Source organism: Oreochromis aureus, linkage group 2 (genome assembly GCF_013358895.1).
Source record: "Oreochromis aureus strain Israel breed Guangdong linkage group 2, ZZ_aureus, whole genome shotgun sequence".
NCBI lineage: Eukaryota > Metazoa > Chordata > Actinopteri > Cichliformes > Cichlidae > Oreochromis > Oreochromis aureus.
Window position 1 is genome coordinate 10,543,431 of NC_052943.1, and position 268,502 is coordinate 10,811,932.

Sequence of the window (268,502 nt, forward strand, 5' to 3'; positions counted from 1 at the left end):
GTTTCTTCCCCCGCATATCAGCTCTCTCCCCCGTCACTGTCATCAGCTGGGTGTCGGTGGGCGACCAACCCTTGTCCAGCGACCCGGACATTCCAGGAAGCACGCCAGGTCGTATCAGGGAGATGGTGGACCCCGTGTCCACCAGGGCCCGGCATGGCTGGCCCTCAACGCAGCAGCTCAGGTAGAGTCCCTTGAGGTGCCCAACCTGGCCCACCACCGTGCATCGTCCTTGGAGGGGGGCAGGAACCTGGGGCGGTGGTCCCCTCACTACACCGCTCCCACCCCATTTCCCTGTGGCTTCGTAGTTCTGGCTGTCGGGGAAAGTGCTGGGCAGTCACGCGCCACGTGGCCAGGCTCATCGCACCGGTAACAGCGGTCGGTGGGACGACGAGGACGCCTCCGAGGCACCGAGGGCTGCAGCTGGCATATCTTCGCGACCGCCCCCTCCCCGTCGCAGTCTGCGGCTCTGATTTGAGGGTGGTTTGGGGGCCGCACCTGCTGGTTAGGCGGCGAGGTGAGCACTGGCTCGGCCCTTTCAGCCTGAAGGAGCGCCTCACTGAGAGTCTGAGGCATGGCCAGGCGGACGTGTCGGCGCAGTCGCTCTGGAAAAAGCCCTCGCAGGAAAGCATGCAGGCTAAGCTCCTCACGGGCTGCTGCTGGGAACTCTGGGTAGCCACGACGAGCATACAGCAACACATCCGCTGCAAAAGTGCCCAGGCTCTCCCCCGGCCTACGGCTCCGGTTAATCAGCTGCTCCCTGCTCTGCTCAGTGGAGTGCCGCTGCCCAAATCGCCTCTCGAGTGCTATGGTGAGGGCCTGGAGCTCATGCTGCTCTGACGGGGCTAAGTCATGGAGTACCTGCAGTGCATCTCCTTCCAATGCTAACGCTAGGTGGGTAGCAGCCTCGCCGTCGCTCCAGCCATTATGTCTCGCGGCTATCCGTACTTGTGAGAGGTAGGGCTCTAGCGGAGTTAGCCCGTTATATTTCGGTACCTTAGCTGGCGTTGCAGTCATCACTGCTCGCTGTCGGGGGCCCGGTGTGTCGGCCGACGGAGGCAGCCCATCAAACATTGCCCTAGCATCGGTCGCAGCGGGCCGTCGCCACGGTGCGCTCGCGCCATCGGGACCCGTCGGAGGACTTACATGGCCGCTAGCTTCCTCTCTCTTCAATCGCCAGCTTCCCAGGCGGGTAATGTTCTCCTCGATAGCTTGCTCTAGCCTCCGAATGTCTCTCTCCATTCCGGCGAGGGTGAGCTATCCCACTTCTGACACCAATGTGGCGAGCTCAGGAAACGGAGGAGACAGAGGTTCCGTTCGGTCTTGCTACCCGCCGTGTTAGCCCGGGAGCACAGCCGTTTATTAAGAGTCTTTTGGAGAACACTGCCGCGAGCAACTGCTCAGCGCGGCAACCAAAACAACAACAACACAAAAAGGCGCTCTCTCACCGGAAAACACACACAGAGGGAGCGACGCCCGTCACCATGACAACATGACAACAAACAGAACTGTAAAACATAACATAAATGTCCATAACATCCCCGAACAGCCCTGACCCGCTACAATATATATATATATATATATATGTACTTACTGTACTGTATATACTTACTCCCGACTTACTGTGCATGCTTCAGTCACCCCTTGCATGGGAACAGGTAAAAGTGATGGAGTGTTATGTCAAACTACACACAAAAAAACCCACAATGTCAATAAATGTCACAGTACAAAAGGGGTGTGACGAGGGGTGCAGGACCACCACCTGTCTTTATTTGCTCTGCCCTTTTCTTGGTTGCTGTTATAAACAAACAAACAGATTATTCCAGGGTCTCTTGTCATAGACTAAAAGCAATATAAGTGATAAATATTACCATTCTGTGGAATATTCTTATATTTCACTTTTACTTTTTCCCATGTTCTAGTGGGTCCTGTTGTGGCTCTAATGTGAAAGAGGATATGATGTAATATAATATAATGTGGTATAATATAATATCACATGATATAATGTAATATCATGGATCACTTACGAGTTTGATTTGTCAGCAACTTTCTGCCAGCCCTCTCTCTTGCTTTTGCAGCCTTTGCAGTGTTCCCCTGCGTTTTAATTAAACTCTGAAACTCCTGATATCCCTCAATCAAGAGTTCTTGCTCTGCTGCCGTGAAATACTGAGCGCTCCTTCGACATCTTCGCCGACCAATCACAGGGTTGCCGATCAATGTTTCTACTATCGATCGTAGCCCCTTTTAAGCCACCCAGTGATCTCAGATTACTTCATCCAGCTATACTAATCGTCAACAACAGGTGTGTTCGAATAACCGGATTAGCGAGCTCAAAGTTAGCGCGATGATTTGATCTTGGATGTGTCATTTGATCTTGGATGTAGTAAGCGAGGTACGAAGAAAGGGCCCCTGGATGAGCTTCTGAGAACCGAACGATCCAAGATCACACGAAATCGTCAACAATCAAATCCAGCTAACTTACTTAGCGAGGTACGAAGAACGGACCCAAGGTCATCACACAGTTGAAGACAATGGCAATGAGCTAGGAGGTGAAGTAAAATTAAACATGAAACACAGAAGACAAATTATTAAAAAACTAAAGTGGGACATGAATAACAATAACTGCAGCAGGGAAATGCTTACACATGAATAAACTTAACATGGGAGGAGGACAAAGTGGAATACAGAGAGTAAAATCCTGAAGGGACTAATTAAATATATAAGTAAAAAGTATAAATAAAGTATAACTAGAGCAGGACTAAAGAATAAATGAAAATCATCTCAGGGGTCAAATTAATGAAATTCAGAATTAGAGGGAACATTCATGCTCCAAGAGGGAAACCATCCTTTGGTGTCATACCTTCATATTTCTAGAATATCATTTTTTTCAGCAACTGAAACCTGCTTAAAATCAACTGTCTTGTTTGTTTGTTTGATTTTGTCTTCTTTAGCCTCTACCTCTTGTTATATATAGCAGGACTGTGTGTGACTGGCTGTGCTGTGCTGTTTGCATGTGCTAAATGTTGCTGCTGTGTTTCATTATGTTAAAGGACTAATTCAAGTGGAAAATTCTTGAATATTTTCCATTTCCCTGAGACATATTTTAGTAATGCTGATTATTTTGCACTGATGTGCAATATCAAGCAATTTTCTTTAAAAATACTACAAATGATATGAAAGTCTGATGAGTTTGTAGTCAAAATTATATTCAAATTCAATCACTACTGCAATAATTCAAAGAGAATCTCATAGATTGTAAGTGAAGATGGAAGCAACTGATTGTATGGACGATTTTTATTTTTTATATTTTGCATTACCAGCACTGGTCCACAAGATAGCACTGTTGGTGTTGCATATGAACAGTTACAGCCCTTAAACAGAAAGCACACACTTGATTTTTAATCCTTTCCTGCTGTTTGGGTCAAATTTGACCCATTTTCAATTTTAACTGATGTAAAAACAACTGAAAATCTTTTCTTTTAGTCACAGGAATTTGATGACTGAAGTGACTGAAAATCCACAAAACCAAAACATTAAAAAAATAAATATATACATATATATACTGCTGTAAAGATGCTTCAAATTTTTATATACCGTGGCTGTTCAGAATCTAATTTGACCCATACATACTTCATACTGAATATTAAATCCACTAGCGTGGGTCAAAACAAGGTAAATGTTGGTTTTTGGGAATACTGAAATTGTGAAACTGCACATACCACGTCTGCATGTTTTTTTTATGGGACAGGCCTGTCAGAACTCTGTTGCAACGCAAGTGCTCTAACTGCAAGTCACATTTTTTTAACCATACATTAATACACTCCAAAAATAATTCTGCCCAGAAATACAGACTTTAACTCATTTATTTACATATAGGTTTCCCCGTTTAATGTTACTACATAATAAAAATGTAATATGTTACATTTAATGTAATATGAAATTTACTTGATTACTATGCACTCAGTTTATACCAAGCACATATTTCTTAATGGTTAATTATTTGAGTAAACAAATCTTTAACTTTATATATTTTGGTTACGATTTGCTTAATTGTTACTTTTAAGGATGAAGACTCTTTTATTTTTGAGTGTACAGTGTTTTATTCTGTACAAATCAAACACTTTATCCACTTCATGTAATTTAGAACCATGAGTTTACCTAATACGCATGTCTTTGGACGATGGGAGGACGCTGGAGTACCCAGAGAAAACCCACCCAGGCACTGGGAGGAGCTGCCAACACACAGAAAGACCCCAGCTGAGGTTCAAACTGTGAAACCTCTTACTGTAAGAGGAAAGTCTTAATCATTAGTCTTAATCATTCTACCACTGTGCCATGTGTGTGTGGCACAGTGTGGGCTTCATGTGCACGTCCCACACATGCAAGACTGTTTTGAATGCCCAGAATGTTTTTGCAATAATGCAGTACTTTGTAATGTTTTGTGTTTGAGGTGTTTATTAATGTTGAATTAATATTATTAATTATAGAGGATAGCTGCACATATACTACTCTCCTCTTGCTCGCTGACAGTTTATTAACGTCAACTAGGCTATTTATACATTCTAAGGAGATCAGTAGTTCAAATGTCTGTATAGACACAAAAGCCCACTTGCATGAAATATGAGGAAACAATTTGTAAGAGTTAGAAATTTTATTAAAAAAATATCAAAAGATAGAAAGAGACATTCATCTATTTACAAAAACACAGTAGAATAAAAACAGGATACAAAAGAGTGGAGATAAAATAAAAGCATGTATAAAAAAATTAAATAAAAAAAACTACAATCATTTCATGTCCATGTTTTTTTTTTTTGTTTTTGTCAAAGTGACTTTGTTGAGGGTTCAGAGGTCGTATGAGGTGCTTTTTCTTTCAGGCAGCTTAAAAGACAATCACATGGCAGCTGTGGAGGGTTCCACTGGGGAGGAAGTGGTCTTCTGCTTTTTATCCCTAAATTGACAAAAAAACAAACAAACAGTGCACTCATTAGAAAAAAAATGTCATTTATTACTTTATTTTTATAAACTGAAGCGATTCACTAAAAATCTAACATTATTATTTAGATAATCAGTGTACTGGATGTAAAACTTGGATAAGTGTGGTGAAGTCTACTCACATGATGTTAGTGACGAGTTTTTTCACGTTCTTCAGCTCGGGGTTCAAGCAATAGCGGAGACCAGTGTTCAAGGTAACGCTGTTGAAATGGAAAATAGAGGTAAGTTCAATAGAAATGGAAAAGCTAAGAATACACTGACACATATAAACAAGCTCTTTAAATACACTGATCCTACAAGTATTTTTCAAAGATCATTATCTACCTTAAAAGGCATTTTTAGTTAGGATGCATCTAATTTGCACTGTCATGCAATTTCTTGTGTAATCGTTTATTTGAGCTTAGCGAATCTTCATGTTGAATTTATCAAAAGTAATAATGAAAAATAATCAATAAAAAAAACTTACACAATCTCCACTTTGTTGCAGAATATGGTTGCTGGGTAGATCTGTACGTCCTTTATTTCGGACTTCATGCCGAGACGATTCCTGACACGGTGACACAGACACTGTTGTCCTGCTTGTTTGACTAGAAAAGAAGGCAATGAAAAAGAAATTAATATCCAACGTGCAGAAATTCAAGTTTGGGTAATTTCAATCAAAAATCTAAATCATGTAAAAGGATAAAGAAATAAAGAAACTTACGTTGGGCCTGGGAGATGCAGACCATGACAGCCAGGAGCAGAAACACTTTGATGAGGGTGGACATTGTTGGTTTCAAGATGACACCGGTGCTGAAAACGTGCAGCAAAGATAATAATGCAGCCAGAGAAAGACTAGCAACAATTAAAGACTGATTGTTGACAGGAGTGCTGTGAGGATTCGACTCAGAGTGGGCTCTTAAATACTTTTACTTTGGCTGCATATGTAATCTTTCCTGTGACAAAGGGAAATTTTTGAAGGTGGAAAGTGAAACTCAAAAATGCCACAAAATAGAAAAAAAAACAACCCTCCCACCCCCCCACTCCTTCTCAGCTCTGTGGCTGGTGGTACAACATTTTGACATTTTGTGGTAATATGATACATTACAAGAGAACATTAAACCTTTTTGCATAACAATTAAAAGACGAACTTCTATTCTGAATGTTTGTGTGAACAGGCAAAGACACATGGACCTTTATTTCTTAAACATTTTGCATTATGAATTAATTTTGATAAAAACAAAACAAAAAAACAAAACAAAACAAATATTTGGGTCATGTTAAATATTCATATGGCACCAAATAAGTGCATTTAGGATTGTAGACATGTTTCAAACAGAGCATCAGAATGAGGAAGCAAGATAATTTAGGAGTTATAATGTCACATGTTTGCTGGTGCCTGTTGTGCTGATTTGAGTATTTCAGAAACTGCTAATCTACCAGGATTTTCCTGAGCAACAATCTCAAGTGTTTACAGAGAATGTCCTGAAAAACAGAAAATATCCAGTGAGCAGTAGTTCTCTGTGGGAAAATTCCTTGTTGACGCCAGAAGTCAGAGGAGAATGATTTAGCCGCGTCGAGGTGATACAAGGCAACAGCAACTCATTTAACCACTTGTTACAATCAAGGTATGAAGAAGAGCATTTGTTGTGAATGCACAACACATTGAACCTCAAAGCAGATGGGCTACAGCAGCAGAAGACCACAAGAAGTGACACTGCTGTCAGCTAACAACAGGAACCTGAAGCTTAAAATTTACATGGGTTCACCAAAATTGCATAACATAAGATGGAAAAACATTGCCTGGTCTGATGAGTCAACATGTGGATGATAGGGTCAGAAAGAACATGGGCACATGGATCTATCCAGCTCTGCATCAACAGTTCAGGCTGGTGGTGGTTTAATGATGTAGGGAATCTTTTCCTGGCACTCTTTGGGCCCCTCGATATCAACTGAGCAGTGTAACAAAACTCAAATCATCTCACAACAGTTTCTTGAACAGTGCAGTGAGTGCACCGTACTCAAATGGCCTCCTCAACTGTCAGATGTCAGTAGATCATCATGGATGTGCAGCCGGCAAATCTACAGCACCTATAGGACTCTGCAAAGCTCAGCCACCCCTGTCAGTGAGGACATTGCTGACTGCTTACTGGACCCTGTAATCCTGGTCTGTTTGCAGCTTCAGTGTCATGTGTACTATTTGATGCCAGACTTTATCTTCTTAATTTCAGTGCTTGGCAGTCTGCTTGAAAGTGTGCAACCACTTCATGTGCACAAACCCACAAATATCCCAGAGGTGAAGCTGTTCTGAATGGAGGGTTGGGTTACAAGTCTTCTGAGTCAGCATCGTGGACTGTTCAGCATTTACAAGAAACATTTCGTAACAGTTATTGCAACAGAAATGGATCATCACAGCTGACACTGAAAGCATGCACACACACACACACACACACACACACACACACACACACACACACACACACACACACACACACAAAAGCTCTCACGGTTTTGAAAAGTCAACGTGAAAGTTGATGTACTGTCTACTTGTGGTTTCTTGAGGAGAGAAATTATATTTTACATTTTTCATATGTAATATTCTAATTGGATTAGCTGTTGTGATTGCAGGAAAGGGAATCAAGTGCAGGAATCTGAAAGAGGAAGAAATAAGTTCTCAAAGACAGTAAGACAGGACTATTTATACACACATGCCAGGAGATTGAAAACAGGAGGATAAACAGACACAAGGTCATCACACAGTTGAAGACAATGTCAATGAGCTAGGAGGTGAAGTAAAATTAAACATGAAACACAGAAGACAAATTATTAAAAAACTAAAGTGGGACATGAATAACAATAACTGCAGCAGGGAAATGCTTACACATGAATAAACTTAACATGGGAGGAGGACAAAGTGGAATACAGAGAGTAAAATCCTGAAGGGACTAATTAAATATATAAGTAAAAAGTATAAATAAAGTATAACTAGAGCAGGACTAAAGAATAAATGAAAATCATCTCAGGGGTCAAATTAATGAAATTCAGAATTAGAGGGAACATTCATGCTCCAAGAGGGAAACCATCCTTTGGTGTCATACCTTCATATTTCTAGAATATCATTTTTTTCAGCAACTGAAACCTGCTTAAAATCAACTGTCTTGTTTGTTTGTTTGATTTTGTCTTCTTTAGCCTCTACCTCTTGTTATGTATAGCAGGACTGTGTGTGACTGGCTGTGCTGTGCTGTTTGCATGTGCTAAATGTTGCTGCTGTGTTTCATTATGTTAAAGGACTAATTCAAGTGGAAAATTCTTGAATATTTTCCATTTCCCTGAGACATATTTTAGTAATGCTGATTATTTTGCACTGATGTGCAATATCAAGCAATTTTCTTTAAAAATACTACAAATGATATGAAGGTCTGATGAGTTTGTAGTCAAAATTATATTCAAATTCAATCACTACTGCAATAATTCAAAAGAGAATCTCATAGATTGTAAGTGAAGATGGAAGTAACTGATTGTATGGATGATTTTTATTTTTTATATTTTGCATTACCAGCACTGGTCCACAAGATAGCACTATTGGTGTAGCATATGAACAGTTACAGCCCTTAAACAGAAAGCACACACTTGATTTTTAATCCTTTCCTGCTGTTTGGGTCAAATTTGACCCATTTTCAATTTTAACAGATGTAAAACAACTGAAAATCTTTTCTTTTAGTCACAGGAATTTGATGACTGAAGTGACTGAAAATCCACAAAACCAAAACATGAAAAAAATAAATATATACATATATATACTGCTGTAAAGATGCTTCAAATTTTTATATACCGTGGCTGTTCAGAATCTAATTTGACCCATACATACTTCATACTGAATATTAAATCCACCAGCGTGGGTCAAAACAAGGTAAATGTTGGTTTTCGGGAATACTGAAATTGTGAAACTGCACGTATCACGTCTGCATGTTTTTTTTATGGGACAGGCCTGTCAGAACTCTGTTGCAATGCAAGTGCTCTAACTGCAAGTCACATTTTTTTAACCATATATTAATACACTCCAAAAATAATTCTGCCCAGAAATACAGACTTTAACTCATTTATTTACATATAGGTTTCCCCGTTTAATGTTACTACATAAATAAAATGTAATATGTTACATTTAATGTAATATGAAATTTACTTGATTACTATGCACTCAGTTTATACCAAGCACATATTTCTTAATGGTTAATTATTTGAGTAAACAAATCTTTAACTTTATATATTTTGGTTACGATTTGCTTAATTGTTACTTTTAAGGATGAAGACTCTTTTATTTTTGAGTGTACAGTGTTTTCTTCTGTACAAATCAAACACTTTATCCACTTCATGTAATTTAGAACCATGAGTTTACCTAATACGCATGTCTTTGGACGATGGGAGGACGCTGGAGTACCCAGAGAAAACCCACCCAGGCACTGGGAGGAGCTGCCAACTCCACACAGAAAGACCCCAGCTGAGGTTCAAACTGTGAAACCTCTTACTGTAAGAGGAAAGTCTTAATCATTAGTCTTAATCATTCTACCACTGTGCCATGTGTGTGTGGCACAGTGTGGAAAACACATGTGCACGTCCCACACATGCAAGACTGTTTTGAATGCCCAGAATGTTTTTGCAATAATGCAGTACTTTGTAATGTTTTGTGTTTGAGGTGTTTATTAATGTTGAATTAATATTATTAATTATAGAGGATAGCTGCACATATACTACTCTCCTCTTGCTCGCTGACCTCTGATACAGTAATTAATGATTAATCATCAGTTTATTAACGTCAACTAGGCTATTTATACATTTTAAGGAGATCAGTAGTTCAAATGTCTGTATAGACACAAAAGCCCACTTGCATGAAATATGAGGAAACAATTTGTAAGAGTTAGAAATTTTATTAAAAAAATATCAAAAGATAGAAAGAGACATTCATCTATTTACAAAAACACAGTAGAATAAAAACAGGATACAAAAGAGTGGAGATAAAATAAAAGCATGTATAAAAAAATTAAATAAAAAAAACTACAATCATTTCATGTCCATGTTTTTTTTCTTTTTTTGTTGTCAAAGTGACTTTGTTGAGGGTTCAGAGGTCGTATGAGGTGCTTTTTCTTTCAGGCAGCTTAAAAGACAATCACATGGCAGCTGTGGAGGGTTCCACTGGGGACAAAGTGGTCTTCTGCTTTTTATCCCTAAATTGACAAAAAAACAAACAAACAGTGCACTCATTAGAAAAAAAAATGTCATTTATTACTTTATTTTTATAAACTGAAGCGATTCACTAAAATCTAACATTATTATTTAGATAATCAGTGTACTGGATGTAAAACTTGGATAAGTGTGGTGAAGTCTACTCACATGATGTTAGTCACGAGTCTTTTCACGGCCTTCAGCTCGGGGTTCAAGCAATAGCGGAGACCAGTGTTCAAGGTAACGCTGTTGAAATGGAAAATAGAGGTAAGTTCAATAGAAATGGAAAAGCTAAGAATACACTGACACATATAAACAAGCTCTTTAAATACACTGATCCTACAAGTATTTTTCAAAGATCATTATCTACCTTAAAAAGGCATTTTTAGTTAGGATGCATCTAATTTGCACTGTCATGCAATTTCTTGTGTAATCGTTTATTTGAGCTTAGCGAATCTTCATGTTGAATTTATCAAAAGTAATAATGACAAATAATCAATAAAAAAAAACTTACACAATCTCCACTTTGTTGCAGAATATGGTTGCTGGGTAGATCTGTACGTCCTTTATTTCGGACTTCATGCCGAGACGATTCCTGACACGGTGACACAGACACTGTTGTCCTGTTTGTTTGACTAGAAAAGAAGGCAATGAAAAAGAAATTAATATCCAACGTGCAGAAATTCAAGTTTGGGTAATTTCAATCAAAAATCTAAATCATGTAAAAGGATAAAGAAATAAAGAAACTTACGTTGGGCCTGGGAGATGCAGACCATGACAGCCAGGAGCAGAAACACTTTGATGAGGGTGGACATTGTTGTTTTCAAGATGACACCGGTGCTGAAAACGTGCAGCAAAGATAATAATGCAGCCAGAGAAAGACTAGCAACAATTAAAGACTGATTGTTGACAGGAGTGCTGTGAGGATTCGACTCAGAGTGGGCTCTTAAATACTTTTACTTTGGCTGCATACGTAATCTTTCCTGTGACAAAGGGAAATTTTTGAAGGTGGAAAGTGAAACTCAAAAATGCCACAAAATAGAAAAAAAAACAACCCTCCCACCCCCCCACTCCTTCTCAGCTCTGTGGCTGGTGGTACAACATTTTGACATTATGTGGTAATATGATACATTACAAGAGAACATTAAACCTTTTTGCATAACAATTAAAACTTCTCACACAGACGAACTTCTATTCTGAATGTTTGTGTGAACAGGCAAAGACACATGGACCTTTATTTCTTAAACATTTTGCATTATGAATTAATTTTGATAAAAACAAAACAAAAAAACAAAACAAAACAAATATTTGGGCCATGTTAAATATTCATATGGCACCAAATAAGTGCATTTAGGATTGTAGACATGTTTCAAACAGAGCATCAGAATGAGGAAGCAAGGTAATTTAGGAGTTATAATGTCACATGTTTGCTGGTGCCTGTTGTGCTGATTTGAGCATTTCAGAAACTGCTAATCTACCAGGATTTTCCTGAGCAACAATCTCAAGTGTTTACAGAGAATGTCCTGAAAAACAGAAAATATCCAGTGAGCAGCAGTTCTCTGTGGGAAAATTCCTTGTTGACGCCAGAAGTCAGAGGAGAATGATTTAGCCGCGTCGAGGTGATACAAGGCAACAGCAACTCATTTAACCACTTGTTACAATCAAGGTATGAAGAAGAGCATTTGTTGTGAATGCACAACACATTGAACCTCAAAGCAGATGGGCTACAGCAGCAGAAGACCACAAGAAGTGACACTGCTGTCAGCTAACAACAGGAACCTGAAGCTTAAAATTTACATGGGTTCACCAAAATTGCATAACATAAGATGGAAAAACATTGCCTGGTCTGATGAGTCAACATGATGAGTCAGAAAGAACATGGGCACATGGATCTATCCAGCTCTGCATCAACAGTTCAGGCTGGTGGTGGTTTAATGATGTAGGGAATCTTTTCCTGGCACTCTTTGGGCCCCTCGATATCAACTGAGCAGTGTAACAAAACTCAAATCATCTCACATCAGTTTCTTGAACAGTGCAGTGAGTACACCGTACTCAAATGGCCTCCTCAACTGTCAGATGTCAGTAGATCATCATGGATGTGCAGCCGGCAAATCTACAGCACCTGTGTGATGCTGTCGTGTTAATTTATGGACCAAAATCTGTGGGGAATTTTTTGGCACCTTGTTGAATCAATGCCACAAACAATTACGACTGTTCTGAGGGCAAAATGAGGTCCTAGTAAGGTATATCTATTTAAGTGAGCTGTGAGTTTAAACCTAATGCAGAAAAGATATATAAAACATTATAGAGCCCATTGCTGGAAAATAAGAGTTCTCAGGTTGTCTCTAGAAGACTTAATGTGAGCAAACTGTCAAATATCCCAGAGCTGTAGCTGTTCTAAATGGAGGGTTAAAGTCTTCTAAGTTAGTGTGTTGGACTAAGCAGCTTGTACAGGAAACATTTAGTTGCAGTTATTGCAACACAGTGGCATTGCGGCGGATATTGAAAGCTAACACACATGCTGCACATAAAATAAGCTCTCGAGGCCTTGGTTAACAAACTACAACGCTACCACTATTTAGATGTACTGGCTATGGTTTTGTGAGACCTGAAAATTATGTTGAATTTCATGTTCTTTATATCAAATTCATTATAGACTGAAAAAATCTAAAACAATGGGGGCAGATTAAAGTGTTTCAGAGCGCGAGTTAAAAAATGACAACTTCTGCTTCCATTAATCATACGTGTATTTTCCACCACGCACCATTTCATATACTCCTAACATTCGCTTAAAAAAACATTAATAACTAGTTGCTTAGCTTACCTGCTTTATTCCTATAACTTTTTTAAAGTTATGTTTTATTTTATGTTTTAACTTTCTGCCCCCAAATAATAATGGATAATGGATTTAACATTTCTCCTTCATATCTAGCTCTGTGGAAATTTTTTTCATGAAATTATTTCATCTGAATAAACCAGAAAAATATATAACTGAGCTAAATATGGAGCAAATGCACAAATAAAGGGAAAAAAACTTTTTCTTTAATTATATCATTTTATTAATGTTCAAACATCAGAAAAATGTAATATTCCAACTATTACATGATAATACAACAAAAACCCGTCTCTTTTTATTGCTATCATAACAAAGGCAGATATTTGAACAACTTACACAACATGTGGGCTTTTTTCTTTCTTTCTTTTTTCTTTTTTTGCAGCGCGAGGGGCTGATGTTTCATGCATCAGTGGTTTGACACCTTTAGCATTCTCATCTCCAAATGAGAAAGGTGTTAGTGCTCGGAAAAACACGCAGCTTTGTTTTATTTCTTTCCATTTGTAGTAAGCGGTAGTTGTGCATTTGTGACATTTCTGGTGTGAATAAATCGGTAATCTCTGTCTTATCTGACAATCTGCCTTCTTTCTTTGGTTTGATGTTGACACCACTAGATAAAATAGATCTGATAAGAAAAGCCACCAAGATCAAAGCCTTGAGTGAACATGGTTTCAAATGAAAGCTTCAGAGTTTCAGTTTTATTTCCCTTTTCATTTGACACTTGGCAAACTGAAATTCAATCAACTTTTATTTTCTTCTTTTTTTTTAAATAACCTATTTTCAGCTGCAAGAAGGTCAGAAAGCTAGAATGAAACAGAAAGTGATGTAATAAGAAGAATTCACATGAGTTTCCTGTAAAAGCTTTGTGATGTGGAGAACCAGCAGCTTAAAAAAATGAGGAAAGGAGGATGAAATTAGTGTTTATAGTATTAATCAAAGTGAAAGCCTTATGTCTCTAAAATGTCAACTCTGAGGACTTCAGAAACATGCTTGGCATTCACCCAAACTACAAAGCATCTCATTTGCAGCCATGCAGAAGGTTTTGATTTGACTTACTGCAACTTCTGACATATCTGTCTACCTCTGGGATGATGTGGGTGATGTCCCGTGATGGTGGGCTGCTGCAATCCAAATCATTCACATCGATTTCAATACTTAAGTGTGAAAATCTGTTTTTGGGGGCAGAAATGATGGTTCAAGCATTGTAACGTTTAATTAAAAATTTAAGACAATTTTAAAAGGGTTGTTTTTGAGAGATTGCGTGTAAAAAGATCTTAAAAAAACAAAAATCATTGGATTCTGAGATTAAATGTAAAATGTTAAACCAAAGATTCAAACAAATGTCAAAGTGGAGGCATGCTATTTTAAGACAGGGATCTTCCCTTCCAATAAAAAGTGAGAATGGGGACTTTCTTTCTTGCGGTGCCAGACTGAACACCAGTAGTTGCTTGGTCAGCAAGTGTGACCTCTCTAAAACGACACAGAAGTGCTTATAACGTGTAGAAGACTATGAATCAAATCAAAACCTGCTCTCACTGAGAGATTTAGAAATCACACTTTTTTATTCAGTCCTTCCAACGCAGATTAACTGTATATTCCGTGCACTTAGCACGCTTGAATATTTTATATGTACTTTTTGTTAATATTTAATGGCTTCTCTCTTTTGTGGGTACAGCTTGTTTTTTCAGATATTCTGGCACAGGGACAAAAACGTGGTGCAGCTGCAGTCCAACTAAGAGTGGAACAGATATGGCCAGTAACATAAATGGAAAGTGGCTTTTGTTTTTCCCTATTAGCCCTAATGGTAGTGGGGTCAAAGTGGGTTCGTGTATATAAGGGGATTGCCAACCTTACAGATTAAGAATATATTTCCTTTTTGCGAGGCTGTGTGCCGCTTTACTTGTGGTGAATACCACAACGTGTGACCCCGTGTAGGAATAAACCAACAGGAACTAGCAGCATCAGCAGAGTCTCTTCCTGTACAAACTTCCTAGACAAGCCCAGCGTGGTTGCACTTCTCATTTCATTTAAAAAGTGATATTTCTTATTAGGAATAGAGGTATGATGAAATACGAAGAGACTAAACAATATTTCTTGTTGTGGAAAAGGAAAGAGGAAACAATTTAAAGGGATTTTCTAACCTTTTTATGCACATAAGTCATGCAGACTCTAACTCAAAGGCTTTGAATTAAAAAAATAAAACTTTGTAAAAAGCCGTTGCTTCAGGCTTTGTTGTTTAGATCGTGATCTAAACTCATAAGGTTAGGAATATGTAAACAAAAGTTTTCACATGTAGTCAGGTGAAAGTACACAATGGTATGCACTTATGCTTCCATAGGAAATAAGATGCACTCAAGCCATTCATCATAAGCAAGTGCAGGCAAACCTATAAAAGCGGACATTTTGACAGTTTGCTGCTCTGAAGCATTCAGGTTTGGATTCAAAAAACAAAGAAAGTAAGAAATAAAAGTTAATGACAGCATAATTTAAGAAAAAGTGAACGAGTACGGCTTGTTTGGAAAGACTGGCTGAAAAAGACTGTTCTCTCTAAAAAGCACACGGCGGCGTGGCCAAGGTTTGCTAATCAGCATCTGAACAAACAACAAGAGTTCTGGAACAATAGATAGATGATCTGGATAGATGAAACCGATAAAACCAAAGTGCAGATCTTGGGTGATAATGCGCAGCACCACGTCTGCTACAAAACAAATGCATAACAGCACAAACACCTCATACCAGCTGTCAGGCACGGTGGTGGAGGGGTGATGATTTGGGCTTGTTTTGCAGCCACAAAGATCTTGCAGTGATTGAATTGACCATGAAATCCTTGTCTGCCAAAGTTTTATACAGTCAAATATGAGGTCATCCGTCTGACAGGCAAAGCTTGGGTGAAACTGGGTCACACATCAAGCCTATGATCCCCAAAACAGCACTGAATACCAACCCTCCCACCTCCCACCCCCACTCCTTCTCAGCTCTGTGGCTGGTGGTATAACATTTTGACATTTTGTGGTAATATGATACATTACAAGAGAACATTAAACCTTTTTGCATAACAATTAAAAATTCTCACACAGATGAACTTCTATTCTGAATGTTTGTGTGAACAGGCAAAGACACCCATCCATCCATCCATCCATCCATCCATCCATTCACTTCCGCTTGTCCTTTTCAGGGTCGCGGGGGGCGCTGGAGCCTATCCCAGCTCTCATAGGGCGAGAGGCGGGGTACACCCTGGACAGGTCGCCAGTCTGTCGCAGGGCTAACACACAGGGACAGACAACCATTCGCACTCACATTCACTCCCTAGTTCACATCTATGGGCAATTTAGATTAATCAATTAACCTATCCCTACCAAGTGCATGTCTTTGGACTGTGGGAGGAAGCCGGAGTACCCGGAGAGAACCCACGCAAACACGGGGAGAACATGCAAACTCCACACAGAAAGACCCCGGCCTGGTGGTGGAATTGAACTCAGGATCTTCCTGCTGGCAAGGCAAAGACACATGGACATTTATTTCTTAAACATCTTGCATAATGAATTAATTTTAATAAAAACAAAACAAAACAAAAAGCTGACTGAAAAAGAAAAGAATCAGGGTGCTCCAATGGCCCAGGCAAAAGCTCGACCTCAGCCTGACTGAAATACTTTGGAGAGGCCTCAAAAGAGCTGTGCATGAACAAATGCTGACAAACCTCAATGAACTTAAGAAACACTGTAAAGAGAGGGCGTTGAAATTCCTCAGCAATGTGACAGACGGATCTTTCAAAAGTCATACCGAAAACCCGTGTCAACTTGATGCTGTTAAATGTGTTCGACGAGCTGTTGAATCATGGGGAGTTTTTCACGAGTCTCGCAAAGAATCCTGTGAAAAGTTTCACATATGTATGTGTGGTTCCCAAGTGTGGTGAACTTTTTCCACAACATGGTTAAGATGCTTCCTTATTTTTTAATTGTATAGGGATCAGTGTTACTATATAGTTGAAATATGCAGTAGAAAACAGTTTAGATAAGGAAGAGTTACCTTAGTCCATCCATTCATCCATTCGCTTCGGCTTATCCTTATCAGGGTCGCGGTGGTTGGGTGGGTGGGGGAGCTATCCCAGTTATCATAGTGTGAAAGGCGGGGTACATCCTGGGCAAATCACCAGTCTGTTGCAGGGCTAACAGGCTGCTGATCTGTTACCATAGTGCGCCTAAAAAACAAAACAAAACCTTAGTAAATTACTAAGGTATATTTATACGGCTCAAAAACAAGGGAAATTAAGGGAACACTAAAATCACACACTGGGTTTTGACAGTTGAAAATCTTTACTGACACACTTGCTACGAAGAAAATTATTTAATATGATTTTGAAAACTAAAATCAGCAACCCTTTGAGGGACGGTCTAAAATATACACCAACAATCTAAATAATAATAACAATTATTATTATTGTTATTATAATGTATAGTTTTACTAGTAGTCATCTGTCAGTTTGATGCAAATAGATCTCATCTTCCTGTTGAGGTAAGTGTGAAACGCAGCGTGTCAAAAACCACTAAGAATATTTTCCTGCAACCACCAAATCTTTCTCCCTCTTAACGCTGACACATCTTTTCTTTTCTTTATGGTTTTTATGGTCTTTTTCTTTTTTCTTTTTTCTTTTTATGGCTGAAAAATGTCTTCAGTTATAATAACATTATAATAACGTTGTATCAACACCAGCGAAAGTGCATGACACTGCATGTGTAACACTGAACATAGAAATCTAACACACAACAAACTGAGATCACACTTTGAATTTCACTAAGAGAACACATACACTAAGTATACAGTGAATATATATTTGATTAAAACATATCTCATCCTCAGGCTACTTGTGCTTCTCCCCCCAACAAATCTCTTCTTCTTTTACAGCAATAATAAGAAGCGACAACAGTAATAATAATGTGTATGATAATCTGGCTGCAGGTAAGAAGGTTTCCCATACTACCAGTAAGTCCCAAACTCTATAAAAACTGACATTTGGTTTAAAAGCCATTGCTTTCAGAGAAATAAATAACTTAACTACACACAATCAGCAACTTTTTTGGCATTATTCTGCTCATATAATTATTGTGTAAAGAACTAAAATGCTTTCCTTCCTCCAGTCACAATAATTGGATTCAGTACTCATAGTCACTGCTACTACTTTCTAGTAACCCTGATTGATCAACACAAGAAAAAACGCTCCACAGAGAATGCTTCATTATGTGTAAAAACACGGAAATTGTTCAGTTAACTTGCTAAAAAAATAAAGTACTTTCTTCAGTACTGTGCAAAAGTCTTGAGCCAACTAGTTTCCATACATGTTTTGTTAGGAAAATGGGAAATAGAAAATATAATATATAAGGCAAAAGCTGAGTTTTTACAATTCCAGTGAGCTTGAAAATTAATATTTGGTATGATCGACTTCAACAGAGGCTGAACTGTCAGAAAAGCTTTCTTCTAATTTCTTTAATTACTAGGACCTTCAAAACTCTTCTGCCTTTTGTTCTCTTCTATGTCTATGAACACATCACATTACCACACTGCTTCAAAAGTCTAAAACTTCTAAAACACCCGCAGGAAGCCTGAGAAATATGACTCGAAACCACTTTAAAGATGGAAAGAAAGTCTGCCCGCTTGGAAGGAAAATATAAGGAGACAAGACGCCCGCTGACATCTGCCAGCTCACTCTCCTTATTTACTTTATTATTGTACTTTCTATACATTCATTTTGTTTTTTTGTTATTTTTAAAGATGCTTTAAGCAGATTGTAGTTCAGCAAAAACAAGTGCAAAGTGCAGGCCTTTACATAGTTTTGAGTACAATTATTTTTTTGTATTTTTTTATCTATGTGGATATAGTACAGGTACAGAACTCATTAAATGTTTAGTAAAATTTATTTAGAAGATTAATGATAAACATCAAGTGAAAAAAATATTTTTTGATCAGAAATTTAATTTGTTTTTTTAAGCATGTATAAGTAGTACACATACAATGTAGCATATCTACATACTTATGCAGGAACATTGTATTGTATTGTGTTTAAAATGTAACCTGTTATTGTAATGTACATATTACAGTCATAATAAAGTAACATGATATTTAGAATCCACATATATGATTCCCTATATGCTGATATGTTGTCAGACAGTGACATAAGAAACATAGTTTTAAGTAGCTCTATATAGAATTATTACTACTTTAACACTTAGATCAGTCTATTGACCTTCAAGGAAAGGTCAGAGGTCAGATAAGACATGCTATTATAGATCTTTATACAGCACACCACTCTTGTAGGAATCAAAATTTTTAAGTTATAAGGCATTTTGTCAATTTTGGATCAATAAATGATTAAGCTGACCTTGAAGATCTTGGTGGCTGTAAGTCGGGTTTGAATGGATTGTTGATATGACTCCTTTCTACACCCCTATAAAGTCTTTCATTCAAAACTTTTTGAGTTTAGTTAAGTTTAGTTACAGGCAGAATGATGACATGAGCGCACACAACCAAAAACATAACATTCTTGAGTTAATAATGCCCCTGCCCCTGACCTCAAACAATGTAGTATTTTTCTAAAATTATTCTACTTTATAGTCGCCTTTTGCATACAGCCTTCTTTGGAGCCAACCTTGGACTCAAGGCCAAAACATTGTCAGTACAGTTATGACCTGGCCTTTGACCCTTAAATCCCTAAACTGATAGTCTTTGAAAATAATTATGTACCATAAAGAGAGTAAGAACGGCTTATGGGAGATTTACTAAAATGTCCAATGAATCAGTTATGTAAAGTGTTTTCTTGAGTAGTAATGATAGAAGCCTGCCCTCTAGTGTCTCTTATTTAGTAGAACAGCCATGACCTGTTTAGTTTTTTCTGCACACGCCTCATTGAACCTTTTTATTCTACATGCAGATCATTTGTGCTTTGGATCACTTTACAATCAATTCCAAAATGATCTTTTCTTTGTAACGTGAAAATCATGAAATGTAGTGTAGCATTGCATTGCTTCCTTCAACATCCAGTTTTTCAGTTACACCTTATAGCATGCATCGTTGTTGCTGTCGTACCAGTGCAGCAATAAATAACCAGCATCTTGCATGTTGAGGTTCACCGGTGCCATCTTTGCTCTGCCCGTGTCTCTCCACACTTGTGTTTACCAGTGCAGGATCCCACGACAGTTACCATAGAAACTTCGGCGCCTGGCACCAGCAGAGCCAAGAGTGGAGTTCATTTCTGAAGGGTCTCCGTGTGCAGGAAAATAAAGCCTGCAGCTGAGGGGAAAAGCACGTTTCACACGATCTGAGAGAGAGTATCAAAAGACTGCTTTATTTCTTCATGTCATTTACAAACACTGGAAGATATTAAAAAGGACATTACAGAATTGCTCATTTTCATGGTTTGTTATGATCACTGGCATACATTAAGAGCAGAAAGGTTGTAACAGTAAATATTAACACTGATATAATGTTAGAATGGACAATTGTAGTAGTCTTTACTTGTCTCTGTATCTTTTCAAATGTGTATTTCTATGTGTCTCCTATTGTCAATGTCTCATGCACTGACAAAAGATTAGGATATTTTACTGGAGAATGTCACATTGACTGTCCATTTACACGCTACACCTCAGCAATGGCAGGAAGCATGCAGGCTCGAGTGCGTGCCTCCCTCCATGCCAGCCTGCAGTCAGAGATCCACTGAGAGATGAGGGACTGTTTGATGGCTGGATTCAACCTCTCCCCTTCTGCCTTTCTGCAAGCTGTGCTGGCCTCTGACCTGACCAAGGTGTGTTTTGGGGAGATGTTTGGAATTGAAGTGTCAGTTTTGCTGTTTAATTCAGAGCAACTGCCCTCACGTTGTTGTGGGAAATCTGGATTTGAACCAAGGGTAATGCTGTGGGCTCGCACGCACACTTTGCTCTCCCATACGCTGCCGTGTTGCCTCATAAACCTCCCCTCGACAAATGCTCTCCTCCTACCTCCTGAGATGGCAGAGAAGCTGTTCTGGTGTCCATAAATATACTCAAGAGGGTCAGAGTTGCCAAACTTCAGCTCTCTGTTTAGTTCTTTCCCCTCTGCCTGCTGCGCATCAGCAGCACGTGCCTTCTCTTTCGGGTTGTATTCAACCCACGATGGCCTAAGCTTCTGCTGCGCTTTGTCCTGCTGCTGTGCGTGGAAACTGTCCGGGGAAACATCCCGGCTGGGAAAAGTGGGGTGGGCCAGGTGGCAGATGGAGAGGAGGTAGTCCTCCGATGACACAGCCTGGCAGTGACCGGCATTATAGAGCGTGTTGGCTTCATTCAAATCTCTAACCGTCTCCTCGCTGCCCTCTCTGATTGTGGGCAGCGTCAGTCTCCTCTTGGACAGCAGTCTGGACCGTGGCCGCATAGCTGAGAGAAAGACAAGACGGGAGAGGTCTCATTTAGATGGGGAAAAAAACTGCGTAATGTGAAATACTGCATCCAAGTCTCGAAAAAGCAGAATCCTTTAGGAAAATATAATCACCGTTTGGAAAACTGGATATTTTGATAGATGTGACACATTCCTGATAGGGTCAGATGCAGCGTATGCAATCTTACTTCCTAGTTTACAAAGTGAGTGTGTTGTGTGTGTCCTTTATGTCGAAACTTGCAATATGTGCCTCCACACAATACAAATAAAAATATAAATCTGTGCACTGTTATCTCATGAACTGACTTATAACTTCTGGAGTTAATTTCACATTCGTACACACATTGTATTTGCAACAATTTTTGCTCAGTTTCTTTTCAAAAGCCTCTTGTTTAATCACCTCATCAGTCTAATGTGTTTTTCTAATGACATAATGTACATCTGGACATTGCTCACATCCCCCGAAGCGTTTTCAAAACACAACCGACTACAACTGCTGGCTGTATCGATAAAACCAAGTAAACACAGAAGCCTCTCCTCTCCCTTCCCTTCATTTCAGGCACCGTGCGCTGCTTACTCTGGAGTTGTGTGTGTTGACCGTTCAATATACAAACAATCCCAGCGAGAGGCTGCACACACAGATGACTGTTTTGTGGGATCTCAGACACGTAAAGCCTCAAACTGTTTCAGAGTGTGGAGCGCCGAGTTGTTATAACCCTGAGTGTAGCCCACAATATATGCTTGTATTGACCTCGTGACAAAAATAGCACAAGCCAAACCAAAATGCCAGCCTCTCCCAGTTTCTTCCAAGGTGTAACCACTGCTAAATATAGACCACACCTTCTGTATACAACAGCTAAAAATGGTTCCACGGCGGCAGCTCGAGGCTGAAGCACAAAACAGGCACCCTGTGTGTGTGTTCGTCATGCATTCTCAGGAATAATGTAAAGGTTTTCTGCTCAATTTGCCTTCACACTCACCTTTACGGATGATCTTTGTTGAGTCCACGGAATCTTTTCTTGTCTTTTCTCCTGGTGCAGTTTTAAATTTCAGCCTGCATCCGTCGCTCTCTTTCTCTCTTTTTTTGTCTCCTCAATTTTATTTACGATCGTCTGTTTTCATCTGCTGCTGCTTCTCCTTAATTGTGCTGTGAAGCTTCAACTGTCTCTGACCAGAGGCAGAGGCAGAATGCAGATTTATCTTCTCCTCACATCCCCCCTCCCTCTCCTCCACCTCATCCTCCTCCTCCCTCTCTCTCTTGCTCCCTCTCTCCCTCGCTTACTTTTGGTTTGCCCTCCTTCCCTGCTTCTAAAAATAGACACACCATCCATTTCCTCAGCCCCAGCACTGTCTCTGGCTGACTGTATTGATGGAACGAGAAAAACAGAGGCAGAAGAAAGAGGGAAGAGGAAGGAGACTCAGACACAGATGTAACAGAGGGGTGATGAGAGAGAGAGAGAGAGAGAGAGAGAGGAGAAAACAACAAAACAAACAAAGTGGAGACAGGTTTATTTTTTCCACATTTTTTTTCATCTTATAAGACGCCATTTCTAAAAATGTCTCACTGTAAATGAACACAGTCAGCCACTGTAATTTTGGTGAATGTGCCAAAATGAACGATTCCTTCTAAAAACAAAAATGGAAAAAGGACTGCAGAGCTGTAAACATGTTGTGTAAAGCTTGTCACATACATCATGCAGACAATCTGATCAGATGGGCTTTGGCATGTTTGCTCTGTGTATATGGATGTGTGTGTGTTTATGCGTGCGCACGTGTGTGCACGTAATGCAAACAACACATTGCAGTGATCACGGGAGCACTGACTTATGGAAACCTGTCTCATGAGTCACATGAGTCAACAGTTCTCATCTACAGATACATTTCTGACTCATTAGACCTTTAAAAATTGAAATGCTCTTTACACCTGATTGAGTTTTCATAGACTGTGTTTTATTGTGTTATTATGTTTTATTATGTTTCATTAATACTCAGTGGCAAGCACTAGCAGACTGCAGTTTACAGAAACAAAGACTCAGAGCCCACCAGTAAACAATCTGAATTTCTGGTTAAAAACACATTTAGACACTCCTCCAAAAACACTTTAGCTTGTCTTAAACTGGAATATTTGAAAAAAAAAAAAAGAGCATTTCGAGGATTTGGAGCAGACATAAAGAGAGTTATGTAAACAAAAACAGTGTCTCCTCTGCAGTTTGTGGTAAACGGGGCTGCTATTTGTCACTTGGGTAAAGACTTCAAAACTGGGTCGCAGGTGGTGGGATGCACACAATACTTTTCATTTCTCCTAATCAGACTTTCATTGCTGTTAAAATTGAATTGATTTCCTTTTAATCTAGAAGCCTCTTTTACAGTTTATTTGGGTCGTTCATCTTAAACGATAATATTCAGCTGGGCAAACTGCTTGCTTTTAAAGAGGATTCCGATCTGCGATGTTGCCTTCTGGTAGTGCAGTCCCCTCCCTTCCCTCTCTTTGTTATCATCCGACTACACTTCTCCATTCCGAATGACATTCCAATGTCATTGCTGTATATCCTGGTGGTGTGGATCAGTGATTCGATGTCGCGTTCACTTCTGGCATACAGCTTGATGTCATCCATGTAGAGGAGGTGGCTGATGGTTGCTCCATTACGTAGTCGGTATCCGTAGCCAGTCTTGTCAATGATCTCACTGCGGGGACAGAGCATCTCCTTAATAGATCCCATACTTGATGGTGACTTGTTCTATTGGCTTGAAGTTGGCATCTAGTGTTGTTTGCCACATCCCCATTAAGTTCCTGATTTTGGCTATTAGAGTCCTGTTGTACTTGCATATTTCAAGGAATTCCAGGGTCCATCTGGGGGGCGTTGTGTCATTCTCGTAGTCAGTCCAGGTGGTGCACAGGTTGGTGAGTCTGGTCTTGTAGTCTCTGGGGATGGATCTATCTACCAGGAGCTGGTGTTTCCCCCCTCTGGTATTCCTGCGAATTCCTTGCTGTGCCCTGCTCATGTATCAAACCATGTGCCTGTTCATCTTATCTGCTATGATATCTGTCTTTCTGGTATGTCTCTTCAATCAACTGGCTAAGACTGTAAATGTTTGTATGGCAGTTTCCAAGGCCTCAGGTACAAGCAGCTTGTACTTCTTAGGCACCCCTTTCTTCATTGCTTGTTTCTGCAGCTCTGATAGTTGTCCCTCTCTGCCACCTTGATCTTGGCCTCTAGTATCCTTCTCCATGAAGGGCACTGCTTCTTCTGGCTGTTCATCTTTTTGCCAAGCATCTCTGTGATCACTGCTGCCATGGTGTAGATCAGCTGGTTGGTTTTGATGATGGTCCCATTATGTATTGTCCATAATGCTGAATTCACATCTTCTAGTAGACCTTCAGAAGGTACTTCACTTAGTCTTGGTAAGTGGCTATGGGGAGTCCAGGTTTCCAGCTTCGTCATGATCCTGTATTTCAGGTTAGCTCATCTTGCACTCAGTGCTCCTTTTGTCGTACTTGGGGGCTTGGTACCCAATCTCCCCCCTGACCTGATATCCTGGCTCCCCCTTGCCATAGCATTTGTGTTGTATCTCATCGATCTCCAGTTGTGATAGCAGTTCTTTCTTCCTAATGTTGGAACACTAAGCCACTAGCTGTTTCACCATCAGTCTGGATGTTGGGTATCAAAAACAGCCCTGTTCTCATCTCTTGCCACCTTGTGCCTTCTTCTTCCAGTAGCCCAGTTATCATCAGTGTGTCCTGGTTCTTCAACACCTAATGCGGACTGTGTTATTCCAGGTGACGTCAGAGCGGTATGACTTCAATTATCTCTCTCTCACTCATATTGGAGATATATGTATATATAAACAACATACAAAACAACATGTATATAAACAACAATATACCCCTGTGTTTGGGGAAAAATACTTCCCCCCTTACAGTATTGATGAGTGCACGTGTGTGTATGTGCTGGAGGCAGCGTGACTTATAATATATAAGATGAGTCACACATTTTCCTTTTTTTTTTTTATCAGCCTATAAAAAGATTTCTGTCTTTTTATAGACCTCTAATGAACTAGTCGAAAGAAACTAAATTTGCTTCACACCCATACACACGTGCACACGATGGTGCCTGGCTTGTCTCAGTTACATCACACAGGCTGTTTAATACAAACAGGCACCACACTGACTGCACGTGTTGATGCTTATTTTGCTAATGACAAACACTAGGCACATAAATGACCGAGCCAGTTCTTATAAAAACAGCACCAAGCAAATTTATGAAAGAAACAACAAACAAAAGATTATTTTAAGCAACAGCTGTGATGATATCTGTAGCTCTATGTGTGTTTACAGGGAAATAGCTGGCTTATCAAGAGCATACCAGAGGCTATTATTCTCAAGCATCCACTTTCTGATAGCTTTCAACTGTATATGAGCATAATATGATATGATTTGTGTAGTGTGGGGTCGCTGTAGCTCAGGAGGTCGAGCAGGTCACCTATTAATCCAGAGGTTGGTGGTTCAATCCAAACCTCAATGCCAAATATCTTTGGGCAAGATGCTAACCCTGAGTTGCTCTCTGATGCCTCTATTGGGGTGTGAATGTTAGATAGTAAGCACTTACGTAGAACGAGCATAGAAAAAAGTACTTGGATGAATGAGGCAAGTTGTATAAAGCACTTGGAGTGCTCAGTTCGAGTAGAAGAGCGCTATGTAGGGACCAGTCCATTCAACATTCAGAACAACTTCCAATTAGCAGCTATATCATGATATTTTTGGACAACAAAATTCACAGTGAAGACAGCTACCCCTGTTAATCCAAAATGTAAAATCAACTGCCCATTTCTTTCCACAAGATTTACAAAAATCTTGAATTACTTTTGTGTTATTTAACCAACATTTGTTGAATGTTGTAGTTATGATTGCTACAACCCATGGCCTTTTTTCTTACTCTAAAATATATCTAATAAATGCCATTAAAAAAAAAGAGAGATCTGTATCTACCACAGCATTAAAGTGTAATACTTACTCATTCAAAAAAGGGAATTGTTTACCCATCTAACAGTTTATATGCAGCTTACAACACCGTGTGACTGGTTCCAGATAATGTCAGCACTGTCACAAAGTGTCAAATCTGGACTTTTAATGCTAATGTAAAACACTTCTATTCAGTCCTGTTTTATGCATATCTTCTCACCATCATTAGCCCCGTTTTTACAGCCACTTGTGTATTCACTAAGAATTCGCAAGTCACAGGGGGATGCCTGTGCTTTGTGGCTGATGGAAGCTTGAATGTACTGCCCGAGGGATTCTTGGAAATGGTCGGATACAGCAGTTGTCCTCTGAAAGGCAGAGAGTGCAATTTTCCTCAGAAAGATGATTATTTCCAAGAAAAAGTTGTTTGGAAATGTTTGAGAAAAAGAAATCAAATTATAGGGAGTGGACAAAATAACAGGAGGAGAGAAATAACACGTGTGCCATGCATAAATCATTCTGCATACACGCTGTCCGGTTTGAAAATGCATATTTATGTGGATGACCGTAATCCAATCAAATTCATGGTTCACAATTAACTGAAGGCTTACTTAATTTAATTTTCCTGTGTGGTGTTTCCTGTGATTTACATGTTTTATTCACCACTTGTGATCTGTGGAGTACATTACTGAGTACAGCACTGTAATGAGCCAGGATTGCTGTCATTTACTAGCTAGTCCCAAAGCCATGAGTCTGTTTTATAAAAACAAACCCACAAAAAATATAACAAACAAACAATAACCAGGCTCAGTGCACCGTGAGACATATTTTCTCATGTCACTAAATAATATAGATTTGGACCTTGAGAGGCTTTTTTGCTTGAGGCAAGACTTTTGCTTTGGCTTTAGTTCTTTTTTCTTTATCACAAAATCTAAACTGCTCTGCTGTTTTACAGAGGCCTTGTCAAGCTAAGGTCAGTCATATTTTTACTAGTGCTGGTTCAGATCCTGCTTAAACATTTGCTCAAACTCAAAAAACCAAACACATCCTTCAGGAAACCCGTTTGGAAATAAAGGCCTTTGCATTTCCAAACAGGAAATGATGCCTACAGATACCCTTAAGGTGTCTTCTTAAAAATCCCAGGTGGTTTACACATGTTTATGTTGTTTCTCTTCATAAACATGTAATTGTGGGCTTCATTTTGCTCAGTTAGTTTGTTCTTTATCTGGTTAACTGAAGTGTTCCCGGAACTCGCCCATCTGCTTTTTCCCGTCTCATTATGAACTCCTCTTCTGCACCTGTAAAGCTGCTAGTTTCTGGGAAAGATTCACATCTGTTTGTTATGCGAGTGGACCACAGCTGATTTGATTCCCCCTGAATGAAAGATTCAACGACCCGCTTTATCGATCGTACCAACGTGGGTCAAATGGGGTCAGTTAGACAGTCTTAACGTTCTTTTGTCCAATAAATTTCCAAGTCTTACAGAAAACATTGAACGTAGGAACCATTTTGGTCTTACAGGGGCTATCCAGGATTACTCTCTGAAGAAACAGAAAGCTATAAGTTATAAGACCAAACTTGTCAAATTGACGTAAGAGCAACAACAGAAAAAAGTCATATGTTTGGTTCACAATTAATAGGCTGCGTGAACATGTTACACCATGCTAGGAGAAAAATGCTGACTTTTAAATGTCATATACTTGGAATAGAGCCCATATGTTTTACTCTATTGAAGTGGTTTTGATTTCTGGAGGACTATTGATTTGTTCAGGAACCCCTTTCATCATAGACTTTCATTTGTGAATCATTTTGATCCAAGAATTTACTGGTGTGAGCAAATGAATAAAATTCATTATGCCATTAAATGTGGAAAATATTGATATCCGACTGTAAATTAATGTTTCTCCTCTTTTCAGACCTGAGGAGGGCAACAACTGAGCCTACGAGGATACAAATATTACACTTAACAGCATTGCAAGCACACACTGTGCTTTTTGTTTCTCTCCGAGTGGCACAAAATGAAATCTGACAGCCAGCGTTATTGACCACGCAGCCTTAATTTGATGCACATGGTCATGTGAAGCATTTATGAGTAAATCTAATATTCTGATGACAGATACAATGGAACCTATAATGACTGTAGCAAGAGTCGCGTGGGAACTTTATGATGACTGTACAAGCCAGGTTTGAAAGACTCAGAAACAGCACAGAGGGAGCACATAAATGAACGTTTGTAGTGAAGTTTGAACTTTGTTTTCCAAATCTGAGTATGTCCTCGATGGTGTTAGGGTAGCAGAATTTGCAAATGTTTCCCCCGACAATTGTGTAAGTGTGTCTCGGTCCAGGTGTGTGTAATGTGATTTGAAACTCTGGATGCACACTGAGATTTGGGAATGTGTTGATTATTCTGCAAAATGTTTTCTCAGAATCTTGTTGCGTAATCATATTTTGACGTGTGTAGAAAAAGAAAAATCTCCCAATCCGTACTCAGATTTCCAAGTATGTAGAGATTTTTTGGTGCGTAGAATGAATAAATATAAAGTACTGAGGCACAGTGCAGGCTAAGTCAGGTGGGGTCACAAATATACACAAACATTTGCAGCTCTTCCACAGTAGAAGTGCACAACAAATGCATTTTGTCAGTGTATATTTTCAAATTTGTTCACATATTAGATTTTTTTCATGGGTGGACATTTCTGCACCGACATATTCTGAAAATTTCCAAATTATTTCACAAAGATTATTAAGGACACAGTGGTTGAGACAGTTTCACAGCTGAACAGATACATTTGCAAATATCCGTAGAGTAATACTTCCTTATATGACACACATTGAGTGTAATAAAATAAGCTATTTATTTAATAATTTTTTTACTGTCAATAAGACAGAGCAAATAAGTAAAAATGTGAATAAATAAATGCAAAGCCTAAAAAGTTCACTTTAATTGCTTATCTCTGTTACAAAAATCTCATGCATAACAGCTGTTTTATTAGCCACAGCTTGGCCTGTGCACCCAGTACAGTATAGAGGATATGAAATTTATAGTGATCAAAGTAAAACCCATATTACATAAGAGATTCATTAATTTTAATTACAAAAAAAAAAAGAAAAGGTAATTCATGTCCTGGGCTATATGTTGCATACAAGGTTGCCAGAGGTTGCCAAAGTCAGATATCTTGTAAAGGTCAGGTCAGTTTATTTCCTGGTCATGCTACACCAACACTTTTACCATGATAACTTAGATTTTGTCCATATAAACTTTGTCTAGCACCAAGTGTTCGTCAATGTCCCTCATCAAACTGTCATACTGTAGCTTTACTTACACAGGTAACACCCTGATTATAATAACATGTAATACCATTTGTCTTGATGCATGCTCAATTATCCAGGTAAGAATATACCAAAAGGCTGATTCTGTTCATCTGGACGTAGCGTTTTTGATGGGAGAAACGTTTCATAACTCATCCAAGTGACTACTTCAGTCTCAGCTGACTGTAGGTTTCCCCAACCTTATAAACAGTACATTTTCATAATAACTGAAGCCAGCCCACTGAATGAACAATGGGCTGTGATGTCAGTTCTTTGATCTTTAATATGAAATTGCCATTATCACTGATCAAAGACCACTGATCAATGATCAATACACCTACAGGCCAGTGGACACCCTTTCAATGATGAGGATGCACACATTCTGGACAGGGAGGAACGCTGGTTTGAGCGCGGAGTCAAGGAGATCACTTACGTGAAAAGGGAAAGACCATCTCTGAATCGAGGAGGGGGCCTAAGGGAACATCTTTCATCATCTTACAATGCTGTGATTGCAGCCATTCCCCAACTTGCTGTGAATGGTACTCATGGCCATTTATCAATGGTATTTGATCAGTGGCCATGACAATTTGCATATTAATGATCAAGGAACTGACCTCAAATGTACTGTTTATAAGATTTGGGAAACCTGCAGTGAGCTGAGACTGAAGAAGTAACGTGGATGAGTGACGAAATGTTTCTCCCACTGAAAACGCTACATCCAGATGAACAGAATCAACCTTTTGAGATGTAATAACATTATATCAAAAATCATGGCCCTAACATTATCAGATTTTGTTGTCATAAAGAAAAGCAAGAGAAATGTTAGTGCAATGTTGAGAGGAATTAGCTTCTATGTTTTGTATGTGTACCTGGTGCCAGGTATTGCAATTTCAAAAAGGATTATTAATAGATTAAAGGACAGCTTGTAATAATTCTGATGGCTACTCACATGAGTCCATGATTGGTTTGTGTGTCCGTATTGTCATGTGCCACAATAACAAAAATCACGCTTGTGATTGCAAAATACCACAGGCACTTAGTCTTTAATAAATAGTAAAAATTAACTTCTGTTTCATATATACATGTATTGTACAAGAAGACTTGTAGATGCAGTTGCCGCACATTAGATGCACAAACAAAAAAACTTTTATACAAAAAAACATAAAGATAACAAACTGGCCTTCAAAGTTTTTCTTTGGATAGAGATACCATAAAAAGCCTTGCATAGTTTACTTTTAAATTTTTGTAGTTTTCCTATAGAAATGAATGCATGAGGGACATTGCTTTTAGCAGCAGTGACAAACAAAGCACCCTTGAATGTAAAAATGTTTTAATAAAAATGTATATTTTTTCTTTTTCTCCGGTTATTTTTTGGTACTGCTTACCTTAATGACATATTATAATTTACTATTTAAGCACCAAGTATTCGGCAATGTCCCTCATCAAACTGTCATACTGTAGCTTTACTTCCTGAGAGATAAGTAACTGCTCTGGAAATGACAACAGAATCCAACCAGTGTAAACTTTTGCAATTTAGTTTGCAATTAAGTGAAATAGAAGCTAAATGTCTGGCTTTATCATATTGCTTTGAGTATTGGCCACTTGACTGAAATGTATTCATATACTGTGCAAACTGCAGTCCTGGGCTGTAATATGAAATGGGATGGAAATTTGGATTCTAGGTGGTAGATTTTGTTGCCGTGCGAGTGTCAGTACCATTGTACTTTTTTTTTTAAAATCTACATTATCACTGAATTCTTAAACAACACAAAGGGTGGTTTAAGGAGACAAAAGCTGGCCTTTGTAAAGGGCTGGTAATATTGGATGTACATTTTTTTTTATCCCTTCTGCTTTTCTTTATTGTGTGTACACAGGCAAGGCGATTTGCAGCAATCTGTACCCTAAAGGGCTTTACTCAAAGCAACGGTGCAAACATTTGACTGATATGACCGCTTTTTTTCCCCCTTTCTTTTTGTGGTGGAACTACCCATTAGAAAGCATTGCGGCAGATAAGCGGTGTTTTCAGACAAAGTGTTCATCTCTATAAGAGAAATGATAAGGCTTCGTTTATTGTACTGCGTGGGCCCTCTTCATCCTCAGGAGAAAGTTTCGCTTCTCCTCTAGGAGCTCCTGAATGCGTTTGTTCCTGGTTCTTTCTCTAAGGTTGATCCGATGCTTTGGGATCAAGTTGTTCTGAGAGATGTCGCTCTCCGAGTTGATGACCCTGCTGTAAAAAACATCAATCGAGTTGTCCTCACTGTTTTTCTCAGCACTTCGTGGAGGCCTTAGAGTGGAGATGGTGGTGGTGAGGGTTGTTGGGTTTGCCTTTGTACCTGTGGTGGGAGGTGAGGCAGTACCTGTGTTTGAAGATGTTGTGTCAACAGGTATGTTCGCAGGGATGTACTCCGCCTGATCCAGCCAGGGTGAAGAGCTTAGCTCTGTCATGTCGTCTCCATTTATGATTGGGAATGCCACGGTGAGGCTGTCCTCTATCACCATGGTGTTACTGACCACTCCCACATTTCTGTAGGACACCGTGATGTCATCACCGCTGGGATTGCTACCATTGTCTTCTGAAGAGGGAGGGAGAGTAGTTGTGTAATAACGTATTTTCTTTTTTGGATAAGTCTTTACCACCTTAAATCTACTCTTATCAACTTTGGCTTTTGAGTTTACGCCACTTTTGCTATAGGACGCTGTGATGTCATCACTACTGGGATTATTATCACTGGTGACTGAAACATCAGCGCTTTTAGTCACTGGCACATCGATGTGAGGGATGGCTTCATTGGGCATTGTGACATCCTCGACAAAACTGTTTTCAGTTGGTATTACGAGATCATCAAAAGTACTTAGTGTTGTTGTTCCAGCATTTGCACTGTCATAGTACCACGATGGAGTTTCATCTGTAGCTTCCATGCTATTACTGACATATGGGGCATTGATTCTTGATTTAGGGAAAAGGGAGATCATTGCTGTACCAGTAATGCTTGAAGAAATAGTAGAAGAAAGATCTTCTATTGGGTGCTGTTGACTTGAATAGGGAGGGAAAGTAGTTGTGTAATAATGTGTTTTCTTTTTTGGATAAGTCTTTACCACCTTAAATCTACTCTTGTTAACCTTGGCCTTTGTTAATACGTTTGTGCCGCTTTTAGTGTAAGACACTGTGATGTCACCACCATCGTGATTGTTGCTACTGGTAACTGAAACATCAACGCTTTTAGTCACTGGGACATCTATGTAAGGCACTGCTTCACTGGGCATGGTGACATCCTCGACCAAACTGTTTTCAGTGGGTATTACGAGATCGTCGAAGGTACTGAGTGTTGTTGGTCCAGTATTCGTGCTGTCATGGTACCACAATGGAGTTTCATTTGTAACTTCTATGTTTTTATTGTTGTATGGGACATTGATTCTTGACTCAGGGAAAAGGGAGCTTATCGCTGTATCAGTAATTCTGGAAGAAATAGAAGAAAAAAAGTCCTCTGTTGGTGGTTGCTTGGTTGAAGGAGTAGTTGTGTAATGACGTGTTTTCTTTTTTGGAAAAGTCTTTACCACCTTAAATATATTCTGATTAACTTTTGTCTGTGAGTTTAAGCCACTTTTGGGTGCTGGTTTGGGGTTCTTTGGTGGCTCGTGCTTTTTAACTTTTATCTTTGGTTCAGTTTTCTTTTGAGTATTGGACTTCGGTGGAGCATCCTTTTTAGGGGAAGGTTTAATTTTTCCCCCTGGAGTCTTTTTTGGGGGTTTATTTGCTGAAGTTGCCTTTTTGGGAGCAGTGCTTGATGAAGTAGTCTTTTTTTCGGGAGTAGTGTTTGGTGGAGTAGTCTTTTTTGGAGACGTGATAGCAGGAATAATCTTTTTGAGGGTAGCGTTTGATGGAGTAGTCTTTTTGGGAGCATTGTTTGATGGAGTAATCTTTTTGGGAGCATTGTTTGATGGAGTAATCTTTTTGGGCGTAGATTTGGATGGAGTAATCTTTTTTGGAGAAGTGTTCAATGGAGTATTCTTTTTAAGAGTGGTTTTTACTGGAGTAGTCTTTTTGGGAGCATTGTTTGATGGAGTAGTCTTTTTCGGAGTAGTACTCGATGGAGTGGTCTTTTTCGGAGAAGTGTTTCCCGAGGTGACCTTTTTTGGAGTACTGTTTGATTTCTTCTTGGGATTGAGCTTTGGTAAAGAGGGTTTTCCTGGAATGCTCTTTGGGTTTGTATTTTTTTTTGGATTCTGCTCTGTTGGACTCGTCTTTTTCAAGGTTTTCTTTGGCGGAATAGTCTTCTTAGGCTTGGAGTTTTGTAGGATGTCTGTGTTTTTACTGTTTTCTGCTGGCTGTGTCATTGGCAGAGTGGTTGTTGTTGTGTCCGTTTTCAAACCAAATGTTACTGGTGTATTTGTAGACGTGTGCACCAGACTTTCAGTGCTGTTGTTTATGTCTGGAGGAGGCAAAGGCAGAGGATATGTAGTAACACTGGGAATGGTTGTGGACTCCCTGGTGATTACTATGGAAGAAGTTGTAGGGGAAACAGGGGCCCTGGTGGTAACCGGTGAATGAATGGTAATCATTTCTGCGGTACTCAGTGGGGTGGAATGAGGAGCTGTAGGGGTAGATGTAGGAGGATGAGCAGTAGACGTTGGACTGATGGTAGAAACTGATGTGATGACAGCTTTGGAGGGTTGTAAGGTGGTGAAGCCAGAGCTTGGGATGCTTGTGGTTGGAGGAGATGTAACTGTGATGGATGTGGCTCTGGGGGTGGAGCTGGGGACAGGAACTATGTTAGGGACATTGCTGCAGGATTTGCAGCATATGCGCTGGTAGTCCGGTAGAGAGCAGTAGCGCTTCAGCACCTCCATGCGACATAAGACAGACCGGTCTCCATGACAACGGCCTGTAAACAAAAAAAACAGAAAGCTGAACAGAGAGGTAGAAGCTACAATAATATGTGTGTGTGTGAGATTGCTCTATGGTAAAGAATGTGAACAAAACTATATTGTTACAAATTGGCATTACTCTCAAGTTACGCATACATAAATCCATGCACATATGAGTGAAAGTGCGTGTTGGTTTCACGCTGTTAGAAGTATAATAATAGAATAAAGCCAGACCACTAGCAGAGGATGCAGGAAGGAGAAAAAAGGAGAAAAATCCACACATCAAGAGCATTGATGAGATTCATCCAGAGCAACTGAAATGGGAAAATAAGGGTCGCCAGTCTTGTGTTGCACCTATAAGAGATTAGGATTTTTCATCTAATTCTGGCTTCCGCTCATGTGTTTCTTCATGTTTTTTCAGACGTGCAACATTTTTAGTTCAATATTAAGTCTACTGCTTGACTTGTACCCTTTTTGTACCATGCCAGTCAAAAAATAACCACTTTCTTATTGCAGTATATACCAATCTGACAAAAAATCTAACCAGTGAACATTCCCATTAGGAGAAAGATCACACTTTTTAAAACGATTTTTATTGATACAACTTTGCTTTTGAGAATGACAGGAACTGAAACAATGAGATGTACGCCCCGCCCTCCCCTCTCAATATATAGATATATTTTTTTTCTTAAGAAAAATAATTCAACTGTATCGAAAGTTACAAGTTCACAGTCACTTTGGTAAAACACTTGATTACTTGGAAATCAACCAGTCAATCTGTTTATCGATTGAAGAAAAAAAAAAAACAAAAGAAAACAAACAAAGATGAAATACATAAATGATATTTGCTGCTTAAATAAAATACATAATTTTCATGATGATGTAAAAACTGGAATGGCACATTAAGTGTCATATGAAACATTTACAAAACATTAATAAAATTTCCCTGATAAATCAAAGTGCATATAGACGCAGTGCACGTAGTCCATCTGAATGTTTCTTCAACGTTAGCCAAACGTTAGCCAGCCCCACGCAGCAGGCCAGTGAAGCCACGAAACAGTTACCCATAGTATAGAATATTATAGAAGAAGATAACAGTCATGAACATTATTAAATACAGTCAACACCAATGTTATATACAGTATCGCACTGCTAGGTCTGGCTTGGTCTCATACAGTCCAACTCCAGCAGAAGGAAACCTTGGATAGCTCGCTACATAGTCACAACAGAAATATGTGTTCACAATACAATGACAAGTCTGAAGTGTTTTTTTTTCTTTCTTTTTTCTTATTCTTTTTTCTTTTTTCTAGATGCCACATGTGTCAATACCCTAGGCCCTTGGAAACCCTTCCCAGCAGTCGGACATTGGTCCAACATCATCTTGGTAGGTTTGATGGTTGGCGGGTGTGAGTTTGTTACGTTGGTTTGAAGCTGCCTCTATTCCGAGTGAAACTTTGAATGAGTAAAGCCATCTCTTTCACAGATAAATGCCATTACATTCAATCCAAGATAAGGCATTGTTCATGTTTTCAATGTTCACCAAAAAAAAATGAGATCATCGGACGCTCTAAAATCAAAGTTTATGAGGTATTTCTGTATCTGATCGCAATGTGTAAAAGCCCAAATGATGAAGCACCCTCTCACACACACACATGCACGCGCGCACACACAGAGACATACACAATCACACAAACACGCAACGATTAAGGACGCTCATTCATCTAACGCATACATCTTCCCAAACACACATGCACAAAGACGCGCACCCACACACACACACACACACACACACACCAGTGCACTCATGCACGGATCGATACAAACACACAGGTGATGGACGCAAATGTGCATGACAAAACGTGATCCTGGCCGTAAAGAAAACGAGAAGCAACAGTAAACCACTGATCCATCTGAGAAAATGGAGAGGCAAATAACTGACCAAGTCCTGCATAATATAGGTCTAACCCTTTCCCCCAAAACACTTTACCTTTATTAAATATTCATCTGTATTCATGTAAAATCAATAAAAAAATACACATAACAGTCAAGGATCTAAGCGATCAATAGCAGTCCAAAGATTTTAGGCAAATAAGCTACAGCTTATTCATGGTAAAACATTATTAATATTATTGTTACTCATATAGATTTATATTTATAGTTATATATATAAATACAAATATATTTATAGATGTATTTGTTTAAAGTCTGCAAGCACAAATAAGCTGCATTTATTGAACTTTTGTATAACAGTCAAAGAGAGGATGGCTGATGATGAGGTGAAATGGGAAGCAACCTCAATTGGTCAAACTACCCTGTTTTTTTTTTTTCTTTCTTCTTCTTCTTTTTTTTTTTTGAGTCGTCACCTCAGAAGACCCTCCCACAAAAATCAAAAGGTTTGCTGACTTCACTTCCTGTCCCTGTGCTGAGTTCCTGTCAATCTGAGAATGGAACGTGGGATGAGACACCATTCTCATCCCCAAATGGAACCAATATGTCAGATGAGCACTTTAGCAAAGATGTCCTCAGATCACATTCACAGTAAAGCTTTCATATTATATATATATGTATATATATATATTTTTTCTATATAGATATTTATACCTTTTCTGTTTATTTTGACACCTGTTTCTCCCCCACATTGACAATGCGCTACAAAAAGAAAAAAGCGCAGCTGCATGATAGCACGCAGCTAGCTCGCGCAAATCACGGCCGCCGAATGCAGAGGGGGGGGGTCCCCTCGCACGTGAACGGCTCTTCGACACATCTCAGGAGATGCCAATGAAAACCTCGCCTTGCCACTACGAAATCCTTTTCACATCAAATTTTTTGTTGATCTTTTGAATTTTCGACTGGCCAGCGGTTACAACACAATGCTCCACAAAGGAGACAGAGAGAGAGAGAGAGCTAGAGAGACAGAGAAAGAGAGAGAGAGAGAGAGAGAGAGACAGAGCAAGAGAGAACCAACTAGCACACGCAGGAGCCAGAAACCTCCCCCAGTCAGAGCCGTCTCAGACACAGAGAGAGAGAGAGAGAGAGAGACAACATCCCCCCCCACCCAAAAGAGAAGCGAAAGCTTTTGCCGCTCGCTCACGGGCGTGGCACAGGCACAAGGCTTGGGGCAGGGGCGGGTCAGGGGGCCAGCCGGGGCCGGCCCTGCAGGGACAGGAGGACAGAAATGGGCAGGGCCCAGCAGAGGACAGACATGCAGCTGCAGCTGCTGCTGTGGAGGCCAGGCTGGGAACTATAGAGGGAGGTTTTACGTGAGGAGATCTTCGGGAAGTTGGGGTTGGGGCGTGACAGCCACTGGATCAAAATGTTGCCGTTCTTGTTGAGGTCTGGTGGGCCCTCTGCAGAGAAACATGGAGAGAGGCATAGAAACATTAAGAACGACTATAAGGGAACATTTGCAATATGTAACTTCTACACTTATGCCAGGGGCTAAGTCTAGTTTGGTTTTATCTGTTTATTAAATATATTACACCTCCAGAATGTGTCTCTGACATTTCAGCTGAAAATACGACAGAAATCGGTTCAGTTTGAACTGACATATTTACATGCAATGACAGCGACTATGTGACAATTTATTACATGATCGCGGCACATAATGTGTTGAAATTATGTGTGTATTATCATGCCAACAATACCAGCTGAAGGCCATTTTCAAGCTTTGCCAAATTACCTATTGGTGACATGAGCACAATCTCCATACTCAGATTGCATGGTGATTGTGTAATGGTGGCTCAAAGCAAGAACAGGACTCTCACTTGTTAGACTACTTTAATTAATCTTGATTAGGTTAGTCAAGCAGTTTTACTTCATCTGTAGTTACATGTTTAGGCAAGTAGCTGGTTAGGAGTAGAATCTTGTCACAGAAATAACTGCATGTAAAACATAAAAAAAGAAAAGTGGTGCTGTTGTGAGCATAGGCACTACACAAAAGACTGACACAGCCCCTCAATGATTTGTGGAATCAGTGCTCATTCATGCAAATATCAGCCAATGACAGGGCAATTAAATGCATTTATGCATGTACACATGGTCAAAACCAGTGAGCAGTAGTTCTCTGGGAGAAAATGCTTTGTTGATGCCTGTTGTCTGCTTTAAAGTGATAGGAAGGTAACTCAAATGAGCACTTGTTACAACCAAGGTATACAATGAATACCTCTCAGTGCACAACACATTCAATCTTGAAGCAAATGGGCTACAGCAGCAGAAGACCACACTGGGTGCCTCCACAAGTCACACAGTCTCACCAACACTGGACAATAGAAGATTGTCCAGTTTTGTTCAGAAAACAAGTTTCAATTTTTGTTGAAGGATTCAGATGATAGGGTCAAATGTTGGTGTAAACAACACAAAAGTATGGATCCATCCATCTTATATCACTTTTTAGGTGTGGGGACACCACAGCCAGATTGAGTATTATTACTGACCGCGACCATCCCTTTATGACAGCAGTGTACCCATTCTCTGATGGTTGCTTCCAGCAAAATAACGTGCCATATTACAAAGCTAAAACAATCTCAAACTGGTTTCTTGGATCTAATAGTGAGTTCACTGTACTCAAATGGTCTCCACAGTTACCAGATATCAATCAAATACAGCACCTGTGGGATGTGGCGGAACAAGGAAATCACATCATGGAACTGTGTGATGCTGTCATGTCATTATGGCCCAAAATCTCTGAGAAATGTTTCCAACAACTTGTTGAATCTATGCCATGGAGAACTAAGACAGCTCTGAAAGCAAAAGGGGCTCTAACCGGGGTTCTAGCAAGGTGTACCTAATGAAGTGGCAGGTGAGTACCCTGGACATTTTAAACCTATAAAAAATACTCACATTTAATGAAAAACGTCAAGTCAAAGGCATCATTTTGTGCCTCATTTTAGGGGCATGCATTTGTGAGCGTGGACTCGCACGACACTTACTGGAACATGGTGTCAGGCGACAAACTCTTATGGTGTCTGGCTTACTGTCGAGACACAGGCCGATGGTGTTGTCCGTGGTGTGACACAAAGCCTGTCTCTGCTGAGTCCCATTACCGCATGTCACTGAGCACTAGGGACACAAGAAATAAACACACACAATGCAAAAAATCACCACAAACTACCAGTGTTGGGCACGTTACTTTGAAAACGTAATTAATTATAGTTACTAGTTACTTCTTCAAAAAAGTAACTGAGTTAGTAACTGAGTTACAAGATTCTAAAAGTAATTAATTACTTGAAAAGTAACTATTTCGTTACTTTAAAAAAAAATGTTTAACCCTCTGGGGTCCAGGGTACAATTGGCCATTTTTAACTACTTTTGATTTTCCCTCCACATTTTACCTTTAAAAACTATTTACTTTGCCTTGTTTGGTATCATTCTTTTCAGCACAACCTCAAATGTCTGAATTTACAGTTATGTTTTCATTTTGACATACTGTATTAAAACAATTGATCTAAAATCAGACAAAAAACATAAAATCTGAGTAGAAAAAGTTATATTTTTACTGTAACAACCACAAACATGTTTATTGAATCATATTTCATAACTTTAGATGCAAATATAAATTGTCAATTTTAAAATCCTATGCACAAGTTTTGCAAACAACAAAGTTATTTGCAGCAATTTACCTTTTACCCTTTTTTTAAAACAACCATTTCAAACTATTTACAGAACAATCAGCTGTTCTTCAATAAGATGCCACACAAATTATTTGTGCCACTCCAAAAAAAATAATTTCTGTCCACTACAAAGGAGAACATCACAGCCTGATACCTGCAGGTCTGACAGCAGCAGGTGTATCACTCCTGTTTCTACCTGGAGACAGCAGTCGCCTCATTGTTCTGACACACAACACAAAACTATCCACAACACTACACACTAACTACACAAGACAACACATTAACTACACACTCCAAACACGCTAAACTTCACAAATCTCTCACATCTCGAAAGTCGCTCTCTCTTTTTCTGCTGTCTCTCTCTCTCTCTCTCTCCGTCACTCCTAAAACTTCCCCCTCTTCCTAAACAACGAAATGTCATGTTGCCATATCATTTTTTGATTGGTCGCCGAGATTACTTACAGCTACTTCCGTGCAACTGATATAAGATACGGTAAGCTGAAGACAGCTTCAACAGTCTGTTGAAAAATAGTAACGCCACCGCACCGCATTTTCTTATTAGTAACGGTAACGGCATTGTAACGATAGAAATAGTAATTAGTTAGATTAAAGTACCGCTGTTAGCAACGCCGTTAATCCCATCACTGCTAACTACTTACAAAATGTGAACAAAGTGCGAGCATCTTCAAGGTTCTAGTTTAGCCTACATACCTGTGACCACTGTCCAACTCTCCACTGGGTGGGGCAGGAAAATCGGTTGCAGGATCTGCGCGACTCTGGACGGTTGTCGTTGCAGTGTTTGTTGTGAATAGCACGCGTTTTGTTGTCATGCGAAGGTTGGACGCAGCTCACCGATCGGACTTGCATGCCCGTCTTTCCACATGGCTTGCTGCAGTTCTGCCACTCCCCCGTCACCCAGCTGGAGAATAAATAACAGCAAAGACAGGAAAGAGCGTCGAGGGCCATCAAAACATATCAACCACAAAGGAGAACAAAGGGCGACCTGAATGCAGAAAAAGTTGCTTTAATCTGAGTGTGGATTCCCACTGTAAGTCATATTTTCACAGATGTTGTGCTTCTCATGTGAACACATACATGGGAGGAGGGCAGGCCTTCTGGTTGCAGTCCCTCATGCCACCTCTCGGTTTCATGTTGGACTTGTTACAGAACCTTTTATGAACCATCTTGCTGTCGACTTTTCTTCTGCAGCCGTATCGCAGGTGCTGTTTTCCTAAAAAAGGGTGGAAAAATCAGACATCAAATCATAGAAACAACGGTTTCACCATAAGAATTTTCTTTGTTCTACTGTACCTCCACCACAAGGCTTAGAGCATTCAGACCAGTTCTTTGGGGCCCATTCATAAGCGCTGTCCTCCACTAGCATGTTGTTCTGAATTCCAGAGTCAGAGTCTGTTCTCAACAAGTACTTGTATGACAAATTTACATCCTCATCCCCGTGTAGTTTCATCTAAAATCCGACAGATCATCATAAAATTAATGAAGGAATCTAGATAATGCATAATTTCAACTACAAAAGGTGACATTATGAGATTATTATGAAATTTAGGTCATTATAGATTCATTTTTAAAGCCATGTTGTTGCGTACCATGATCAGAACTCCATGTCTGAGAGGCCCGGTTGACTGAAGGGTCTCCTTGTCATTGTCATTCTCATATTCCCACTCCACGCCCTTCTCTATGACTGAGTAGAATTCTGGCTTCTCCATGTCCCCGTTTATGAAGAACTGTCCTGATGCCACATTTTTCACCACTGCAGATGGGAGAAAAATTGACAACACTGCAATGAGCAAATCTACATTCCAGAATCTGGCACAGAAGCAAAAGCTAGATTTTAAAATACCTAGAGTGTGCGAGGTGGCTTTCAGCTCTTGGATCAGTAAGTGACGCGTTCCCCGGGGGATTTCGAGAACTTTGAGGAACCCTGAAATAAAACAGATATCTGGTTTGTGCTAAAAAGTCAGTTTTACTGTTTCATACCAAAGAATTGCACCAAAGCCAGTAAAGCTCCCTTTCTAATTTCAATTAAATATCCTTGCACACTACTGAAAATCCCTTTAGTCTTGATTATTTTCATCCAGGGAAAACATCTGATTCTGAGAATTTCGCTGTTATAACATGGAATTCTCCCAACACCAAGGGTTAGATAATACTGTCATAAATGTTAGGTTATGAAGTGAGTGTTGACGTAACTTCTTGGCAATGCTCGAATGGAAACATGTGAGGTTGGATTTTTACTGAGGTTTGCGGCAATTTTAAAACATTCCTCTAGAGGGCGATGTTTAACCAAAAGATAAAATTAAATAAAAACAGAGAGTCCAGTATGACAGACACCAGCCAAATGTTTATACTGTGCTTACCAGAATGACAGCTGGCTGCTAGACTGGTAGGACTGAGTCAAGTCTCCTCTATGAAACGAATTAAGGGTTATTCAGTGTGTTAGTGGGTTACCTTGTTTCTTGGCGTTACGTGTGATGGTGTCTTTGAAGATTTTGCAGCTGGAGTTGTCACCTCCACACACTCCACAGTTGTCCTCCTGCTCCGAGGAGCCGACCACTCCGTCACATCCCACTTTCTGTTAATAAAGGAACGCAGAATTTGACACATGCTGATCTGAGCACCTGTGCGGCTGTCTTTCCACGCGCATGGCCCTCACCTTACACTCCGCACCCACGCAGACACTGTGTGGGTCCTTGTATGAGCACCGCGTACCATCCAGGACCACTGTCTCCGTGAAGACTGCGGTTCTGGTCTCCTTGGACTGACAATGCAGGTAGCAGCGTTTGCTAGCTGGAAGGCAGACACAAATGATCACAGAGAATGAAAACCACCATCCAAGCGATTGTCACAGTGTCACCCCTGTGATCTGACTTGAAGATTTCATGTTTACAACCGACATGCGATTATTTTTATGCTCTGAATAAGCTCTCTGTGAGTCAGCGCGACACTTTGTCTCATTGTGTCTGTCTGAGTGAGTCATACTACAACTGCATGAGCCCCCAGAGATGAAGCCTGGCAGATAGTCCGAGTGTGAACGAACACTCCTACTTCATCACATTTATTACAGATGGCTACAATCCAGAGACCTTGTCTTTTGGAGCGTTGACACTAATAAACAGGTGGGAGACATGCAACAAAACTGCTCAGTTCGATCACATGGAGAAAACACAATCTTGTCAGGTTGGACTGAGAATGCACAAATAATGTACAAAATCCCTTCTCAGTGTTATAAGTCTTTTGCTGCTCTGTGGCAGTTGACACATGCACACACATTACAGCGGAGAAGAAGAACTACGGAGGCTAAACAACAAAATATATAACCTCTATTTTCTGGTTCTCATCTGAGGAATCACCAGTCTAAGCAGACATGCCTAGACCTAGGTCTCCCCAGCTATCTCCTTCACTTCTTCTGGGGGACACTGAGCCAGCTGAGAGACATAATATGTCCAACATGTGCTTGTTCTTTCCTGGGGCCTGCTCCCAATTAGATATGCCCACAAAACCTCACCTAGGAGGCATCTCAGTCAGATGCTTGAAGTACTTCAACTTTGAATGTGGATGAGCAGTGGTGACTTTACACTGAGTCCCTATTTATGTACCAAACTCTTTACCCTATCTGTATGAGTGAGCACAGACACCCTACACAGGAAGCTCATTTCCACTGCTTGTATCTGCGATCTCGCACTTTTGTTCACTTCTAACATGTCATGGCCATAGATCAGGAGTAGGCAACTCCAGGCCTCGAGTGCCAGTGTCCTGCAGGTTTTAGATATCACCCTGAGTCAACACACCTGAATCAAATGATTAGATCATTCAACAACCAGCCCTCTGGAGAACTTCAAGACATGTTGAGGAGGTAAGTTAGCAATTTGAATGAGCTGTGTTTGATCAAGGACACATCTAAAACCTGCAGGACACCGGCACTCGAGGCCCACACCTCTTAATCTTTGAAATCAGGCGTTTGCCATTTCAGCAGTATAAAATCAAGCCCATAACTGTGCAGTCTACCTTTACAAACATTTGAGAAAGAATCGGTCATTCTAATGAACTCAATGGTATCGAGGATGGTACTGTAATAGGATGCCACCATTGCAACAATTTAGTTCTTGAAATTTCTTCCCTTAAAGATTTTCCGCAATCAACTTTAAGTGGTTCTATTGCAAAGTAAAAGTATTCAGGAAAGACAGCAACTGAGCCACAAAGTGGCAGACCACAAAAAAATCACAGACTGGGGTCGCCAAGTGCTGAAGCGCCCAGTGTGTACAAGTCTCCAGCGCTCTGCTGACTCAATAAGTTTAGAGCTCCAAATGTTCTCAGGCATTAACATCAGCACGAAAACTGGAACTTTTTGGGAGCTTCCTGTAGCTCAGACCTCAGGTTTTTGTTCATTCACTTAAAATGTCTTTTTTGAAGAAAAAAAACAACGACAACAAACAAACATCTGTCATTTAATTGTTTATTTATTATTTAATGTTTTTGGTGCAGTAAATGTCCAAAATCTATGCCCTTCTTCACATTTTTAAATGCCATCCAGTGACCAGTATAGAGCTTTTGCCTAGCTGATTCTTATGTTGGACAACTCTGACATAGATGGACCAATAAATCAGCAGTTTCCCTTTCACATTGAGCTCTTTTTTTAAAGCCTTGCAGAAGCAGCAAGACGCAGCCTTAGCTTGTGTCAGAAGTGCAAACTTCAAACTAAACATCAGTTTTTAATCCTAACTTTAGACATACTCTTCAACTATGTACAATAATACATGCAAAATCAAAAACACAATTATATTTAGTGTTATATTTTAGATCATTTCAAAAGATATTTTGGATTCAGGTACTTTTTTCAATTTGACATTGCAAGGATTAGAGTTATGGTTAGCACATATGATGACTTAAACCTCAGAGAGTTAACACAAGAGATAAATATAGGTGAGGTTCTCTACATATAGATTAATAAACTATAGAAGAGAAACTACAAGTTCACATTCAGAGCAGACACTGTACTTTGTCAGAGTCACAGTACACACACTTCTGGAGATGTCAAGCTATAAATTGAATTCAGTTAAACCTCAGTTTTTTTCCTCTCTCATAGAAGCATGCGTACATTAACACACATGCAAGCACGAGCGCACACATCGAAAGGTAATTTGAGATGGTAAAAGCTTTGCTGAAAAATCTGCCATTTGGAAATAATAAAAATGAAGAAAAACAATTTAGCAAGACCTTCTTAGCTGACTTTGAGTAGCGTGACCTCTGTGTAGATAAGGAGACAGCTCAGCACTTTTCTCGAGGGCTGCCCTTTAGTTGGACGATAATTTAATATGTATCAGGAAGGCAGTGACATCTCAACTCAGAGGCAAGGGTGGAGCTTCACACTCACACAGTGTAATGTCAAAGGTTTGGAATATTAAGCAGAGAAATTTAGGTTTGGGTGAATATGAGAGTTTGTCCACATGTGCCAAATGTTTGGATGCAGAAAAAGTTGGAGGAGGAGTTCAAATGACATCAGCAAAAGGGTGGAGAAAAAGAAGACACTGAGTTCATAGAAAATGAGTTTGAAAGTTGTGGCTTTTTACATTTTTTTTTGTGGGAGGGCGTAGCCATACTTCAAAGCTGCACTCACTGCCAGATGTCAGTGACCATAGAAAAACACAACCTATATATATAAACGCTCCACAACCCAGCCACATTCAAGACTGTGCTTCCTCCTCTTGTTGGCTTTCATTTATATTTATGACTTCCACAGTATATCATCACTTAAAGTTTGTCTTTCCCAGGCTGGCTCATATCTCCACCCCAATACATCGTTTGCACGTGCATACTCACGGTCTGGGTGTTCATAAGGCAGCCAGTGGTGCTTGTTGGTGTAGATTTCAGAGTGAAGGGCCCAAGCGTGGCACTGCTCTTCTCTTGGATCGCTGTAAATATCCTCACACTCGTTGGTGTCGCACATCTGGAATTGGGAATCCTCCCCCACGCATTTCCGGCCTCCGTTGTGCGGTCTGGGGGAGTGGCAGGTCAGAGAGGACGGGAATATTTTGCTCTGGATTATTTTTTATCTCTGAAACCTTAATCATTCACATTTTTCAATCATTTTTATTAATGGCTCCTCTATCAGGAGTGACACAATACCTAAAACTGATATTTGTTTTTATACATGCAGTGTATAAAAAGAGTTTCCTACGTTGGATTGTTACAGCTGCGTGTGCGAAACTGTACTCCTCCACCACAGGTGCGCGAACACTGGCCAAACTCGCTCCATGCACCCCAGTTTCCATCTTGCCTCATGAGGTCGGGGGTCAGCCAGATGCAGTGACCTCTATAGCAATGCTGCAACAGGCCAAGCACATAAGTTACCAGTTGGAAATATTGTACAATGAAATACATTTTCTTTGCCTTCCAGTAGCATTGCGCTACACTTTATTGTAATAAAACAGTGTATAAATACCTTCCCTTCCCCACACATGGTTCCATCAATGGGTGGCCCTTTCTTAGTCTTGCAGAAGAATGGATTGTCTGGGTGGCTACACCACAGCTGCTTGCATGGTTCAAATGTGCGATACTGTGGGACACAGAGAGAAACCCATTCTCATAGCTGAAAGCTCCAACTTCCAACACACGCTAGTAGGATGAGATTAAACACTGAATAACGGAAGCACAAGTAGAGATGGGAGGAGAGATATCACAACAACAATAGCCACAACAATAGTATTATATCCAACACTAACAACACCAAACCTGTGCTGAGTCACTGCACTGTACATTATGCTCCACTGAGAGATACACAGCCATTCATGCAAACTAAACCAATGGATGTGTGTTTGCGTGAGAGAGACAAGACTCTCATAATGAGACAGCCTACAGCTAAGAATGTCACCACGGAGGGCAGAGGGCAAAAGGTTTCAAAAGCCATAGAGTGAGGTCACAGTGACCTCTAAAAATGCCCCTGGACACAGATCAAGTCCAAATTCTCCTTCTTGTCTGATATAAGCCACAGATGAGGATATCAACCAACCAAACCGAAGTGAAGTCCAGTGTCTGAGGGGCGGTGCCCTCCTCCCTCCAAAGGCTTTTCTACCCACCATGACCCCAGTGGACCTTTACAGGTCTTAGTGTGAGTCACAGTCAGTGGGTAGACTGTGGTAGGTAATCAGCAGTAAGATCAGACTGGAGGATCCTAAAAGCTGAGGAGAAAACATGGAAAAACAGCCTCTGTTCTGGCTAGGCCCTTTCCCCTTGGATGGGAAAGGCATCTTTCCAACCTTTTCCGCTCGTTTAAGTCGCGAGAGTGCCAATATAATGAGGCTCTTCCTGCCAGGGCTGCAGTGATTTAACACAGATTTTGCAGAAGAGGACTCGGGATATGGTACTGTTCAACTGCTGGACTGCACCACAGCCAACCAATGAACCAGTAGCTTCACAGTTGTTTTGAAAGATTTTAGCGCCACTTTGAAGCATTTTAGAATCCTGCAGACTAACATCCAACGTTAACATCCAAACTATGACAATGGGTAGGACAGATAAACAAAGTACAGTAAAAAGAAAAGAAATTGAAAATAAGGAGCAACATTACAAACAGTTACAACTTCAGAGGACAAATAGAAAAAGAAAGTCTGAGAAAATAAAAGACGAGGCCACATGTCTTCCAGGAGATGGGGTAACCTTACCTGCATTCCTGCCTGCCCCGCCTTTTGTAGCTGAGGGGAATGAGTTTGACAAGAGAATAGAGGGTAATCTAGCAAGGTGTGCAAAGCCCCTGAACAAGCTGTCAGTCAATTAAGCAACAGCCTCCCAACAGCGTGCCACAGTGGCTTCACAGTCATAGAGCGGGTGAGGGTGACTGGGGTAAAAAGGCCGGGCAAGATGCTGCAGCTGGGTGAAGCTTTTCGTGTTTACAAAGAGCTGCTTGTGACAGTTTCATGTAAAGGCACTGTGGTATCAAGGCATATGTAGTGTTATTATAAACAAATAAATAGTTTATTTCTATTTAACATTAACAACAGAAAAGAAGTATCTATCAAAACCAATTACCTGCTTTTAAGTAAGATGTCAATCCCACCAGAGGCCGGGAGAGGAAACAGAGGACATCAGAAGAACGTGAATAGCTGTGTATGAGTGACTCTCATTTCATTACAGTGTGGCTCTTGGTTAGTAAGGAAAACCTTCAGAGCTTAAGGGGTCACATAAAAAGTACATATGCCACAGTGAAATTCAGCAAACTGAACTGAATTAACCGATACAAGCAATTCAAAGCGAGCGAGAGGATAAAGTGATGCAAAGGTTGCAGAGGTTGACATCGTTGTGTTAGCTGAGTTTTCAGGTGTCAGTAAGCTAGCGACTGTATGCTAGTAAAGAGACTGTTTAGGACTACGCTGGTCTCTTACCGCGGTGCACGTCGTGTAGCCCACGCCGAAGTCAAAGCGGCACTGCTCGTTCATGGAGTAATGCAAACCAGGAAGTTGAGGCAGCGATGGCCAGTTGTGGTCAAAAGGGTCATCACGAAGACAGTCATAGGAACTGAAAGAAGAGTTTAAACATGTGTTCATCTTAATTTTCTTTTTTCTTTTCTATGTACACTATCGTCTGGCATTCTTTAGCCATAAAATGAGGACTGGGACTAATATCATATTCTTGTATTGATAAATTAACAATTAAATGGTGTTGTCACAATTTGGCAGACTTTAGTTTTCTCCCATTCTAATGACTTGAGCATGTGCATCTGCTCACTGGATCACTTTCGCTCCACCAACCGGTCACAGCAGATGGCATCCCTCCCTGAGTCTGGTGGAGGTTTCTTCCTGTTAAAAGGGAGTTTTTCCTTCCCACTGTCGCCAAGCACTTACTCAAAGGGGGTCATTTGATTGTTTTGTCAATCAAAACAATCAAATGACCCTATAGCCATGGGGGTTTTCTCTCCACGATTGTAGTGTCTTTACAATATAAAGCACCTTGAGGTGACTGTTGTAGTGATTTGTTGCTATATAAATAAAATTGAATTGAATAGATTAAGTGGGATAAAACAGCAACTCTTCAACTTCAGTTTAATTTTGGGGAAGTAGAAAAATCTGGTGAGCAAAGACTGGTGTTGGCATGGCCCAACAATGTCTGCGGGTTCAAAAGTGCTGTTGGGTGGCATGATGGCATGCGCCACACCGTATTCAAGCGATGTCTGAGGTCCTCTGTGCGTGACTGCTTCTTCCAATCCTCACCCGATGTGCTGCCTTCTCACTTGAACACTGGATTTTTCTACTAAAAGCTACTGTTTGATTTCTGAGGTGTGGCCAGAGCTCCAGCTCTCATCACCAGCAATGATCCCAAACATTAGAAGTGGATCAGTTTCACCCAGATGTTTCCTCCCTGTGTAATTTGAGATCTACCATAAAAATCACAGAGCGCACATGCAAGTAATCAAAAAGGGACACTGAGGGAGTGAACTGGAAGAAGCAGCCACAGTGGAAGCAGTGAAGCTTTGCCCGAGAGAGTGGCATATAAAGGGAGATCAGTGATGAAAGATTAGCAGAAACAAACACTTTAATTGGTTCAGTGTGATTTTAGCACAACTTGTAGATTTCCATGCTGTCAAATAGCCTAAAAAGTAATGCAAAGAAGTAATCAAATGCCTTTAGAAGTTTAGGATATCGCTAGTCTTTATATATGTGAACATCATGGACGACATAATTTTATAGGATTTTTGTACTTTGTAAAGTACAGAGTGTATCAAAAAGAATCATCTGATTCCAAAAGGCTATATCATTTAAAGCAGGGGTGGAGGAACTTGAGGTCTCAAGGGACGGTGTCCTACAGGTTTTAGATGTGTCCTTGATCCAACACAGCTGATTTAAATGGCTTCAAGTTCTCCAGAGGCCTGAAATGAACCAATCATTTGATTCAGGGTAATATTTAAAACCTGCAGGACACCGGCCCTCGAGGCCTGGAGTTCGAAACCTGTGACATAGAAGGCTGTGGTGAATTTTAAAACCCATGGATGAATGCAAAGTTTTACATAGAAAAAACTTAGTGTTCACAAGTGCTCAAAGTGCCCCCCTCCACACTCATAACAGTCAAACCTGTCCCATACATTTGCGAGCATGCAGCCGCTGATGTTGTTAGGGTACTGTAGAAATGTTTAGCTTATTTTAGAGTTTAGACATGTAGGAATGTTTAGTTTGTTTTAGAGTTTAGACATGTAGGAATGTTTAGTTTGTTTTAGAGTTTAGACATGTGTTAAGATAGAATGTAGAATTATGGTAGAGACACTGACACTGCCCTGGATATAAATAAAGGCCTGACTGTGTCATGAACTTAGGAGTAGATCTTAGGAGACCCTCCCCAGTTGAACTGTGAAAGTAAGACAAAGAGGAGTTAATGCTGAGTGGAAATTCCCCAGAGGATACCTGTGTGGGGGTCTCAACATTTGTAACTTGATAACTGTGGTCTGGAAGGGAGATGGTTTTTATGGCCCCTAGGAAGAGACACACACCCACAGTGTTTTAACTGTTACACTCACACATCCACATGCACACTCACTCACGTAGACACGTGGGTACGCGCACACACAGGCACTCACGTGCTCGTGCACATAGACACAGACACAGAGTTTGCAGCACATTGTGGGGGATTTATGATGGGGTCGCTTCTATAAAGCTGGGTGTAACTAAGGCTGCGTTCACACCGAACGCGATAGAGGCGAGCGAAAACGCCCTAAACACCCCTAATTTGACGCGTGCACATTCGCACCTCAACGCGTGTCCAAGAAAAACCCATCGCGCCTCAAAATTGCATCTTTCCACGCGCGTGGACCGGAAATGTGGGAGGAAGTTGTGCCAGATGTGTTGTGCTGCAGATGTCCTCTGAATAAACACATTATCTTGTTAGCGGAAAGGTATTTGTACATCAGTGGGAAAATAGCGGGACAGTAGGCGGGCTTGCTAGCTTTTGCGCGGCTTTATCGGGTCAGTCTGAAAATTAAAAAGGAGAATGAATGAACTTAGCAGGTTGCCCGATCTCCTCACTTCTGTGCCTCCAAGCTCGGTCCTTTTTATTCCTGTCTCGGTAGAAGTAGCAGCTGGCATCATACAGCTCTGGGTGATTAGCCACGGCAGTGATGAGTTTTTCCTCCATACTGAATGAAGAATGAAGGGCTTTGGTTTGATCTGCCCCTGTGACCTGGTTACAGCCACGTCACCGGCCTCCTGATTGGTTGTCGGGGCGCGATTTGATGCCGGAGTTCATATTTTCCAACTCCAGCGGTTGGCGCGATGCACGGGCGTGTGCACAAATGCAACACACAATCTGACACGCGTGGTTTTCTTCGCGAGTCAAACGCGCCCCACGCGGTACACTGACGCGCGTTTCACGGGTTTTGGCGTTTTCGCGACGCAAATCTGCTTCCGCATGTTCGCCGGATGCGCAATCGCGTGTCATCGCGCTCTTTCCATTGACTTTACATGTACACCTGACGCTCTGGCCGCCTCTATCGCGTTCGGTGTGTGCGCACCGTAAGAAAGAGGTGGAAGATCTTTACAGAGGGACACCGGCCTCATCTTCCCTTCTAGAAGTGCATGCTTAAATGAAGATGAATAGAGATGAATAAAGATTTTGTAAAAATGACTACTGGGTCCGGTGCCATCTCTGGAGGCCCGAGGAATAAAAAAGAACCGGGGTAAAACTGATTTCCCAACAGTACCTATCAGCAACTACAGGCAACAGGAAACTCACAAATCTGCTCTTTCTAACAGTACATGTTTCTATTGTTAACACTGAACGGTTGCAGAGTTAGAGCGCTTTGAAATCGGCTGATTCGGTTTGATACGCCCTGTATATTTTTTATTCAAACCTAATCTTAAAGACAGCACAGACTGGCAATATCCATGCATCAGCTGGATCCAAATCATACCGATGCCAGCCCTGACCTTTAAAAGCCCATAAATCAAATACTTCTGTACGTGAGGTTGCATGTGTATGTGTCTGTGTCTCACTGAAGGTATCGTCCCAGCTCCTGCATGCTACATTTGGACCATTGAAAGCGGTGGAAAGCAGCTTGCACCAGAGGAGCCATGATGCTGCCCAAGTGCACCTCGTCTCCGCAGCGGTTTCCCTGGCCATCATGCTCCATCCCCAGCCTACACAAGAGCGAGAGAAAGAAAAAAAAAAGAGACATCAAGAGAGAAGTAAAGGGAAAAAAGATGAACCAGTGGAGACAGATTGGGAACGTGTGGGAGTTAAAGAACATGAAACAAAGGCGGGAGGCAGTGTTAATTCACTCAACAGATATTGACTGAAGTGGACCAGCGATCTAAAGCTGTAATGCATCAATCCAGTTCTTCAAGTGACTGCTTTGTTTTCTTTTGTTGTGCCAAGTTAGCAGGCTCGAACCATCATCACGGCAACGCACTTACACATGTCCGGTCTCGTGTGCCACCACAAAGGCGGAGGAGAAACCGTCCTCGTGGTTCAGGGTGCAGCTCCTAACCGGGTGGCACATGCCTGTCACCGGAGCATAACCTTAGCGACAAGGAAGAGAGAGAAAAACTTGAAAGATTTATAGACACACTAAAAGATTTATAGACGCTCAAACAATGATAGAGACAAAGTGTTCCAAATAAGCATTACAATTTTGGACAGTCAAAAGAAAATCTGCGACACCGCTCAGTCAGTCAAAAGTAGTGTTTCATCTCACACTAATCTATTACATTACATGAATTTTCACAAGAATTTTACTTATCAAGCTCATAATCACACTGAAACATTTCTGGTCAGTCACCAAAGTCATACTGAAATACATTGATTGGTGAGAGGAACCCAAAGACACACTTATATTTACCTCTCACCCCAATGTCAGACTGCTATATAAAGATATATATGATGTATGATCCACACACCCACAAAGAAAACTGTGTCACCCACATAAGAACAAATGTGTCTGGATTTGTGTATCTGATCCTAACCCTAAACCGTCCCCTCCCACCTCTGCGTATGCTAATCTCTTGCTCCCTGTGAGCTTTTCTGTCCTGAAATGCCTTTAATTGTGACTCTGTGGCTGGCCCTTCTCTGTTTATTGATTTTCTGCTGCTGAAGGATGAGCCCAAGGGCAGCTGAAGGGCTTCTGGATAGCTAGGCCACTGCCTTTAGAGGCCTCTCCCCTGGGCCTGACTGTTAGCCTGTACTCTGCTGCACAGAAAAACCACCAACCACCAAAGCCACAGCAGCACTACGCAGCTACATGAGAGAAAGGCAGAAAGAAGAGAGATTTCTCTGAATGATGGATTTTATTTTGTCAGGGGAGCAAATGCATTTGATTTAGATGCATGTACCATTATGCTAAACACATTATGAAAGCTGATTGTGTACATGTCTTTAAGTACCCTGCATTCCCGTGGGGCCAAATTCCTGCCGTGTGAGGAAGATGGCGTGGTCGTGATACTCGGCGTCCCCTGTGTCTTGCTTCTGTTGCAGAAAGGCCCAGCGACACACATTCTCCAGACTCTGGGATGGGTTTCCAAGTTCAATCAGGCTCATGGACTGGAAAGACATTCACACGCAAAGGTAAAATAAGAAGAGGGATTAAAAAAAAAAATCATACAAGAAACATTGTTTCTTGTTCTAGTTCTGAAACATTATCCTCCTCAGCCCTGTAGGGGGCAGTGTCACAATGTTATATATTGTCAGCACATCTTGTAAATTGCTGATGTGTACAACAAAAATACACACACACACATACACTCAGGGGGAAGGACAGTACTTACAAAATAATAAATGAACTCTGAATTGATAATTTCAGTCATGAACATGAACTAGAACAAAAGCAGCCTGTTAACGAGCTATGCACTAGTAGTCAAAAACATGCCCAATTACAAAATATTTACTTACAGTTACTTGCATAATGCCAACACCCACACAAACACCCAGATGCTTGCAGTTGCTTCCACTCACCTTCACCTCGCATGCTCTTTCTTATTAGGATCTCTGCTTATCTACACCCCGCCCCCTTCGAAGCTTTCCATGTCTGCCTTTGCCTCTTTTCTACATTCGCTCTCTGTTTTCACACATGCACAATGCACAGCTGAGAGAGTGCGCGCGGTGTGAGTGAGTTGCACTGAAGACATATGGCCTGCCTCTGTACACATGATGAAGTGTGAAGCCTGCACACCGCGTAAACGCCCCGTTAGACAACGCACGGTACACCTATGTGGTTCCTCATGTTCATCAGTTGCTCGTGAGTGTGTTTCGGGGGTATTTTTAATGATCTTTCAAAATGTGTTTGCAATGGTGTGTCGTGTGTGTAAATGTTGTGTTGGAGTGTGTGAAGTGTGGGAGTGTGAGTGCGCCCGCATTCAGGGTCACACAGCCAATCTGCAGGCTGTCTGGGTGCAGCTCTGTTGCCACGGTAATTGGGAATGATGGACAGCCGGAGCTTTGGCTGAAGCTGCATAGGGTCTGGCCCAGAATGACCAATGTAGTGCGGTGTGTGTGTGTGTTCGCACGCGTGTGTGGCGCTCGTGCATGTGCGAGTGTGTGTTTCCAGAGTTCTACTGGGACTGTGGACATGTAGCGAGAGGAGAGGAAGAGATAAGGCTACAGCAGCGTAAGTATATCACAGAGCACCTATCCAGCAATAAAATCACTTGTATCATCTGTTGTGGTAATCCCTGCCCTCCTCCATTTCTGCCGTGTCTTGCTTTATCGCTCTTTTTCCTCTCTTCCACTTTTTCTCGCTTCCTCTATCTGCACAGATGTGCAGATAGTGTTACAGTAAAGAAGAGAAGGATGCCCCCACCTCACCCTGCCACCCCATTGTCCAGTCTCTCTCTTTATGAATGAGGGAGGGCTATCATTGATTGTTTATCTTTGCCTGGACTTCCCATGATTCTGTGCTGCAACCCACTGGGAAGAAGGCTGATTGCATAACGGGAAGAGCTTCTGTGTGTGCTTTGGTGCTGAACTGTGAAGGCGTGCAACTTGAAAACACTCCCCTGGGATGCTGCATGCTTTTAGTTCCTCTTTTGCTCAGTCCACTGGAATAACAGGCTCTGGGCATCAGCGTGTGCTGATGAGTATGCGGGTGTGTCTGTGTGTTTGTTTATGACACTGTATGCATGACTTTGCCATGCTTTCTATAGGTACTTAAAGCGACGGTAGCAAAATAGAGAGACGAGGCGTCCACTTTCCAGGAACTGCATCTCAGTTGGCTTTTCAGCAGAACTCGTGTAGTTTCAGGTCTTACCTTGCCGTAGCCCAGCATGATAATCCGCACCAGAACCACATTGATTTTTGCTCCTAAAGAACTGTCATGGTAGATGTCATTCACCTGGAATCATACACCAAAACACAAGGGAAAAAACAGCGTCAGTAGAAGAAATAAACCCTTTATAGAACACTTTAATATAACCTAAACAAACTCTGAGGTGTAACAAAAAACTTGGTTGATTGCAAAATAATTTGTCTGCGGTTGAAAATTTTAACAATTTTTCAAAGTTTCAAACACGTTGACATTTTCATCAAAACGCTTATTTGCTGTCTTGGTAAGAACTGTCAGGGTGTCGCTGAACAGTCACAACAGTTTTAAAGGTGTTGATGCATTGGGATACACTCATTCGGTTCAGTGAATACATCCATGCGTGCATCTATGGCTGTGCTGGATTCACAACTGTGAGATTATATTTGTGTGACTTTGGTACTAACACAGAAGGTCGAGTGGGATGTCCACCAATTAGAAGGTCGGTAGTTCAATTCTTTAATGTGCATGTCGAGTTATCCTGGGGCAACAGTATCCATAGTATCCTCGGACACTGTACCGCAAGCGTCCCCTAGGACATCCATCAGATTGTCACTATGTGAATGGGTGAATGAGGCTTGTAATAAGAAAAAAACTTCGAATGACTGCATTCACAAAATATAAAACATCTTCATTCAGTGAGCGTCTCCTCACAGATGATTCCCCTCTTTTCAAAACAGTAATGCATATTTATGTACACATGACCTGAAGCCCAATACTTGTCTTTACAAAACAAAGCTATATGTGAAAACACAAATCAGACATTAAACAGTAGATAACTTCCTAACTCCTTTGTACAACATCCATACTGTATGTTGCACATCTGAGAATAGCACAGGTGGTGAAATAACAGCAAATGAGATGGCATCATGTGCCCTGCCTTGTGCTCGCTCTATACGGCTTCCTCTCCTATCCCAGGGTATTTCCAGTAATGCGAATGTAGACTAAATGTGGACTGTGAGCTCCCACTGTGTGTTCCATGTGAAAAAAGAACAACTTCAGAGAATTTTCCAACCTGATTCTTCCACCGTTTTCTGGAGGCCGTGTGTAAAAACAGCTACGCACACCTGCAATCCACGATTGGTCCATTCAGAACACGCATGCTTTAATCGAGGATTGCACTAGTCTAACTAATTAAGGAAGTAAGAGTGAGCAATAATCGTATTTCAGATAAAATTTATTTCCTGTTACACTTTCAATACACTTCAGGCTGCTTGCGAACGGCCAAGATGCGCAGCTGCCCTGGCCACCTGGCTGTCGATTGGCTCCCCAAAGGCAGAAAACTTTATTCTATAGCGACATCTCGAAATATGGCATCTTCACAGGAAGTGTCCCTCAAGGTGCTCTCTTCCAGCTACAGCCATGTTCACTGGAACTCATGTGAAGCTGTTTTGGATGCTATTATTAGTAATAATCTGTCCCACTGCTGCTTTTTTACCCTTCATCTGTAAAAGGCTGATGGGGCATTGTTGATACCCTGCCGGGCAGGCAGGTGGCACTTACGCCTACGTTTGTGAACGTGATACCTCGAGAACGAGATGACGTAGGAGCTTTAAATTGATACCATAGATGCATCTACTAAAAATCTCTGAGAAGTTCCAATCTCAGTGACCTTGACTTGAAGGTAAAGTTGAGAGTTCAACTTCACAAGATTTCTGAAAATCGTCTGCATGGGATAACTCAAAAACGCCGCAATGTAGGATTTTCAAATTGGTACCACAGGTGTGTGCACCAGGACACTAAGGGGTAGCACTGGTGGTCGCCAGTATTTTTCACACTGCAGTGGTTATGTCAAACCAAGAAACTGATAAAAGTTGAGAGTTTTCTTTTGATGCATTTTACCACAAGGCAGATTGTTGTACATATTTTGCAAGACTCTCCCTCTCTGGGATGAGAAGACTCTGCCTTTCTATCTCTCTTTTAACCCATCAAGTTGCTAAATAGTTGTGAGATGTTCCACCAGGTGTTTTGCTGCCCATGCCCCAATTTCTCTAAACATGCAAAGGCATCAGTTCTGTGTTATTTACATTTTACTCATCCTAACATTTGGAAAGTGGTTTGTGCCTCCAAAGAGCATATTTTTACCTTCTGCTTTATAACAGGGTTTTGATCTAGATGACCTGTAGATATTTTGGAAAAGTAGAAGTAAGTGAAAGAAAATTAACGCCTAAAATCTGTTTTTTTAACCGCTATACATGTTTATGTTCTTATGCAGTCCTAATTAATTTAGGAAGTCTCCTATGACTTACAAGTCGTAAGCTACAAGTGAGAATTATGTGACAGCACAGTGTTATAGTGGTCCTCAATGAAGAGGGTTTTTGGTTTAAGCCTACTCTGGGGTTTGCAAAGTCTCCCTCTTTCTCTGTGGTTTCTTTCCAGACACTCCAGCTTTCACCCACAAAGACATGCATGTTAGGTTATGGTGTGAATTAACTAAAGAGTGAAACAAACAAAATAAATAAATAACTAATAAAGATATGACTTCTTCTAACAGGAGCTCAAGACAAAGAGAGAGGAAAGTGAGTCAAAAATTAGAAGGGATGGGTAAAGCATGTAGAGGATGGTTAGGGAACTCAGTATCCCATGACCATGGATGGACAACAGATGAGGAAGATGCAAAGGATGGGAAGAGCCATAATACAAGAAAACAAGGTAATCTGTGACAAAGTAGATGCAGAAAGCTCTCTTCTGTCTCTCTCTCTCACACACACACATGCACAAAGCCACTGAGAGAGAGGTAAATTGGCACTGGAGTTGAGACCTGCTGTCCTCAGTGGCTGTGCATGGTGCCTAATGAGGCAAAGGGATGTAAAAACAGACAGCCATAATGAGATGGCTGATGGACATGCTGTGGAGAAGGAGAAACACACATTCTGTACACGCAAATACACACACACCCATATAGACACACAGAGAGACGGAAAGAGAGAAAGACAAGGAACAAAACTGTAGACACATCCAGCGATCGAAAGCTATGTGAAAGAGTTAAGGAATGCTATGAATAGAGACAGTGAGGCAGACGGAAAGAAGACCAGAAGCTGAGCGTAGAGGGGAGAAGCAGCAAAGGTTTAAGGGAAGAAAAGAGGAAAAGCTTGGAAAGCATTTTTACTTAGAGTTGTGTGAGAAGATTTTTTATCTTTTTAAGGGAAAAAAAAGAAAGAGCATCCATGAGTGAGCTAATGCTTTTCCTTTTTGTTTTTTTTTACATATGCAGAGTAAAGTTGGAAATTCCAGCATCTTGTTCGGAAAAATCCAATGGCCTCATTCTTGAAGTCTGACTAGCAATTTGTTATCCACAAACTGTCTGGAATTTATTTACTTCATCACGTCAAAGCACAAGCATGTCTGCTACCTAGAGCAGTAAGAGCTTTACAGCATGTTCTGAAACCTCAAAATAAAGTCATGTTTGGCTTTCACTGTTGCATTTATGTCATTCGGGACATCTGCTAGCTGCCAGCAGTCTGAAGTAACTTTCTAATGGAGGAAATGTTATTACGGTAACATCAGCAGCTTTCAGTGCAAGAAGTATTTTGCATGAAGAAAATCACATGTTGAAAGCATCTGTGGTGAAAATAATGCAGGCTGTAATTAATCTGAGAAACTGACTGCAACTTTTTGAACTTTAAGTGGGAATGGAGACAGAGTGTTGCTTATAGGCAAGAAGGTAATACTTGGTGATTTGATCATAGGGGACTGAGCACTACTAAAAGTGCTGGATGTGTATTTTGTGAATTCATTCACCAGCAAAAATTGGCTTTCACTAGTAAAGCAGCAAGACCCCCAACAGAGTGTAGCCCGGCTAGAAAAATAGTAAAAACTAATGTTTGATGTTTTAATAATGCAAATAAACCTTTTTGGTTAACTGAGAGATAGATGAATTAGATGACCTGTGTTGTTTTTCCATGAGTCCCTACTGCTGCCCTGCTGCAGTCACCACTGTGTTCATGTTACAGCATCAAAAATACACAGGTAACTAAGGTTTATATAGAGAGAGAGCTTTCCAAGAACAAAAAGTCACAAAGTGCTTTACAATACTGAACAAGATACAACAATTAAAAGGGTATAAAATGATAGAACTAAATAAAGGCAAGTCTGCACAAGTGGATCTTAAGTTTCTTTTTAAAGGTATCAAAAGTGTCCGCAGATCTTAGGTCCAATGGAAGCAGCTTGATGGCCAGAATCTTACAGTCGCCTTTTGTTTTAAACCTAGATCTAGGTACAGCCAACAAGGACTGATCAGAAAACCTCAGAGATCTAGACGTTACGTATGGATGTATTACCTTATCGATGTATCAAAGCACCTGACCGTGGAAGGATGTGAAATTGATCGCCAAAAGTTTAAATTGAACCCTAAGCTTTATGGCAGTAAGGAAGAAAGAATCAGTATTATATGGAACTTTTAGGGGACCTGGTGATAAGCCTCATGGCAGCATTAGGGTTCAGTTGTAAGCGATCCAGGGATGATTTGCTCAAGAAAAGATATAATGAATAATAAAATAAAGTCTTGATGACATGAATGCATGTATAACTATTACCATTTCGCTTTAAATTGCAATATATTTAAAATGGGCATTGCTCTGCAGATCATTAAAAACAAGCAAGCATAGGAGAGGCAACATGCTTTTCAAAGCTGAACATCATTCTTAGATATCTGCGCCATTTGTGTGAGTCGAGCACATGTGTTGAGGCTAAAAGTGATTGTGCTGTGTTGTTTGTTGTCCAGAACGTGCTCAGTGGTGAGTAAGACAGTATACTTGTAGGAGTTGTGGAGCAGAAAAGTCAGCTAGCCATTAAGCTAGCAGCCACAATATAAAATGCCATAGACTTATGCTAGCATCACTAGCATGTCGCGTGTGTGGGAAACGTGGCTAGCAAGCAGCAGTTCTTGTACTTTGAAACTATGTAACTATGTATTCTGTTACTGTTAAAAGTTACTTTGGTTATGTAAGATTATCTTGATGCATTTCCAAGTATTTCCATATGCATTTCCACAATTATTCCCTTCAGTTTCCGGCTTTAAAATAAAGTGATACATCTCAGGATTTTTATTGTGATATAATTACATTTATCCTTAAGCTAAACCAGTCAGCATGATTTACTCTGTGTTAGAATTAGTACCCAGATTATTCAGCCAAGGAAATCGTAGAATCAGAGTGACAATATGGGAAAATACTGAATTACAACTAAAGGTAAGTAACAGAAGGAACAGAACATGCTTCAATGTGAAAAACAGCACAGCAAGTCGAGCTAAATCTCACACCTTTATAAGATGATGAGTTGTTTAATCCAAAACAAGGCATCGTATGCTGTAAATGTGTTCTACCAGACAAATGTAATGATGGTATAAGGTCTAATTTAAGTACAAAATAGCATCCGATTTCAATAATACTAACATGTAAGTAAATTCTCTCTCTATTTATTGCTGAATTCAGAAAAGGTGGAAAAGATGCAATGTGGGACACAGTGGGAAGACGAGGAAAAGTTCTCTTCAGGCGACCTTGTGTACGGTTACACTACACAGGTTTGTTGTTGTCTCTGCTTAACCCAGTCTCAGATGGTGTGTGAGTGTGTGTGTGTTTGTGAGAGAGAGAGGGTGACACAGAGAGACTAAATGTGTGCCATTGCAGTTTTCATCTTTCCTCCTTTCTGTTTTCCTGTGTGTGTTTACTTACTGGTAATTCTGCTCATTTGGGAATATATGTGTCAGTCCCTTGTTATCTTTGCAGGTTGAAGCATATGCCTGGGGGTGACATACGTACTCTGCAGGTTGTCCGCTGTGTTTGTTTAAGATGGACATAAACACTTTGGTCACTTTTCCCTGGGCCTGATCTCCAGCCTGTTTCCTTGACAACTGTTATGCCAATTAGGGGAGGTTGACTTCCAGGCGACCCTGACGCTCTAATGAGACATGCATGCACACATGCACAGGGGCAGTGTAGTGTCCTTTCAGTGCCAACTTTGGCTTTATGTGTCTTCTTACACACTTATCTCACAGATGGTAAAGGCTGGAGGACAGATATGGCACAGCAAACCGTAATCCAAAACACTCCCACATATTTGCCGAGATACGCTTATCCACTCACACGCACGGTCCTTGTGCCGCTCGCTGTCTTCTGACATTCTGAAAGGGCCACACTAGGTGTCATTCCTTATAACCAAGCCTATACATGCAAATCCAAGACAGCTTGTGTATTAATTACTACAGGCTCAGAGGTCAACAACCCACAAAGTCATCACTATCACATATTTACTGCAGCGAGAGACTGTCACTAAAATGAAAGAAGGAACACAAGAATAAGTGTGGAGGCATGACCAAACTTAATCATCGACAATTCCAGCAGTACATATTTCAAATTCAAATTAATTGTGTTCATTTGTTTGTTTGTGCTCATCATAATTGGGAATATAGGCCGGTTTTATTTATGTGTACAAACAACTCATGTAAAAAAAAAAAAAAAAACTTTGGTGACTTCAGGTGTGTCACAGTGAAGTGAAGGGTTGCTATTTTAGTGTGCATGTTTGTTCAACTGCTGTCACCTCATTCACAGGTTCACACCTGCATTTAGTGTTACAATGACAGACTATGAATGCCTTCATAAGGACTTTAATACATTTAAGCCAGTATTTTTGCAGTGCTTCGTACTCGAATTTCATGTGTTTAAAGAAGCTCATCTTGGAAAATGGATTTCATTTATTAGGCGGTACGATTTTACAGAGATACATTTTGGAAATATGCCTTAAAAACATTCTCAGCTGCTGATGAGACAGAACTGAGTCATCAAATAAAATTTGGCTGAAGTGCTACATAAATTAGATAAGGCTTTAGACAGCTTCGCTACATCTTTTTTCATCGACACACATGGGAATATTTAAAAACTGAAACCCAGGATTTGAGTTCTCAGTCTCACAATGCTCCTTACACATTTGTGACACTTCTCGCTAACAAGGTGTCTATTATTACCTGGACTACATCTCCTTTCCCAGCTCTTCCTGCCACCTATTAATATGAGTTTTCACTGCCTCTAGGAGCTTTGGTAAAGACAAAAGTGAAAGATCTGCAGCACTTTCCAGACAGCTCTTATAGACAGGATCTTTATCATAGTGGAGGCATAAAACTGTAGACGAAACGCGCATCAGCATACCTCATCAAAATTAAATATGCACATGCATGTTTGCACACACACACACATACGCGCCTCCATTAGCAGACTATTTTGGAGAGTGTAATTAAGACTTTGTAGCACCTCTGCAAAGGTCTCCCTTAATGGGTGAGAGAAAAAGGCATATAGACAAATCACCGTTGGCAACAAAGTGTATCACCACTGCCGCAAGAAGATTACCGTACCAGTGCCACAGCACAACACATTCATTGTGATATTAAGTAATTGCTTAATATTGCAATAAGCTCATTGATTCACCGCTCTGACTCTCATTATTTATGATTAGCGGATGTACTGCCTTGAAGACTTGAAGTGCTGCATGGTTGATGATATGCACTGTCGAACAAAGCACTGGAGTGAAAGCTACACCACAGTCTGTGCTAGAGAAGCTAGGCATGTGTACCCTCATAGTTCTGCAGTCAGTGTTGGGAATGTTTAACGTCCAATGCCCTATTTAAGTCTTGTCTGTGCACCGTCCTCACTGTTACGACTGTTACCCTCAGTGTCCTTATCTGAACCCTCTACACCCTCTGCCTACTTTTACACTCACTTGTTCCCTGGACCTATTCTGGAACTGAAGATTCCTCACTACACTCACTGTTTGTCCCACGAAAAGCAATGTATGGGTGGGTTGATACAAAAAATAGTCCCCAGCTATAGTTTTGACACAAATACAGACAAATAACAGACTCTTGATACTTTTACTAAATAAAAAAGGCAAAGCAGTTCCCGGCTTTCAACATTTGGCCATAACCCATCCATCCATCTATTTATTAATCCATTATCTTTATTTTTTTAACGTATACAGGATGTAAAGGATGCTAGTCTATCACAGCTAACACAGAGAGACTAGACTCCACATGTAACACCAATTTAGAATTACCAGTTAACCCGCAGGCATGTCTGTGGACACCTAGAACCTTTCTTGTGTTAAATGTGTGAAACCTGTGTGAAACGATAGTGCTAACCACTGCACCACCATACCACCCTTTTAATCCATTTCCAAATTAACACATCGCAAACACCTATTTTTATAACAGATAAAAAAGAGGATTTACACCTCTGTCTGATTTTGTTTCTTTTTCTCTTTTTGTCCTATTTTCTTTTATCTTACCTTATACTTATTCCAATGACACAATAAAAAAATGGCAGGAAAACACATGGGAAATGAGTGGGAAGCAGAACTGAATTAGCAAGACACACATTTAACTCAGCAGACACACTCACAGACAAACACATTCTGACACTCCTGTTGAACTTTTAAACAGGACTTAGTAGTTTTCTGTGGGAATGCTGTGAAGTCCTCTGGGCTTGCAGTATAGTCCAATGTCCATCATACATGTATTCATGCACGCATACATGCATGCAAAAGTCTATATGAACGTTTGAAGGCTTTAATGAGCATATCACTTCAGATTCTCATATTTTTATACTATCCAAAATGAACAAAAAAAGTCAGTATCAGCCGTACTGGCAACAAATGTGAAGCATTATATTGCATCCGAGTATCTAGCAAGTTTTAGATATCTGCGAGTGATTGATACAGTAATAACAAGAAATCATTTCCAAAGGGTAAGCCAGCAGCTGCAAGTTCTTACAGAGTTGTATTGCATCTGTAAAACCATCCAAATATCCTGGTAAAACATACTTGTGTTACACTTTTAAAGTAATTGTATGTTTTTCTAGGTGGCAATGATTGGGTCAATTTCATAGATGTTTCAAAATTTTTGTTGCTTAACCTTCACCTAACTGAGGAATGTGTAAGATTTAGGAGGATCTTTCAGTAGAAATTGATATTGCAGTATAATAGTCTATACATAATTTTGTTTTAATTAGGGTCCTGTATAATCACTGCAAGTTAATTTTTATTCTTTTAGCTTTAAATGACACATTTAAACAGACAAACCAAGCACCGGGTCAAAGAAGATCTCAGAAAGGTTTGGGGGAGTAAGGGGTATTTGCTAAGTTGCTGCTAGATGCCACAGAATCCCACACATGGGCTTTGAGATCGTGCTCACACTAGGCGTGGTTGCCTTCCACTGTGCTTGTGTGTGACTGTCCTCTTGCTGGCAAACACTTAAATTAGTGTTCTAGGCTTGAGTTTTTCAGTTTTGATCTGTTTTTACCCCGTGCTCTTGTGAAAGGAGCAACTCAACTGCTCTCCCCCTCTTGCTCGCAAAACTGGATATCTGCGTTGAGGTTTCTCATGATGATTTCTCATGATTGCTAAGGGTAAAACACGTATTCCCTGACTGGTTGGCAGTGGTTTTTGGACATTGCTGGCTGTGGTTGATTGAAACTGGTTGCAAAGAAAGTGCTGCTCCCATTGACTGCTTTGGTTGCTAACAGACTGCTGCAGTTCCCTGTAGGTTTTTGTGCTTGTCTGCAAATACTTGCTAACCCACAAATATAACTACTTGCCACTGGTAGCAAATGAAAATGGAGAAGGTTTGCCTGACATGTAGCAAAAGTCCCAACTTTTATTTTGAAGGCAAACCTTCCATTTCTGGTTTGCATTGCACTTTTCAGGGTTTCTTTACAACTTGGAGAGCAGCTGCACCAATGTTTGTCCGTCACTTCCATTTAAACTGCAAATGCAGCAATATACTAGCAACTTGTTGGGGAATACCACCTGGTGACAGGTGGTTGCCACTGGGTCACTAACTGGTCTGTAGGCCTGCGTAACTGGGACTTTAGCAAGCATTTTACCAGTGACCATCAACCTCCAGCAATCACAACCGGTCATAGAATACTCATTTTTCTCTCTCGACTGGTGGTTTTCAGATGGTTGCAGACTCTCTAGGCCTATGTGACTGAGGCTTTAGCCACATGACCCCACACTGTTGCCAAACCTTCAAAATGGCAGACAAGTTAACATCACATGGTTAGGTCACATGTTTGCAAAACCTCAACTGAAGAAAAGCACTCCTGCATAGCATTCTCGATTATTTAATACCGAGATGTCCTGCACGTAGATGGCTGAAATCGAGAAAGCACTCGAGTTTAATGCTTGGGCACAGCGACGCCAGCATTTTAGATTGTGCATCTGTGAGAATGAGAGGGTCCGCTTGACTCTAATTGATGTTCGTTTTGTTGTTAAGACACCTGTTCTTGTGACCAGGGCATTGTCTGCTGAATTGTGCAGTGTAATGTAGTGTAGTGCATCTTCACACTAAAAACTAACAATTCAGATTTTATGAACTTGAAGTCCATCGCCTAAAATTTAAATTCCTACAAAAGAAAGAAAGAAAGAATTAAGAGAAAATAAAGACAGAAAACGCTCTTATTTTAAACAATAGCCTCTTGCACTAAAACACAAGCGAGCTGCTTATCGTTTAAAGGTGGCTGTACAACAGATGTTGTGAATAAATGTCTTTTGTTGGGTGAACTGAATGTTTTAAAGTGAACATGTGTTTAAGGAAAGTAGAGGTTTGCATAGTTTCAAAGCAGCTCTTAGTTTCTGCCTCTGTTTTAGCTCGAATATAAAGACAATATGGAGCTAATATTAATTTATGAAAACTCTCATAAAGTTTTTTTTTACTAACTGCTCAGTTTTAAGCACTACACTAATGCAATAACTCCAGCCCTACTTATAATTACCATTAGTTAGCATTTCTGGCAAGAAGTATCCTCTACATATCTCTGCTTATCATAAATTTACGACCAGTATGTCTTCTAATAAACCCGTGCTCTCACTCCTATTATACTGAGACTTTTTTCCCCCACACCATTGAGGATTTTTTGCCATAAACTACCCAAGTCAGGGAGGAGTAAAAATCCAAGGAGCAACACTGCTGAGAACCTGGGAGAGTGCGAGGAAGGAAAAATAGAGAAAGCAAGACAGAGCGAGAGAGAGGGAGAATCAGACAGAGCACACCCATCCTGAAGTGAGCAAAGCAAACTTTCAAGAAGAAAGTCGCCCAGATGCCACGCGTGGGAGGGAAAACCTTATTTATTTATTTCTGTTTATCTGGCTGTCAGTAATTTATTCTGAATGCGCTGTTTAAAATACTCCTTCTCCCTCTGTTTCTCTCTCTCTACCCCACAGATGAGAGGGGGGCTGTGACAGGGCTGCGCATTCCCTTCTCCTATATTGTCTAACAAATATCTAAAAGGGGAGGCAGAGAGCACAGCGGCACTTGTTCTTTCTCAAGCGCTGAACTTAGACAAAGAGGTGTGGAAGGATTTGTTGCACCTGCTTAACAGTCGGAGATTGGTTCCTTGTGCGGTGGCTCGCGGTAAAACAAAAAGCAAACAGGAGCGCGCGCAGAAAACAGATGCGCACGCACGCACGCACACCTACGAATGCATGCAAACGGCACGCTCACCGCAGGTTTCATTTGCAAAGATTAAAGTCTGCAGTGTGTTCAGTGTCAGACCAACACAATCAAACATGTGCACACAAACACACACGTAACAACACCTGGGTGTGTAAATGCTAAGTGTTGTTGTGGCCTGGAGCATGCTACCTGCTGTTTTTGCATCTCTCTTTCTCCTTTTCTCTCTCTCTCTATTTCTTTTTCTCTCTTATGCACACACACACACTCACAATGAGTGATGACATGACACAAAGCCTGATGAAACGATATGTAGGAGCTCCTTCAGCAGAGAGGGCTCACCTTACACACACACACTCATGCACAAATGAAATCTCATCATATTCAGATAGAGAAGACAGGATTACCCGCGGCTGATTGCTGGATGAGAACATGTAGGAAGGGAATTGAATCCCATTCAGTCGGTGGGTGTGTGCTACCCGTTTTCTTTGACCTCTGTGTGACTTACTTTCTATTCAGCTCAAATGAGACAATTTCCCCATTTGATGATTTCATCTTTGGGCATCTGGAAATCTCTGTATGACCTGTGTACATTAATGTGACACTTGATGTCCGATTTCAGTCCTTTAATTAAACCCAGATGATGTTCGTTTATGTGGGAAATGCCTAATTCATTTTACCTGACATATATTCATTTACTCCTCTGTCTGTCTGCTTTTGTTAGTGTGCTTACTCCTGTGTTAGCTATCGACTTACGATGTTCATAAGTGTGAGAAGGTACTTTTGAACATGCTCCTTCCCGTGAAACTGGACCACTGAGTCGTCTACGCCCAGCAGCACCTCGATGTTGTAGGCTCTGTCCGAGGTCTGTCTGCGCGTTCGCCCTGCTCGCGTGTGGTTGATGCTCTGCTCCACACCACGGTACAGAGACTCCAGATCCATCAGGCCACCAAGATCTGCACCTAGAAACAGAAAGCACATCAATGCTGTGTTGTGAAAAACTTATCTAACATCCATCATGGTTTGCTGTTTGGCTGATTTTGCTTACACCCTTTTAGAGGAGCCTCTACTTCAGTCAATATTTGCTAAGACCACTTTATTCTCCAACATAGTCTGAACTCACTCTTTCTTGAAAATTTTTAAGTAGTCTTCAAGTCTTCAATCTTCAGGCTCTGTGGAGGCTAACTCATGACTGATAGTGGTCCATTTTATGCTTTTACTGTGTTTGCAGTGTATTTGGGATTATTGTCATGCTGAAAAATGATGCAGTTGACAATCCCATCCTTTTTTGTATTTTATAATTCCATCAATTTTGACAAGATGTTCCCTTCCCAAGACTGTGACCATTTCTGATGAGTCTTCAGTGAACAGCAGCTGGATAAGGTGAAGAGCCAGATGGATCTCTCAGGTCTTGTGTAATGTCTTTGCTAAAAGATTTTTACGCCTGCCACCTCTTCTTCACTTTGCCCAGTTTCCTTAACATTTTGCATGGCACACTGCACACCATCCTTAGTTGAGTCAGGTTAACTTATTTGCTTTTTTTTGCTCCAAAAATCCAATTTTATGTCCGTCAAACTGTTATCTTCAGCATTTTTTTGAGGTTGAACTAAGAAACTGAATTAAATTCTTTTGCAGCAGGCAGCTAGTAACAAAGTGCCTAAAAATACAATTTAAAACAGTTTCTTGGCTCAGATGTCAGTTATGTGTAGACACTGGTTCATCCTTTGAGTTAGGCGCCTTTTTTGTGCTAAGTGTTAGGCGACTAGAAAGCAAACACAGAAAAAAAACATCCCCTGAAAAAGTCTTGATTCACACTCAATCATCCAGATAAGCAAACCGCATAAAGTTGATTCTGTTTATCTGGACGTCATGTTTTCAGTGGGAGAAACATTTCATGACTCATCCAAGTGACTTCTTCAGTCTCAGCTGACTGCAGGTTTCCCTAACATGAAAATGGTCAAGTACAAGGACCGGACTGAAAATGAGTGGAGTGAAAATGAGTGAAAAAGCAGCATTTGTCCTTCTTAAAGCCTGGAGAATTATTGCTCAAGACCTCTTTTAAAAAATACAAGAAAGTCTGGCTCCTTGGAAGCAAAATATAAAGAAATGAGGGGGTGGTTCAAGACTTTTGCACAGTACTGTATGTACACTCCTTAAAATCTGCTCAGCTCAGCTGGTGTGTGCCTGCTTCTGCCTGTTACACTGTTGTAAACACAATATGCTTACTGTCTGTGTGCTGTTCGTGTTCACACCCATATGCACATGTGTACTTATCTGCGCACTCGCATGTTGATGTCTGTATGTCTGTCTCTCGTTTCCTTTCCAAGACACCAGTTGATAGACTCAAGCATGTGCCTCCCTTGTAGCTGGTGGTAACGGTGCAGCTATCCTTCACAGATCCTTTCCTAATCAACCAAATATTTCTACTCCCATCTGAATAAAAGGAACAGATGGTGCTTGCTAAACACATGGATTAAGACAGCTCCCTTACACAAGGGGTTGCCCACCCTGCTCTCTTCTTGGCTTGCTATATGCTCGAAAAAAATGCAAATCGCACCAGAAACTGAATTTAAGGTTATGTTGTCAAAGAAGATGCAACATAAAGCAGCCCTGATTTGTTCAGATCGCTAATTACACCCAGGTATGTCGGGCTAAGCGCTGTGTTTTGAGTCTTTTTGGATAAACTCCAATCCTGCCTCAAAAAAAGAAGAAGAAAAAAGCTTTTATTAAGTTTGAAATGTCAGATCTGATCATCTTTCTTCCTCCATTTTAAGTGAGGCAGACTCAGCGAGGCTACAGAAGATAAACTGTCCTGTCTCCAGAGCCAAGGCCATCCTTCCCTAACGCGCTGTCCTTCTTCACACAACCCAACCCCGGTCTCCTTTTCTCTTTCATCCTCCTCGTATATGTGAGCATCGCGCGGCCTTGCTCGTAAGGAAGCCACGGAAGGCCAAGCCATGCAGTCTGGAACATGTGGTCTCAGTGGATTCAACAAAGCGCTATTCTCACTGACTCCAGCCAAGGCCTCCCACAGCCGAGGATGACACATAGCACAACTCAAAGAGTGGCGTGTGTGCGTAAGAGAGTGTGTTTACAGGTGTTTGTTTGTGTGTGTGAGCGCTCTGTGGACAAACATTTCCAATTGGGCAATAAATCATTGTGCCAACAGGCACTTTAATTTAGTTGAAACTGGGCTGCATGGTTGAGAAACTGTAATAGCTGTACAGTTTGTGACTGTAGACACAGGCATAGATATAAGGGGGGAGTTTACATCTCTATTCATATTCAGAACATGCACATTTGCACTCATATAGTTACTTTGACACAAGTGTAAGCACCCCCGCCATACATGGTAAAGCTCTGGTTCTGTGTGCACGCCAGTAGGTTGATGAAACCAGAAGGGAAAAAGATGAACACATTTTTCTTGTGTCAAAGCTAATTTCTAAACCACCACGTTACATTTTTCAGGTTCTTAAAGAAGCGTACTTTGCTAACTTCTCCTTCTTTGGACAGCTAACTTCAGCGGTCGCCATCTGCCTCCATCTCCAGCATCCTCCTCTGTCACGCCATCTCTCTCTATGCCCTCCTTAACTACATCCATGAATCTCCTCTGTGGTCTTTTCTCTGCTGCCTGCCAGCTCCATATTCAGCATCCTTTGTCCAGTATACCCACTATTCCTCCTCTGCAAACGTCCAAACCATCTCATCCTCTTTAAGTTTGTCTCCAAACCCCTCAACCTGAGCTGTCCCTCTTATATTCTCATTCCTAATCTTGTCCAATCTTGCTAACCAGTCTTAAGACTGCTTTCTGTCAGCTTTGGTAGCATACTTAAGATGTTTGCTACATGAGTCCCAAAATATGTACCCCAAAACATACAAGTGGCATGTTTTGAATTTTCATTTTCGAGCAGAAATTAACAGAAGTCTTCATGACGCGAGCATAAGCTATTAAAGCTTAGGTATTGTCTAAATTAATCAAAATGCCTACATGATTAGATGCCATGTGCACACTTAGAGTAAAAAAAAAACAACAAAAACAAAACAAATAAACCGAAAAAACACCCACAAAAGAGAACAGAAAAGAAAAGCCTGCTTGTGTGCATCAGGAACGATAACATTAAACTGGAAAAGATCTACAGCGGTGCAGAACGCCTGAGAGCCTGCCTGCTTTATATTCCAATTATTGTCACCTGGTGCCTGATTTTGTTTTTTTGTGTGTGTGTGTTGTCTTGTACATCACAATGCAGAAATGATGCTGATGTAGAAATAGCAAAAACGTGTGCATAAAAATCCCTCCGACTTGCAGGAAATGAAGTATTTGATGCTAAAAACATCCTGTGGGAGGACCCCTAGATTGCATTCAGCTTCATTGGGAGGTGCTGCATACGAATCTCGATTCAACATGTGTCACAAGGGCTGCAGCTGGACTGCTGCTGCTTGGACACACATGGTGCTGAGTAGAGGGGGGAAAAAGAAAAAGGCAACAAAACAAGACGGAGATAAAGGGAAGACGAGGCGAGAGAAAGAGAGATCTGCCACCTTGTCTCCCAATCAGCAAGGGGCATTCTGATTTCCCACTCCCTCTTATGCAACGTTTCCAAGACAACGGGCTCATGGGTAAAACAATAACCACGTGGTTAACATTGGCTCCTGAGTTGCTAACAGAATTAATCTGAAAGTCTGACTATTATCCCATATCTGCCCACATTCCAGTGAGTGACAGAATACAAGCAGAGCAACAGAAAAACAGGAGGTGGGGGGCAAAGACAGGCAGCATTATCCGGAAAGAATTTAAAGATTTTTTTTTTGTCTTTCCACACATACTTTTGTTCTGTTTCATAGCACATTTCACACAGACACTGAGCATTTCTTCTCCTTGTTAGCAGTGGAAGCTGAACTTAAGGCGGTGTACTTCACAACAACCCTTGGCTCTTCCTAGTTATAGCTGCCTTTAACGAGGCTGATGTCACAACCACACCATCTGCTTCTAAAGACAGGTCCAGATATTTTTACCTTTTGCTTATGTAATGTTAAGAAAAAAAAAGTACAGGAACAACAACAAAAAAAAAAGTATTGTGTTCTCACTTTTAGTTCTGTGTCGCCACAAAATTGCAGTACCTTGAAAACAGTGAATACAACAGTGCAGGGACATTGCATAACGCCGGACCACAACTGTACGGAGAGTGGATGGGAGAAATAACTCAAAGTGACAAAAGCAGAGTGGCGAACAATAAATGACTAAACCAAACAAGGTTGACTTTTTAAACCTGTTGTTTCATCCCACTTCTGTCCTTGCTTACTCTTGCTGCAACACTATATTTCTCTCTCTCTTGCTTCAGCTGTTTAGGAGCAAGATTTTCAGAGAAAAGCGCGGAGGAATAAACTGCGGGAGAGATCAAGGGAGGTGGTAAGAGAGGTGAGACGTAGAGCTGAGGGGGTGTGATGGATGGATGAGAGGCAGAGCGAGAGAGAGATGAGACCAGAAGGACCTTGGCTGTTGCGAGTTCCGCTTCAAGTTCCTGCAGTGATGGAGAATTTCGCTCTCTTCAAGAGCAACAACCTGTCTGAGTCTGTCTGTGTGACTGCAGGCGAAGCGTCGGGGTGCACTGCTGCGTTTCTCACAGCTTACAGCAGGCATTAGCCTCTGAAGCCAAACGGTTAACACTATCAACCTGTGTATAGGGATCTGATCGTAACAATGCTTTTACTGTCCTTTCTTTACACAGCGTCAGGCTGAACCCTAACTATCCTCCTACACACACACACACACACACACACACACACACACACACACACACACACACACACACACACACACACACTTCATCTGTTTTCTACCTGCGGCTTTCCTCTCTCTGATCTGCCTACCCATTATTAGTGCTCATTTACATTCTCACACTACCGTCAGTGTTCCTGTACGCCATACCTCCATGCCCCCACCCGTCACATGCACACCTCTCAACCTAAACACAAGCCTCCCCACACACACACACACCCACACAGAGCTCTTGCTCTCCCAGTGTTTTAATTCAGGTGGGGTATAGACCGTGGCCTTATTAGGAGACAAAGGTTCTTTGTCTTTCAACCTTTGCAAAATGTCAAGAATGTCTAGGTGCCCACTGCCCGGGGCTGGGGTGTGGAGTGGAGGGGGAGGGAGTGTTGGTGAGGGGAGGTGAGAGATCCAGCGGCGACTACAAGCCACAACAAGAGAGGGCGTGAATGATGATGATAATTCAGGTCAAGCCACATTTTACTACAGAGCAGCGGCCTTTGGTTTAAAAGCAGCTGGGTGTGACGCATCACTCTGATGGAACTGACCTATAATGGTCACTCTGGCCAGGTTAGAGATAGATGTGCATGACAGAGGGAGAGAAAGGGTGCATTTGGATTATATTGCATGTTATAGATGTTTTAGAGCTACAGCATGGTGGGGCTTTCTGAAATCAACACTTTCTCAGACCTGAGCTTGAGCGCATTTCTCTGCCTCTTTGTTCCATCTGAAGTTCCCAGGTGGAACATCTGGAGTGCCCCCAACCCTGACTTATAATCTAAGATGGTGCCAGTGCATCTAAACATTAATAAGCCTGTAGTTCCTAACTCTTTTTCTCTTCCCATTGTCCCATTTTACATGTGCTGTTTAAATGACAGTAACTTTGTTATTGTTTGCACTAGAGACAAAATTCAAAAGGTTTCAGAAAGAAGAGAAGATGAACTTTACTGGGGGTATTATTATCGATGTATCATGGTAACGCAAAGCATTCGCAAGGTACTGCTGTCTGAACACAGGCAGAAAAATCATGGCTAAGGGTAAAAGTAAAATGGGAGGCAGCACCTTCAGATTTCAGGAACCAGCTCCCAGTTAGGAGGTGGGAGACATTCACCCTCTCTACTTTTAACCCACTCACGTCTAAGTCATCATCAGATGTGTTAACCCTAACCCTAATCTGTGTGATTCAGAGCATTTTTGCTTTTGTATGTATTTTTTACATTGCTTAGCAGTATCATTATCATGCCTTCTGTGCCATATACAGTAAGATGTGTCCACAGTATAGAGAACATAAGCTTGGTTATTTTGTTAGAATAGTTATTATGTATTTGTGACTTGCTAAATAAGCCGTACGCAGTGCACCGACCATGAGCATGCTGCTGACTTTACTACTGGAACACATCCAAATTGGGAATCATGTCACTCCCAGCTTGGAACGCATCATCTGGGTCTCTTCTTTTTCATTTGGTTTGGCAAACAATCTTTAATCACAAAAACGTGAAACAGCATCAATACGTTTATGGAGAGAGCGCTCAGTGTTTAAACAGCTATCACGTGTGTCCACTGAGAACAGCCACAAGCACTTTTCCCCTTCCCAGTTCTTCTAAATTTCCCTCTAAGTCTAGTCTTACAGTCTTACTTTAAAGTCTTTCATGACTTTAAAGAAAAGCCTTAGAAAATAAGGTTGGTGTTAAGTGTCTATGGCTGCTAAATTACAAAGATTATGTGACTTAAATCCACTCCCATTTTTTCTTTATTAGGTATGGGGAGTCCTGGAGGATAGAAGCCGTAGCTTTTCGGGAAACTGATTGTTTTATTGTTTTGAGGAGAACTCTTTTGATAATTTTGCTGCTTTGTTTCAGTTCTTAAAGTGAAAAAGTGCTCATATTAAATACGGAAGCGAGCATTATACCAACAACATGTGGCTCTGTCTACACAAACAATTTGTCCCTCAGGAGTGGTTCAAATCTTTATGTGTGCTTTAGTTATTTTTCAAACACAGTGCTTATTTACGAGCAGCAAACAGCAGGAGGGGAGATGCTAAACTCATTAGTCCTTACCTGAGTTCAAGGCTGCTTGTCCAGAGGGAGGCAGAGACATCCACACACACGTCAACTAATTTGCTTACAGACACGTCTTGGTCGCATAGCTCAGGGCACAAATATTTTGTCTCCTCAGTGACAGCTTTATGGGTTGTCAAGGTGATGAATCGCTCGGACAGTGGACTGTTAATACTGCTGCTAGCATCTGGGCAGGTAGCAACATGTCATGCTGTCCCAAACAATGTCCCTATACTGAATGCTCATTATACCTAAGCTGCCATATGACAGCTGCAAATGCTAGAGAGAGAGGAACACATAGTGAACCACAGTCCCCCGTAATTACACCGCTGTTAATTATTTAGGTTGGCAATCAGCAATCTAATTTTACATGGACAGTTCCCTGAAGATCATAATAATTATTCATACATCAAGTACTGAACTTGGCCTAATAATTAATAACTGCTTTAGGTTAGGGCTGTTTATTTTCAACCGGGAATTTCTATCATGCTGATTAGATGTTTTGAGTGGTCGAGCCTTGGCTGTGATTCCCACATCCAAACATCCATAATATTCAGTCTGTTGAATTTCATCTATCCGTGTTCCATGAAGTGGACTGAAGGGCTTTTTTTTAATTTAATTTTTTTATTATTATTGCACGAAGAAGCTTTTATTATCAGCAGGTGAGTGGGCCACCTATACTCGCTGCTGCTGTGTGGATTTCTGGTGGTTCAGGAGACAAAGCAACCTTTAGCTCTGCCTTTTTACATAACCGTCTGTCTGTCAGAAGCACACAGGGCCGCTGGCTGCCTGGGAGGTGCTGCAGTGCACGCCGATCCCCCCCCACCGTGTCCTCCTGTACCGTGGTTTCATTAGTGGAGCTGAGCCTTTCCTTCATAAACTCTATAATGTATGCAGCACCTACACATTCATAAATCAGAGCCTCCAAATGAAATAAGCCCCGCTGAGGTTTGAACCTGACATAATTCATAGTCAGAACGGTTCGGTCGCAAATGTGCCAAAAACTTCAATGGCGGCATTTCAAGCCGTGAGGACGTCCATAATTGCGGGAAAGACGAGCAGCCCGCGTGAACATTGCAAACAGATCTCAAAACACATTAATGCAATCACTGTCATCCACTGAAGAAATATTGCTGGCAAAGATAAATCATGTCCCCCAAACTCTTTCTCTTCGCTCTGTGATTGGATCCATGGAGCTCAATGTAAACGGGAGAGCTTTAGTGTTCAATAAGACAGTAAAGCCAAGCTTATATAGGGCTTACCGCAGGTCTCTTCCAGTCTGAAACTGACCTGTTTGAGTGCCTGTTTGCCTGTCCTTCTCTGTGTCTGCCTATATCAGTCTCAGGACATTTATAAAGGTCTGTTATGAAATCACAAAAAAAAGGGAGGAAAACAACCACAACCACCACAGGCCAGCAATGACACACAACGGCGCCAGTATGTAGATGACAGCATTTGCAGACCAGTTGTTTAGCTTCATCTCTTATTACTGTTTTATCACGCGTCACTGCCTGAAAAGGTGTACAGCTATAGATCAGTCTTACTGGGAATCATGGTGCACAGCAAGAAGACAAAGAGAGAGAGAGACTGACAGTAAAGTGCCAGGTCCATCTAACAGAGTAGCAATAAATCTCAGCATCCCTTCAAGCCAGCAGGAGGGTGTCTCCCGCTGGATGGCTGCAACTCTTCTTTGCCTATCTCACTATCTGCTAATCCCCATCATATATCCTCTTTATCAACCCTGTAATTACCAAATGTAACTGCTAAATTATTTCAATGTGTTTAAATGCAACGAGTGGTAAATGCAGCTTATATAACAAAAGGTTTAATGCAATTTAAAATGGCATGAATTGAAGTGAAACGAGTGTTGAAAAATGTACTTTTCCCGGTTATAATAATTGGTATATTTGGTCACTTGTGGGCAGTTTAACAAGCTGTAAACAGAGAGTGACATTTTAACACCTTAAAATATGTAAATTTAGGGAACAGTGGCCCCATTTACACATCGCAGCACAGGCATTCATTTGAAGAATCCGCTCAGATATAAACACCAGCGAGCTGCTAACTTTGCCCTTCTGCTGTTTGGGCAGCTAGTGTAAAGCAGCTTTATCAAAGCTTTTGTTTTTTTGTGTTTTTTTATTTTGCAGCTAAAAACAGCTGCCTGCTGTGGCTGAAAACAATGTGGTGGAAAGTGACGAAGGGGAACAAAACAGTGAAATTGTGGGCTTAAAAAACAAAACAGTGAGTTAGGAACTGAGAGCATATGCAGAGTTGGGTCATAATTATCATTGAGAGCAAGTGTATATAAGCAAAGTTACCCAAGGCTAAGTTTAAGCTCTGCATTTGCAGTCTATGATGCTATGCCTTTCACTTGTGCTGTTGATTTTCCTTTACTGTCCTTTCACCTCTGCCTACTTTCATATTCTAAATTGCATTCATCAAGGCTTTCAGTGGGTTGTTTGCTGCCTCCCTGATCCACGCAGTGTCTTGCCTTGTCCTGTCCTCAAAGAACAGCCAACACCAGCCACCTGAGACACACAGCACCACTTACGAAAGGACAGCCAGGCAAAATCTGTCAGCCTGAGCACTGAAGGGATGGATGGAGTGGGGGAGGTCTCGGAGAGGGGGAGTGGAGACAAGGAGGAGGAAAAATTACTGAAGGAAAGGCAAGAGAGACAAGAAGAAAAAGTAATATGATATCAGTGAACTGGGCTACCAGTAGTAGGAGTAGATACTAAATTCTCAAGATGAGAAATCAAACATGAAAGCTTGGCTTGCAGTTGAAACGTGCCTCCAAAGTCTGGAAACATTCTCTCAGTATTGCATCTGTAATGCTATCTCAACTCAGTAGCCACTTCATTAGGTACAGCTGTTCAATTGTTTGTCAATACAAATCACTAATCGGCAAATCACATAGCAACAACTCAGTCTATTTAGGTATTTACACACGGTCAAGATGACCTGCAGAAAACAGCATCTCCACACACACACACACACACACACACACACACACACACACACACACACACACACACACACAAGAAAAAGGAAAAATTAAAAAGACTCAAATGTGCGCATCTAACCTTACTCCACGACAAGATTACTTCTGATTGGATCGCTTCCGAACTTAATTAGTTCTGATTGGATCTTGTCTCTCCAGAATATTTTCATCTCGCTTTTATTTGCTGACGAAAATGTCAGTACATTTCATCATAGTTTTTGACCTCGTGCATTAGTTTTTACTTAGTGATGTTTTTGGTAGAAAAAGAAGATCATTAACGAAAAATATGATGAAAACTACTGGTCACCACCATTCGAGGTGATGTGGATGTGGAGATTATCTTCTGCAAATCTGCAGCAGCTGTGTGACACTACAGGGAGTGCAGAATTATTAGGCAAATGAGTATTTTGTCCACATCATCCTCTTCATGCATGTTGTCTTACTCCAAGCTGTATAGGCTCGAAAGCCTACTACCAATTAAGCATATTAGGTGATGTGCATCTCTGTAATGAGAAGGGGTGTGGTCTAATGACATCAACACCCTATATCAGGTGTGCATAATTATTAGGCAACTTCCTTTCCTTTGGCAAAATGGGTCAAAAGAAGGACTTGACAGGCTCAGAAAAGTCAAAAATAGTGAGATATCTTGCAGAGGGATGCAGCAGTCTTAAAATTGCAAAGCTTCTGAAGCGTGATCATCGAACAATCAAGCGTTTCATTCAAAATAGTCAACAGGGTCGCAAGAAGCGTGTGGAAAACCAAGGCGCAAAATAACTGCCCATGAACTGAGAAAAGTCAAGCGTGCAGCTGCCAAGATGCCACTTGCCACCAGTTTGGCCATATTTCAGAGCTGCAACATCACTGGAGTGCCCAAAAGCACAAGGTGTGCAATACTCAGAGACATGGCCAAGGTAAGAAAGGCTGAAAGACGACCACCACTGAACAAGACACACAAGCTGAAACGTCAAGACTGGGCCAAGAAATATCTCAAGACTGATTTTTCTAAGGTTTTATGGACTGATGAAATGAGAGTGAGTCTTGATGGGCCAGATGGATGGGCCCGTGGCTGGATTGGTAAAGGGCAGAGAGCTCCAGTCCGACTCAGGCGCCAGCAAGGTGGAGGTGGAGTACTGGTTTGGGCTGGTATCATCAAAGATGAGCTTGTGGGGCCTTTTCGGGTTGAGGATAGAGTCAAGCTCAACTCCCAGTCCTACTGCCAGTTTCTGGAAGACACCTTCTTCAAGCAGTGGTACAGGAAGAAGTCTGCATCCTTCACAAAAACATGATTTTCATGCAGGACAATGCTCCATCACACGCGTCCAAGTACTCCACAGCGTGGCTGGCAAGAAAGGGTATAAAAGAAGAAAAACTAATGACATGGCCTCCTTGTTCACCTGATCTGAACCCCATTGAGAACCTGTGGTCCATCATCAAATGTGAGATTTACAAGGAGGGAAAACAGTACACCTCTCTGAACAGTGTCTGGGAGGCTGTGGTTGCTGCTGCACGCAATGTTGATGGTGAACAGATCAAAACACTGACAGAATCCATGGATGGCAGGCTTTTGAGTGTCCTTGCAAAGAAAGGTGGCTATATTGGTCGCTGATTTGTTTTTGTTTTGTTTTGAATGTCAGAAATGTATATTTGTGAATGTGGAGATGTTATATTGGTTTCACTGGTAAAAATAAATAATTGAAATGGGTATTTATTTGTTTGTTGTTAAGTTGCCTAATAATTATGCACAGTAATAGTCACCTGCACACACAGATATCCCCCTAAAATAGCTAAAACTAAAAACAAACTTAAAACTACTTCCAAAAACATTCAGCTTTGATATTAATGAGTTTTTTGGGTTCATTGAGAACATGGTTGTTGTTCAATAATAAAATTATTCCTCAAAAATACAACTTGCCTAATAATTCTGCACTCCCTGTACTATGTCAACATGGACACAATCTCTGAGGAATGTTTCCAGCACTTTGTTGAATCTAAACGACACAAGTAAGGTGTTTCTAATAAAGTGTCCAGTGAGTGTAAGCACTGTATGATATTACTGTATTGTCATTTTAAACTTCAGTTAGATATTCAGGCTTCATTCATGCTTTAAGAGGCAAAAGTAGGGAGCAGCATGACTGGTACACATATTCCCCAGAGCCACAGATTAAGAGGAAAAAAAAGTTTCTTTTTTCATATTTTCCTTAAACAGACAAGATTTATTTAAGAGACTTTACATCATTTGCTTTGTTTCAGCAGTTCTATGTTAGAATGTAGTATTTTCATTTAGTTAATTAGCACCATTTAGCACCTTTGGCAGCTTGTAAAGTCAGCTGGTTTGTAAAGGTTTTCTAAAACAGGCTGCTGTAAAGCAAACAGAGTACCTTCTGTACACTGCAAATGGAGAGCTCACGACATGCTACCACATAAAATGGACAAAGCATGCATGGCAAAGCGTCAAACAAGATGCATGTAATGTGCAACGTATTTGTTCCCTTAATCTAAAGTTAATACGTCTCTGAGATTATCTCGGCATCTCTATAGCCCTCTGTCCTTTTTGGTTTTTATCCGATTTATTGTCAGTTTTTACTTCTAGCGTCATGTTTACACCTGGATGAACTGACGAGGCGATCACGGATTGGAGCAGCGAACACCCGCAGGGAAAGTACGTGGAAACAGTAAACAAATACTAATGCAGCAGCTCACATGTGTGATTGGCCTCCATAAAAACCAAATGAGCAGACAGGTTACAGGTGTCATTAAGCCTGCTGACTGACGACCGCCCCCGAGTGTTTCCTCTAGCTTTCTCTTCCCCTTTGCATTCTTTCTCTCTCCTGTTTCCTTAATTCCCTCATTTATTCATTAAATGTACCTTTGGAAGTGCTTTCGAAAGGTTAGATGTAGAGCGAGAATGGGTGAGAGAAAGGGAAAGTCTATCTAAAGGTGTGAGACAATATGTATGCAAATGTTCTCTCAGAGCAGCTCACCAGCAGAGCCGAATCCGCATGCCTGCCACGGGGCAGCTGAATGAGGATTTATCATCCAATATATCCTCATCATAAATGATAAAAAAACCCCACATTTGCCAGGCTGTAAGATGGCTATAGACCATCTCTACGCCAGCTCCCTAAACAGAGTAGTAAATCAGCACAAATTACATTGTAATGTTTTGAAGAATTAAGGCATGGAGCCCTTGAATGCACCAAAGACTTGGACATAAGGAGGTGAACACACACAAATAAAAAAAAAAACAGAAAGGAAAAAAAAGTCTTTTGGCATTTAAAAACGGACACTAAGAAATATTACTGCCTAGTGGGCCTACAAACACACAGACGGAGTTCTTTTCAATTGCACAAGACTCGAGCCAGACGGGGGAGAATTAATAAGGCTCTACAGAGTATCGGTGTTACTAAATTGGCGGTGTTTCATAACAAAGTCTTTCAGAGCAGATATCAATTAGAAACAATTAAAAGAACCATTCATCATTTTAACAAAGCGGGCTCCATACAGGGAGCAGCGCTACAAGAGAAGCTGATCAAACATAATAAAGAATCCTGTTTCAACAGAGCTCCATAACGGAGATTTATGCTGATAGAACTGATGTGGCTTTTTTTATTTATTTTTGGTTTTTTTGCAAGGATCCCACCTCCGACTGGCTCCACTGGACAGAACTGTGCTTGTCTATCAAACAAACACATGGCCACTGAAGCAGATTCTGTGCAGAAATGTTGACAACACACACGCACGCAAAAACAAATTTAAAATTCAAGCGGGGAAGGAACTTCAAAAAAATTCCCGGTCAAACACACAAACACATCCATCCTTAGGGCATGCCAGTGCAGCCCGCGTGTGGGTATGAAGCTTTTTACCAGTCTATCTGTGTGCGCTCGGTTGATTGACAAACAGTTTCCTTCTTTCCTGGAAAACCCTCACAAAGGCTTCCCATATCAATATCCAGATTATCTTTGCTTTGTTGGAAACCAAAGTAGATATGATCTTAATGCAAAGATGCACTGGGGGAAAGCAGGCCATACACAGTGGCACACGGTGAGACTACAACCCTCCGAGCCTCCAGGCTCACTAATCAGTGCAGCTTCTTCCGTGCAAATGTAACTCTATACCCAAGCAGGGAGGATAGAGGAGCTACCAGCATGGCCTCCCCTGCCTCTCTGTCCTAATGAAGCTCCAGGTAATCAAATCACTGCACACACAGGCTGATGGCCAATAAGCGAACATTTGGGTGCTCCTAATGGGAGCATGACAAAGTTTTTACATTTTCAAATGACTTCTTTCTTTTTTCTGAGTCTACTTATCTACTTATGACCATGATATTGCACATTAGCAAATTTGTTTAATATGCCCAATGTGTCATTTATCTCTACATGCCCCTTAAAGGACTAAAATATTGCAATAAGCCTCGTCTGCTGGGGGCTTCCCATGATGCACTGTTTCTTCTTCACCCACCTCTTTTCACTCATTATATGTTTAATCATTAGTTACTATCTCTCTCTTTCACAGTGTGTCTTTAGCCCTGTCTCTGTCCCCTTAAACCCAACCTGTCACGACAGATGGCTGCTCCTCCCTAAGCCTTGTTATGCTGCAGGTTTCTTCCTGTTAAAAGGGGGTTTTTCCTTCCCACTATCACCTAGCCGGGGGAGTCGTCTGATTCTTGGGGTTTTCTCTTTGTTATTGTAGTGTGTTGAGGTGACTGTTGTTGTGGAACTATACATAAAAATTGAACTGAGTTGAATTAATTGAGTTGTTCTGACTGGTTTCCAACTGGGTGGCCAGTATTCCATAACCCTAGATGCTCCTTTTCACTGTCTAAGTGATATGAACAGCTGCATGGCACAAACTGTTCTCCAGTTAAATACATGAATACAATGAAATACGAAATCTTATAATTACACCATCCAAACTTGGACCCCTTACATGCAAACAAGATGCAAGCTGCCAGAAACTTTGGGGTATGGTTCAACTCATCCATAATCTTTTAACAATCACAAAAGTTAACAGTAAAAATAGCAAAAATGAAACCAATATTTGCAGCCAGGCTTTTGTTTTCCTTCAGCTAGAATACTGCAACTCTCTTCTTTCTGGTCACTCTCTCCTCTCCAGCTGGTTCAAAATGCAGCAGCTCGGCTTCTTACTGGTATTAGCAGACGGCATCATATTACCCCGATCCTGGCTCATCTCCATTGGCTCTCTGTACGCTTTAGAATTGATTTTTAAACTTTACTCGTCACTTTTAAAGCATGTTGTGGTCTGGCTCCAAGCTACATGGCAGATACGATGGCTCCACATGAAGCTTAGATCCTCAAATGCCTCCCTCCAAAATCAAGGCTCAAGTCTTGAGGTGACCATCGGGGCCTCTTGGCATTGGAAGAATCAGCCTGAGGAGGTAAACATCTATCACGTCTTTCAAATCACTTGTAAAAGCACATTTTTATAAACTTTCTTTAGAGCAATGCCAGTTCTCTCTTTTTTCTCCTTCTTAATTGTTCATGCCTCTCTTTTTTTTTAATTGTCTCATGTATTTTTATGCAGTGTTTTCTTAACCTCTCTTTAACTTTAATCAGTTTTATTTATGGCCATAAGCTCTGGCTCGTTATCTCATTATCAAGTGAAAAAATGTAAAGTCAAACTTAAGCTCAGTGAATCTTTTCAAATTGTCAAACACTAGTCAAACTGTTAAATTTATAGCATTGGTTGCTGCGAAATATCCATCATTCTGCTCTTGTTCTTTCCTGCTGTGACAAGTCTAGGTTTAAATGTTAAAAAAAAGTTTCATGGGGAAGGAAAGAATGAAAAAAATGTGCTTTGGATACCACCGTCATAAAAATGGTAAACATGGGCATTAACCTCTCCAAGATAAGCGCTGCACTGGAAAAAAAAAACCATGGAATCGGAATAGAACAACAAAGAAAATCTGTGTGCAGGTAAATATAGCGCTAAACCCACATGATATTTTAAATCATGGGTGTCAAACATAAGGCCCAGGTGCCAGAATCGCCCCAGTGCACACTTCAATGCAGCCCACTGGATTTGGAAAATGTAGAGTAGGGCATAAATATTGAGTTTAAAAGCTGATAAAAGCCTTCCCCGTGGCCATTCATACTACACCAAAGTAATTACTATATTTTTCGGAATATAAGACTGAAAAATCCAAAAAATAGTCCGAATCCTTTAATTTTCTTAAAAATCGATAGTGCGCCGTATAATCCGGTGTGCCTTATGTATTAATTCTGGTTCTGCTTACTGACCTCGAACTGATTTTATGTGGTGCATGGCGCTCAAAAATCTGTACAACTTTGGTAAGCTACAAAGCTACAACGCTTGATGGATTGTTGGAGCAGTACGTCTACTGTAGTCAGGAGCCTCGCGGAGGAAAACGTAGTGAGCAACTAAGTAACAGCAACGAGACTGACTCGGACAATGACGAGAGGGATCCGGGCATGCTTGATGCCGAAATCGCCCAACTGTTAAACTCTGAAGATGAAGAATTTGATGGATTTGTGGAAGAGGAATGAACTGAAAAAGTGAGTGTATTGTTCTGTTTTTGTGTTACAACTGAACAGTGTTGAGAGTTACTGTGAATGAGTTGAATAAAGTTTGACTTATCTGACTGTTTTGTTTCGCTTAATGCGCCTTATAATCCAGTGCGTCTTATGTATGAAAATAGACCCGTTCATTGATATTGTGCCTTATAATCTGAAAATTATGGTAAGTATTAGACAGTTTTTTATCACCATCTAATATAGAAATTTGTCTTTTTTTATGGGTGCAAAATTAAAAAAATAAAAATAAAAAGTACCTTTTCTGTGAATTAACAAACATCTTTCTGCTTTATAATGAATATATTACAAGAAAGCCTTGGCAATGAGCTACTTTAATTTTTTAATGCAATTTTACACATTTATATCTTACAATTTTAAGAGTCGTGCCGACAGATCTTTCTTTAATACAGCAACATTTCTATGTCATGTAATGCTGATGTGTTATGAGGATATAAATATTTTTTAAAAATGTAAACAGTTAAACTTTGATAGAATGGGGAGTTTCACTGGTCCAGGCCATTTAAGATGAAATTGGGATATATGTGGCCCACAGTGTAAAATGAGTTTGATATCACTGTTTTAAATGATGAAGGAGACATCAATGCAGTTATAATTCAGAGTTTACAGCAATATAGAAAAAGCCTGTTTGTAGCGGCTGAAGCGGATGTGTATCTCAGTTGTCGAGCAGCACTCTGACATGCACATTTACATAGCTCGCTCTCGTGTCACCAAACACACCCTCTCAATTTGGGGATCTATTTAAGCTGGAAGATTTCCTCTCTCCTTCTGACATGTCAGTACTGCAGACCTGAATCATTATTTCAAACTCTCCGACACTCGAGCATTCACCTTTACGCTCCAAGAGGATGTTTTCTCATCACTCCAGTGATGGTGCCTATAGATGCCAAACTTTAACTATATTTTGATCCTATAATAAAAAGGAGCTGTGTGACTAAAAGTATAAGGTAATGTGGCAGATTGCTATTATGATGATGATTTGAAATGTTTTTGCAGAGAAATGACTGCGTTTGATTAACAGGCTGTGAAGAATCACTAGAACCACATCAGCAGCTGGGATGATACCGTGCATGAGGTTTCCATAAAGTTTTGTCAAACTCCTTCTGACAAACAGATTGTGTGATAGCTGAGCGTAAATTTTAAAACATCCTCTCGATTCTGTAAATATTTTGTATGGTTAGGGTTCCAGAATGATGTTTCCTCAGGGCAGGGCAGTTGATTGAATTTTATTTTCAATAAAATATAAGCTATCCAAGCTAAAACACTTAGTGTGCCACAGCCCATTTCACAATGATCATCTAGCTTTGCTATTGTTATAAATCCAGCACAGCCCTTCAGGGCACCGTGCTTTCGCCTGTCCCTAAATGGCCCAACTCTCTCCCTGCCTGGCCCTCGCCTGGTAAGATTAGCTCAAGCCAAGAGAGCAAAAAGAGAGCATTTGATCAGGAATTTTAACTTTAATTTTCACATTTATTAATTTGCGGAAAATCACATCTGAATCATGCACACACACATCATATCATAAAGAATTCAAGATTAACTAATTACCTTTCAATCGGCGTGTTAACAGTGATTAAATCAAAAAAAAGCTCAGCGTTATCCGAGCACACGTGCTGGCAGGTGTACAGAAGCTGCTCAGCTGCTGTGTGTTCTCCAGCTTGATTAAATAATGAGAGATTATAATACACGCACACAAAAACAACGTTCCCTGTCCTCTCAATCTAGGAACTGGCAGTAAGACCTGTCTCATTCTCCTCGCTCAGCAGAGCAAGTAATACCAACTAATCCTAGACACAGAAAGACACTGTGGGGCTGAGAGCAGGACAGAGAATAAATGATAAAGCTAATGTCATTATTTACAGTTTTTGTACTGAAGCTCTTTCTTCAGCCGTTCAAACTTTTAGCCTCAGACCCCAGGATTGTGCAAGCCTGTGGGTTTAAGGAAATGTGTGATTTTTCTGTGTGTGTGTGAGTGCTTTGTTACCAGCGCATACCCGGTGTGACACCATGCAAAGAGTCGCAATCCCCAACAGTGTTCATTTAGAAGGGTTCACATTGGCAGCACAGACACACACACGTGCACACACACACACACACACGCACAGAGGAAGCTCCCAGGCCTATCCTATCCACTGTGATGTAATGAGATATCTGCTGTTTCCCATTTGAGCCTCTTTATCCTCCACAGAACAGAAACAACTGATGGAGATGGGATGGGGATGGGAGAGGATAGAAACTAAAGGACACGAAGCAAAAGCAGATTCCTCTGCTTCTCTCTTTTCTCTCTCTCTCTGTTTAAGGCAGTAATATGTCTCCATCTGTGTCTATAGTATTGTAATGGGTGGGTCTCACTACCCTGCCTGAGGAAATTGCTTTATAGTCCCTCTGCCCTCCTCTATATGTGGACACACACATGCACAAACAGACCCCACACACTCTCATGGCAGTAGCCCCAGTGACACTGCTTAAATATTAATGACCTGATTCTCTCTCATTAATAATAGCTGCAGTGCTGATTACTCTGTGAATACCACTGAGTGTGTGTGTGTGTGTGTGTGTGTGTGTGTGTGTGTGTGTGTGTGTGTGTGTGTGTGTGTGTGTGTATACACATGGAAGTATGCCTACTCACAGTGCGTGAGCCAAGTATTTGTTCTGCCTGTCACTGGCATATTATACTGTGAATGACTCCAAAATGATCACTGACATTGCATTACTGAGGTAAATTAAATATTATTGAATTACATAACACCGGGGATGTTAAAGGTTAATGTACGATGATAAATCCATTGTAATTTATGTCAGCGTTGGTGTTTGTGTTTTGCAAAGGACAAAAGAGCAGAAGTGTGGCCAGTGGATGCAGGGATAATATGAAGAGACGTGCACAGACACAAGGGAAAGAATTTAACGTGGCGAAGCAACGTGCACACACACGCACACACAAATAAATACAATTGCAAATGCAAAGACATACAGAAGCACTCACACAGACTAGCATTCGCTCAGTTAAGCCATGCATGAGTCGTGTGCGATGCAGCTGGCTTAAGCTAGCTTAGTACCAGACACAACACACTGAGTCACACACACACACACACACACACACACACACACACACACACACACACACACACACACACACACACACACTAAGGGAAAGGGAAAGCAAGAGTAGACATCAGTATCCAGTGGGTTGTAATGGAGAGCTATCCTATCCTCTGCTAAGAATAGCAAGGGCTAGCCATGAAAAGGAAGAGAAAGTAAGGCTGCAGATAGAAAGGGGAGTGTGACACCAGGAGCTGTGTGTCCTTTAGGAATGATGAGTCAGGGAAATTACAGTGGCACACATGTCAAATAAAAAGAAACTCAAAAATGACGTATTAACTAATAAATGATTTTTTGCTTGTGATATGCCGGCTTAAGATAAAATACAACTACAGGCATCGCTTTTGCAAGAAAAGGGCACCGTACTAATGCCTCAGCTAGTGATGTGTGTTAAAGTGCGCGCACACACTCACACACATATATGTGTGTGTGTGTGTGAGTGTGTGTGTGTGTTCGTACTTAAGAGTCTCAAACACCTGAAAAATTCACATTTCTCATTTCCCTGATGAATTACACTGAGCTGTATTTAGACAGGAGGAAAGAAAGTGCTAAACAACAAGAAGAAGGAAGGTACTGTGTGTTTGTTAGGGTTGTAACACAGTAACAGGTCAGCTGAATGTGGGCCTAGATTTAAAGGATCCACATGCAGTGTTGTCTCAACAACCCATGTAACAATTGTTTTAGTATCCTGCTCTTCTTCTTCTTTTTTCTCCTCTCCTCCCACTTGACTGACATCTTCCTCACTACCCAGTGCAACCCTAAACCTCAACCCCCCCAGGCACAAGTCAGACTTTAACACCCAACCTGCTGCCCACCCACCCCAGGACACTCTGGCCCTGGCTGTCGTTACCTGCACTGTCTGTCTCTGGCTGATGGAAATCATCTTATTAGAGCTGTGCTAATGTCTGCTCTGGATTCCTGGGACACTCCGGCTGCCCCTATTTTAATTGGCTGCCTCTATTAATATTTCATTCGTTTAAATACAGCACGCCACCTTTCACTCTGCTGCCTGTGACCCCGCTGGTGGCTTCTCGCTATGTCAGACTGGGAATATTGATAGGGGAAAATTGTTTTAACAGTGACACACCATATTATTGCTTTGGATATTTTGTGTGCTGCATAGTTTAAGTGTGCTTTGTGAACACCTGAGTGAAATTAATTTGTTGTGGAATTGATTTGGAACTGGAATCGATCAGTTATGGCAAAAAGACACAGTAATTGAAGGCGGATGAGAAAGGTTTGTGTAGCTTTCTACTTGATATGTCACAGAACTTCATAAACTCGTTAAGCCTTGATTCCCTCGTTAGGGTTTGTAAGAGAGTCGACGTGTCATTTGGACTCAGCTAATGAAACAAGCAAAGAAATACTATAAAGAAGGTATCAAAGTTCTTCCAGCTGCCGTTTTCTATCATCCATAATGTCACTATTAAAAAGCACTAAGAGGAGCCGTGGAAATCAAGGCAAAACCTGGAAGACCAAGAAAAGTTTAAAATGAAACTGTGCTTCTGGCAGAATGAAAGGTTAAACCCCAACATGACTGCAAAAGATCTGCAGGACCAGATGAAGTGGAAATTTCGTCTTTTGAATGAAAAATATTTTATAGGGACACTTTAACAAATGTGGCAATGATCCAAACTGTACTTCAAAATGTATTTATAGGGACATGTTAGACACACATGCTTTGAGACTGGTCTGCAACCACCTGGCAACAACTGGTCAACAGGAAAAAAGTCTATCCTCTGACTGGTGGTGAGTGGTTGCTGGTAGTCGCTGTGAAACTAATTGCTAAAGTCACAGTGACACAGGCCTAGAGATCAGCTAGTGAGTGACCCCCTGGTAACAAGCGGTCGCTAGGGAAAAGTGTGTTTTCTGTAAATGTTGGTGGAAGTTTGCATAGAGGATGCTGACTGGTCACCAAACACTTGCAAACTACTCACCAAGTGTGAAAAACTGTTCAAAGTAAAAGTTGCACATTTTGAAATGTGTTGGTCGCAGCAATAAGGCACAGCTTTTATTTTGAAGCTGAACATTTTCTGTTTCCAGTTTGTGTCACACTTTTCAAGTTTCACCAGCCTCCAGCAACCGCTCGCAAGGTGGTTGGGGAATATACATTTTTTCATAGCAACTGTTTGTTTCCAGGGGGTCAGCGACTGGTGTCTAGACACTTCACTGGTGTGACTGAGGTCTTATTTATTTTCCAGTCTTCAGTTTCAGAAGCTACTCAATAAGTATGGTGAGAAGGAGTAACTGGGAAATGACATTTTAATTTTATGTGGGCTACAGAACGCAATCCTGCTTAAATTTCGACCTTTGCAGAATAAGCCCAACAAACATCTAAGTGAGACGCGTGCTCACTCTGTACTTGCTGAAAAAATGCAGGTGAGCACATTGCTCGCTCAGGAATGCACAGATGCAAACACATATGTGAGAGCACAAATGCACAAAGAGCCTGGGGCTACCACCGGGACAGAAGTGCAGCTGGAAGAAGGAAAGGAGGAAACACAACAAGAGGAACAAGTTAGGGTTTGTGACATGAAAAGTGAAGAGAAAGAAGAGAAGAGGTAAAACAAATGAATGTAACTGTTGTTCTAGTTCACAATCCTTCATCGACTCATTACATTTCATAATTATTTTCTCAGCTCTGTTGTTTTTCTGGTATTGTGGTTGATATTTTTCGACAACAGCAACTCTGGGCTTCCCTGGCTCTGAATCAGGAATCCTCCACACACCTTCTATAAGGATTAAGTACTCTATCTGTAGTGTGCCAGAGAGTCTGATGTGCATTCCCTGTGTAATTTTGTGGTTTATAGTTAAGCAGGTATTTTCTGCTCGAGGTGAAATTCAGTCAGCAGGGTGTTTACTGTAAATTGTGGTGGTTGCATTATTCACCATATATTTGGTGGTTTGTTTGTTTATAGAAAGAGTTCTAATACATTTATTATATAAAACCATTCATGGCCCAGAAAATGTCTCATAAATTGTGTCAAATGATGTCACCTGAGTCAGGTTCAAGATGAAAAAACAGTCACCCTGTGGTGATAGTTAAGAAAGGAACAGACCTATGTAGAGATGCACCAGACTGACTCCTTTGGCCCCAAATATTACAGTTTTCAGCTGATTCAGTCTGTGCCAGTTAAAAAACCCCCACCACATTTCAACAGTGCAATGCAAAGTTAGCGTCATATCCTGTTATTATCAGTGCAAAAAGTCTGAAAAACTGCTGCTAATAACTTGTTTAAAGATTCTGCTGTATTGATTTTGCTTTGTTCCAGTGCCATGATGATAAATGATAGTGTTTTTAGTATTTAGTATTATTAGTATTAGTATCCAGTATTCTTCTCAGAGAGAAGCGTGAGAAATCAACACTTAAATCACATAAATCCCACATGTTCATTCATTATTTTAGTGTAAAATCAGTGTTTTAATTTTATTTGATGCTATTGTAATGTTAGGTGTGTAATATTAGTTCAAGGCTATACTTAGCAGGCTCTAAGCAATTAGCAGCTAATTGTGTTTTCTTTTTTCTTTGCATTCGATTAAAAGCAAAACACTTACATTTGTTATAGTCAGCCACGCAGGACCGGGTAAGCAAAAACAGCTGTTATGAATTTCAACTCTTCATCAAAGTACTAAACCAAGTAAAGTTATCAATCCCAAACTACTGTCTGCTGTTCTTAGTTCATAAAAGTTCAGTATTTGGAAAAAGCTGAGGATTTGCCACATTATTTGGAGCCTATAAGAGATAGCGTTCAAACTTGCCATTGCATTAGATTTTATTTGACAGTCCTAAAAGTGAAAATGCAAGCACAGGTAGGATTATAATGTGACAGCCATGGCAGCTAGGAGTCAGTCCGCACATGTGTGTATGTGAATGATGGCAGCTCCTGCGGCCTTCAACACCCATCTGTCATACGTCAACTAAGCTCTGCACTGCTGCCATCTCAATCAGCTGACATAATGTTCCACACACACACTTTCTCTGTCTCTCCCCTTTCTCTAATAAACACACACATATACACGTATTATTTTGACAGCGTGCCACCGTGAGTGTGAGTGGCGAGAGAAACACACACTGTGTCCCCACAGCGTTCCCTGATTAACGAGATGGTTTGTTCTCTTCCTCAGACATCGGCCAATCAGGCACGAGGACACAAATCTCTCCCCACTGGTGATACTGAAGGCCACCGGCCACTATTTATTGGCAATCTCAGCCCTAACTGCCCAGACAGAGAGAGCAACACGCTTGCACAGGCAGACACCACCAACGTGTCTGCCTGTGTGTGTTTTTCATGTGCTCCAAGTCAAATTTGCTACAGGAAATATGATGGCAGGCATATAATAAATATAAGTATTACAACGATGAAATAACAGCTTGAAAACCCCCCCACAAAAAATACACAACAATATACATGGAGGAATCTCCTCATTTTTGTCTGTGTTGGTGTTTAAATAGAGTGCAGGTATTAAAGCTGCAACCCACCACATCGAGGCTGTGATTAAAGCAGATTAGGCCTTATAATGGTGTTTAAGTCCCAAAACTCATGCACATCAAAATCAGGGGCATGCACATGATATGAGCACACACAACAGTATTTGTAAGCATTTGTGTTTTGTGTGGATGTGATGTTGCAAGAATGAATGAGGCCAGAATAAGGACAAATGGACCTTCTACACTATGCATCTGCAATTCATTGAAAAAACACTGGTTTATTTGAACTTAACAGTTGCCACTGTGATTGTTAGAGGCTGGCTAACATATTGGCTAATATTAGTTGTTTGCTGTTAGCCACTGCACTATGAAACCGCTAACACATTAGCCTAAAATGCAAAAGATCATTGGTTTGAGACCATGGAAAGATACAAATCCCTCAAAGGGTGCATCAGGAAACAGTGGTGTGGTGACTCCTCCCCCTCACTCATGGCAGATGGCTGCCCCTCCCTGAGCTTGGTTCTGCTGGAGGTTTCATCCTGTTAAAAGGGAGTTTTTCCTCCCTACTGTCACAAAGTACTTGCTCATAAGTTGTAAAAGTTTTCTTCAGAATACTTAAGCTTACAGTATAACGCACCTTGAGATGACTATGGTTGTGATCTGATCGTATAATGAATAAACATGAATTGAAATTAAATAACTGAGCAACTGAAAGACACTATATGCTGACCAATTTATCGACTTCTATAAAGACCAATAAAGGATACGTGAAAATTAAAAAATTAAGAAGCAATGAGAGAAAACAATGTTTGCAAGTGTTATGAGTTTTTACGTTATACAGTTTGTCCACCAGAGGACAAACTTTGTTGTTTTAAAACCGCATTCCACAATAAAGTTCAATTCAATTTTATTTATATAGCGCCAAATCACAAAAGTTGCCTCAAGGCGCTTTATGTTGTAAGGTAGACCCTACAATAATACACAGAGAAATAGACCCAACAATCATATGACCCCCTATGAGCAAACACTTTGGCGACAGTGGGAAGTAGTGGTGCAACGGATCACGGTTGATCCGTAATCCGAACCGATCCCACTCCACGGTTCGGCACGCACGTGATCCGAGGATTCGAAAAAGAAGAAAAGAAAAGTATGTGTATGGTGCGCGTGGTGGGTCTGTCAAGCGATAGTTATGGCCAGCGCTAGCGGTCCAAGTGGAGGAGCAGAGGAGTTTGCGGTATTTAAGCAGCGCTTTGCTGCCCAATCCGACCGAGCTAAAGCTATTACAAAAGCTTGTAAAAAGGGTGTTTAGCTGCAGACGGGTGCCCATATTCCGTTGTGTAAAACAAGGGGTTTAAACTATGATGAACGTGCTTGAGCCCCGCTACGATATCCCGTTGCGCGTCCACTTTAGTGGCAAGATGGTTCCAAGCATGTATGAGCAGGAAAAGTTTAAAGTTATGGCTGAACTGTCCCAGGCATCTTCTGTTGCCCAACTACAAATGGGTAGACCTCCAAGGACACGGAAAGCTACGTGAACGTGACAGCTCATTATATCACAGCGGAGTGCGATATAATGAGCTGTATGTATTACTGTAGGGTCTACCTTACAATATAAAGCGCCTTGAGGCGACTGTTGTTGTGATTTGACGCTTTATAAATAAAATTGAATTGAATTGAATTGAGTGGTAGATACAAAGCCCTGTACTGCCCTATATTGTACCATAATTTGTTTTTATATAATTGCGTGGAATGAGTCTTGAGTTGAATGTTTTTAACAGGCAAAAAATACTTCGATAAGTAAATAAGTAAATGTTAAATTTTTTTCTTTTTTCTTTTTTTGCTGATCCGAAAATTGATCCGATCCGTGACTTAAAACCGTGATCCGATCCGGAAAGTGAGATTTTTGATCCGTTGCACTACTAGTGGGAAGGAAAAACTCCCTTTTAACAGGAAAAAACCTCCGGCAGAACCAGGCTCAGGGAGGGGCGGGGCCATCTGCTGCGACTTGTTGGGGTGAGAGAAGGAAAACAGGATAAGGACATGCTGTGGAGAGATTAATAACAAGTGTGATCCAGCATAGAGGTCTATTAACACATAGTGAGTGAGAAAGGTGACTGGAAGGGAAAAACTCAATGCATCATGGGAATCCCCCAGCAGTCTACACCTATTGCAGCATAACTAAGGAAGGATTCAGGGTCACCTGATCCAGCCATAACTATATGCTTTAGCACAAAGCAAAGTTTTAAGCCTAATCTTAAAAGTAGAGATAGTGTCTGTCTCCCGAATCCAAACTGGAAGCTGGTTGATGTAACATCACTGAAAAGTCTTTTAATGACAGGCGAACAGCTAGCTAGCTAGCTAACAACAAAGTAAGAGTAAATACATGCCATTGAAGTAAAATTAATCAAATAAATAAATAAAAATTAAAAATCAGCTTAATGCAAGATGATTGTATGAATTATTCAATGAAATATTGCCTCTTTTAACCTCTGGGCTTAATTGGAAGGATTTATCAGGGTTGGTTCTGTAGAACTTCAGCTAAACATTAGTAATTGCCTTGTTTATCTGTTTTCACAGTAAAAATAACCCATGTAGAGAGGTTGTGACAGTGTCACAGCTTTCACCAAAGACATATTCCTGTTTTGTTCACTGAAATCTGAAAACAGCTCCTCATGGCAGTCTTTTTCTTTTTTCTTTTCCTGAAAGCACTTGATGACAGCTTTGTTTGTGAAACATTTAATTGTGTTCCCATCAGTTATTTTAAGAAGACGTTAATTGTTTACAGCCTTTCTTTGTTTAATGGCCCCTAACATCATATCTCAGTGGCTAAATTACAGATAATCCTGCCATGAACTTCAGCCTTAGAACCGCGGCAATGTAGCATCTTTGCATCTCTCCTGCACTTCACTTATCTACTCATGATCCTGTTTCTATCTTAAAACCTTTGCATTGTAGTTCAAGTCTAAAAACAATAAACAGCATACGTAAGGCAGATCCTAAATATACATAAGTGATAAACTACCAGAGGACTTATGAGAAAGGAAGTCTGCAAGCTACTGCACTCTTGTGATATTGACGCCATCTCACATGCAGAGCGACACAGTGGGAAGAAATGTGGAAGAAGAGCGAGAAGTGAACTTGGCCCAAATTCTGAACTGTCGTGCATGTGAGTCATGCTGAATATTGCATAGTCAGAACTGCTGTGATGGCAAACATGGCTCAAAGTTATTTCGGCACGCAAGCCAGAGAAAAATTATTATAAAGGAGGGGGGAGAAGCGGGGAAGGAGTGAGAACATTAATGAATGGATAAACTGCAAGATTATCAGATTTAAGGAAAATCTGTAAGAGTTAAATCCCCTTTTAAAAATCTTTCTTTTGCTTGAAAATTTTAATAGCCATCAAATATATTTATCTCAACTCTGAGTGGCATGCTGACTGTATAAAACTAAGACTTCAGTAGCTGATTTCCAGTCAAAATTAAGTAAATAGGTTTTTTGAAAAATGCACTGTCCAATTATATACTCGGCCCCTGAAAGTCACATTCAGCCGGCCATCTGCTACCCCAGCTCCATCTCCCCAAAAAACTTAAATCTTGAAGCCTCCCCCCAAAAATAAATTCAAATCCATACACTGTTTTCTATTGTCCAGGATGGACACTGCCTTTTGCTCTGTGTCATCTGGGATAGACTGTCCTGCAACCCTGAATATAATACAGTAAGTGGTCAGAAAAATGGATGGATATTTGCTTTTTGGATTTGGATCAGAAACCCAAACAAAATAATTCATTTTAACCACTTGATTTTCTTCATTATTAGTTTTTCAAATACCATTTTTCTTTTGATATAGCCTTGCATCCCTTTTGGGGGTCTTTAGAGGTGCGACGGCGCACAAGCTGGAAGGCTAAGAAACAGAAGTCAGAGCAAAAGACAGAGACAGATGGTTGAAAGTCAAGAAGAACATGCTGAGAAACAGAGGTCAAAAGGAAAATGCATGGGTACAGAAAAGTTTGCCATGCTGAATGAGCAGAATAAGCACAGAAAATACATAGAAGCCTAAATAGTGCCAAAAAACTGGGGTTTATCAGACTGCCTGGGAATACTTTCAGAAATCTCCCAGAGTTCTGAGCAATGGTGAAGTCTGGAGAAAGTGAGGGATCACAGGGGGAATGTGGGTAATATGCCAAGGAAGCGAACTAACTTTTCTCTGGTGTCAGCACATCTACTGTGGAGACTGATCTATCTCCCTCTCATTGCTACAGGATGACACACATGGCAGGAGAGGTAGAGTCTACACGTAAGCTGCTTTTCGACAACACACAGCCATACACACAAGCAAAGAGCGCCGCACTCATGACATGCCAGCTCGCTCTGTAATTCTCTCAGTGTGATTGTGACCACAGCTGCAGAGGAGTATTACATAAAAGCAAAGACCTTCAGTAGTTCAACTGACTACACAAACCACTGGTTTGGTTATGGCTATTAAACACTTCTCAGTTGGAACAAACTGAAATGTTTTAACACATCAAACTGACCCTGATATGATTTTTAAAGGTTTTACTTATTGGTTATTATGCGGTTATCATCATTGCTCCTACACAGAAAAGTCTGGATTGTCTGCACAATGAAGTACATTTGATTTAATGCAATGCCCAATGACAAATGATCTCATTAGTTTTCTTCACCACGACAAGGAGACATTTTCCTTGAACATGTCTAAAACTGGAAAACAATATGCAGATTCAGTGTTATGTATTTCATGTCCAACTACATAAAAGTTTCTTATGACCTCTCCTTTTTGAATTGCCCGAAGAACATTTTTCCTTCTCTTCCTGACATATATTTTTTCATTCATGTGTTTAAAGTAACAAGTCTTCCAGACTTCAAATTAAAGTGGACATCGCAAAATCAATTATGATTTTTTCCAAATCATAAAACACGAGAAAACTTTCCAAAGAAAGTAAAAGCATGGCTGAATGTGCTTTTTTTAAACTTTTTTTTCAGCTCACAATGACATCAGGAGAGCATCATAGTACCACCTCCAGCTAGAACAGAACCTTTGCCAAAGTCCAAGACCTCACCAACACACTTTGCATGATATTGGACTGAGAGAAGACCATCTGAGACCATTCAAGTAAAAGTTGCACCTTTTAAAATGAGTTACTTTTGAACAATAAGGCATTTCAGAAAGCACAAGTTTCCCTTTGAAAGTAAATGTTTTCCATTTCTGGTTTGCACTGGACTTTTACAAGTTTATTACTACCCAATGTCTTCCATGCAAACTATAGGCAACTGCAGCACTCTGCATGCAATCAAAAACAATTTTTTGATGTGGCACCCTGTTTGCAAGCAGTTTCACCTAGTGACAACTAGAAACCTCCAGGAACCCTTTTTCAGGATCGTTGTCCAATCTATGGGCCTAATCTTAGATGATATTTGGTAACCTGATGCTAGCTAGAAAGTTGCAGCCTCGTTCTGGAATGGGTGTGGCAAGCAGCAACTCATTCACATTTAAAGCAACAGATGCTTGAGCAGACTTAAAAGCTAGGGATGTACAGATATCCTGGAATAAAGTATTTGTATTATGAGCTGAGATTTCAATGATTCTGGGGACACGTGAGTCTGAAATGAACCTGTTGTAAAATAACTGAAAAAGCCAGTCTTCATTGCAGAATGAGGTAATGCTGGTGTTTGAACACACGAACCGCTAATGAAGGTAGCGCATTATTTATATTTTTGCAGTATTATGAAAAAAGTGTTTATAGCAACATTTTACCAATGTAAACAGAAAATTTTATACTGCTGCATCTTCTCATTAACAGACTAATTAACAAAGATACGTGTTTTTCTTGTCTGTGTCTAATCTGCTGTTTTTGTCACTTCCTGTTTCCCACGCTGTCAAACCGAGTGCTGTTCTCATTATTCTGATAATCATCTTGCCAGACTAATGTAAGTCAATCAGTATCTTTAAAATGCAGCTCAGTTCTGTCATTCATGCACCTTATCCCAGACGCTCAGAAAGCCTCATCCAAGTTATCATCGTCCATTTGCTCCAATACCAGCGTCAAAACTCTGGAGGTCCTGCTGGTTCATCGGAGTCTCGGCATCAAACAGTGATCTCTCGTTATTGAAATAAAGTAGTCACAGGAAATGCAGTGTCCTAGTAAGTGAGCAGTCAGAAACTCTTTCTCAAAAAGTTATTTCTTAAGGACAACAATGTTAATAAGAGGAAAAACTGTAAAACTCAATCTTAAATTCATAAATTAAAGCAGAAATTATGTTTTATCCAAATAGCAGATTAGTTCATTATCAATTTTTAACTTTTTTATTTCACTTTTCTACTTAATTGTGACCAGTCGCATTATAGATAAATAACAATGCATTAGTTGGCCTTTCATCCACCCTCATAGTGACTAAATTTAATGCTGCAGTCCTATTACAAAAAGGGTTTGCAGAGCCTTAGAGAAAATTCACTAAAGTAAAAAAAAACCTTTAGACTACTGCAGCTTTATTAAATGGTAACTAATAATGATCATATTAATAAGCAGGAGTTTGTCTCCTACAGTACCACTACTGTATTACTGTAATTGCTTCACACAAGCACATATGATTAAAAGTCAGGGATCAACGGTATATCAACCACAAAATGACCCATCTGGATTTGACGGTCACTCCGGGTCAGTGGGTGCAGTAAACAGAATGACAAAACGGGTATTTTCATCTCCTTCTAAGCTCTAATCGGGCCTTGTTTTCTCCTCCTTCTCTTCATCCTCTCATCTCTACGCACTCGCCGCTTTTGTTCGAGCTAAATCTGAACACATCAGACTAATGCTACGAGACGTATCAGCTGGCTCGGTGGAAGAAAAGACACAGGAAGAAAGGGATGATTGATGATTCCCCTTCCCCTCCCTCATCTTTCTTCATGACACTGAAAAAAAAAAGGCACTGATTAAAAAAAAAGAAAAAAACCCAAACTTAAATACTATGTTAACCATAAGCGAGTTTTCCCAGTGTCATAACTGCGAGCGTCTATCTTCGATACTTGCATTACAGCCTTTGTAGAATGAACAGGCACAGAGCTGCGCTTTATTCAATTAAAGTCCCTAGGGGGCGCAGCGGCAAATGAACTGCAGCCTAACAAACTCCCACCACTACACATCACCCTGCTAATCAGGCAAAGGCAACAAGGCGCACACACTCTGACATTTTCAATCTCGCTGCATTGATATCTGAGCTTTACGGCTATCGTGCAAACAGAAACACACAAACTCAAAAAATAAAATGCTGAATTTACACAAGCTGCAAACAGAAACAAAATATGTGGTTTGACTTTATTACCAGTAAAATTAAGAAACGTAGTTGAAGGTACCTACATCAATAACACTAACCTTCAGCTTTATCATATATCATCATGTGAGTCGGCTGTAATATCAGATGAAGTACACACACACACACACACACACACACACACACACACACACACACACACACACACACACACACACACACACAAACAATAAACTCTAAAGAACTGTGTATTTTAAATATCACATGCTGCACATCTAAAAAAAGCTAAACAAAAGCACAAACCCCTTCTCTACACACTCACTAATAATTTTGCTTTTGAGGAACATGTTTACTTGTGCTTGTAAGCGCTGCACACAGGATGAGGAATCTGCTGTAATAGCGCTGAATGCATCTCTGTCTCCACAGGGATGAAAGCCTCATTCACATGAGAGGCTCCATTAACCTCCGAATCAGCTGCTTCGGTATTACATCCTCTTCACACAAACATTCCTGCATTAACCTACACAGTTTTTCAATGAATGGTTTCTCATCCTGTGCACCATTATATTGCAATTTGAAGTCCCCGTACACCCACACAGGCACTTTAAGTTATTTTGGCTGATTATAGTTAATCTCACACTTATGCTGGGTTGAACTACAATGGAAGTCAGTAATAAACTTGGTGTACTTATCCAGGTTATTTGGTTCCAAGCTGCCTTGCCATAACAGATGCAAGTGAATAGAAATTATCCTGGGAGGAACCATAATCAGGAAAAATAACTTTTTATTTATTTTATTTATTTATTTATTTGTACCGGAGCCGTGTAGAAGGTTTAACCCTTGGAAACAATGTCAAAATCCTGCCAAGGCGCACACATCATGGCAGATTTTTTTTTTTAAACATTTTTTTTTAGGAATGGCAGCGGATCCGACGCTTCTCTGAGGAGTGCCAGATTTAACACAGAGTGTGTGTGAGTGTGTGTGCATGTGCATGTTTGCAGCACTGTGACAGTAGTGGGAGGAAGGAAGTCACACACCATCTCATCTTCCTTGAGCGTCTGTCCCTTAGGTTGGCTGGTTATATAACTGATGTTAAGACAGAACGCTGGCCACCTCCAGGGAGGTATGTGGCACGAAATTGTAGTTACACAGTACCTGCTGCCTTGTGCCAGTCCTGTGATGAAGCCTGTGCAGGTAAAAATAATGCATCTTATTGTATTAACCTTGCACATTTACAGTCCAATTTATTACTTTTGTCCATTAGATCAATAATATAACACATTTAAATCTGACGCAATAAACCTATCTTTGTTTTTATTTATTTATTTTGTCTTTAAGTATATTCTATAACTGACTAAGGCTTAACAGGTGTATGATGTAATTGCAATGCCTGAATAAGTTCTAATGTCATCATATGTAAACATGCTATATAAATACACCAGATGTGGGTCTGCGTCTCCAGTAGGGCTTTGCTCTGTCCTTCACACAGTTTCCCACCACAGTGGGAGAGTTTCTGTACAGGCTGTGTTTTTAATATTCAGCGCTGTCTGACTTCCAGCCCTCCTCGTCTGCTCTGTGCTCTTGACGCAACTTCTGTATTTTTAGCATAATAGAGAGGAGAGCCCTTTCTTGGACACTCGTTGGATACTTCGGAAACAGGATGGCGCACGTCTTCTAGAATCACAGCTAGAATGTCTATCCATCTATCTAAATCTAAGCTAAGCATTAATCTCTGTGATCTTTTCAATATTGCACTTCATTTACAATTTAACTAACGGTGCTGAAAAAAACAAAAACCCAAAGAGAACCCTTTTGAAGAAAATCCAGTTAAAAGGCCGCACATTTAACTATGTAGTCGAATTTCACCATCAAGGGCAAGGCTCTGAATATTTGAACACCACACCAGAGGCAGTACAGAGGCTCAGAAAGGTGCTAATCTTGTCAGAGCACTATGATCACCATGATTATAGTGACACTCTCTCAATCACTAGGCCTGTAATAACGCTCTACCCCTTCATCCCTGTAAGGCTTCCCTTCTCTTCCACCCTCATCTTCACCTCACTCACTCTCTCTTTGTCTTGCAGGCAGACAGACACCCACGCACAGACACATGCGCACACATGCACACAAACACACAAACACACAGACAGACTGTGTGTGCGTGTGTCAGTGCGGCACCGGTGGCTGCAGACTGGAACAGAGGTCGGCCGCACCCTGCTATTATCCCCAGAGACCTGTTCGGTTTAAAGGCAGCGCTGTGGCGCACTGAGTGACAGCTCAATGGAAGGCCTGCTGGGAGCTTACAAGCAGGTGAGGAGTCAGACAAACCAGAGGGAGAACACACACAGAGGGACATAGTGCAGGCACACCGGCAACTACACACCTACACACCAGCAGACACATAAACATCAATGCTCTTAGTTGGCTGTGAGTTAAACAGGCAAGGAATAAAACTGTCAAATGCAATGGGAAGCACACATACATGCAGGGACACATGACTACACAAACACACACATGCTGAGTATGGTAATAAGGCAGTCATGTTCTTCAGGGATGGAGCCAGTGGCCACAGAGAGAGAGAGAGAGGAAGCAGCTGGCTGTTAAAATACTTCCCCTCCTAGCACTGTAATTTCCTCCCAGAGGCACACCTGGCCAACACTCATTCACACATATGTACTGTATCCGCGTGTGTGCTTTGTGTATGTTTGCGCACAGTGCATGCATGCACGTGTGTTTTCGCACCTGCGTATGTGTTTCTTCTTTAGTTCTACTTGACTGCGCGCGCCTGTGAGTGTGTGTGTTTATGCTGTCACTAATGTTCACGGCTGATTCAAAGTGGATCCCTGCTGCCCAATATAACACCCATATTATTATACAGCATTACAAGTTATTACAAACATGAGGCACATGTTACAGAGGCAGCTATTGGCACAAAATCTGAGACTAGTATCTTGTTGAAGCCATTTTTGAAAAAAAAAGCCTGCAAAATTATTGTTAGAAAACTTGTGTATAAATAAAAAAAACCCTCTTAATTCAATGGTTTTCCATTTACAGCTCTCTGTATTTATTTTGGACAGCTAGCTTTAGTTTTGCCCCGCTTTTAAAAACAGTGAGGTTTGTAAATTAATAATTTTTGCTGCCAACTTTGGGGTTTTCCCTGCTTTAGATGCCCAGCCTTGGAAAATGACTTTGTTTACATAGGTTACATATGGTAAAGGTTCTCCTCCAGAACCGCTTCTTCCAGAGCTAAAAACACCAGCCTTAAGACAAAGGTCAGACAGCTCAGTTTCATTCAGCTAAAGCTTAGAGAGCCATTTTATTCAAGGGTGAATGGAAAGACAGTGCTGGAATGGGATTATGTTGCTTCAGGGAACTGGGCCAGATAATGCAAATTGACAGAAGCATTAATCTCCCAGTTAAAAGTGAGATGGGCGATGTTTCGAGGGACCCGATTGTGCAAGTGCAATGTACTGTGTCTGTTAAGCTGTGATTGCAGGAAATTTGTTGTCTGTTAACATGCTGTGATTAGGCAATCAGAACAGTTGGAAATTAATCACTATAAACAGATACATGCATATGAATATGTAGAATCTGTAGGCAAGGGACACATGTTTGGTACTAGATGTTCTGGTTTATTTTGGTAGTTTGAGCAATTTTGGTTGTGAGCTGGTAGAGAGAGACTAAGGAAGAAAACAGTGGCTGTGGCTCAGGTGGTTGAGTGGGTCGACTATCAGTTGGTGGATCGATCCCTGATTCCTCCGTGTGCTAAAGTATCCTTGGCCAGTTGCCCCAGTTTTGAGAGCGCAGGTACTTCAACTTCCTCCAACAGGTCAAAGACAACAATTAAGTTAGGCTGACTTAGGTTGATCCTAAACTGGCCTAAGGTGAGAATGTAAGCGTGAATGGTCTGACATCATTTTCCAAATTCTTACAGCTCCAATAAAATGATCAGTGTGGCTGTTCTCCCAGATGTTGCAATAAAATTTAGCATCCAGGCACCCATAAAAGAGGCTTTACAAGGGTTTAGCAGAGTTAGAAATTAGCAGGAACTTAACTCATTAGTTTCCATCTAAAGGTACTGACTTGTTCTAAAATAAATAAATAAATAAAATGTACAGCTGTCCTATCATTTTGAACATAAATAAAGACACAAAACTTAACAACAGGAATGCATGGAGAGTTTTTGAACTTGGGCTAGCTAACGTATAATAATGTGCTATCTGCTATGCTAGCTACAATGGTGCTACCTGGTGTGCTAGCTACAATGCTATGCTTAGGCTAATATAAACACATTAAGCCTCACCAGATAACACCGGACATCATCCCACAACATGAGATTAGTCATAAGTTTCTGCATGGTTTGGATTACTCACTGTGAGAAAGTTGTGATCTTAGCAAATTATCAACAGTGTTAAGCGTTCAAGTATTTGGTGTTCCAGACACAGTCAGCCCTGTGGTTACACGATGAGTTTAAAGGATTTAGCTTTAGCTTTTTTGGTTGTGTGGAAGTCGTTTTTTTTCTCTTCATGCATTTAAAGCTTGTGGTCTGAAACAAAGGGGTTAAAAATGACTCAAGCAAGAGAGAATGTGACCTTCCCAGCATTTCAGGTGGCTATTTGGGATTTCCATCAAGAGGCACGCCATAATGCAAAGTGTCTGCTGGGGCCCCGGTTACACGCTGAAGATGAGTTCAGGCCATTTATGAGTTGCGTGTGCTCACATCTCTAAGTGCTTAGTCATGAGTCGCCTCTTAAAACCCTTGCACCATATGACTATCCATGTGTCACACCCGCAGACGGGGAGGTGGGGGCAACAGTGGTGGAGGGGATGCAGTTTAAGGAAACAAAAAAGGAGTAAAGTGAGAGAGTTAGGCAAAGAAAGATATACAGAGAGAGAGCGGGACCCGAGGGAGCCTCCTTCATTTTCTGGATGTGGGAGGCAGACATTAAGCTACAGTGACTAGCACTACTGGCCTCTGTCTGACCCTCTCCAACTTCCTCTTAGCTCAGGCCAAGACTGACATGTCATCGTATCGGCGCTGTGCAACGTGGCGCACACTAACAACACAACAGCACCAATCTAACAACAGCTCACATCAGCCCTGAACGCTAAAGCGGATTAGGGTACAGCACAAAACATACGAGAACACAGAGAATATCACCGCCTGCGGGGTAAAACAAATGCAGGCTTTGTATGCATATATAAAGCCCCGTGTAGCTGCCGCAGCCCTTCGCCCGGTGTCAGCCCACCAGCTAATTGCAGGCATTTCCCCCCAAGGTTGCAGGGAGCCTTTCTGCCTTGAGAACAAAATATCAAGCTTGGGAACGAAATGTCAGGGAAAACACAAGAGCTGCAATGAATTACATTTATATTATGTATATAAGTACAAAATAAAGCCAAATGATACCACGCAAACAGAATGCTAGAGCAATGCATCATCTAAAGCAATAGATCCGATGTAATTAAGTAATAATTCAGGATACAGTAACATTAATAAAGAATATTTATGTGAGATTCAGGCACACGTAGAAGAGTTCGTGAAGAGCATTATGGGGAAAAAGCCCTCCAGTAGTCCATCTGTTTGGGCATGTCTCAGCGCCCTGGACAAAACACTGCAGTAGCACTAAAACACATGCTTTCATGCATGCAGCTGGAGGAACACACACACACACATGCACAGACAGTCCTGCCTCCTAAGACTAAACATTCAACTACAGCCTTATAGGCTGGTCTCTGGAATTTGTCTGGGGCATAAAGTAAGCAAAGCAAAGTCAAACTCTGTATAAGAGAGCGGACGATTAAGGAAAATTAGCTGAACAGAAGGGCACTGACCAAAAACCAGATAAAATGAGATAAAATGAAATTACTGGGGAGGAAGAAATGCCTTATTAAAAGATGGGGCTCTGCCCGCCCAGCAGTAAAAAAAAAAAAAAGAAGACAAATACAGCAATCCTTTGCTTTTTTATTGCTCCAGCAATTAATTGACAAATGTGTCACATTAATAATAAAGCTCGCTCTCTCCACTTTGGACATTGATTTACACCTTCCTCAGCTTATGGTGTAAGAAAGTGATCAATCTCACTCCTTCTTCATCTCCCTCTCTCTTTCTTGAGCTCCACTATTACCTTGCTAAATATAACTTCCTTCCCTCTGTCTTTAGCCAGGAAATGAGTCCAGCATTCAATATCTGGCTGTGAATTACACAAGTCTGGCATAGGAGATCTTCAGAAATGATTGATCTATTATTAATTAATTTGCTAATGTCCCCGATTGATCTACAGGTGGGGAGTGATTGTCTGGGAAAGAGAATATGAGGGGGATACAAGAGGAAAGTAAAAAAAAAAAGAAGAAAGAATTGATTTCTTTTCAACCTGAGGAAGGTGGAGAGAAGAAGAATCTGTGTGTAAGATCTATACTGCACTTCTTGTATAGCGCTGAGCGATATGATGCAACAACTGGAAGGTAAACCTTGTGTTTACATAATGTTGTGGTCTAGAATAGCTAGGACAAAAATGATAAAAAGGAAAAAACAGAGAAACAAAGAGAGCGATCCACATCAAATGCTACTGGGAGCAGCACACGCCTGCTCGTCTGTCTGTCTGTCAGTCTGTCTGTCTGCTTAGCCTTGAAAATCCCAGCACTCAAAGCCAGACGACCACAGAACTCATGCCCACGCCATACACGCACACGCGCACAGACACAAACGCACGCACACACGCGCGCTCGCACAGTAGCCTGTTCTATCCTACGCTATTGATCTGCACCCCACTCTTCATTAGAAAGAAAGATTCAAAGGCAAGAAGGAGCAGTGAGACGTGTTGTGTGTGCCTATGTGTATGTGCGCATGGAGCGTGTGCGTGCGTGTGTTCGCAAGTGCAATCGTGTGATCAAGGGAGTTGTGTAAGCTGTGTGTGGTTGTATATGTGCGTGTTTCCATAAAGTTTTTCTTTCTTTCTTTCTTTCGTTTTTGTAAACCCATATGCATGTGTGTATGTATGTATGTGGATGTACTGCCAGGTATCAGTAACAGTGGGAGCAGATCTGTGTTACTCTAATGCAGTCTGTCCTCACTGGGTGTTCCTATGGAAACTCTCTCTCTCTCTCTGTATATTATTAGACATTCTTGAGTCAACTGCTCAGAATAGGAAGACACAGATCTCATCTATTGCAATGCACTCAGTATAAAGTCCTTCGGCTCACACCTGAACTGCGCGGCAGCTTAATTTCCTTGAAATTATTTTCACTTCTGCGATCGTGGGAGATACTGACTCTTGAACTGGTCAGTTTATTAACTTGTAGACATCAGATCAATGAGAGCAACTGGAGGGTCACGTCTACTGACGTGGGCCTGAGGCGTGCAGAGCAATAGCGGCGCTCTATTTTCTGGTAATTTTTCCATTTTTGTTTGATTAATTCTTTTAGTAATAACACAAAACAAGAAGGCCTTGTGAAAAAATACTCACATACCTCCAAACAAAACAAAAACAAACAAATTTAATACTAGTAGTTATTGTAACATGTAACAGACTAATTAGTCCAGTTCTTTTTTGCAGACTTTTTGCAGTTCCTTTGATTTAGATCTGCTAAATAAAAAACAGTATTTCTCACACGAAATTAAAGAAAGAAGTTTTCCCAGCAGATTCTGACAATAATGCGTGCTTTACATTTGCTTTAGTCAGTGTATGAATGACTAAATATAAACAGGTGTGTTTATTGAACCTTTTTACAATTAAAATAAAGAAATAAATAATCTGAATCAATTTGTATATGAGTTTCGGTTTGTTTAGTTTATGTTAGCATATAAAGAGGTTAGGATTATGGCTTGATGACGTAGACCTTTCAAAAACTCATGTATCTAAAACCTTCAGCTCTTTTGAATAGTATTGTATCTGTGGTTGAGAGCAAACTCAGTAAGACTGGAAAAATGTCATGCCAGATTCAAGGTCAACAACAACAGAGCAGGACACGGCAGTGGAAAGAGTGAAGTTTCTACCATGATCTATGTAAATATGAGTTAACGCAAGCTACTTTACTCCAACTGCAGGTACCAAGCTAGGATCAATTGGAAGGTTGCATCAGTAAAGGTTTCTCTGTATGATAAAGACACCATTGCCAACCCAACCCCCACATAAACCATCATCTATTTGCATTATTTTATTGCTAAATAAGGTTGACCACTCATCAGCATTTAAAAAGAAACCCTTTTGCGGTCATTGTCTTCTGGCTGTGTTCCCTCTGTTTTTAAACATGCTATAGTGCAACCTGTTCTTAAAAAAAGGTGTCTTGATCATTGTGATTTCGTTAATTATAGGCCGATATCCAAACTTCCATTCCTCTCCAAAATCCTAGAGAAGATAGTTCTCTTGCAACTCCAGGCTTACCTGGATGCGCATGACATCTGTGATAAATTTCAATCTGGTTTTAAACCACGCCACAGCACTGAAACAGCTTTGCTGAGAGTCCTTAATGATCTTCTCTTAATTACTGATTCAGGGCATTCTGCTGTATTAGTCTTATTGGATTTGTCCTCAGCCTTTGATATGGTTGACCATAATATTTTATTAACGAGGTTAGAATGCACTGTGGGCATTCGGGGTGAAGCCCTTAACTGGTTCAAATCATACCTTTTGAACAGGTCCTTCTCCGTTACCTTGGGTACTTATTCTTCCTCAACTGCATCCTTATGCTGTGGGGTGCCCCAAGGCTCTGTGCTTGGCCCAATGTTATTCTCTTTATATATGCTCCCCCTAGGCTTAATCTTTGAAAAATATAACATTTCTTATCACCTCTATGCCGATGACATACAAATATATTTTCAATTACATGATGATGACATTGCTCCTTCGTTGCACTGCTTCCTTGAGTGCATGAGAGAAGTCAGAGAATGGCTTTCAGACAATTCCCTTATCCTGAATGAAAAGAAAACGGAGATTGTGGTGTTTGGCAACCATATCCCTAGGGGCCTATTAGCTGATACCTTTGGTTCCTTTGCCACTTCTTTCTCTGACTCAGTTAGTGACCTAGGTGTCCTGCTGGATAGCTCTTTCAAATTTAACAAACAAGTATCTTCAGTAATCAAATCTAGTTTTTACCAACTGCGCCTTATTGCTAAGGCTAAGCACTATGTCCCTCATAAAGATCTTGTAAAGCTCATTCATGCTTTTGTGACTTCTAGATTGGATTACTGTAATTCTCTCTACTTTGGTCTTCACTCCACTCTCCTTCACAGACTTCAGCTTGTCCAGAATGCTGCAGCTCGCCTCCTGACTGGCACTAGAAAGCATGCCTCTATCACCCCTGTTCTTATTGATTTGCATTGGTTACCCATAAAATATCGCATTGAATTTAAAATATTGTTGCTCACCTTTAAAATTTTAAATAATTTAGCCCCTCGTTATCTTGTCGATCTTCTTAGTCTATATGTCCCTGGGCGAGCCCTCAGGTCTTCAACCCAATTACTCTTGGCTCAGCCTAGATCTAGACTTAAATCTAGGGGTGACCGTGCTTTTGCCCTGGTTGCACCGAATCTGTGGAATAACCTAACCTGCTATCCGTGCGTCAGACTCCGTTTTATCTTTTAAATCCCGTTTAAAAACTCATTTATTCAACATAGCTTTTCCATCTAGTTAGTGTCCCTGTTTTATATTTGGTTCTATTTCTTATTTATGTATTTTATCTTTTAGCTATATCTGTTCTTAGTAACTTTGTTCTTATATTCCCTTCCATTGCTGTATAATTAGTGCCCTTAACCTGATGACATATGTGGTACTTTGTTAATAGTCTTTTATTTATTGTCTTAATTTTCCTGTTTTTATTGTAAAGCACTTTGGTGTACCGTTGGTCTTTTAAACGTGCTATACAAATAAAGTTGTATTGTATTGTATTTGCATCTAAATGTGTTTGAAAATTTAATATGGTTGAAAGTCATTGTCAAACAACATATTAATAGCATTCTTCTGAGTGGTCAAATGACCATGATCAAAGAGCAACACATTGCCAAGGTACACAGACTAATATTACCAGAACAAACATGTTTATAGCATTTATGTACAGCTATGTGTAAATTATGTTTCTCATGTAATCACAGGGTTATTGTGTTGCACGTTGAGCCTCCGGACAGCCAAAGCACCACAGCTGTGCAGTGTTCAACTCCACCGATTAATGAAGTTCAATCAATTTCAGACTAACTTCCTTCTTCTTTTAGTTGCTGCATTGGCTCGCAATAAATTTAAGATGAGATAAGATAAGATGACCTTTATTAGTCCCACAGGTGGGAAATTTGTTTCGTTACAGCAAAAGTGCAAAGTTATGTGGCAGAAATTACAAAACACTGGAATGCAATAAAATAAAATAAAATACTATATACAATAGAATAAAATAGAATACAAATGCTATATACAACTGAGTAAGAAGATACAAAAGTACAACTTTGCCAGAAAAAGAATTGCACATATAGCAGTCTTATTGCACAGGTGTGTGTTTGATCAGCAGCAAAAGTCTTTGTTGTGGAGTCTGACAGCAGTGGGGAGGAAAGACCTGCGAAATCTCTCCGTCCCACACCGTGGGTGCTGCAGCCTGCCACTGAAGGAGCTGCTCAGTGCTGTCAGAGTCTCCTGCATGGGGTGGGAGATGTTGTCCAACAGGGATGACAGCTTAGCCACCATTCTCCTGTCACTCACCACCTCCACTGGGTCCAGAGTGCATCCTAGAACAGAGCTGGCCCTTCGGATCAGCCTGTGCAGTCTTTTCCTGTCCCCGGCAGAGATGTTGCCACCCCAGCAGACCACACCATAAAAGATGGCTGAGGCCACCACAGAGTCATAGAAGGTCTTCAGGAGTGGGCCCTCCACTCCAAACGACCTGAGTCTCCGCAGCAGGTACAGCCTGCTCTGCCCTTTCCTGTAGAGGGCGTCTGAATTATGAGTCCAGTCCAGTTTGTTGTTCAGATGAACACCAAGGTACCTGTAGCTGTCCACAGCCTCAATGTCCATACCTTGGATGTTCAGTGGTTGCAGTGGAGGATGTTTGTGCCTGCGGAAGTCTACCACCAGCTCCTTGGTTTTACTGGCATTGATCTGGAGGTAGTTCAGCTGGCACCAGTCCAAAAAGTCCTGAGTCAGTCCTCTGTACTCCTTGTCGTCCCCATCAGTGATGAGGCCGACTATTGCAGAGTCATCAGAGAACTTCTGCAGGAAGCACTGGGTGGAGTTGTGGGAGAAGTCTGCAGTGTAGATGGTGAAGAGGAACGGAGCCAGAACCGTTCCTGTGGGGTCCCCTGCACTGCAGACGACCCTGTCCGACACACAGCCCTGAGTCCTCACATACTGTGGTCGGTCGGTGAGGTAGTCCAAAATCCAGGTAGTGAGGTGATGGTCCACTCCTGAGTTCTCCAGCTTGTCCTTCAGAACCGAGGGAAGAATGGTGTTGAAGGCACTGGAGAAATCAAAGAACATGATTCTCACAGTGCTCCCAGCGGTCTCCAGGTGAGCAAGGGAACAATGTAGGAGACCACCTCACATCCCTCCCAGGCAGAGAGTTCTGATGTTTGTGGCCTGAGATGGTTCTGAGGCCTCTCCAGACTTCGCCAACGTTGTTTTGCTGAAGCTGGTTCTCCATCTTCTGCCTGTAGCTATCCTTCCCATTCCTTATCAGTCCCCTCAACTCTCTCTGCACCCTTTTCAACTCCTCTTTGTCTTTGGATTTGAAGGCCCTCCTCTTCTGCTTGAGGACAGCTTTAATTTCTGGGGTAATCCAAGGTTTGTTGTTGGAGAAACACCGTACAGTCCTGGTAGGTACGGTGTTATCCACACAGAAATTAACATAGTCAGTAAGGCTGTCGATGTCCTCTCCGTGGTCGTCACAGATCACCTCCCACACAGTCGACTCAAAACAATCCTTAAGAGCCTCCTCGCTCTCCTCCGACCATCTCTGTACTGTGCGGGTGGCTGGTGGCTCCCTGCGCACTAAGGGCTCATACACAGGGACAAGGTGCATCAGGTTGTGATCAGATCTGCCCAGGGGAGGGAGAGGTGATGAACTGTATGCCTCTTCAGCATTGGCATACACTAAGTCCAGTGTTCTATTGTCTCTGGTTGGGCAGGTCACATACTGGGTGAAGGTGGGCAGTGTGGAGTCCAGTGAGACATGATTAAAGTCCCCTGATATTATGAGAAGGGCTCTCGGAGATTATGTTTGCAGTCTGCTGACCACAGAGTGGAGAGAGTCACAGGCTGCATCCGCGTTGGCCGAGGGGGGGACATAAGCTGTTATCGCGATAACATGCGAGAATTCCCTGGGCAGGTAGTACGGACGCATGCTAACGGCTAACAGCTCAATGTCTCTGCAAAATGCAGAGTTGTTCTTTCACAGCGATGTGCCCAGGGTTATATTTATATCATAATATAGAATATTGAGTATTTGACTATATACTCATTTTCCCTTCCTCTAATTCGTGAGCTGACACAACATGGGAAACTTTTATATTTTGCTCGCCAAAATGACATCCATACCTGTTGTTTCAGTTTATTGATTTCATCTGTAGAGTGGAAAATGGAGGCAATCGCGACGAGAAACTGAAGACTTAAGACGCAGCTGTCAATTATTAAGGGAGCCAAGGCAGCGCATAATTCTGTACAGGAACACAGAGGGTGGTACCTCACCAGTCACACATGTGTGTCTCCATATGTTACTCCTTCCTCACTGGAAAATTAGTGCAGTGACAAGAAGATGTGTTTGAGGGTGTGTAGGTGTAATCTTTTTGACAGTGAGGCACGCTCGCACTGTGACTCACTGTCTTTGCACACAATAGGTTGATATGATTATATAACAAGGTGAGCGTTAGGGAAGAGTTTATTTAATGGGAGAACGGCTTGGATTGTGCTTCAGCATGTATTGTTGAGAACATAACCATGGCAAAACTAACACTTGCAAGACTTACCCAGGTTTAAAATTTAGTGTGAATGACCTGCACTTAAGTTGGAATTCAGTGTTACAGAATAACTTCCACGTGTGGCTAGCTCCGATATAAAAAGAGAGGAGAGTGTAGAGCTGAATCGTGCCTGAAGAGCTTCAAAAGTAGAGGACGGTGCGATGGGAACTAGAGACTAACCTCTGGAGTGGTAGTCGGCTGCTGCGCTGCTGATGGGCACTTTCTTAACGGCTGAAGAGCGATAGACGATGTGTGTCCTTCCTCCTCCCCCCTCCTCCTCCTCTTCTATCACTCCATCGCCCCTCTCGACTGGCTCGATAAAAAACTCCTCTCTCTCTGTCTTGATCATACCGGCCTGAAAAAGAAACATGACTCATTATATCATAGTAATACTTATCAGTCGCTAACATGACACCCAGCTTCTCCTCATCCGATATGTGCCTCTCCATCCCTCACCTCCCTGATAGTTTAAAGAAAGAATCGAAGGAGAAGAGAAGGGGAGAGCGGTGATCCCTCCTGGGGCCCCCGCAGAGGTCCAGAGTGACACCTGGCATCTCAAATGGCCAACACAAGAGCAGGAGATGAGACTGTCCCACTCCCATCCTCCGCTAACACATCCTGTCAGGTAATTCCCCACGTCCCTTGTGCACACACTCACACAATACACATCAGCCATGCTCACTGGGAATGTGCATGAGAACAGGGGTGAGGAAGAAGAGGTGGCGGCAAGTAAAGAAGAATACCCACAAAACACACACACACACACACACACAAACACACAAAAAGGGGGTTGCGTACACATACATGGGGAAAACAGGCACTGGGAAAATTGCCCGTCACTCTCTGTTATTCCATCTGTCTGTTTAAGACAACTGGTAATTACCAAGGCAACGCACTGCTGTAGAGGAAAGAGAACACACAGAGAGGATTGCGAGGCTTTTGAGAGGAAGAGAGCAAAAGAAAGAGGGTGATAAATGAAGGGAAAACATTGATACGATCAGCATGTGCCTGTCGGCTTTTCTCTCCGCTCTGACAGGAGAAGGAAAATATGACGAACAAGCTGAAGACAGGAAAGTGAGCTGATGATAGAAAAAAAAACATGCGTTACAGATGAATGAGGAATAAATAGCTGCGTGTGTACTGTACTGCATAGAGATTAGCTGAAGCAGGTGGAGTCAGAAGCCTTACATTGATACCAACACCTCAAATAAAAACAGGCAGTCTATTAAGCTCTAATGTCTGGGGGCGTGGTCAACACGGTCTCTTAAAAAGCAGACCCCAAATGCATGTCCCCCTGCAACACATTGCCAAATTTAAATGCAACGTATGTCAACAACTGTTACACGATAAAGGCTTATTGAGAAAAGAAGGCTTTTAATCCAGTACAAGGGTTTTTAATATGAACAGTTTATATGAAGTGTATTTTAGCAATCTGAGTTCCAAGGTTTTTAGTGAAACTCCTGGACAAGCATGTTATCTTATAATAACCTGTGTGTTTGTTCCATTGCAAAACTCAAGACTCAAGACACATTACAGCCCAGCTGATATAGGATTTGATGATTTTAAAATCTGATATACACCCGAGTCCCTAATATGGTAAATATGAAAGGTTACAAAGGTGGATCAAGATGTCATTAGATCAATGGAATGAGTACATGACTTAAATAATTAGGCTGGCTCTTCAATAAATGCGCCATGCTACCTTTAAAAAATGGTGTTAGTTTGGATTTATATCCAATATAAGATACTGGACCTTGTAGAGGGACCTCCAGATCCCTCAGTCATAACCTAAAATTAAAATAAGCTTTGTCTGTTTATTTGCTTGGTGTGTTTATTTATGTATTTGGAGAAATTCAAAGCATTTCTGTTTTTGCTTGAGTTTTTCTAGGACGTTAGATCATTTTCTTGCGATTTAGTGGACAAACACACATGAATGATGAATTTAGATGATGCGATGTACAGTGTGTTTTTTGCCACTGCGCTGTATGAATACAACTGATTAGACTTCATGCTGTGTGAGAAAAAAGTAAAATAACACATGCACTACATTTGTCATTATTTCTTCTTCTTATTCAGTGCAGGCTTTAAAAAATCCATTTTATTGGCTACATCTGTATCAGTAATGTCTCTATAGTAGAGTACAGGGAGTCTAAATGCATCAAATCTAAAGAAATATGCTTGGTGGAAACAAGTATGCGTAGTAGTTATTGACTTCTCCATCAGAAATGGAGAATGTGAATTTGTATGCTCCTACTATTCCTCAGAGAGGCTGATTTGAAAGGATATTAGCAAAAGTTGCCCCTTAGAAATTAAAAGGTGCTCTTATTCTTGCTCTCTTCAGTTTCTTCCTCTGTCTGCCTCTCTCCTTCACCCTGCCAGTCTGATGCTTTAGTCCCAGAAGGATGTTGACAAGTCACTGACCTGCCTCCCCTTTTCTTTTTTTCTCTTTCTCTTTCCTCGGCTCTCTCTTCTCATCCCTCTATTTTTTCGAGCTGTGGTGCGGCATTCTGATTGGATCTGATGGATCTGCGATGGTGCATGCCTTCCCACTCTAGAATACCAAGCAGTTGGGAGAGGAGAGCCGTGTCAAAGAAAAAAAGATGACATGTAGGACTGGGAGACATGCTTAGATCAATCAGAGCCCGGGTAGTGGGGGTGGAGGGTCAGAGAGAGGAAAATGAGTGTGAACATATAAGAACTGGAGAAAAGCTTTGAGAGAGTGATGTAAATAGACACTATAATAGAATGAACAGTGAAAAGCACCGTCTTTATCTCCTTTAAATCATGGACACCCAAGTCCAAGCCAAGGGGATTATAGGGAGGCTTGTCCAAATGCTTTGTCCGGATGAAGCAAAAGTTCAGATTCAGAGTCATTCAAAGACACAACTGAAAACCATGTTTGTATGTAGGCAACCTCAACTCTGCTCCTTTAGCCACCTTTGATGAAAGTTCTCCTCATAGCAATAATCCTGATGAGCTTCTTGCATGTTTTAATTGTGCTTGTACCAACATAATGGACTCAATTGCTCCTTTAAAACGTAGACGGCAAAAATTTAAAACTCAGCCTTGGCTAAATAAGGTCACTCATGCCGTCAGGCAGGAATGCAGGAAAGCAGAACGAAAATGGAAGAAAGATAAGCTCCACGTTTCTTATCAAGTGTTTAGAGATTGCTTAAATAACTATCAGCGCACCATCAAGGTAGAAAGAGCAAATTATTTCTCCATGATTATTAACAAGAAGTCTGGTAATCCTAAAGTTCTATTCAATACAATCAACTCTGTCCTGCATCCCACCACATCAGTCACATCTGAGACTGCCCCACACACGTCTGAGGATTTTCAAAAATTCTTTACTGAAAAAATTAATGATATCCGAGCACATATCCCGCTCCCATCCCAAGACCCCTCTGAACCACCTACATGTTCATTCCTTTTTTCAGAGTTTAAACCGGTTTCATTATCCCATCTCACTGATATAATAATGCACATGAAACCAACTACGTGCCCCTTGGATATGTTACCTACACCATTTCTCAGAGATGTTCTGAAGACAGTCGGCCCCAACATCCTTGCTATTGTAAATGGCAGTATCTCATATGGAACGGTTCCTGACTTGTTTAAACTAGCTGTTGTCCAGCCGCTTCTAAAAAAACCTGGTTTAGATCCGTCAGTTCTTGGCAATTTTAGACCAATCTCTAAGCTGCCTTTTTTGTCTAAGGTTCTTGAGAAGATTGTCCTCCACCAATTATCCTCATTCTTAGACACGCATAATATTCTGAACAAATATCAGTCTGGTTTCAGGGCCTCCCACAGGACAGAGTCTGCTCTACTGAAGGTGTTCAATGATGTGCTTCTAGCTGCTGATTCTGGAAAAAGTACAGTTATAATCCTTCTAGACCTGAGTGCAGCATTTGACACTGTCGACCACACAATCCTATTAAACCGTCTAAAGACATGTGTCGGCATTCAAGGCTCTGCTCTAAAATGGTTTGCCTCTTACCTAGAGAGCAGAACATATTCTGTGATGCTGGGTAACAAATACTCTTCCCCAGCTACACTCACTTGTGGAATACCTCAGGGCTCTATTCTGGGCCCGGTCTTATTCTCCTTATACATGCTCCCATTAGGCTCCATTTTTCTGAAACACCAGATCTCTTACCACTCTTATGCAGACGATACACAGTTCTACCTCTCTCTAAAACCAGGTGCTGATAGTACACTGCAGAAAGTCTCAGAGTGTCTTAGCGACATACATTGCTGGATGTCTCTGAACCTTCTCAAACTAAATCATGACAAAACCGATATTATAATCTTCGGTAAGCAGGACTCTATTAGTCTCATAAGAAACAATTTGGGCCCATTATCAGCTAATGTACATCCCCATGTAAAAAATCTTGGTTTCATTTTTGATTCCACTCTCAAGCTGGACAAGCAAATAAATTCAGTTGTTCGTGGCAGTTTTTTCCAACTCAGGAGCATTTCTAAACTCAAAAATATCCTGTCATCTAAAGACCTGGAAACTGTTATCCATGCTTTCATATCGTCACGTCTTGACTATTGTAACTCTCTCTATTTAGGCATTTGTCACTCAAGCCTGTCACGCCTGCAACTTGTTCAAAATGCAGCTGCAAGGCTCCTGACGGGTACTAGAAAGAGAGAGAATATCACTCCAGTACTCGCATCTCTACATTGGCTACCAGTTAAACATAGAATCGATTTTAAGGTTTTACTATTTGTTTTTAAAGCTCTCAATGGTTTGGCTCCAGGTTACATTTCAGATCTTCTTAGCCTGCACTTACCCACTCGATCTCTGCGCTCCTCCAGTCAGATGGTTTTATCAGTTCCACGCTCCCAGCTCAAATCTAGAGGTGACAGGGCTTTCTCCATTGCCGCCCCGAGACTCTGGAATAGTCTTCCCCCCTTCATAAAATTCTCTTCATCCTTGGAAGTCTTTAAATCGAATCTCAAGACCTACTTATTTTCCAAGGCTTTCGGATCTCTTTGATATCCTTTTTTATTCTGTCTATTTGGTCTCTTATCTTATTGGATGGTGTGTATATAACGTTATGTTCACATATGTGTGCTTGTGTGTGAATGCGTACAGTTTTTGTATATGTATGTGCATATTTGCATGTACATTATATGCTATATACTCTTACATGTCTTACAATTCTTTTTTAAAATGTTTTCTTTCTATTTTAATTCTTTTATTATATTATCCCTCTGTTCAGCACTTTGGCCGACACTTGATGTCTTTTAAATGTGCTATATAAATAAGGATGACTTGACTTGACTTGACTTGACTTGCTAGCTTCGCTACTCAATTAAGTCTCTCTTATTTGAAATTTCCTTTATTGGTCTTCATGAAAAAATGAGGTGTGTTACTGTTTGTCTCCCTGTAGTGAGAAAAATCAGCTTCAACTATAACACTTGCTATTAGAAACAGAAGCAGCGATTTTCATTTACACAGGGATCATTTTGTGTAACTCCCATGAAAGAAAACAGGAAGAGCAACAGCACATAACTCAGTTTTGTCAATTTCCATAAAACTCACAAATGCTCACAAGAGTAGTTTTTTAAACTTTGTAGTCGTAACCTCTAAAGTCTAATAATTTCAAACCACGCTGCTTTGGCAGTCGTTGCTTTCACGTAAAATCTTTCCCGCTTGAATCACGCCGATACATTTAATGGTGAAAACTGCAAAGATATAAGGACAGATATAGGGAAATGTATCCTTGACCGACACTGCACTACTTTGACTAAAAAGAGTGATTTCTGCTAATTCGATGATCCTTGCAGTGAGTGTTGTGCAATCTGATGGCTCTGCACGACATGTGTGGCATTTGGCTGATGGGTAACTTCAATAATAGTGCACAAAAATGTTGTCTCAGTTTAAAGAACACTGTTTGTAAATGTCTGTATTCCTCTAAAATTATGTAACATCAGAAACACACATTAAAATGATGTCATCTGGTGATCCGTAAAATCTCAAGCTTTCTGCCAAGTGGATATTCAGCTGCTTTTATGAATTTTTTGTCATTTCCTTTGTAATTGCTGTAGCTTAAAAAATCATCGCCCTATAACTAGTTTTGCCTGTTCAGGGACTGCTCTAGGCTCAGCTGCCTTGCTAGCTGCTGTTCTCTTATTACAGTAAATTCATTGTGCTCCTTTGGGTGATGAGCCTCAAGACGTTTTATTAAGTTTGACATGTTAAAATTTAGCTTATTAGCTTCCCTCCCCTCATGAGGCACTTAACTCTAACAGAATCACTCTCTACATTTCATCACCATCTAAAAACCTTTTATAATCTGTATATTAGATCACACACATAAAGCAGCCTTGGGTTTGGGTGAAAAGGTTGGGAATGATCGTGAATTTCACAAGGAGGATTAATGTCTTTTTCATCATATGAATGTAAATATATTCAATTCACTTTATGATAGTTGTATAGGGCTGTGTATAGCTGTAGTCCTGGTAGAGTGCCTGTAGGCTGGGGTTCTCTCAAGTGAACGAGATTAAGACTTCACTTTGGTTCTGATCAACAACCAGTGTAGAGCATTGGGACTTCTTAGGTTCCTTTGATGGGGTATATATATTTTTTACCTGATATAAAAATGTCAAATTGCAAGAAGCAGCATTTACATCCCCTAGTGAACACAACAATGAGACGAGCCCAGGCATGTCTGAGAGCAAGAGCAGTGTGTCAGCCTTTGATGATGTTTTAATACCTAAAAAGGGAGCAACTCCAACAACCAAAGCGCACTACTTCGCAAAATATGTACGAAAATTATTCTGACACAATTTTCACCACTTGAGGCAAAAAGACGCTTTCAAGTAAAAGTAGGCTACAAAAGAGGAGATACTAGGAGCTGGTGATGTGCAACCAAAATGCAAACATATGACTTTAAGTGTTGCTGGAGCACTCGCTAATTACATAGTCAGTGCTTATGCACTGTTGATAGATATAATGCGGTGTCACTAATATTATAGTGAGGGTGTGATGGGAGTGTCTGGCAAAGGCAAACCTTCTGCAAAACTTCAGCAACATTCCAAGGGAGTCTGGATGGGTCATATTCCCCAATATAACTCGAAAAACTAGATCATGGACAGCACAGGTAAAGTTGGCCACCATCCTTAAGAAGCCTTATCAAAATTGGTCAAACCTGTGGGACTCTTCAGAGAACTGACAAGCACCAATGGGCTAAGCAGAATGTGGTTTTGGTGGCTACCAAGGCAAAAGCTGGTGTGATGGGATTTCAGTGTGGTTTGGAACAAGAGTAATTCTGTACAACTGTCAGAAAACTCAGAGGGGTGAAGCAGCTTTTAGGTATAAATGTGTGTGGTGCGGAAAGAGCACAGGGGATATAGCCAGGGAGTGGAAGGAAATATTTTGAGGATCTCCTGAATTCCAATGGCATGCCGTACTTCCATAGAGGAAGCAGAGAACTATCTGAGTTATTCATTAGCTGTTCGGTGGCTGAGGACAGATGAGATCCACCCCAAGTTTGTCAAAGCTCTCGATTTTACAGCGCTATCTTGATTAGCACGCCTCTGCAATATTGTACTGTCTTATTCTGTCTATGTGTAATAGTTTAGATTGCCACATGTTAACGTGAGTTATCTTTTGCATACAGTGTTTTGAATGTAGTCTGCCACAATGGTAGAAAGCTAACTGTCAAAAAACAAGCAGACTGCTGTCATGCTGTCCTTGCTGTTGTTTGACCTCTTTGCAAAGGTCATTGTGTGCACTGTAATTTATTTCAGATTTCTGCAGGAATCTGGATCTGGGGTCTGAGATGGATAGTAACTGATCATCCTGGAAAAATGGACCACATTGTCTTTAAAGGTGAGACATCTGAAATAAATTGCTATAATTTGGAAAAAAAAAACTAATAGAAACAAATAAAAAGTTAAATCCAAAAAAAAGGAAAACTGATTGTTTCTCCAGGTTCACATCTGGTTTAGAGATTAGTTATTACAGAGCCAAGTAAACGCTGTGTTCTGGGAACAGTATTTTCTCAGGGAGAAAGTAAATTGAGAACGGGGTCCTCCAAAGGTTTCCTGCTGTTGTGACTACTTTTGCCAGGTTTGAGTAAGAGATAATCTGGATTCACGGTGGCAAACATGTCTATTGTAGAGATTAGCACATCAGACAGATAAACCTACGCATTTCTAAACACGGGAAACAAGTCCAGTAAAGAAAACCCCAATGAAAAATGGGTGTCATGTCTCGAAATGTGGGGAAGGGAAAACATGGAGACGTGGCTCTGTTATTCATGTTTCCTACTTTCCTACTCAGTTGTATATAGTATTTGTATTTCCTACTCAGTTGTATATAGTATTTGTATTTCTATTTTATTCTATTGTATATAGTATTTTATTTTATTTTATTGTATTTTACTGCATTCCAGTGTTTTCTAATTTCTGCTACATAACTTTGCACTTTTGCTGTAACAAAACAAATTTCCCACCTGTGGGACTAATAAAGGCCATCTTATCTTATCTTATCTTATCTTAAAACATTCCGCATGAGCCATCTAATGGAGCTGGAAGAAATAAAGATGAAACAAAAGAGGCAAAAGCCAAGAAAAAAATTAAAATGAAACATTTTATTGAAATTGAAAATTACCTGAAGGCATTAAATGTGGAGAAATCTGACACAGAGTCCATGGACAGAAGGAAAATTAAGGAAGAAGGCTCAGGAGAACGGTAAAGGGGATACGGATGAAACAGTTAAATCTGACCCTTCCAGTCATTCTCTGACCACAGCCCACCACTGAAGGTTTCACATCGACAAGCCTGAGAAAGCACAACCACCTTCATGTCAGAGCTTTTTCCGATATCCCACCAGACAGTGAGACCCTCCAATTCCTAATCATATGCGTCAGTGGACAGACCCTGCTCGACCTTTGACTCATAACCAAGGAAAAAAAATTCTGGTGAATATCCTACATGAGACATCAGCAGACAACATCATGACTCGGATGATGATGACAATAAGGCGTACAGGGAGGCCATAACAGCCCCGTGTAAGGTCAGACATCATGTCATCTTGACAATCTCCTCAGAAAATGGACAAAGAGCTCTGCATAGCAGCCCTAACCATGTACCAGTCTAGCCAAGCAACAGCCTTTGTGCCAGAACCCCTGACAGCAACCATGTATAAAGCTCCTGCTTGATGCGTGCTATCTTTAACAATCAGTAAGCGATGGGACGATATGACCCAGACATGTGTTTCAAGTGCTATCAGAAAGGACATTGGGCTACTGACTGCCTTAGCAGGGACAACACTGAGAGACATGCAACTACTCTGAGTGAGCTGATGGTTGCAGTAGACGGTGCTACACCTACAACACACACAGGTGATAGCATACACCCTATGCTCACGCTTAGTAACACGCGCTATTCCCTACCAAACCAAAAGCTTCCAACTCCTCCACAGGTTAGTGGCACCTATGTCTCCTCTGTTAGAGGGTGAAGAGAAGTGGTAAGAAAAAATTTATGTGTAATGATGAATGAAGGAAATTTAAACATTTTTGCTGTCTGCCTGATGCCATGATATAATGTGTTGTTCGGGTATTTGAACCCCTGAAGGCCTCACTGTAATTAAACTTGAAGGGTTTGAGCCTGACCCTCACATTTTCAGGCCTGATCAGCTTTAATCAATAGAAGCTGTCAGGTGGTAACATAAGTGACCTACTTTTGGTAGAAGCTGGGAAATGTACACCACATACACCAAGGTACTGTAGCTTTATTTTTAAAGCCACAGTACCTTGTATTACTTTAACACTTTATTTTTAAGGTGTTAAAATAATACAACAATAACAAAGACAAAAACATGATCAAACAAGGCAAAACATAAGGAAAAAAATAAAATTAATAATAAATAACATAGTATATTAAAAAATGAGTATAAAAAAGAATTGATTTATTTAATCTAACCCCTTTCTCATTATTTAATAACGAATAATAATCGCTCTCTCTTTTTTCCCCATTAATATAGTTAGCTAAAACCAAACTGAAAAAGCAAAAGCAAAACTGAAAAGAACAATCACTTCTAGAAAGTAATTGAAACTAAACTGAAGCGTAAAATTTTGATTCTTTGCACTGAACCTCATGTGTCTCTATAGAGATCGATAGTGACTTCAAGAAACAATGCTACAGAGAATTTATGACCACTCACTTGTTCAGGTCAAAACATAAATGTGCATTTAACAAACACATAGTTTAACATGTTTGATGTATCAAATATGCTCCTCAAGTATCATTTAAAGCATGACAGAGACAGATAGGAAGCTTTTGGCCCCTCACTCTGTTTTGGTCAAATATAGTGAACTTTCACTTGGCGTGGCAGACATCGCTTTCAAGTGCTGCAGTGTTTTAAATGATGCTGTGTTGCTACCTGTTGCAGGGGAAGGGGAAAACGACTCAACCTGATATGTCAGTGTCTTGGATATCTTGTTTGGGAGGCCCCTTAGAGATGGACTGGGTCCCACCGACCGCTGTGAAAGTGGGATATTGCAAATCTTCATCTTCTGTGCTATCCCAAATTCACAGACAGATGAAGGATGGCCTCCCCACCTTAACCTGACAAACAACAAGAGCAGACAGTTCACATACTTCTGCAATACTACAGAAAGCTTAAACACAGTGCCTCTGAAATAGGCGTCTGAGACTGTCGTCCTTGGATTCCCTTTTCAAGAAGAGAGTAGAGTCCACACGTGGGTTGGTTTAGCTTTCGGGAGGAACAATAAAGAGTTTTATTAATCATGGAACACCAAACCGATGCTTTAAGTCGAGTACACACTGGAAGTGATTTGCAGCAATGTGGCGAATAAAGATCATAGAAAGTGAATCATATTTGGCAACTTCAACAGACTATGGGTAAAATAACTGCTGGCCTCGCAAAGTGAGTGTGACCCATGCTAAACTTTCAGTAAATGACCTAAGAGACAACCAATGAGACTGAAGAATACAGTTACTTGAGATATGACCTTGTAGGAAATATATTAGAGGGTCACCTAGGCAACTGGAGCTTCAGTGTGTACATGGCTTTAGCCTTCAAGCTTATTTCGTGAGCTTATTCAAAGCTAAAGTCTCTCTTGGTTGGTTTGGGAACACTTTTAAGTCTCCCAGAAGGGCTGGAGGAGGTCTCTGGGGAAAAGGAGGTCTAGACTGCTACTGTAGTCTGGAACCTGGATCTCAGTGAGCAGGAGAGAAAGTAGATGAGGAGCCACAACCAAGATTAGATCTTCTTAGTATAATGATCGTAGCCTTAAGTATGCAAATATGCCTGTATACACCCAATCTCCTCTTTAACTGGTGGGCGAATCTCAAAGGAACTTTACACAAACATCGTCATGCATACAGTGATCATGAACATGTATTCTAAATCCCAGTTCGACTGATTTTCATATTTATCATCGCCCTGTGAATGCATCCATTTGCATTTGTTTGTCATGTCATGTTTAGTGTATGTCACCCATAAGTAACTTCATGGTCACCAAAATTTGTATCCACACTCAAAATGATGCCAAAATTATACTTTTTTTTTAAAAGAGTGAAACAAATGCAGCTTAAACTTAGCTTAAACAACCGCCAGTCAATTGCAATTCTAATGAACTATCAAGCAATAAAGCATTAGCACATAGAATGCGCCACATATTCACTTCTGGCTCACACTCAAACAATCATTCATGTTCACAACTCAGCAAACTGTGCTGTATATAATGGGTTTTCATTACTCTCACGACAACTGAGACAGTGACACTAACCACAACCCGCCCTCTGAGACCCTGATGTCCATCTGAAGAAGCCAAATGTGGATCCTAAACACTGAGTCTCAGTTTACATCTGGGGGATATTTGAAACCACACTGAGCTCTATTTGAAGATGTGAAGGTAGTAACTTGAGTCCAGGGTAAGTGTCATGAGGAGGACATGAGACAGTAGAGTAGCAGAAAAGCAGTGTTGGAGTGGAGGAGCGGATGTTGTGGTGAGGATCAAAGTCACACCCGGTTGGGGCCCTCCAGCTCAGTCCAGTGGCAGTCAGTGTGTGTGTATGCGTATGTTTGATCTGCTGTCACTATGTGTGTATGTGTGCGTGTGTTTGATCTGATTCATAACCCTGCTACTGCTGGCTTACTTCACACACAGTTGCACACATGCATCCACAGGCAGGCGGAGCAGGCACAGTCACACAAACCCAAACACACATCTTTGCACAAATATAGCTTTGATAGTGACTCACTCTCACTGTGTAACCCTCCATTCATTCACCCTTTGAGTCATGAGATAATCAGTGTCATACAATAGTCAAGCTGATTTGGAAAATTAGAGACACTTCAGAGAGACAGATTAAGAGGACACGTCATCGCAAACATTAATACTGTTTTAATTACTCGCATCAGCAGCAAATTATAGCTTTTGGCTAAGAGAAAACAAGCTCTGAAAAAAATAAAGATTTGTATTGTGGACTATAAATATGGCTCTGGAAAAAAATGTAAATTTATATAACTCAAACCTAGCGTTGAGTGACGCTAAATATAAAGGAAACTGGAAAAATGTACCGCTTGACTCTCACTGGGGAGAGATGGAGAGCGAAAGCAGCAGAAAACTTCAGATTAGGGCAGATTCATTAAGTGAATTAAACTGTTTTCTTAATGTTGTCAGGAGTGAGGTGTTTTCCCAATTATGTTAATCCGGGATATGGAAGCAGGATGAGGAGAAAAAATCCGACACAGCAGAAAAAAACATGAATCTAAACACATTAAACGCATAAAGAGAGTCAGGCCTTGTTGTACTTAAACTTTCTGAAAGCTTTTCTACCTCAGCTCCCACACACTCATAGGCTGACCGAGTTTGTTTGTGTGTGTGTGTGTGTGTGTGTGTGTGTGTGTGTGTGTGTGTGTGTGTGTCTGTGTGGTGTGAGCCAGATGCCAGTGTGATTTAAGCCAGAGAGGACTTAGTGACGCTGCCTCATCCCTGTCACCCTGCTCAGCTCATTACATAGAGTGGTCTCTAAAAATGGCCACTAAAAACAGAAGAAAAAAACCTGCAAGCACTCACCTACACACACTCTGTCTCTCTCTCTCTCTCACACACACACACACACACACGCACGCACACACACATCGCAGCTCTGTCCCAGTCGCCCTTATATGTCTTCCTTCTCCACCTCATTTCTAAATTGTTCATTTTTGACCTACATTTCAGATCACCCTGTGTCAGCTAAACACACACTTCTTTATACTATCCCTATGTTTCTCCCCACACACACAGTAGGGGTCATTTCAGGTTTTAAATTTTCACTCAGGCCAACACAAATCAAAGATCTACAAACACAAATTGTAGAAAACAAATTGAAAAAAAAAAGTAAAAAAGCAAAAATCAAGCAGTCAAAGGACGAGGATGAGACACGAGTAAACAGGAAAAGCCCTCTGTGAGTCCCCTACAACACCACTCTGGGGCTTTACTCTTCCCCAGTGATGCACTTACGGAATTTTCTGTTTCTGGCCAATCAGTTCTCTTTCCTGTGTCCCCTTCCCCCTTTTTTACTTCTGCTATTGCATCTGCAATGATTTGAAACAGTTCTGTTAGCATCCCATTCTACTTTCCTCCATTTCTTTCCATTAAGTAAGTGACGAAGGCCTCCGATGTGTGAGAGTGAAGACCCAGGTGCTGGAAAAGGACAAAAGCAGAGTGCAGCACGTATTATTTTAACAGACTAATAATAGCAGTAGTAAGCCAAACTTAGTTAGCCTGACAGCACGATCTGTGGAAATTTTGGTTCGGGGTCAAAGCTTTGACACAGACAGAAACACAGTTGCTGACAGTCTGGCAGTGAGGCCTAGCCAGACAGACAGTTTGGAGCTGCCTCACTGTCCCGTTGTCTCTCTCCTTATTCCTGTTGTTATTCATCGGGACAGAAGCTCCCTCCCTCTGCTGTCTATCCAAACAGAGATTATGAATCAGCAGTACAGGCAAGAGGAGAAGTATAGACAGAATAAAAAGAGGAGTCGAAACAACAGAAATATGTGTTAACCAGCTGGGTAAAGGTGTTTCTTTCTGCTAAAAATGAGACAATTTAAAAATGACAGGTGAGAATTAAGAAAAGACAAAAAAGAATAAAAAGACAAGGTGTGACATTGTGGATGGTCTAGAGAAAGACTTGAGGGAAATTGTGGGTCAATGAATAGTCACTGAAGAACACATATAGGAGATCATTTAAAAACTTAATCACAATTAGCTCAAAACTGGAATAAATCAACTGTCCCCCCCAGCTTCACTCCCCACTTCCCAGTTTGTCTCTCTCTTTCTGTCTGACAGCTTTCCCAGGCAACCAAATGTTCCTGACTTGACCAATACTGAGGAGTCGGGACAAGCACGGAGAATGTTTACAAGATTCAATTATCAGAAGCAGCCATACTTGGTCTCTACTGTTGTCTGTGTGGCTCAGGTATTAGCAGAGGGCCTGTAATTCCTGAGCAGAGTGTCAGGTTTGTCTCAGAGAGCCAGAGGCTCCATAACATAAAGCTACTCTAATCTCACAGGAAGGTTTATTCTAATCATGAACAACTGTGTGGAGAGCAGCTGATTTACAACACTGTCCCAACAATGACAAAACAATGCTGTTAAGAAAAACTCAGAACTCCAAACAAACCCTGGGGCGCTGTAACAAAGACAGCCTCTGAGGAAATGCACACCTATAGGGTCTTCCTGTTTGTTTTCACCTTGGCAATTTTCATTATATCCAGTGTACATTAAGACTTAAGTGAAAAACTATTAGAACAAATTCAAGAACTTTACAGGGTGACAGTATCGGCTTTAAAGGCGTTGAGTTCATTTTGCAAGACACACATGATTTGGATGCTGGAGGCTATGAACGCAGACATATATAAACATATATAAGACAAAATTAAATGATATGCAAATCTCTGTTACCTCATATTTTACTCAGAACAGAATACAGAATACAGAAAACACATTGAATGTTTAAAGTGAGAAAATGTGCCATTTAAAAAAATATATATTACCTCTGAATTTAATGGCAGCAATATTTCTCAAAAAAGTTGTAACAGAGCAATAAAAAGCTGGGAAAGTATGTGATGCTAAAAAGATATTTTGCAGCTAAGTTTTTTAATTGGCAACAGGTCCATAGGATGCATAGACAGGCAGAGTTAACAGTAAAAATGGACAGAGGTTGACTAATATGAAAAAATATGTTCCTATGAATTATGGAATTATTTGAATATCTTATCATATACAGTACACAATCATCAAAAGACTCAGAGAATCTGGAGAAATCTCTGTGCGCAAGAAAACAGGCTAAAAATGTAATATTGAATGCTGTCCATCTTTGGGCCGTCTGATGGAACTACATTAAAAACTCTTCCAGAAATCACTTTTTTGGGGGGGAAATTTGGTTGTTGATAGGACATAGTTTTGATTTGCCCTTTATTCATAACTGTACAACTGTATCTTGTTAACACTTAACTGTTAATTACACTCCCAAAAAGTTGATTCTGTTCATCTGGACGTAGCGGTTTCAGTGGGAGGAACGTTTCGTCAATCATCCAAGTGACTTCTTCAGTCTCAGCTGACTGCAGGTTTCCCCAACCTTATACAGAGTACATTTGTATAATAATTGAAACTAGCACCACTGAATGAACAATGGGCTGGGAAGTTACTTTTTGGGATTTACTTACATGGATAATTGAGCATGCATCAAGATGTTAATTACACTGTATTTATACTGTATTTACTGTTTATAAACAGTTATAATGCAGTGTAAATGAGCTACAAGGGCATTTAAATGTTCATATGAGAAAAAAATGAAACTTTAAATCGCTTCTTTCATAAATAATTTAACAGATGTATACAGTCTATTTATATACACTAACAAATTAATGCAAGGATAAAAGTAAATGCACTAACAAACCTATGATGTGAGTTATGTATGTAACAGATTACACTTATGATGCACTGATGATGGCAAACAAGTCAACAATGACCTCTGCAAGGTGAAAAAACACTAAGATGTAAATAAAAAGCTGTGCAACAAGGTATTAAGTGACCTTGAGCTGAGATAATTTTATAAAGTGTCAATAAATCTGTCATTGTTAAAAAATTGTTTGTTTTTTGGCATGAAAAACTGATCTGTGGAAAGAATTTGAAACACAAAGTCCACAATTAATTGTGCAGTCCAGCTGATTTGTAGGGCTGACACACATTTTAATGGACTGAAGGTTAATCTTTACAGATCTTTAGCCTTTGTGTGCTCCCAGCCTTTCCTGTGCTCATGCCAGCAAACACTCTTAGTGACACACACACACACACAAAGCTCCAGCCAAGTACCCATCAATCCTTCTCACTGCCCAAGCCCTGCCATCGATCAGTGAGTATGTGTGTGTGCGTGCGACTGTGTCTGCGTTCTTCTTTTGGTGTGTTCACAGTTTTGTGCGTGGTCGTACAGATTGATAAATGACCCCGATTAGTGGCAACTGACCGCTCTATGATTGCAATCTAAGTGTAGCGGAACAGCTGTTCTCGGGGCAGTGTTGTCTAGAGCAGTCTGCGATTAATACAACAGCACTTTAATGAATTACAAATCAACCACAGGCCTCGGATCTGCTGGCCGGTAATACCTACACAGCTCCACCTGTGAATTTTGAGGTCTGTGGCAAAACCATGACATATTGTGTTATACAAGCATCCCAGAACACCCCCTTACCGTTTGATTGAAACTAACAGACTAGAACCAACAAAATAAAACAGCAAGAAAATTCAGGTTTTTTTACATCTCTCCATATTCTGTCCATATTACAGTTGTTTGTATAAGCTATCAGCTGGGATTGTTGGAATGTTTGTATGAAAAAGAATTCTTAATAAAACAATCCGAAGTGGCTTTTTTCCTACTCCTGTCTTGTCTTTTCCAGGGAAGCCTTCTCTCTATTTTTCTTTCCTGACCCATTGACCTCTTCCTGATGCCTAAAATCACCTACAAACACACACTGTGACACTTCCACACACGCACATAGACACTCCGATTAACGCCCATCCTCAACCTTATCTCTACTCTATCTCCTTATCTTCACATCTATTGGGTATACCTGTAACCTAGCAACAGAGCTGAGCAAAGACCCACCCCTACCTGCTCACTGCGCTGACTCCTAGCCCTAACAGCCAATCAAACCGTGTCAGGGCAGCAACAAGAGCCAATCAAATTTCTGCTATAACTGGGAGTTGCCCCTTGCTCTCCACCCTTTTGACCCCACATGCAGGAGTAGGCATGTGCATTTAATGCATGCTTACGCATTACACAGAAGCAGAAGTCTTTAAAGACCAGAGAGACCACAGCATTGGGCTCTGTGTTGATTTGTGAACCAGTACTTTACTAAAGAGGAAAATGTGTGATTGCAGAATCCTTGATGAACGACTGCAAAACTAGTCTTTCAGACTAAGACATACAAACTGCTCAGTACTTGCACAGAATACATTGTGAATAAAATGTTAGGTAGACTGCTTTTCATACCGAATTCTCTCTGCAAGGCCTGCTCCTTTTCTACTCTGTTTTTTTTCGCCACTCTTGGCTACTGACATTACAAACTAATAAAAAAATACCCTCTTTGCTGTCGTGTCTCTTTGACCACTGCTGAATACTTCTTGATTTATTTCTCCAGATGAATCAATGCGCGCTCCTGCTGTACTATTGTGGTGCAAAATCAACATGTACCCGTCCAAAGCCATCAGCGTCGCTATTTGGCCAGAAAACATGAACACCTACTTTGTTCAAAGCACATTTCATTTTTCCACCCTAACACTGCGTTATTTCCTTCAGAACCCTTTTGTATTGACATGCCCATACTTCCTCTTTGTAGGATAGACTATAGTATTTTCTTTTTTGCTATAAAATCAATACCCAGATACAATACACCTGAAAGCTGAAACTAAGAGACACAAACTGAGGGCTTAAAAAACCTGACAAACAGCATCGACAGTGCAGGAACAAATGGTCTACAGATGTGTCCCACCCACATTATTCTACGGATCCCAAAGTATCCTGGTATATAATCAATATTAAGTGCAAAAACTTAAATATGTGTAAGTTTAATTTTAACATTCAGAGCTTATAAAGCTTATTTATATGTACAGATCTATATTTACATTCCTTTTCCCCAGTTGCAGATAATGCTATAATGATCAATTGCTTTCTTAAAGTCAATCAAGCACTCATCAACAGTAAATTTACGCTCTGACTTGGTGCTTTTCTTTTGGAAGTTTTGCTTGAAAACCACCTTTATATCCGTCTTATCTTTTGGTCCTTATCTTTGAGTTTTAGCTCAGTTCTTGCTGTGTCACATCAAGCACTTTGTAAACAGTGTTTTAAATGAACATATTTAATGCATGCAGGGTTTTTTTTCCCTTGGCTTATCTTTCCCTCTTTGATCTCTCTATCTTTTCCTGTCCTGTGTCATCGCCTCGTCGCCTCTCTCTTCTTGTATTTTTGCATTTCTGCTCCTTTCCTGGAATCTGTCACAACTAATGCGAGTGGATGGGAGGAAGGTGGCGTGCGAGGGAGAAGATCTACCTTTGAATCGTTACAGCGCTCCCTTGCACTGTGTCAATGGGGAGGAAGGGGAGGGGGAATCAAAACTGAAAATTTTTACATTTAATCAGCCTCTAGTCGGATAGATGGAGGATGAGAAGGTAGACAGAGGGGAAAGAGATGCTGGTCCGAACAAATACACACAACTGCTATTGCAAACATTCCCTTTCACATGGGCCCAGACTTGATGCACATACTGGAAGCTGATCTATTCACTCTACTCACAGATAAAGCACGAGTGTGTGTGTGTGTGTGTGTGTGTGTGTGTGTGTGTGTGTGTGACAGAGACTCATGTTTCCAACAGAAAAAAAATGGTCTTCAACTAGGATTTCAAAAATTCCAGGTATGCAGTCCATCGTAGCTCTACCTGACCTATTGCGTGTTCGTATGTGCCTATAGATTTTCATGTAAGTGTAGGAGGTAGGAGGAAGGTATAAGGTAAAGCTGCCATATTGAGACCAGCTGTAGGGTTATTTATTAATGCAATTCAGTCTTTCATACCTTTTTTCCCCATCCTAAATTTCCATATCTTATTTCTGGTTCACGAATACCCTCATTGTTGATTATGCTGAAACAGTGGGCTACAGATGCTGTTGGTTTACTTTATGTACAATCGAACAGTTTATGGTGCACCACTCATTTTAGATATTTAATGCCTATGACTGCACGTCAAGAGTTATAGCTAATTTCTCCCCCTGCATAATAAATCAGTTTTTGATCATTTTGACAGATGATTTTTCAAGTCCAACCTGGTATGAGTATGTTTGTGCTTCTTCTCCAGATGCAACTTTGGAATCTGAAAAGTGAACCTTATTTGGAAATGGCTTAAACCTGATTTTTTTTTTTTTTTTTTTTTTTTGTTACGATTATGTGTTTGCAAAAAGACGTCAGTTGCTGGTTTCAAGCCTTGCTGTATACAACACAAGCTTTACTTTTGTAAATTATGGTCCCCATCAGTGTCCAGGAGAATGTTAAAGCAGGGCATTCATTAGGGTGGGGCGACCTTGTTATTGAGAAGTTGCCACTGTATGACTGGATTCACAGTCACCGTGCACCACCCGTGCTTGTGATGTGGTTTCACAAAGCTAAGACGGAGATGGTGAAAACAGCAAAAAAATGCAAACCAGTAGGTGACATCATGGTGGCTATGCCCATCTTTTTACATGTAGTCTATGCATGTTTTTGTGTACAGCATTCCTGTACTACAACTTCACGGTCAGCACATTTAAAGTTTACAGTTACAGTGGTGTCAAAACTGTTAAACTGATTTAAAACTTGCAAAGGTGTAATAGCCAAATTTTTGAAAAGGAAAAAAAATTTATAAAACACACTTCTCGCTAAGCAGAACTGTGTCTCAGTGATAGATGAAAAGTTACCATCAAGGTCTGGATTTTACTTGATAAAGTGGTTGTGAACTGTCCTTTTTTATTCATGCTAACAATCAGGTTTGCCTCCCCGCCAGACCGTGTTAGTACAATTTAAATTACTCATCACATACTGTAGACTGGTCCAAAGAGCTTTTCCCCCCAGAGATACTCATCAGGAAAGAGTCTCTTGAAAATTTGATCAATTTTGTCTGGTAACATTAAAAAAATGTAGAAGAGCTATATGATTATTTTTGTTTTTATCCCTTTAATGTGTGTGAAGAGCCAACAAGAAATCAGACAGCTCGGCTGGAGTCTTATTCACGTATGCGCTCTACCAGCTCAACTGTGATGAATGCTAATGCTCGTCCTCACAGGCCTAAAACTGGGGAAGCAAAAAAAGAGCATCCAGATACTTAAAAGTGGAAGTTTGGAAATTCTTTCGGCCATATGTGCCACGAGCAGCTTTCATTTGAATGAATAAGGCGACATCTTGTAATCCAGTATCCAGCTGTCCTTGTTAAATCCCTGAGATTTAAACATAGTAAAATCTGTTTCTTACATTTTATTTGTGTTTTTATTTTTGGACAGGCTAACCAAGTTGGAGCATGTCTCTTATTACAGCTCTACACACTATGAGAAGCTTATAATATTATGATTAAGGGAAGAGAACAAAAACGTCAATTCTTAACTAAAATTTTTCCCTGACTATCCATTGGTCTAAAATGTAATCACTGAATTGCACCATACAGTGAAAGGCAGCGATGTGATTAATTTCTTAAATCTGACGCAGTGTATTCTGTTTCTCAAAATGTTCTGACTTAATAATATCATTTTTGCATTTTTTCCTGTTAAGTCCCTACCTCCTGTAAGTTGCCACACATCAAAGTCCACTACACCATATTTCATGCATTTCTCATCAAGTCTTCCAGGCATATGCCTCTGAGGTGTCGGTGCTACCACCAGAGGGCAACACTGTGGCGTTCTGGGTCCATAGGAACTCAGTGGGCAGCAAGGTCTGCGAGGTCTGTCTGGTGGGCAGAACAGAGAGAGCAAGACAGAGACGAGGGGAAGAGGCAGAATGTGTGTGGGAGAGAAAAAACACTAAACAGAAGGTGAGGCGAGACAACTGAGTGGGGGGCCATGAGACTGAGATGTACTCAGAAGGAGTGTGTTTATGTGTGTTTATGTGTGTGAACATGAGGCTTATGTATGAGATCTTGCATAAGCTCAGGTGTCAGCAGGTGCATGAAAGCACTAATACGAAGCCGTGCATTGGCATCTGTGTGCGCGCATGTGTATGCGTGTGGATTTGTGTGCCTAAAGACAATACCGCTCCCTCATTACCCTGTTTCCTCCAGTCCAGCACTAATGAGGAGCCTCACCATCGCTGTGGTAATCAAGGTCAAGCCTAGGCCAAAACACAGAATCAGACACACCAGGCAGACGCACACTTTGTGGAGCCACAGTGAGGAAGTGATTGTGTATGCACAGCCACAATTAGCAACACATTTACAATAAATAGCCATTTTATATAGCTTTATTCCACAAACGAGAAAGGAAGGCGACGGCAAAAGCAAGAGGCAAAAGGGTGGAGTTCTATAAGCCTCCCATGTGATCCCAACAGTTGCTAAGAAAGGATGTGGGTGTGATGTTATGTCCCCCCTGTCTCCGCTTCCTCCTTTTTTTGTGAGTTGAAGACAGAGAGACAGGCAGAACATGAGGGAGAGGATGCATGATCGAACACAGGTGGAGTCAAGTAGAAAAAGGGGAAAAAGCAAAGCAGCATAAGGATGAGAAAGGGGGAAAGGGGGGAGGAGGGAGGGAAAAGCAGGGTGATATACAGGGGTATAAGGCTTGGAGGGGGGGTTGGGGTGGAGGGAGTAATTAAATGAAAAGAGCAAGACTTAGCTCTTTAGTCTCATCCCTCAAGACCAGCCTGACACTGCTCCAGCTAGCTAATGTCATAGCAACAGGGAGAAGGAAAGTCTAATGGGTGCGGCACAGAGAAAAGGAGTAAAAAGCAGGTACAGGCGAGAAAGAGGAGGTAAGGGAGGAGAAACTGAGTGATGAAGGATGTAATGTTGGGAGGAAGGTAGGAAAAAGAAGGAAAGGAAGACACCCTGGAACTAAGGAAGACACAAACACTGTACAGTCAAGGACAGAAACATTGGTCTGTTGGGAAGGATATGAAAAAGATGAAGACATGAAGAAAAAAGGAAGAAAAAACAACAGGAGTGGAGGAAGCCACAAAGAGTGAGAGGGGTGGCAAACAGCCAGAGGAATAAAAGCCATGCCGTCCCTTTTCTCGCTGTCCATATGAATTCCCCACTCACTTCTTCTGTTGTGCAGCTGTACCTGTGTTTACCATTGTTTCTATATCTAATCTTCTCCTCTGAATAATTAACTAGACCATCAATAATTCAGCTTTAATTAGCAAAGAAACATCAGACAGATGTGAACTTCACTGTATCATAGTGCAAATAAAATACAAGCAAAACACACACGGTGGGACCACAGTCTAAAATAGGAGAGGCAGATATAAATTATAAGCAAGAGATGGGTTAAAACTAATACAGCTGTGAAACCTGAAATGAGAAAATGTTGTTTGAAAGTTGTCATATTTACAGGATCATGTGGTTAAGACTGCAGTTCTACCTGGAATCCTATTCCAAGTTTTACTGCGTGAATATTTGAGAGAAATTAAACGTTTTGGTTTTTTTTTACAAAAATTTAAAATAACAAAGTGCGTTTCGTACTTTGTAACAGGAAGTGGCTGGATACTGCATGGTCACTTAGACCAATTGTATTCCACGTTGCCTTATCAGCAGTTATTGTTTTCTTTATGAGCACAGAACAGTGGAAATTATTAAGCTGTTCTAAACAGACAATCAAGCTGCTTGAAAAAGGAAGCGAAGAATCATTTTAGTCCATTCTTGTTGTTTTGGCTTTCCTTTAAAAGCTGCAAGGTAACCTGCCATAGCAGATATGGAGTCTGGACCTGTGGACAACTAAAGCAGCTGAGGCATCCCAAATGGATAGAATCACACACTATAAATAAAAAAATAAAAAAAAACGTTATAAAAATATCAAGGGTTGCAGCTTCAGTTCAACTTGGACCGATGGCAGCCCACAAGTGACAGACCAGATCATAAAAATGTGCTTATCAATGCAAGGCTACTCTAAGCCAGAAAAACACAAAACGAAAATGTTAACACACACAACCTCAGCCCCCAAGGAATGGGGCTTAGCAAAAAAACAGCTGTTGGCATACTGGCCAAAATATTTAGCATTTTAGGTACAGAGTTAAAATTGTTCAAATCTTATCTCTTATCTCACATCTAATTCACCATCTAATGCATCTAATTCTTTCCCACTGTCCCGTGGTGTCCCACAGGGCTCAGTTCTGGGTCTTCATTTCATGCCTGTGGTTAGTTTTAAAATAAGCTGCAACTTACTTACTGTTGAAATGCAGCTTTGTTATTATTATTTTAAATATGAATTACTATAATAAAAGACTGCTATTAAGATATGATTCATTTGACTCTCCCTTGATGGCCTTTGGACCATGTGTCATCTTATGCTGGCATTCATGCATTTATCTTAACCAGCATCAACTTCTGTGATTAACTATTTTCCAGTAAATCTGCCCTGGAGTGATTGTAAGCAATGCAGAATGCAAACAACTGCTGGATCCCATGGTCCCATGCATGGTCAAGCTGGTGGTCCAGTGACTAACAGCAATGTGGTAATGAGAGATCATCGAATTTTGAAGACATTCAGTTTCTTCCACCAACAATGGGCGAAATAACTGTTTTAAGGCCACCAATTGAAGTGACTGCCAATGAGAGTGAAGGGTATCACTGGCTGAATTATGAGGGTGTGTTAAATACATTAGAAGCTTAGCTAGGCAACCAGATTCTTGACTGTGCAATAGCAACCAGCTGTCAACTAGAGAGAGTTCAAGACATGGGGTGATCAAGCTTTTAAGGCGGTGACACCTGACCTGTGAAATTCTCTGCCTCCACCTTTGAGGTTTGCTAGTTCCACTGACATTTAAAACAGCTAAGGACATGTTTGTTTATTTGGTCATTTGCCTACAACAAAAACCCTTTATTGATTGTTTTTTTTCTCCTAATTATGATACATTTAAATATTTGTATAAATTTGCTGTTCTTTTAATTTCATATTCTTTTCTCTTCTTCTTTTTCTTTTGAAAATTTTCTGTAAAGTGTGATTACTACCTGTGAAAAGCACTATAAATTTTGATTGCTTACCTTAAAACATTTTTCTAATATGCAAATTATATATATTAAAAAAAAAGGTTTGTCATTCTACAGAATTTATGGTAATGGTTTGAACAGTGAGCCACTCATTCAGAGACATCCCACAACAGCATCTATGTGGTACTGACACACGACCAGCTATTGCCAAAACAACTTGTTTCCTGCCTGTATCTAACGCCTGTGTACATCTGTGAAGGATTTATGGTGAGAGAGTGTGTGTGTGTGTGTGTGTGTGTGTGTGTGTGTGTGTGTGTGTTCCAGCCCAAATAGAGAGTACACCAATAAGATCTGCCTCTGGATCGATCGGACTCAGACTGTGCATGAGTTGACAGGCCGGGCTTGTTGTTTTTTGATTGATCCAGACTCTGTGTTATGTGGGTGGGTGTTCTAAGTCTATGTGTGCCTATAAAATACTGAGAAAAGTATATAAAATTATCCCTCTGTACCTTTATACAACTACACAAATGATGCATCTTAGTATTTACAAAAAATTGGAATGAACAAACTAGTGCTTAAGCATCAAACCCAGTGTTAAAATGTGCGACTTTAGACCAAAGATAAAGATGTAGCTATTGGCATAGCTAATTCCTCTACATCAACAACTGTGCATGTATTTTCTGTAGTAACTCACTCATGGAAGTTGTACCGAGGCTTAGTAAGGACACTCTGATGTAGGGATTGTAAGGTAAGCTTTAAATTCTGCCTCGACCCCATATAATTTTTGCTATTTTTTCATAATGTTGAAAACATCAAATAATAGCTGATTTCTCTATGATGGACGCATGATATGAATAAAAGAATATAAATGTAGGCAGACTAGAGATGAGATTAAAGGGAAAAGGAGGGAAATAAAGTTGGGAAAACAAAAGAGGTAACGGATAAAGCAGAGTGGCAGAAGCAGCAGGTTAGCACTAATGGTCAATGACATGTTAGCGCTGTGGCTGGGCTTAGCACAAGCGTGTGCACTGCTGAAATATTTACACGGCTTACAGAACCAGAGGCTCATTCACTTCAAATCAGCTGGAGCAGAGAGGGAGAGCAAGCCGGGCCACTTTCCTCCCTCTTTGCTGCACTGTAGCAGCACACGTAGTTCAAATGGATGGAGACTTTTTGTTTTACTTATTCATTTTTGCCCCAGTGTGTTGGACCTTTGCTTCAGTTTGATAACGGGCAAAAAGATGGTTTAAAGATGAGGAAGTAGAAAGACAAACTTGTTTCTTCCTGTTGGCTTTCCCAGTGTTATCCTATTCTTTAGCTTGACCCTATGTACACTGTGTGGCTTTCTTCCTTTTTCTTATTTCCCTGTTAATTCTTTTGCTGTGTTCTGTGCTTTTGGACCATTGTCTTGGACTATTCTCTAGGACATCATGTTCTCTACATCCCTCCCATCTCTCATCCACACGCATTTTTTCATATCTCTCAGTCAATATTAAAATAACTATGAGGATGACTGACAAGCTGCAATCAACTTTGATTTCAACATTTCATGCAGGCCTGCCTGCACCACAGCTTGTGTGTGTATATGTTAATGTCCCTCTGCATGCGTATGTGATCCTACGACGGTGTGTGAAACGGAACCATCCAAGCTCCTCGGTGTGTTTTTCAGGAGTTTGTCAGCTTCAAAGACAGGGGTCAAACCAACAGGCACCAGACACAGGCTAACTTCACTTGCTGCTGCCATGACAACAGAAAACAAAACAAAAAAAATTAAAACATACTGTATTTTCATAATGGCAGTTCAGTCTCTCCTTCCGTTCTCACTCACGTTCTCTCCCTCATGCTGTACAGATGACTGGAGAGGACTCAGGAAGAGAGAGACAAAAATCTGTCACTTGCGTTCTTCCCTGTGAAATTTTCACTCTCTCCCTCTGTAGTAGTGTTTTTGCTTTCACCCTGTCTGCTGCAAGTGATTGAACTTATTCACCTTTTTCCTCTATGTTTTTTTTGTGCTTTCTGGAAGCCTGAGGTGGACATGCCTGGAAGCGAAATTCCTCCTGATCAACTCTGACAGCTCCAGTTTAATATTTCACCACTGGACGGGCACACTTACGCGCAGCCATATTGTACACATGCAGGGCATGCACAGAAATGTTCAAATGCAAAGCCCGGTCACGCTGATGATAAAAAAGAGGCAGCGGGACCCCTCCAGGAGAACTTTCAGAGTCTTACCTAAGTGACGGCTTCTTGGCGGTACCCACAGGCTTTAACATGGTGGTTGCTGATGGCAGTGCTAATGACAAGTTATGTTTTCAGGCAAAGCTGCATGAGGTTGTCCATTATCCTTCTCCCTACTGGCCTCTTCTCTCATTCCCTCCCACTCTCCCCATCTCCCTCACTCACCCCCCCTCCTGTTCTTTCTCTCACTTTTCTTTTTAATTACCTGATGTCTCCTCTTCTGGCCCAGACGCCAATAGAGATGTGAGCAGCACCGCCTGCACTGAACTGTCTGTGTACATCTGATCTCTGATCTTTCCTCTGTCTGACTGTGTATATGAGTGTGTGTGTGTTTCCCTAAGTGGGCCTATTTTGTGTGTATCTAGACACAACCTGTCTGCAATGTCTGTCTGTGAATATGATTGTTTTACAAGCTTTAATATAATGTGGACATACATTTTTTGATGAAATGCATTGTTTTATCGCTCATTGATCTTTTTGGAGAAAGAAAATAAGCCCTATAATTGATTAACAAATATAAAAAACAACACATTTCTTCTTTTCTTTTTTTTTAGTTTTAATTTAACCCTGCCTCTCGCCCTATGAGATTGGCCTTAGCCCCTCCATCACCCTGAATTGGATACGTGGAAGAGAATGGGCAGATGGTTTTAATTTACATTAAGGGTAAGAAATATATATATATACATATACATTCTTCTTTTTATAATATTCAGATTCCTTCAGATGCACTAGTATGTGAGCATGATGTCAGGCTATTATCATCATTTAACTCAAAGTATCATCATGCCTAAATACTGCCACAAAGCTCCTAACATATACTTCTATGCTGAATGCACAAAGTAGGCATCCCATCGCTCCACCACAGGTATTCCTTATTTGCTGACCAATCACTTACATTGTAGAGAGAGGCTATTATAACTATAAAATTAGGGTGGGAGGTCACGGATGATGTCGAACTCTTAGAAACTCTCACAAACTCACGTATGATCAAAATGTCTTTGGTGGGTTAAAGCCACTGACAGCCGAAGCGAATGACACTGAGGATTGTTTTAACGTGAAGGAACTCCTCACATACATGTAGCACCCAAATAAATATTGTTGCAGACAAAAAAACTGCTCAGGAGAGGGTCAAGGAGTACAAAAAAGGCCCCAAGAAGTTGAACTGTTCCTATTTAAAATAGCATCCACTGGATCTGCTGAAACAAGCCCAATACATGGTGGTCCTACCCCACAATTTAAAGGACCAAAAGGATCTGCCATTATCCGAGTGTCACTCACCAAAGCCAGAACACTTGCTATTATACCGTGTCTGTGCTCCAAAGGGGACAGAACTGTGTGTGGAGGACCTACCTACTTATTAGACAGGTTTTTGTTGTGGCTGATTGTCGTTTCTGAAAACGATGGTACGAGTTGTTTCCATAATCAATCTGTCTAACCTCATTATTGTTTAATCTTTTGACCTACCAACATTTAAGAAATAGTGAAAAATGCCCTTCTCAATCTCCCAGGACCCAAGATGACATTTAAATATCTTTTTATTTTTTTGCCAAGAAAGTCAACAAACTTGTTCTCATTAAACGAATGCATGCTTCAAATCACTCTTTTAAGATTTTGCACTTCAAATGCAAACAGACTGATCCGACATATTAGGCTCCCTGCTGGTGAGTAAATCTGCTTGCGCTCTCTGCACCAACAAGGGTTTACGTCACAAAAAATAGACAAAGTACAAGAGGGATTAGAATAAATAAAACAAAGTGGAAGCGACAAGGGGGAGACAAATGACAGTGAGAACACAAAACATCGTTTGGAAGGTTCTGGGAAGATGATCATAAAGTGATTCAGATAAGCTGTCGGGACAGCACTATAGAACCTACACAGGCGGGAATCAGAGGAAGTGACACTGAGGCACAAACGGATTTTGGTTGTCTGTCAGTCCTTCTCCACTCGGTAGATCAGAACAAGGCTTTCTGTGTGTGCCATACACTATTCTTTTCTGCATATCCAGGTTTTTGTACACTTTTCTGTTTCCTGTGACTGATCTCTCCAGGATGTCCCTTCTCTCTCCTGAAGTCAAGCTCAGGTTTCCCATCTGCGACATGTGTGAGGACAGAGACGGCTTGTTGCACTTCAAACAAAACCGAAAGGCCCCCGGCACCCTTGGCGCTGCTGCAGAGACGACTGGATACCGAGACGGGAAGTCACCTGCCAATGGGGTCATCTGCATTCGTGTGTGTTTGTGTGTCTGTGTATGTGTTTGGCAGGGATTTAAGAGCTTTCATTCCTCTTGTCATGCTGGCACAAACAAGGCTACATGAGGAGGGCTTTACATTGTGGTTTTTGAAAGAAAGTTTTTTCTTTTGGCACCAAATATTTACCTCCTGTAGGCCTGAAAGTTTTTTTCCAAGTCACTCTTCATTTAATCATTTTGTGATCATGTTTATTACAGAAAAGTGCCAAATATATGTTGTTTACAGCTTCACTAAAGCTAGAGACGGTTACAAGCAGATGTTTACAAGTGTAAGTTCTGCCAAGAGTACTTTATTCAAACTAGGACTGTTAATTTCATACGCAGTAATGGCTCTGCTGTGGGACATGTGAGTACACAGAAAGCTTAATGACAGGGAGAACAGCAGCAAGACCCCCTCACAGAGCAGGCAACAGTGCCAGCAGATCCTACACTGACTAAGCTGGATATAACGTGAATAGCCTGAAATGGTGCTGGCTGGGGTGGAGGTGTGTTTGCAAAGTGGCTTGCAGAGGCAGGAGCAATAGCATGCAGGCTTAAATAGCACGCTGCTTATAGAATATGACAATAGGATCCACAGAAACGTGTCAGAGAAGTCATCAGCTGATGTGAGCTGGCATCTAGAGCAGCTGATCTGCTGGGATGGCTGGCTTAGCTTAACGCAGCAACCTCCCAGAATTAAAACTATTCTGAATTTCTGAACAAATTAAGGGTGTAGTCTGCACATAGACAATACTTTAAACATGCTGCAGTCAAATAAAAGCAATTAAATACATTTTTTCTTTATCATTTCTGGATCAATAGGAGTTTTCCTCATTGCCCAATTCCTGATAAATTGGGCAATGCGTTCCCTGGATAGAAAGTCCATCGTCTCAGCTTAATGCTAAAGCAAAGCTCAAGATTGTGTCCTGGTTTTATTTCTAAGGGTTTTCCCTAATAAAATTAGTATCATACTGGATAACTAATACATTGAAGCATCATCTCAGCACTATATAAGACTGTAAGTCCTCCACCAGCAATCCTCAAAAGAAGAATGAAAGATAAAGAAAACACAGACCCCTAAAGCATGCCACATTGAGAGAAATTTCCACATCAGACCAAGTTTTAACAAGAAAAATAAATCCAGAGAAAAGGAAGGGAGAAAATCAGATCTGGAGTTCCAAAGGGAGCATTTGAAAATTGAACTATTTAGCCCTCTGACAAAGTCAAACAGACTCCGTGTTTACAGTGTGGAGGTTAGACACGATCCTCTGAGGTCTTAAAGCTTTGAAAGCACATCTATGAGCTCTGTTTTTTAAAACATTCTAGGTGTGTAACGGGCAGGGATAAATGGCACTATAGGGACAGCCAAACTACATTTCTCGGTGAGAGGATGGTTACCTTTAAAGTAAGCACTAAAATCAGTAAACAACACAGAAAACTACTGCACTGGGTGAAAAACCAAACAAAGGCTGCACATTCTAAACTGTGTATGTCTATAGGATTGCCCTTTGTTTTGTGGTCCAACCTTAAGGTCAGAACAGCTATGTTTTAGCAGTTATATGTACATGCAGTGCATTTAGGCATGTAGCAATAGTCAAAATGACCTTCTCAAGTCCAGAACTGAGCATCAGAATATAGAAAAAAGGTGATGTAAGTGATTTGAATGTGGCGTGGTTATTGGTGCCAGATAGGCAAGGATTTTCCCACACAACCAACCTGTTGGGTTTACAGAGAAAATATACAGTGAGTGGTAATTCTCTGGGCAAAAATACCTGGCCGTTCTCTTCTGACCGTCCGAGGAGAATGGCCACAGTGCAAGAAGACTGCACCAGGTGCCACTCCTGTCAGCTATGAGCAATGAGCCCAAACAAAATTAGGCTACAATTGGCCCAAGCACAACAATATTAGACAAAAAAAACATTGCCTGCTCTGATGAGTCTTTATCTCTGCTGCAACATTAAGATGGTGACAATTTGGCAAAAACCACATGGAAGCAATGGATCCATCCTTCTTTGTATCAGTGGTCCAGGCTGCTGGTAGTGGTACAACAATTTTCTTGGCACACTTTACGCACCTTCGCCATCTGAGCATTGTTTAAAATGCCACATTGTTGCTGAACATGTTCCCTCTTTTATGACTACAGTTTACCTGCTTGCAGCATGATACCGTGTCATGTTGCAAGGCTCAGATCATCTCTCACTGGTTTCTTGAACATAACAATGAGTTTACTGTATTCAAATGGCCTCCACAGTCAACAGATCTCAATCCAATAGAGCGCCTTTGGGATGTGGTGAAACAGGAAATCCATATCTTGGATGTGCAGCCAACAAATCTGCAGGAACTGCGTAATACTATCATGTCAGTGTAGACTAAAATCTCTCAGGAATGTTTCCATCACTTTGTTGAATCTATGCCACGAACAATTGAGACAGTTCTGAAGGAAAAAGAGGGCCCAACTCGAAATCAAAGCATCCAGTGAGTGTAGCGTTCAAATTAATGAGAAGATAATCACGCAAACTGGGTATCCTCTCTCACCTTAGGCTAAAACTCAAACAGCTTAATATTACAAGATGTTGTATTGAGTGGCTAGACTTGATACAGTCTGACTGATGGCTGCACTGATTAAAATAGAGCGCTTGTGATTATCAAGAACATGAGGGAAAATGAAAGCGACAGATAGAATGAAAGACTGAGTGAGATGAGAGAATAAAATACTCCATTACTGTCAGCATATTATGCACCACACCAGAGTAATGATTAAGAATGGGCCAATAAAAAAACATGGCTAAAATACTTTTTTTATCGCTCCTCAATAGGGATTAGAAACTTGATATTTTGAGTTAATTTTACAACACGGAAGCTCTGATGATATAAGTAAGTTGTTCGAATAGTAAATTCTATAAATACTGTGGGTTGATGCCAACACAAAAACTGCTTTACTGAATTTTCGCTTGACCCTTTGCCTCAATGTTCCTGTGTTCGTCACGCAAAAAAACCCAAATGCACATTGAAGGTCAACTTGTCTTTATGTCACAAACCTTGTGCCACTCGGTGAATAGAAGCCATAAGAACTGTGCACAGCAGGCAAGATGCTAGGGAGAACAGAGCACAGAGATCTGTCTTTTGAAAAGCATAACATCATCTATCAGCTAGAATCTTGTTCAATCTGTGTGGAGGAGATGCTTCAAGATGTGTCAAGGAAAGCTCAGTGGTAATGCTATTGATATTTCTGCAAGCTGTAAGGTTACAGAGAGCTGCTTTCAAATGAAACCGTCCGCTTTGAAGAGACACGACTATTTAGACACTGAGAAGGGTGGCATAATCACAAAGCTCTGTTCACAGATACACAGTGAAAACATCAGCTGCGTAGCGGTTTTCATGGTTAATTTTCAATGGTTTACAAGGGTCCACAGATCATACACCAAATGTTTCAGTGAATTACAACAACATCAGTGCGCTCGGAACATAACCACTCCTCGTTGTCATGGTAACACAACACGCAGGGTCAGTAGGTCAGGAATATGTACGGTTTTGCACTTTAGTGATTTCAGGCATTTATGTCACACACGCATAACGCACACACTGAGTGCATGTCGGCATTTATCCAGCAGTCACCATGACCTCTCTCATTAGCTGGAATTAGCCTAATAATTCCTGCACAGGCGAGGGAAAGCTACTAAAACTGGGAAAACTGCCACATCCCCTCAAATTTCCTCACACTTCTTTAACCCTCACTGGGTCAGGAGAGGGCCTAGCGAGACAGACTAGGATCAGGCCTCAGGGGATTGATGTGAAGAGTGGAGATGGGAGCTGGGATAGGGCAACCACAGGAAAAAATTCTGTGTGTGGCGAAGAAGTAGAGCATAACTTGATCTTTCCACTCACATTCCCTCTTTTCATATGCATGCACTGCACCTTATCTGCAGCACACACAAGTAGCTGAGGATTCAACTCTCTTACAAAGATCATCATGGTTTTCCTGTGTGTTAGCTGGGATACATTAAACTCCAAAATATATATTGTGTTTATTGTATTTGATGCATTTGTAAAGGTGGGACTGAAACTTATTGTGTCTGCTTGAGCAAATGAAACATACAGTAAATCAATGACAACTTTAAAAAGTCATTTAAAGCACTGTACACTGATATGAAGGGTCAGGATATTCAATAAGAGAAACCTGAGAATGGCTAAATCTAATCTAACACCAGGATCAACATTTGTGATATGCCACATTTGAAACTAGGACAGAAATTATGGTTCTAAAGCTGCTCTATGGTTCACAGTAGAGCTGTCTGTCTCTGCTCATATCCCTCTGTTACACTGGACTCATTGGATAGAAGCCTCACCAAATTATATTTCACCTCCATGGGATGAAAGTGCAGGGTTGATCAGTGTTGATTCCTACCTAAGCAAAGCAAAGCCTCCAGTATTTGGTGAAATCCGAAGCAAAGCAACGATAAACAGCATTTTATTTGGAAGAGATGGGTGGAAAATTATATTCTTATTCAGAGATTTGTTCTGTGTTACTGTACTTAAATTATAGTATAAAGTTTACAGCGTATAATCATTGACTTGGTTGAAAAGATTCTGCTTCCTGCTGTAAATGGAGTTCATAAATGGTTCAAGGCCCACTTTCATACTTTGATAATATAATATATGTGCAGTTTGTGTTCTAGCTGAAGCTACAGTGGGGGGAATATTTATCTGATCTCCTGCTGAATTTTTAAGTTTGCACATTTACAAAGAAATGTAATTTTTCATGGGAGTTTCATTTTAATGGACAGAAACAGAATATCAACCAAAAATTAAAGTTGTGAATTGATTTGCATGCATTGACTCATGTAAGTATTTAATAACTATGACTCCCACAATGCCCATGTGGCACAAATATTACAATCAATCAATAAATCAATCAATTAAAGATACTCTTGATCTCAACCCATTATGTATATAAAACACACCTGTCCACAGAATCAGTTCCTTCCACTTCAACCTCTCCTCTCCGGGGCAAGACCAAAGAGCTGTCAAAGGACATCAGAGACTGCAGACCTGCACATCACTGGAATAGGCTGCTGTCACCTATTGGTGTGATTATTTGGAAATGGAGGAAACATAAAATCCCCTTCAGTCCTGAGCGCCATGCAAGATCTTGCATCATGGGGTGGGGGGATGACCATGAGAAAAGTTGTGGCTACACGTGAGAAGCTTGTTAATGATCTGAAGGCAATTGGCCACAATCACCAAGAGCACCAATGGTAACACACTACGCTGTAATGAACTGAAATCTTGCACTGGCCGCAAGGTCCCCCTGCTTAAAAAGGCACATGTACAGGCCCATCTTTCCCAGTGAACATGTAAAAGATTCAGAGAAGGCTTGGGCGAAAGTGCTGTGGTCAGATGAAACCAAAATTGAGCTCTTTGGCATCAACTCATCCCGCTGTGTTTGGAGGAAGAGAAATGAGTATGACCCAAAGACATCAACCCTACAACAAGCATGCAGGTGGAAACATTATGTATTATGAGTACAGGACGACTTTGCCGCATTGTATTTCAAAATACTGGATGAGAACCTCTGCACCCCAACCAAATACTTAAAATGGGTCATGGGTGGGTCTTCAAGCATGGCAGTGACACAAAACATACTACATCTCTAACCACTCCCGAGATGTGTGCAAACCTGTCGACCAACTATAAGACACATCTTACTGTGCTCTCCAACAAGCGTTTCTCCAACAAGTACTAAGTCATCTTTTACTTGCCAAAATGTGGACATTAGGACAATGTAGGATATACATATTATATATATTATATATATATATATGAATAAATAAATAAAAACTTTATTTGGTTGACCACTCTTTTTTCTCTTGTTGGATGGTAGGGGTATGCATTGATGGCTTTCGAAAACAGATGGCAACTTTGTTGTTATGCACATGTGAGCCAATATATAATTCCAAATAAAAATTGCACATCATTAAAAACAGAGAAAAAAGAAAAGAGCTGCACTTAAAATCACTTAAAAGCCAGAAATGTTCCCATGCAAACTTACATCTGACAAACAGCCCAGAAAAAATGTTGTCTGGAAAACATTTGCTTGTATCAATATAGATTTTATGACTCAAAACAACAAGTTTGTAGTGTAACCCAGAAAGTCTGAAGAGAAGAATGAATCATGTTCAATAGTAAACAGCAGTTAAAGAAGGTGGGTAGCAGCTGTCCTCTATGACAAATGCCTCATGTTAAGCCCTGCCTGCCAACTATATTCATTACAGTCTTGTCAAAATCACAGAGCAGTTGGTTAATTTAAATTAACCAGCAATCCAGAGACTTCATTGGCAACAGCAAATTAGGTAACTATGTTTGATACATTTCCCTTGAATTCTCTGAAAACTGTGTGGTTATATAGAAACAAATCAGACTGAATGTTTTCTTGCATCCATCTATGTGCTGAGAGAGTTGCTTCAAGAGTAATTTTCACTTTTCTCTTTTTTGTGGCTGTAGCTACGTGTCTTTCTTTCAGTGCTGGGATTCTGTAAGATTATTCATTCTGTATAACCTAAATGGACTTGGTAGGTTGTACTATTATGAGTGTAAAAATGTCCCTTTTTTCTATGATTTGTATACACAAGTCAGCCACAACATGAAAACCACTGACAGGTGTGTACAAAACTAATCATCAGTTGATCATCTCATTACAATGTATGTTCTGGTGGGACACCCTTGGCTTCTTGCACCCATTTGACACATACCTCGTCATTATGAGTGATTGTGAACCAACCCCCCCATACAGACGGCCCTTCCCAGTGGAAGGTCATCTAAAAGTGCATAAGGAATACAATAAAGACCCTAAGCTTTTCACCCAACTATGTCCTGGATTTTAGCACTGCTGTGTCACGCACTAACATTGGAAGTAGGGAATGAAAGAAGACACTGCTCAGGTTTTCCCAAGACTGGGTGTAACACATTTATACTTCCAAGATCCCAAACTGATTGAGTAGCCACAGAATACACTGGAAAAAGTTGGAACTGTGGAGACCCACCCCAAATTAACCAAAGTAACCACTGTCAACTTACCACCGGACACAGTTAGCATAAAAAAGTCAAGGTTGTACATAGCTGTGATCACCATGTTTTGCTTGGACTTGGAGAAATAATGTGCAAGCATGGCTATGCTTTTGCAGAAAAAAAACTATTAGCATACTTTACATGCCATTTCCAACAAGCCATTCTGCTAGCACAGTCTCAAGTGGCCAACTAACTACACATTTGCACACAGGTCCACACTCACTCCTTCACCATGCTGCGTCAAAGAATATTTTCACCCGCACTCATGCAGTGCAGACACATAGCTGCACATGCATACACACCTTGCTGTCAGAATGGTGATAAATCGTTAAGAAAATGAAAAGGGGAAGCAGTAATCTGACACCTCAACTGCTGGGCAACCAGTAATTAAAACCCTTCATTACGTCAAATATTTGATTATGAAGAACTGGGGATGTTGGGCAGGTGGGCCTAGTAATGACCGCTTTCTCTTAGGGGAGAGTGATAGGAGATGGAAGGAGTAGTGGCAGTAGCCGAGAAGGAAAATGTAAATAACACACGACTGTCATAATACACCGAACTTTGTAACCGGTGACTGTTCTTCACACCTCCTCCCCACTTTTCCCCGTGTCTCTGGAAAGTGTCTTTGTGTTGTTGTAGTGAGTCAAAAACGCTGGCCGCAGCACATTGCTAATGTGTTGATGAAGGCAGCCCAGGCCAAGGGAGTCTCTCTCCTGTGGAAGACAGACAGTGTGCGTGTTCGACAGACGAGTGAACATCGCTGGCCTCCGCCTCAACCCTCTCTGGGAAGCTGCTAGCTTCAGCCTGCAACTGCATCCCCTCCACTCTGCTATTCCTTGTACGTTAGCCTGTGATAACATGGAAGGGAGGGATTTATGCACATTAAAAGGCAGGAACATGTAGGAGTGTGCAGGATTAGCACAAAGTAGGAAAAGCAAAAGTGACTTAATTTCATTCTTTACTTTCACACGCTGTCTTAACAGCACTGAAAAAGCAAATGGGGTGGCTTTAAGAGCTAAAATTGCGCTAAACATTACACTAAATTACTTTAAATTTCCTATTAATTTACTTTGCATCAGAGGGGCACTATTTTCAACTTGAATCTGCAGTTTGCACTACATAGTTGCAAATGCTAATTTTTTTCTCTATTGATTATCTTATTATCCACTCCTTATAGCCTAGCAATTACAGAATTAGTGGCCACGCTGAGGATGTCCAGCTGTACTTCTCTGGAGATACAATGTACAAAACTGTTGATTAAGCACAGCTATTCAACCATAAATCACATACAAAGGGACCACAGCGTTCTCACAGGCAGGCCCACAGGGAGAGACACGAGCACACTACAGTTTATACAGCAGAAGTACTATAAAGAAACACTTAACATCTTCTCTCATGAGCTGCAGGCTTCCACAATTAATTAATAAGATGTTTATGCAGTGGTGTACCTGAACTTAGATGCTCCTGTTTCATATTTCACAGCTTTCCCTCGATGTCTCCCCCTTCCCCTTTCGTGTGCATGTGCGTACGTGTGTGTGTGTGTGTGGCTTCTCGAATGCCAGTGCCATCATCAAAGGATATGTCAAAATGAAGGCACTGGCAGGGGCTGCTATCAGGATCTCAGACAAGCACACACATAAACATGCATACGCACACACACTGCTCCAGCTATGCTTTCATATCACGCCCTGGCAACGCCCACTGACTGCAGCATATCTCCACCGGTATCACCAAGGTTACCAGCGGTAGCCAGGGATACCATCGGAGCCGCCTGTGAAAATGTAGAATATGGGTGTGGCCAAAGTCTAGTTTGTCAACGCTCACATGTACATGTCAATAAAAAAAAAAAAAAACTGCCACTATGAAGGACACAATTTTATGCTCCTTGAAACCTTTGTGGTCTAAACTGTGTGGTTTCAAAGTTGGACAGTTAACATTTTATGTACTAAGTCTTAAACCAAAAAAAAAAAAGGCTGGACATTAAATAAATTACATCCAAAGTGCATCCAATATGCAAACCTTGTGTTTGCTGAGCCATCCAGAATCAATTACAGTCTCGGTTTGTTTTGGTTTTTTCTTTTTCCTTATGCAGAGAAGAAGCTGATTCCTTTCCAAATCTCACTTAGCACTTTACCCTTAACAGTTCTCAGCTTGCCATCTTTGCCGCAATCTTAATACAGCAACATGTTATTAAGAACCCAGGTGCTGTTTGATCCGTCGGACCTCAGCTTGTTATATTCCACCTCTTTGCACACCTCTGCATCCATAATAACGCGTGCATGCTCAGATCTGACAGACATTTCGCATGCATCAATTACACCGGGGTGAATGTATTAGTCAGTGAGTTAGTTAGCTGATGCGATATCTTCAAGGACCCACGATTAAAAATTGGTGTTTCCATGACAAAGGAGGGCCTCCGCCAGCACCCGTGCATTCATGGCACTCACACACAAATTGAGAAACAATATTCCCAGACATGCTCCGAGCTTCACTTTCTTTGCCTGGAGAGGTGTGTTTGCATGTGTGTGTGTTTGTGTCAGTGCAAGAGAGAGAGAGAAAATTTGTGTGCATTTATTAAAAAAAAAAATAGAGAGAGATTTTTATTTTTTTTTTTTTTTAAAGGTATAATTGTAAGCATACAGTTATACACAATTGGATATAAATCTGTGTGTCCTTGTCATTGTGGTAAAAAGTGATCCTGGAGACGTCAACTGGAGCTCGCACTATGACAGAGGCAAATTCGAGTACTCTGACAAATGTTTATATGACTGTCTGTCTCTTTTGTCAGTCTGAGGCCAAACAAAGCAATGGCATTGCAACTGTGTTAGACTGAGCCGAGAAACTTCACAGAAGTCTAGTTTGACAAGACCAGACTTGAAAAAGACACACAATGACTGAAACAGTAGTGTCGACTCACAAAACTAACTAAAATTAAATAAAAACAAACAGCATGTCCTAAGTTTTAGTCAGTTTGGTCAGATTTATTATACCAACCTGCCTGATGAGGATTTGGTGTTTCTGTTTATTGTGATTGTGCTGTATAAATGACTTATTTGTTGCAAGTGAAAAATTCCCTCAGAAAAAAAAGTGAAACAACAGAAGTCAAACTGGAATACAAACAACACAGATCTCAGATCAGACCACATCAGAGAAGTTAGACTCTACAACGGGTTTTTTTAGGAGCTCAGTTTGCTATAATGACACAGAGGCATCCGCAGCACAATGCCGTTCTTACTGCTGTGTATTTATAAAATATAAAGTAGTAATTACATGTAGTAAGTACATGCTGAAGGATGCCAAGGCTGGCGTGATCCCATGGTAAGATGGTCTCTATTTTTTTTATTTAAACTCACATCATAATTATAAATAGATATGCATTCCTGCAGGTGAGAATAACATGCACTTAGAGCTGTCAGAATCTCAGAGCTCTCTCTTTATTTCCATATTTTGTGTGGTGTGAAGCAACAAAAACAGAAGACACCAGTGGAAGAGCGAGATCATTTTTGTAGGGCTGATCTGGCTCAGACCATTCTGCTAGCGGCCAAAGTAATCGTAAGGAGATTTTTGGTGCAGTACTGTATATATTTCATCTTGTGACCACCAGCAACCGTTCCCCACCTGCATTTTTCACTAGCAACCAGAGGTTGCCGTAGGGGTTACTATCTAAAGATATTCAACAAGAATTAATGAGACACTGAAACTTCATTTTGTCATCTATTTGCTTAAACCAGGGGTGTCAAACACAAGGCCGGGGCGCCAGAATCAGCCCAGCAAAGACCCCAAACCGACCTACAAGATGGAAAATGTGAAGGAGGACATTGTTTCCTACTGATAAACACTAAAAATTATTTAATTATAGATAAAAAATGACAATTAAAACACAAAAAAGTCTTGTTTTATCTATTTTCTACTATAGAAATTTCAATTTCTAACAAAAAAATTTTTTTCTGAATAGTGAGCCACCAGAACTTGTTCTGTAATTTTACACATGTATTTATTTGTCCTGACAAATTTCTTACATTTACTGCAGCAGAGTTTCTTTATTGTGTAGAAAAAGTGAGATGTGCTGTTAAAATTGCATTTCTTTTTCTTATACTAAATAGGATAAAATATGTTGTGAAAGATCTTAAAACTGACGGTGACGGGAGTTTTGCTGGTTCGGCCCACTGCAGATTACAGTGGGCTGTATGCATGTGGCCCTCAATGTAAAATGAGCTTGACATCCTTGATTTAACCTCCTAGGATCTGGTGTCCACTAATGTGGGCATCACATTTTGGGTTGTCCAGACCAAAATACTAAATTTTGCTCTACAAGAGCCTGATATCCACTTACGAAGACATTATACTGCCTCTGTTTTATCATCCTCATATGTGGCGCTCATTTTTCTTAGAAACAAAAATCGGGTAAAAAAAACCCCCAAAACAATCTGGTGATTCTTTGTTTTTACATACATCGGGTCCCAATATGCCCAAATATCAAAGAGAAATTAAAAATGCATGCCATGGAAGAGTTCGGGTCTTAGGAGGTTAAAGCATATTATGATATTTGCAGTTTGTGGGGGATAAATAACTGCAGCCATTATATACATGAGTTTGTGCATTCATATCTTGACTTTAAAGACTGCATGTTCAGCTATGAACCACAATATCTGGGTGCAAAACACGTGCAAATTATGAGTGTGGCCGAGCCCTGATTATGGTGGTCGTCCTGCTCAATTTATAAGATATTTGAAAGACAACAAGTAAGAACTGTGTTTCACTACAATCCTGTACTATATAAGAACAGTGTTTGCATATTAGCCTAAAGATTCATGAAGATAAGATCCCTCTTATGTGTAGTACTAGTAGTAACATCTCAATTTTTAATACACTGCCCTAAAAAACTGGTGTTTAATTAGATAATAACTTTTCCAGTTATTGTTTAGTTATTATTTCCAGGTATTGCCTAATTAAACACCGTAATGTTATCGAGTAATTAAAACTTGCCCACCAGCTAAATCTCCTCAGTGAATTTTTCTCAGTAAAAGAACAGGTAGAGTCACACCCTCCACTGACATAAAGAGTGTCTATGCAAGCACACAACAGGAGCAAGGGAAAGGGGCTAAGGACATAGCCTGAGGCTCTGAGTGCGTGAGCGCATACATTATACTATATGTCGTATCACATATAACGTGGTGTGAAAAAGTGTTTGCCCCCTTCCTGATTTCCTATTTTTTTGTTTCAAATCATCAAAGAAATTTAAATATTAGACAAAGATAACAGAACTAAACACAAACTGCAGTTTCTAAATGAAAGTGTTTATTATTAAGAGGAGAAAAAGCTTTGACTTATGCACATAGGGATCCAAAATCTGATCTACAGGCTCAGGGTAATATAACAGATAATCTCAAATCTATAAACGGCACACATGCACTGACACATACAGAAAAGGGAAAAAAAGGAAAAACATTTATACAGCGTCTCCTCAGAGAAAACCCCAGAAAAATAAAAGATGTGGCAAGTTATCAAACTGACAATCACTGGGGAATCCCACCACTTTCAAACAAATAAATATGTGCTTGTGCACCAGTAAACCCTCCGACGTGTACTATCTCACAAAAACACACACACAATTTCACAGGTGCATTGACATACATGTGCAACACTGTTTTCCTGAGCAGCTGAGTACAGTAGACACAGTAAATTTGCCCCATTTGAGCTAAAACAGAGATTTCATCTAAAGGGGAAGCACCATGCTCCTCTATTGCCCGCAATTACTGGGGTCTGGAAGCAGAGTCAACAGCCACAGTTTAATAGAATCGCATTGTCTAGGAGGGAATCAGCCCCTTTTCACTTCTGCTTTGAGCTAAGCGCTGCTGGTCTGGGTTTCAGCAAAAGCCACTTAAAGCTATCATATTCTGAAAGAGAGCAAAAAAATGACTTGAGCTCCTTTTGGAAAAGGTTTTTATGCAATTTGCTGAGAGACATCCTCTGCGTTCTTTTCCATGTAATACTTTCTCAGAGATCAAACAGACACCTTAATCCTAAGAACACACACAGGCTCGTGCATGCTACTTCACATGGTAGGGAGAAAGCCTATACGTTCAATTTGTTTGCAATTTTCTTATGTGTTTGTGTGGTTCATGCAGGCCATTTTTGTTCTCTGCAAGCTCCCTCGTATTGCCATTATACATCACAGCAGAGCACCAGCGAATGGTTGTGTCAAAAAGGCTGCCTTCCTCTCCGCCATATCTCATAGTTACCTCCTCTAACCAAATTACCCCCAACCCCTGCTTCACCCGCCCCCTCATCCGCTAGACACTGAGAGATGAGTTTCAGAAAACAGCTGCCTAAAAAAAGACAGCAGCCATGTCCAGTCGCATCTCAGAAGAAATGAGAATAAATGAATAAATTCCACAAAGAAAGATCCCAGCTTTTCTGCAGAAACTCAAAACCCACTTAGAAGAAGAGTGATATTTTCCTGTTGCTTCTCAATTTTACTACCATTTACTATAACGTTTATAGCCAGTTTGTGAATGCTTTTACGATCACTGAAAATCCTCCTGCACACAGGGAAGCATGAAGCAGCGCCTTTGTTCAAAGTAAACAGAGAAATGCAAGCAAAGTTTCCCACTGTAATGCAGAGGAAAAGCCGGCCTGTTCATTCACGAACGCTTTAAGAATCAACAATCTGTACGCGGCGAGAAAACAGGTGGAGACCACAATGCATTTTGATCTCTGTGCCACCTGATACCAATGTGAATATCGTAATATATCACTTTACTAAATCTTCCTTTAATTCAATCCAAAATGCTGCAAATTCTTACTGGATCAAATGCCATATGGGACATCAGAATGTGAACATCTGGGGCCAATCATACAACTGATTGATACAGTACATCGGTTAAAATAAAAATAGAAAATACACTTGAATGCACTGCTTTCAAAATATTCTTGGAAATAATCTATGGAGCCTAACTGTTATATTTGCAAAACCACATATTTGCCAATAATATCAGTATCAGGATTTATTATGGCCGATAAAAACAACTTAAAAAGTAACGAAGAGATAAGAAACACCCTTCAATCATATAATAAATGCTGATGTTGCATAGGGTGGCCACCAGAGGGAGCTCTGCAACACCTGTTTGCACCACAGAGTAATCCACGATGACTTTAAAACTGTATAGTCATTGTATCATAGTAAAGACTTGTAAATAACTACTTTTATTACATGTTATTGAAATCTACGTTATATATGTCTGAAAGGAAAAAAGATTGGCTAATATATCGGATTTATAACTCACTAAATACCGTTATTGATACCAGCCTTAAAATTCAGGGTTTACTAAATTGTTTTTTCACCTTTATCCAAAAACGCCAAAGGTCATTCCAGGTTTCTGTCCTAACTGTCTTTAAGTGAACAGTGCAACTTTAAAGCTGACAGTGTACTATATTTCTCATGCAGAGCTTGAGAGTGACATGATAAACTGGGCTCGCTGGTAACATTAGCAGGTAGAGTACTCAGTGTAAGGCAACAACAGCTTGTGGCTCAGCCGGGGCTATGACCTCTACACACTGTAGTGGGAGGGAGGGAGGAAGACGTGAAGAGGCCAAAAGAGAGATAATGATGGATGGCCAGGGGAAAAAAGAGAAACAGCAAGAAAAAGAAAAGTGCATCAGACAAAGCAGGCTTCAGTTCAAAACATCAGCCTTATCTGAGCACCTTTCCCTGCCTTTGTCATGCTCTAAACGCCTCAGCATATCCTCACACACACGATTAGTTAGAGGTTATTTAGTTGAATTAACACTTTTAACTGTGAGACTGCACTTTCAGAGACATGAGCACAGTTGCCAATAATTGTGCTGTTATATTAAATACAGAAAAAGCAAAAGGAAAGAAAACAAAAAAAAAGACTTACAAAGCTGCCATGGAGCTCTGAAACACTGACAACATGAAAACACATTCGTTTTGCATCCTTTTTCCGCCCCAGTGTCAAACTTCTAAAGGTCTACACATAAATTTGGCCACTTTAATTTGTAAAGACTTTTTTTTTTTTATCTGTAACTAGACCGGTACGGTGGAAAACACTTGGAAATGACACACAGTAGCTTATCTTACAAACACATGTAGTAAATACACAATTTACAACTATGGTGCAACATTTTCAACCCTTTAAGTAGTTTAGAAGAAGTCTTTTCGAGCTATGCCAAGACTTTGTTATACAAAAAAACCCAAAAATTGACCTTAGTGTTAACACTTACAACGAGCCAGATCATATAGAAAAATGTAGGATTTCAGTGTAATTTTGAATAGGATTCATTTCAAAACAGAAATTTTAGCTTTTTTAAATCACAAAGACCAGCTCACTAGATAATTAGAACTTTATATTAGCTCAGCAACTAAATAAGCAGCGCAAGTACAGTCTACACATGCCGCATTTTTACCTGCAAATGATCCCAGTGCATCTGACAACGGACCGCGGCGCTCACTCCTACAGGAAAGCGTTCGGCTCAGTTGGCACAAAGCCAACACACCCAAACAACAAAAGGCACAAAAAATATGAGTGGCTTTAGGAAATTACATTTGGCCAAAAATATATGACACACAGTGGAAAACTTCATGGCGATTATGATTGATTCCAAACCCTTGACCAGAAAAAAACTCAGTGCCAACTCAGCTGACAGAAGAACTGTACTGCAAATACAGCCGAAATATGAGGAAGCATGTTTCCCAAAATTACTGAATAAATGTAATCTCAAGCACTTTATCTGCAGCACCGGTATTTGCTCGAACAGTAAATCTAGTGTGTGCAGCCCTCTGTTTTACTATTTATTGATCAAATCTTATTCGAGGGATTTATAACTGAATAGATGTTAATCCTTATTCATTCTTCCTCAGTGGGTACTTCACAAATACTCGTATGTATTTTTTTTCTTTTTCTTTTTTCAGCTGGTGATAAATAAAGAGCTAGGTTGGGGGAATAAAAACACAGGGGTGAATGATGGCTTCATGCTGTCACACGCCAGCAAAAAGGACAGAGAAGAGGGTCCTATCACATCGCATCACAGTCAGCTGCAGCCACACCCGCCCTCAGAGCATAAACCCTGCTGCTGAGCAAGGAGGGGAGAGGTGAGGAGGGCGATATCCCCTTCTGTTCTCGTCCTTCTTCTATTAGTCTCAACTCTCCAAAATGTCTTATTTCAGCTGTATCTCATTGCTCATCCAGCTTGCCTGTCATCCAGCCATTTCCCTCCCTTCTTCACATGCTGCAAGTCTCCCAGATTTGGCCATGACAGGGATTTGTGGGGTGGATCCCAGCCTCAGGACAGCGCTTGCAGACTATAGTTTGGTTGGCGGTTTGTGTGTGAGTAGGAGTGGGTGAAATGGAAAGAGAGAAAGAGGATTAGAAATGAACTGTGGAGATAGAGCACAACCTGACAATAAGTCCCTTCTCCCCAGTGTGTCTGTAGTTGAGTGTCAGCTTGTGTGAAAGAGAGAGGCGAAGGATTAGCTTGTGAGAAAGGAATCATTTCCCTTTGTATTCCAAGTGATGCTGTCAATCACTGCACTGTAAAAAGGAGCACTCACTGTGTGTGCGTGTGTGTGTGTGTGTGTGTGTGTGTGTGTGTGTGTGTGTGTGTGTGTGTGTGTGTGTGTGAGAGAGAAAGCGAGAGAGGGAATAGGATGGTAGCTAAAAGAATGTTTTAGATATGGCCATAAAAAAAACAATAGTCATAGTCTGACAGCAGAGCTATTTTAGCATTTATCTTTTGCTCCTTCATTTCCATTTGATATAATTAATACACCTTGTGACTAAATGGCACCACACATTTCAAAAATAAATAGCGACATCGCAGTAAAGTAGACCTGTGCAGCACTTACACAAATGCAAACATAGATGGTGGACTAGGAAATTGTTTAACCTCATTCTTTATTGATCCCTGATGGGATTTTCTTTCCCCTTTCCACAGAGGCCAGGGGTAAGAGCTGGCTACGAAAGGAGCGTGACGTGTTGGGGTGGACGGACACTTCAGCCGAGCAGATTTGTTTTAATCTGATGATCATATTCAATATACTGACAATCATTTAAATTCAAAGTAACTGATCGGGATATATGCTTCTAGCTGTAAACATTTCAAAAAACAGAATTTAATTGATTTACGATGACAGGGTTTTTAAAAATATATTATCTGCTTGCAGTTTAACCAGTTCTTTTATCTAGCGCTCAAAAAAATTAAGGGAAGTTATTTTTTGGTGTAATTTTGAATCCAGCCCTCATGAGTTTTTCCTGGTAGTTTGAAGGTTCTGCACTGTATCTTAGATGTTTCTAGGACTGCGCTCTTTTGGACAGAGGCCTCTAATGTTGTGGCTGGAATCTGCTGAAGCCACTCTTCCAGTATTTGGGTTAAGGATCCTAATGCTCCTTTACCACTGGGAGCACTTTGGACGTTAACTTCCACATTCACTCCAGTTGTTTCTTGAGCCCCTGCTGCGTCTCTGTTGTCGTGTGCTCCTTATTCCTGATGTTGCTGTCTGCTGGGATTGCCACATTTACAGGTGTGGTTTTTTGCTCCACTATGTCTGCTTGGTTGGCCAGTAGCTGTCTGGAGCTTGAAGTCCCACGGGACTTTAGGCTTGTCACTCTCAGCCACCTTTGATGGTGTCTCCCATCAGGACTTGGGGAATTCTAGTCTGTATGCAGCACAGATGTTTGTGTGCACTATCCCAGCGACTTGATTGTGAATTTCAGTGTTTGTGGTCCCAGTCTGCATCATGTATCTTGCTACTGTATGCAGGACTGTCTCTGGGGCCCCTTTACACAGTCTGCAATTTGGGTCCTGTTGGTTGTTGGTAGACTACTGCCTCTGTGGATGTGGTGTTTTTCTCTGCCATGAATCGAGCCTCTGTGCTGTCCTTTAGGCCAGCGTTTTCTATCCACTGGCAGGATATCTTGATGTCAGCCACTGACCTTTGTACATCTTTAGCATGGTTCCCACTGGCTTGTGGGATACCCAGATACTTGAAGCTCTCCTGTATACCTGCAATTCTGCCTTCTGGTAACTCCACACTTTCAGTCCAGATTACATTTTCTCTCTTTGCAACCCTTAGGCTACACTTATCCAGTTCAAATCACATACCAAAGTCCTGGTGAGATGGATCAGTGAGTTAGTGCCTCAATCATTCCTTTGCATATAGCTTGATGTTATCTACTGTATGTACAGGAGATGACTTATGGTCACTTTACTCCTGAATCTATATCTGTATTCACACTTGGGCTTACGAGGCTGAGGCCTAAATAGCAGCGACAGTGCATCACGTTGGTATATTCCATACTTGATGGCAACTTGTGCACCTGCCTTGTAATTGTCCTCTAATGCTGTCCCACTGAGTTTCTGATGAATATTATTAGTGCACTATTAGCCTTGTACAGTGCCAAGGACTCCAATATTCATGTGTGAGGCATTCAGTTGTAGGCATTCTTGTGGTCAGTCTAGGTGGTGCTCAGGTGGTCTGCCTGGTTTTAAAGTCCTTGCGTACTGCTTTATCAACCAGGACCTGGTGGTTTGGCCTTCTGGCACTTTAGACCCCATGCCTTTCTGAGCTGTGCCTATGTCTTGACTCTTGTCTACTCAGCTTGGTTGCTGCAATTGCTGAGGTGAGCTTCCATCTTGAGGAGAGGTAGGTAATTGGCCAGTAGTTTGATGGTGTCATGGATCAAGATTGTTCTACTCTCTGTTAGCCAGTATAGATAACTACCTGCTGTTAGCAGCCCTGTTATTTGTGTTGCCAGGTAATCATGGAGTGCTTCTTTAAGATCCTTTAGCCAGTAGGTGTGGAGCTTGTCAGGTGCTGTCCAGCTCCTCAATCCAGAGATTTATTGTTGGATGTCTGCCTTTGTGATGTTGACTGGCTCTTGTTCTGGGAGGTTGCTGTGGTCTGCTCTGTGTGATGCATCTTTCTGTCAGATGTTTTTCTAGTAATGCTTGGTTTCAGCTCTGGGTATGTCTGTTCTTGTGCTATTATTCCCTTGTAGCTGAGCGATGGATGATCGGAAAACAGGCAGTTTACTCTTTTGGCCTCTGCTTCTCTGGTCTATCACTTTAGCCAAGTGGCCAGAGCTGCAAATCTTTCTTTGGCAGTTTTTAGAGCCTCAGCTATGAACATCTTCTTGCACCTCCTTTTCATCCAGGACCTGTCTCTCAGGACACCTTTCTGCACGTCATTTACCCAAGTAATATCCTTGATTTTGGATTGCAGCCCTATATTCTTAATGGGGGGGCTTCCTCTATGCATCTATAATCATATACTATTATTAATGTGTCAGTGGCATATACAGTTGGGTAAATAATTCTTTGATCTCCTGCTGAATTTGTAAGCTTTCGCTTACAAAGAAATAAGCAATCACTATCTTTCATGGCAGTCTAATTTTAATGGAGAGCATCAACCAAAAATCCAGAAAAAAAGGACATCAGATGAAAATCATAAATTGATTTTCATGATCATGCTCATCCCATAAGGCAAGACCTAAATGAAACTATCATACAAAATTAGAGACTGTTCATTTAGAAGTGAATAAACTACAAATTCAGCAAGGGATCAAATAATTTCCCTCTCTGTATATGCTCATTGATTTCAGTGACACTGGCAGTAACTAGAACAATGTTCACATCTGGAAGTATCTCCTCTATTGGGACTTTGAAAGTGAGCTAGGGGATTGGTGCTCTGGATTGGGTGACTACCTTACGTTTGGCCACGATCTTCATCCTCATACATCTGTCATTGTTGTCTCCTCTGACGTGGGATTTTCCCACACAACCATCTCTACAGTTTATAGTGAATGGCATCACTCCAGTGAGTGGTAGTTCTCTGGGCAAACATGCCTTGCTGATGCCAAAAATCAGAATGGCCAGAATGCTTTGAGTCAAAGAGCGTGACTGGCCTACAGCAGCAGAGCACCACACTGGGTGCCACTCCTCAGCTGGAAACAGGAAACTGAGGTTACATTTCTCATGGACTTGCCAAAACTGGACAACAGACCCTGCCTTATGTCAATGCTTCGGGATGCTAGTGCTGGTGTAACGGTGTGGGGGGATATTTTATTGGCCCACTCTGGGCCTCATTGTACCAACTTAGCATTGTTTACATGACGTGTTATCTAACAAGATAACACGTCATGTCACAAAGCTAAGATTATCTCTAATTGGTTTCTTGAACATGACAGCGAGTTCACTGAACTCACATGGCCTTCACAGCTTCCAGATCTCAATCCAACAGAGCACCTTTGAGATGTGGCAGTTTTATAATATAATATAAGTTAAAAAAAATAAAATAATAATAATAATAATAGTAAATAAAAATAAACAAGAGGGAGTTGGGGGAGAATTTTTCTGAGATTAGAGTCAGAAAGTTATGAGAAAAAGAAAACAATGAATGGGTGCAATGATTTTGCTTGATACACAATCCATAAAAAATGCACTCTACCTCATCAACAGTGACTCCATTTGTCATTCCCTGTTTGAATTAGTGGGTTTAATTTCACTGAATCATTGATATTATTTTTCTTGGAAATGTTTAATATGAGAGTACATTTCACTTTTCTTTCCTTGGTAATTTTTAAGTTTAGTTTTTAGCCATGAACTTACTTGTTTAATCTCGAATAATACTCATGAGTAATGACAAAGTATTGCTTTTCTCTCACATTCTCTCCCTTGCTCTGTATTATCTGTATTGTTAATAATAATAATAATGATAATAATAATGATGATAATGATAACAATAATAACAATAATAATAATAATAATAATAATAATAATGCTTTTTTTGTTATTCCATCTCAGATGTCGTTCAAACTTCTTTTTAATCCTATTAAAACCTACAGCAGCTGTTGATAAGGTGCATGACCCTGTCCCTGATTCAGAGGATGCATTCAGCCTAACAATGCAGTTGCCAAATCTCACACAGTGCTTTACATGGTCAAGGTCATCTCGAAGTCTCCATTACATCTTGGCAAACAGATTATATAATTGTAAGGCAGTATCCAAAGCTTTCCCTGTACATGTTGGCAGATGATCAGTCACAGTGATCAAAGCACTAGATGTGTTTCTTTGTTTCTGCTGCTCCACTCCAGCCCCCACAGAGTCAGTTATTAGAATACAATATATTATTATATAATATATTACATATGCTGGTACTGTAACAATTCCCGAGATCCTCATACACTGGCAAAAAACCCCAAACCTAACACGCTGGGAGAGAAAAAGTGATTATTTTTTCTCTTGCAGAAAACAAAAACAGGAAGCCTTAGTAAGATGAGGAGGGTGTGAGTTTCTGTTATGAGGTGCGATTCTTGCCGCTTAGCTGCCTGCTGCACCAAGCAAAATGTTTTTTGAACTGTAGATACTGTATGCCGACAGAGATGCAGACAGATAGACAAGATCTGTTTCGTTAAGGAACATGCAAACTGAAAACCAGAATGAGAAAGCACAATCCAACTAATACAAGCAGGCTGGGAGAAAACACACACGCACAGACAGGAACTGTAAACATATATTATCTATGCTCAGTCAGACTGTGTGAGCTTCTGGATGCAAGTAAGTGACCTCAGATTAGACGAGACAATAAAAAGCCACAATTCTTCAAGTTAATTAAGACAGCCCCGTTCTCTATTCTTTCTTTCAGAGCACTGAGCAGGTGGTGATGGTTATGTCGTCGCTGTTGTTCTTGTTCAGGTTTGCGCACATTAAGATTCTGTTGAGCTGTGCTTCCCCCCCACCCCCGAGTTACTCTCATTTTCCTCCCTCCCCCACACTCCCTCCTGTCTGTCTCTTTCTCGCTCTCTCTCTCTCCCTCTCTCTCATGTTGTGTTTTGTTTGTGAGGATTATGTGGGGAAAACTTCCAGACAAGCGGAAGCTTTAAGACTACAAAGCCACCTGTGTGGTGGCTGGGAGGTAAAACAGTGTGGCCGCTGGAGACTTGGGTCAGGTCAATCAGGGGAGGCAGGCAGAAGGCTTGTTAAGATGCTGAAACAAGTAAAGGATGTCTCGTCCTGTTTCCAAGATCCTCCTCAGAGGCTGCTGGGACCTACAGAACTGCCGATGTGGCCAGCATCGATCAGCTTCCTGCAGCCTGTGGGGCTGGCTGGCTAACTGAATGTCTGTCAAGCTGATGGTGGCTGTCCAGCAGGCAAGAAAACATTTCCAAAAAGGCTCATTTCTACTGAATTGCATTTTTTATTATTCATTTTTATTGTGCTTTCACTTAGCTCGTCTTAACGTCATGGTCAGAATTCAATTTAGTTTCATCCCTGCATTTTTCTCCTCATTGTAAGAAACTGGGCGTGACTGGCTCAATTTGTTTATCTTGATCCTGAAATGCTCTTTGTCCAGTCAAGTGGTACAACTCTGGATCATTGTCACTGCCTGAAATGACATGCCTGACTGCTGACAGCCTATCCCAGCTGTCATAAGGTGAGAGAAGTGGTCACCCTGGACAGGTCGCCAGCCCAGGGCACATAATGGAAACAGGAAATCCCAATTTCATTAGCCATATTGGTTCTGGCTCCAGGAGGCTTCACACATGCACTGCAGCCCTGAACTTCACCTGGACTTACCTGGCAGCGGCGCATGTGAGAACACAAATGTCCGAGGCAATTTCTAACTGGCAAACTCACTAATGCAAAGTCCAGATCATGTTGCATTGAGTCAAAGAGGGAACAGCACAGCTAATTTTTCAGAGACACAAAACTCTATGTATAGAGTTTGCAGAACAATATGATAATAAAAGTTAGAAAACAGGTTTACCCAGGGCAACTAATGAACTTATGCTATGATAATTTATATTATGGATACACTTGTGATTTTTATTATGATAATTCCTGTTTTGGGTCTGTGAACATATACTTTGTGTATCAGTGGAACAGTTCTGCTTCGGCTGTTGAGTTATGGCAGCTAAACTTTACCCTTAAAAAATTCTCCCATAGATTTCCAGTCGGAATTCACTGAGTGCCTCGTCTCTCTCTTAAAATGTCTCCACTGAAGTGCCTTATTTCATCCCCACTGCCACGTCATTTGAGCTTATTTTACCAGGTTTCAGCATATAAAAATAACTCTCTGTAATCATGACATCACAGAGGTGATTCCCTTAAAAATCACCTGGGGTTCCACTGCGTTATTTTCCTCGGTGAATCCTGTTATTTCAACCACTCGAACAAACCTGGAGCTCGGAGGCAGCCGGCGCTCTGTGAATGACAGAGAGCGAGGGGAAAGGACGGCAAGGGGGCTGGTTAAGTGCACTGAGTGAGTGGCAGTAATCACAGCTCTGGTAAAAGCACTCATTTGCTCTGTGTTGCATTCCTCAGAATGGGCCTCCTCTCCATCTGATTCTATCTCTCTTTCCCTCTGTTTCTCTCTCGATCTGATAATAGCTCTAGATTGAGTAATTGTGTGTTTGAGTAGCGCTACACTGTAGGGTGGAAACCTGCAATCAGATACTGAGAACACAGTTCTCTCTCTCTCTCTGTCTCTTCATTCATACCATGCCTCAGCAGTCTGGCCTCTCCACACCCAGCCCTCCCTTCAGCCCTGCAGTTCCTGCAGGGCTCACCCCTATGCTTCGTTTTTTTTCCCCCCTCCCTTTCTACACACAGCTTAGTCTACACAGCCAGCGAGGGCCGGGGTCAATAACAGCTGTGCGCCGTGCTGTAATTGATGTCATCATTTCAATTTGAGCTGATTACAGTTGAGAGCTGCTTATCGTGTGACCCGGGGTGGAATAACATGCTGTAGGGCCCAGCGAGCTGTCACGCCTGACCAAGCTTAACTGCTGGACTGGATGGATGGATGAGTTGGCTCAGCCCAGGGCTTCCTTCTCTATTGACTTCTAATGCAGAGGTAATGACTGAGTGCATTACAGGGGCATGGCTGGCGCAAGTGTCCGTGTCGCTGGCATTTAATAGTTCTGGGGCTATTATTGTGATAGGCCTGCCCCTCTGTCAACACTCTCTCACATGATTACCCCTCAGTTGGCACAGAGCTGGGTGCATGTGAGTGTGTACTCCCATACTGTGTGCATGTGTGTGTGTGTGTTTAGAAGCTATAACTTTACCACCTTTAATACTTAAGGTAGAACAGTAACAACATCAGTTGCATTGAATTAATACAATGATTTATTTTTTCATAGTATGTAGTATTTGCGAGGAATGTGCCAACTCCAAGCATCCACCCACAGAAAATAAATAAATAAAACACCTGTCAGTGCTTTGGCATTTCTCCTTGCAGTTCATATCTGAGTCTTTTCAATGAAAGCACCAAAATAACACTGCCGCCTTCCGGCATTCCTGCTGTGTACTAATAACACACATGAACAGACTGCGGCACACAGCCACGCATAAATACGGCACATTAGAATCTAGAAAGGGCAACGCCTTCAGGACTAATTATCTGCTAATATAATTATAGCCACTTTATGAAAATACTACACATAAAATATCTTCTAGTTAGTAAGATCTTGAGCTTGCTCTTTGGCTCTTAACACAAACAGCGGGCACTGCCCTTAACCCCCAACACCACTTAGGAGCAGAGCCGCTGCTAAAGACAGACAAAGCCCCGCTCACTAAAGGAACACTGACTCTTACTGTCTCCTTCCTTTTTGCCGGAGCTCTGAATTTGTGGGTGTTGGGGAGCAAAAAAGCTGTCTGCCACATTCTTTTTCTTTCTCTGTCATTTCCCTGACTCTTTTAATACCTTCATTAGGAGGGCTCTCCTGTTTGCTGCTACCGCTGCTGGCCAAGAAACACGAGACAGAGGGAGCGAGAGAAGTGAGGGGTGGAGACAAGAAGAGAAATGTGTGCAGTAGTTTTTTGTCATGCAAAGAGGTAAAGATGGTTAAGATTAAAAATATATATATTTTTTTCATTACGCCATTTGCTTGAGCATTTGACTGAATTGTAAAGGTGTGTTTTCTGTTGTGCTTATGAGGACCGACAAGGTATGCAACATATATCCTATCTGTGGAAACGTGGGTTCTGTTATCCAGGTGTGCATCCACCTGGATTTTAGGAGAAAAAGCCAAGATGACAGGTAACTCACTTCCTCTGTTAAAGCCTTTAGGATCGCTTCTCACACACCCAGAATTTTGGCCTACCCGGACCCTCTGTTCCCACAGTAGACTATAGCTGACACGCCATTTGTCACAACATGCTGATTACCTGAAGCAGAAAGCCTCAAACTGGAGATAAATATCTGGATTTGCCACGCTGCAGTCAGAGATGATATTTGTCTGCTAGTAGGACAAAGCATTCATCTCTCAATCTACCACAGTTTAAACATTATTCAAGCATTATCTGCTTTGTGACACGATTTGCTGCACAGTCTTGACATTATGGTTGGAGCTCTACCTGTAAACGGCTGTCTACATATTCCACCGGGAATATCGACATATTTCTGATGGAATATGTCGATATTCCCGCCGGAATATGTGGCTATTTCACACTTTCAGTCATTTTACTCCATCATCTCCTGTCTGTCCATAATTTTTTTCTCTCTCTCCCTTCTTTTTTTAAGATTACAAGTTTCCTCTTTAGTTGTTGTGTGTTCGCATTTATGCGTGCCAAACTTTAAAGTTTAGAATGAACTGCTGCAGTGTAATCCTTGACCATTTCAGCCTGTGTGGCCACTTGAAAGATAGGGCCACTTCAAACTTAATAGTGTGCATAGAGAGCTCGCTCTGATTATTTGGTCTCATAAGCAGAGCTCTTCGAGAGCAGAATTTTATGAAAACTTAAAGAAAAGCATTACTAGGAAAGAAAAATTAATTTATTTGATGTACAAGCCTCCCAAATGGAAATTACTGCATCTTTGGCTGAGAGTTTACAAAGCTACCCTGCGTCAGTCCTCAGAATCTCAAGGTGAGAAAATTTTAATGGATAATTTTGTAATCCTCGATGTCCTATCACTGCAGGGGAAAAGGAGGTCCTCTGACCCTTGACCTTCCACAATCAGGCCGACACAGTCACAGACATGGCAGGAAAGCTGAAGGAAAGGCCACAAGTATGACCAATCACTCTCACACATACACATAGACAGTAACATGTCTCTATATGGAGTTGCAGTTTCTCACAATAATGCAAGAAGGAATTTTGTTTTCATTTGTGTCTAAGAAAACTCCAGATATCCGTTGTACAGTTTTTCATAAAACCTCAAGTAATTGAATTTGCTCCGCTTTTATCTAAGCAAGTGTTTCTTCCTATTAAGGTCAAAGCTGAACTGTGAGCTCAGAGTGAGAGAGTTTTGTTTTTTGTTAAATAATGATGACAAAATCTTAAATATCCATTTATCACTTTCTTAACCACTTATCCAAATAAAGCGGAGCGGGCTGAAGCCTATCCCAGCTGTGCTAACACTGGACAGATCGCCAGTCCATCACAAAGCTACTACGAAGGCACAGACACACCATTCACAACTCTAGCCAATTTACAATTGCCAGCTAACCTCATTGAGGAAACCAAAGCACCCAGAGAAAACCCACATAGGCACAGAGAGAAGATGTACCTCCTGCTCCAAGTGCCAACCACGGCACCACCTTCAAATTTGAAATGTAAAGTAAGCGGCAGTCCCCAATATGTCCCTCTATCTTTGCAACAGCACAGCCAAAAAAAAATCCTGGAACAATTCTTCTGCACCTCCGAGCTCAAATTCCGAATAAAGCCTTTCTGACATGGCTGCAGTCGGAAGGTTTTCCACCCATGCTGCTGCATACGTTAATCAGATAAGATCAAGACTGTGATTCTCTGAATTGTCATATTTCTAACAGGGATTATATTTGAAGACACAACATTTTCGAAGTCAAACAGGTAAACCAATAACCTGGCGCTGACATAGCCAGCATACACAAAAGTGTGACCATGAAACCACAACAACTATGAAGGGAATTACTTTATAAACCTTTTGCTTTTTATGTTTTTTTACGTGAAAAAAAAAAAAATATCAGTTTGGCTCCCATGAAACCTGCGTGCTGCAGTCTTCTTTTAAGAGAAATGAGAATTTCAAGATATTGTGCAAAGAAATTAAGCTTGATTTTTTTTACAACGCCATAGTTGTATTTAAATTTCATTTAGAACGACAAATGCATGCACGCACACACACACTGCTCAGTTCTCGTCATCTATGGTATTCTGCCCCATTTTTGCCTTTAAAAGAACTTAAGAGGTTATCACAGTTTCACTGGTTATTATTATTATTATTAGCTTTGGTTTAAGTTGTATTTTTTCATTTTAATACTACCTTTGCCTTTTGTTTAATCGCTCTTCCATTGTCCCTTATCACACTCCTGGGTCACAGCCAGCAAAAGGTTCTTGGTTGTGAATGACAACAGAGGGCAGAAGACACTCTAACCAGGTGTCTGGGTCAATAAAAAACAAAAGCGGAGGTATAGCTGGGCAGAGCTGGGCAGAGCTGTCCTGCGCGGCTCTTCTGGCTTTAAAAAAGACGGATGTGGGCAGAGCTAGGCAGAACTTGGCTGTATTTCTTGGCATGGGAGACAGGTTGTAAGAATTGATTAGTAATGATGCGAGTTGTTCAAGGGCAGAGAGAAACAAATTAAATCTAAGCAGACAGCTCTCACGTGATTATTAAAAAGGATTCTTCGTCTCTTTTTCTTTTGACTCTTTCACGTGATACCTACAACGCTGACATCAACACCGCAAAAAAGATACGATTTTTAAAAGATTCTTAAGCCTGTCTTGAGAGGTCTTTTCATTTAGTTTTATACTCCAAAACACTTTGTGTCATTACTTGAGGGCTAAAATATGTTTTAGTGCATTTCAAATCGATGTATGTTTTATATTTTATGTATACTGCTTACATTCTTGAGTTAATGTGTAACTGAACATCAACAGCACATAAAAGTGGACGAATATTATTTTTTACTGAGGAGACTGACGGACAGATATCTGGATACTGAACAAATCACAGGCAATGTGTATGAAATACTGCAACATAATATCCACTTTTGGTGACAAAAAATATTATTCAACTTATTTATGATTATGCTAAGTCTATCATATCACTTGATAACGATAAGAGAAAGTTCTTGGGCTGGTTTAATACCTAAAAAGTCCACACAGATGTGAGGGGCAGCATACAAATGTTCTAGTCTTTCCTTACATGCTGAAGAAGAAGAAGGATGCCCACAAGCACAGGAAAGAGTACACATGGCACAGCAGAAACTGCATGAGGAAGATGGTGACTATAGTGCTGATGCCCCGACTCACTGGTAAGAAAAGGCAGTAAGAGTCAGCTATGTAAGTATTTTGCATTGTTACCCTGAAATACACATTAGAAAAGATGTTCATACAGGATCATTTGATATAAATGCTTAAACTAATGTAATGAAATAACGTTAGTTTAACATTAGCAGGCTACTCAGCAACAATCCCAGCATTTCTGTCTGTGTCCTGTTAACAAAATATAACATTAAGCTGTCGAATAAGCAGTCTGCCACCACAATGTTGGTGATTTAAGACGAATAATCAAATTAGTATTCATCTAAAATCACCAAAATTAGTAAATTGGTGTGAAACTGGATATTCAGAATTGTGTACTTCTTCTAGTATCTGTACCAACTACTAAATTTCTGGTATGATGACATCCCTGTGAGTTACTACTGTTTATAATTCCAGTGGAGTGTTCAGGAATTCATCTATGCGGATTAGGGATTTCTCTGGTGACTAATTTATTAGTCGTTTAAACAATAGAAAAAAATTTGACTAGTTGACTAGTCTAAGAGACGGAAAACCCTCAGACTGAGCAAACTTTAAATGGAAGTAGTTACACACTGGCAAAAGAACCTGTGTTGTTTGTATTTAGGACACACATATATATATATATATATATATATATATATATATATATATATATATATATATATATATATATATATATATATATATATATATATATATATATATATATATATATATATATATATATATGACCGTTAAAGATGTTCCTCGTGAATCAGATCATGTTAACTGAAACGTGCTGTGCCGCGCTAGCAGCAGTAGCTGTGGTTTATTTCGTGTTAGCAGGCACACCTCGGTACGGAATATGGTTACATGCCCCTTTGGCTGCTTGATTATATCCCGGTTTATCCTGATAAACCATACAGCTGATCCTATTTTACATCAAACACTGCAAAGAGCCCAAACAACAGTACTGTTAGTACAGATGTCGTCTGTTTACTTTCCTCTAACTTCCCTTCAGACAAAGTGAGTGAGAGATGCTTGTTTTATGCAGGTGTAGCGCAAAGGCAGTCCACCTATACCTGCAGAGAGTGTTTTCTGTCAATGTGGGCAGTGTCACAAGTATGTGGTACAACCAGTTTGTGGTCCACTCTTGGTCTGTTTGCCAGCCACGAAGAAGAGCGAAGTTATAACATGCAAAGATCTGAAACAGAGTGTTTAAAAGACTGAAAAGTGTCCACTGCAGCCACTGTCTGTGCTTTTCATGCTGTATTTTTGATTTTTTTTTTTTGGTCACTCCCTTCCCTTTTCTGCCCCACTTTTTAACCAATCAGCATTCAACCAACGCATAGGTTATCCGTGTCCAGCAACATGCAACTGGTATTTTGAAGGACTACAAAGGAGCACGTTTGCAGAAACCCATCTCCATGTCCGCACAGAGACACGTATGCAAACAGACACATTTGTGGAACCATAAACTGCACTAGACGGACCTGGCATGGTGTAGTTGACTATCACATCCTGAATGTGGATAACATGGGATTTTGTTCCCCATTTCTTACTATGGACAGATCAAGATTATATATTAAAAATATTTCAAAATCCATGCACACAGGTAGCGTGTTTAAATAAAAGAAAGCAGTGCGCTCAACAAACCAATGATCAGCACTGGCTGATCTGTTATGTGTAACCAGCTACACAGTGACAGTAATCTTTATTAGAAATAGCCAAAAGGCTCTGAAATGACAGTCTGGAGCAAGCAGCAACAGCAGTGAGTTGCCACTGGCTGGTGTCAAGCTAAGTGGGCATGTCAGGCCTGTGCTGTCCTGGCACCTTGCCTGCTCTCTCAGCTGCTCGCTCAGTCCCTAGTGTCCCCAACCCTAAACGGATCCAGTTGCTGTTGCTCAGCTCCAGTGGGGGGCCGATCTGGCTGACTAACAAACCCTTTTTTCTAATGAGCAAAACTCCTCCCCGAATCTCATCAGCGCCTGTGCAAACCCCCATGTGCATATTTCCTCATATTTGCTTGCCTATTTTCTTCCACCCCGAGGCATATCTTTCACACTTGTCCATTCCACCTCTTCCCCGAGCACCGGTCTCCATCTTTCTGCGTCGTCTCATTTCGGTTCCTGTGCACAGTTTTCACACCGTCTATATCTCACTTCTCTCCCTTACTGACAGCCATTCACCAACTGTTTGCCGTCTCCTTTCATTTTTCTCTATTCATCATCAGCTCTATTAAAAGCATTTACAATTCGAGCTCTTTGAGCAACTGTTGTGCAACCAAAATATTTTGTGGTGGCTATTTAAATTTGAATGCTGTTGTAGTGTTAGCGACTTGTCCACACCTTCTGTATCTATGTATTACAAGCCTACTAAATGCTATTTTAATAGCTGAAGTAGTGATAAATAAAGAGGTTATCTTTGAAACGTCAGTAATCCCTTCTTTTCCCCTTTGCATGACTAAACTAAAAGAGGCAAGAGGACAGAGGGATGAAAACATGACTCAGGCTTTTCTCAGGGCAGACCTAGTGTTGAAGCTTGTTTAGAGGACACCAGGCAGAGCAGGATGGTTGACCCCCATGAGTGCTTGTGAGGATCAAATCTTGCTTTTACTATTAGCTCTATCAATTCCTTTGTGTTTCCTTGTGTTATTTTTTCCACAGACAACTTTTCAGTGACGAAGGAGAGCACAGGTCACGCACTTACCAGGCCATCACAATTGCTGATCGCCACAGTGGCTCCTGGTGTGTCTGTGATGTCACCCACATACAAGCATTCATCGTGCAATGGCTCAGAGTACCGGATGCTGTCGTTGTCATCATGCCACTCCATCTTGGCTCCGGGTGCAACCAGCCTGGCATTGTGGCGCAGACGTAAGTGGAACTCCCGGCCGAAGATGGTGACGTTATAGTAAAGCCTCTCCCGAGGGGGCACAGATCCTCTTGGTCCTTCCCACTCATCATTGCCTTCTCCTACCTCCCTCCTCCGGCGCCTACGGGACTGCCCTCCTGCCATGCTGCCAGCCGAGATGGCGTGTGACAAGAAGCGGCCCTCTGCGTCCACACTGATCGGCCTAACCAGTCCATACTCCCCCAGGACGTGCTGCAGGGAGTCTAGGAAAAGGACAGGTAAGTTGGGTGGGAAGGAGGAAGGGAATGAGACAAGAGAAGGTGAAAGGTGGTAAAACACACAAATGTGGAAGGCAGTCAAGAGGGAGAAGTAGAAGATTTAAAAAAAAACAGCACAAAGAGGAGGGGACCATGGGTGAATAATGGGGGATAAATAGTGGGGAAAATCAGGAGTCATGGGAATGGAAAAAAAAGAAGTGGGGGGAGGAAAAAAGGGATTAGGAAAATGTCAAGTTTGGCATGGAATTATTTATTCCTTATTCCAAGCTGCGGTAAGGGTAGCACAGTGATAAATAAAAAGTAAAATCAGTAACCTTTCACTCACACACACACACACACACACACACACACACACACACACACACACAGCCCCACCCATGAACCTAGAGGCGACCCCCGTGCTCGGCAGTTTGCGTTTGGAAACGGCAGCCTCAGCAGTGCACGCTGCGCTCCTGACACCTTCTGTTGCCCTTCCACCATCAACGGGAAAGTCAGTACAAGATCAAGGTGCTAATTGCTGCTTCATCACGCTGTTTTATCACCCACAACCTGCTCAAACCGAGAATAAACGGAAAACCTCTATTAAAAAAAACAACAACAAAACTGATCCAGTGGCTCAGATGCCCCCCCCCCCGGCTGCTTCTTATCAATATGCATCTGTAACCACTGTTCTCATGATCATCAATATCTATGATTAAGTGATTATATTTAAACTGTTAGTACAGATACTATAAGACACACGTTTTTAACTGATATCAAATGACGATTTCTCAGATTAGAAAGCTCTTTCTCTTTTAGTGACATGTGACACTGACATTACAGGTGCAACCTCGCAGCGCTCATACACTAACACATAGCCTGCACACACTGAGCCAAGGCCACTTTACCACTTTATGCCATTACACAGTCAAACAGTATGTTGCTGTCACCTTGTGTATGGTCCCCGGATGCAGTTCCACTTCTTTCTTTTTTTATTTTAATATTTAAGTATCCACCTATAACATCTAATTCATAAAGTTTGCAGACTGATAAAATCCAAACACACAGTGTAAACATTTCTTCATCCTCCATGTTGGAGGAATGATTTGATAATAGTGTGATCAATAGGCTGACATCCGACTCCAGCGTCCTGTGACAGATCGATAGATGCGACAGCGGCCGAATCGGATAATGTTAGGCTACTTCCCTGCAAAATCCGACAGTAAACCGGTGCATCAGATGCCCTCTTACACCCCAGATAAAATTATACCCTGGACGGGGGGGGGGGCAAATCACAACACTGCTTGCACCGCTGAGGGACCTTCGGAAAGTCCCTTTAAGCACCACAGCAGGACACGGGCTACAGAAGTTGCAAATGCGCACCACAATATCATTTGCAACAAAACTGCAAAAGCGTGGCAAAAATGAAACACAAGCAAGAAACAGGACAGTGCCTCCCCGCTACGCTGAGCTTCCACACTTCCAGTGAGCGCGCGAGAGCCCCCGCGCAGCCCAGCTGATAAGATATGATCAGATAAGAAGAACAACGTAAACACTGACCACGCTCAAGTGGACTCCACTCACCAACGCTACTGGCGATGTAAAGGCCGCTGGTGTGCAGCAGAAAGGCCGGTAGAATAATTAGGACAGTATATCCTGTTGAGAAACCCATGGCAGCTCCGAACTGCGCAGGTGAGAGAGTGGGACTCCGGGCTCCAGTGTGGTGAAGTTCCCCGCCTGGCGCGACCAGCCACGCCACGACAGCAACAGCACAGCAGCCCGCAACTAGACTGCCAAGTGCACCGGGAGAGACGGAGCTCTCCTCCCCTCTCTCTCTCTCTCTTTCTCTCTCTCTCCTCCTCCTCCTCCTCTCCGTTGAGGTCTCTCACTCTCGCTCGCTCACTCTTCCTCGCTCCCTCTCTCACTCAACTCTTCCCCTCTGTCTCTCCTTCTTTCTCCCAACTTCTCTCTTGAATTCTGCGTGCTCCCACTTTTTTTCCTATTTCTCTTACCTCTGACAACTCTCTGAAACTACACACACACGCACACACACAGACCGGCCGCCGGGATCCCACCCACTCCGAGTGTCTCCTCTGTGTGATAAGTGAGGATATGTGAGAGCGGTAGCTGTGCTGCGGCTGCACTGATGGACCGACTGACAGCTTTCTTAAAAAAATAAATTAAAAAAAGAAACAGAAAGAAAGAAAAGAAAGAAGAAGAAATGCGCTTCATGGCACCTCAAGCGCAAGTCACAAACCCGAAGCACTGATTCTTATGTTTTATTTTTTACACTTAGACACCCTTTCCGGGACCATAACTGCTGTTAAACTCTGCAGTCCACCGCTCTCTGACGAACTGCGAACGTCTTTGTAAACTTTGAATATTCCGTTAAGCTTTCTGGTTTTGAGTACGCAGCAGCGCCCCGCGTGGTGTGCTGGTAGAAATGCACTGAGTTTTGCAGGGCCCAAGGGTCCAATTTACAGCCAAGAAAAAAAAGGAAGAAGAAAAAAGAAAAGAGAGAAGAGAGAAGCCTTATAGCCATAACCTGCATTGCCCTCATTTAGCACATCATTTACCCTCTTTGACCACTAATCTTCAACTGTTGTAAATAGAAATAAGATGCATGAGGTGAACTACAGAAATGAGGCAAACCATTTTTATTTTAAATTCCTTTTTTTTTTTTTTCCTTTTAAGAATATCATTAAGGAGAGGTAAATAAATAAATCTTTAAAATAACATCAAAATCAATTAAGTTAATCTGCTGAGTTGCAAAATAAGCTTAGGTTGAGATTTTTTTTTAAAGGCAGTGGATTTATTTATAGTCTTTAGTTTCTATTCATTTTTATTCTTGTGCCAAGATTTTCAAAGCGATCAAAGAGTTCCAAAGATGCAAAACACTGTTTACTTAGTTCCAAATACTGCAAAACACATCAGATTGAAGTGCAAAACAATCCGCGTAATTATAATTGACCATTCCTCCATGATATCAGTGGTAAAATATGATCATCTGACTAATATATGTCCTCCTCCATGCGGTCAAACAGCTCCTAACCTCAAGGGCATGGATTTTGGGGTGTGCTGTGGTGTCCTGCACTGGGATGTTGGCAGCAGATCCTTTGGGTCTTGTGGGACAGCTTCCTGCAGATGCTCGATCAAATTGGGATCTGGGGAGTTTGGAGTCTGGATCAACGCCTCAGGCTCTTTGTCGTTTTCTTCGAGCTGTACATGCCTGAGCAGGGTTTTTTTTGGCCATATTCCACCTGCACGCTGCACTTGAATGAGATGGCACAAGTTATTCATTTCACCTTTCAGCGCTTTTGCCTTTGTGTATGATCGTCTAGATGTGTGTTTTGAGGAGGCCATGGTGATCCTGAGCAGGTGTTAAAAATTGAATAATTGTGAAAAAAAGAATTATACAAAAAAAATCAGCCAATAAATAAATAATACATCCTAGTTCTTAACTGACTTAACAGACAGTTTCTCTGGTATTTACTTGTGGAGCTCACAGTACATACAGCTGATTTTTAACATTTTTTTTTCTTTGTGGAACAGAAAAACAAATAGAGGAAAACAGATTTTTATCTAGGTAAAATAATCGGCCTGGATTGCGCTTGGAGTTAAGCCTGTACAGCTGCTTAAAGGTTACACATAACTTCAAATGACAGCATTAATCGTGCAATGGCAGAGATTGGCCACCTGTCTAACACTAGCCCTGTCAGTAGAGGAGGTGCTACTTGCTCGTTTGGATCAAATCTATTGTCCAACAAAAATACCCCGAACAATCAGTAGCCAAACCACCAGTTACAGCAGAGGCTTTCTTTTGCTGCGCCCCTCAGGCTGATCCAATAAAGCATCGTGCATAATTAGATGATGGTATTAATTACTCTTTCTGCAGAAGCTCAGTCAGTGTAGTGCTGCTTGGTTGCAACCTAGAGGCAGACAGGCAGTTTATGTCAGGTAAATAATGGGAAGCCACAGGCAACTGAAAATTGTACATTTTTAACTTTAAAAAAAGTTAATTGTCTGAGTGGCCTTGCCATTAGCGTCTAAAAATGTAGGTTAATTAAAATTGCTGTTTTCCTGTTGTAACATTTTTTTAATCATTATTTTTCAGATAAAAGGTTCAGTTTAAAACTGCTGTGAATCTGATGGTAGAAATACTGCTCTACTCTAAATATATTGTTACCAAGGTTTTCTTAATAAATGCACTTCATTGAGGAAATATACTCAGTATAAAGTAAGTCGATTTATATGATTTTGAGCCTTACCACAAATTTACAATATCACAAAATACGAACAGAATGATTCGTCTTCAGCTTTCTTTGTACAGAAGCTCATAGACAACACATATATCACTGAGCCTCTGGCACTGGAGTGAAGTTCACTCTTGATGATTAATAAGTGCTGAACACAGAGCTGTATGGGTCAAATTCTATTAATGATACTGTAATTTCCTATCATTATATATCATGATGTGAACTGACTTATACGCTTTTTCAGTTTTCCTTGGAGACACTTTGTTCGCTGTAAATTTCGGATGACTAAAACATTCGAAAAAGTCACAGCTGCCTGACAAAACTGTCAGCTTCACAAATAAAGTTGCTTACTGTGAGCATTTTAGCATTCTAATTAGTATTTAGATCAAAGCAGCGCTGTGCAAATAGCCTCACAGATCTGCTACAGTGGCTTTTAGACTCTGATTTCTACAAAGATCTGGTAGCTAATTCCACACTCCACTGTATGTGTGTGTCTGTGTGCGCTTGTGTGTGCCAGCTTTAAACAAAAAGACTTAAAGAAAGAATTTTGTTTACGTATCTCCAAGCTTATCAGAGGAATCTTAGTACCATGTACCATGTCAGTCATACTTTGCCCAAATTTGGCTTTTCTCAGTATAGTAAAGATAGCAATATACTCTCACGAGACACTTTGAAACGTACAGTTTGCTAGTACTGCACTGTACTGGACCTATTTTTGCCTTCAGGAGTGCTTTAATTCTTCATAGCACAGATTTAACAAGATTGTGGAAGCATTCCTCGGAGATTTTGGTTCATATTGACATGATGGCATCACACAGTTTCTGCAAATCTTCTCGGCTGCACACCCGTGATGCGAGTCTCCTGCTCCAACACATCTCAAAGTTGCTCTATTGGATTGAGTTCTGGTGTTCATGGAGGCCAATGAAATACTCAATGGCATGTTCAAAAGACTAATTTGAGAAGATTTGAGTTTTGTGACATGTCATGTTGTCTTGCTAGAAGCAGCCATCAGACGATCAACATGGTCACCATATCTGATCGTACTCACATATGCTATGGTGTTTAAATGATGTTCAGTTGGTACTATGGGGCACAGAGTGTGCCAAGAAACCACCGGCAGCCTGGGTCACTGATATAGGGCAGAATGGATCTGTGTTTCCATCTAGTTCACATTAAATTCTGACTCTCTCATCCAAACATCCCAGCAGACCAGGCACCATATGTTCTGTTGCTCATTTTAGTGAGCCTGTGTGAATTGTAGCCTCAGTTTCCTGTTCTCAGCTGAGAGGAGTGGCACACTATGTGGTCTTCTGCTGCTGTAGCTCTGCTTCAGGGCTGGATGTGCTGTACATTCAGAGATGCTCTACTGCATACCTTGGTTGTAAAGAGTGATCATTTGAGTTACTGGTTCCTTCATATGAGCTCAAAGCAAGGCATGGCATCAGAGCACTGCCACTCACTGGATATTTTTATCTTTTTCAGACCATTCTCTGTAAACCCCAGAGATGGTTTTGTGGGAAAATCCCAGTATGAGCAATTTGTGAAATACTCAGACCAGCCTATCTGGCACCAACAATCATACCACAGTCACAACCACATTTTTCTCAATTCTGATGCTCGGTTTGAACTTCTTAACTGTGTCTACATATCTAAACATGATAAGTTGCTATTATGTGATTGTCTGATTTAATATTTGCATTAAGGAGCAGTTGAACGGGTGTATCTAACAAAATGTCCAGTGAGTGAAGACCCAAGACGATTCTTTAGCTTGTTCCTTTGGAATTATGAGAACCAGAATTCTTTATTAATCTGAGTAAATTATGTGGTCACAGTTGCCCCATGATAGTAATTAACTAAACTAAATTAAATAATACAATATATTAAAAGGTTTCAAAATATAAAAAAATAGTTCTAATTATAAATATCCCACCATTTTGTACAAATTAAATATATCTAGAAATCTGTAAGACTGCTGCTGAATGTCCTGTTGTGGTTTTCATGCTGACTGAACTAGATTTTCTTATATTCTGTGTCTTTAGTCACATTGTAAAGAGCTAACTTCAAAATGATTATTCTAACTTTTTTCTAATAAATTACAAAAAAAGGCTGAGCTAAACCAAAATGAATCTAAGGCCACCTCATATGTGTAAATGTTATTTTCTGAGCATGAGAAATAGTGATGTAGTGCACCGTGGCACTCCACATCCAGAAAGAAATAGAAAAAATAATGTTAACATTTCAGTGTCTGGCTGACATAGTCATGCAGTGCACTGCTTGAAATAATTAGGAAATAGTTTACTTTTGGCAGGACTGCTCACCCTGTCAACAGGATAAGTTAATGAGCAAAATTCATTGGGTAAGTTATTGTTGTATGTAACATTGAAATGGTGTGTGATTCAGCTATGTTTCCTTATTATAATTACATCACAATATTAAAGTTTTTTGTACAAGTATTTTGTACTGTTTCTATGTGAATAAAACATAATAAAGTGATGTCCATAAATTTACAGAACCGCCACAGAGGGTAGGAGAAAGGGCAGAGAGCAAGGATGAACAGGAGAGAAATCAACAAAAAATATGAAAAGGATTTTAAAGAAAACATCAAGGACACACGCACAAAAACAAAAAAAAGCTTGTTACATCAAAAAGAAAAGCCAACAAAAAGTAACATGAGACGTGTTAAGGTCAAAAAAGAGAAAGGATAGAGTAAGAGAAGAATAATGCAGAGAGGGGGACGTATCTGGGCCAGCATGAAAGCACGCACATGTAAACACAGTCCAATTATACCTGGAGGTCTTCGCCATACAAACACACAGTGACCCTCTGCTGAGAGAGAAAGAGTGCGACTGTGTCAGTGTGTGTGTGTATCGCGCAGTGAGAGGTCATCTTTCACCAAGCGTCACGGTTACACCTTGGTTCACAGTGCCTGGATCTGCACAAGCCTGTTTGGGTACAGGGGCACACAGATGCACACACACAAAAATACCTCTTTTCCAGGAAAAAGCCACACCTTGCTTTGCCTCGAGTTCCCAACATAACAACGCACATGTACGCATTCCCGATCTACACACCCTGCATGCCAGTCTGTGACCAGAGGACAACCTCCCTCCATATGAACACTTATGCCGTTGCCCGCATATACCCGCCACCCTTCACACCATCTCCTCCCGCCCCTCGCTCCTGGTTACTTTGCTGTTGCCATGGAGATACCAAGCCCTGCACCTTGAAAAGTGCACTTGGAAGGAGTCGAGGAGAGACAGACAATAATATCCCTATTTCCAGACAAACAGACACACACACGAGCGCATAAACTCTTGTGTTTGTGAAGGTTATTATAACTAGGTTTGGCAGTACTGGGGTTTGTGTGTGTGTGTGTGTGTGCAGGCCCATGTTTGTGTGTTTTTATGGGAGGTGGGTGTTCAGATGTCCATTGCCTGTGCATGTGCAAACAGATTGCGAGTGGAGAAATAGAGCTACATGGTCAGACGAGACAAGTGGAGAAAATCTGTTGTGTTCTCAACATGTTGCGCTGTTTCAGGGCTTCATGCGTTTAATATAGATTTTAATTACAAATTGTTATATTAGATTACCCCTTCAAGTGTCTATCCCCCACTTTAATGAATTATGGTTATCCCCGGGTAGTGGCATTCAAGTGAATCCTTACTAGATTATTAATACTACATAAAATCATTTAAAAAAGATATTCTGGTTTTTGCTCAAATTTGTGTTTTATTGGTCTGACTAAGTGCTGTAAGTGCTGCTTGTACAGTCTGCCTGAGTGTTATGCACCTTTTCTCACTAGCAACTTGATTATACTGCATGTGTTAAGGGCTATACTGAGTGAGCATATGCTGAATAGTGTCCTGCAGGGCCACCATTGCCAGTCTCTCCAATGACTCCTGCTGTCCTAGCAAGGTCAGGCAGCAGGCCACCATGTGTCAGCATGTATTAGCATATCTTATGAATGCAAGGACAGGTGTTTCCAGCGTCTCAAAGAGGTTACATGATGAGGCATCAAAGCCCCATGACAGCACATCAAGCCAAAGCCATGAACTCGGACACAGGTGCCTCCTGAAAGTCGATTGTCATAACTCTACATGGAAATTAATGTGTGATTGTATGCATTTGTGTATAAAAAGGCAGGTGTTCACAATGCAATGCATGTAAATACACTGGCTATCATTTAAGTTCTCATAGCTTATGGTTGCATTTCATGTGTAGACCGTGAGCACTATAAGGAGTTATTGATGAACCCCAAAAGCCCACAAGAAAATGAAAACTCACATCAGTGATTTGCTTTGCTTTCATGCCACAATTTGTCTGTACAAATATGCAGTGCAAGTAAAAAGGAAGTAAAAAAAGACTCTGCACAGTCCTGTGAAAAACTAACTACAGCCTTACTACTTCCATAGGATTTGAGAGGATAAGTAGGATCCAGGTGCTGTCCATCAAAACCGCTTGATTAACTGATCCTCAGCAAGTGTGACCAGCTTTTAAAAGCAGAAGTTCTGACGGGTTGCTGGTCTCAAAAATTGAATGCTTCACAGGTGTGGCTGTCCTAGAAAATTCTCCCCAAGGTCAGACCAGGCAATGCTCAGAGAAACTGCAAAAAACCCAATGACGACCATTGTCTTTTGGACCACAGTGGAGATGTACACACATGATGTGTACTTTTTTTCACATGACTGCATAGACCATCGCAGCTGAGGCACCGATCAAAGCTGTAATATAGCTTGTGCATTTATCATCAATAGTGTTTTTATCAGTCATGGCACCAATTATGCCAGATACAACATGAAAGCATGAGCTTGGGTGGAGGCAGGTTGCAAAGTGGCTTGCAGATGAAGCAGCATGAGTTAGTAGAACTTAGGCAGTGTGACTTATGTAAAATTTTCAGCTAGATTCTCCATCACCATGATAGACATCTCAAAATGGGCCAGTGCCAAGCTTGACTTCATTGCCTACCTGAAATAACCCTTTGCACAGTTCAGCCAATGAGAGTGTCTACGTTCAACACACAACAAAAAACCTATGGTATAGTAGGATTAAATGCAAAATACTGAGAGAACACAAAAGTACTCAGCAGAGGATACACCAATACAGCTTATACTCTTTCCTAAGATTTTTTCCTTTAAATTTTTATGCTTCAACACTAAAGCAAACTGACTGATTTTGTCAATACCTTTCACAATGCCAATACACTGCAGCCCACTGCAGGACCCTCTTCAGGTGTGTATTTAGTTTGGCAAATACACACAAGGGCATGCACGCACAAACACACACATGCAAGCCTTTGCTATCGTGCACCATATGTTATCTAAGCTCTCAGTGGGTGCCTGTGGCCTATTTCCCTTTACTGCCCTTAACTGATCTGATGGGCCTGGATGCCCTCTCAGATAACTGATCACTGTGGAACTGGAGCATGGAGGTGCCTTTTGTTTTTCAACTAATATCCAGCTCGTATCTCTGTGTGTTTTACTAACATTACAGCATTGTTATGTAAAAAAAAGTTTTTGCTTTTTAATTTAAACACGCAAGAAAAAAACTAAAGAAAATACTTCTTAATAGCTGATGGGGAAATAAGCTGTCTTGTTTTCAGTACTTCTCTTTATCAGCCCTAAATTAATATTTCTTAATCTTCATCCCACATAAGAAGATTAGGAGGATTTTTTTTCTGGATAATTTTAATCTTTGCCTAGACCTGGCTTGTGCCAGTGACCAGGGCAATAGGCAACTCAAAATGGGCCTGGATGATCGAGGGCAGTCTGGCTTTTAATTCCAACAGTGCCTCATCCCACACAGAGGGAGCCATGCCAGCAGAGACAGATTCTGCTCCCTGACCTCAGTGGCACAGTGGTCACTGATTTTATCCTGACCACAGGAAGCTCAATGTCCTGCCCAAGAATGAGTACTATTGTAGTACTATAATTATCCATGGGAGTTTGTATGTGTTTGTGAGATTTAGGAAAGAAAGAAAAGGGGGGGGGAAAGTCAAGAAAGAAGGAAAAAGAAAGAAAAATCCATGTCTGTTTGGAAAAAAAAGGCATTGAAATGTCTGAATTGGGTTCTTTTTTAAGGCTCCTATGACAGGATCAGGTCATCGAGTAGACAAAGGTGACATGCTGGAAGACAAAAGCAGAAAATCTTCCCCTGTTCTGCAGCTCGAAGGCTGACAGCTGTGGAATTTTGTCACTCAGTAAATCACTAACTGTTTAACTGCTTGCCTGTTTTCTCAGTTACTGTTTGTCCTTCCCTTTTAGCAACAGGCACTCCACCTGCTTTACCTCCTGTCAGAACATTTGATCATCCCCACCCCTTCACTCAGCTCCCCTGTACAGAAATACCAATATTCAGAATTCACTCTGTAGCCAGATTGCCATTGTGTGTTTACTTTAACACTGCAAGCTTGTTTCCTACCTCTGTGCCTGTCTGATTACCTGATCTGACATTTTATTTGCCTCTCTCTCGGTTTCAGTTCCCTGTCTATACGTAAGAATTTAGCTGATTGCCAGTCTGAGCCTTTTTGTGTCTTTGCTTAAGCTGTGATAGTAAATGGAGGCTGAAAAGTGTACTTTGCATGAATTTTATAGCAGACAATAGCAGCCGTAAATGGCAAATCCAGCTGAAGTTGGTAATTAAGCCAATATCACTTTAATTTATGCTGTTTTACCCATTTCTTGACAAGAAAGAAGAAAATGCCAATCAAACACTTCACATGAACTTAGCTGTCAGTCTTCAAATTGCTTTTTTCCCCCCAGTAAGTTTCTGCTCCATCCAAAAATGGGTATGCAAAGCCAAAAAGTAGTACTCCTGCATACCCACTGTGGGTTCATATGGGACAACAGAAGACGATCACACAGATCTTATTACCTAGTGCACATTTCCAGTACCATAAACAGTCTTTTTTTTTTTTTTTCAAAACTGTGCCAAACAAATTATTTGTATAAAATTTCTCTTTTTTTTAAATTTATAAAATCTATTTCCAACTTGCCACAAGAGTTCTTTCCCCCCCTATGGCTAATTATATTTATTATATTTCAATATTCAAAAACATCATATCTGCAACCCAACTAACGCCTGTGCTTAGAGAGCCCTGTAGGCCTCACAAATTTATCTGCAATATGCAGGGCAGTCGTTTATGTAAATTGGTGCTTGTAGCATTTGTTCTCTGCAATTAAGCCATGCTTGCAAATCCCCTCTGTAGAACAGGGCAGAGTGATCATTCTGGACTCAAAAGCTCAGGTTCAGAGTTTGATGGAAAATTGTTAATTGTTATTGGTCTCTTCAAACAGTAGTTTGAGGTTTAAAGTATTCCTTCAGAGGATTTAAAGAAAATAACGTTGACACGAGCTGCATTTAGTTACCTGTTTCAGTGTGAAGGAGTGTTTATAGAAAGAATGTGTGGCTAGCATTTCTGTAAAGTGGACAAAGCAATTTTTGGCTACAATGCTGCTGCTAAGATGGGATATTCCCTCAGAGGAACATCTAGCGCTCTAAAGAATAAGAGTTATGATTGCATGGTCACACATGTACACACACACACACACACACACACACACACACACACACACACACACACACACACACACACACACACACACTCACAGGCATGCATGCGTACTGTAGGTACATTATCAGATCTGCAGAGAGCAAGAGGCCAAGAAGGCCTTTCTTCTCCTCTCGTGCATAGTGTGAGTTCGGGGTCGAGGCTGGTGCAGTCACATCCCGCTCTAATGGTGCAATATTGGCGTTACAGTCTCATGAGAATAGGATGATGCAGTATTGTTTCATTATTGTAGTGGATTTTTTCAGTGATGCTGTGGACTCTATTACTTCTTACTTCTTACTTCCTGTTAATCAAATGCTTAGTTTATATCAACATATAGGGTGTCAGCCAGCTTCAATCATTATCCAGATAATGGAGTGTGTGAAGGTGTTAACAAATGAGGCACTTTGGAAGTTGTATTGAAGAAGTCTGCTGATCCTGCTTGAATTCACAATTTGTTTAGTGTTTCCAAATAAAATGCAGAGAGGAGCCACAGAACGATCCGCATTAACCAATGTTTTCTTTCTTAATGAAAATTACTAAAAAAATAATAAAAAAAGATCATTTCAATTCTTGCTAAAGTCTGAACGCTCTGTGACACATGCAAATATAGACAATAGTTATGCATTAGAGTGTGAGCTGTGTGCAAAACAAGCAGGACTGGTGGGTGTTCCCTGTTGTCTTAACCCCAGTTGCAGTTTCAGCAGGGCCAGCGGTCCGAGGTCAAAGGATAAACGATTTAGGGTGTCAGGGTGAGCACTGGAGGTGGCTGGCTGATAAATTAGGGCATCGGTAAGGAGAGAGAATGATGGATTGAGGACTAGACAGAGAAAAGGTGACCATCTATGTAATGACAGAAAGAGCAAGAGATATGGAGGAAAAAGAAAAAAAAACAATATAGGGGAGACAGAGTGGCCAGTTGAAGTATGTGAGGGTGGTGCAGGACATGTATAAGGGCAGTGAGACAGTGGTGAGCTGTGCACTAGGAGACAGATGGGTTCAAGAAGGAGATGGGATTATATCAGGGATCATATCTGAGCTCCTCCTTTTTTTGATGTTGGACAGGTTGGCAGAAGAGATCAGACAGGACTCTCCTTGGACTATGGTGTTTGCAGATGACGCTGATCTGTAGTGAGAGTACGAAACAGGTGGAAGAGAGCCTGAGGAGGTGGAGGTATGCTATGGAGAGAAGAGGAATAAAAGTCAATAGAAGCAAGACAGAATGCATGTCTGTGAATCAGAGGGAGACATGCAAGGAGAAGAGGCAGTGAAAGTGGATGATTTTTAATACCTGGGTAAACCATTCAAAGCAATGGACAGTGCACAAGGGAGCACGGGCGGGATGATGTGAGCGAAAGTGTCAGGGGTGATTTGGAACACATTTTGTAAGCATAGCTGCAAGAGCAAAACGCAAGGTGTAAAAGATGGTAGTGAGACCTTATGTAATGTATGGTTTTGAGACAGTGTTACTGAGAAAAAGACAGGAGGCCAAGGTGGAGGTGGAATAGTTGGAAACAATAACATTTTTAAACAGCAAGATTAGAAATCAGTACATCAGAGGGACAGCTCAGGTTGAGAGGTTTGGAGGCAATTTTAAAGAAGCAAAGCTGAGATGGTTTGGACATGTGCAGGGAGACATCGTAGATATAGCAGACAAAAGATGTTGAATACCGAGCTGCCAGGCAGGAGGACAAGAGGAAGACCACAGAGGAGATTTAACGATGTAGTGAAGGAGGATGCGCAGAGAGTTGGTGTGACAGAGAATGGCAGAAGGCAGATGATTTGCTGTGGGGACCCCTAAACGGGGCACCTGAAAGACAGTTAATACTTTTCATTTGAGCGGATTATGAAAAAACAAAAACAGGGAAATGTTTCTAGAAAAGGTTTGTTCACTTTATTATGAATGATCGTGAATGAAAAGTAAGCTGTGTTATTCTGATGTTTCCAGTTCACTATTTACCAGAAAAACTGAGACATATGGAAAACGTAGCTGTGAAACACAAGTCAATGGATGCGGTAGAAAATATAATCACATTTGACTCAAAATATATGATACTAATTATGTATTTATATTATTCACTCCGTAATCAAAATGTACCTCTCCAAAAGTACGAAGTCATGGAACTCTAATTGCTGTAAAACAACATTGCAGACCGCATAATATTCTTCCCAACAAGGTCTGACCACACGGATACAGTATGTAGCTGTGATAAACAATTTAATGACTGTTTCTAATAACTGGGAACTCTGGGATCAGGCCAATTCATCAACGGTTTAATGGAGCCTATGTAGTGACCCAAATGCAAAGGATAACTTTAGCTGAAGTGTACTCGTCCACAGAGTAGCAACCAAGTCACTGGTTAGGAAGCACACTTGTATTGTTTGGCTAAGCGTTGGCTTCCACATTTAAACAATGCTTTATTCATGTGAATGCAGATGTGCAGATGTCAAGCTAATAAAAATAAACCAGTTCTTACGGTATATGGAAAAGAGCAAGAGTACATCGCAGCTTTATTGATGAAGTGCCTTTCAAACCATAAGAGTAAGCACACATTTGTATTTTGGTTCTCTTAGCATCACGAGCCACATTTTTAAAGTGAAGTCATAAAAGAAGAATGACCACTCTCATCTTCCAGCAGATATTTATAGTGTCTCAAAAGACTAATAACTTCCAACCATGACCAGACACCCACCACATGGAATACATCAGAATGGATTCCGATCTCCATAATTATTATATTCTGACAAACACACGCACTCACTACAACAAACACAGTTGTACAGAAACCAACTATCTGTTCTTTTCTGCTATTTTAAGTATGCAAAACATGGCAAGAGTGGGAAGAAAAAGACCTTAAAAGAGGATGAAGACAAGTCATATCAAGTCCAACCACAATTAAAAAAATTGGAAGACAGCAAGCTATCAGAGCGTGGTGAACAACTCGATGTTCCAATCCATATTTGTCTCCGTATTATAAATACTTATCCCTGGATTAACACAGCTAAATGTAAAATGTGTCATACTATTATTGCTTTGATAGTAAAACATAATCACTGCTCTAATCCTAATTAAGCTTGTGGCATGTTTTGATAGCATTTCAAAATAGTAGGACACTCACATTACACATTGAGCCATATTTTGAATACCAGAGAAGAACATTTCATAAGGACAATCAAACACAGTGATGCTGGTGTTCACCACACAGAGCCACAAGGGGGGAGGACCAGAGCTGAAAAGTTCCCTAGAGTTGATTAAGTGTGTTTTTCAGTCATTACATTTATTCGGTTTTAACTACAATATCTTACATTAAACTCGAACAAAGCTCCACCAACAAGCACACAACAACAAATAAACAAGTGTTATATGTGCATGATTCATACAGGACTGATGGATAAACACTACGCCAAAGTAAAGCAGAGCTTATTCTCATTGCGCAATGGTGTCCAAATCAAGGCATCTGGGCCTTTTTCCATTCATACCAATGCTACTAATATTTACGCTTCACTTTTGTTTTTCATAGCTCTTTTCATTTATTTTGAGTGTGCTGTTTAATATTTTCACATTAACACTGGATTGAGTATTAATTTCATGTGAATAGAGTAGCTCCCGACAATAATAACAGAGCAAATTACCAGCCAATTCTGCAGCTCCCCTCAGATCTGCGTTCCAACACCCAGGCTACAAAACTATTTAGTATGTCAGAATAAGATTTAGTATGCCTTCAGTAGGCCACACCTGGCCTCTTGCTCCGAAGTCTGTTTCTTATCTCAGAAACAGACTTCGGACAACAAGTGCTGTTGTTTGATGTTTGCAATACTGCAGAGGTGTGATTCTGATGTGTAATAAACATCAAGTATTTACATTAAAAACATATATTTATACAGCATTCTGATTCAAAGTTATTTAGTTGCTGTATTAGCTGTTACACTCTTTTTTAAAACGAGGAAAGGAAGGAAGGAGGAGTGTAGTTTTTCCTGCCATACTGTACCAATGCCAGTTTTTAAATGAGGAAATAATGTAGGTCTTGATTGATGGGTTTATATATCCAGAAAGAAGTTTACAGCAGAAATTTTCTTCTAAATTACTGAGAAACATGGTTTTATTAAATAGCTTTATATAACATTAGTATGACTTTAACCTTCAGATCAATCTATCGACCCTGAAAAGAGGTCAGAGGTCAAATGTGACATGATATTTTACTACGACGATACACAGGACAATGGTAAAAATCATTGTTTTCGAATTATAAGGGTTTTTGTCCATTTTCAATCAATAAATCATTAAGCTGACCTTGATGACCTAATTATTAATGGACTGTTAACATGACCCCTACAAAGTTTTACTAGAATTCATTCACTTTTACTGACATAATGAAAGAATGACACGCACACAGGTGAACACAGCCAACAAAAGAATCCTTCACAGAGGTAAAAATATTTATTAAAAGATTTACTTTAACAGAGCGGTGAAACAGTCCCTGTCTTTACTCTTTAAGATGCCCTTTTAATACACAGAGCTACTAATTAAACTCAGATGTTGTACCAGGTGTGTGGGTTTTTTTTTAGCATTACTCAACTTTTCCAATCTTTTTTTGGTGATGTCTTTTTTCCACATCCTTTGAACACATTAAATTCCAACTGAGCATGAAGTTAAAAAGCAACACAAAAACAAACTTAAATCACTGTTTTGATTAATTTAAAAAAAAGTATCTATTATCCCCACATTTTGTAAACTCGGTTGTACAAACAGCTAAAAAACTATTATCCAAAACATGTATGAGTAGTACATTTTCTTTCATAAGTTGGTAACTTTGTGTGATTGACATAAAACTTCACTTCAAAAAATCACTACCACAACCATTTTCTTCGCTTTATATAAATCACTTCTAAAAACAATGCGATGCTTTCTATCCCTTTTGCAGCATGGCGTGTTTCCTCTTATGTGTGCGCGCTTACGTGTGAGTGTGTGCATATACTCTGCAGCACAGAAACGCACCCCAACACAATTTAATTTGGTTTAATCTCAGCCCTTCCACTGGGAACGCAACATATAATTAAACTTTATGGAACTGCCCCGCAGCTCATGCGGAGAAGCAGATTGTCTCACATACACCGACTCACTGAGGATGCAAAATAATTTGTGTCGATGCATAATCAAATCATTATATAACTTACGATTTCAAATTCAACACCTAAAATAAATATTGGTAAATCCTGAGGACACGCGGTTCATAAATGAACAAACAGCATGACTAATCGTATAAACCTATAATACATCTTTCCATTACATCAAAGTGCATGGATTTCATTGATTTGATTCTGCGCTTCATTATTTTTCAATGTATGTGGGAAACCACTGAGGATGCAATAACACCAGTTATTAGAACAGTACACAGAAATTGGTTCTGAATGGTTTTTATCTAACTCTCATCCTGTCTGTGCATAGCGCTTGAGTGTTACATTGGACTTCTTTTTTGAGTATATAACATGGTGATCTGTCTTGCTGGATCGGGCTTAGCAAGGTAGAATTTTATTGGACTTTCCATGGAAAAGGAGCGGTAATGCCCCAGTGAAACTGGGCTCTGGGTCTTAAGGCATCGCCTCAGAGATGGAGGACGATCAACTGTGCACTGACATGTGGATCAAACGTTGTGTAACCTGTAGATGCACATGTGTTGCACCACGAGCAGATTCCAAACACATGGGAGAAAAAGCTGGTCTATATATGATTTCATCCACCACTTGGAGACTCGTACCGAGTAGCTGGTGTGTTTTCTGCAGCTTAGGGGAAAGCCAGGGGTGTTTTGTTGATGCATCTTTCTGTATCTACCTTGTATGTGGAACAAAGGCCTGCTCCCCCGAGACCTCCCACATCTCCCACTCCTCTTCTTCCCTGACCTAATTTACCTGATTGATTTCCACCCAGCTGGCCACTTGTGTAACAAGAACAGTTCTGAGGTGTTTTCCTGCACATGTGTATGGTCAAGCTGATCTAGGTTAAGGTTTAAGGTTAAGGTTTAAAGTTCCTCCTTTACCCGAGCCTTGTAAAGTATAAAGTTGCAAAGTATATCACGAGGTAAGACATGCGCGTTCCTCTCTTTTCCCCACTTCTCTTCTATTTTGACTGATTTTTGTAGAATGTTTTGCTCCTTTCTTGAAAATCCAGCCAGCATAAATTACCTTTGACAGCTGACAGTGCAGTGCAACAACATCTTCTGCAGAGATGTTACGAATTCAACAGATTTTGTAGACAAGTCAATTTCCCAAGCAACATGACTCTTTCTCTTCTTCTCCAAGTAACATTAGTGCAGTTCATCTGGGTCCCACATACACATGCATACACACACAATAACAGAGTGTACTGCCAGTACTTCTTCTAACACTCCCTCCATGTCCCCCTGGCCTTGCAAAGTCTGTTTCTCACACAACCACACTATTAATAAATTCTCTTTTCCCTGCTTCTCTGTCACTCCTGTTTGCTCCACCCCTGGCTTTCAGGCAATTCCCAAATAATACCAATACATTTCTAACATAATGTTAATTTATTGCTTTCACGTGAAGTTTAAGCTGCACTGCACTGACTAGGTGAGAAAAGCGTAGAGACATAAAGATTTTGACTAATCGCATTTTAGGATTGAACTTTTGACCTCAGCAAGAAAGTCTGAGACATATGAGCACATCTGCTGTGTGACGACTCAAAACATTACTTTCATTGCAGATAAAGTGAAAGCAAGGCAGGCAGCACTGTTTCTGCGTTTGACATAGCATAAAAAGTGATTAAAAAGAAAAAGTTATCACTGAGGTTTTTCAATTGTGGGAGAAGAGGGACCTGCCCAACAGTGTGGCCTGAAATACTGCATGCAAGATGAATTTAAGTAAGTGTGGGAGTCCTTTTTCTTTTCTGTAGTGTCTGCACTATACCCACCAAAGAAGTTTTACGATCCTGGATTTCTCTAAAATACGTCTAGTGGTGCATGAAAACCTGGAAATTGAAGTAAAAAGACACATTTTACAAGAGGTTAAACCTTTCTTATAAAAAGGGGGGAAATCCAGATAAGGAGTATTTGTAATATCTCCCTGTGCGGGTGTTTGCACAACTACAGCAAGTAAGGTTAAGGCCAAAAGTCTATCTGTGTAAAACGCTCACAAAGGACCATTTCCATGTTGGTTTGTTCTTCCCCAAAGGTTTGTTGATGTGGTGATCTGTTTAAACCGTGTATGTTTGTTTGACCGTTCATGTTTCTTACCAAGTAATAATGTTTTATAGCAAAGTTTTCAGATTTCAGCAATAAAATGTTTTGAATGTTGCAGTTTTTCTCACGCATTTACTGAAAGCATTGCTCAGTTTGTTAAAACTTCAAATACAAATATGAACACTTAGAGACATGAACCTCAGAAATTTCCATTGAAGACTTCATTCAAAACATGGTGCTTTAAATGTAAATTTCTAAATAACACACAGACATAAAACAACAATTACTTAACAGACACTTGTAAAAAAAAAACAAAAAACAAAGAACAGAAAAAGGGTTTTTCGTTTGTTTGTGTTACACTATGCTTTACACACCATAACCTGATGTATAGCGAGTACATTCGGACCAAATACAAAGCAAACAGGGGAGAATTTCAGCTTCTGAGAAAGCCTGCACTGAGATTATCCCGTGAACTGTGGGTTCATGTGACAAAAAAGATAATCAGAAGTGGAAGGCTAGCTTACTGTTGCTGTTTGTGGGCAGCTGGAGCTGTTTGATTTAACTTCACTTTTAAATAAAGACAACGAAAACAAAGAGTTCTTGGAGAAAAATAAGTAAACTTTTCAATGACTGACAAGTTCTGAAAAATCTCATTACAAATGTAATTCTTTTATTGGCTCTTGCGGGACAATATGTTGAGATTGCACAACTGTCCGTATTTACATATTTACAGTCTGAGCACATCAGAAGGTTTGATAGTTACAAAGTAAACAAACAAAAATATGAGAATATATTTTATATTTTAAAATATAGCTTGAGAAACACAGTTGGATGTGTTAAGGGTGAACACTTCAACACAACCAACAACATAAGATGACTACTTACACTTTCTTATTTCTGTATGCTACAGTGTTACTTAAATGGCTGAAATTCTTCCAACCATCCATCCATTTTCTTGCACTTATCCAGTTCCCAGACATTGTAGTTAAAAGGCAAGGGAAACCCTTGACAGGCTGCCAATCCCTTAAAGGGTCATCACAAAGAGGCAGACAACTATTCAAACTTGCATCTACCATCAATTTAGAATCACCAGTTAACCTAACAAGCATGTCATTGGACTATTGGGGGAAGCTGGATTACCTGGAGGGAACTCATGAGCTAAAAGTAATCGGAGACAGTTGTTTGACTAGCTCATACACTTGGATCACCTCTTGCTCATCCTCTTCATCCTCACCTTTCTCCTGACTCACTCCTACTCTTTCTCTATCTGCAAAATAGGGACAGGGATTCTGAAACACAGGAGTATTCACTGTTGGTCCTGTTAAAGATATATTTGTGCAGTCAGTAAAGTCATAACATAAAATGATGACGCTGAAACGTTTGCTTACTGAAGCACATGACTATGTCTTTCTGTCCAAAGGCTTTAGCCACATCAGAGTTTTGCAGGGCAATCAGTGGTAGTAAAAAGAAACTAATTAGGTTAACTGGCAACAGGTCAACAACATGACTGGGTATAAAAAGAGCATCTTAAACAGATAAAGATGGCCACAGCTACACCAACCTGCAAAAAACAAACAACTGGATCTACAAATTGAGGAATAATTTCAAAACAAAATTGTGAAAACCTATTTTCCACAGTACATAATAAAATCAAAAGATTCCTAGAATCCGGAGAAATCTTGTAAGGAGTAGGCAGAAAGCCAATATTGGATTCCCGTGATCATTGTGCCCTCAGGCAGCATGATTCATGAGTCAGGAAAAACTCCCAGAAATCACTGTCTGCAAACACAGTTCATAAATGCATGTTTCAACTCTGCAACCTGCAAAGAAGTAGTCCTTTTGGGAACATGATCTAGAAACTCCACGGTCTTCTCTGAGCCAAAGCTCATTTAAAATAGAGTGATGCAAAGTGGAAAACTGTTCTGTGGTCAGACAAATTGAATTTTGAAATTATTTTCTAAAAAACATGGACACCACTCTGGATTAAAGAGGAGCGGACCCGAGGCTTGGTTCCAACACTCAGTTTTAAAGCCTGCATTTCACTAGTTGGGCCCATGTCCTCATTTGAGGTTTGACAGCATTTTAGTAGATAAAGGTGAATGGCTTGGACTTGAATTGAGCTGCAGTTTGGGGAAGGCCTCAAAGGGGACTGGCGGCGGCTCCTGGGCCTGGCAGATCCCCATGTACTAAATAGAAGTGAAGAAGTTAAAGAATTGAAAAGGGGAGGGAGGGGCACATAAACAAGAACGAATAGCTTGTAGAGCTGGGGGAACCTATATAGATGAGAACCAGATGGAGCATGTTTGGAGGCGTGGTCCCTCTCCTGAAATTCAGACAGTTAATCTCCAACTCTGATGGTATGGGGTGCATTGGTGCCTATGGAATTAGCAACTCGCACATCTAGAAAGGCATCATCATTACTGAAGGGTACATACAGGTATTTGTGCAACATATGCCTTTGTCTTGCATATTTCTGCAAGACAATGCTAAACCACATCTATTACGTCTATTACAATAGCATGGCCTCATAGTAGAAGTTTTAGCAAGTGAAAACTTCTCTTGTTAAAAGCAGAGGGGATGCTGCACAGTCTAAATATTTTTTGAGATGAGATGTTTTCAAAATCATAATAATGACATTTTTTTGTTTTTGATACAGATATATTTTTTCACTTTTTCTATACCATCTGTGAGATTTGCAAATCAATGCATTCTGTTTTTTATTTACATTTTACACAGCGTCCCAACTTTTTGTAAATTGAGTTTTGGGGTTAGACTGCAGGTATTAGATGATAGTTCTTGGCTGCCCCGGTTGCTTTTGGTGTGACGTACACGTTATAGAAACCAAAACTGCAGTGTCTTTGAATTCAGTTGACTCAAATGGCAGGATATTGTTGTTTAATCTTTGTAGGAGATGAGCGCAGTTAATTTACAGAAGCTAATCACACTTTATAACAATTTGCTGCATGTCTTGATGATCACAGTCATAGTGGGATGATACTATTTTAAAGGGCCATGTGGCTCTACCTGTCCTTTTAAAAACTTACCAGACTTTTCTTTTATTTATTTGTTGTTATTTTGTGGCAATATCTTTGCAAGTCCTAAGATGATGTCATCAAGTTTCAAAAAGGGAAATGTTATATCATTGTTCTGGGTCACTTACTGGCCATACATGGTTAAAAATGAACAAGCTCAATGCTCAGCGCCCTTCCATTTAAAGTTAAATGACTTCAAACTAGTTTTAACTTGCCATTAATGAACTGTTTTACTCTGTTTTGTATTCTCTGCAGCTGGAAATTGATTAAATGCAATATAGTAATAGTGATACTATGATATTGGCCCCATGTGCTCCAGATTAATGTTTTCTGGGCACATAAACAGGCTGTGAGTCAGGTTGGGAGGAAGACTTCGCAGCTAAACAAACGTAGGCCACCAGCCAGGCCAACCCACTCTACTGGCAGTCATGCATGGACATGAGATCACACACACACATACACACCTTAGCACACACACACTATAAACTTGGAGCATGCACATACCTAATAGTTTCAGACCCTGGTGCTCAATCACTACACACATATCACCGCTGCTCTTCCCTATGTCTACTGATACTCGGGTAATATTTTCTCGTTCACTCTCAATCTTCCTGATTCACCATTTGATAAATCTGGCCCTGACGCTGTTGTTATCTTCATCTCTTTGAATGGTTTTTTCTCCAGCTACTGCACTTATCGTGTTAGGCGAGAAATCAACAGCATTTCCACCAAGATATAATCCTTTTTACAGTGTGAACATACTGCTTAAAGTCAGAAGTACCTCACAAGAAGAACAAACAGAATAATGGAGGGTCATAGAGTTCCCTAGCTATCATTTCACCACCCCCAACATCATCAGTAAAGAAGGGCAAAGAACACATTTATCTCACAGGCTATTATAGATCTTATTACACTCTCCTTTTTTATTCCAGCCTACTTACAACATAAATACAGGCCATCTATTTAACAGGATTAGGGGATACGGCTGCTTTCCACTTGACCAGGCCAAAAGCTCCACACTGAAATCCTTGGTTATCTCATAGCCTTAGGCTAATACTTGTGCTAACTGCTAACACCTTCATCCACAGAAAGAAAAGACGAGGGCTGCTCAGATAGAAGTGATCCAAGCCAGTGGGCCTCTAGCCTGGGTGATTTATTTCATCCTCTGCCTGCTGCTTGGGGAAAGTGGGAAGGGAGCATGTGGCCTGCACAGAGTGTGGCAGAAGTGCCTCGTAGCACTGCTGTTGTCTCAAACCGGGTTCATTTGAAGAGCACAAAAACAAGCCAATGAGCTGTTTTTCCATGCAAACAACATTTGATTCATTTTTACATGAAGTGTTTTCTTAAAACACCTCCCCCAAATATAACATTAAATAAATCTGTGTTTAAATCAAACTTTGGCTTCACATCATGCACTCTGCCAGAACAGTTAAAAACATATTTGCAGTAAAAACTGTACTAGAGTGGTCACGCTGGCAAAAAACTCAACCTGTTTGTGTGTTTAATGTTGTAAATCCGCACGGACAATAACCACATTCACAGACAAGACTAGAACTCCAGTATGCTCATTGAACTTTTGCCATGTTTGTGTAACCATTTCTCATCCTGCATGCGTTTTCAATGGACTGGGATCCATTTTAGCTTTGCTGGTGTTACCACTGTGGAAGGACTGGAACCCTGGTAATAAAGCTTAACCTTGCATTGTATAATTAACACTGAGAAAATATTTCTTCTAACCCAAACACTGTTCTTTTCCATATCCTAACTGAGAAATTTCTCCCAAACCAAAATAAACACTTTGTTTGCTTTGCTTGTCAGCTGTTCTGTCTAACTAGAGCCTTTTAAAGGGATACTGAGAGGTCCTGAGGGGTGTTAGGATTATGATGGTTATGATGACACAGAATGCGCTGAGTCTGGGTTGATTCCCCCCCCCCCCTCCCTCATTGTCGTTCCATGTACAAAATCTTTGTTTCTTCCTTCTCTCCCTCTGTGATTATTACCACCAACTGTTGGTATTAACCTTCAACTCAACCAGCCCACTTCTTAAATATCTTATATTAGTCTCACCAGACCAGTAGCAACAAGTGTGAGCAATTCTGGGCTACTGGTTGGTTTAACTCTACCTGCAAAAGGTTTTGTTTAAGGAATGGATTCCATGCCACTGAGCATTTGGTCTAGAGAATGGAGTTAATGAAAGTACATTTGAACTTCAATATGGAAAATACTCTTACAAGGATGCAAATTAGTCCATGGCCATTATGACATATGACCTAATCACTTTAATGGTTGAACAGGACTGTTGACAACCCCTAAAAAGTCTAATGATATAGTGTCAGGTTTGAGACTTGTTGAGATCAGTCCCACGTTTGATGCCATCTCACTATTTTACGCCGGAGAGGGAAAACTCCATATGAAACATAGTCATGCTCGTTATTAGTCTGCAGTTCTCTATATTTTCATGTAGGGGGTGTGGAAGAGGGCATAATCTCACAGAAGAAAAGAACGAGATGCTCCATCCCTGACATTATAAAAGATCAAGGAGCTCTAAAAGGTCGCCGTTGCCATATTCTCATTCTCAGTGGTATTGACACTTGGTATTTCTCTGATCTTTTGCTCTAATTAAAAAAAAAGAAAGAAAAACAGTTGCCACGGCTGCAATTGAAGCGTGTTTGTGAGCTGTGAGTTGGTCGTTGTCTACGTTGCATTTTTTTTTTAATGTGTGTGTATACAGTATGTGTGTGTTTGCATCCGCACACTTACACCAGGGCAACAAGACATTCGAATGGACTATTTCAATTTATATCATGAAATCAATTCCAAGAAAATCTATTTTTGCTCTCAGTTCAGAAGGTAATAATGCAGACTAGAGAAAAATACACTTTGTGATTAACAGTCAGAGATCGGCGAGGCACTGACAGCAGCGTCAGCTTTGTTCTGATGTGTAGCCTTGTCCCAGTTTTAGAGTTAATTGACAAAGACGACAAGTAAACAAATAGAGGCATGGCAGGAGATGGCCTTGTCAACTTTAAATTCACACATCTTTTAATAATACCTTGCTAGCATTAATGTGCTTCTGTGTGGTATAATGCCTTCCATGTTACTGTTTACTGTCCACCCACTAGTCACAGCTGGTTTAGCATGTCTGATAACGACGTTTTTGTACAGCCACAGGTGATGGCAACTCTTTGAATACCATCCAACAACTCCAAATTCAGCACTTGCCACCTTAAAATAACTGTCAGTGAAGAAATTGATACTTAGGAGCATGCAAGGAGTTTTGGGGGAAAAAAATCAGAATGAACACAAAATCTAATGTAAGCTGGGTCCTTCTGTCCACAGCACAGCCTCAGAGAGATGAGACAGTGTAGACGTGTTTAGCTCATGATGCAGCATGCCAGTGAGACAAACCAATGTAAACTGGAACTCTTTTTTTATCAGCTTGTTTTTAAAGAGAGGATGTTGCAGCCTGAAGATATTACAATCCCGGTGAGAGGATGAGGTAAGATGTAAGCATCAGCATGTCCTGGCACAATTTCATCCCATGTGCGTGGAATTGAAAGGGCACTGAGTTATGATGGACCAGTGTTTGCTTTATAGCAAGTTTGGACAGAGTGAAGACAAGCTTGAAAGAGACGCGGTGAATATCCCAACAGTGACTTACCACTGTAGGGGAAATGACTTTGAATTGATAGTTACTTCAAAAAAACACTTCGCAGTATGATACGAAACGGCTGGAAAATCCTACCACTCACTTGACTTTATTGCAACAAGTGCACGGTGGTTCACAATTCACATATAAACGATAGAATAAAGAAAATCGACCCTACTATTCAGTGTGAAGTGCAGGAATGTCAGGTTTGATTTTGTATACAATGTCCATTAGTCAGGCATCTGCTTTCCAGGTGGCCCAAGCAGGATTACTCAATCAGCCACGTATGCAACAATTTCTCTTGGCGTGTGTCGATAAATAGCAATAATCAATACACTGATCATGTTGTTGCTATGTGAGCACAGATCAATGAAGGCAGTCACCCCTACACGTAGGTGCTCTGTGGCGGTGGCAGTGCCTTCACAGCACTCAAGATGAGAAACAGGCTGGAGCTTTTCAGAGATGGAGAAGCAAATTTGTGTGTAGTGTCAACATTTAAACAAAAAAAAAAACAAAACACTGGAGACGAAGTAGATTAACCATGTGAATCACTGATAGCAAGCCACTGCCAAACATAAACCACTGTGTTAATCACATGTAGTTAGTACTCCCAAACACTGGAAAGTACCCGCTACATACACACCAACACTGGTGAGTTCAATTCAAGTTCAGTGAGAACTTCTGACTTTTTTAAAAAAACAACAAAAAACCCACACCAGCAGACATCCACAATACCCTCTAATCTTAGTACTCCCTCTAAGAGTCTTTAACTAAATCTGTCTTTCACTCTGAAGGAGTAACGTTAAATCAACATAATCACTTAAACACTGCAAGCATCAACAACATATTCTCCATAAGTTAGATATTTGACAGGTAACACATAAATCCACGAGGAACCCCTTTACTTCTTGAGAGGATGTATGGTGGAAACAAAGGGAGAAAAATGAGATGGAGACAGAGGGAGGACCTGTGGATATTCAAACAAATGAGCTGGTAAATCCTTGCATATTTCCTATATAGGTTCCATATCCCTAAAAACTGGGGTAGAGCCAGAGTTTTTTACCAGTTCAGCGCCCTTACGTTAGCACTCTCTCGAACATATGTACTCATCACTAGACAGATCACGACTGTCTTGTGGCATCAAAGCACGAAAGTACTTGGCAGCTGGAAGTGTCAAGACAAATACACAAACACATCACACATGGCCTACTGTATACTTTAACATCTGTCTCGCCATACAGCTGCTGTCTTTCTGTGGCTTCAGTAGTTTTTAAATAAATGAATTTTCCAAATGGAAAAATGTTTCCAATGTTAAACTCTCCACCTTCACTTACTATGTTTAGATTGCATCGATCTAACCTTAAATCTATATGATATCTGTACACATTCTCTGAACCTTTTTTTTTAAAGTATAATTTATAATAGTCACAGTGACTTTCAACCAAAATCACCATGGTTCTGTTTACACTGAAATAGGTAGTTACAAGATTAGATTTTTATCTTATAACTTTAACTTTTACACAGTTTTTTATTGTTACTGTTAATGTTACAAAGATTTCACCATTGCTACATAAAGACAATTCAGCAGTGCTATATAATAATGGCACACAACTAATGGTGAAATTCATCCAGATTTAAAGTGGAATTTCTTAAAATTAGAGTGTAATTTGATTTATGTACCAAATAAATGCTCCATTCAAGTGTCCTCTTTTATTACACATAAAAATGTAATAAGGATAGTTCTCCTTTTTCTGCTTACACACACAAAAAGTAAGTATCATCAAATTTTGGAGGACGTAGGCCCATGTGATCTTCTAATGATGGATCCAAGCCTAACTTGATTTTCTCTTTCACAAACACTGTTCAGCTAACAAGCAGAACTTCAAAGGACTGTAAGAAAACTACAAAAAATTGAATTGACATAAATGAAGAATAATTGGTTTTGTATTAATGTGTAAACCCAAAATGGAACATGACAGAAATAACCCAAAAAATATTCTTGCTACCTACAAACAATTTTACTTATATATTTTTTTATTTGGAAAATTTGTAATTTTTTTGTAATTTACATTTGAGTTTTTTTGCTTATTTGCTCTCTTTTTTCTGTTATTCTTTATTTTCTTTGATGATGAAAGTGAATGTGAGCAGGAGGAGGAAAATTCACCGTCACTATTGTATCAACATAAAAAAAACCAGTGAAAAATTTAAAACATACAACCAACAAACTGGGATGGTGCATACTTTTCTTTAGGCCTCAGACATAGAATGCATGGAAGAACACCTACGTGTCTGGCAAGGACTACTTGTAGTCCTTGTACTACTTGTAGTAGTAGTGAATATATAATTTCCTCTTTCCTCTTTTTCCCTGTAAAAACATATTAATTTTACTCCTGTATTTAAAGGTGAATTATAGGTAAATTAAATCCAGAGGAGTTACACCCTCAGTCACAGTCAGTATTATACAGTGCTACCCAAAATTAGATTGATCTTGACAGAGTGCTGACATACTTAAGAGTAACACTTAAAAGAGATTTAACAGCCTTTGTTTGTGTAAGCTAAGCTTGCTCAGGAATTTGGTGACCAAAGAAAATGCACTGTACTTACCTTTGATGTGTTTATCCCAAGCAGAGAGTATAATAATGAAGCATCCACATCAAATGCTGTGGGATTTAATTACACATCAGCTTCACCTTCTCTGACATCCCACTGTGCACTCATTTCTAAACATCAAGAAACATGAAAAATGGGTAATAAAAACTAATAGATCGGAACTGATAGAGTTGTGTTTGTTGCTGTAATTTTCACAGCATGAGGCGGCAAGTATTAAATTATTGTTACTGGCTGACATCCATATGCCAATAACAGATTGGCAGGCTAGAATTAGAGATGGGGCCCGTCCCAGTGAGAGGCAGGCTGCCTGCCAGACACACCTAACTCTAATGCCAAATGACCCCTGGCCCATTATACAGCTGCAAAATGAAAAAGGTTAAAAAAGTGAAAAGTATTTAACAATAAAATCACCAAAGGTGAGTGTAGGGGTTCACTACTGTGTATCTGTGTATGTGCGTATATACATACAGTGCAGGTGTAGATTTGACAGTTCCTTGATAACTCACTGTCTGTGCAATCGCTGATATCCGTTTGGATTATATAGACAAACTAGGGTTGAGTGTTTTTGTAAATACTTCTCATTCTCAATGTAATACTCTCCAGCTGTAAAAACACTGGCTCGGTGCTGATGCTCGTTCATCACAACCCAACTGCTGCCAAGATACACTGAGAAGAGCTCAAAACCCATGCAGTACATGAGCACATAAAAGTCAATACGCAGTGTTCCCATGATTGCATGCACCCTCACAGTTATTGTATGAAATCACCACAAAATGGATTGAGATCTTAAAAACAGCTTAAGCTTTACATCAACCTCTAGTAAGTCTCTAATCTCACTAACACTGTTGTCTACCAGACTACTGGAGCTATCGGGAGAAGAAAAGAAAAGTTCGAGTTTATCAAATTTTTGTTCCTAATTCCGTGAACTTTGTTGAATGTGTAACTTTCTTGAATTGCTGCCATCAAAAGCAGTGTGACAATGTTTCAGGGAGTATAATGGCTAAAGGTGAGATCAAAAAGGTCTTTATGGTCATAGTTTTCCCCCCAAAAGTTTACATTAAACACTGTATGTCAAGGTCTGCAGACCGTGTGGAGTGGAAAGTAGCGGACCTAAATGCAGATGAACGAAACGTGGAAACGGAACTGGCCGAAAAACAGAACATGAACCAAACATGAAAAACTAGATAAATGAGAAACTAATCACAAAAAAGCTAAACTGGAAAAACTAAACACACAAAAACCAGGAACAATAGGGAATACATGAATACCTGGCCGTTTCTCAATTCTCAAGTACGCGAGTACGTACTCGCGTTCTCGGTGAGTACGTACTCGCCGAGAATGCACGGGAGTACGTATCACGAGAACGCGAGCACGGACTCGCGATATGTACAATTGGAACACCTGCGTACGTGATGATGTCACAGGTCCGGAGTTTGTACTGCCGTCCCCTCTTAATTTAGCTGTGAGTAACATGTGATGAAGCTTAACTTTAATCACAGCCAAACCGGTTTACTCAGGAACAGATAAAACACTGAAATAAACCAAACATTAACATTTAGAAGTGATCTAAGTGACTTATATATCATTTTGAACCTCAGTAGTGAAACCTCTATTAATAAAAATAGTGTACATGTACATACGTGTACATACCTTAATAAAACAAGCAGGTGAGATGTTAGAACGCTTTTATTTCTATTTTAGTGGACACTCAATACTATAGACAGCTGCTGGGGTTTCTTTAAGGGGGTTGAAAACGATGTGCCGGGAGTCCGCTGTTGAGTTTTGGACGAAATGCATTCTGGGATATTTAGCTGTACCAAGTCCACACCGATGCATGCTCGATAAAACGGGCGGAGCGAAATCACATCCGGGACTTTTTCGCGTTCTCGGCTTGATGCGTACTTCGAATTGGAACAGTACTTGGGCTGTGTCCCAATTCAGGGTCTGCACGCTTGAAGTACGCACACTACGCGTACTACGTACGGTGCGTACTACAAGTACGGGAAGTGCGGAAGTGAGAGGCTTGTGAAATGGGACGGTCTAGCCTTCGTCGCGCTGTTCAGGTTGCCTAGCAACCATGATACTAACCGCGAGAAATGTTTCATACAGCTTTGTTTGACAGAAATGAAGGAGAAAAATGTTTTGTTGTTCATTCATTTTTGTCATGACATCACTTTGATTAGTTGAGACCACAGGACTGTAAAACATGATAGTTGGGCTTCATTTCTGTACTGAACAGTCATTTCAAGATTAGTTAGTAAATAATAATTAGCTAATGTTGTTCATGAGACTAAAGTCATCTCACTGTGGTAATGTTAATATAATATGGACAACATTATATATATTGTCATATATATATATATATACATATATATATGTATAATATATATATATATATATATATATATATATATGAGCTTGAACTCTGGGTCAAAGATGCAATTAGCAGTTAATTATATTTCCTATCACCTTAAATCTTCACTCAAAGACAAGTATCTCTGACAGTGTATATACAGATGTATTATATATAAGAGACAAACATTGTTCTTTCAATATGTTGGCATTACTAAATTTGGCTCAATGCTTACATATATGTGTAAAAAGAAAATGTACGAGCTGTGATAACTGTTTCTGATAGAATGAAGATCAGACTGATATATGAAATATTCCTTTATTGGGTGAGAAAATCAGACCATGTCATAACTGCTTTAAGTCACACAGAATAGATATCAGAGCCTTAAACAGGCTGACTTCTGCTAAATGGGCCAAACTGGGCAGAAAGTCTACAAACACATAACATCCTTCTTGTGAATATGATGTAACACTATAGATCAACTTACCTCAGAATATATAAAGCATATAAACAATTACAGCAATATGATGCAACAAACACAGCAGTGCTACTAATCCAAAATACTCAAAGCTTCATAGAACTGAAACAAACATTTATTTTTAGCTCCATTCTGCTGCTGATACATACTTTAGGTTTCTGAATATTAAACTTGTTGCTGCATTTCATAGTGTGTAACTTGAAGGCCCTGAGTACTTTCTCCCACACTGAAAACACTGGGATGATAACATTATTTGAACATTACCTAATAAGACTGATTCAGGACAGACAATTAGTTATTTTAAATGTTTCTAGCAGTCCTTCACAAACAGGGAACAGTCTGTCTATTCTCTCCATCTGTCAGCTGCTGCTGGCTCTTCCTCCTCCTCTTCCTCACACACTGCTGAGTTTGTCCTGGTGGATCATCAGGGTGCAAAGCCTCACAGATGATGTGCAGCAGTGGGTCCCTCAGTCTGTCCTCACTCTGGACACTTGCAGTTGTCACACATGGAAATCAAACGTGTGATAAGCTGCAGGATTCAAACACAAGTGTAACTTATAAATACATGTTCATACTTTTATTCCACAATCAGAGAGAAAGAAACAGAGAGAGAGTGCAGGACAGACAGACAGGTGACAGTCTCAGGTGTACACACTGCTACAAAACAGCACAAGAGAAGGAGGATTTAGTGTTTGTGTTATTACGAGTGCTAAACAAGAAGAGTTCCCAGATGGTACAGTGGACACATGTGTGACTCCTGTGATTAAAGCATCTTTCTTTCAGCTTAACGAGTGAACCGTCAGCTCGTTCAAACACACGTTAAAGTCCGTTTGGCTCGACACCACCGAACAGAGGCAGCAATATAACATAGTTAACATTAACAGTGCAGTGAATCCTGCTTGTGCCGTCATATTCAGGACTGCAAACCGAGCAGCATCACTGACTTTCAGCTTGTTGTGTTTGTGGATATATGACTGACTTTAATTATCCATCAAATCATCACATTCTCTGTAAGATTAAGGTCGACTATATATATATGTAGAAGTGGAGGCTTTAAAACCAAGTTACCGCTGAAAGTACAAACGTCACTAATGTCACATAACTTTGCCGACATGTGGTCAACAGTAATGTTTTAATGTTCTTAAACATTCGCACATAAATAAGTGACATCATATTCAGTACTTACTTTTGACAGTTCACTCTTCGTCCGCTGCCTTCTGCCGTATTTTGCAGCAAAATTATCCACACCCACCGCCGCGCTATGGATTGTGGGATACATGGGGCCACGAAGCGTGCACCGGACCACGCTTGATATTTGGGGGAATCGACGGCGCATTTGGAGTATGCATTTGAAGTACACTTTGAATTGGGACAGCCGTTGTCGCGTGGCGGTGACGTAATCGCACTTGAAATGCGTACTTCAAGCGTGCAGACCCTGAATTGGGACACAGCCTTGGTCTCCGACTGATGACGTATCACGAGTACACGAGAACGCAAGTACGCACAAGTACGCATATTGAGAAACGCCCCCTGAGACACAGGAGGAGAGCACAGCTGGGAGTAATCACACACAACGAGACCGGGAGAAAGCAAAACTGAAAACACTAACATGTTACTCACAGTTAAATTAAGAGGGGACGGCAGTAAAAACTCCGGACCTGTGACATCATCACGTACGCAGGTGTTCCAATTGTACATATCGCGAGTCCGTGCTCACGTTCTCGGCGGGTACGTACTCACCGAGAACGCGAGTACGTACTCGCGTACTTGAGAATTGAGAAACGGCCAGAGACACGGACTTGATACTGAAGCAATGAGAAGCACAGACATGAAAACCCAACTTGACTAGACATGACACAAGGAAGACAGCGGAGGCACAGAGACAGAAACCTAAAGACCAGGAACTATAAATAACATAAGCAGAAAACAACAGTGAGGATCAAAATGATAAAAAACAATAAATCCAAGAATATAACTTTATCAAAAAACATAAAAAACTGGGTCTCAGACCCAGTACATGACACTGTAGCTACTGTAACCAGATAGGATGCTACTAGTATATTCGCTGATCTTCTCAGTGACAACGTCCTTTCAACCATTACATTAGAGTGGTGAGATTCATCTGCCTGACAATTCAACAAAGCAGACATATGACATTTAAAGGCTTAAAATGCCAAAAAATAAATAATAATAATAACTGTAATGGTCAGTGGCCATTATACAAATATATGTACACTCCAAGGACTAATTATCCACACAAACACAGTGTACACAAGTACTTATTTAGTACACAATCTCTCTCGCTCTCTCTCTCTCTCTCACACACACACACACACACACACACACACACACACACACACACACACACACAGCAAATGAAAATGCCTGGCTGTCTGTGTCAGCTGCCAATAATGTATTCGGCTGCACACCCCCAATATTTACCAAGCTCTCTGTGTCTGCCGTCTCCTTAAAGGTGAAGACACCTCAAAATGTCTCTGAAGATCACCAGCTGAAATAGACCTTTAATGTACAATGGGGAACACAGCGTCACAACACACGATTAATGAACATATCACTATATAAACCGTAAGGGAAAACAGAAAAGGCAAACAAATGATGTAGCCGAATGCCAATTATCTTTCAGTAATGGCAGTGGCCTATCCAGGACTCCCTCAGCCAACAGGGAAACATCAAGGATTGAAAAATTGTGCAGAGTGATGCAAAGACACCTGAGGCCTGCACTACTAAGCAGGATTAGGTAACTTCGGGTTTAACACCGTGCTTTCAAGAGGTTACAAAAGGTGGTTTATTTCATCCTTCAGCACATTGCCATGGTAACTTATGCTGTGGACCTAACCTGCAGCTTATATTTGGAAAAGGAGATCAACATGTACAAAACTACCTTCTGATGACCAATCTGCTTACTGGAAAATAGATTCACCATTCCTGGAAAAACCCTTATTTTGCAGATTATAAAAATAGGAGAATGTTTTAGAGGCCATCTTTCACTGATGAACATCAATTGAAAATATAAAAACTTATTTATTGCATTTTGCCCTGCTGGGTACAAAACATTTAGAAACTATGAGACTAACTGGATTTATTATTGTAATGTTACCTTAAATCTAGCAACTGTGGATATATATAATTTGCAAGTCGCACAGTTTAACACCACTGAGACTGAAAAAGAAAGAAGGAGGCAAAAAGCTTTCTTAAATGCCAAAAATAAGTTACATGTATTTATGCAATATAATGCTCTTAACTGTAGTGAGCTTCCCTTGCTTTAGCCTGGTCACACTATAGGTTTACCAGCTGATACAGTAGGCATATTTTTCTTCCCCAAATTTCCATTCTGGCTTTAAATAGACCTTATTTGGGCCATATTTGTACTTCTGCACTTTTAAAGAACCCATTTTAATACAGGACATCTCCTATAAACTCCACTCACACAGCACTGATGTGGCTCCAGCTGCACTGTTGAATTCGTCCTGTATGCAGGTGCTGATTACTAAATTGTGCGTTACATGAAACCAGATAACAAAATTGTTATTATTATGGGTTTGTTAAACTTCCCCTATAGTTCAGGAGTTTTTCATAGCTTTTGAATGTGGAATGTTCAGAGTAATACTGATACTATTTTTTAAAATGTTTTAAATGTGTCGCAGAAGTCCATTCATATTTGTTGATTTGCTGATTAAGGAAGGTCTAGCTGTAGGGATAATTAACAACATTATCACATTTATTTGATTTAATTGATTTCGTTAAATTAATCATTTGAATTTAAAAATGTTCACTTCAATTTTTGAGTCCTCCAAAAATATATATACATCCAGCATGGTAAACAAATATATGCCTATATCCAAATATGTTGCAGTAGTAACATATTTGGATATAGCAACTATTTTTACTTCTTTTAAAAATTAATTAATTAGTTGATTAATTTTATTATTGCAGGACACTTTAGAGTATGGGGTTTGTAAGAAAAAAAAAGAAAAAAAAAAGGTAATGTCATTATATAGGTTCTAATCTTGCAGAAGGCCTCAAATACAAAATTTATATCACAACTGGAAAGCAGAACATGTCCTGTAATGCTCCACTTGACACAGCAGGAAAAATCTTTAGATATTCCAGAATAAGCGATATTTGGACTTTTGCCCAAAATAACAGCTCTGATGGTGCTAGACTCATCCACTTTGTGGCTGCTTTATTCCCACTGACTTCAGTTTAGAAACTGTGAATCTAGCAGTGTTCACTGCTGGGCCATGTGCGAAAATTACACACAGCCCCTTTCTCAATTTGATGACACATGTATCGGTCCCGCTGCTAGCTGTTTAATAAAGTCATTGACAAAGAGCCAGCATGAGACAGTGTCTGAAAGCAGTTTCAAGAGTTGTGTGAGAGTTGGCAACAGTCTGATACCGAAGGAGATAGAGATGCTCTCCCGCAGGGTGTGATTTAGACAGGAGGCGGAACTGAGCTCTGGTGGGCTGCGACCCATTTAACCCCTGGAAGTGACGCTGCTGTTCTTTCACAGTTAATATCAGGGTTCTATTTAATAGCCATAATTTATACAGGTTTATTGTTTGAAACCTTTTGCATACACTATATTGCCAAAAGAATTCACTCACTCATCCAAACAATCAAATTCAGGTGTTTTAGTCACTTCCATGGCCACAGGTGTATAAGATCAAGCACCTGAGCAAGCAGACTGCTTCTACAAAGATCTGTGAAAGAATGCGTCACACTCAGCAGCTCAATGAATTCTAGCGTGGTGCCATGATACAGTGCGATATCGCCTGTGCAACAAGTGAAATTTTCTTTCTCCTAAATATTCCACAGTCAAATGTTAGTGGTATTATAACAAAGTGGAACCTATTGGGATGGAAACTCAACCATGAAGCAGTATCCCTTGTAAAATCACAGAGTGGGGTCAATGGATGCTGAGATGCATAGTGTGCAGAGGTCACCAACTTTCTGCAGAGTCAGTAAAAGGATTGGCTCTTACATAGTGCTTTTCTACTCTATCTGAGCACTCTACACATGCACATGATGCTCTAAGGGCTTTCTAATTAACATTCATACTCTGTTGGATGCACTGGAGAGCAACTTGGGACCAGTACCTTCCCAAGGATATTTGGTATTCAGATGGGGGATTGAACCACAAACCTTCCTGTTAGTAGGTGACCTGCCCAACCACCTGAGCTATAGCCACCCGGAACAGACAGTCAATCTCTACAAACATCCAAACTGATGTTTCAGGAGTTGGGCTTGGCTCCTTAGTTTAAATAAAAACAAATTTTTTGGTATCCTTCAGCATACCAAGACATTTTGGACAATTTCATGCTCAAACTTTGTCCTAACAGTTTGAGGATAGCTCCTTCCTGGTCCACCATGACATCCATCCATGTCTTTATAAAACTCCATAAAGACATGGATGAGCGAGTTTGGTGTGGGATAACTTGCCTGGCCTGCACAGAGTCCTGACTTCAAGCTGATAGAAAAACTTTGGGAAGAATTAGGGCGGAGACTGCAAGCCAGGCCAGGTCCAACATCATTGTCTGACCTCACAAGTGTGTTTCTGGAAAAATCATCAAAAACACACCAAAACTTTGTGGAAAGCCAAAAGAGTTGAAGCTTGTAGAGCTGTATAGCTGTGAAGGGTTGGCTGACATCATATTAAACCGTATCGATTATGAATAGGCTGTCAGTCAAGTTCATATGCGTGTGTAGGCAGCCAAGTGAATATTATTGGCAATATGTGTATATCACCTATGATGAATTTAGGTCAATTAGGACCACTATAGTAGAGAGATTGTTATATTGATATGTGTGGATGTTCATGTTATGGCTCAGTGAATATCATATAAGATTTGCAAACTTGTTGTATGAAGGGAAGCTGTGAAAGCTGAGCTATCAGCTGATGTGGAGTGGCACTGATATGATTTCAACTAAGAACTGAGATTGTGACCCGTGTGGACTGATATTATTATTAATTTAATGAACTTAAGTATAATTTCAGCAAAGGTTTGTATTAACTGTTTGTTTTTATATTAGGTCATTCTTGCTATCATGGGGAAAATCTGCATGGTTGTGCAAACCTTTCTCAGGAAGGGTTCTGATAAAATTCACTGACTACAGTAAAAATGCATAAAGAAGAAGCACACTGGGGCCTTTGTTGAAAAGAAAATAATATTCTATGAAGCTGAAGATCCGGATCACTTCTCTTCTCTCCTTTCAATAATTCAATTGCAGCTGTTAATTAGATACCACTGTGGTCCACTTGTTGTCTCAGCTGCCAATTAGGGAGCAGCCCATGCGTAAATGAGGGAACAGTGTGGTGAGGGCAGAGCTCCCCCTGATTAGGTGGCGTTCCTTACAGATGAAGGGGCAGTGCCTTAGAAGGGAACGGGGGGGAACAAGCCATTTGGTGAACGCCCAACCAAAAGTTATGCAACACTCATTGATTGAGGACTGTAAACATACAGCAGAAGTCACTTACCCTACCTGAAGTGAATGTTCTCCCCGTCTGGGGACAACAAGCTGGGTGTGTGTGGGGTCTCCTCTCCAGACATCCTTAACGATTTAGAGAGTAAATGATCCGCAGTGGAGACGGCTTACACAGTTGGACTTGGCTTCTGCAGGATGCATTTGCTGCACAACAGATGCAGAGAAGCTTCTGTCAGTTTCACTAGATATACTTCAAAGGCCAAATACAGTTCTTTTAGCATCTGTTTGAGGCGGTTCGACTGTAGTTTGGGACATAATGTACTAAGTCAACATGAAAGGACTGCGGGTGTCATCAGGTGGGGGGAAATCTTCCAAGTATTAAGACTGCGTTAGCCAGGAGTGGTTATTAATGTTCGATGAGAACCGTTTTCCCTTTATCCAGTACTTTGGGTTGATTTACTCTCTTACTAATTTATAATAATAACTAAATATCAGCTTACACTTAAAGGAGCAATAATGCTTTAATTCAAGATGCACACACACAAAAAATACTGGCAGGAAACATAGGAAAATCCATTCTGCTCATTGAACAGTATTTATCTTACTTATCAACAGAGGAATGCTATGATTATCCAAGTTTAGGTCAGTAGCAGAAAACCTTATACATATTATTCTTTTTGTTACGGCAGTTTCCTTTTCATTCCTTTTTTCTAGCGTGTGCCGGGTAAATACAAACAGGTTTTCTTCCCCTTTGTAACAAAGTAGATGCTGCTACAGAGAACAAGGTGAATCTACCCCCAAGCAAAAAACACAACCTGATACACATGCATATTAATCAACTCTTTGTACTTCCATCTTTCTAAGGCATTTCCAGACATAATGTGTTCCCGTTTCCATTACTCAAATGTTAACTATCCCAGTTAACCCTAAACTAATTTTACCACGCACCCTAAAGCTTTAGGAAAGCTTTTTGAAGCCGTATGAGTAAGGAAAGACAAGACGAGATGTCCTCAAATTTCTGAAACACCTTCATTTTATATGTCAAGAACTCTAAAAGTCATAAAGATAGTCATAAAAGTGTATACATAAAGAGACACACTCATTTCTCCTTGTCTGCAAGTAAGTATTCCAAGCCGCTTCATTTGTGGTTAAAAAAACCCAACACTTTTAGTTAAGCTCTGAGGTTCTGTTTTTTATGCAGAAGCTGTGGCTTCATATTGACATTCAGGTGCACACATGCATCTGTGTGTACATTATTAATATGTAAACACACTAACTCACTTTGGCCTCAGGCCATTATCTGAGGCAGGTCCAAGCAAAGGTCTCAGGGTTATTAGAATGTCATTTCTCTGTTTTTGGAGGGGGATCAGATTTCCAATTTCTCTCGACCTCACTCCTCTGTACCTCCCCTTGGGCTCAACGGCAAATGAACAAGGTCGCCATGGTAAAACAGGCCCCGCCCACTGTCTGATCTGCCTCAGGCACCCCAGTGGCAGAGTTGATCCAATCTATGTGGTGCTAAAGTGCAATAAACAGCGCATCACGGTGTGATTAGTTTTATGTCTGTTACCATAAAATAACAGTGAGGATTTAGAACATTTTGTCACATGCTGGAACTTTTTCAGCAACAGCTGGAGAGCTGTGCTGCTTCATTTGAGGTTTCGGCAAGAGAAAGTGAGAGACATGTTTGTGGTAAATGGAGAGTCTCTCACCTTCATGTTTTGTGTGAAATAGTCTCGGTTTTTTAGCACCCCCTCATAGCACCTCAATTCACACATTGACCCCTTTTTCAAACCACTGTTGACAACCACATAACCCTGTAATAGAGGGTGTCAGGAGCAATCTGGAGACATTGCTCTCTGGGAGGGCCCCCTCTGATATGTCCCACTCAGGTAATATTCTGTTTTACAACAGATGAAAAACGTGCTACCACTGTCTCGTCTTGCTGTTACAGGATTTATTTTATTCTCTCCTTCTTTAACCTCTTTCAGTTTAATAATTATCTAGGTAGTTATGAGGAAGTAGCCAATATCAGATAGATATATCAAGTTCACTAAGTCTGAAGTGCAACACCAAACTAATATTTGGATGCTTACAGGGTTATTAATATTATTATTATGTATGTTGTTGCTTATATGCTTTTGGAACTGTTATTATTATATGTTTAATATTCAACATGACACATAAACTATTGCACACAGAGCCAGGGTAGAGTGATTCAAGATCGCAAATGTTATTTGTGATACATTTCAGTGAATGTTATGGCTCATCAGACAACTGTAAATGTGCTAATTACACAGGGTCTACATAAATATTGTAGCAGGAGCAGATAGTAAGCATGGTAGCAGCTAACATGCTCTGTATAACTACACAGAAGACATTCAGGCATCGAAATGAGCTGCTGGTTACTCATAGAAGCTCCCGGAGCCCAGTACACAATCTCTCTAGTTATATGAGCGACACACTGGAAAACAGACTTGAAGCACTGACCTGTTGCACTGTGACTGCTGACAGCTGGATTGACAGATGGATCTCCAACATGACAGTTTGGATCACCATCCACAGGTCCCTTCCTGCAGGATGTTTTGTGGGACAATATTGGGGTCATTTATGGGGCCAACTTTGGCTACATCTGAAGAGATCTGGCTTTGTTTGGCTTTTGCTGTGTGTATGGGTTTGAGCAGCTAGCAAGTTTATCAATTTTAACTCATAAGTTCTACTATTCATTCACTCTCACATTCACACACTGGTGGAGGCAAGCTACAGTTGTAGCCACAGCTGCCCTGGGGAAGACTGACAGAAGCGAGGCTGCCATATCACCCCATCGGCCCCTCTGGCCATCACCAGTAGGTGGTAGGTGAAGTGTCTTACCCAAGGACACAACGACCAAGACATGACAGAGCTGAGGATCGAACTGGCAACCTTCCGGTTACAAGATGAGATTCCCAACCACCTGAACCACGGTCGCCCCCATAAATGCAGATATGGAGGACATTCTGTATACACTCACCAGCCTCTTCATTTCTTACACCTGTTCAACTGAACATTAAAACAAATATGCAATCAGCCAATCACATAACAGCAAATTACAGTAGACATGGTCAAGATGCTGACCTTCTAACTGAACAAGAAATTATAACTGAGCATCGGAACGGCTGAGCTATTTTGATGTGACAGGAAGTTGACAGAAACTCAAGTAACTGCTTGTTACCATAAAGGTATGCAGAAGAGCATCTCTGAACAGATGGGCTACAGCAGCAGAAAACCACACAAGGTGTCACTCCAGGTGCAATTCTCAGCTAAGTGGATGCTGAGGCCACAATTCCCACGGGCTCGCCAAAGTTAGACAACAGAGGATTACAAAAATGTTGGTCAGTCAAATTAATCTCAAATTCTGTTGTGACATTCAGACAGTAGGTTCAGAATGTGGCACAAACATAAATGGCTCAAGCTGCTGGTGGTGTAATAGTGTGGTGGATCATTTTTTTGCACATTTTGGGCCCATTAGTGTCAATTTAGCATCATTTAAACCTGAGTATTTTTTCTGACCATTGTCATTCCTTTATGATCAGAGTGTACCCGTCTCCTTCCAACAGTATAACATTCCATGTCAGAGAGCTCAAACCATCTCAAACTGGTTTGTTTTTGTTGTGGTTAAAGGTAATTGGACACATGCAGAGCTTTACATGTTTATGGCATGGGAGTGTTCTGATTCTGATCTCCATATTCCTCCAACTCTGTTCACCATCCTTGCCCAAAGTGGTTCAGTCTTTAAAATTAACAACGCTGATTTGTAAAAGACTTTGGATATTAATTTTCAAATAGCACATTTAGTTTTCACTGTTAACCCACATTCTCTTTTGGCATAATCATCTTATTATTTCAGTCAATGTTGCTTGAATCTGTGCCTTTAATCCTGAATAATGTTTCTTTTTATAGAGTAAATAGGTCGGTGTAACCATTTGTGAAACATGGACACATGTTTTTTTGATATGTTTTTTTCTGACATGTATAGTTTGGTTCGTATTAAATATATAGCCCACCTTTTCCCACATAACCAACATATGACAAATCTGAAATGAACCCAGCCCCCACAAAAAAGTAAACTCAAGGAAATGTCCCAGAGTAGATGTGTGCAACAGCAGCCTGCACTCCTTACAAAGGACAGGGAAGTGGTGTGCTTCATAAATGCATCCCTTTTTATACATGGATTTGATTTAATTTGAGGCTTTGAAATTAGGGTTTAGGTTTAATAGCCTTTTATCCAATCTGCTGCCAGCATAATCCTCTTTTAAATTGAATCCAGAGTTTCTGTTGACAGTGAAAAGTTTGGAGTGCAGCTGAAGGTAATTTATTGATTGCTGCAGTTAGCACCTGAAATATAATTTAACCCAAGACTATATTTGCCTATAATGTCTATATACCCTGAAAAACATTATCATTTAGTTTTTAATATGAAATGCATTTTTAATCTGTTTTATAGCATAAAAATGATCAAATATTAGTATAAGTGCTTGAAGCATGAATATCAATTTGCAGCAAACATGCTATGTAACTAATATCTGGTAACATGAACAGGAAGAAACTGACTATCTGTCGGTCAGTCAGTCAGTCAGGCATGCAGAAAAGAACAATAATAATAATAATAAGTGTAAACTTAAAAATAATGACATGGTTGTCATAATGAGCAGTTTGATTAACTCTTGGTTAGACCGGATCATTCAGATATTTCTTTATCACAACAATCAAGAATATTGTGATGCTCTGGATGTCCAACTTAGCAAAAAGTCAGTTGCACATCTTCAGCTTGCAAAGTTACCTCAGAATGTTTTCAAGCAACTGAGAAAAAAAAGTTTTTTATAGCAATCAAGTTCCAAAGCGGCAGATGGATGCTAATCTGGTATAAAGGGACGAGAATTCATATCACAGCCACTGGGTTGCATTGACTCTTTGAAAAGACTGCAGAACGCTGCGGTAGGCAGAAATGTAGAGAAAAGATAATTAAAAAAGAAATTAGTAGAAAAAAAATTAACCAAGAACTTGGATTTGAAACTAAACAGCCATCTTGATACTTTCCCATATATGCTCAGAACCCATCCCACCGGATGAATATGGGTCTATGTATACATATCCTCAAAAAAGGAACCCTTTGAAAACAGAACAGACCTCAATAAAACATCATACTGGATATCTATACTGATATGGACTGGGTGATGTGTTGGGAATGAAAGGATGTTGCATTGTTTAATGGAAGTGAAAATTATCAACCTGCAGAAGGCTGAAATCAAAAACACCCCAAAATCAAAGTGAAAAAATGATGCAGCAGTCTAGTGTGTTTTGCTGAAATTTCATTGCAGCAACTCAGAATGGCACTAAATAGTTTGTGTGGCCTCCATGTGCTTGTATGCATGTCTGGCAGCATCAGGGCATGCTGAGACAACAGGGGGATCTCATTCCAGATGAGGTCCAGGGTATCATTGAGCTCCTAGAGAGTTCGAGGTGACACCTGGTGGCATCAGATGGACCAAAACATAATGTCCCAGAGGTATTGTGCTGGATTTAAGTCTGGTGACTGTGGAGGCTAGTCAGTGGTATCAATTCCTTTATCCTCCAGGAACTGCCTACATACTCCTGCCAAATGAGGCCGGGCATTGTTGAGTGGCACGAGATACCCAGGAGCCACTGCATCAGTGTCTGACAAAGGGTTCAAGGAAATGACTAAACATATAGATGTATGTGTGTCAATATGAGGCTCCAGACCATCACTGACCCACTACCAAACTGCTCATGTTGAACAAGGGTGAGCCTGCTCTCATTTGTGCGAAGAAGAGGGTGCTAATGCCGGTTCTGGTATTCTATGGCAAATGCCAGTCGGGCTCCATAGTGCCAGGCAGTGAGCACAGGGCCCACTAAAGGAGGGCTACCTCAGGTCACCCTCATGAAGTCTGTTTCAGAATGTTTAGTTAAAAACAGTCACACCAGTGGCCTGCTGAGGTCATGTTGTAACTCTGGCAGTGCTCATCATGTTCCTCCTCACACTAAGGAGCAGATATCAGTCCTGCTCATGGCTTAAGGACCTTAAGGACCCTGCCCAGCTCTCCTCGAGTAACTGCTTTCTCCTGGAATCTCCTCCATGCTCTTGAGTTAGTGCACCTGTTATTAATTATATATATTTAGAAAGAGACAGAGACACACACAGAGAGAGAGAGAGAGAGATCTAGTCCTCTCTTTCTGCACTACTGCCTCTTTCTTTTTATCTGGATTTATTTGCTATTTATCCTACGGTCTACAGCCTGAAACTGAGCCCCATGAGGTGCTACAGTTTAATTTAATGACACAAAACACACTAGTCAACGTCAGGTTACATGCAAATATATAACTTGTGAAACTGTGTGACATAACACAGAGGAAAAGGTAAGGTAAGGTAAAGCTGTTTTAGCTTTTGAGGGACATTTTACAGAAAGGGGGACAAAAGAGTCGAGACTGAAAGAAAGTCAATAAGTCATGTATTACCACTTCCCTAATAAAGCCCAATACAGGACTATATAATAGCTAATAAAAAAGTAGCAGGGAGTGTTTTTATTAGCGAATCATTGAAGTGATGATTAGTTACTAATTTCTAAATCCCAGTAAGCATAATTCCTGGTTAATTAAACACTCAGGAGCACAACTAATATAATGCTTCAAGTACGTATTCAGTAGCTCTGCCTACTTGATGAAAGCATTACAATTTTTACCTTTTATGTTTGTTTCTTTTTCTTCATCCAAGATTAAGGATGAATCTAAGTACAAATGTTTTGTGCCTGTGATTTTGAAATTGCGTCTTTTAAATACTCTGAATATGAGCAATGTTTAATTTTTTTAACTTAAAAAAACATTTTATTGTTTGTAAAAGCCAAAAATGAGACTGTCACCAGCTATTAGTTACAAACTGACTCTAATCATAATGATTTTGAGTGTACAAATTTATATTTACATTAATTTTAATGCACACAATCATTCTGCACATCACCTCTTACAGCCTTCACACAGCATAGCTGCATATATGGTCTCTCTCACACACACACACACACACACACACACACACACACACTGCTTGCACACTTCTCTTTGGAACATTTCATTGTGGTTAATCGACCTATGGCCCACTAAGAGGATGATGGCAGGCATTAGAGGAAAGCAGAGAAATACCTGGGTGGACCAGGTCATTAGAACACCACCACTCATATTGGAAATTTGTAATACCTCATCCACATGAATTAGAATGGACTTGCATAAGCCAAGCTGTCTCTAAGAGGTGCCAGAGGGTCACACACAGCGTTGCATTTGTGCACAGATCCTATGAATGCACAGACCGAAGGGCGCATGCGGAAACACAGAGTCACATGCAATACCTCTCTGCAAGTTCCTGCAACCTTTAAGGATTAAGAACCCTTTCTTTCCACTATCCCAAAATGCGCCTCAACCGTGGCAGCTGGAACACAGATGTGTTTTCCATCGCTTGTTTGAACTCAGTTTAATTCAATTAAAATGTATTGTCGTGATATTTTAATTGAATAAATATGTTACTAAAAACAGAAACAGGCACAAAGCTGATGTGTTATTGTGACATACATACATACATTTTTTAGTAAATGAATATTAATCTTATTCAACTAGAGAAGCAATAAAGGTAATATACTTATGTAGGGCAGGCAGGTTTACAGTACTTTTGCTCCCTAAGGCTAATATTGCCCCCTTTAGCAGAGACACACTACTGTCCACCACTCTCTGTGCATGACTTTCTGGCATATTTGCCTAAAAACCCATTTAGTTGCAAAATACTGCAATTAATATCTACTTCAGACATTGTTATATCTACAAAATGACATTTGTGTCTTTTGTTTGAGTAAATACCATTTAAAAACTGGGATTACTTTAAAGAGAAGGATACATGTTTGGTTGCTTATGTATGAAATATGTTAATTAGTTTCATTTAACAGTAGGGCTCATCATGCAATACTTACTTACAGAGGTAATAAAGACATGTAGATATAACATAGAAAGTGAGAAAGAAAGACATTTTTTTAAAAAAAAAACAATGGTTTCTGTCTGTTCTGCTTTTTTCAAACATTGTTTCTTTAGGATCTTGTTTCACTGACGTATTTGTGACACAGTTTTTCGTTTGGACTGAATAAGAAGCCATTTAAAACCATTTTTGCCTGATTACTGTTCTAGTTTTAGACCTTTCGTAAAGTAGTTTAAATTTTTGTTCCACTGTGTACAGAGAAAACAACATTCATTGTACTTTAGCATAAGTGGATCTCTTTCTCTCCTATGGCAGAAATCAAGTCTCACCGCACCACTTGTCTTACAGATGAGTGAGATATGGTCCAACAGCCCTTTAATCAGCATTCCAAAACTTACCACCACTATTTTATTGCCAAGATACCACTCCGTATACCTGGAACGTATCTTCTGCATAGTAAGAAATGCATTATAAAGGCCCATAAAATCCTATTTTTGCCTCTTTGTTTTCCCAGAAGAAGGTGTAATAAAAGTCAAAGCTTTTCTGTCTTCTGTAAAACAGGAAAAAAGGAAGTGTAGAGCATCCGCGGTGGCACAGAGGTTGTGACCAAGTGTTGAATGATGGCTGTCCCCTTTCTGTGCCTGTCTTCTTCAAAAGCTTTACCTAAAGCAGACATCAGATATGTTGTGTATGTATTTGTGTGTGTGTGTGTGTGTGTGTGTGTGTGTGTGTGTGTGTGTGTGTGTGTGTGTGTGTGTGTGTGTATTCCCCCAAGTGGAAATTTACAGATCACTATATTATACAAAATGTGCTACACCTCCTGACCTACTGCTGGGGAGGATTATTATTTACAACACAGTTAATGTACCCTCATGATGAAAATACATATGTGTGGTGGTGTTAAGAGTTAAGGTGGTACAGCTTATGCACCATAAATGAACAAAGCATGCTTAAAAATTCACCTGCTAAATTATCAGCTGTTAGCTAGCATGGACAACTGCCCCTTCTGAAGTTCATAAACTCAAACAAGAAACCTAAAGTTAATGTTTCATTACTGGTGATTGCATATGCAATCATTAAAGATATAAATCAATTAGGAGTGTGAAACCCTGACAAGGTGGTGTCATCTATGCAAACTATGGGTAACTGTGGCAATCTGCTAGCGACCAAAGCAACTGAAAAAAGGTTAGCACTGCATACCTCTCTGTGACAACTTTACCTGGTCTGCAACCTCCAGCGACCCATTGTCAACCACTGTGGGAATATACAATATCTAGTATCCAGAGGTTTCACACAGCCTAAATCTGTGTGGTGGAGATGTCAGGCTGAATGATATTAAAATTGTGCAACTTGTGTAACAGTTGAATTAAGCTGGATGATTCAGAAAGCTTTTGAGTAATATGCGAACTTCTGACCACAATGGTAACAGCTGAAGTACTGATACAATTTCCTATACAAGTAAAAGCAAAAAAGTACAGGCTATGAACTTTATCATAAAAAGTGAAAAGTAGCTCTTTGGAAGAAATTTCTGCCAGTTATTTTGTGCACAGCTAACTAATCGTTTTCATTAACATAATAATGAAATAAAATGAAGGGAATATCAACTCTATTTTAAACTAAATTCAAATTATAATGAATGTTCTCGGCTTGAACATCTGTTGTGTAGAAGAGGAGCAGAGAAAACAAAGGGAATTACTTCATTTGCTGTTGCCTGCATTGAAACTGTTGCTCCATGCCTAAACAGGAAAATGAGTAGAGTTAGGGGTTAAAGTGGGGTTTGGCACGAGTGGCTATAGTGAATTATTTAAAAAAAAAAAAAACTCATTTCAGCTTCAGTGTATTTTTTTGTGAGCTGAGCTGTGCTGCTGCTCTGAGGTTAACTGTTCTCCACTCATCAAGATATAAGCAGATACTTTACGAGCTATCATGACTGATTTCCCACCCCTACGCACTATGAAGTTAGTATAAAAACAGAAATTAGTGAATTAATCATAAGCTTAAATGTTACTTCATGTCTGTTACCCTGTGACACTGACCATGAACACCACAGCTGCTCTGCACTTCATCAATATAAACTTTTCCTCAGTACTGCAACCTAACCAATGTAGCCTGGACTACACTGCTGAATTTTCATGCAATCTTTGATTAACACAACATTAGGAAATTGCACAGAAACAGTTTGCATGTTTGGTGATAATTGTTTACCTGTTATAAATGCTCAATTTTTAATTATCTGCCACTATATAAAAAAAGAAGTTTGTCTCTTTTTGTTCGCTCCTCTCTGAGATGGCTAGCTACTGTAGGTGCTGAAATACGCAAGCAGAATCTGTTGAATTCTTGTTGTCTACGATAAAAACCAGTAATCCCAGGGAATGCACCACTAGGATAACGCTTCATGTCTTATTGTTCCCTCCATTTAGGTTCAAAGCAGCTTGACGTTTAAAGGTGTGCAGCGACAGGATAGAGTAACTACCTCCAGATGTGTTCAGCCTAAAATAACAAGCCTGTTTTGAAAAAAATAAGAAGTAGAAAGGAGAGATGTTTGTGTAAAAATACAGATGGTAAAATTTAAAAAAAAGTTGACGCAAAAATAAATACTAAAGCAAAATATAGATGCCTCAATGAAGTTCTACTTAAGAATAGTAAGTTTTTCTACTTTAAACCTCACAATGCTAGAGTGTTTATCTATTTGTAAACACAAACTCACACATAGTAAGATATTAAGTTAATCAATTAAACAAAACCTAATATCTAATTATATAAATTACAAAGACATAGTTGCTTTAATAAGGACATAGATACAATTCCATTAAGATGACATGCTGAAAAAAATATAGTAGGCATGCACATACATGTGCACACGTATATTTTCCACATCTCAACCTCTTGTGGCGTGATGCTGAATTAAAGGGGGGAGCTATGAGTCAGTTTCCCTTTAATTAATAACTGTGTCTGTTATTATAGAAACCACACTCATCTTTAGCAGGGAGGAGAGAGGACGTGCTTCCTTTATATATCATAAAACCAGGGAGGGTGGCAAAGGAGAAGTTTGACATACACAGCAAAAGCCCAAAGTAGAGGACATGCAAACTGTAACGGCAGCCAGCCGTCTGTTAGCAGCTGTTTAATAGTAGCAGAGGTTCTATATCTTTTTATGTGGTTGTGTGTTTCTAGCAAGTGTACACACTTCTGATGCATTTTGCATGTATTTGTGTGTATGGGGTTATCGGGACTCAAGTCTAATAACAACCTTGATACTGTTCTCACAGAGGCCTCTGAAGTTGCTTCCACTCCATCAAGTCAGTGTGTGGTTGCCTGGCAACCGAGGGTCCGGTGTTCCCGAGCGACGTTGTTTGTTCCCTGCGAATGATCCGCCAGAGAGAGGGAAGATGGGCGGAGGTGAGGATGAGAGTAGGAAAGACACAAATTGGTAAATGGAAGACGCAGCCTCGTGGGGCCCTGAATCAATGCCTGAGCAAACAAGCTCCGTCTGTCTCTCTCAGCCAGACGCCATCTTTCTCCCCGGTTCTTCAGCTTCACTGCCTTGTCTTGCTCTCGTTGACCCTTTTTCTTACAGATACTCTTATATTCAGTTTTGACTGTTTTACATACACTTTGTCAACTAATTAAATCCGATTTTTACTTTAAAATGTTCCTAATTTCCTTTGAATTATTCAGCATTTTGTCTTACCCCACAGGCTATTGTCTAACCACTTCACTTTTTCTCTTCGTCCCCACTTCCAACCACATTTCTATTCTTGAACCATTAATTAAACTACATTAAAAAAAGGCTACTTTTTGTATTTTGTCTTGATAAGGCAAATGGCTTTTAATGCTCTTAAAAGACACACTCTTCTATTGGCTGATCTTTCTAATTGCGTATACCCAACTACATTTTTATAACAGCAACTTTTTTTGAGAATGCTGACTGAATTTTTTTTTTTTCATCCAAACTGCATCGGTATAACTTCAATGGTTTTCTGCTTTTTTGTTTTCTTTCTCCTCACAGAAAGAAAATTAAGATTACAAAAAACTGGGACATTTTACAACCTAGTTTTTATTTTGTTCCTTCAGACATCTGTGCCAGTTTTGCTTAGCAGTATATATAAATGCAAAAGCCACGGGCAGCCCACAGACTGATGCTTGTCATCAGCTCGAGCTGATGGCCGAGCAGCAGAGAGACCTGTCAGTCTGTCGACTTGTGTCTTCAAAAACAAGGCAAGCCATTTTCTATATTTTTATTATTATCTAATCATAAAATGCTCCAAAAATATTCCAGCAACTGCATCTGCATGAGTAATTTGGGCACTACTTGCACTAGTAGGACTACTGTAGTTGGCTGATACTTCTGATATTAGTGAGACCTCTTGGTGTAATACACAAAAAACAAAAGAATTAAACAAATAGAATCGAATTTTTTAAAAAAGTGTTTGTTCAGATGTGAAAACAGTTATCACACCCAGTGTGGTTGTTTGAGTGTGGACCAAAACAACCACACTCTTGGTCTAGCTCCTAACGAATTCTAGGTTTGTTTATGGGGACAACATGAGCCAACGGTGATTGGATCCAACTACCAGGTGTGCAAATTTGAGCTAAACGTCTTCCTGTAGTGAGGTATGCTTTGGTTCTGGGATGGAGCTGGGTGTCAAAGATGCACAAACGGTCAGTACGGATTAGCAAATGAATGTAAATTATCCACATGGCCAGAACACAGCATTTCCCCTCATCAATAACAGGCTTTGGTTTAATCAGCAGTTTCTCCCAAGCCTTCGCTGAATCATTTAGATGTTCACTGGCAAACTTAAGATAGACCCGTACATGTGCCTTCTTGAGCAGGTTAACATTGAGGGTGCTGCAAGATTTCAGTCCATTACGGCATATCGTGCTACTAATGTTGTCCCAGGTGACGGTGGTCCCAGATGCCTTCAGATCATTAACAAGCATAATCACACCAATAGTTGTCAGCACTTCACCAAGGTTTTTTTTTGCTGAACGTCTTCTAGCCTTTTCCAGTGTTGTGTAGGTCTACAGTCTTGTCTCTGACATCTGTTGACTGACTGACTGTAATCTGTGTGCCACATAGGAAAACACAGAGTTAGAACTATGGCTGGGTTGCAGTGGATAAAATACATATTTCACTTAACGAATAAATGCAATGAATGCAAATAAATGTCCAGCTTTTATGTCATGTGTTTTTGTAGACTTTTGGTTGATATTTTGTCTTTCTCCATTGAGTTAAAATACCATAAAAATCAATGAAAATTTAATTTCTTTGGAAGTGAGCAACCTTACAAATTCAGCAGTGGATGAAAAAAATCTTCCCTCCAATGTATGATCAGAAATCTATGGAAGCCTGTTTCCGCCACTAAAGGAAAGAAAAAAGGATCCATAACTCAAAATTTCGAGTTATTTTCTCGAAATTTTCGACTTTTGTTCTCAAAATTTCGACTTTCTTTCTAGAAATTTCGACTTATTAACTCGAAATTTCGAGTTATTAACTCAAAATTTTGAAAAAAGTAACTCGAAATATCAAGGTATCGCTGCCAATCAGTAATCTACGTGAATGACATCATTTCCTTGTTACCCGGAAGGTGAAGCCCTCAGGTCCAAATGCTACAGCTAAGCTACCGCTATTACATCCAGCCATGAACGCACAGATTGCTGAGTATTTTCAGCGTGGCTTCAAAAATGATGAAATCCATGTGTTATTAGCTGAATCACATGGCGTTACTATCAGCAAACGTACTCGCGAAAGCGGTTTTGAGTGCGCGTTACTTTGCGCCATATGCTTCCGGGTAACAAGAAAGTGACCTCATTCACGTAGATTACTGATTGGCAGAGCTAACTCGAAATTTCGAGTTATTAACTCGAAATTTTGGAAAAAATAACTCGAAATTTGGAGTTATGTTTCTCCAAATTTCGAGTTATGTTTCTCGAAATTTCAAGTTAATAAGTCGAAATTTCGAGTTAATAAGTTGAAATTTCAAGAAAATAACTCGAAATTTCGAGTCATGGATACTTGTTTTGTTTTGTTTTTTAGTGGTGGAAACGGGCTTCCATAGAAATCAATATTTTAAAGAAAAAGAAGAAAGAACAGAAAAGAAGAAAAAAAGAAAAGAAAAGAAGAAAAAAAAGTTTACTGAAAGAAGTTCAGAGCAAGTCATCCCTATCCAGGTAAACAAACTGGATTATGCAACATGATTAAGTAGGATACCCCAGATGGGCATTCCAGATGAAGTCAGTAATATAGCTGGTTCAGCTGGCTAATTTCTAAATTTATTTTCAGTCAGACTCAAAAACATGCACACACAGATATGTTTTTCTAAAAAAGTGGGGAGCTCATGCTGTTTGCCCTGATATAAGCCATTTTCTGACACCTTATTTCCTCAAATCTCCTAACAAAGATTGAAAGTATAAAGTTTCTATAACTAATAATCAGTTATTTACAGCTATATAAGACTTGGGTTATCTATATTCAAGTGATCATGACAAAACTTTTAAGTTTCCATCAATTCTTACAGCTACAATAAGTAATTCTTTGAGGTTATTCAATAGGGGAAAAAAGAATGGTGTATTCATCAATATATATTGATTAGTGTGTAATTATGTCTTTTAACAAACTGATGCATTCTCATAAACTTTTAATTGATCCAATAAAAATAAATAGGGATAAGTGCCAGTTTATGGAAGCCATCATATTGGCCCATCTTGAATACAGTGGCCAAGATGGACACCATCACATTATATGTATGTTACTAGAAATGGGCCACATACGTAGTACACCTTATACGTTATCCTTAAATTAAAATCACAAATAGCTCATGCAATCCTCTTGTCTTCAGACAGCTGACAACAAGCTGGCTAAACAACAACAACAGTTAGCTATAACCTAACATTAGTGTCCCAAAACAGTCATACGTTTCCCTCTGATAAACACTTTGATTACATTCTTACATATGAGATTCATATGAGTTTTTTCACTAAGTGTTCGAGTCCAACAGAATTAGATCCACTTCAAAAAAAGGTTTCATTTACGCCAGCTAACAGCAGCAAAAAGGACCAGAAAAGTTCAGGATATCCTCAGCAACTCACCTCGGTCTCACTGTCATTGGACACACGTGAGCTTCACCAACTCAAATCAAACTCCTTTGGAAATGGAAACATATTGACAGCTGGGGTAAACAGCCTACACTCTGCCGGAGTGGCCACTGTATTTAGGCTCATGCACTTGAACTGACAGGGTTAAGAAGGCAAATTTGATTGACTGCAATCTGCAATCTACTGACATCTGGTGGTGAGATTGTAAACACTGTAACTTTAAGCAATGTTTGTGTAGCTTCTCTAAATATATTTTCCTATTCCCTTGTGTATATACTACATCAACATTTCTAAAAAGATTAGCAGGAATGTCTGAAAGTATGTTTATGTAGGTTATAGTTATAACGTGCGTGTATGTATGCCTTTGTTTGTGTGTGTGGTGAGCCACAGGAAGAAAAGCAAAAGTAGAAATATGCTGTTAACTAGAACTCTAGCAAAGAAAAGAAAAACTAGATGGTAATGTGGGCCAATAAAGTCTACTGCACTGCACATATTAAAGCTAAATTGCTTACAATTGATTGGAGTAAGACATTACATTACTTATAGATCACTTTCCTCTCTTATGGAGTGAATATTGTTACAGGTCCTTGTTGTGCAAAAATTATACGCACTAAACGAGTGAGTAGAATACAGTAGAATACAGTAGAATACTACAAATTTACAGATTTATTTTCTATTTGTTTGGAAGTTTATTTTATTCATTTCATCAGCTCATACTTCTTATGAGTGTTCCTTGTGGCGCTGCACTGCAGTGAATTGGCTTTACATGAGCAATATTTCTCATACAGTGTGCAATGTAAGGGAATAAAGTTAGGCTCTGCTGACTTTCACAAGCTGAACCAAAATAACTGTGGCTTGACCAAATCCTTCCACAAGCCAGCCTGTGACAACAACAATCAAAACAGATTCGTACTGTGTGAAGCATTATGTGGAAAATGTGAAGATCAAGTCTTGGTTTTCATTTTGAGGTCTGGAAGCGCTATGACATCAGTGCATATCTTTGTAACTTGGTGGAATCTTGGATTTATTGTTTAGCAAGCTGACATTTGGGTAAATGTTATGAAAGCCTCATATTTAACTAAGTAGTCTTTCTCTACAGGATTGTGCATTAATGGTTCATGACAGATTTTGCTACACAAAGGTTGAGAGAAAATCAATTTACTGAAGTTTGTCCCAAAAGACTCAGGTTCAAAGCAAACACTGAATGCACACTGAAGCGTGAGAGTCTACCTGGCGTTTTCTGCTTCAGTTCAGCTTACAATATCACTGAGACCTAACCATCTAGGTGGCCAGAACACAGAGATAGGCAGGCATTAAGCTTCACAAAGGACACAATGTACTCAGCACCATTTCTTGTTCTTTTCCTCCTTTTTCGCCCTTTCCCCCTTCGTTAACCTAATTATATCTGTCCTTCTTTCTCCTCCCTTGCACTGCAGTGCTGGCGTTCTCACCGCAGTAATGACACGGTGTGATCTCCACAGAGTCCCTAGCCAGCGAGCTGGGGTCACATATGTTCTATATCATCTCCTGAACACTTCCATATGGAAGCATGCCACCCATGCCAAGATCTGACACAAACAAAGTGCCTCTGCTGGAGCAGGGAAAGAAACTAAGATGGAGATACTGACCGAAATAGCTGGGTAAAACAGAATAAGCAATAAGAAAAACACAGTGAGAAGGGTGGACAAAGAAGAAGAAAGGAAGAGTGAAGAAATAAATAAAGAAGCACTGAGTGCGAGGGAAAGGAGAAAGCAGAGGAACAGCTTATTAAAACTAAAACAGGGAGAGTGTGAGTATGATGGAAAAGAACGCATACCAGAACTACTTTTTCCCTGTCTGGCTGTTGACTTAGGCAGACAGAGGCAGTCATAAACAGGAAAGCTCTCAATGATGAAGCACCATGCTGCTACTGCAGGTCTCTGTCTGCCCATCACTCTTTTAGAAATATATTTTTTCTCTCTCTCTCTTTTTTTTTTTTAAATCTCAGGCCATACCGGTTACAACAGAAACTGAAAACCAAAGCTGTCACAAAACAGTCATGCTTCTCACCTTGTGGACCCGCACTGAATGACTTTGCCGATAAATGGCTCAAAACAAATTTGACTTCAAGGTTGTCTCCTCATGAAGCCCTGCACAAATCCTAGCTCTCCTGGAAATCCTCTTCTGATCTCTTTCCTTGCGAGATTTTGATTTGCACTACAAACATTACCCTCCTGATCCTGACCTGATGACCTTTCTTTGGTATAACTAGTGATAACCTCCAACAGGAAAGTGGGTCAATTTGACACAAAAGTTGATATTGTGTGTGATATTGGTGTATAAGGGGTCAGAAAATAATTTCCAGGTAAATGCAGCAATAGACCTGGAAAGCAACTCAATAGAATAATACCTTGAAGGGACATAATTTCCATCAAGTATGTTTTTGCATTTTATGGACAGAGATGTGGAGTATTTATATATATAATATAGAATAATATATACATATATAAATATAAACTTTTATTTTAGACTCAAACGCTTTCGGCTGCTAAATGCTTCACTATGCTCATCAGCTAGGTGCTATCTGTCCTGTTTATCTTTTAGTAGTCGGCTGGTAGCAGGAGACCTGTATGCTAGCTGCTTTAGCTGCTGAGTTAAGAACGGAGCTGCATGAAGTAAAAACTGAAAGACATTGAAATACACGGTAACCTACTAGTGAAGTGCATCATCTACTTCCATTTTATCCACTGTTAAGAAAAAAAATCTGGATTTCTAAGCTGCAGTAAGAAACTGAAGAAGACTGTTAATTATCTTAGGACCATTTGCAGTGGTAATATTAGACTAAGTTAACCCGAGTAACTCACTAAATAAAATCTGTCTGAAAAAGGGAAGTAACCTAAAGGATTCTAAAAGCAATACATGATGCCATGATTGAAAGACACTCAAGAACATATGACAAACAAAGTCATTGACATCTATCTGTCAGGAAAGGGTTCCAAAGCCATTTCTAACGTTTGAGGACTCCAGTGAACCAAGGTGAGAGCCATTATCCACAAATGGGAAAAAAAAAAACCTTTCCATTGTGTACTGGAGGCACACTGATGACTCTTCCAGGAGGTCACAAAAGAATCAAGAACCACATCTGAACAACTGCAGCCTCACTCATGTTTTAACAGTAAGAAAAATCTGTGCAAAAATGGCATCCATGGGAGAGTTCCAAGGAGAAAACCGCAGAACACAAAGACTCATTTTACATTTGCCAAAAATACATCTTGATCCTCAAGGGGAAATATTCTGTGGACTGGTGAGGCAAATGTTGAGCTCTGTGTAATGTTTGAATCCCTTTACATCTGGTCTAAAACTAACCCAGGGTCTATAAAAAGAACATCGTACCAACAGTTAGACACGGTCAGGGTAGTGTGATGGTCTGGGGTCTCTTTGTTGCTTCAGGTCCTGGACAACTTGTTGTAATTGATGGAACCATGAAACACATCCACATGTCATAGCATTGACAATATGACTGATGTCAGCAGTGTTGATAGAAAGGCCCAAACACACCTTCCTAATGTGGCAACTATAGGACCTCTCCTTCCATGATTAGGATATAAGAAGTGTGCAACATTTGGGGCAAAGTGATACTTCAAGCTACCGTTTGGTAGAATGATATGCTGTGTGCAAGTTTCATTAAAATTTGACAAATACCAAAAATCTATGAGGAGCAGCAATAATGTGGACAGCCAGTCCTCTGCCTGGATGAGCTAATGAAAACAAAACAGTTTTAGTAAAAGTATGCCTGATTCAGTCCCCTAAGAAAATACAACCAGGCATGGTGATAAAAAAAAGGTGCAATTTAATGAATGTAACTTTTTGTGTAGCACACATTATATAACACACGAAACCATACACATTATACACATCCTCTAACAATGCACTAATAGCTTGCTATACCCTGAGCTAAAGACAAATGAAGGAAGGACAAGACCGAAGGAGACAAACAAGTTGGTTGCCATGCAGACGTGTGTGGAGGTTGTGAGAACGCTGCTCTCCCACTAATCAGCCTATCGCCCAGACAACATCAAGTTATATTCACTTTTTGTGGCAACAGCCTGAGTTAGCTGTTCCTTTAGGGGTAACATATTGCATGTAGTGTTATCGGGGGGGCAGCCTGTGCATACATGTGTGTACTAAGTGTGTAAACTTAGATGGCATGCAAAGGAGACCCGCACACAAAACATGGACTCATTTCCAAATAACCTTATAGAATCTTATACTGTTGTAATATTTTGAATATATGCCAAACATAAATACATCAATTAAGTATTTTACAGCTGCATTACTTTAGGTTTTGGTCACTTAGGATCTGGAACAAGAAGAAATATTCACAAAAATGAAGAAAATGCCATTTTTATTCAAATTTAATGCTGGATTGAGCAAATATGACAAGTTGTACCACAAAAACAAAAATATCAGCAGACAGTCTAATCCAAATAGAACAAAATTCCAGATGGTATTCTAATTATATCTCAGAAAATTGTTTCTTTTTCATTTTCGAGACCCACTTTGTTGGCAAGCACATTGCCCTGGAGGAGTTTTAGCATCTTACAGGTTAAGTTTAAAATATACTAAGAGGTATTAAAAACAAATTACAATAATTGCAGCATTCATTCTGGTGGTCAGCATGCCAACTGCCTGAGCACTGCTTGTATTAGGGTTGAAGTCTTATATCAGAGTACCAATCGAGCCATGTGAATTGAGCTTCGTCGTTACTCCTAATGAACTTTTGCCACATTTATTTCTATATATGAAAAATTTAATGTCTATACTTTTGACAGATTCTGATTCTTTTCTATGGCAAAAAAAGGACAGTGAAATTTTCATCAACGGACTATTTAAAAATCATCTTAAAAAGTAAACTTTATTAAGCTAAAATTTCACAGCAATCATTATATATGTCCAAATTTTTAAAGCATAAGATTTTTAGGCAAATCAGAGGTGATTGAGTCCAAAATGTTCTAAAAATGTAATTATTTGTGATGGAATGACTGTTTCATTCTTATTTCCTGTTTGGTTAGGTTTGGATGAACATGCATGTCTTCACACTGCTGATTTCTACTTAAAAATAAGTACATAATATTCAATGGGATTTTGAATGTAACCTACCAGAGTCTGACGCCCACATGTCTGTGAGGGACAGCAGACGAGTGATCACAGAGAGATGTGATCCTCCTCACACTCCACAAGACAAAAACAGCACAGTCTGACAGTGCTAAAAATGAGATATCGTGTTGCCATTACCCATTATGAAGTGATGAAGACGTACTGTGAAAAACTGCAAATATATCCCCTTTTTTTTAACTTTTCCTGTCTAATTTTCCTCTGGAATATCATTTTGGCAAACACTGTTCGCATCACTCTTTGTATTTAGATAGAGTTGTTCATGTTTTGTGATGAGACTGAAGTCAGGACAGTCTGGTGTCCTAATCAGGGACCATATTGGAGTATGTCTGTGTTTGTGTCTGATCTGGTATGCGAGGCAGCCAAACACGTGGTGCACACGCGCTCTCACACACACAAGCAAACATACAAACACAGCATGCTCTGCAGATGTAATCCGCAGCCGGCAAACAGGCTAATGCCATCATGTGCCATGTTTTGTCTCATATACTTCAAGTTTTATTTAAAAACATTTATATAAAAAACAAAATGGTTGTGATTGCGTGACACTCTGTTAGTGTCAGAGAACAAGAATCTGTGTTGGAGGAGGATAATGGGAGCACAGTGGCTCAGTGGACGATCCAAGGAACACTCAGTTGCACACATACCTGTCCTTGAATTCTCTGTTCCTTCACCACAGGTTTCCATGGAAACCAGGGAAAGCAAGGTGTGTGTGTGTGGTTGTCTGTATGCGCATGTACGAGAAACAGAGAACAAGAGAGGGAGTTTGCAGGTAAGAAACTGCTCGCACCTTACAGAGCTCACTCCATTTTTAACACCTGGTTGTTCCCATTAAAATTTAAGCATGGAGTGATTTTTAATGATAAAAGAATGCTTGAGGTAAAAGACTGCAACTATAGTGGTGTAAAATTCAGAGGGAAATTAATGTGAGGACATATAGCTATGCAACAGCCGAATGTATTATGAAAAGTTGCTAAACAGTAAACACCTCCGGGAAAGACCTCGTGTGATCCAAGTCAACAGCTTTACCCTTGACACCAAAGTCAAAGATCAAGCACATACTCATCGTGCTCATTCTCAGGCAGCACTCATCAGCCGCAGCAATACCAATGATGTATTTACAAGTGGCAGACAGAGAAGTCCCAGTGAATTTTTAATGATAGTTCTGTTTGAAATTTCGAACAAGCTCAAATTGATTCATGATTTTTTAATGGGGCCTGTGGAAGCTTCCGAGATTGCTGATTGTTTCTCTCCCGATGAGCAAACATCCACGGCGTGAGGGAAAAAAGGAGGGCACGACACAGACAAATTTCCTGCGTTTTCCTCCCCACACGCTCAACACAGATTTTAAAAAGGCCACCTCATGTCTTGATATTATTGCATGTAACTTGACGGGAGAGAGTTAAGGCTTCTGGAGAGCTTTTTGTCGCTCATTTAAAACTCTGCGTGCCTGAGCTTGGCTTCAGAGTTGGAGGACTGGAAAAAAAATAATCTTGAAGAGGTCAAACTAACACGTCTTGGGGAAAAAACAAGATTCCCAGGCCTTCAGTTAAATTAATGTCCTGTTAGTGATCTCGCTTTTGGAGTAGAAGGGTTATAGTTTGGCACCATTAATGTCTTTTAAATATGGTGCTATTGTTGGATCAATTAGCTTAACTTGGGAAACAGCTAGCCAGGGATTTTAAATACACAAATAAGCTCATGACTCAATATGCAAACGGTTCCACACCCCCTTCATCTGATGGGCATGTAAATCTGATAGGCAGGTACTGTCAGATGAGTTCATTTTTCCTGTGCTACAGCCTGGCATTGCTTCCAGTGACAGCATGGAGATACTTGCTCAGTAATAAGAAAATAATGACATCCCACAGCTGCTTACACCTTCACCACATCCTTTTTTCCTTCTCATGCCTGCGACACCTTCACAGTGCAGATGTCAAAGTGGCGTTCGTGGTACTTCAGCATCCAGCTAGCACTACAGAAGCAGAGCGAGCATGTATGGGGTAGCATTTTTGGGTTGGTTTTTAAGTGGCAGGTAATTTCAAATGCAGCTTTTTAAACAGTGCAACAAATATCAGCAGACATATAAACGGTTTTTGCAGAGTTTGTCACAAAATGTGTCTGAGCTGTGTTTCCCAGGGACAGAAAAAATAAAAGATGATTGTGCAACACTGAGAGAAAATATGGAAGACAGCCAGGAGAGGAGAGGAAGGTGAGAGATTATTTTCAAAGGTGAGAACTGCTCAACAAGTGACATGACATACTGGAAGTCTTACATGTCACGTATTAACTAATTTTACAGTTTTACAATAAGGTATGGGATTTTTGTTTGATGTTTTGCTGAATTATGTTTTTGTGAAACACCTTGCTACGCTAATTTTGCGTTATTCAAAGGTTGCATGAAAATGCCAGGATGTTTACTGCAGGCTATGCTGGTCAGTTTGCAGTACTGAGGTAAAATTTACAGCTGTGCACTATGTGGTGTTCATGTTAGTTTGCTTCAGCAGTAGCAGACATCAATTTAAATTCAAAGTGATGATGCTGGTTCGCTTCACTCACAGCATTCTTGCTTTTATGCTAGCTTCAGTATTGTCTAGTAGTTTACAGTTGGATAAATCCACAAAGGGCTGTAAATATTTGACCATCAGCACAGATCATCTGTACTGAAGGAAAAATCTTCTGGAGCTCACAAATCAACTTTGACTTATTTCAAACGGATTCTTTTGCCCATGCTGCACCACTACACCTGGTGTTAGGGTTCCCCCACCTGCCAAATCCCACTTTAACCCCTTGTGACAACGCAAGAACTAGTGTAAAAATTACACTTTGTGGTTTCAAGGAAATTTGTGTGCAACAATAATCAAGTGCCTCGCACACTACCTTCCCTTTTTGAAGTTTGTTACCATTGTTCCTGTGTGGATAGCTAAAACCTGCACTTATCTGTCAATCAATGTTAACAGCTTTAAATTTTGCCTTTTATAATCATTATCCCACAAACTCTTTTTGGAGCCCAGGGACTGAAGCGTATGGACAGGATATCCAAGCGTAGCCACGTTGAGGTGGTCGCCACTCTGGTGGCCTCGGGATTTTATCTTTGCTTTTTGCAGGTGATGTGGTTCAGTTGGTTTCATCAGTTGACCTTTAGCTTCACAGTCAAGTGTGAAGCAGCGGGAGAGAGATTTAACACCTCCAAGTCCAAGACAATGCTTCTCAACGGGAAAAAAGTGGAGTGCCCACTACAAGTTCGGGACAAATTGCTGCCCCTAGTGGGGGGAAGTATCTCATGGTCTTGTTCTCAAGTGAGAAGAGAGCAGAGCATGACAGAAGTATTTGGGTAGATCTGTTGTGGTGAATAGAGAGCTGAACATAAAAGCAATTTTGGCAATTTACTGGTCTGTCTATGTTCCTACTCTGACCTATGGTCACAAACCTCAGTAGTGACTGAAAGAATGAGTTTGTGGATGCAAGTGGCAGTATTGATTAGTATTAATTAATTAATTAGTATTAATTTCCTTTGAAGAGTGGCTGGCCTCTCTCTTAGAGATAGGGTGAGGAGCTTGGTCAGTTGAGAGGGACGTGGAGTAGATCCGCTAGTGCTCCACATCGAAAGGAGCCAGTTAAGGTGGTTCTGGCATTTCCTACCAGGAGGAGGACCCGGGGCAGACCAAGGACTCGCTGGAGAGATTATATCCCTTGGCTGGCTTAAGCATAAAGTTGTTGAACCCATGGATGAGCTAAAAGAGGTGGCAGGGGCGAGGGAAGTCTGGGGTTCTCTGTTTAGACTACTGTTCCACAACCTGAACCTGGATAAGTGGTAGAAAAGGGATAGATGGCTAATTATAATTTGTGTTTGATGCTTTATTGATCCTGCAAGAAATGTTTGTGATACAGCAGCATGATAAAAAGTAAGAATATTACAATCTACAATAAATAAAAATAACACAATTAAAATCAAAGTGCCACAGATATCTGGTAAGGACCTTAAACTATGAGATAGTGCAGGAATGTAAATATTTATAGTGATAAAAAAACAAAAACAAAGGAAAATACAGAAGAAGTTAGTTTAAAACCGTAAGACTGACATTTTATTTGGTTTGTTTTTTAAATTTGCTGTAATTTCCAATCACTTCTGCTCTGAGAATTACATTTGCTTTAAAACTTATAGTTGGAATTTATAGATTACAGAGAGAGCACTGTTTGGCTCACACAATGCTTAGCCTTTTACCCTACAAGATAGCTATGAGAAGTACTAGCTGGAATTTTGAATATTATACATAGCTTAATGGTGGCTGTTGTTATGAGATAGCTCTTTCTAAAACATAATATATAAAAATTCAAACTAAAATTCTATTGGAAGCTGGAGTGGGTTATTGTATTGCTCAAGGTCTGACTATTTTATGGGTGCCAGGTAAAGTTCAGGCTCAGTGGATTCTCAAGTAGCACAATGAACAACCGGCTGTATACAGAAAGCTGTATGTTAAAGTTCAGAACTGGATCATCATATCTGCTGCAACACGTGTGTTTTAACGTGTCTTCTGTTTGTTTGTTTTTTCCATTAACCCTATATGGAGACTGATCCATGTGACAATTACACGTTCATGTTGATTACTCTAGCTTTTACTGACAATGTCGGATAGAAAGTTACATAAAATTTGTAACAGATGCAACATATTTTTTCTGTGTGTTTTGGGAGCTCGGTTTTGCTGCCAGTATCTCAGTAGAACATCTGTGTATGCCTGTCAGCACAGGGAAGCTTTCACACCTTTTCTGTTTTGGGTCCCATAGCGGAGAATTTTTACTGCTTTCCAAGTTTCGCTGCTTGTAGAGGTGAAAGTTTCAGATTAGATTAATCTGGAATAAAAGTCTTTAGCCAGTTAGCAAAGTAATATTGTTACTATATGAAAATATTTTATAATTTATTTCATCCCACTAAGGTAGAAATCGTCTCTGTGGGTCATGCTAATTCCATATTCTTCACCTGTGCTAAAAAGAAAAATTAACCAATTAAAAAAAGAGACAACAAATATAAAGTGGCCAAACTGTCTTCCATGTTCAGTGTGCATTATTGTCTTACATTGAATAAATGAAAAAGAAATACTTCTCTAAAGCATGTAACACGTATTACAGTATTAGTATTACAAACCTTGCAAACTTAACCTTTTTAGTTTGTTATCATTGGTTGCATTTGTTGACATTAAATGTAGAAGCCTAAAGAAGCCAAACGATAATTCTATTTAAGCTGATTCATTTGATTCATCAGAAAGTCAGACCAATGCTGTAAATCTCAATCATGTGTTCTCTCCATGATCTTGACATCTGGGTACCTCATGGAAGAAAACTGGAGATATTTTTTTTAGGGTATGCACCACTGAACAGCTTCCATTCAGTGCATGAGCCATCAGATAACTTTTCTGGAATACTGTCTGGAGCTTGTGCTCCATATGCATTCGTGTGACTCTTATGTTCCCTGATAGCTTTACTTGTAGAGCCATATTAGTGTGAAGCATCCCAAGATGAAATAAAAAGTAATTATCCTTTCAACCTACTTTTTTCTTTTTTTTTAATGAACACATAATGGCAGAGACATATTCAGCAGAAATCAAAATATAATCCACTCGGATCCCTTGCTGGCAACCTCATTACCTTATTTAAATATCGGAGCTTCTCTGTAAAGAGAAGGAATGCAATGCAAGATAATCTTCAGAAATTGTCAGGTCAGATTTCCTGATGCTATTTCTCCTAGAAACTAACCGTTTGTTTGTTTAAAAAATGCCCATAAGGTCACCGGAGAAGGACTTTACCATTCAGGTCTTAGCCTTGCTCTATCTGGCGCTAATAAATCATGAGCTGGTAAAGTCAGGCTGCAGCTACTGCTTTGTGGATAAGGTTCAGGTGTCCATCCCTTCCCCTCCCCTGCCCACACTTAATTTATATTATAGGTGTAAAGCAGTGTCTGCTCAGCTAAAGGTCTCCTCCAAAACCCTCACGGCCACAGTTCTCCCTGGCATGAAATAATTTATGAACAAAGTTGCCAGGTTTTATGAGACAAGAGTGTCAAGTTTGTGATAGCTTTATCTATTCTGGACACGGACTCTGACTGTCTAAAATATAGATCAAAGACTGTGCACTGGGTATAGATTAAGAGAATGTGGTGTAGAAAAATAATTTACAAAAACCATATTGCCTCAGTAGTTCGGCTCGTGTTTGTGCAGGAATAAAATCTTGGCGCATATAAAACACAAAACCAAAATATCTGTTAACGACAGAACAGCGGTATCGTGAAAGTCTGACATTTGGGAGGTGTGTTACCTCTTTTCACGTAAAGAAGACGTAAAGAAGACACCGAGCCTGGGGGGTGATCATTAGACCGGGAAAGAGCCACGAACCATCTATCTGTGCCGTTTGAAGCAGCCTGACAGAGCTGAGATCTCTCTTCTCTGCCTCTCAATGTCACACTAACCCTCTGTCCCTGATGCATTTTCTTTTCTTTTTGTCTCATCTGATTCTCCCACTCATGCTTCCTCATCCCTTTTCAGTCAGGCTATTTGTCCACATGGCTTTTTATTTTTCCACATCTCTATTTCTACAGTATATCTGAAGGCAAGCCACATAAAAGACCTCCCTAAAATTGATTGGAGGTGAATATTGGTGAGGTTTTATTGATAACAATAGCAATATGGATTCTACTTGTAGGACATATTCTTTATTGACCTTCATTGACTTCTGTAAGGTTGCAGAGTAACAGAGTAAATAAAGGTGCAAGTATGCCGGCATTAATAGGAAGAACTGATAAGCTTGGAGGCTTTTAATTTCTATAGAATGGACAATTTGGATTTTAACTGGAACCAATTCCCAGTTCTCAGACCTATACAGTATGGGTTAGCAGAGGCCACATACAATATACAATCCTGGCAGATATTTGTTTTCTTTCTGTAGAGGAGGTCAATACCATTACGCTGCTTAGAGATTTCCATCATCCTCCACTCTGACTCCAAGCTCTGCATCGTCTCTCTTTCAACTTCTTGGAGGTCAGAGGGACGGAGGTACAGAGAGAGCCCTCTCAGTGTTCGCTGGCATTTCTGCTCCAAGGATGAGCGGCGACAGGAAGGAAAAGGCTGCCATTTCTGCAAGAACAGGCGCGGGGGTCAAACTGATAGACTGGTTTCTGACAACAAACACTCACCAGGTGCCGGTTAAAGAGATGGCAGGGCAGCGAGTACAGGTGCCCTCACTGGTTGTGTAACAGGAGAAGGTATAGTTCAAAGTCTCCCACCGCTTACACAACAGACTTTGACCACCTCTCTGCCGTCTGCCACTGTGTTACACAGGCTCTGTGGACTGCTGCGTGGCCATGTTCCTTTTCTATAGAAAATTTGCTTCTTTCACCAGTTTCTTCCTTCTGCTTTAAAAATGTGTCTGCGACCACTCAATGTCACCAAAATAACATTTTATTGGCTGAAAATCTAATCAGAATAGAGTACAACACTACAAATCTAAATTTCTCCATATTGCCTGTAACAAATTGTGACACAAGAGACTGTATTGAGAAATTAAAAAGACTTGCATCACATCCACAAAGCATCTATTTTTGTGTCTGCTGGAAAGAATTCCAAACAGGTCCACACATGCACAGATGCTCATAGCTTTGCCACATGACAACAGGTTGATGGATGGCCTGAAAGGTGAATCAAGGCGACTACCCAATGAGGATGAAATCAGAATAAGATGCCCGCATGTTTCTGCTGTTGACATCCTTTACCTGGTTTTGTGACAACAAAGCCATCATGTGATCTCTGCCACGGGACACAAAACCGCCTTTCCCAGAACTCTCAGGGGCTCACACACCAGCTGCATCATTATCTCTTCTCAACTCTGTTCTTCTACTCCGTTTGTCTCTCACAGTAATTCCTTCTCTCAGCAAATTCTTTGTCAATCCCTTCTTGACAAACATGGTTTAACACACTGATCATTTTCTTTGCTTCAACAAAAAATTGCTAACCTTTACCTGAGCATCAGAAATGGAGTGGAGGGAAGGTTAAACATAGTCTTTTCTGACTGTAACGATCAACCTTTCCTTTCCTATGGAGTGTGGTTTTGTAATGAAACAGTTGTGGCCTAACACACACTCATTCTGGTGGTAGGAGCTTGGACAGTCCTGTGGACAGTGACGCTGGTGTTCCAGCAGTTTACAGTTCATGGCAGGGTGGTTCCTGGGTTCTTCTGTCATGGTTCTCAAGCTGGTCAGGTCTCGTGTTTGTATGTATCTTTTCCACTCACATTTTGTCTCCTGAAGCAGTTGCTTAAGGTCCACCTAAACGCCACCCTATGGGTGGAGCATCCTGTTCCTGCACTGCTTAGCACACACCTGTTTCAGATCTACTCATTGTCGTGGCAGTACTTAAGGACCAGCTCCAGCCACTAATCACCACCAGATTGCCATCTTCGGTTTTGGTATTTCAGCTCTCAATTTTACGTCTGTGTTTTTCTAGTTACTCCAGAAATTTCCTTGAGTATTCCCAAGTGTGTTCGCTCTCTGAAAGAAGCTTCTCCTTTGATTCCTTACTGTACCATTAGCCTTCAGAACCAATCAATCACTATTCACCTATATTACCTGCCTGCAAGTCCACCCTCCAGTGTAATCACCTACCTTTGAAACCATAACCGGTGCTCCCTTTACAGCATTCTGTTTTGATCTCTCAAATTACCCCCCTGCTGTGTTAACTGATCATTGCTTCAAGACTTCAAGACACATCCAAATAACTTGCACTGTGTGCAAGTTATTTGGATGTGTCAAAAGTGCAAGTATGGTTGTTTAAAGAATGATCTTTGGATCTGCAGTTCTAGAAATGGCTCCAAGAGACCCTCCCAGCATCTGCAAATCTACAATTATCCTTCTTAGATCTCCATTGAGTTCTTTGGAATTTCCCATTGTTTTGAGCATTGATCAATCCAGTGCTGTCAAATCATTTTAATCTGGCAAAGGGGAACTACCAGTTGTAGTCAACTAGGATCACTGCTAATAAGAAGTCAATCGGTCTTGTACTCATCAAGTATAAAGACAGTGTATCAGTGTATGCAAACTTTTGAACAGAACTGTAACATTCAGGAATAAGGTTTGGCTGTACGTAAATTTTAGAGTTTTTAATAAAAAAGGTGAAAACTAATTGGAAGCATACTTTGCTAGCATGCGATACACACATAAGTCCCAACACCGGCATGGGAAATCCAGATTTCATGCTCGCGGCTTGAAACCAATGCATCGTTAAAGAGAATAATTATGATGAAAACAGTGATTTAATCTGACCTGTTGGTGGAAACATTATTTACAGTTTAACCGCCTCATTGCTGGCTCTGTGTTTGACTTGTTATGGTGTATGCAAGCATTCTCATTCCCATACAGGCAGCAGACATGCACTCATTGGCATATTTGCCTTGAGGACTGCTGCAAGACATAATGAGCCAAGTGAGTTAAGTACATGATAAAGCTAAAACGACTGCTTATAATGAAATGAAGAGATGACAGCAGCAACTGGCCACAGAGGAAGCTGGCAGTACCTCGGTTCTCAGATGTTGCTCTGCTCAATAGCGATCGATATTCAGACACAAATGCCCTCCAACTAAACATACACACAGACACACAACAGCTGCTGAAAGTCTCTATCTCCCATAATCAACTCATTTGTCTCTTGACTTCCCATTCCTTGCCAAAGCTGTCATCAAATAACAGTCCCTAATGCCTTTTTTTATTTCATATGTACATTTAGTTTAATCCTAGAGCCTAACTGATACACTGGCTGGAAGATATTTTTAGTTTAGCATACCAAAAACTGCAACGCAGGAATGAACCTTGAGTTTACAATCTTTTGTAGAAATTATACAGAGCTTCATATCTAATTCAGACGTACATGAAAATGTAAACTGTATTTATTATCAAGTATTAGTGACACTATTTAGGACAAACTCTAAGTTGTGACCATTTTTGACTTTGTAAGTCACTCTGAGCCCTTGTCCTACATTTTCCTTTACATTTTTAATCAATTTGTAACCTTCCATGAGGTCCAGTTTTAAGTGTATACATGTACACACTGGCACTGTGGTTGATATTCTCCCATAAGAAGTCTGTAGCTCATTTTTTTAAGATTGTTTGATCAGCCTGAGGAATATAAAGTACTTGCTCATAAATAAAAATGATAAATAATAAAGATACAGTGCTGTGCAAAAGTCTTGAGCCACCCCTCATTCTTTACATCTTGCTAGGAAAACAGGAAATAGGTGCAGCAATATTTTTGAAATGTGTTTTTGAAAGGGACCTGTAAAGCAGGTGGAGGATTCAAACTGAGAATCTTCTTGCTTTGAGGCAGTATTTTTGCAGCATTTTTTTCTAATATTGTTACTCCCAAAAATCATGTATTAATGTGCATTTGTCTGGCTGGACACAATCCTTACACAGTCCTTGAACGTGAGCCTAAAGCAGAAGTAGGCTAATGCTAATGTGTAGCAGCAGCTTATTTCTACGTTTTCACAAATGCAATTTTCAGGTAAATTCATGAAATAGTTTCAACCCAGTTGTCCGTGTGTAAACAAGCAGTCTTTTGCACTTGTGGGTTCATGGACGGACAAGATGAGATGTAGATTTTCAGCACACACCAGGCTGTTTTTCTCCTGTCAGACTTCGCTGACCCATCCAGCACACTTTCAACCCAGCACACGATGTTTTGAAAACGTGTCAGACTTACTTCCAAACTATGCCGATAACATCCGCACTCCACATGTGTATTTGACTAGATCTGGGCTGAATTACTTTTATGCTTTACCGAACAAGTTCCACTTGCTCCTCTGAGTGGGACTGGATCAGAAATCTTTCTTGTTTACATGTGAGTGTGAGGCAGATGGGCAAACAACACAGACAGCAGCCTTTCTTAGAGATGTGCAAATTCAGCTTACCGACGGTACCTGCCACGCTCTGCATTCTCTTTATGCAGCTGCAAACCAGCTACACCACAAAAACATAAAACTAAATGCCAGGGATGTTCAGAATTTTAATAGTTCGACGGAGCCATGGCACAGAAACACAGTTCAACATAGATCCTCATTATCATCAGCGTGTGCAGGCATTTATATGTAGGTGCACAGCTGAAGACATAATGGCGAATTCGAGCTGCGTGGGTGTTTTAAGTTGTTTAGTATTTGCCAGAAAGTGTTTAGGGGCCCTCACTGTCTGAACAAACGACACTCCGAACTTTTGAACCCAAAGCCTGGATTAACAGCTGACCTGGGAGCAGCAGAGTCTGGGAAAGTATAATTAAGGTTGATTAAGGAACATTCCTGGGGTCTGTTTCTGCATGTTAAGTGAGCTGTGGAGGTTGCAGAAGACCCAGGTCTCTATCAAAGTTCATTGCTGAGAAGGAAATCTGTATCATCATCACGAAAAATGCGACCTGGCGCCACCTACATGCAATCACGCACTGAAGAAGCATGCACAGATATATGTGAAAACTTACAGCCACACACACACACATACACAAACTCCCTTATTGTGTAGTTGCACAGCAAAGTGAATGGAGAGGAAAACAGCTACGAATGTTCTAGAAAGCCAACCAGTCATTACAGCAATTATCCCTATGGCGTCCAGTATAATTAGATGAACCATGCAGCACTGTACCTATAAATACTAGACTAAACAACAGTAAACAAAGGGACAACCGCAGCCAGCAACCTCTCACATTAGACTTCAGCTCCCTCCCACAAACCCTAACAGCAGCGGCATCAACAATAACTGTGGCAGCGCTGACAACAGCTGCAGCGGCAGCATAAATCAGCAATAGGATGCTCACAATTAAACATTGCTCAAGTTATTTATTACAGAAGCAGTCACAAAGGAACAAAGAAATGTTTTCTTGATTGAAACCACTGCTTTTTACAACATCATCAGCCCGCAGCTCTGCTCCCTTTCATTAGCGTTTTCTCCATACCCTCATTGTTTCCCCTTCCCTGTACTCTCTCCATTTTAAAGCAAATGTGTGTCACTTTCGATCAGTCTGGTTTGGCAGAAGTACTGAAACGGGCCTGGAGATAAACTACGCCTGTATTTCTGAGAGCTCAGGAAGGATCGCTGGTGAGCGATTTGAGAGGGCAAAGTAGGTCAGAGAAAACAGGAGCATCGCGTCATGCGGGGTGGACCTATAACCGAACAGGTGTTTACCAGGCTAGTAAATAGCCCTGCTGTGTGACTACAACTATATTTACAACTTCATAACAAATAGCAATTTGAAAGACAACCAATTATCCGCCTTAGTCAGTCACATAAGCTACAATTCAGTTTACAGTATTTTGACCACTCCTCCGTCTTTACCTGCTGCACCAATAGTAGCTTTCAGGTGAAGGTCAGGCCAAGAGTGAAGAAAATTAAAGTCTAGGATTGTTGTGCAGGGTGAAAGCCAGTTACTCTGGCAGGCCAAAGTTACACAGATATCTTTGTAGAAGTGTTGCTTTTTCCACAAAACAAGATTTCTCTCTTTCTTTGTGTTTTTGTGTGATGAGGCAATGTGCTGTGAATCACTAATAGCTTATACTACTTATTTGTTTAACCATGTTCAGTTGCCTGCTCAGTGATGGACCCCTTCTATTAAGGTGTTTCATTCTGTCCCTGTTTTTTTGTTTGTTTTTTTCTTATTTCATGGACGCTTTAAAAGTTGTACATTCTACTTTGCTGTACTTTATAAGTTTTTCCCCCCTTTTTCATAGTCCAAATGGCAAAACAGCATATTAATTTTATATTTTATACATTTTACTTCCTGAATATTTTTAAATTTCAAGCATATTTTTCTTTCTTTATAAGCAGTCCTATTGTTTGTTTGGGGTTTTTTGTTTAGGGTAGGGGTGACCAACTGCAGGCCTCAAGAGCCGTTGACCAGCAGGTCTTAGATGTGTCCATCACATCTGATTTAAATGACTAAATTACCCCCTCGACATTTCTTGAAGTTCTCCAGAGGCCTGATAATGAACTAATCATTTGATTCAGATTTGTTGACCCACGGTGATATCTAAAACCTGCAGGACACTGACTCTTAGGGCCTGGAGTTGGCCTCCTGGTTTAGGGATCCATTAATGGTAAAGTTGGTTTATGTTAAATTCCTTTATTTCAGTTTGACTTTACTTTTTTGATAATCACATTCTTCTTTTTTTTTTATTACAGCTTCACAACTTTTTGTAAATTTCAACCATATCTCTTTCCCCACATGTCAGTGGATTACTTTACAAGCTCCATGGCATTAAACTGGCATTGCATTGGCAGAGGTCTGCCCTGTTGTTCAGGTTAAATTGCATATTTACAGAAACAATAATGTTGCTTCTTTAGACGACATTTTGAAGACTTAAAAACAAATACAGGGTATGATCACAGAGACCCAAGGAAGTCAGTGGAAAAGCTAGCAGAATCAACCTCTGGCGATCCCACATTCTTGAAAGCAGTGAGAAGATATTACCACTTTTAACACTTGCCAAAGAAGATTAAAAAAATTCCCATGAGTAATTGCAATTTCACCATAATACACAACTGTTAAAGCAATGATAACAAGCAGATCATTTCATATTTGACCTAATGTAACTTCAACTATAAACAAACTAAGGAAACACAGCACATCACGCTGTATTGTTTTCAGAAAAGTCAGGGCATGAATCGCACTTTTATTTTGTTATTTTTTTGTTTTTTTGTTTGTTTCTTCATAAAATGCATGCTGCGAATTCCTGGCATGACTTCACAGATCAGCAGCTTTGTGCTCTTTGTGGATAATATATGTTGGTGGCAGGGTTGCTGCTGCTGAAGGGGAACGCTCATGTGTGCGTTTGCAAGCAGGTGCGCCTGTTGGTTGGTGCATCCTCCATCTTAATTAGGTCAGTTCCACTTCTTAATGTCAGTGCTAATATTAATTTATTTAAACACTTTACCCGCCATGTTACCTCATTTTACATTACCACAGTGCAAACTAAGGTTGCATTATTTACCTGCCCACATTAGCGTTTAAATCTTAAAATTTTAATCAAGTCATGTGGAGGTTTTGGGTTTTGCAGCAGATAATAACTTCAATAAGGAGCCACAATAATGCTTGAAACAGTAAATTCAGCAGAACAGTATTATTTACATTGCAGCTGATTGCTGACGGTGTAAATTTCACAAATACTGTGCGGCAGAGCAAGCCTGCAGGAAGCATGCCTGAGCCGAGTGTCTGCCTTGTGCAGACATTTTATGATACCTTTTATTGCCTATGACATAAACAGCACATGACATCTTAAAATATGTTTAAAAAAGGCTCGTCCCAAATTCTAACAATAAAACTCAGCAACGAGAAACAGCTGTTAGATGAGTCAAAATAGAAAAAACTGGCAAAAGGAGGTGAACAAAACATAAAATATCACATTTGAACACAACAGTGTCTAAACTAAGCTGCAGCAGGAGAGAGCTGAAGGTACTGATTCTTACGTCTCTTGTCGGGTGAGTTTAACCCCACCGCACACTGACAGCAGGTGACTTTGGTTAATGCATTTCACATCTGCTCGACATGCCACCTGGCTACCCTCTAAAACGCCTTAAAACACACACACGCACAAATACACAGAGAGAGCGAAGGAAAGAGAGAGTGTGTAAAACATTAGACAGAAATCTACTGAAAATTTCATTGGCATCCACTAATCTTTCATCATTCAACCCAGTCTCGGGGCAAGTCATGAAATAGTCAAGAAATGCAATCCATTTGTTAATGTACATGGACACAGATTGTCCTTTGTTTTTGTAAGAGTCAGATTAACTTTGAAACTCATACATTTCAAATGGAAGTGTGTTTCACGCCATCATAACACTTTTTTCTTTAAGATTCTTCTAATGAGCGTTCTCATCTATGCGATCTGGAAAAAAAGGGATTGAAAAGAAATGATGAAAGTTCTGTTGTAAGCCAAATGTGTAAAGAATGAAAATAATGGTTAAAAAAACAACCAAACAAAAGAAAGTTAAAAAATACCGGTCCCACGTGGCATATATGCCACCACCTCCTACCTGCCGACTACTACAGACAACTGGAAGCATTCCAAGTCGTTTCCATGGTCACAAATCAGAAAAAATTCCATGACTGTCTCACAAATTGATTTTTTAGACTGGACATGTTTGCCCATGCCCATGAACACAAATCAGTAGATTCAATTTTGTGAGTATTTCACAAGCTGATGTGAGACATGGTTGTAATGAAATGTATTTCAATTCAATTTCAATGACGAGTTTGCAACAACTATTATCTCATGGGCACTTTATGTTATGAGGTCAGGTCACCTTATACTTTTCCACAATGTACTTTCAGACCTGCTGTAGCTGCTGATAGGCTTAAACAAGGTACACTACCAGTACAGTACAGTACAGTGATTTTCTTAGTAAAGTGATTGGGTAAAGTTCAGAAAATTGAATGGCAGCAATTCTCATGCTGTATATATCAAGCTATGAAATATTACTTACCGTGCAGCAGCTAAAGGCAAAAAGGGCTTAATAAAAAGGGTTTTTAAGAAAAAACGGTTGGGTATTACCAAACGTGTATCTTGCAATGTTAAAGAAAATATTCTTCACTTTTATGAACAGAAATTTTGGTTTTAGGTTCAGTATTTAAATATAACAATAAGATTACAGCTAATATCTCCCTGTCTTCATACATATATTATTAACTAAAGTTGCCCCAACTGATTTCAAAATTGGCAGAGCTGTACCGTTGTTTAAAAAGGAGACTGCAATTTTGAAGGTCACTCTAGTTTTGTACCTATATTGCCAGTTAGGTTTAGAGGTTTTAAACCAGGGTGTTTAACTGATACTGCTCTATACCTTTGTGGTAAAACTAAGGTTTAATATGTTTGATGCTGTATTGACTGACCTTCAAAAGGCTTTTGATTGGATCTTTCTGTTCTAGAAGCAACATTAGAACCAAAAGGGTTAGGATTTTAGCGAGGTATAGAAATATCATCTATCTATCAGAATGAAACAGTATGTAGACTCAAACAATGGCTCCTGAAAGTCCCCTCTTGGAAATGTTATTTGTGGTGTACCACAAGGCTCTATTTTATGCCCATTACTTTTTTTCCAAGTATGCTAATAACACAATACAATACAATACAACTTTATTTATATTGCACATTTAAAAAACCAATGGTACACCAATGTGCTTTACAATAGAAACAGGGAAATTAAGACATTGGAAGCTTTTGGTTAATGGCAAAAATATATTTTCTGTCTACCCTACATGGAGTGAAAACACGGCTCAGGCTGTGTCTGCTCTTGTAGTCAGTGAAAAAAATCCCAAGAATAATTCAATTGTGTCTGAAATTATAATCTGTTAGCCTTTGGTTTGAGGAAAACAAGCTTTCACTCCATGTAGGGTAGACTGAAAATATATTTTTGCTATTAACCAAAACCTTCCAATTTGCTAGCAATTTAGAACAAGTATGTGTACAACTGGTATTAAAAGTAAACTACAACATTTAGATTCTTACGCTGGGGGGAAGAAGGCATCCTTTTCATCAAAAGAAATGTAAAAGTTATACTCTGCTCCGATCTTACCAAACTGGTCATGGTTTAGCGGCCTTCAGGAGAGACCCAATACACATTTACAGAAACCTCAAAATAAATTTGTACCTTATATTCTTAACTGATCTTAACTATCCAAATCAGCAAAGTCTGGTGTTTAATAACTTCTGTAGACTAAAATGGTTAAGTGTTCCAGTAGTGGTGGATCACTTATCTTTAAACCTCATGTATAATATTCATAGCAATACTTCTATAATGGTTTGGAGACCTCTTTGCAGTCTCTCAGTGATTTTCCATATGTTACTCTGAGCATTAAAACACAGAGACAAAAACTCTATAAATTACAATATAAAACTTTGGAACAAATCATGCTTCTGTGCAAATATGCTGAATTTAGGCAAAAATGTTAATATTTTTGTTAAACACAAAGAAGAGTGTTGCACAATCAACTCAGTATCTATTTTGTAACAGGCATAACTAAGGTAAGGTTTGCTATTTTAATGTGATGGTTAAATAATGTATTAGAATTCTAGTCAGCCAGTTTGTGACTGTTTTTTTTTTTTTTTTACATGCACTTTTTCTGTTGGGCTTTCTGTCATGTAATGCTTCCAAAAGGTCCACAATGGAAATAAGCTGATCTTTATGATTAGTTTTTATTATTATCTTAATGTGGTACTTATTACATCCACAGTATCATGGTCTTTCTTCATATATGTTTTAGTCTGTGACATTGTTTAGTTTGGGATATATCTATATATGACTGGAATGAAATAAAATTAATTAATCAGTCATTTAAAAAATCCCAAATTCCTTCAACTACAGCCTATTACCCACTGTGTGATGGTGAATTTATCTGCAGAAACTCTGCCCTCTGCCTATTTTTTTTCTCTGTGGGAGGTGGGTGAGTATCCCCCACAATGTCTATTTGCATGAACCCTATTATAAAGTGGCAACCATATTACTCTTTTTGTTTTTAGCACCTCCCTCTTTGTGCTGTCTGTCTGTCATGGATGAACAAAAAAATGCAGATCAGTGTGCTTATTTGACCAGTGGCAAAGTTGAGACACAAACACAGAGAAAGGAGGCAACAGAGGACAAGACGAAGTGTGTATGCACTGAGCCACTTTTCCACAGGTTTGGGTGAAAGTGTTTATTTGTTCTTTAAAATGTTGCCGCCATGAAACAATTCACTGCTTTGTTCATGCTAATGCCTCTTTCTCGTCATTAACTCTCCAGGTAGCTCAGCCATAGCTGTTATCACTCTCTTGCGCTTGGTTAGCCTGGAACACTGCACAAAGTTTAAATGTCTACATAGGAGTACAATAGTTTTATTATACCTTTAGGTTAGGTTATGATAAAATGCTTTTTCCCCCTCTACAGTACAATTTTTATCCAACGCTAGTGCTGGTAACTCCCATCCCAGCATCCCTTCGAAAATAACTAAGTCACACCCTGTAGTTAAACAGGGTATTAAACACACACAGACGCACACGCATGTACTTTTAACACAGAAACAAATGAGCAGGTGTCATTACCTCCACAATAAAATGTTTTGGTCAAACTTCTTCTCCAGAGTGTTTCATTCTCTTTGGTTTTTGTTCAGCAACTGTTAATAGAGCCTCTTTGTGATTTCCAGTCACGCAGATTCTCGGGTCCAAGCACTGGCCAGGCTCTGTTAGGCCTGCGTCTGGTCTGTCACGCCAATGTTCAGCTGGACACACGCAGATATACTTCATGTACTCATTTCTGGAGCTTTACAACTCGAATCCACAACCATGAAACCCAAAGAAGTATTCTGAGAAAATGTTAGGAGGAGCTGGCTGCACATCACACGGCAACTGGCCCAGTAGTCGTGAGCGTGTAAGCACACACACACACACACACTTAGACACACCAGCAGGAATTTCTGAGGAAAAGGAAAAGAGGTGGTTGGAGGGTGGGTGGGGGGCAAAGGAGGGAAGGGGGGGAAAAGTAAGAACAACAGTGGCGAGACAGAAAGAGAGTACATGTGTAAGAAAGTGCAGAGCCTTTGAAATCATGCTGCCACGTCAACACCATGAACTAGCGTCCTCCTTCTGATGCACTGACACAGAAAAACACATTTGGCTAGCTGTCACTACAATAAATTCCACTTCTAACAAGAACTAGTTCATGACCTCGAGAGCAAAAATTACCTCTTGGACAACCCTTAATGTTTTCTTCCAACTTCCTAACTCCCATTTTAAACACATTAAAATAATCGACTGAATTAAGGCAACATGTTTAGAAAGCCTCTGGTTTCCATATGAGAACAGTAAGGTGAGAATGTTTTTTACTCTCACGGAGCATTTTGGGCTAAAAATATGATCCATGTGGCTTTTTGCACACAACTTTTCCTGCATTAAAAGCTTTTTATTAACTGTAGAGAAGTGGGCATCCACTAACAACTCAACAAAAATACAGGGACACTTATTTTATATTGTTTTGAGACCAGGTTTGCCTGCATTTGTTAGTGGGATTTCTTCTGCAACCTGGTGCAACCACAACAGTTTGAAAGATGTTAATTTGCTTATACAGTCAGTAAAGAAACAAAACAGGAGTGGATGTCACACTGATTACAGACTGGTTATGCTGCATTCTGAGCAACACTGTGGGCTGTTCAAAGCATGCATGGAGTCATGAGGAAAGATGCAATTGGTTGTTGGACTGATTAATAAGCCTGTTGTTTTAAGAGTCAAAAACTTAAAAAAAAATCCAAATAAATGGCACAGTGGTGAGATTTTAAATCCACAAGCCAATCAGGGGCCTTTCTGTGCAGGTTTTCTCCAGGCATCCTTTGACAGTTGGGAGGACTTCAATCCTCAATGCAAACATGAATTGTATAAGAAAAATAAAAACAAAAATGGAAAAAATAACGCACTTTTATGAATGATTTATAAATCAATAGCTATTACAGAATTTATAACAATTACAAAGTTTAGCAGCTTAAAATCGAGCGCGTTTGCTTGTCCTTGAGAAAACATCTACTTCTACTTTTTCAGGGCGCATTGACAAGAATCATCTGATTTCAAAAGGCTTTTTTTTTTTTTTTTTTTTTTTTTTTTTTAATAAAGTAATGGACATAGAAGCTTAAAATGTTCCCTTCGAGAAATGCTTCAGATAAAGGTAAAATATTTATTTACAGCTGTGTTTTAATATTGTATTCCTGAACTCCCACTGTGTGGTAGGAACACACTCGATTGTCTTTACTTATGGGGAGCAGAACCTGTAATCCACATTTTCTATTTCATCTCCTTAAGTGGAACAACATAACTGAAGTCACTTTAAGCGGAGTGTGTGTGACTGTTTACTCAGCATGTTCAATAATGGCCTGAAAGGTACCCCTGTTTGTGTGTTATTAGTTTAGGTGGATTGTGTTTGTCTTTGAAAGTCAATCCATGTAATAGCGCAAACATTTTCTTTCAACTTTATTTAATAGAAACACCACAGGTGGAAATCCTGTATGGATTAACAGCGCCATCTTAGCTGATGCTAGTAGCAGTAAAGACTAATTTGCTGGCTTTTAATGTCTAATATAGCTAAACTATACTAGCACAGTGATAACTTAGCTTAGGATCTTCAGAAAACTGCAACCGTGTTCACAGATAGCAGTTGGATACTGTTGCAGCCAGTTCTTTTCAACAGTAACACATCTGTAGTATTTCCATAGTTTCCCTAATCTAGCACTATGTTGTAAACAGATCATCTGTTTATGTGGATCGAAGTGTGGAAAAGGACACAAAGGCTAATATCAGGAGGGTTTGTGTGTCAGTTATGTCACACAATTTGCCCCCAGCTTGAGTACACTTTTGCTTCAGTTGCCAACATTTAGCTGCAATTTAATTCAATTGAACAACAGTTGCCTCAAGGTGCTTTATATTGTAAGATAAAGACCCCACAATAATATTGCAACAAAAGAAAAAAGCCAACAATCAGATCAACTCCCTATGAGCAAGCACTGTGATGACAGTGGGAAGGAAAAACTCCCTTTTAACAGGAAGAAACCTCTGGCAGAATCAGGCTCAGGGAGCCCTGTAATCTCAATTTGACGATATATAAACTGATGTTAGCCTGTATGCATCAGCTAACATTTAACTTTAATTTGAACAACATTTTCTCTGCACACAGTTTGAGATAAGAATCAGCTGCACGCTCAGTACGTTCTGAAGAAGAAGGACCTCTGAGGAAGTGAAAGTGTAACAAGAAAACACTTTAGCCAAAGATCTTCACACTCCACACCGCAGTCAGATGGCCAGAAATCCACCCATAATGTAAGTAGATGAAGGGATTTCAAAAAAACGCAAGGGGCAGGTGCACACATACACACAGAGAGACTCCTTCATTCATATTTAGGTACAGAAAAGGGGTGAAGACTGCTAGTTATTTTCCTTTTGCCTATATGTGAATAACAATAAGTGGCAGTACTTATAATCAGTCAAGGAATCACTCAGTTTTAATTACTATTTTTAGCATGTGAACAACATACTGTATACAATGTAACTACTAAGTACTTGTACTTGCAGCTTGTAAAAACACCATCTGCAATAACTTGAAATAATTGTTTTTTGTATGACTTTTTCAGTCTCTCACATTATAGTGGAACAGCTTTGGCCCCCTTCTTCCTGACAGCATTGCTTGTCTTCAGGTCCTGACACACCATTTCAAACAGTCTAAACTTTGACTGAGGCATAGCAACACTTGGATACTTTCTTTTTAATACATTCTGCTGTCAATTTGGTGCTGTGCCTGGGATCATTGTGCTGTTGCATGATCCAGTGTCGGCCAGGCCTTAGCTTCTGACTGTGGAATACTGTGGTCCACAGAGGAGGTCATGGTTGACTCAGTGACTGCAAACAAGTCCAAACCATCACACATCCACCACCGTGCTTGACAGCTGGTAGGAGGTATCTGTGCTGATACGCTGTGTTTGGTTTTCACCAATTGTGATGCTGCACACTATGACATCTCAGCATTAGCACACACCTAAATGCCCCAGACTAACAAACTGTTAAGAGTCCTGAGAATAAAAAAAATTATGTATATTTTTAAAGATTATTTAAGATAACTTATGAAAGAATAGCATTTGTTCAGAGTTCTGATGTTATTTGTTTTTTTTTATATGCACACACTATTCTGTTATTCTGCTATTCTGGCTAACAGTTTGGAGTGGGGTTTGATTTATTGGTCAGCATCAGAATAATCAGGGAGTGCTGAGAGAGGGAGCTAACACTAGGTGCTTTTTGATTTTTTTCCTTTTAGGTCATTTTTTAAAATTTTAATTGGCACATCTGAGATTTTTTTCCATTCTTCACATTGCTGTCAGGATCAGATCAGTGCGCTGTGCTTGTCCAGAGGTAATCCTCTGGCTCCATCATGTGTCCGTGAATGTTAATGCAAAAAACTGTCATCCCCAACCTACTTAAGGTACTAAATGTTAATGTTAAACTTTATTGATCCCCAATGGGAAATTCTAGTTTCATTTGCTGTTCTGGAGGAAAACCAAAGGTCAGTCTCAGCTAGATAACAGGACCCGCGGCGCTGTTAACGGTTTAGTGTCTTACTAAAGGACACTTCAGGGGGTGAGCGCGCTTGCTGAGACAGGTGCTTCAACCGAGACAGTCCTCCTCGCCCCACAGTCTGGAAAAAGTGTGTCACAGAGAGCTGTGAGTGTGCAGGTTTTAATTTTGAGCAGATATTCACATATTCTAATGAAGCTGGAGGAAGGCTTGGCTGGAACAAAAACCTGCAAACTTGCATACCCTTGGGTCTCATAATCCAGCCTTCGCCAGCTGTGTGACACACTTGCAGCTACGGCAACAACTGCCACACGATGCTCCTGAATCTAGTTTGAAAATATTGAATTATCACCTCACTGTTGCAAGCCTGTACCGCTCAGTTTTGCAGTTTTAAAAACCCACACCTGTCTATAGAGAGCCACAAACCGAAGATATCATAGAAAAAGGTATTGAGTGATTCTTGTTCTTTGAAAAAATTGATGCTTTCTCCACATTATCAGGTGGGGTGATAAACATGGCGTGCTTTGAGTATCTCACAAAAGTGAGTACACCCCTCACATTTTTTGTAAATATTTTATTCTATCTTTTCATGGGACAACATTCCAGTTCTCCATGATGACATAATGGAGCTGGTGGATGTAAGAGACCTTGCGCTCCTCCACCTTCCATCTGAGGATGCTCAATAGGGTTTAAGTCTGTAGACATGGTCTTTTTGGAGGTATGTTTGGGGTTGTTATCATGTTGGAATACTGTCCTGTGGCCCAGTTTCTGAAGAGAAGTGATCATGCTGTGCGTGAGTATATCACAGTACATGTTGGCATTCATGGTTACCTCAGTTAACTGTAGCTCCCCAGTGCCAGCAGCAACCCTCATACAGCCCCAAACAATGACATCCCACCACCATACTTGACTGTAGGGAAGACACACTTGTCTTTGTACTCCTCACCTGGTTGCTGCCACACACGCCTGACACCATCTGAACCAAATTCATTTATCTTGGTCTTTGCCATGATGTGCAATGTTGAACTTCCTGTGACCAAATTCAACACACCTGTTCCCCATTTGCATCTGAGACCTTGTAACACTAACGAGTCACCAGGAAGGGAAACCGGCTGATTGGGCACAATTCGGACATTTTCACTTAGGGGTGTACTCACTTTTATTGCCAGCAGTTGAGGCAATAATGGCTGCATGCCGAGTTATTTAGAGGGGACAGCAAATTTAAATCAATTCAGCTTATTCAATTTATACAGCACCAAATCACAACAACAGTTGCCTCAAGGTGCTTTATATTGTAAGGTAGACCCTACAATAATACATACAGAGAAAAACCCAACAATCACATGACCTCCTATGAGCAAGCACTTTGGCAACAGTGGGAAGGAAAAACTCCCTTTTAACAGGAAGAAACCTCCAGGAGAACCAGGCTCAGGGAGGCGGGGCCTCTGAGCCTGGTTCAACAAAGTGACGATACACCGCTCATTATCAGTGAGGTGGTGGACTAGAGGAATTGGAGAAAAATGAATGACGGGGGTCTCCTACAATTTCAAAAAAACAAAAAAAACCCCCATCAGGATGGACCGACCACACTTTTGCTTTTCAGAAGACAAAATTGCTTCATTTTCTCTCAAGTTTCATAAATAACTGACAAATTGTTTAAGCTATAATATAAAATATAATCTGACTTTCTTCCTTCAAAATGTGTGGAGCCGTGAGAAAACTATATATAATCTGAGCCAGTGATCTCCTGTTGGCAACATCTGTAACATCTGATGAAGTCACCAGCCGAGGAAGAGGAACAGAAATACGCAAGTGTTAACCAAAACCCGAGAAAGGCTGGGAGGAAGTAAAACGAGGGAAGAAAAAGCAGGCACGACAAGGAGAACAGATATAGAATTTATTTTCCAATATCCATTGCAAAGAATAAGAGGTGACACGGCTTGAAACAGATAATACAGAATTTATTTTCAACCAGAAGTAGGAAAATACATAGGTAGGTGTAAAGGAAACGAGCAGAACCTGTAGTCAAAGAAAAAATAAAAATAAAAGAAACGAAAAATAATAAAAACTAGTCCAAAGAGAATTGAGAGGACGGCTAAGGGGGTACAACGGAAAGCATTGTTTACCATTCAGTTTCATTTTAAAACAGTATGTGTTGATTTGAAAACAGCTGCCTTGATTTCTCATCTGGGTTAATGGACATTCTACAACATTGTGCAAGTGTTTTTGTCTTTTTTTTTCTCCTTTTTTTGCTGGTATTTCATGAATGGTAAACAATAGTTGGTCCAGTGCATAAACACAGTGACACAGATCAATATATGTACTCAGCTGACTACAGATAGACAATCCTGATCATTGAACAACTACCACTAAATTGGCAGGGAGAAGGAGATGAGTAAATATACAAGATGGATGATAAAAGAAGAAAAATGCTGTTCAGGTAACCTGGAAGGGTAAAGATGGGAGTTTTAAAAATAATTAAACAACCACACTGTGAAAGATGAAATAGCTACATATTCCAGGTAAACATTTAAAGAAAATCTGAATGTGTTTGAATGTTTCTGGGTATTATTGCCAAGTTTTTAGGACAAAAAAAAAAAAAAAAAAAAAAAAAAAGAAGGGATGCATCTGAAATGAGCCGTCAGGTTGAGAACTCAAACTACAGCATGAAAACGGGTGAATATGTGGTTCAGGAAAAGGATAAAAGTGCTTTGTTTTCCTTACAGCCCTACATTTCATGAAAACTATGAGCTGGATTAAAAGAAAGAGAAAAAAAGAACCCTGAACTGGATCTAGACTGGAGAACTGAACTACGAGCAGCTTTGGTGTGCACCCATGCAAAGAGACGCAGCCTGGGGAGAAGGTTAGAAAAAAAAAAAAAAAAAATACAGGGGAAAAAACTTAAAATCTCTTTACACCTAAAAATGAAACAATGTAAGGAAGAAAAAGGAAAAGCCAAAAAAGTGATTAGTCACTGGGGCTTACAGGGTGTCACAACTCAGCTTTGATTTGACAAGATTCAGTCTGAAGCCATCTGTGGTTTAACGAGAAATGATGAAGAGGACGTTTTTGTCAATAGTAGCTAACTAGTTTGACAGATTTAACCACTGTGATGTACGAGAACAGAATGAGATAGACTAGTAGCACTCAAATCATCACAGGACCAGTCTAGCGGCACATCATTAGCTTAACATGTTTTACACCTCTCACAAAAGAATCGAAAGACACAGAAAGAGAAAGAAAAAAAAAAAAAAAAAAAAAAAAAAAAAAAAGGTGTTTTCTAGTACTGAACTGCAGCCACTAGAAGACAGCTCTGCTGCCCTAACCTACAAGCACTAGCACTCTCCTGCTAGTGCCATGCAAGATCCAAAATAAAGCTGAAATGTAAAATAAGAAGAAAAAATTAAAACTGCATATCCCTGTGCTCAAAGTCGTGCTGTTACCAATGATGCAGGGATTTGTTTTTCCTTTTACCCCCACCAGTAAGCTCTCCATCCTTCACTGTGGGAGGCATTATCCAGAACATTCAACTTCTGATCAACCCATCAAAGACTATGTCTCATGATTTCTACAGAGGATTTGGTTTGTGATGGGATGAGTCGAACGGGGAAAGAAAAATTGAGTTTAAGTAAAAACAACGTAGCAAACATAACACCATCATAGAATTCATGATTTACACATCAACAAACACAATTCAATCTGTTAAGAAAGGAAACATGAGATACATCTTTTATTCACACTTTACAAAAAAAAAAAAGAATATTTAAAAAAAAAAAAAAGCTACCCTTTGAATCTACTACAATACTAATGCCATTCAGGAAAGAAGAAAAAAAAAAAACAAAAAAAAACCCACATCCATTAAAAAAAAAAAAAAAAAATTATTAAAAAAAAAAAAGATGAGGACCAAATTTATTCTTCTTATTTAGGTGCTTCCCTCTCGCTTTAAAACCTGAATTTCAATGCATTTAACGTAATGAGATCTTTACTACAAATACAGCAGGGAAGGGAGTGAGGGGAGCTGCGTATGAACCTACTAAGTGCTTCTCATCTGTATAAAAGCGTGACTGTTTGAGTAGCCATCTTGCTTGTGACAGATTTAATTCATTTTTTAAAAAGATGTATCAAATTCATAAGCAACAGGTTAGCCCATCCTAAGTTTGCTGACCCTCATCCCTTGTTTATCCAATAGCGGAGAAAGGAGGACCTTCAACCCTTTCCAAATTATAGAGGGAGGGGAGGGTCCACAAATGGCACTATAGCTGCAGTAATAAGGGTAGGAAAACTATACAAAGTGGTTGAGCAAAGGGGATTAAAAGATGCAGCTTGTGTAAGATAGTCGAAAGGTTAAAGTCCAAGATGGGCAGTTTAGGGTGAGAGGTGTTAGGTTGATGGACAGGCTTAGGGAGGTTTCAATTGTGGCCGGGCAGGGGAAAGCTAGGGGCTATGCGTTTCTGGGGGCATGGGCATGGAGCTGTGTAAAAAGAGAGCAAAACATGAGCGGATTTATAAAGACAGGAAACCCTACTCATGTTCCTAAGAAAAGGAGAAAGGGTTGGTAGTGAAAGCATACCTGATTACTAGAGAGCTTAATGAATAGCAAGGATATACACATCATCATAACATTGTCACAGCTCATAAAAAAGGAAAACAAACAATTAACAAAAACCAAAAAGGACATAAAATCTTCACAAATGTCTCAACAGTATTTAAAAATAAAAGGAGAAAAGGTTGTTCAGGCGTTCGTTGCATGTAAATAGTGCAAGACAACGTCAACTGCTACAGTGAGGCACGATGTACATATATGTGGGGTTTATATAGGTTTTGCCAGTTACATCACTATTGAGCAAGTTATAGAAATGAACAGATGCAACTCATCCTTGCGTGTCCTTTTGTCAGAAGTGATGGCAGCGGTGTGGATCAATGGCTTTGTTAATGGGCAAGAAGCAACAGTTTACTCAGTGTCTATTTACATCTCAGCAAATGCCAGCAAATCATTAAAAAAAACTGCAGAGAGAAAGGGGAAAAATATACCGATGCATTAATTACAGTTAATCTCAAGGAAGTGCAAAGTTGTGACAGCGAACGCCTTGAACAATCTCTTCTTACGTCTTTTGTACAAGCTGGTAATATCAATTCATCTCAACATTAACTGGATAAAAATTTAGCCTTAGTTTACAATACAATCTTTTTTTCTGATCATAATTTACTCTTCGTACAAAAAAACGCCAGAAAACAGGTCTTTTGTGGTTCATATACAATCATGTAAAGACTGAGTCTAGATTTCTATTCTGTACAAACACTTGTGAAAAAAACCACGGCTTTGTGTATGGAATTTATGGCTGGGGAAAGTCACTACTGGCCTCAGTGCTACAGATCTGCCTGCAAATTACCTGTGTGGTGTTTTTGTTTGTCTGTGTATGTGTGTGTGTGTGGCATGTGTGGAGCTGGATGGCAACTCCTGACAGTGAGAGGAATGCTGGTTTTATTCCCGTGTATCGGCCATTACTCGCTGTCCCTGCCTAAAAGCAATCAAGACAAATATTGGTAATAGCCCCCACTCCCCAATCGCTTTGCCCATCAGCCTAAATCCCCTCACCGCTTGGTCAAAAAAAAAACAAAAACAAAAAAATAAAAACAAAAAGGTGACGCATGGGCCACATGAGCTCCTAAGCACAAGACTAACCTAACAGCTATACAGGCTGGGGTGAAATTGTCAGCAAACAGGATGGTAGCATCTATCAAATTTTCACATCGTGGCTTTTCAGCACTACACACAGTCTGTGTGAATCATCAAACCTAAACTCGGGATTCTTGTTTTCTAGGCATCTGTGGATTTTGGTAGCAGTACCAGGTCCAGGGTCAGAGGTGTAGACTATCTTGTAGCACCACGGGAGGCCATGACCACACAAAAGGCCTCAGCACCACAGAATGACAGCAGGAAATCTCACCTCATACGAGCTGCGCTACATCCGCCTCCTGGGATACTTAAACTACCAGCAAAAAGCTGCTCTAATCCCAACACATCTGCCTCAACAAATGTGTGTATCCTAGAAAACCGATCATGTAAGCTGGCTGCCCAAAGTGTAGGGGAGAACTAGCACAAGCAAAGGATGGAGTATTGAGACTGACAAGTCTGCTGTCTTTGCTGGTTTCAGGTTTATACAGGACAGACAGACATGCAGACCATCAGCTATGGAGCTCTTCAGTGGAAAGTCATTTCCTTCAGCCAAACAAACAAACAAAAAAAAAAAAAAAAAGTATCCCCCCCTCACTCTTAAACCAAACAGTGCCCTAAGTGACAAATATGAATGAGCTACCATCCCTTCTTATTTTAAAAGACAGAAGCGAAGTGTGTAGGGTTGGTGGATTTTGAGAACAAAGGGAGTCCAAAAACACAAAATATGGTACACGAACAGGACTGAATTGAGCAGTTAAAAAAACAAAACAAAACAAAAAAAAAAAAAAAAAAAAAAAAAAGAAAAATATAGAATATCTATAACATTATACGAAATCCCTGTCAGCCAGACCTCACTGTATGAATATTTTACAGGTTGTGTTTTTATGTCTTCCTCCTTCAGTTTGGTGGAGGGAAGAGCTGGTAGTGGGAGGAAGGAGGAGGGTTGAGAGGGAGAGGCTCCCCCTGGTGGTTAGGCAGGGTCTCACTACCTGCGTGTCGGCAGATGGAGCCCATTCACCTGGGGGGGCACGTTGGGCAGGAGCAACTCCAGCTGAGCAAAGAGGGAGAAGTGGTCAGAGGGGATGTGTGGATGTGGGCAGCCGCTGACATTGTTCTCTACAAGCCAGTGGTGGTCCAAAGGGCCCAAGATACCCAGCACGTTCAGGTGAGGCTTCGAGTAGAAAATATAGTCGATGACACCCTGAAAAGAGAAATAGAGAAGTGACTTTTGCACAGTTTTGTGCAAGAACAGACTGGTCCTCAATATCATTAAAAAACAAACAACCAAAAAACACCCCAAATACATTTAATATAAAAAACATCACATATGTGCAATTACCTTAAAATCGAAGGTGTAGTTGGTATAAGGCATCAGGCCGTTCTCATAGGCGCTCTTTAACTTGAAGCCGTGGGTGATCCTGCCATTGGACGTGCTGTTCTTGCCATTGCAATTGAATCTGGTCAGACAGTCGCTGTAACGGAGCTCCTTGAAGTCCTTATGGGTGCAGTCCACTCCACCAGTACTCAGGTACTCCACTACGCCTGAACAGAGAAGAACTGAACCATCAGCATTTAAAAAAAAAAAAAAAAAAAAAAAAAAAAAAAAAAACACAAAAACAGAAACAAACAACAAAGACAAAAAAAAAAAAAAAAAAAAAAAAGAACTTATCCCACTATGAAAATATTTTTAAAAATAAAAACAGGTGGCAGAACATACAACATTTTTTATTAGTTAGGGGAAAAAATAAATAAATAAACTCTGCACAGTTTGCAAAGAGACTCCATTGTTATTTCAACTCAAATTTGACTATAGTAAAAAACTTAAATATATTGCACTACTGTATGCAGTGAGCAGGCTAATAATTCTGTTCACCACCACAAAAAGGCAAATACTGATGTAATTTATGTTTATATGAATGCCAAACGCAACAATTATTTTCATCTATTTATCCACTTACAATCAAACCCATTCTCAATTGCAAGGCAAGAGAAAATTAGGCAAAACAAGGTTGTCAGCATCTTTAAATGTGCCAGATTTAACCATCCTTTACTCGCTTCACTGAGATATGTTCGGCAGCAACAACATTAATCAGCTGTTAATATAAACTCAGCCCTTCACTGGAGGCTACTCAAACACCCTCAAACCTGCCTGGCATGAAGGTTAACGTGCCAATGTGTCAGAAGAATAAAGCATAACCACTAAATAGGCTAATAATAGAGTCTTTTAACCACTGTACAAATTTTACTGGACAGTTTTAATTTATCATGCTTTTTAAAAAACAAAAACAAGAACCTTTGACTTAATGTATCCCTTTATTGGCAATTAGATTTTCCACTTAATAATCATGTGGAATTCATCCACTTTGTTTACTTCATGTTCTGATTTTTTTTTTTCTAAGAGATCAAGCCCCCCCCAAAGGGAATAAACAAACAAACACAATAAATCCACAACTATAAGAATAAATAATTAATTAGATAAATAAACTGTGGCCATAAACACCTAAAGAGCAACATTGTTTGGTTTGATATTTAAGTATTATCCTAAGACAACTCCAACAGTATTATTTATTTAATTATTTAAGATTTAGAAATATACCAAATAATTATATTAGAGAAAATATTTTGTAAATGGTATAACAAATAATACTGTTAGGAGATACTAAAAGATCCTTACAAATAGGGCTGGGCTATATCATACCGTTCATGGTAATACCGGTGTAATTTTGGGCAACGATAGGAAAATGAAATATCGCGATAGAATGTAGGTAAAACGCGCATGCGCAGTGCCTATGTTTACATATGCACATGCACAATTCTGGTTTTACAAACCAGAATTGGTTTGTAAAAATGCTGCAACTTCAGTGGTGTGGAACTGGTTTAGCTTTCGTCCGTCAGACACACAACAAAGCACTATTTTTGGTAGAGCATGCTAGCGGGCCATCGTTATTACCGTGTTGTTTGGAAAATACGGCACACTTAAAATCAATCCTTTGATTTTTCTGAAAAATCGACAGTGCCCCTTATAATCCCGTGTGCCTTATGTATGAATTCTGGTTGCGTTTACTGACCTCGAAATGATTTTATGTGGTACACGGCGCTCGAAAATCTGTCAAATGTTTTAGTACGACTTTGCTAAGCTACGAACCCGCACCGCTTGATGGATTGTCGGAGCATTACGGCTATCGTAGGCGGGCGCCTCGCGGAGTGATACGTACTGTGCTTCAACATAATATTACCGTATTATGCGTGTATAACCTCTTTTTAAGTTTTGTGGATATTATACATGGTTATGCTGAGGATATGTCGGCCAGTTTCCATTGGAAATGCCTTTTGGTTAAACTGTCCGCAAGGAATTTGCACTGTTACATTTTTATACAACTTTAATGCACATAAAAAACAGCTGCTTGTTTAAGTGATGGGGTTTTTTGCACTAATACAGTTGTGGAGTTGTAAAGTATTTTGTCTAGTGTCAATTATATCGTCAGTTATATCGTTATCGCAAATTTTCAAATGTATATCGTGATAAATATTTTTGGTCATCGCCCTGCTCTACTTACAAATACTTCAATTTTTAATTACTACCGTTTTACATTGTGGTATTTTTGCAACAAGGTTTTAATGAGTACAAAGTTGTAAAAACATTGCTTTAAGCTTAATAATAATACTAAAAACAAACAAACAAACAAACAAACAAACAAACCCACTATACTTGACAGTACACAATTTATGGACAATCTGTGCACTCTACATAAAATATTTTGTTAAGAGCAGGTCGAGTACAGCTCTTTTAGGGCTGTGCAATATGACCAAAATCTCATATCCCGATATTAAGACATCTATCGTCCGATAACGATATAAATCACAAAAATGTAACATTTTCTGTAAATTCTGTGAACGTCGGGCAGCTCGACTTGCGTGAAGTGTTTCCAGCTGGGCGTCGCGTACCTGGAGTCGAGTGTTTTAACTGATGCATGAAACGATACATTTTTAGACATAGGTTGTAACGGCCGCCGTTTTCTTTGTGAGTATTTATTACACAGCGTGCTGCGGGGAAAAGCCTGTTCTAACATTTGAGTCTAAGGTTTATTTTTTTAGCACCTGACGGCTCTTTTTTGCTTCTCATCCGTAAATACTCTGCATCTTTCACGTGATTCAGTTTATTTTGAAAAGTCTCAACAGGATCTTGAGCTTTATTGTGAAAGGTTTATGTGGAAAATAAACAAGCGGACACGAGGTGGTTTTACCGTCGTTGTTGCTAACGACAACGCATAAAAACAAGCGCTTGTCCGTCTGTAGTGTGGTTATATTAAATATAAGAGAAAGAGAGAACTTTGGGAAATTAATATAGCCACTACAGTGACCATCAAAATAATGAAAAAATATTGCCGTAAACAGTTTATTTTGCAACACCACGAAACAAACGATAGCGTAAAATGAAACGATAGATGTTTTTATATCGTCATCCGATATATATCGTTATATCGAACAGCCCTAAGCTCTTTCCTACTTACCCGAGTCAGGCAAGGAGTTGAGGTCAGCGCACAGCACCAGTGGAATGGCATTAGTCTCGCCAGAGGCAGAGGACAACTTGAGGCTGCGTGTGGCCTTATCCACTATGCTTTTCACCTCTGACAGGAACATCATGGTCTGGACAAGCTTGACATCAGAATACTCTGGGTCCCAGTGCATGTGAGCATTGGCTACAAGGAGCAGCTGCTTTTCCATGCCATGGAGAGACTTACCAGCTGAAATGAGTGGCAGAGAAAGAAAGGGGGGGCATGTTTAACAGGGCAAAGTGGTACTAAGAGCATTAGGACAAACTGAACACACTGCCCTTGGCATAATCATCACCAAAATCCTCTGCAATACCACTCTTGAATAAAATTCAGCAAGAAGAGGAATTTGTAGTACAAAGGGCAGAACAGTCTGATCTTAACAATCTACTCACAGGAGAGCTCCATCATCTCTTTGCGGACTTCAAGCAGTACAGCTACACCAATGTTATCCTTTGTCATCACCCTGTTCAGCATAGCCTCTGAGCCCTCGGAGTTAGCCATGGCCAGCTGGTTAAACTCCACTGTGTGCTTCTGCACTGCACTGAACCTAAAGACAAACAGGGGGAAAAGGGCTACTTCAAACACTTTCTAAGCAGAGATGAGCAGAAATAAATAGAAAAGTCATAATATGTTGGAAATACAACGTATTAACAGGTCCATAGAAATCAAAACCTGACATATTTGGCATTTCTCACATTCACTTTGTGTGATACTGGCAGCAGCCCCCTTGGGGAGGGGGGGGGGCTGCTGCACTTCAAAATGCACAGCCTGATGAATAGAGCCTACCCACCGACATATTATTTGTAATCAAACTAAAATAAAATTAAAAACAAAATCCATAAATATTGTATCGGTCTGAATGCTACAAAGAAATACGCATACTCGTCCTCTGACTCTACACCCAGCTGGATGCCTTTAGACTTGGGAACTATCTGAAAACCACTCAGCCTTGTTTGGGAACCCAGGTTTCATAACAATTTATGATGATTCACACAAAAATTCAGGTCACTGTGAGAGCACAAGAGGTTAGAAGAACCAAGATGATGATCTGGATGTGAGAGCAGCCAAATATCAATCAGGTAAGGTTTCTCATTTCATGGTCTTGCTATCAGAAGCTTTTGATCGTTCAGGACCTCAAACCTGAGAGGTTGGGGTTAAAATTATACATGAATGGTGTGTTTTATATATTTATTTATTCTTTTAAACCTCACTGACTTCTAGTGTTACTCAACTATATTCTCTCATACTGCATTTTGTGTGCTTTCTCTGGTAAATCACAACTTCTCCAAAAGAGACAACTGGAGGTGAGCAACAATTATTTGAATGCTAATAAAAGCTACATGTAAAGCTTTTCCTGTCCCTAGAACAGTTTTAACAAAATGTTAAGCGGTTTATAATTTCAGTTTAACCTTTTGTTGCACATATTGTCTTTATGATGGAACTTTTTGATAGTGATAAAAACATTACTACTATTAGCTGCTATATGAATAAACCTTTTAGCTTTCATCCAAGCATTACTAAAGACAAACTACATTAACCACTAAAGACTGAAACAAAACTACACATACCAAAAGAATAGTTTCACTTCAAGTTGAAAACAACAGTTAAAGTTTAAGTTAAGCTAAAGCTAGATTAGCCTTTTTGGTAATTGCATGATATGGCTGATGGCATCACTGTCTGGAGACTACAATAAAAACCTAATAGACTTTCTCCTTTGCAGTGTAGTTAAACTGATAAGTATTGCTATGCATATCTTAAGTATTGGTTACAGTTTCCCAGTGTAATAGACTGGACTTTACAACATGATATTTCATTTCCTTCTGAGAACTACTGCATCCACTTTGTGGACACTAGAGACAACCTAACAGGAACATCGGTCACTCAGACAACCTTAGGTGACGTCAGGTTTAATTGAGATTGTTTTATCACTAAGCACTGGCAAACAAGGAGATTGATTTATTAGTGAATATAGTGAAGCAGTTTCAATCTAATTCACCACAGGAACTCAAATCACTGCCAGCTATTAAGCCAAGAAATATTTGCCACAGGACAAAAACTATAGACACATACTTTTCTGTCCTGTAAAAAATTGCACATCCATCCACGTGCTTTCGATCCGACTCAGACATAGTTCTGGCTCGTGACTTTGGACTGAAGAACCCGTCGTATCCTTGCTCCTTCAGCTCTGGCAAGAAGAAATTGTAGTACTGCTCTGTCTCAACTTCCTGCAATTAACAGCAAAAAACAAGTCGCAGGGTGAACAGGAAAGGCTGTTATTCATGGAAGTACATCAGTTAACCCCCTCTAAAGATAAGGCCATCTGGCTACATTAGACATTTATTAACAGGATGGGTAAGAGACAGTGTGTGATAAAATCAAAAATATCCATAAAAATCTGCACAATATAATAATTAATGGTGATCTTTGGGGATGACACTGGAGGAGGAGAAACATCTTTGTGCGAGACATAATTTAAAGCGCTCCAATAAACACTTCTTGGGGTCTGTACACATTTGAAATGCAATACTATTCCCACCTTTTTATTCTTTTATATCTAAAATTTCCAAAACTCATTTAGTTTGTATGTTTTATTTTTATTTTTTTGTTTGTTTTCACAAAAAGTGTAACATTTTAATTTGACGCAGACTAGAGTTTACATATTAAAGACTTTTCTGTTTTAAAAGCTGGTTTTGAGCTTACACAGTTTTACAAATGGAAAACATAAAAACTAGATTACAACACTGATAAATGATAAAACTGAAAGTGATACCAGAAGATTCAGGTTCAAGGAAAGTAAGACAATAATATAATTTAACCTACATGTCCATTGAATAAATATCACCTGAAAACATCACAAATCTCTGCTGCTTAGAACTGGTAGTCAATTTAGTATTGATGATCATGCACCAAATTAAATGTGCCAGGCTTGGAACAGATTCCCAGAGACCAATACAAGTCTCTCCAGCTTGTATAGTTTTGCCTTTTAGCCGGCATGACCCCTCCCAAGAATAGCTGCTACATCCATAACAAAACATATCTCAAAACTAGTTTTACTTCACTCAGTATATGTGCTTGTCTTTACCCCTCAGCGGTCCTAAGACAGGTTGCAGAGAAAATAAAAACCCATCTAGTGGTGTCTTTATAATGAACAGGTGGTGTATTTAAAAATAAAATAAAATTGATAACAAACAAATGGAAAAAAACAAACAAAAAAAAACAACGAATTAGGCCTCTAACAAACACATAAGGATCACTAGTTCCAATAGAAGCACCTGAATATTTAGCTGCAAACAAAGGTCTAATCTAAGCACTCAACCACAAAAGAAAAGTTTGCAATTTTTTGACACTGTCCATTAAACTGAACACATCACAATTTTCACAACTGTCAACTGAACATAGTACTCTTATTAGAGTGTTAGCATAACAATTTAAATGTGATATTGTCAAAATAATGAGTGACAGAATTGTGTGTTTGTGTGTGGTCATGAGAAAATTTGACCAATTTCTTGGATCCATTTCATAGAAAACAAAATAGAAACAATTAAGAGACCGCGAAAGAAACTTTGACATCTCTCACCTGCAAGCTGATGATATCTGCATTGCAGCCCATGATCTCCTGCATGATGGATTTTTTCCTGTACTCCCAGTTTAGAGCCCAAGTGGGGCAATAGCCATATAGCTGACGTGTGGCATACTTATCACACAGCACATTGTAGCACATCACAGAGAACAATGCTGAGGAGACAAACAGGAGAAAAACAAACAAACAAAAACATCTTATCAAACTGTGCACACAGGTACAATTAAACATACATTAAAAAAAACAAACAAAAGAACCACAAATCTGCAGTTGCTTGCAACAGTAAAAGAAAAAAAAAAAAAATGCTGAGTAAATCTCATCTTTACAGAAAGCACCAAAATCAACTACCAGAACATCTTCAAACCAGGAATCAGATCAGCTGTTCTTTTTGACTTGTTTTGCTTTGCTTCAGCAACCGAAACAATGCTTATACAGTATAGACTAAATGTGGATGCAAGCTGGATCCATACTAAACTACATCAAACTTTGGTTTGCAAACTTTGTGCTTTACATAACTGTAGCTTCCAGACTTGATGTCATCGTTTACAAATCCACTACCAACTATTGTAACCTGATGACACAGTCTTCTCTGGACTGTATACTACTACGAGGACACTTGTGCGCAGTGTACATCTTTAACAGGTCTGAGCTGTCTAAATGAGTTGCAGTCTGAACCACTTTTTTAGGATCTACCAAATATTTGTGGTTTAAAGCCACGGTGCTCAACTGATCACTGCATTGCATACCATCCTGAAACACACAACCACACAAGACAAAAACCATACAGGTACTTCTGTTCAAAGTCATGTTGTGTGTATTTTGTTCTTACCCGAGGGCCGTGCTCGATCAGATTCCTGGAGTGTAATCCACGACCGGGATGGGGGTTGTTCTGTTGGCACTGAGTTTATGGAAAATGGTTCAGCATAGGGATCAACATGATATTGTCAAACAGTGATTTATTTAAAGAAAACACACACACACACACACACGATCTGTTGAACCTGCTTCCTGATTTACCCTTTCAGTAAAAATGACAACATATGCTGACAATTCTCACAAAAGCAAGAGAGGGAACACTCACTGCGCTTTATAGCCCCCGCCAGATTGTCTAACAAGTAGCTCAGCAGCCTCCGCGTGCCATCAGGTTCCTGGTAGAGGCTCAGAATTTCTTGTGCAAGTGGGTTTCCTGTTGAAGGAAAAGCAAATCAGGCTAAATCATCAGTGTTTCCCCTACCCGAGACCTCCTGGGCCCCCAACTAAACATAGGAGGGGGGGAAAAAAAAAAAAAAAAAAAAAAAAAAAGGTAGACAGAAGTACATATATATTTATTATTTTGTACATGTCAATACCACATGTCATTACTAATGAGCATTTGTTCATTTCCGCTTGAGTCTCAACTGTACACGTGTTTAACCATGTACTTCACTGAAAATGTACAACCCCTAACCACCCACACACACGAGGAAATCAGGATAATGTTACTCAAGTGGAACATTTAGGTTACTGTACATGCAATGAAATGTTGCCAACAGGTGTTACTCTGTCTAAAACAACAGTGTATGATCCTATTTCAAGTTTGTCTTTAATAACAGAAGAAAATGATAACATAAACATCAGTTGCCACCACTGCCAATTCACCCTCTACTGCTGCTGCATTCTTAGAGAAATAAAATAAATAAATAAATGAATAATAAAATGGAGGGATTTCCAGTCCAGAATGGCTACAAAAACATTGAAGAGCCACTCACCTTTCAACCCCAGTGTTTGTAACTGAAACAGTTTCCCCAATTCAAATGGCAGAACCCGCAACTGGTTGTTATTTAAAAGCAGTTCCCTGTGGAGGGCAGATGGGAAGTGGATCATTAGAAACTAAAGTTCTAAGACTAAAATTAAATACTTAAAAATCTTTGTCTTTCAAAAACATTTTCCGAAAGTCATCATTTAAAATTACAAGGATTACTTGACAGTGTTAAACTGATTATGAATGTAGCCTTTTAAATTAAAGTGAGACATTTCAACAGATGGGACGAGAGTGACAACAGTGGTAAAAATCAGCAGCATAAAGGAAATCGTCCTTTATAACCCAATTTAGGATACAGATTTATCACTTACCTGAGAGACACCATGTTGCCGAGCTCTGCCGGCAGGCTCCTGATCTTATTGGATGAGAGATCCAGGTACACCAGGTTGTGTAGTTTGGCAATGTCTGGCGGGATGCGTGACAGTGAGTTGTCACTGAGGTGCAGGGCAGTGAGGTGGGTCAGAGACCACAGGGCTGTGCTGAGACTCCTTACTCTGCCTGTGGCGAAAATGGGAAAAGGCCAAACAGGACAATAAGTCCAAGAATCCAACTCTGTTTTCACAAAGATAAATGTGAAAGAAAACTGTTCCCCACTGATATGAATAAGTCAAAACAGGTGAGCTGATTTCACAGTGGAGAAAAAAAAAAAAAAAAACGAACTTGTTTGCAATATTTCTCTTTGATAGTGAGGATTTAGTAATTACTTGTTTGCAGCTGTGCAAAGCAATAGAAAAAAAAAAAAATATGTGAGGGGGAAAATAAATTTAAAAACCCCCAAATGAGATATTTACACAAGCACAAACACCGTGAAGATACTCACCACTGATTTCCAGCTCAGCCCAGTATGACTTCTTCCCATTTGCTGCCTCCTCGCTGGACATAATTGTGTACATCCGCCTGG

General features: G+C 40.3%; 5 protein-coding genes across 6 annotated transcripts in view; all 5 read right to left on the reverse strand.

Annotated features, from left to right (window-relative positions):
* Positions 1-4,629: 4,629 nt before the first annotated feature.
* Positions 4,630-5,902, reverse strand: LOC120432748 (C-X-C motif chemokine 6-like). The gene is made up of 4 exons (XM_039622907.1): positions 5,693-5,902; positions 5,456-5,576; positions 5,112-5,189; positions 4,630-4,945 (listed from the first exon to the last, which is right to left on the reverse strand). Exons 1-4 carry the CDS (start codon positions 5,754-5,756, stop codon positions 4,888-4,890), a joined length of 321 nt encoding a protein of 106 aa, XP_039478841.1. The 5' UTR covers positions 5,757-5,902; the 3' UTR covers positions 4,630-4,887.
* A 3,971-nt stretch (positions 5,903-9,873) lies between these two features.
* LOC120441913 (C-X-C motif chemokine 10-like) lies at positions 9,874-11,141 on the reverse strand. The gene is made up of 4 exons (XM_039617429.1): positions 10,940-11,141; positions 10,703-10,823; positions 10,357-10,434; positions 9,874-10,190 (listed from the first exon to the last, which is right to left on the reverse strand). The coding sequence occupies exons 1-4, from the start codon at positions 11,001-11,003 to the stop codon at positions 10,133-10,135; spliced, it is 321 nt and encodes a 106-aa protein (XP_039473363.1). The 5' UTR covers positions 11,004-11,141; the 3' UTR covers positions 9,874-10,132.
* A 9,200-nt stretch (positions 11,142-20,341) lies between these two features.
* On the reverse strand, positions 20,342-22,618 carry si:dkeyp-72g9.4. The gene is made up of 2 exons (XM_031751077.2): positions 22,399-22,618; positions 20,342-21,417 (listed from the first exon to the last, which is right to left on the reverse strand). The coding sequence occupies exon 2, from the start codon at positions 21,413-21,415 to the stop codon at positions 20,648-20,650; it is 768 nt and encodes a 255-aa protein (XP_031606937.1). The 5' UTR covers positions 21,416-21,417; positions 22,399-22,618; the 3' UTR covers positions 20,342-20,647.
* An 8,090-nt stretch (positions 22,619-30,708) lies between these two features.
* Positions 30,709-174,004, reverse strand: adamts2a (ADAM metallopeptidase with thrombospondin type 1 motif, 2a). 2 transcript variants are annotated; one of them, XM_039617440.1, is made up of 22 exons: positions 173,659-174,004; positions 171,674-172,080; positions 112,200-112,374; positions 67,639-67,844; positions 55,395-55,478; positions 53,536-53,692; positions 52,570-52,675; positions 52,150-52,293; positions 48,556-48,688; positions 46,620-46,733; positions 46,356-46,501; positions 45,998-46,173; positions 42,834-42,967; positions 42,629-42,752; positions 42,021-42,101; positions 41,767-41,930; positions 41,471-41,627; positions 41,255-41,390; positions 40,871-41,078; positions 39,479-39,608; positions 37,811-37,897; positions 30,709-34,567 (listed from the first exon to the last, which is right to left on the reverse strand). In XM_039617440.1, the coding sequence occupies exons 1-22, from the start codon at positions 173,744-173,746 to the stop codon at positions 31,752-31,754; spliced, it is 5,973 nt and encodes a 1,990-aa protein (XP_039473374.1). In that variant the 5' UTR covers positions 173,747-174,004; the 3' UTR covers positions 30,709-31,751. The 2 variants fall into 2 exon arrangements, with proteins under 2 accessions (XP_039473374.1, XP_039473368.1); XM_039617434.1 differs by having other exon boundaries at positions 173,635-174,004.
* A 79,866-nt stretch (positions 174,005-253,870) lies between these two features.
* cnot6a (CCR4-NOT transcription complex, subunit 6a) overlaps positions 253,871-268,502 on the reverse strand; it is a 15,801-nt gene continuing 1,169 nt past the window's right edge. The window contains exons 2-12 of the mRNA XM_031751064.2: positions 268,422-268,502; positions 267,913-268,099; positions 267,549-267,634; positions 266,882-266,986; positions 266,630-266,698; positions 265,798-265,955; positions 264,291-264,445; positions 262,613-262,767; positions 262,176-262,409; positions 259,004-259,206; positions 253,871-258,865 (exon numbers count right to left, since the gene is read on the reverse strand). The exon at positions 268,422-268,502 is cut by the window's right edge and continues 41 nt beyond it. Of these exons, the coding sequence (XP_031606924.1) occupies positions 258,650-258,865; positions 259,004-259,206; positions 262,176-262,409; positions 262,613-262,767; positions 264,291-264,445; positions 265,798-265,955; positions 266,630-266,698; positions 266,882-266,986; positions 267,549-267,634; positions 267,913-268,099; positions 268,422-268,502 (1,649 nt within the window). The 3' untranslated portion in view covers positions 253,871-258,649. The remainder of the gene's footprint in view (positions 258,866-259,003; positions 259,207-262,175; positions 262,410-262,612; positions 262,768-264,290; positions 264,446-265,797; positions 265,956-266,629; positions 266,699-266,881; positions 266,987-267,548; positions 267,635-267,912; positions 268,100-268,421) is intronic.

Coding starts and splice junctions, on each gene's coding strand:
- LOC120432748 (XM_039622907.1), bottom strand. CDS start 5,756: ATGTCCACCCTCATCAAAGTGTTTCTGCTCCTGGCTGTCATGGTCTGC. Junction 5,577..5,692: donor CTGCATCTCCCAGGCCCAAC/GTAAGTTTCTTT, acceptor CTTCTTTTCTAG/TCAAACAAGCAGGACAACAG. Junction 5,190..5,455: donor TGCAACAAAGTGGAGATTGT/GTAAGTTTTTTT, acceptor CCATTTCAACAG/CGTTACCTTGAACACTGGTC.
- LOC120441913 (XM_039617429.1), bottom strand. CDS start 11,003: ATGTCCACCCTCATCAAAGTGTTTCTGCTCCTGGCTGTCATGGTCTGC. Junction 10,824..10,939: donor CTGCATCTCCCAGGCCCAAC/GTAAGTTTCTTT, acceptor CTTCTTTTCTAG/TCAAACAAACAGGACAACAG. Junction 10,435..10,702: donor TGCAACAAAGTGGAGATTGT/GTAAGTTTTTTT, acceptor CCATTTCAACAG/CGTTACCTTGAACACTGGTC.
- si:dkeyp-72g9.4 (XM_031751077.2), bottom strand. CDS start 21,415: ATGCGGCCACGGTCCAGACTGCTGTCCAAGAGGAGACTGACGCTGCCC.
- adamts2a (XM_039617434.1), bottom strand. CDS start 173,746: ATGGGTTTCTCAACAGGATATACTGTCCTAATTATTCTACCGGCCTTT. Junction 42,102..42,628: donor ACGTAACGCCAAGAAACAAG/GTAACCCACTAA, acceptor GTTTTATTTCAG/GGTTCCTCAAAGTTCTCGAA. Junction 41,079..41,254: donor AAGGCCTGCCCTCCTCCCAT/GTATGTGTTCAC, acceptor TTTATTCTCCAG/CTGGGTGACGGGGGAGTGGC.